This window comes from Anomaloglossus baeobatrachus, chromosome 5 (genome assembly GCF_048569485.1).
Source record: "Anomaloglossus baeobatrachus isolate aAnoBae1 chromosome 5, aAnoBae1.hap1, whole genome shotgun sequence".
Taxonomy (NCBI): Eukaryota; Metazoa; Chordata; class Amphibia; order Anura; family Aromobatidae; genus Anomaloglossus; species Anomaloglossus baeobatrachus.
This window is the reverse complement of record NC_134357.1, coordinates 584592386-584880743: the sequence shown is the minus strand read 5'-3', so window position 1 is coordinate 584880743 and position 288358 is coordinate 584592386. Positions and strand designations below refer to the sequence as shown.

Genomic DNA, 288358 nt, shown 5'->3' with positions numbered 1-288358 from the left:
TCCGAGCTTGCTCACTCTGACCTCTACCTTGCGTACTCTCCCATCCTTGCTGGGAAAGGGTTTGGTGACTAGGCCGAGTGGCCACTCATTTCGGTGTGATTGACTGTCCTTTACAAGTACCACATCGCCAAGTCTGATGTTTGGATGGTCTTTCTGCCATTTTGTTCTGGTTTGCAGAGTGGAGAGATATTGTTTCCTCCATCTGTCCCAAAAGGCATTGGACACGTTTTGTACTTGCCTCCATTGTCTTCTGTAGAGGTCTTTCTCGGTGAATTCTCCAGGTGGAGCTCCTGGGACACAGGTTTTCTGTGTAAGTAACATGGCAGGAGTAAGAACTGTTGAGTCTCCAGAATCTCCAGAAAGAGCTGTCAATGGCCTAGCATTCATGATAGCTGTAACTTCGGCCAAGAACGTAGTCAAGCTTTCGTGGGTAAGTCTGGTGTTTGCTTGCAAGAGGATAGAATCTAGAATCTTGCGTGCAATTCCTATCATTCTTTCCCAGGTGCCTCCCATGTGCGAAGCGTGTGGTGGGTTGAAGGTCCAGGTGCATCCTTGCTCACCTAGGTACCTCTCTACATTTGTAATGTCTAGATTGGAAGGGATTTGGAGTTCTCTTGCTGCTCCAATAAAGTTCGTGCCTCTATCAGAACGAATGTGCTTCACAGGGCCTCTGATAGCGATGAAGCGTCGAAGTGCATTTATGAAACTTGAAGTGTCCATAGATTCTATTACTTCGATATGAACAGCTCTGACAGACAAACAGGTGAATAGAACTGCCCAACACTTTGCTTCGGCATGGACCTTCCTAGTGCGTCTTGTAGCTACGGACCAGGGGCCGAACACATCCAGTCCAACGTTGGTGAAAGGGGGTTCAGTACTGAGCCTGTCAGGTGGAAGATTAGCCATCTTCTGGTTTTGAAACATGCCACGAAGTTTGCGACACGTAACGCAGTTGAAGATGAGTTTGCTCACGCTTCTCTTCGCTCCGACTATCCATAGTCCAGCCGTTCGTAGACTCCCTTCGGTAAACAAACGACCTTGATGTCTCACCAAGATGTGATGATGTTGAATGAGCAAGGTTGTGACGTGATGACGTCCGGGAATTATTACCGGGTGTTTCTCTGAGACTTCTACCTTAGCTTCTTGAATGCGGCCACCTATTCTCAGCAGCCCATCTTTGTCAATGAACGGGTCGAGTTTCCTCAATGCACTGTCTCTAGGAATGGGTAGTCCTTTGTCGAGATTGTCTATTTCCTTGTTGTAGGCTTCATTTTGTACAACATGGAGTATTGTAATCTTGGCTTTCTCTAGGTTGGGAGCAGTAAACGCATGCTTGCAGTGATGCCAACCTTTACTGCATCTCTGATTTGTTGGTAGTTCGGACTTGTAAAACTGAGTCACGTGTAGTAAAAAAGCGATGGCTCTAACAAGTGAGTTCCAGGTTGAGAATCTACTGAACCGATGAGATCCGAGGTGACGTCCTGAAACCACTGTATGAAGAGCTGACACTTGAGGACGAAGGTCTTCATCGACATCTGGATCCACCAGTTCGAATGTATCGGGCCTGCTGGTGTAGGATGTTGTTCGGTACAGGAAGGCAGGGCCTGTGAACCATGTAGTGTCCTTAAGGTGACTTGGTGCAACGGATCTAGTCGCATGGTTGGCGGGATTGTGATGAGTAGATACGTAATGCCACTGATCAGGGCGAGTTGATCTTCTTATTCTCAATACCCGGTTGCTGACGTAGACATAGAAGCGTCGTGTTTCGTTGCAGATGTATCCTAGTACCACCTTGCTGTCAGTGTAGAACTCTGCATCTTTGATCTCCTGATTCATTCCATCTGAGATAAGTTCAGCCAGCTCTACTGCAAGGACGGCAGCACAGAGTTCCAGTCTAGGTATCGTGTGTTCACGGAGTGGCGCCAGTTTTGTCCAACTCATGACGAACCCAATATGGATCTGTTCATTCACATCGGTGGTTTTAAGGTATACTACTGCTGCGATTGCTTTGACTGATGCATCGCAGAAGATACAAAGTCTTTGAGATTTGACTTCTGTGGATGGCACAGGAGCGTATGGTCGGTTCACATGAAGATCGGTCAAGGCCTCTAGAGACTTCCTCCACTCTGCCCACAGGTCTGCTTTTTCTGCTGTAAGTGGATCATCCCAATCAGATGTCTCTTGGGTGAAGTCTCTTAGCATCATTTTACCTTGGACGGTAACTGGAGCTACGAATCCCAGAGGATCGTACAAACTATTCACAAAGGAAAGGACACCTCTACGTGTGAAGGATTTTTCTTTTTTGTTGATCTGAAAGGTGAAGGCATCTGTCTTCAAGTCCCAAAGTAGTCCTAGGCTCCGTTGCATGGGAAGAGAGTCGATGCTCAGGTCTATGCCCTTCAGATCACTGGAATAGTCTTGAGAGGGAAAGGCTTCCATCAGTTCTCGGCTATTGGATGCAATCTTATGCAACCTTAAGTTGGACTGAGCGAGCATTTCTTGAGCTCTTTTTAGAAGACTGATTGCTGCCTCGTTTGTGGGTGTGGATTTTAAGCAGTCGTCTACGTAGAAATCCTTTTCCACAAAGGATCTAACATCCGACCCGTACTTCTCTTCACCTTCTTTGGCGGAATTCCTGAGACTGTAGATAGCCACGGCGGGGGAAGGACTGTTCCCGAAGATATGTACCCTCATCCGGTACTCTATGATGTCTTTATCTGGGTCGTTGTCACGGTACCAGAAGAACCTCAGGTAGTTTCTGTGTTCCTTTTTGACGAGAAAACAGTGGAACATCTGTTGGATGTCGGCCATAAATGCCACCGTATCTCTGCGGAAACAGAGTAGAACTTCTAAGAGTCTGTTGTTGAGGTCTGGGCCAGATAGTAGGACATCATTCAACGAGACGTCTTCGCACTTGGCACTTGAGTCGAACACCACTCTTATTTGGCCTGGCTTTTTAGGATGGTACACTCCGAAGATGGGTAAGTACCAGCGTTCCTCAGAGTCTCGTAGTGTAGGCGCGATCTCTGCATGGTTATTTCGGAATATCTTCTCCATGAAGGTAAAGAAATGTTCTCTCATCTCGGGAGACTTCTTGAGCTTGTGTCTGAGGGAGACAAATCGACTGTAGACCTGTTCCCTGTTGTTGGGTAGGCGTTGTCTCCGTGGTCGGAATGGTAAGGGTGCCACCCAGCTGTTCGACTTGTCTTTGGTTATTTCTTGGTCCATGATATCCAAGAACATCCTGTCTTCTATGGACATTGCTGTTTTGTTGTCCTCTTTGGTCCTGTGGAAGACTGTACAGCCTATGTGGTCTTGTTCGCCCTCACAAGCGTGGTCTTCGTTGGAAGGAACTGCGAAAGGACATGGCAGAGGAGTACTGCTTGGTAATTCCTTTACCAACAGACTGTTGTGACATGGTCAGAAGAAAGACGGACGTCCATTTTCTAGTGTGTTGGTGAGCATACTGTTGACTGAGGCTGGCTTGTGTGCTCCTCCTAGACAGACATCTCCTATTACGACCCATCCTAGGTCAAGTCTCTGCGCATATGGAGCGTTCTGGGAGCCGTTAATGGACTCTCTAGCCTTATGCACACGTAGCATGTCTCTTCCAAGGAGTAAGGCTATTGGAGCTTCTGAGTCCAGTTCTGGAATCAGGTGAGCTATACGCTTCAGATGGGGGTGATGAGCTGCTACCTCTGGTGAAGGTATCTCGGACCTGTTGTCAGGAATCTGGTTGCACTCCAGTATGGTAGGTAATGATAGGCAGGTCTGGCCATCTATGGATTCCACCTTGTACCCGCTTGCCTTCCTCCCCGCCGTCTCAACGGTACCTGAACATGTCTTCAAGGAGTAGGGAGAACCGGGGCCTGCAATGTTGAAACTGCTGAAGAAGATGGACTTGGCAAGAGACCTGTTGCTCTGATCATCCAAGATCGCATAGATCTTAATTGCTTTGTCCCTGCGGCCTGCTGGGTAGACTCTGACAAGGCAGATTTTTGAACAGGACCTTCCTCCTGTGAGTCCTTTACAGATCTCCGTACATTGAGAGGTAACTACCGTGGTGTCTTCATCAGTGTTCTTCTGTTTTCCATCGTGTTCTTCTGCTTGCGGCAACGCTCGTGTAGGTGGTCCAGGGTGTAAGGCTGTATTGTGATCCGTGCTGTCACATTCTGCACATTTCACGCTAGCTTCGCAGTTCCTGGCCATGTGCGATGTTGCAGCACAGCATTTGAAGCAGATGTTGTGTTCCTTGAGGAAGCCTTTGCGATCCTCTAGAGACTTCTCCCTGAAGGCTCTGCATTTTAGTAGAGGATGTGGTTTCCGGTGTAGAGGACACTGTTTACTGATATCCTGGGGTTTGTTCTCTTCTGGAGGATGCTTACTCTCTTTGTGAGCAGGACCTGAGGAGACAATGTTAGTTTTGTGGACTGCCACGGGTGTCCTACTGGGTTTGACACCGGGGGCAGTGGTACACGACAGAGTAAAATCAAAACTAGGGTCATTTCTGATTTTAGCTTGCTGAGCTACAAAATCTACAAATACAACAAAAGGAGGGAATGGCACGTTATGTGTTTGCTTATACCGTGAACCGTGTGAGACCCACTTTTCTTGTAGATTGTAAGGAAGTTTTTGCACTATCGGATTGACACCCCTAGCGGTATCCAAGAATGCCAATCCGGGCAAATCTCCTTCCTCTTGGGCAACCTGTAACTCCACTAACAGATCACTTAGCTCTCTTAGCCTTTGAAAGCCTTTGGGTCCTATCTTAGGGAAGTCATCAATTCTTTTAAACAAAGCATTTTCAATAACTTCTATGGACCCATAGCATTCATCGAGTCTCTTCCACACCAAGTGTAGACCTTTGGGTGGGTTTTTAATGTTAATGTCTCTTAGTCTTTTGGCGTGTTCTACCGATTCACTACCAAGCCATTTTACCAGGAGGTCTAACTCCTCACTACAAGAAAGGTCCAAACCTCTTATGGTGTTCTGGAACGAGGCTCGCCACGACCTATAATTCTCGGCACGATCATTGAACTTTACAAGTCCTTTTGTGACCAGATCTCGACGAGCAAAGAACTTTGCAAAGTCCATGGTGGCTTGGTCAGTGCTGGTGCGAGCCGGTGTATGGTCGTGTCTATTGTGTGGTGTATCACCATACCTGTAGGGTGTTTCCGCCTTCGGAAAGTCAGCATAGTACCTCCCCGGAGAGGAAGGTGTCTCTTTGTGGTAAAATGGTGGTTGTACCTTCCGCCCTGTGGGATAGTAGTTTTGGTGAACCTCCTCGTGCTGTACACTCTCTTGCTTGAAGCGGTGTAATTCAAGGTTGGATGGCTGGCCGTCTGCGTAGTCTGTTTGGTGAAGCACATCTGAGCTGTCATCTATCCTGGAGTATTGGTAGATGTATTCTGCGACGCGCTGTGCTGGATCCTGCTGGTTTAGGTCCGGCCCAAGAACATCGCTACGTCTTCCTTCGGGTTGCTCTGCCGCTTCCAGGAACTCTGCCTTGGCTATTGCGGCCGCTGTCTCCTTTTCTACGGCAAGTCTTTCTAAAGTCAGTTGCAGACGTGCATTCTCTGCTTCTTGCTCCGCTTGCAGACGTGCACTCTCTGTCTGCTTTAGTTTGAGTTGCATTTCCTGTTCGGCGAAGGAGGACCTCACTTTAGCTGCTTCGGCCTCAGCGCGGGCGACGGCAGCAAGCTCCCTAATTGAGGACTTAGTAGAGCTTGCCCGTGACCTTGTCTTCAGGGAAGACGCTCGGCTGACAGACATTGTGCACTTGGCTGCAGACTATTTTAGCGGGAAACAGAGTCTATTTGCGGACGGCCTTCCGCGTGGTGGAGAGTGGAATGGTGGTTTCTGGCGTACTGCGGTCTAGTCACTGCGGCTGTATGGTGGCTGCTGCGACATCCATATGCGGTACAGCGTGGATGTTAGCAGTCCCGTACTACAGCCTGCGACCGGCTATCTTTACTGGAGCTGGACTGCGCTCTTGTTCTATGTAGCTGTATGGCGGCTGCTGTAATACCCGTGTGCCCTGTAGCGTGGGTGTTAGCTGTCCCGTACAGTTCGTACAATCGCTGCCTGCGACCAGCAGCCCGTTTTTACTGTTCTGCCTTCGTCCACGTGTGAGCTGTGTGGACTCCGGCATACAGCTAACCTTCATCCACTGTTTCAATAAACAGACTGTGTTGCCTTTAAGTCTTTATTTATTAAATGATGATGGATAGGTGGATGATCATAAGAAATGGATGATTGATTGGTAAAAACTATAACAAAAGATACAAATCCATATCAGTACAGGCATATCACAAATAACAGAATGACATACATAGTAGTACTGGTATTTACAGAATCTGCATAACATAGAGAGCAATGCATATGACTGAACACAACATTTACACTGCTGAAGCTGCCCTACACCTGCTCTGCATGTATCACGGCCTATGTAATCTGAGTAGAGCCACTGCCACTTCACAGTGCCTACATAACAACTGTACACATATTCCAACACAAATATGTAGTCTAGTACAATGATTCCTACCGGGATCCATTAGTCAGGAGAAACGATTGAAGAAAGGGAGCTGGAGCCGGCCATAGCACCTCTGAATCCTATGGAGACACCAAGACATCTGCGTCTCCAACTCAGTAAGGGAAGGGAAAAAGGGGCAGTCCAAGGAAGTATCTTTTCCTTAAAGCAACAGGCTCCAAAACAGAAATACTGTAGAGATGTATGAGGAAAACATAAGAAAACCAACAGTGACCTCTTGTGGGCAACAAACGATATTACCCTTATCCTATTTAATGAATAGGAGACAGAACAGTAACCATATGTTGTTTTTTTAAAACATGGTTTGCAAAATATTTCAATCTACTAAATAAAAGTCGTTTTTACATACTGCTTGACAAGCTGCTGGAATTTTCTACCTGTTCACCTCAAAAAATGGAGTATACTCCCTTTCGCTCTCCCACAGTTTACCTCAGATAAGATGAGGGATGTTTTCTCTCAGTCCACCTTAGATAAATGGAGTATACTATCTTTCGCTCTCCCTCAGTTTACCTCAGATAAGATGAGGGATGTTTTCTCTCAGTCCACCTTAGATAAATGGAGTATACTATCTTTCGCTCTCCCTCAGTTTACCTCGGATATGATGAGGGATGTTTTCTCTCAGTCCACCTCAGATAAATGGAGTATACTATCTTTCGCTCTCCCTCAGTTTACCTCAGATAAGATGAGGGATGTTTTCTCTCAGTCCACCTTAGATAAATGGAGTATACTATCTTTCGCTCTCCCTCAGTTTATCTCAGATATGATGAGGGATGTTTTCTCTCAGTCCACCTCAGATAAATGGAGTATACTATCTTTCGCTCTCCCTCAGTTTACCTCAGATAAGATGAGGGATGTTTTCTCTCAGTCCACCTTAGATAAATGGAGTATACTATCTTTCGCTCTCCCTCAGTTTACCTCAGATATGATGAGGGATGTTTTCTCTCAGTTTACCTCAGATAAATGGAGTATACTCCCTTTCGCTCTCCCTCAGATAAGATGAGGGATGTTTTCTCTCAGTCCACCTCAGATAAATGGAGTATACTCCCTTTCGCTCTCCCTCAGTCTACCTCAGATAAATGGAGTATACTATCTTTCGCTCTCCCTCAGTTTACCTCAGATATGATAAAGGATGTTTTCTCTCAGTTTACCTCAGATAAATGGAGTATACTATCTTTCGCTCTCCCTCAGTTTACCTCAGATATGATGAGGGATGTTTTCTCTCAGTTTACCTCAGATAAATGGAGTATACTCCCTTTCGCTTTCCCTCAGATAAGATGAGGGATGTTTTCTCTCAGTCCACCTCAGATAAATGGAGTATACTCCCTTTCGCTCTCCCTCAGTCTACCTCAGATAAATGGAGTATACTATCTTTCGCTCTCCCTCAGTTTACCTCAGATATGATGAGGGATGTTTTCTCTCAGTTTACCTCAGATAAATGGAGTATACTGTCTTTCGCTCTCCCTCAGTTTACCTCAGATATGATGAGGGATGTTTTCTCTCAGTTTACCTCAGATAAATGGAGTATACTCCCTTTCGCTCTCCCTCAGATAAGATGAGGGATGTTTTCTCTCAGTCCACCTCAGATAAATGGAGTATACTCCCTTTCGCTCTCCCTCAGTCTACCTCAGATAAATGGAGTATACTATCTTTCGCTCTCCCTCAGTTTACCTCAGATATGATGATGGATGTTTTCTCTCAGTTTACCTCAGATAAATGGAGTATACTATCTTTCGCTCTCCCTCAGTTTATCTCAGATATGATGAGGGATGTTTTCTCTCAGTTTACCTCAGATAAATGGTGTGAGGCAAATCCCGGGATATGAAGATGAATTATGACTCCAGTCATAATCCCTCATCACTCCCTGGCAGTGCCCCCTCCCTTCTTGTTCTCAGTGTTCCACTTACACCTCCATGGCCATGTCCTGTGATATGGAGATGAGGTGGTGTGGGAACAATGGACACAGGATGACTCCCTGCCGTCACCCTGTAACAAGAGTTGTATCTCATTAGCAAGGCTATGGAACTAGCTAGACAGAACGACTCCAGTAAAAAATGGTTCATATCTCGCAAGCCATATTTCCGATAAATACGGCAACCATAAAAATGATGTCTCCGCATGCGGACGATGCCGGCACACCCTTTTTATGGGAGAAGGACATTGGGAAATGCCCCAGGCGTGATATCAGCCAATGGGGAACTGGCAGACAGGTCATGAGTCCCCTCGTTCTGTAGCTAAATTCATAACTGTCACAATGAGAGCATTGGCGTCCGCCTACGACGCTCCCAGGCCAAGTTATGGCCATATTCCATGTTGTGGATTTTGTCCATAACTCCAGCCAGGGGTGGAGCAGTGCTCCCTCTGAGGTCACGAAGGTAGGAGGGGACCTGGATTTGTCCAGGTTGATAACCCTACTTCGGCCATTTTCCAGTGTTCTTTTCGCTGGGGGCACGTGTAGGAAACATCTGTGGGAAGGATCCTAGAAACCTGGGTACAGCGCCCCCCTGTGGCCAGACGCAACAAGGTAACTGCTGGAACTGTGTATGCCTGTTTGTAACCCATGCTTTGATTGTAACTGTACTCTGACATATGTATATTCTGTAGATTCCCTATTGTATATATTGTAGTTTCTAGTGTGCTTTAGGCTGATTAAATTATATAATTAATCTTGGGCTGTTCTGTTGTCTCGATCTTGAATCCCACGTCTGTGTGTTCGGCTAATAGTTACCGTAAATCGGTTGGTGGCAGCGAATTGTGCCAAGGATTATTGTGGGGAGGCCAGTGAGATTCGGGGAGATTTTATATATTCCGCCCGCGGAGGTCGGGGGAATATATACCTTACTCTCACCGGGGACCCTTCAATAATCGGCATAAGTAGTATAGCGGCCTCCTTGCTTATGGTCGGGCAATTCCATAATTGGCCTGACTATAAGAGGGGCGCTAGAGAGCGCGTCACGTGCTCTGTCTGTCGGTCGGGAGGTATAAAGGAGGGGTGACCCCCACTTGTTACCCCCCGATTGTGACGTACTGGTAGCCAGCGCGGGGGATTTCTGAGTGACCCCCCGGTGGTTTGTGACATATTGGTGGCATAGCGGTGGGATCGAGATAATAGTGTGTGTGAGTGTGAGACCCATACTCCCAGACACTAAAGACTGCCTGCAGCAGCTGTGGCTGCTGGGGTCTTCAGACTAGCTCAACACTAGAGTGTCAGAGTGCAGATACTGTAAGGTGTGTGGAGGCATCAGGTGTCAGCTCTGTGTCAGTGACCAAAAGTCTGCAAGAATGGCTGATGGCACCAGGAGCAGAGCTATGCAACTGGCCAATGCTAAGGCAGGAGCCGAAGAGAGGGAGGACGGTGCTGTGGACAGCAATGAGGAGGTTGCCCACGAGTCCTCCAGGAGCTCGACGCCAGAAAACCGTTCTGCCGAGGACATTGCGCAACCTGGCACTGCTGGACAAGATGAGGAGGAGCTCACCCAAGGTTCCTCAACGAGCCAGATGCCAGCCCTCCGCTCTGAAAGGGACAGTGAATCGCCTAGCTCTGCAGCGTGCCGCAGATCACCACGTGCCATTCCACCGAGCCTGGGAGGCTCGGATAGCCTTCTTCAAATGGCTATGGCCCTTCTCCAGGCTGGAGACCAGAAGGGCTACAAGGAACTCCTGGCAGAGCGCAGGGCAGAGCGGCAGGCAGCGCGTGAAGAGCGCCAGGCAGAGCGTGAGGCTGCGGAGCGACGGCAACAGGCAGACCGTGACCACCAGCTGCAGCTAGCTCAGCTCCGGCCCTCATCAGCCACACGTGACCTTCAAGACACCAAACTTCCAAAGGTCCGTGTTGAGGACTTCCCAGTGCTGGAGAAGGATGGAGACTTGGACTCTTTCTTGACTGCTTTTGAACGGACTTGCTTGCAGCACCATCTGGACAAGGAGCAGTGGGCCAAATACCTGACCCCCCGTTTAAGGGGTAAGGTCCTGGATATCCTTGGGGACTTGCCTGCTGAGGCAGATCAGGGCTATGACACCATCAAGCGGGCCCTGATCCAACAGTACAACCTCACCCCAGAGTCCTACCGCAAGAAGTTCCGGAGCCTACAGAAGGGACCAAAGGACTCCTGGGCTGACCACAGGCGGGCACTTGCCCGAGCTGCCGACCACTGGACCCAAGGCCTGCAACTTTCCACCGGACCGGAGATCCTGGACTTGTTCATCACGGAGCAACTCTTGTGGAACTGCCCTGAGGATCTCCGCCAGTTCATCCGAGACCAGAAGCCAAAGGGGTCCACGGCTACAGCTGCCCTGGCCGATGACTACACCAACAATCGGGCTCCTGAAGCCAGGAGAGCAGCCACCAGCAGCACCTGGAGAGGGGGTAAGATGAATTCTGCGACTGCCCCACCTGCCCCTAGACTGCAGGGGGTGTCCCCCTCAACTCCCCTCTCCAGGCCCGTGGCAGAACCAAGACGGTGCCACCAGTGCAACCTACCTGGACACTTCAAGACCATGTGCCCTCAGCGTCCCACGGCCCCGGCTCCGTCCCCGTCCCAAGGGCCGCCCAAGGTGTATTGTGTGGGTGGGGGTGGTGGTAGGTCCCTGGACAGCTTCCAACCTGTCACCGTCGGCCGGTCTGTGACCATAGGACTGCGAGACAGCGCCTCGGAGGTGACTCTGGTGCGGCCTGAGATGGTGTCCCCCCAAGACTTGATCCCTGGAAAAACCCTCGCTGTCTCCGGGATTGGAGGCATTGACCCGGCGCTGCCTGTTGCTGACATTTATGTGGACTGGGGCGCAGGGCGAGGGGTGAGGGAGGTGGGGGTAACTGATCGGATCCCCGCAAACGTGCTACTTGGGACAGATTTGGGGCAGATAACCTCCCAGTTTGGGCCCCAACCAAGGGCTGAACCTTCAGCCAGTACTGACATGCCTCCGGACAATGTTAATGTGTTATCTATGAATGATGTAAGGGAGGAGGGAGTGAACTCTGATATTTCTGCTTGCATAGACACCATAGACACACACACAGCTGCAGCTGTGACAGGGGAGGGGGTCAGAGAAAGGTGTGACAATGCCTCTACAAGTAATCAGCCTGTGAGCTGGGATCTGTTGCCCTCTGCAGGGATAAGCAGAGAGCAGGGTGCTGCAGGGGGAGGACCAGTGTGTGGGGTGGGGGCTACCACAGCAAATGTGGGGTCCCCAGAGATTTCACAGCGGGGTTCTGTTGCTGCAGGAGGGGAACAGGCAGGTGAGATTGGGGCCGGTCCAGGAGCGGAAGTGCTCCCAGGTAAGATCTCGGTGCATGGTTCCCCCACAACCGGGGTGTCAGGAAGCCAGGTAGGTCTGCCTGAACCGGCGACTTGGTCAGGAACGGAGGAGGAGCAGGCACGACCCACGGTCGCAGCGGCTGTGGCCGCTGTCACCCGCAGTGGGAGTGCTGGAAGCCAAGGGGCCTCCCAGAGGTCCGATAGCTCTTCCCCTTCTGACCCATTGGCAGCCGAGTCAGGTGGAGGCCAGGACACAGGTCCCGGGGTACTGACCGAAGATGTGACAGTCTCGTCGATTCTGGCCACATCTAGTCAGGGGTTTCAGGCAGCGTTAGAAGCTGACGACAGCCTGAAAGCTCTTAAGGAGCAGGCGGCACAGCCTCCCTCGGACTCGGACCCGGAGCGAGTGGTCTGGGACCAAGGACGGCTGTACCGGGCCACGGTCCAGCAGGGTTCACCGGAGGCGTGGCCCAGGGACCGACAGTTGGTGGTACCCTATCCGTTCCGGACGGAGTTGTTGCGGATCGCACATGAGATTCCGATGGCCGGACACCTAGGGATCGCTAAGACCAAGGCCAGGTTAAACCAGCATTTCTACTGGCCAAAAATGGGGGCCGATGTGGCTGCCTACTGCCGTTCGTGTGAAACCTGTCAGAGAGTGGGGAAGGCGGGGCCACGCCCCAAAGCCCCACTGGTATCTCTGCCAATCATCGATGAGCCTTTCAGGAGGGTGGCTGTGGATCTGGTCGGCCCGCTGGCCATCCCCAGCAGCTCCGGGAAACGCTTCATACTGACGGTAGTGGACTATGCCACCCGGTACCCAGAAGCAGTGGCCTTGTCGTCCATTCGGGCTGACAAGGTGGCCACCGCATTGCTGGAGATTTTCTCCCGAGTGGGTTTTCCCCAGGAAATGCTCACTGACCGGGGGACCCAATTCATGTCCCAGCTGATGGAGGCCCTCTGTAAGCAAGTCCAGGTGCGACATCTGGTGGCCAGCCCGTACCATCCACAGACTAATGGCCTGTGCGAGCGGTTCAATGGCACCTTAAAGCAGATGCTTAAGATGTTGGTCGACTCCCATGGGCGTGACTGGGAGCGGTATCTCCCACACCTGTTATTTGCTTACCGGGAGGTTCCACAGGCCTCAACAGGATTCTCACCGTTTGAGCTCCTGTACGGGCGACGTGTGCGGGGCCCCCTGGCTCTGGTGAAAGAGGCTTGGGAAGGGGATTTGGCCACCCCTGGAGTGTCGGTTATCGAGTATGTCATGCGCTTCCGGGACAAAATGCAGGCCTTGACGCAACTGGTACACGACAATATGGCTCAAGCCCAGGCCGATCAGAAGCGTTGGTACGACCAGAACGCTTGTGAGAGGACCTACCAAGTGGGTCAAAAGGTGTGGGTACTGGTCCCCGTACCACAGGACAAGCTTCAGGCAGCCTGGGAAGGCCCATACCTCGTGTACCAGCAGCTCAACCCTGTGACGTACCTGGTCACCCTGGACCCTGCCCGTGGAAGGCGGAAGCCCTTCCATGTGAACATGATGAAGGCACATCATGAGCGGGAGGCATGTGCGCTCCCCGTGTGCAACCTGCCCGAGGAGGGAGAAGCGGAAACCCTCTTGGATATGCTAGCCCAGGTTAGGGCAGGCGGATCCATTGAGGATGTGGAGGTTGGCCACCAGCTCTTGGAGGACCAACGGTCCCAGCTGTGGGCCACCCTACACCCCTTCCGGGGGTTGTTTACCAACCAGCCCGGAAGGACTGACTTGGCTGTCCATCACGTGGACACTGGGGATCATCCCCCGATCCGGCGTTCAGCATATCGGGTCTCCCTGGAGGTGCAGCAACACATGCGCCAGGAGATTGACGAGATGCTGAAGCTGGGGGTGATCCAGGCATCCAACAGCGCTTGGGCCTCGCCTGTAGTCCTCGTCCCTAAGAAGGACCGAACCACTCGGTTCTGCGAGGACTACAGGGGGCTCAATGCGGTCACGGTCGCCGATGCGTACCCAATGCCACGCATCGATGACCTGCTCGATCAGTTGGCCGGGGCTCAGTACCTGACCATCATGGATCTGAGCCGGGGATATTGGCAGATCCCCCTGACTCGCAAGGCCAGGGAACGCTCTGCCTTTATTACCCCATTTGGACTGTACGAGTCCACGGTGATGCCATTCGGGATGAGGAATGCCCCTGCCACTTTCCAGCGGATGGTCAACACCCTGCTCAAGGGACTTGAAGGGTACGCGGCCGCGTACCTGGATGACATTGCCGTCTTCAGTCCCACCTGGGAGGACCACCTAGAGCATCTAGCACAGGTGCTCAGGCGGATCCACCGGGCAGGTTTGACCATCAAGCCGGGGAAGTGTCAGCTGGCCATGAGCGAGGTCCAGTACCTCGGTCACCGGGTAGGTGGGAGAACACTGAAGCCCGAGCCTGAGAAAGTGGAAGCCATCGCATCCTGGCCCACCCCCAGGACCAAGAAGCAGGTGATGTCCTTCTTGGGGACCGCTGGGTACTATAGGAGGTTTGTTCCATGCTATAGTAGCCTGGCAAAGCCCTTGACGGACCTCACCAAGAAGAAGCTGCCCTCTGCAGTCGATTGGACAATGGACTGCGAGACAGCCTTCCGGGCCCTAAAGGACGCCCTGTCCAGCCCGCCCGTGCTACAGGCAGCCGACTTCACGCGGCCGTTTGTAGTACAGACCGACGCCAGTGACTTCGGCCTCGGTGCGGTGCTCAGCCAGGTGGACTCTGCGAGCCAAGAGCACCCAGTCTTGTACCTGAGCAGGAAGCTGTTACCAAGGGAAGTTGCCTATTCCACGATGGAGAAGGAGTGCCTGGCCATAGTGTGGGCCCTGCAGCGTCTGCAACCCTATCTATACGGGCGCCACTTCATCGTGGAGACGGACCACAATCCCCTCAGCTGGTTGCACACCGTCTCTGGGACGAATGGGCGATTGTTGCGATGGAGCCTTGCGCTCCAGCAATACAACTTCACCATTCGCCACAAAAGGGGCCGTGACCACGGTAACGCAGACGGGCTGTCCCGACAAGGAGAGGTCGCGGACGGGCGCACGGGGGAACACCGGAGTGTGCTGCCCCCTAGCGCCCTCAAAAGGGGGGAGGTGTGAGGCAAATCCCGGGATATGAAGATGAATTATGACTCCAGTCATAATCCCTCATCACTCCCTGGCAGTGCCCCCTCCCTTCTTGTTCTCAGTGTTCCACTTACACCTCCATGGCCATGTCCTGTGATATGGAGATGAGGTGGTGTGGGAACAATGGACACAGGATGACTCCCTGCCGTCACCCTGTAACAAGAGTTGTATCTCATTAGCAAGGCTATGGAACTAGCTAGACAGAACGACTCCAGTAAAAAATGGTTCATATCTCGCAAGCCATATTTCCGATAAATACGGCAACCATAAAAATGGTGTCTCCGCATGCGGACGATGCCGGCACACCCTTTTTATGGGAGCAGGACATTGGGAAATGCCCCAGGCGTGATATCAGCCAATGGGGAACTGGCAGACAGGTCATGAGTCCCCTCGTTCTGTAGCTAAATTCATAACTGTCACAATGAGAGCATTGGCGTCCGCCTACGACGCTCCCAGGCCAAGTTATGGCCATATTCCATGTTGTGGATTTTGTCCATAACTCCAGCCAGGGGTGGAGCAGTGCTCCCTCTGAGGTCACGAAGGTAGGAGGGGACCTGGATTTGTCCAGGTTGATAACCCTACTTCGGCCATTTTCCAGTGTTCTTTTCGCTGGGGGCACGTGTAGGAAACATCTGTGGGAAGGATCCTAGAAACCTGGGTACAGCGCCCCCCTGTGGCCAGACGCAACAAGGTAACTGCTGGAACTGTGTATGCCTGTTTGTAACCCATGCTTTGATTGTAACTGTACTCTGACATATGTATATTCTGTAGATTCCCTATTGTATATATTGTAGTTTCTAGTGTGCTTTAGGCTGATTAAATTATATAATTAATCTTGGGCTGTTCTGTTGTCTCGATCTTGAATCCCACGTCTGTGTGTTCGGCTAATAGTTACCGTAAATCGGTTGGTGGCAGCGAATTGTGCCAAGGATTATTGTGGGGAGGCCAGTGAGATTCGGGGAGATTTTATATATTCCGCCCGCGGAGGTCGGGGGAATATATACCTTACTCTCACCGGGGACCCTTCAATAATCGGCATAAGTAGTATAGCGGCCTCCTTGCTTATGGTCGGGCAATTCCATAATTGGCCTGACTATAAGAGGGGCGCTAGAGAGCGCGTCACGTGCTCTGTCTGTCGGTCGGGAGGTATAAAGGAGGGGTGACCCCCACTTGTTACCCCCCGATTGTGACGTACTGGTAGCCAGCGCGGGGGATTTCTGAGTGACCCCCCGGTGGTTTGTGACAACTCCCTTTCGCTCTCCCTCAGATAAGATGAGGGATGTTTTCTCTCAGTCCACCTCAGATAAATGGAGTATACTCCCTTTCGCTCTCCCTCAGTCTACCTCAGATAAATGGAGTATACTATCTTTCGCTCTCCCTCAGTTTACCTCAGATATGATGATGGATGTTTTCTCTCAGTTTACCTCAGATAAATGGAGTATACTATCTTTCGCTCTCCCTCAGTTTATCTCAGATATGATGAGGGATGTTTTCTCTCAGTTTACCTCAGATAAATGGAATATACTATCTTTCGCTCTCCCTCAGTTTACCTCAGATATGATGAGGGATGTTTTCTCTCAGTTTACCTCAGATAACTGGAGTATACTCCCTTTCGCTCTCCCTCAGATAAGATGAGGGATGTTTTCTCTCAGTCCACCTCAGATAAATGGAGTATACTCCCTTTCGCTCTCCCTCAGTCTACCTCAGATAAATGGAGTATACTATCTTTCGCTCTCCCTCAGTTTACCTCAGATATGATGAGGGATGTTTTCTCTCAGTTTACCTCAGATAACTGGAGTATACTCCCTTTCGCTCTCCCTCAGATAAGATGAGGGATGTTTTCTCTCAGTCCACCTCAGATAAATGGAGTATACTCTCTTTCACTCACCCTCAGTTTACCTCACATAAGATGAGGGATGTTTTCTCTCAACCTACCTCAGATAAATAGAGAATAAGAAAGGACTGTCAGCTCACCATACCACAGCCGAGTTTTAGAGGAGTCCAATCAATCCAGGGCGGTGCAGGGAACTTGATTCCAGAAAATCAAAGTGAACATGGTGAATAGGTAGAAAATTCCAGCAGCTCATCCAGGATGGCTGAAGAGTATATATAGACCTCTTTAATTGAATTTTGTTATGCTATGAGTAAGGATTTTTCAGTCCGAAACGCGTAAGCCTGTTTTTCAGTGGTAACCATATGCTGTTTTTTTAAAACATGGTTTGCAAAATATTTCAATCTACGAAATAAAAGTCGTTTTTACATACTGCTTGACAAGCTGCTGGAATTTTCTACCTGTTCACCTCAAAAAATGGAGTATACTCCCTTTCGCTCTCCCACAGTTTACCTCAGATAAGATGAGGGATGTTTTCTCTCAGTCCACCTTAGATAAATGGAGTATACTATCTTTCGCTCTCCCTCAGTTTACCTCAGATAAGATGAGGGATGTTTTCTCTCAGTCCACCTTAGATAAATGGAGTATACTATCTTTCGCTCTCCCTCAGTTTACCTCGGATATGATGAGGGATGTTTTCTCTCAGTCCACCTCAGATAAATGGAGTATACTATCTTTCGCTCTCCCTCAGTTTACCTCAGATAAGATGAGGGATGTTTTCTCTCAGTCCACCTTAGATAAATGGAGTATACTATCTTTCGCTCTCCCTCAGTTTATCTCAGATATGATGAGGGATGTTTTCTCTCAGTCCACCTCAGATAAATGGAGTATACTATCTTTCGCTCTCCCTCAGTTTACCTCAGATAAGATGAGGGATGTTTTCTCTCAGTCCACCTTAGATAAATGGAGTATACTATCTTTCGCTCTCCCTCAGTTTACCTCAGATATGATGAGGGATGTTTTCTCTCAGTTTACCTCAGATAAATGGAGTATACTCCCTTTCGCTCTCCCTCAGATAAGATGAGGGATGTTTTCTCTCAGTCCACCTCAGATAAATGGAGTATACTCCCTTTCGCTCTCCCTCAGTCTACCTCAGATAAATGGAGTATACTATCTTTCGCTCTCCCTCAGTTTACCTCAGATATGATGAAGGATGTTTTCTCTCAGTTTACCTCAGATAAATGGAGTATACTATCTTTCGCTCTCCCTCAGTTTACCTCAGATATGATGAGGGATGTTTTCTCTCAGTTTACCTCAGATAAATGGAGTATACTCCCTTTCGCTTTCCCTCAGATAAGATGAGGGATGTTTTCTCTCAGTCCACCTCAGATAAATGGAGTATACTCCCTTTCGCTCTCCCTCAGTCTACCTCAGATAAATGGAGTATACTATCTTTCGCTCTCCCTCAGTTTACCTCAGATATGATGAGGGATGTTTTCTCTCAGTTTACCTCAGATAAATGGAGTATACTGTCTTTCGCTCTCCCTCAGTTTACCTCAGATATGATGAGGGATGTTTTCTCTCAGTTTACCTCAGATAAATGGAGTATACTCCCTTTCGCTCTCCCTCAGATAAGATGAGGGATGTTTTCTCTCAGTCCACCTCAGATAAATGGAGTATACTCCCTTTCGCTCTCCCTCAGTCTACCTCAGATAAATGGAGTATACTATCTTTCGCTCTCCCTCAGTTTACCTCAGATATGATGATGGATGTTTTCTCTCAGTTTACCTCAGATAAATGGAGTATACTATCTTTCGCTCTCCCTCAGTTTATCTCAGATATGATGAGGGATGTTTTCTCTCAGTTTACCTCAGATAAATGGAATATACTATCTTTCGCTCTCCCTCAGTTTACCTCAGATATGATGAGGGATGTTTTCTCTCAGTTTACCTCAGATAACTGGAGTATACTCCCTTTCGCTCTCCCTCAGATAAGATGAGGGATGTTTTCTCTCAGTCCACCTCAGATAAATGGAGTATACTCCCTTTCGCTCTCCCTCAGTCTACCTCAGATAAATGGAGTATACTATCTTTCGCTCTCCCTCAGTTTACCTCAGATATGATGAGGGATGTTTTCTCTCAGTTTACCTCAGATAACTGGAGTATACTCCCTTTCGCTCTCCCTCAGATAAGATGAGGGATGTTTTCTCTCAGTCCACCTCAGATAAATGGAGTATACTCTCTTTCACTCACCCTCAGTTTACCTCACATAAGATGAGGGATGTTTTCTCTCAACCTACCTCAGATAAATAGAGAATAAGAAAGGACTGTCAGCTCACCATACCACAGCCGAGTTTTAGAGGAGTCCAATCAATCCAGGGCGGTGCAGGGAACTTGATTCCAGAAAATCAAAGTGAACATGGTGAATAGGTAGAAAATTCCAGCAGCTCATCCAGGATGGCTGAAGAGTATATATAGACCTCTTTAATTGAATTTTGTTATGCTATGAGTAAGGATTTTTCAGTCCGAAACGCGTAAGCCTGTTTTTCAGTGGTAACCATATGCTGTTTTTTTAAAACATGGTTTGCAAAATATTTCAATCTACGAAATAAAAGTCGTTTTTACATACTGCTTGACAAGCTGCTGGAATTTTCTACCTGTTCACCTCAAAAAATGGAGTATACTCCCTTTCGCTCTCCCACAGTTTACCTCAGATAAGATGAGGGGTGTTTTCTCTCAGTCCACCTTAGATAAATGGAGTATACTATCTTTCGCTCTCCCTCAGTTTACCTCAGATAAGATGAGGGATGTTTTCTCTCAGTCCACCTTAGATAAATGGAGTATACTATCTTTCGCTCTCCCTCAGTTTACCTCAGATAAGATGAGGGATGTTTTCTCTCAGTCCACCTTAGATAAATGGAGTATACTATCTTTCGCTCTCCCTCAGTTTACCTCAGATATGATGAGGGATGTTTTCTCTCAGTCCACCTCAGATAAATGGAGTATACTATCTTTCGCTCTCCCTCAGTTTACCTCAGATAAGATGAGGGATGTTTTCTCTCAGTCCACCTTAGATAAATGGAGTATACTATCTTTCGCTCTCCCTCAGTTTACCTCAGATATGATGAGGGATGTTTTCTCTCAGTCCACCTCTGATAAATGGAGTATACTCTCTTTCACTCACCCTCAGTTTACCTCAGATGAGATGAGGGATGTTTTCTCTCAGTCTACCTCAGATAAAGGGGGGATACTCTATCCCGCTTTCTTAGAAAAATGGAGAATACTCCTCTCAATGTACCGCAGATAAATTTAGTATATATCTATTTCAAGAAGATACAACGGCAGACATGAATTCTGCTTCCTCTTTTCCTCACTTTTCTACTTCCTTCATGTCTCAGTCCCGGAGGTTGATGGGAGATGTAGTTTTGTCCCCTGCAGGTTTACGACAGGACTCTGGTCACATCCGGTCTGCCGGGATAACAAGCTCGGTACTGTTATATATACTCTTCCCCTGATCACATGACTGGGACATCATCACAGGTTCTGTAAGCACAGAGCAGCCATATATCTAGTTTGGCTTTACAGGTGGAGGTAGGTGGGAATCCCCATTAACCCCTGTAGTACCGAGCATTGCCTTTCTCCTCTGATGTAGCTGTATAAGGTCTTGTTTTTTGCATTTTTGAATTATATTATTCAACGTTTAGACGTGTATTTACTTTACGAGGTTGCTTTTAATACTTTTTTTTTTTTTAATGATTTGGGAGATAATCTACAGAAGGTTGGCTGTGTTAATATCCTTACATTTCTTACTTCCGACCTGATATCAGACACCAACTGATTGAATATTCACGACCTATCTAGCAATACGTTATCAACATTTGACTTCTGGATGATCCTTTTAAGTTTTGTCACATTTTTATATTAAAATTCTACAAGAGGATTCATGATCTGATCTGCTGACCATGTATATAAATCTACTGTATATACAGTACTATATATGTCCAAATAGTTGCACATCCAGTCATGATCACTTCCACGTTGTACCCTAATATCTCCAGTAATTATATTGTTACATGGTATTCTTTATGATTTACATTAGCTCCTCGTGTTCACATTCAGGTCCTTATAAATTGGGATCTTCTCAGTGAAAAATCTGTAAGGGGTGGACGGACCCCTTACAAGGAGGTGCAGTGTTTCCCCCTGAAGATACCCCCGCTGGGGTAGACAAAGCTGTTAATGTTTTATGTTGATATTTTATTGTATTTGCACTGTATAGCTGGGTTCCCCTAGTGGCCGGGTGGGGCGGCTGTCCCCATAGAAACAGTACAGGAGGGAGGAGGAGCCGGCAGCTTAGGGGGAAGGGAGAGAAGTGTGTGTTGAAGGCAGTTGATTCCGGGACGGGGGGAGAAGGAACAGCCAGGGGCAGAGTGTGGAGCTGAGTGGACAGAAAGAACGAAGGGAAGGAGAGAAGAAGTGTCCTCAATGGTGAAGCAGAATTTGTGTGGGTCAAGTCTGTGATAGCCGAAGTGGGAGCCTAGGTGAAGTAGAGTAGCCGGGCACATCCCCACTAGAGGAGACGACAAGGAAAGATTTCCCCGGACAGGAATTGTGACCGTGCGCTACAGGATCCGTGCATCGAGCTGTCTGTGAAACTCTGTGCAATAAACATGTTGTTTGGTTTATCTGATCCCTGCCTGAAGAGTCTTCCTGCGGCTGTTAATATGCTCTTTACACTCTGCCCCACAGAACAATCCCCCGTCCCAATAGTGACGGCGGAGCCGGGGGTTAGCCTGAGAGAAAAAGGGGCCACGACTACAATCCCCGAGGCACCCCCGGCACCCCTTTACATGTGGCGTAGTCGGCAGGATCCGGACTATTGGCGAAGGGTCCCGGTTCCATATTGGGAAGAACAAGTGGTGCCTAAGGCGTTGGACCAGGCACAATATGGCGGTAAGATGGCCGCCGTCTTTACAAACACAGTGAGCGCGCGAAGAATTGGCGCCAAAAGAAGAACCCCGAGCTGGCCAGCGAAGAAAAAGAAGTGCGGAGTGCGCCGCTTAAAGAGGGGAGGTGCTGGCCCCAGGATGATGCTGCAGACATGTGAAGTGGGCGGCGTTACAGGAAAAAAGAAGGGCCGCCTAGGCTGGGTTGAATCAATGTGCGAGACTGGGGGTGGAGTGTATCCAAGAGCGGGAAGAGAAGGCCCGCCTCCACCTTCCCCAGCATCTCCACTGTCCCCGGCGCCATTACAGAAAGAGACGCCAACTCAGCAAACGACTAGGAATGAGATGAAGACCCAGACAAAACAGAGAGCTGCAGTGGGTGCACTGGTAGCGGCCAGCCTGGGAAGAGGACGCCTGCGGCAAAGTGTAGCCGAGGAGGCGTTTACCATAAAGTTGCCGGCTGTGCCAGGAGGTCCGGAGCGACCTGCAAAAATAACGTGGGTCACTTCCTGGGATGCAGCGACCGGTGAAACCTCTACTGAAGTCCGGGCTACTTACAAGACACAACTGCAGTCGGGAAGCGAAGTCCTGGGAGCACCACTCCAGTGTCCGGAGGTGATCACGCCAGTCGCGGTGAGACCTCCAACCCACACAGCAGTTCCGGCCCCGGAAGAGCAACATGCCCGGGAGCTAGAAGAAGATGAGTGGGGATTCTTTTGGGAGCCGGTAAAGCCGACGCCCCTGACTCAGCGAAAGTCCCCACTGCCTGAACCCGATCCGATGCAGGAAAGGTTACTGGCCGAGACCGTGGCCCGCGAGATGATGGCCGGTCCCCCTAGCGACGAGTTTGATCGGCAGTGCACCGTTGGCACCGTGGTCAAATTCAATCAGGCGGAGGGCTATGGATTTATTGAGGACGAAGAGACCGGTGACCATTTTTTCTACAACCGGGTTAACCTGGACACTGAGGGCTTACCACAACGCCTTCATACGCTGTACCCGGGAGAAAAGGTGAAGTTCCGGAGAGAAGTGGGATGCCGGGGCCTATTTGCCGTAGGAGTGACCCGGATCCCCACTGCACAAGAGGCCGCCCAATGGCAACAAGAGATCAAATGGGAAGAGTGCCAATACCGGAGACGTACCCAACAGAGACCGGTGCTGGCTGAGACTTCCTGGCCGAGAAACACGCTGGCGGTGTCGCCAGAAGTCATGACAGGACTGAGTGCTGACCCAGAAAAGGGGACACCGGCGGTGTTAGCAATTCACCAGAGTCTGGTCACACATCCGGTGATCGTCGTGGGTAGTCCCCAGCCGTCCCGTTCAGCGACCCCGTCACCCCCGTCAGGGGTTGAAGGACCAAAGCCGGAGCCAGAAGAATCGGAGACACCGGTTAACTATGAACCGTTCCGGAGGCTGCGCCGCTTGCCAGGTCAGTCACTCTCCGATTATGTGAAGGCCCAGCGGGCCGAATGGCTCCGAGCTTATCACCCCGTGTGAACCCCAGTGACCAGAGAAGGGGGACATACTTGTGTTAAGTACCGGTAGTGTTGAAGAACCGGTGAAGTTTTAAAGGTTGTAACCATGTTTAAGGTATTGAGCCCGGAAGGAGCCTGATGCTGAACTGTGCGAGGACTCCCTCTGTGATATTTCGGAGGACTTTATTGTTTGTGCTCCTGCCTTCAAAGACCGGGAGTGCTGTAAGAGACTCCGGGCGGAAGATCAACAAAGACCGGGAGTGCCTGCTATGGCCTCCGGGCAAAACTGCTGCAAAGACCGGGAGCTCCCTTGGAGGGACTCCGGGCGCAAAACTGGTGCGCTCAGTGGTTGTTTTTTTCTTATAAAGGTTTTAGAGTTTTATTAAAGTTTGCATGCTGCTAAGATTGTGTTTTACAGATACGAGCCTTGCCGGGAGGCTAAGGCAAAAAGAGGGGAGGAATGTAAGGGGTGGACGGACCCCTTACAAGGAGGTGCAGTGTTTCCCCCTGAAGATACCCCCGCTGGGGTAGACAAAGCTGTTAATGTTTTATGTTGATATTTTATTGTATTTGCACTGTATAGCTGGGTTCCCCTAGTGGCCGGGTGGGGCGGCTGTCCCCATAGAAACAGTACAGGAGGGAGGAGGAGCCGGCAGCTTAGGGGGAAGGGAGAGAAGTGTGTGTTGAAGGCAGTTGATTCCGGGACGGGGGAGAAGGAACAGCCAGGGGCAGAGTGTGGAGCTGAGTGGACAGAAAGAACGAAGGGAAGGAGAGAAGAAGTGTCCTCAATGGTGAAGCAGAATTTGTGTGGGTCAAGTCTGTGATAGCCGGAGTGGGAGCCTAGGTGAAGTAGAGTAGCCGGGCACATCCCCACTAGAGGAGACGACAAGGAAAGATTTCCCCGGACAGGAATTGTGACCGTGCGCTACAGGATCCGTGCATCGAGCTGTCTGTGAAACTCTGTGCAATAAACATGTCGTTTGGTTTATCTGATCCCTGCCTGAAGAGTCTTCCTGCGGCTGTTAATATGCTCTTTTCCACCACACTCTGCCCCACAGAACAATCCCCTGTCCCAATAGTGACGGCGGAGCCGGGGGTTAGCCTGAGAGAAAAAGGGGCCACGACTACAATCCCCGAGGCACCCCCGGCACCCCGTTACAAATCTTCTAGAAAATTGACTTTGCCCCATCAAGGATGGATAGGGACAGCGAGAATATGGCGGAGAGGATATTACACCTCACCCTAGAGATCCTCTTCCGGCTTACTGGAGAGGTGAGAGATTCTGATGACGTCACATTACATCATTCTTATCTATGGGAATAACAGATGGACAGAACTGGAGAGGTGAGGACTCTGGAAATGTCTGTAGTGAGATTTATTACTGTGTCTCTCCATAACCAGGATTACACAGTAGTGAAGAAGACCTCTAGTGAGCGCTGTCAGGCCCCTGTGTCTGAGGGATGGGGAAGACCCCTGAGCCCAATCACGGGGCCTCCACCTCACCCCCCGATACATGAGGACATCAATGACCAGAAGATCCTAGAACTCACCTACAAGATGATTGAGCTGCTGACTGGAGAGGTGACACTGCTGGGAATGCTGGGACATTATACAGTAACGCTATGAAGTGATCGGGGGGTGACAGTATCATTGTATGTGTCAGGTTCCTATAAGGTGTCAGGACGTCACCGTCTATTTCTCCATGGAGGAGTGGGAGTATTTAGAAGGGCACAAAGATCTGTACAAGGACGTTGAGATGGAGGACCCCCAGCCCCTCACATCACCAGGTAATAGACAGGACCAAATACACAGATACAGAATCCTAGAGCAGATAGACTTCACGTTATCTACAAACTCTGCAAGGGTCGCTGGGAACGGCTAGAACAGTCACTGGATCCGTCCCAACGAGTCTGCAGCCAAATTGCATATAGGATCCGGGGTTGAGGACTGGCCCCATAATGGAACTGTGCTATCAGCATAGAGAACGGAACACCATATTAACACCGGTACCCTCAAGTGCTTCACTCCACGGGGGTCCGATACTTAGCGCATCAAAGGAGGAAGGGCTCATAGGCTGACACACACACCGGACTTGACCTTTCACGGATCCGGGATCGGCTGCAGGCCATCGTGGCAGAGATCGGTACCCTGGGGCAGTGCTTAAACAACTTGTGAGTAAAAGACCTTGAACCACAGTCCCTCCCTCTGCCTCTCCTTTAACTGGCGCCGTTGCCCAGCGCTGCGGTGCCAACGGGGACTACCACCACTCCCGTCCTCCATCATCTTCCCCGGGGTAATTCTGCACCACCTGTGGGGAACAACACCATCCCGGCTGCACTCAACATCTGCCCTGGCGAGAGACCCTGCAATGGCGGCCGCATACCTGGCTGCGTACCACAGGTGGCGTCACGATCATCATATAGACATTCCTAACCGTCACCCCCGTCCTCCACCTCCAACTACTGTTAAGGTGAACTCTTAACCAGAGATCACTAGTTGCCTACTGCCTGGCCGAATTGATATGGGCCAAGTGCATGCATAAAAGAATTCACACCAGACACAGTCGGATATGAAGTATCTTCTTGGTCACAGTAGAAAATGGCACCAAAAACAGACAGAGAAGGAACATGCGTCCTCTTGATATAGGCTAGGGGCGTACACAAGTTCAGATATGCCCATTTAGTGGGACAGTTCATGAGCTAGCCAATGGGGAGATCCGTGTTGCTGTTGATGGGTGCGTCTGACTTCAGTGGATGAAACCATGATGATGGGAGGAACGTCATCTGGTGCATCCATGCTGATGGTTTGGTCTGTGATGTCTTCTAGCTTGACCAGGTGTCTTCCCTTATATGGTGGTCTTCTTTCATCTGGACATTCCTTGCATTCCAAGCAAGGTGTGGATAACAGGAAATGGCGGCCATCTTTATATCTGTGTCATGTGTATGATCTGAACCCTGAATTATGTAAGGCAAATCGACATATTTCCCACAATCCCTTGTCAAGAGGTTAATTAAGTATTTAATCTTATGGCTCTTCTCAACAGTCCCCCCTAAATACTTTATTAACCTTCTGACCCTACCGTGGTCCTCTAACACATCAGCTCTAATGCTTTAACTGCAACGTTTTCATTTTTCTATCCGCTATACAAGCAATGCTAAGCCTTTGCCCCACTGGTACAGACTGCTGATCAGAGAGTTGATCACATCCCGCACACACAGTTCACAGAGGCACAGGTAACGAACCAGTCCTTAGAACAGACTATTTAATACCGAAGATTTTGAGATTAATCGATAAGAAAGAGTAAGGCAATTGTAAGAATAAGCTTCTTACTGTTATGCTGCAGCTTTAAGCGTTACTGTTTCTGAAAGACTGAATCTCAGTCAACATCTGAGTGCTGTCTGCATCTTCGAGACTTTTCTACCTGAGTACACATGATTGTATCACAACACTAATGGATCTCTTCTTGTCTCGGGTCCACAATCTACCACCAAGAGGCCTTTAACAAGATTTCCCTTACACATGGATCCGATTACCTTCAGTAACACAGAGTAGCACTTTTACGGCTTCAAATACCAACAAATAAAACAATACCAGTTACCTACAAGTGTATGTTATCCTTAAAAAATCACTTAAACCCTTAAAATAATTGATTGGTTCAGGTCAGATAATGTCTTTCCCACCATGAGCCCTTATTTGTGTAATGTTCCTGTACCCATTGTTCCCTTATGGTTATTTCCCATGTATCATCCCCAATCTAGAAATTCTCCATAAGGTTCTATATGAGATAATCCAGCACTATGTGACCCTCATTCTGCTGGTACGATGGACTCTTTACAGCCGCTGTTGTCTGGGTTTTCCCTCAAGCTTCATGGAAGTCGCTGTGGTTGGGAAAAGCTGGATCGGCCCATCTGATTCTGACTCATGGCTCATTCTGACTTGTCTTTTTAGGATCACCCAGTCTCCTGGCTGGAGACCACGTGCTCCTGACACTGATTTAGGATCTAGAATTGGAGGATACACATGTTTAACACACTATACAGGCAGTTGTATACGGCTCATACATCACTGGTCAGGATATCACACTGTATCTAAAGTATTTAAGAAATATAATCACATTGTAGGTGCTAAACCAAAAATATCTTATATAAAGATCTAATTATTAAGGAAAACGAACATTTGTTACATGATTTGCAGCGTCCACCATTATCTTGTGGATCGTTACATGTTTATGTTATAATCATTAAAATTCCAAACAACATACACCCATGTGACTATAGACACAATTAAATATTCCAATACAGGAGGGGCAGGGATTGGGGCAATAGCCCTAAACTCTCCCTACCTCGCAGCGGAGGTCGGCACCCTATAAGGCGAATTGGCGCCCCCGCTCACCGACGGCTCACCCTCCCTATCCCTACACTGCTAAGCTAATACGTGCTGCTAATGTCAGTGAGGGAATATAGAAACCATGAGATACAGAGGGTAAAGAGGCGTCAATATACAATTATATATATCCAATTCATTCCCAAAGATTAAATATTCACACTCTATATTTACATAGCTGTTTGGTAGCTTAAATCAATATGATACAGCAAATTCAAGGACCAAACCCTAAAAGAAATTAAATATCTCACATGTATAACATGTACCCACTGTATAAATATAATAATAAGGCCAGGTAAAGTCATGAGGAGATCTCGTCCAATCACAGACTCTCCACTGTACAATTCACACTCAGGCTAATAAAATAAACGCATATTTATCAGACACTTAGCATGAAAGAAGCGCAACGCATTTCTCCCCTCTTCGCAGTGGCAGACAGGGTTCATCAGGGGCATCGCCAGGTAGTGTAGGATCTCTATAATGATCTGTGCTATAGAATATGTACTTTTTACCACTTTTTAGGAACTCCATCTTTACATACCACCAGCACCATGAGTTTTTCAGCAGTAATGTTTTCCACACTGGATATGTTTCAGAGCAGGCCTGAAAAGAAATTCACACAACATGCACAAAACTCATATAAACCTACTCATGGTAGATGTATATGACTAATCTGCAATCACCGGAGCAGTAGAGCAGATGAGGGGGTGTTTCTACGAGGTCTTTACAGTTTTTCTACCTTAATAGGCACACGTCTTACAAGACTGGAGGTGTCTGGCCACCTGGGTACTGAGCAGTGGTGCCGCCCATATCTTGTCCATCCCAACACCTTTGTCACATGGGTTACCTGGGCCATTATTGAGTAGAACGCTCACGGCAGAGAAAGCTTACCGGCCTTTATCCACAGACCTTCCTCAGTCAGCTGGCTCCCTGTGTCTCACACTCCGTTCCTTGCTGAATCGCTTGTTCCTGTAAGGATTTAAGAACACAAGGAGTGACCAATGTCACGGACGACGTGACAGGAGCCACCAAGGTACTGGTCTGCATTGGTAAAGGACTCTCAACTCTAGGCCCATTCACTACTTCTTTGTTGTGCACCTGTGCGAGCATTTCCTCCGGCTGCTGCCTATATCCACATTTTGACTATCTTACCCCCCTCCGCTCTACAAACCACAGTGATCGCAAATCTTCATCTCATTCTCCTATTCCGATGAGAGAGGAGTGGTTTGATTTTTAATACCTCATGTTGCGTAACCTCAGCATATCCAGTGCAGAATCAACCAGCATCTTGGTATCTGGATCCATCTACGGAAAAACTCAAAATCTGCATTAGCAATGGGCTCATCTGAGACATGTTCAAAACCTGACAATTCTTGTTACAGCAGAGCAATCATGAGATATATGTCTGTCTGCTGTATCCGTCTTACAGATAAAAATATAAAGACAACTTTATAGAAAAACCCAATCGATGAACAAATTAAAACCTTAAATAATGTGTGATTTTCCACATCATCTTTCCCCCCTTTTTGAATCTATTATCCAAAACATAATTAGATTCAAAAAAATGTGTGGCCCCGGAGCTCTGCATTTAGGCATGAAAGTCACATTGTGTAGATTGTACCTAATCAGGAACAGCAGAAATATTGTGTTTAACTGTAACTTAATAATGGAAAACCCTTTCAATGGCTTTTATAACCTTTGCTTGAACCACAGAAATCTGCATTGCAATCATTCTTTCTATAAAAAGAAAGCAGATTATTCAATACATTAAATATAAAACACAGAATTCCATAAATCATTCACATTCCTTAAAATAAATTATTGTAATTATTAATAAATATATATTAATAATTATATTATTATTATTAATATTATTATTATTATTATTAACTATAGTGTAGCACAACCTCTGGATATTGGATGTAGGGGCGTTCATTTTTGAAACATTGAGGAGATTATCAGCATCTCTGTGATACTATCCTATAACTTGAAGGGATAAAAGAATCTAGAACAAATAAACTGGCCATGTGGGAAAACAAAATGTTGATTTGCCATAGAAAAATTATCTAACAAACCTCTATGCTTGAAAAGCTATCAATGAATCTAAACATGTCCACAGTTGACTTTTATTTCTTTGGGATAAAATTAGTAAAATAAAACTATTGTCAATGACCTTTTCCAATATAATTTGCAATGAATTAAATGCAGGAAGCCCCTTTTTTTTTTTCTTGGGCTGCTCTCACAATAGATCGAAGGTGAGATAATAAGCCTGCACTACAGGTTTGGTCTTTTTTTTTTTTTCTTCTAAAGGTTGCTCCTTCCCCCAAAAGGCACACTGTTCATTTTCCCTGGACGAGTGATATCTCCCTCCTTCTGTTGGATTTTTTTTATTATTATTATTTATTTATTTATTTTTCCTTTCTGCAAGACATGGATATCCCATGGATATATTTATCTATTTATTTTATTTAAAACATTCAACTCTCAGGATTATTCACCACATTCGTAATTGGAATATGTATTATTTATCATGACATCTGCCGCAAAGGTACGTTTATTTTAAGGTTTTTCTCTTATTCTTTTATTGCTTATTAATTAATAAGATATTGCTCCTTGTGACTGTCCTGACTCAAACCAACCTGCACCCTGGATCTATATTAAGTGTCTTCCACAACTACCCAATCATTCAATGTTCCATCTTTTAGTGCTATAAACATTTACTAACACTTCATGTTATTCAGTGGCTACAGTTTTGTCAGCTCCACTGAGGCCTGTAGAAAATGGCCCCACAGCACGTGATTTCCTTCTCTTTGTTGGAATTGCAGCATCATGTGGGGGAGGGGAAGGTAAACTTTTTTTTTTTTTTCTCAACTATTGACCCCCTATATTCTATAGTCTGGATTTTATACATACACACCACACATACATTTATATATCTCATATACACATTCAGATGTCTATAGTCCTGATCCAACTACAGTTAAAAACACTCATGTTTCTGTCTAAGTATATAGTACTCCATCCAGTCTTTGTTCAAACATTTACAGAGCACATGGTCTTCACACCCCCCCTCACTTCCTGTCTTTGTTTCAATCATGCCTCAGCCATGTGCTTCGTCCACCATTTTAAAATCTGACCTAAAATGGCTGCAACCAAAAATAGCACATGGTTTCCGAATTTTTTCCGACTACAACTACACACAACTTCATCAATTTCTCCATCTTTCTCTCAAGATAAACAACACCAAACAAGCAATCTTTCTCTATGCATACCAGATAAAAACAGACAAACAAAAAGACGGGGGAGATGACAAATAACTGAAACACTAAAGAAAACCTGCAGTTTGCAGCACACACTTCCAAATCCTTCCTTATACTGCCACGTGGTCCCTGTCTGATTTCTGCGTTCCGTAATATACAAAAAATACCTAGTATCACCACTGACTACAAGGTGTCTATACCGGCCGATTCGCCTCTCTTGGAGGACTTATAACTAGCCTAATAAAAAACCACCTAGTATCACCCCTGACTACAAGGTGTCTATACCGGCCGATTCACTCCAGGAAAACACTTTAAAAAGGTTAGATTTATGTATAACGTAAGGCTCTGCACTCAGTCTAGCCAAAGCTGGGCCCTTACATATGGCTCTGCACTTAAGTCTAGCTGATCTTGGCACTTACATCTGGCTCTGCACTCATCTGAGCTTGGCACTTACATCTTGCTCTGCACTCATCTGAGCTTGGCACTTACATCTGGCTCTGCACTCATCTGAGCTTGGCACTTCAAAAACCACAAACCGTATCACAGGCAACCACAAACCATATACTTTACACGTTTTACAGACACCACTCACAAACCCACATGCTCTCTTCACAAATACACAACAGGCAGCAGGCAACTGAATATGTGACGGTTCTTCCGAGATTAATATGGCCAATAGCCGTGAGACCCGTCTGCCCGTCAACAGATACCCCAACAAACCGGACACAGTCAGGCAATCAGTGCCACACACCCCACCGAGACCACGGGAAGACTACAGATTATGAAAAATCAGCAGACCTACCGTACTCTCGTTCGGAAGTGATCAATTTCCTGGGGTGTCCAGCACGTCATTCCATTCCAGTTGCCGGTTCATCAGGATTTCAGGTGTCTCCGTCTATTGGCCCCACGTTGGGCGCCAATAATGTTAAGGTGAACTCTTAACCAGAGATCACTAGTTGCCTACTGCCTGGCCGAATTGATATGGGCCAAGGGCATGCATAAAAGAATTCACACCAGACACAGTCGGATATGAAGTCTCTTCTTGGTCACAGTAGAAAATGGCACCAAAAACAGACAGAGAAGGAACATGCGTCCTCTTGATATAGGCTAGGGGCGTACACAAGTTCAGATATGCCCATTTAGTGGGACAGTTCATGAGCTAGCCAATAGGGAGATCCGTGTTGCTGTTGATGGGTGCAGCCGCACACTAAATGCCATCAATGTATAAGGGAACTCTGGTACTGCATTACTGCTATATCAAAAAATGAGATTTTTAGTTTATGAATTGGCCAATGCATGTAAGCCCGGAAACCAATCGGCAAGGTAAATCTCAATATTCCGGGTTCCTAACTAAAATGCCACTATATAGGTTAAAAACATCCTTGTCTGGGCAGCTAGACTAAAAATCTAACTTGAAATGCCACTATCTGGACTAACCTCCATGTCTGGGCAGCTAGGACTCCTGGTATAAGGATTGTGAACACAGCCTGGTTTATAGGGCGGAGTGCTCAGTCAGAAAAAACTCACTGCAAATATTTCAAAAGACTGACCTGCACATCCTACAAGTGTGTATAGGTGCCAGCTGAAAAAACCTAGCAAATACAAAATGGATACAGCCGCACACTAAATGCCATCAATGTATAAGGGAACTCTGGTACTGCATTACTGCTATATGAAAAAATGAGATTTTTAGTTTATGAATTGGCCAATGCATGCATGTAAGCCCGGAAACCAATCGGCAAGGTAAATCTCAATATTCCGGGTCCCTAACTAAAATGCCACTATATAGGTTAAAAACATCCTTGTCTGGGCAGCTAGACTAAAAATCTAACTTGAAATGCCACTATCTGGACTAACCTCCATGTCTGGGCAGCTGCTGTTGCAGTGTGCTGTTGATGGGTGCGTCTGACTTCAGTGGATGAAACCATGATGATGGGAGGGACGTCATCTGGTGCATCCATGCTGATGGTTTGGTCTGTGATGTCTTCTAGCTTGACCAGGTGTCTTCCCTTATATGGTGGTCTTCTTTCATCTGGACATTCCTTGCATTCCAAGCAAGGTGTGGATAACAGGAAATGGCGGCCATCTTTATATCTGTGTCATGTGTATGATCTGAACTCTGAATTATGTAAGGCAAATCGACATATTTCCCACAATCCCTTGTCAAGAGGTTAATTAAGTATTTAATCTTATGGCTCTCCTCAACACTACCACCCTCATCCACCATTCCTGCCTCCCGTCCACCGCCATCCTTCCCTTCCTGTACAGGCCAAGCAGACGACGACGCAGAGGATCTGCACCCCCGGCCCGGTGACGAGTAGGTTAAAACACCTGCCCCGTGGGGCGCTACAATTCAAGCAGGTTATCTGATGAAGAGCAGACATGGAGCATGTATTCAAAGTAATTAAGAAGTAACTGATTGTTGTTGGAAAGCCAAATTTTGACTGTGTAAATCCTAATCACTAAAGAGATGCGACAACCCACAGGTACGCAATATCTCACTGAATTATGCATATACAATTGTCGCATCCCTGATGACTGTGCCTGCCAACCTGGTGCCACTCGACCTCCTGTGCACTGTGGTGTATGTGGGTTTTCCCTGGCATGGAGCACTTGGAGGTCCTCCTGGTGTCTGGGTCCTGCCGCAGGCAGCTTGGACTATTTAAGGGAATACAGTTAGGTCCAGAAATATTTGGACAGTGACACAAGTTTTGTTATTTTAGCTGTTTACAAAAACATGTTCAGAAATACAATTATATATGTATAATATGGGCTGAAACTGCACACTCCCAGCTGCAATATGAGAGTTTTCACATCCAAATCGGAGAAAGGGTTTAGGAATCATAGCTCTGTAATGCATAGCCTCCTCTTTTTCAAGGGACCAAAAGTAATTGGACAAGGGACTCTAAGGGCTGCAATTAACTCTGAAGGAGTCTCCCTCGTTAACCAGTAATCAATGAAGTAGTTAAAAGGTCTGGGGTTGATTACAGGTGTGTGGTTTTGCATTTGGAAGCTGTTGCTGTGACCAAACAACATGCGGTCTAAGGAACTCTCAATTGAGGTGAAGCAGAACATCCTGAGGCTGAAAAAAAAGAAGAAATCCATCAGAGAGATAGCAGACATGCTTGGAGTAGCAAAATCAACAGTCGGGTACATTCTGAGAAAAAAGGAATTGACTGGTGAGCTTGGGAACTCAAAAAGGCCTGGGCGTCCACGGATGACAACAGTGGTGGATGATCGCCGCATACTTTCTTTGGTGAAGAAGAACCCGTTCACATCATCAACTGAAGTCCAGAACACTCTCAGTGAAGTAGGTGTATCTGTCTCTAAGTCAACAGTAAAGAGAAGACTCCATGAAAGTAAATACAAAGGGTTCACATCTAGATGCAAACCATTCATCAATTCCAAAAATAGACAGGCCAGAGTTAAATTTGCTGAAAAACACCTCATGAAGCCAGCTCAGTTCTGGAAAAGTATTCAATGGACAGATGAGACAAAGATCAACCTGTACCAGAATGATGGGAAGAAAAAAGTTTGGAGAAGAAAGGGAACGGCACATGATCCAAGGCACACCACATCCTCTGTAAAACATGGTGGAGGCAACGTGATGGCATAGGCATGCATGGCTTTCAATGGCACTGGGTCACTTGTGTTTATTGATGACATAACAGCAGACAAGAGTAGCCGGATGAATTCTGAAGTGTACCGGGATATACTTTCAGCCCATATTCGGCCAAAGGCCGCAAAGTTGATCGGACGGCGCTTCATAGTACAGATGGACAATGACCCCAAGCATACAGCCAAAGCTACCCAGGAGTTCATGAGTGCAAAAAAGTGGAACATTCTGCAATGGCCAAGTCAATCACCAGATCTTAACCCAATTGAGCATGCATTTCACTTGCTCAAATCCAGACTTAAGATGGAAAGACCCACAAACAAGCAAGACCTGAAGGCTGCGGCTGTAAAGGCCTGGCAAAGCATTAAGAAGGAGGAAACCCAGCGTTTGGTGATGTCCATGGGTTCCAGACTTAAGGAAGTGATAGCCTCCAAAGGATTCGCAACAAAATATTGAAAATAAAAATATTTTGTTTGGGTTTGGTTTATTTGTCCAATTACTTTTGACCTCCTAAAATGTGGAGTGTTTGTAAAGAAATGTGTACAATTCCTACAATTTCTATCAGATATTTTTGTTCAAACCTTCAAATTAAACGTTACAATCTGCACTTGAATTCTGTTGTAGAGGTTTCATTTCAAATCCAATGTGGTGGCATGCAGAGCCCAACTCGCAAAAATTGTGTCACTGTCCAAAGATTTCTGGACCTAACTGTATGTCCCGGTCTCCTCTTTGCTGCTGATTTCTTTTTCTCCTCTTCCAGGAGGATAGTCATAAAACGGAGTGAGGAGGCTACCGACTCCTCCTCCCACCTTTTAAGAAGCAGGGGTGTCCTTACTCTTTCTGCTGGGACTAGGTTAATTCTCAGTCCTCTGGGCACTATATTGTTTTTTATGTAGTGCTCCAGGGACTGTACTTCCCACCAGCTTTTAGCGTTATCAATATAAGCTGTTTGTAGATCTGTAAATACAGCTCTGAGGTTTCTCTTTGTTGAATTTGGTATCTCAAGGTTTTTGTCAGAAAAAACCTCTTCGGCGTCACTAAGCCAATGGTTGCTGTTAGGAGCCCCTGAAAGGAAGCCAGCCATATCAATACTTGAAAACCAAAGAAAAACTCCTAAAATCAAATTTTATTTGTATACAGTATTAAAAATACTCTTCATCATAAAAGCGTGATAACTTTTAAATAACTAGAATGTAGGTTGGTCACGTGAGGTGAGTGGGAAGAAATGGGTAGAGCCAACTAGTGAAAAAGGAGTGCTAATTGTCTCTACACTCTAGGTAAAACAACTATAGTCGTAGTTTTTACCAGGTAGTTGCCCTATAATTATGGGGACTATAGGGAAAGGATATTCTGTCCCTCCCTTTCGCCTACCTACCAGCGGAGGTGCACCATAAGATATTGGGTACCCCCCGCTCCTCGTCGGCTCTCCCTATTCTGTCCCTGCGACCCGTAAGTCGCAAGAAACACACCCACCACCAAGAAGTAGATTAGTGCAAGTAGTCAAAGGTCATTACCATGATCTAGCTGCCATAAAAATGGCACCCAAAGTATACCGCGCAGTTATGTATTTTTCTGCACAGTCAAAAGAACAGTGATTATTATTATTATTATTATTGTTTATTTATAGAGAACCATTGATTCCATGGTGCTGTACATGAGGGGGTTACATACAGAATACATGTACACGTTACAATAGACAGACTAGCACAGGGGGAAGAGGGCCCTGCCCTTGCGGGCTTACATCCTAAAGGATTTTGGGGAGGAGACAGTAGGTGGGGTGTAGGTGGGGCGGCAGCTCCGCACGGTGGTGGGGCGGCAGCTCCGCACGGTGGTGGGGCGGCAGCTCCGCACGGTGGTGGGGCGGCAGCTCCGCACGGTGGTGGGGCGGCAGCTCCGCACGGTGGTGGGGCGGCAGCTCCGCACGGGGGTGGGGCGGCAGCTCCGCACGGGGGTGGGGCGGCAGCTCCGCACGGGGGTGGGGCGGCAGCTCCGCACGGGGGTGGGGCGGCAGCTCCGCACGGTGGTGGGGCGGCAGCTCCGCACGGGGGTGAAGCAGTGAGGTCATTGAAGGTTATAGGCATTTCTGAACAGATGAGTCTTTAGGTTCCGTTTGAAGCTTGCGAGTGTAGTAGATAGTCTGACGTGTTGAGGCAGTGAGTTCCAGGAGACTGGGGATGCTCGGGAGAAGTCTTGGAGTCGGTTGCATGAGGAGCGAATGAGAGAGGAGGATAGAAGGAGATCTTGGGAGGACCGGAGGTTACGTTTTGGAGTGTAGCGAGAGATTAGTTCAGAGATATATGGAGGAGACAGATTATGGATAGCTTTGTAGGTCAGTGTTAGTAATTTGAATTGGATACGGTGGAAGATTGGGAGCCAGTGGAGGGACTTGCAGAGAGGAGAAGCGGGGTGGTATTGAGGAGAGAGGTGGATCAGTCGGGCAGCAGAGTTAAGGATGGACTGGAGAGGGGCGAGTGTGTTAGCAGGGAGACCACAGAGGAGGATGTTGCAGTAGTCGATGCGGGAGATTATGAGGGGGTGCACTAGAATTTTTGTAGATTGGGGATTGAGAAAAGGGCGGATTCTGGAGATATTTTTGAGTTGAAAACGGCAGGAGGTGGTGAGGGATTGGATGTGCGGTATGAAGGACAGGGCAGAGTCAAAGGTCACTCCGAGGCACCGAACTTTGGGTGCTGGGGAGAGCGTGATGTTATTAATTGTAATGGATAGATCAGGTGGAGAGTGCAGGGGAGATGGAGGAAAGATGATCAGTTCAGTTTTGGCCATATTGAGCTTTAGGAAGCGAGAGGAAAAGAAGGAAGATATAGCAGATAGGCACTCTGGGATTCTGGACAGCAGAGATGTGACATCTGGACCAGAGAGGTAGATCTGAGTGTCATCAGCATATAGGTGGTACTGGAAGCCATGGGACTTTATGAGTTGTCCCAGGCCAAATGTATAGATAGAAAAAAGTAAGGGTCCCAGGACAGAGCCTTGAGGGACACCAACAGAGAGAGAACGGGATGAAGAGGTTGTGTGGGAATGGGAGACACTAAAAGTGCGGTTGGAGAGGTATGAAGAGATCCAAGAGAGAGCGAGGTCTCTGACACCAAGGGAAGAGAGGATCTGTAGTAGGAGGGAGTGGTCAACAGTGTCAAAGGCTGAGGATAGGTCTAGAAGTAGGAGTACAGAGAAGTGGTTGTTAGCTTTGGCGGTAAGTAAGTCATTTGTGATTTTAGTCAGGGCAGTTTCAGTGGAATGATGTGGACGGAAGCCGGACTGTAGGTTGTCAAAGAGAGAGTTAGAGGAGAGGTGGGAGGAAAGTTCAGCATGGACATGCTGTTCCAGGAGTTTTGAGGCAAGTGGGAGTAGCGATATGGGTCGATAGCTGGTAGTAGAGGTTGGGTCGAGGGAAGGTTTCTTTAGGATAGGTGTGACTGTTGCATGCTTAAAGGCAGAAGGGAAGGTACCAGTTGTTAGAGATAGGTTGAAGAGATGGGATAAGGCGGGAATAAGGATAGTGGTGAGGTTGGGGAGGAGGTGGGATGGGATGGGGTCAAGTGCGCATGTAGTGAGGTGCGCTTTTGAGAGAAGATGTGCAAGCTCTCCTTCGGTGATAGTGGGGAGGAAGTTTATGGGGGAGGGGCAGTGGTCTGTTATATAAAGGGGTTGTGGTGGTTCAGCAGAAAAGACTTGTCTGGTTTGGTCGATCTTTTCTTTGAAATATGTGGCAAATTCTTCTGCGGAGATGAGGGAGGTTGGAGGGGGCAGCGGTGGGCGAAGGAGGGAGGTAAAAGTGTTAAATAGCTGTTTGGGGTTGTGTGTTAAAGAGGATATGAGGTTTTTGAAGTAATTCTGTTTAGCCGAGGTAAGGGCCAAGCGAAATGTGTGAATTGCATTTTTGAATGTGGTGAAGTCTTCCTGGGAGTGCGTTTTCTTCCAGCGCCGCTCTGCGGCTCTAGACACTTGCCGTAGTTTTTTAGTGAGGCTGTTGTGCCAGGGCTGTCTATTGATTCGTCTCACTCTGCCATGCACAAGGGGAGCGACTGAATCAATAGCTGATGTGAGAGTGGCGTTATAGAAAATGGTGGCACTGTTTGTGTCGTGGAGTGAAGATATGGAGGACAGCGGTAGGATAGAGTCAGAAAGGGTGTGTATGTTGATGTGTGCAAGGTTTCTGCGGGGGTGTGATATGTGCTGGACAGGGGGGGCAGGTGAGGAGGACAGGGCTGAAAAGGTCAGCAGATGGTGGTCAGATAAGGGGAGAGGGGAGGTAGTGAGGTTAGATAGAGAGCAGAGACGGGTGAAGATAAGGTCTAGTGTGTGGCCATCTTTGTGGGTGGCAGAGGCGGACAACTGAGTTAGACCAAAAGATGAGGCGAGGGAGAGGAGTTTGGAGGCCGCTGACTGGCGGGTGTCAGTGGGGATGTTGAAGTCACCCATGATGATAGTGGGGATGTCAGCAGAGAGAAAGTGTAGAAGCCAGGCGGAGAACTGGTCGATAAAGGCAGTGGTTGGGCCCGGGGGTCTGTATATGACGGCCACTTGGAGGTTGGAGGGAGAGTAGATGCGGACAGAGTGCACTTCAAAGGAAGGCAGGACAAGGGAGGGTAGAGGTGGCATTGGGGTGAAGCTGCAGTTGTTAGAAAGGAGGAGGCCCACTCCTCCACCCTGTCTATTGCCAGGGCGAGGGGTGTGGGTGAAGTGGAGGCCGCCGTAGCACAGCGCAGCAGGGGAGGCAGTGTTGGATGGTGTCAGCCATGTTTCGGTGAGGGCCAGAAAGGATAGATTGCTAGAGATAAAGAGGTCGTGAATGAAGTGCAGTTTATTACAGATGGAACGGGCATTCCAGAGCGCTCCAGAGAGAGGGGGCTGCGGAGTGGCAGAGAGGGGAATGGATTTTATGTTGGAGAGGTTGCGGTAGTTACTACTAGATGGGGAGCGGTAGGGGGGTGATAAAGAGGAGTGTCCCATCTGTGGGGGTCCAGGATTGGGAGATATGTCACCAGCAGTGAGGAGAAGTAGAGAAAGGGAGAGCAGGTGGGAGAAGGAGAGTGGACGGCCTGGTCTGCGCGATACTAGAAGCGATCTGCGGTTTAGGAGCAGGTCAGCAGATGAGGACAGGTGGGGAGGTAAGAGGGAAGGGGAGATGAATATTTGTTTGGAGAGTGCTGGGGTTTGGGGATAGCGAAGGAGAGTGAGGAGGAGTGGAGCAAAGACTGTGAGGGCGTAAGTGAACATGGTGTGAATTGGGTTTTCAAGTGGGAATAAGGAGGAAGGAGCAAAATGCAAGTGAAAGACACAGTTAAAGAAGTAGAGTTCACCTTCTGGTCACTTCTGGGACATTTCTGGTATATTTCTGAGCACTTATGAAGCACTTGTAGAAGTACACAGACCAAGGTACACAGACCTAATACCCTAAATTTATACCAGTCTCATTACACAAGATGAACAGCAGGTGAGCAAGAGAGAAGGAAGCAGATCAAAGAGTTACACCATGTATGGAAACAACTCACAGGAGAGAAGACAACACATAACTAATTACACAGCAGAGATAGGTCAGTTTAACATACCAATATCAGAAACAGCTTTAAGTGTGAAGACAGAGCATGAGAATAGATTAGGATCTGTGCAGGAAATTCAGAGGGTCAATTCAAATGAACAGTGTTCATACCTGTGAATGAGACAGATGGATTGTCAATATCATAGATGAATGATGACCATGGAGAAGTCACTCCACAGAATTACATCTCTGCTTTCTGGTATATTTCTGAGCACTTATGAAGCACTTGTAGAAGTACACAGACCAAGGTACACAGACCTAATACCCTAAATTTATACCAGTCTCATTACACAAGATGAACAGCAGGTGAGCAAGAGAGAAGGAAGCAGATCAAAGAGTTACACCATGTATGGAAACAACTCACAGGAGAGAAGACAACACATAACTAATTACACAGCAGAGATAGGTCAGTTTAACATACCAATATCAGAAACAGCTTTAAGTGTGAAGACAGAGCATGAGAATAGATTAGGATCTGTGCAGGAAATTCAGAGGGTCAATTCAAATGAACAGTGTTCATACCTGTGAATGAGACAGATGGATTGTCAATATCATAGATGAATGATGACCATGGAGAAGTCACTCCACAGAATTACATCTCTGCTTTCTGGTATATTTCTGAGCACTTATGAAGCACTTGTAGAAGTACACAGACCAAGGTACACAGACCTAATGCCCTAAATTTATACCAGTCTCATTACACAAGATGAACAGCAGGTGAGCAAGAGAGAAGGAAGCAGATCAAAGAGTTACACCATGTATGGAAACAACTCACAGGAGAGAAGACAACACATAACTAATTACACAGCAGAGATAGGTCAGTTTAACATACCAATATCAGAAACAGCTTTAAGTGTGAAGACAGAGCATGAGAATAGATTAGGATCTGTGCAGGAAATTCAGAGGGTCAATTCAAATGAACAGTGTTCATACCTGTGAATGAGACAGATGGATTGTCAATATCATAGATGAATGATGACCATGGAGAAGTCACTCCACAGAATTACATCTCTGCTTTCTGGTATATTTCTGAGCACTTATGAAGCACTTGTAGAAGTACACAGACCAAGGTACACAGACCTAATGCCCTAAATTTATACCAGTCTCATTACACAAGATGAACAGCAGGTGAGCAAGAGAGAAGGAAGCAGATCAAAGAGTTACACCATGTATGGAAACAACTCACAGGAGAGAAGACAACACATAACTAATTACACAGCAGAGATAGGTCAGTTTAACATACCAATATCAGAAACAGCTTTAAGTGTGAAGACAGAGCATGAGAATAGATTAGGATCTGTGCAGGAAATTCAGAGGGTCAATTCAAATGAACAGTGTTCATACCTGTGAATGAGACAGATGGATTGTCAATATCATAGATGAATGATGACCATGGAGAAGTCACTCCACAGAATTACATCTCTGCTTTCTGGTATATTTCTGAGCACTTATGAAGCACTTGTAGAAGTACACAGACCAAGGTACACAGACCTAATGCCCTAAATTTATACCAGTCTCATTACACAAGATGAACAGCAGGTGAGCAAGAGAGAAGGAAGCAGATCAAAGAGTTACACCATGTATGGAAACAACTCACAGGAGAGAAGACAACACATAACTAATTACACAGCAGAGATAGGTCAGTTTAACATACCAATATCAGAAACAGCTTTAAGTGTGAAGACAGAGCATGAGAATAGATTAGGATCTGTGCAGGAAATTCAGAGGGTCAATTCAAATGAACAGTGTTCATACCTGTGAATGAGACAGATGGATTGTCAATATCATAGATGAATGATGACCATGGAGAAGTCACTCCACAGAATTACATCTCTGCTTTCTGGTATATTTCTGAGCACTTATGAAGCACTTGTAGAAGTACACAGACCAAGGTACACAGACCTAATGCCCTAAATTTATACCAGTCTCATTACACAAGATGAACAGCAGGTGAGCAAGAGAGAAGGAAGCAGATCAAAGAGTTACACCATGTATGGAAACAACTCACAGGAGAGAAGACAACACATAACTAATTACACAGCAGAGATAGGTCAGTTTAACATACCAATATCAGAAACAGCTTTAAGTGTGAAGACAGAGCATGAGAATAGATTAGGATCTGTGCAGGAAATTCAGAGGGTCAATTCAAATGAACAGTGTTCATACCTGTGAATGAGACAGATGGATTGTCAATATCATAGATGAATGATGACCATGGAGAAGTCACTCCACAGAATTACATCTCTGCTTTCTGGTATATTTCTGAGCACTTATGAAGCACTTGTAGAAGTACACAGACCAAGGTACACAGACCTAATGCCCTAAATTTATACCAGTCTCATTACACAAGATGAACAGCAGGTGAGCAAGAGAGAAGGAAGCAGATCAAAGAGTTACACCATGTATGGAAACAACTCACAGGAGAGAAGACAACACATAACTAATTACACAGCAGAGATAGGTCAGTTTAACATACCAATATCAGAAACAGCTTTAAGTGTGAAGACAGAGCATGAGAATAGATTAGGATCTGTGCAGGAAATTCAGAGGGTCAATTCAAATGAACAGTGTTCATACCTGTGAATGAGACAGATGGATTGTCAATATCATAGATGAATGATGACCATGGAGAAGTCACTCCACAGAATTACATCTCTGCTTTCTGGTATATTTCTGAGCACTTATGAAGCACTTGTAGAAGTACACAGACCAAGGTACACAGACCTAATGCCCTAAATTTATACCAGTCTCATTACACAAGATGAACAGCAGGTGAGCAAGAGAGAAGGAAGCAGATCAAAGAGTTACACCATGTATGGAAACAACTCACAGGAGAGAAGACAACACATAACTAATTACACAGCAGAGATAGGTCAGTTTAACATACCAATATCAGAAACAGCTTTAAGTGTGAAGACAGAGCATGAGAATAGATTAGGATCTGTGCAGGAAATTCAGAGGGTCAATTCAAATGAACAGTGTTCATACCTGTGAATGAGACAGATGGATTGTCAATATCATAGATGAATGATGACCATGGAGAAGTCACTCCACAGAATTACATCTCTGCTTTCTGGTATATTTCTGAGCACTTATGAAGCACTTGTAGAAGTACACAGACCAAGGTACACAGACCTAATGCCCTAAATTTATACCAGTCTCATTACACAAGATGAACAGCAGGTGAGCAAGAGAGAAGGAAGCAGATCAAAGAGTTACACCATGTATGGAAACAACTCACAGGAGAGAAGACAACACATAACTAATTACACAGCAGAGATAGGTGAGTTTAACATACCAATATCAGAAACAGCTTTAAGTGTGAAGACAGAGCATGAGAATAGATTAGGATCTGTGCAGGAAATTCAGAGGGTCAATTCAAATGAACAGTGTTCATACCTGTGAATGAGACAGATGGATTGTCAATATCATAGATGAATGATGACCATGGAGAAGTCACTCCACAGAATTACATCTCTGCTTTCTGGTATATTTCTGAGCACTTATGAAGCACTTGTAGAAGTACACAGACCAAGGTACACAGACCTAATGCCCTAAATTTATACCAGTCTCATTACACAAGATGAACAGCAGGTGAGCAAGAGAGAAGGAAGCAGATCAAAGAGTTACACCATGTATGGAAACAACTCACAGGAGAGAAGACAACACATAACTAATTACACAGCAGAGATAGGTCAGTTTAACATACCAATATCAGAAACAGCTTTAAGTGTGAAGACAGAGCATGAGAATAGATTAGGATCTGTGCAGGAAATTCAGAGGGTCAATTCAAATGAACAGTGTTCATACCTGTGAATGAGACAGATGGATTGTCAATATCATAGATGAATGATGACCATGGAGAAGTCACTCCACAGAATTACATCTCTGCTTTCTGGTATATTTCTGAGCACTTATGAAGCACTTGTAGAAGTACACAGACCAAGGTACACAGACCTAATGCCCTAAATTTATACCAGTCTCATTACACAAGATGAACAGCAGGTGAGCAAGAGAGAAGGAAGCAGATCAAAGAGTTACACCATGTATGGAAACAACTCACAGGAGAGAAGACAACACATAACTAATTACACAGCAGAGATAGGTCAGTTTAACATACCAATATCAGAAACAGCTTTAAGTGTGAAGACAGAGCATGAGAATAGATTAGGATCTGTGCAGGAAATTCAGAGGGTCAATTCAAATGAACAGTGTTCATACCTGTGAATGAGACAGATGGATTGTCAATATCATAGATGAATGATGACCATGGAGAAGTCACTCCACAGAATTACATCTCTGCTTTCTGGTATATTTCTGAGCACTTATGAAGCACTTGTAGAAGTACACAGACCAAGGTACACAGACCTAATGCCCTAAATTTATACCAGTCTCATTACACAAGATGAACAGCAGGTGAGCAAGAGAGAAGGAAGCAGATCAAAGAGTTACACCATGTATGGAAACAACTCACAGGAGAGAAGACAACACATAACTAATTACACAGCAGAGATAGGTCAGTTTAACATACCAATATCAGAAACAGCTTTAAGTGTGAAGACAGAGCATGAGAATAGATTAGGATCTGTGCAGGAAATTCAGAGGGTCAATTCAAATGAACAGTGTTCATACCTGTGAATGAGACAGATGGATTGTCAATATCATAGATGAATGATGACCATGGAGAAGTCACTCCACAGAATTACATCTCTGCTTTCTGGTATATTTCTGAGCACTTATGAAGCACTTGTAGAAGTACACAGACCAAGGTACACAGACCTAATGCCCTAAATTTATACCAGTCTCATTACACAAGATGAACAGCAGGTGAGCAAGAGAGAAGGAAGCAGATCAAAGAGTTACACCATGTATGGAAACAACTCACAGGAGAGAAGACAACACATAACTAATTACACAGCAGAGATAGGTCAGTTTAACATACCAATATCAGAAACAGCTTTAAGTGTGAAGACAGAGCATGAGAATAGATTAGGATCTGTGCAGGAAATTCAGAGGGTCAATTCAAATGAACAGTGTTCATACCTGTGAATGAGACAGATGGATTGTCAATATCATAGATGAATGATGACCATGGAGAAGTCACTCCACAGAATTACATCTCTGCTTTCTGGTATATTTCTGAGCACTTATGAAGCACTTGTAGAAGTACACAGACCAAGGTACACAGACCTAATGCCCTAAATTTATACCAGTCTCATTACACAAGATGAACAGCAGGTGAGCAAGAGAGAAGGAAGCAGATCAAAGAGTTACACCATGTATGGAAACAACTCACAGGAGAGAAGACAACACATAACTAATTACACAGCAGAGATAGGTCAGTTTAACATACCAATATCAGAAACAGCTTTAAGTGTGAAGACAGAGCATGAGAATAGATTAGGATCTGTGCAGGAAATTCAGAGGGTCAATTCAAATGAACAGTGTTCATACCTGTGAATGAGACAGATGGATTGTCAATATCATAGATGAATGATGACCATGGAGAAGTCACTCCACAGAATTACATCTCTGCTTTCTGGTATATTTCTGAGCACTTATGAAGCACTTGTAGAAGTACACAGACCAAGGTACACAGACCTAATGCCCTAAATTTATACCAGTCTCATTACACAAGATGAACAGCAGGTGAGCAAGAGAGAAGGAAGCAGATCAAAGAGTTACACCATGTATGGAAACAACTCACAGGAGAGAAGACAACACATAACTAATTACACAGCAGAGATAGGTCAGTTTAACATACCAATATCAGAAACAGCTTTAAGTGTGAAGACAGAGCATGAGAATAGATTAGGATCTGTGCAGGAAATTCAGAGGGTCAATTCAAATGAACAGTGTTCATACCTGTGAATGAGACAGATGGATTGTCAATATCATAGATGAATGATGACCATGGAGAAGTCACTCCACAGAATTACATCTCTGCTTTCTGGTATATTTCTGAGCACTTATGAAGCACTTGTAGAAGTACACAGACCAAGGTACACAGACCTAATGCCCTAAATTTATACCAGTCTCATTACACAAGATGAACAGCAGGTGAGCAAGAGAGAAGGAAGCAGATCAAAGAGTTACACCATGTATGGAAACAACTCACAGGAGAGAAGACAACACATAACTAATTACACAGCAGAGATAGGTCAGTTTAACATACCAATATCAGAAACAGCTTTAAGTGTGAAGACAGAGCATGAGAATAGATTAGGATCTGTGCAGGAAATTCAGAGGGTCAATTCAAATGAACAGTGTTCATACCTGTGAATGAGACAGATGGATTGTCAATATCATAGATGAATGATGACCATGGAGAAGTCACTCCACAGAATTACATCTCTGCTTTCTGGTATATTTCTGAGCACTTATGAAGCACTTGTAGAAGTACACAGACCAAGGTACACAGACCTAATGCCCTAAATTTATACCAGTCTCATTACACAAGATGAACAGCAGGTGAGCAAGAGAGAAGGAAGCAGATCAAAGAGTTACACCATGTATGGAAACAACTCACAGGAGAGAAGACAACACATAACTAATTACACAGCAGAGATAGGTGAGTTTAACATACCAATATCAGAAACAGCTTTAAGTGTGAAGACAGAGCATGAGAATAGATTAGGATCTGTGCAGGAAATTCAGAGGGTCAATTCAAATGAACAGTGTTCATACCTGTGAATGAGACAGATGGATTGTCAATATCATAGATGAATGATGACCATGGAGAAGTCACTCCACAGAATTACATCTCTGCTTTCTGGTATATTTCTGAGCACTTATGAAGCACTTGTAGAAGTACACAGACCAAGGTACACAGACCTAATGCCCTAAATTTATACCAGTCTCATTACACAAGATGAACAGCAGGTGAGCAAGAGAGAAGGAAGCAGATCAAAGAGTTACACCATGTATGGAAACAACTCACAGGAGAGAAGACAACACATAACTAATTACACAGCAGAGATAGGTCAGTTTAACATACCAATATCAGAAACAGCTTTAAGTGTGAAGACAGAGCATGAGAATAGATTAGGATCTGTGCAGGAAATTCAGAGGGTCAATTCAAATGAACAGTGTTCATACCTGTGAATGAGACAGATGGATTGTCAATATCATAGATGAATGATGACCATGGAGAAGTCACTCCACAGAATTACATCTCTGCTTTCTGGTATATTTCTGAGCACTTATGAAGCACTTGTAGAAGTACACAGACCAAGGTACACAGACCTAATGCCCTAAATTTATACCAGTCTCATTACACAAGATGAACAGCAGGTGAGCAAGAGAGAAGGAAGCAGATCAAAGAGTTACACCATGTATGGAAACAACTCACAGGAGAGAAGACAACACATAACTAATTACACAGCAGAGATAGGTCAGTTTAACATACCAATATCAGAAACAGCTTTAAGTGTGAAGACAGAGCATGAGAATAGATTAGGATCTGTGCAGGAAATTCAGAGGGTCAATTCAAATGAACAGTGTTCATACCTGTGAATGAGACAGATGGATTGTCAATATCATAGATGAATGATGACCATGGAGAAGTCACTCCACAGAATTACATCTCTGCTTTCTGGTATATTTCTGAGCACTTATGAAGCACTTGTAGAAGTACACAGACCAAGGTACACAGACCTAATGCCCTAAATTTATACCAGTCTCATTACACAAGATGAACAGCAGGTGAGCAAGAGAGAAGGAAGCAGATCAAAGAGTTACACCATGTATGGAAACAACTCACAGGAGAGAAGACAACACATAACTAATTACACAGCAGAGATAGGTCAGTTTAACATACCAATATCAGAAACAGCTTTAAGTGTGAAGACAGAGCATGAGAATAGATTAGGATCTGTGCAGGAAATTCAGAGGGTCAATTCAAATGAACAGTGTTCATACCTGTGAATGAGACAGATGGATTGTCAATATCATAGATGAATGATGACCATGGAGAAGTCACTCCACAGAATTACATCTCTGCTTTCTGGTATATTTCTGAGCACTTATGAAGCACTTGTAGAAGTACACAGACCAAGGTACACAGACCTAATGCCCTAAATTTATACCAGTCTCATTACACAAGATGAACAGCAGGTGAGCAAGAGAGAAGGAAGCAGATCAAAGAGTTACACCATGTATGGAAACAACTCACAGGAGAGAAGACAACACATAACTAATTACACAGCAGAGATAGGTCAGTTTAACATACCAATATCAGAAACAGCTTTAAGTGTGAAGACAGAGCATGAGAATAGATTAGGATCTGTGCAGGAAATTCAGAGGGTCAATTCAAATGAACAGTGTTCATACCTGTGAATGAGACAGATGGATTGTCAATATCATAGATGAATGATGACCATGGAGAAGTCACTCCACAGAATTACATCTCTGCTTTCTGGTATATTTCTGAGCACTTATGAAGCACTTGTAGAAGTACACAGACCAAGGTACACAGACCTAATGCCCTAAATTTATACCAGTCTCATTACACAAGATGAACAGCAGGTGAGCAAGAGAGAAGGAAGCAGATCAAAGAGTTACACCATGTATGGAAACAACTCACAGGAGAGAAGACAACACATAACTAATTACACAGCAGAGATAGGTCAGTTTAACATACCAATATCAGAAACAGCTTTAAGTGTGAAGACAGAGCATGAGAATAGATTAGGATCTGTGCAGGAAATTCAGAGGGTCAATTCAAATGAACAGTGTTCATACCTGTGAATGAGACAGATGGATTGTCAATATCATAGATGAATGATGACCATGGAGAAGTCACTCCACAGAATTACATCTCTGCTTTCTGGTATATTTCTGAGCACTTATGAAGCACTTGTAGAAGTACACAGACCAAGGTACACAGACCTAATGCCCTAAATTTATACCAGTCTCATTACACAAGATGAACAGCAGGTGAGCAAGAGAGAAGGAAGCAGATCAAAGAGTTACACCATGTATGGAAACAACTCACAGGAGAGAAGACAACACATAACTAATTACACAGCAGAGATAGGTCAGTTTAACATACCAATATCAGAAACAGCTTTAAGTGTGAAGACAGAGCATGAGAATAGATTAGGATCTGTGCAGGAAATTCAGAGGGTCAATTCAAATGAACAGTGTTCATACCAATATCAGAAACAGCTTTAAGTGTGAAGACAGAGCATGAGAATAGATTAGGATCTGTGCAGGAAATTCAGAGGGTCAATTCAAATGAACAGTGTTCATACCTGTGAATGAGACAGATGGATTGTCAATATCATAGATGAATGATGACCATGGAGAAGTCACTCCACAGAATTACATCTCTGCTTTCTGGTATATTTCTGAGCACTTATGAAGCACTTGTAGAAGTACACAGACCAAGGTACACAGACCTAATGCCCTAAATTTATACCAGTCTCATTACACAAGATGAACAGCAGGTGAGCAAGAGAGAAGGAAGCAGATCAAAGAGTTACACCATGTATGGAAACAACTCACAGGAGAGAAGACAACACATAACTAATTACACAGCAGAGATAGGTGAGTTTAACATACCAATATCAGAAACAGCTTTAAGTGTGAAGACAGAGCATGAGAATAGATTAGGATCTGTGCAGGAAATTCAGAGGGTCAATTCAAATGAACAGTGTTCATACCTGTGAATGAGACAGATGGATTGTCAATATCATAGATGAATGATGACCATGGAGAAGTCACTCCACAGAATTACATCTCTGCTTTCTGGTATATTTCTGAGCACTTATGAAGCACTTGTAGAAGTACACAGACCAAGGTACACAGACCTAATGCCCTAAATTTATACCAGTCTCATTACACAAGATGAACAGCAGGTGAGCAAGAGAGAAGGAAGCAGATCAAAGAGTTACACCATGTATGGAAACAACTCACAGGAGAGAAGACAACACATAACTAATTACACAGCAGAGATAGGTGAGTTTAACATACCAATATCAGAAACAGCTTTAAGTGTGAAGACAGAGCATGAGAATAGATTAGGATCTGTGCAGGAAATTCAGAGGGTCAATTCAAATGAACAGTGTTCATACCTGTGAATGAGACAGATGGATTGTCAATATGATAGATGAATGATGACCATGGAGAAGTCACTCCACAGAATTACATCTCTGCTTTCTGGTATATTTCTGAGCACTTATGAAGCAATTGTAGAAGTACACAGACCAAGGTACACAGACCTAATGCCCTAAATTTATACCAGTCTCATTACACAAGATGAACAGCAGGTGAGCAAGAGAGAAGGAAGCAGATCAAAGAGTTACACCATGTATGGAAACAACTCACAGGAGAGAAGACAACACATAACTAATTACACAGCAGAGATAGGTCAGTTTAACATACCAATATCAGAAACAGCTTTAAGTGTGAAGACAGAGCATGAGAATAGATTATGATCTGTGCAGGAAATTCAGAGGGTCAATTCAAATGAACAGTGTTCATACCTGTGAATGAGACAGATGGATTGTCAATATCATAGATGAATGATGACCATGGAGAAGTCACTCCACAGAATTACATCTCTGCTTTCTGGTATATTTCTGAGCACTTATGAAGCACTTGTAGAAGTACACAGACCAAGGTACACAGACCTAATGCCCTAAATTTATACCAGTCTCATTACACAAGATGAACAGCAGGTGAGCAAGAGAGAAGGAAGCAGATCAAAGAGTTACACCATGTATGGAAACAACTCACAGGAGAGAAGACAACACATAACTAATTACACAGCAGAGATAGGTCAGTTTAACATACCAATATCAGAAACAGCTTTAAGTGTGAAGACAGAGCATGAGAATAGATTAGGATCTGTGCAGGAAATTCAGAGGGTCAATTCAAATGAACAGTGTTCATACCTGTGAATGAGACAGATGGATTGTCAATATCATAGATGAATGATGACCATGGAGAAGTCACTCCACAGAATTACATCTCTGCTTTCTGGTATATTTCTGAGCACTTATGAAGCACTTGTAGAAGTACACAGACCAAGGTACACAGACCTAATGCCCTAAATTTATACCAGTCTCATTACACAAGATGAACAGCAGGTGAGCAAGAGAGAAGGAAGCAGATCAAAGAGTTACACCATGTATGGAAACAACTCACAGGAGAGAAGACAACACATAACTAATTACACAGCAGAGATAGGTGAGTTTAACATACCAATATCAGAAACAGCTTTAAGTGTGAAGACAGAGCATGAGAATAGATTAGGATCTGTGCAGGAAATTCAGAGGGTCAATTCAAATGAACAGTGTTCATACCTGTGAATGAGACAGATGGATTGTCAATATCATAGATGAATGATGACCATGGAGAAGTCACTCCACAGAATTACATCTCTGCTTTCTGGTATATTTCTGAGCACTTATGAAGCACTTGTAGAAGTACACAGACCAAGGTACACAGACCTAATGCCCTAAATTTATACCAGTCTCATTACACAAGATGAACAGCAGGTGAGCAAGAGAGAAGGAAGCAGATCAAAGAGTTACACCATGTATGGAAACAACTCACAGGAGAGAAGACAACACATAACTAATTACACAGCAGAGATAGGTCAGTTTAACATACCAATATCAGAAACAGCTTTAAGTGTGAAGACAGAGCATGAGAATAGATTAGGATCTGTGCAGGAAATTCAGAGGGTCAATTCAAATGAACAGTGTTCATACCTGTGAATGAGACAGATGGATTGTCAATATCATAGATGAATGATGACCATGGAGAAGTCACTCCACAGAATTACATCTCTGCTTTCTGGTATATTTCTGAGCACTTATGAAGCACTTGTAGAAGTACACAGACCAAGGTACACAGACCTAATGCCCTAAATTTATACCAGTCTCATTACACAAGATGAACAGCAGGTGAGCAAGAGAGAAGGAAGCAGATCAAAGAGTTACACCATGTATGGAAACAACTCACAGGAGAGAAGACAACACATAACTAATTACACAGCAGAGATAGGTCAGTTTAACATACCAATATCAGAAACAGCTTTAAGTGTGAAGACAGAGCATGAGAATAGATTAGGATCTGTGCAGGAAATTCAGAGGGTCAATTCAAATGAACAGTGTTCATACCTGTGAATGAGACAGATGGATTGTCAATATCATAGATGAATGATGACCATGGAGAAGTCACTCCACAGAATTACATCTCTGCTTTCTGGTATATTTCTGAGCACTTATGAAGCACTTGTAGAAGTACACAGACCAAGGTACACAGACCTAATGCCCTAAATTTATACCAGTCTCATTACACAAGATGAACAGCAGGTGAGCAAGAGAGAAGGAAGCAGATCAAAGAGTTACACCATGTATGGAAACAACTCACAGGAGAGAAGACAACACATAACTAATTACACAGCAGAGATAGGTGAGTTTAACATACCAATATCAGAAACAGCTTTAAGTGTGAAGACAGAGCATGAGAATAGATTAGGATCTGTGCAGGAAATTCAGAGGGTCAATTCAAATGAACAGTGTTCATACCTGTGAATGAGACAGATGGATTGTCAATATCATAGATGAATGATGACCATGGAGAAGTCACTCCACAGAATTACATCTCTGCTTTCTGGTATATTTCTGAGCACTTATGAAGCACTTGTAGAAGTACACAGACCAAGGTACACAGACCTAATGCCCTAAATTTATACCAGTCTCATTACACAAGATGAACAGCAGGTGAGCAAGAGAGAAGGAAGCAGATCAAAGAGTTACACCATGTATGGAAACAACTCACAGGAGAGAAGACAACACATAACTAATTACACAGCAGAGATAGGTGAGTTTAACATACCAATATCAGAAACAGCTTTAAGTGTGAAGACAGAGCATGAGAATAGATTAGGATCTGTGCAGGAAATTCAGAGGGTCAATTCAAATGAACAGTGTTCATACCTGTGAATGAGACAGATGGATTGTCAATATCATAGATGAATGATGACCATGGAGAAGTCACTCCACAGAATTACATCTCTGCTTTCTGGTATATTTCTGAGCACTTATGAAGCACTTGTAGAAGTACACAGACCAAGGTACACAGACCTAATGCCCTAAATTTATACCAGTCTCATTACACAAGATGAACAGCAGGTGAGCAAGAGAGAAGGAAGCAGATCAAAGAGTTACACCATGTATGGAAACAACTCACAGGAGAGAAGACAACACATAACTAATTACACAGCAGAGATAGGTCAGTTTAACATACCAATATCAGAAACAGCTTTAAGTGTGAAGACAGAGCATGAGAATAGATTAGGATCTGTGCAGGAAATTCAGAGGGTCAATTCAAATGAACAGTGTTCATACCTGTGAATGAGACAGATGGATTGTCAATATCATAGATGAATGATGACCATGGAGAAGTCACTCCACAGAATTACATCTCTGCTTTCTGGTATATTTCTGAGCACTTATGAAGCACTTGTAGAAGTACACAGACCAAGGTACACAGACCTAATGCCCTAAATTTATACCAGTCTCATTACACAAGATGAACAGCAGGTGAGCAAGAGAGAAGGAAGCAGATCAAAGAGTTACACCATGTATGGAAACAACTCACAGGAGAGAAGACAACACATAACTAATTACACAGCAGAGATAGGTCAGTTTAACATACCAATATCAGAAACAGCTTTAAGTGTGAAGACAGAGCATGAGAATAGATTAGGATCTGTGCAGGAAATTCAGAGGGTCAATTCAAATGAACAGTGTTCATACCTGTGAATGAGACAGATGGATTGTCAATATCATAGATGAATGATGACCATGGAGAAGTCACTCCACAGAATTACATCTCTGCTTTCTGGTATATTTCTGAGCACTTATGAAGCACTTGTAGAAGTACACAGACCAAGGTACACAGACCTAATGCCCTAAATTTATACCAGTCTCATTACACAAGATGAACAGCAGGTGAGCAAGAGAGAAGGAAGCAGATCAAAGAGTTACACCATGTATGGAAACAACTCACAGGAGAGAAGACAACACATAACTAATTACACAGCAGAGATAGGTCAGTTTAACATACCAATATCAGAAACAGCTTTAAGTGTGAAGACAGAGCATGAGAATAGATTAGGATCTGTGCAGGAAATTCAGAGGGTCAATTCAAATGAACAGTGTTCATACCTGTGAATGAGACAGATGGATTGTCAATATCATAGATGAATGATGACCATGGAGAAGTCACTCCACAGAATTACATCTCTGCTTTCTGGTATATTTCTGAGCACTTATGAAGCACTTGTAGAAGTACACAGACCAAGGTACACAGACCTAATGCCCTAAATTTATACCAGTCTCATTACACAAGATGAACAGCAGGTGAGCAAGAGAGAAGGAAGCAGATCAAAGAGTTACACCATGTATGGAAACAACTCACAGGAGAGAAGACAACACATAACTAATTACACAGCAGAGATAGGTCAGTTTAACATACCAATATCAGAAACAGCTTTAAGTGTGAAGACAGAGCATGAGAATAGATTAGGATCTGTGCAGGAAATTCAGAGGGTCAATTCAAATGAACAGTGTTCATACCTGTGAATGAGACAGATGGATTGTCAATATCATAGATGAATGATGACCATGGAGAAGTCACTCCACAGAATTACATCTCTGCTTTCTGGTATATTTCTGAGCACTTATGAAGCACTTGTAGAAGTACACAGACCAAGGTACACAGACCTAATGCCCTAAATTTATACCAGTCTCATTACACAAGATGAACAGCAGGTGAGCAAGAGAGAAGGAAGCAGATCAAAGAGTTACACCATGTATGGAAACAACTCACAGGAGAGAAGACAACACATAACTAATTACACAGCAGAGATAGGTCAGTTTAACATACCAATATCAGAAACAGCTTTAAGTGTGAAGACAGAGCATGAGAATAGATTAGGATCTGTGCAGGAAATTCAGAGGGTCAATTCAAATGAACAGTGTTCATACCAATATCAGAAACAGCTTTAAGTGTGAAGACAGAGCATGAGAATAGATTAGGATCTGTGCAGGAAATTCAGAGGGTCAATTCAAATGAACAGTGTTCATACCTGTGAATGAGACAGATGGATTGTCAATATCATAGATGAATGATGACCATGGAGAAGTCACTCCACAGAATTACATCTCTGCTTTCTGGTATATTTCTGAGCACTTATGAAGCACTTGTAGAAGTACACAGACCAAGGTACACAGACCTAATGCCCTAAATTTATACCAGTCTCATTACACAAGATGAACAGCAGGTGAGCAAGAGAGAAGGAAGCAGATCAAAGAGTTACACCATGTATGGAAACAACTCACAGGAGAGAAGACAACACATAACTAATTACACAGCAGAGATAGGTCAGTTTAACATACCAATATCAGAAACAGCTTTAAGTGTGAAGACAGAGCATGAGAATAGATTAGGATCTGTGCAGGAAATTCAGAGGGTCAATTCAAATGAACAGTGTTCATACCAATATCAGAAACAGCTTTAAGTGTGAAGACAGAGCATGAGAATAGATTAGGATCTGTGCAGGAAATTCAGAGGGTCAATTCAAATGAACAGTGTTCATACCTGTGAATGAGACAGATGGATTGTCAATATCATAGATGAATGATGACCATGGAGAAGTCACTCCACAGAATTACATCTCTGCTTTCTGGTATATTTCTGAGCACTTATGAAGCACTTGTAGAAGTACACAGACCAAGGTACACAGACCTAATGCCCTAAATTTATACCAGTCTCATTACACAAGATGAACAGCAGGTGAGCAAGAGAGAAGGAAGCAGATCAAAGAGTTACACCATGTATGGAAACAACTCACAGGAGAGAAGACAACACATAACTAATTACACAGCAGAGATAGGTCAGTTTAACATACCAATATCAGAAACAGCTTTAAGTGTGAAGACAGAGCATGAGAATAGATTAGTATCTGTGCAGGAAATTCAGAGGGTCAATTCAAATGAACAGTGTTCATACCAATATCAGAAACAGCTTTAAGTGTGAAGACAGAGCATGAGAATAGATTAGGATCTGTGCAGGAAATTCAGAGGGTCAATTCAAATGAACAGTGTTCATACCTGTGAATGAGACAGATGGATTGTCAATATCATAGATGAATGATGACCATGGAGAAGTCACTCCACAGAATTACATCTCTGTTTTCTGGTATATTTCTGAGCACTTATGAAGCACTTGTAGAAGTACACAGACCAAGGTACACAGACCTAATGCCCTAAATTTATACCAGTCTCATTACACAAGATGAACAGCAGGTGAGCAAGAGAGAAGGAAGCAGATCAAAGAGTTACACCATGTATGGAAACAACTCACAGGAGAGAAGACAACACATAACTAATTACACAGCAGAGATAGGTCAGTTTAACATACCAATATCAGAAACAGCTTTAAGTGTGAAGACAGAGCATGAGAATAGATTAGGATCTGCGCAGGAAATTCAGAGGGTCAATTCAAATGAACAGTGTTCATACCAATATCAGAAACAGCTTTAAGTGTGAAGACAGAGCATGAGAATAGATTAGGATCTGTGCAGGAAATTCAGAGGGTCAATTCAAATGAACAGTGTTCATACCTGTGAATGAGACAGATGGATTGTCAATATCATAGATGAATGATGACCATGGAGAAGTCACTCCACAGAATTACATCTCTGCTTTCTGGTATATTTCTGAGCACTTATGAAGCACTTGTAGAAGTACACAGACCAAGGTACACAGACCTAATGCCCTAAATTTATACCAGTCTCATTACACAAGATGAACAGCAGGTGAGCAAGAGAGAAGGAAGCAGATCAAAGAGTTACACCATGTATGGAAACAACTCACAGGAGAGAAGACAACACATAACTAATTACACAGCAGAGATAGGTCAGTTTAACATACCAATATCAGAAACAGCTTTAAGTGTGAAGACAGAGCATGAGAATAGATTAGGATCTGTGCAGGAAATTCAGAGGGTCAATTCAAATGAACAGTGTTCATACCTGTGAATGAGACAGATGGATTGTCAATATCATAGATGAATGATGACCATGGAGAAGTCACTCCACAGAATTACATCTCTGCTTTCTGGTATATTTCTGAGCACTTATGAAGCACTTGTAGAAGTACACAGACCAAGGTACACAGACCTAATGCCCTAAATTTATACCAGTCTCATTACACAAGATGAACAGCAGGTGAGCAAGAGAGAAGGAAGCAGATCAAAGAGTTACACCATGTATGGAAACAACTCACAGGAGAGAAGACAACACATAACTAATTACACAGCAGAGATAGGTCAGTTTAACATACCAATATCAGAAACAGCTTTAAGTGTGAAGACAGAGCATGAGAATAGATTAGTATCTGTGCAGGAAATTCAGAGGGTCAATTCAAATGAACAGTGTTCATACCAATATCAGAAACAGCTTTAAGTGTGAAGACAGAGCATGAGAATAGATTAGGATCTGTGCAGGAAATTCAGAGGGTCAATTCAAATGAACAGTGTTCATACCTGTGAATGAGACAGATGGATTGTCAATATCATAGATGAATGATGACCATGGAGAAGTCACTCCACAGAATTACATCTCTGTTTTCTGGTATATTTCTGAGCACTTATGAAGCACTTGTAGAAGTACACAGACCAAGGTACACAGACCTAATGCCCTAAATTTATACCAGTCTCATTACACAAGATGAACAGCAGGTGAGCAAGAGAGAAGGAAGCAGATCAAAGAGTTACACCATGTATGGAAACAACTCACAGGAGAGAAGACAACACATAACTAATTACACAGCAGAGATAGGTCAGTTTAACATACCAATATCAGAAACAGCTTTAAGTGTGAAGACAGAGCATGAGAATAGATTAGGATCTGCGCAGGAAATTCAGAGGGTCAATTCAAATGAACAGTGTTCATACCAATATCAGAAACAGCTTTAAGTGTGAAGACAGAGCATGAGAATAGATTAGGATCTGTGCAGGAAATTCAGAGGGTCAATTCAAATGAACAGTGTTCATACCTGTGAATGAGACAGATGGATTGTCAATATCATAGATGAATGATGACCATGGAGAAGTCACTCCACAGAATTACATCTCTGCTTTCTGGTATATTTCTGAGCACTTATGAAGCACTTGTAGAAGTACACAGACCAAGGTACACAGACCTAATGCCCTAAATTTATACCAGTCTCATTACACAAGATGAACAGCAGGTGAGCAAGAGAGAAGGAAGCAGATCAAAGAGTTACACCATGTATGGAAACAACTCACAGGAGAGAAGACAACACATAACTAATTACACAGCAGAGATAGGTCAGTTTAACATACCAATATCAGAAACAGCTTTAAGTGTGAAGACAGAGCATGAGAATAGATTAGGATCTGCGCAGGAAATTCAGAGGGTCAATTCAAATGAACAGTGTTCATACCAATATCAGAAACAGCTTTAAGTGTGAAGACAGAGCATGAGAATAGATTAGGATCTGTGCAGGAAATTCAGAGGGTCAATTCAAATGAACAGTGTTCATACCTGTGAATGAGACAGATGGATTGTCAATATCATAGATGAATGATGACCATGGAGAAGTCACTCCACAGAATTACATCTCTGCTTTCTGGTATATTTCTGAGCACTTATGAAGCACTTGTAGAAGTACACAGACCAAGGTACACAGACCTAATGCCCTAAATTTATACCAGTCTCATTACACAAGATGAACAGCAGGTGAGCAAGAGAGAAGGAAGCAGATCAAAGAGTTACACCATGTATGGAAACAACTCACAGGAGAGAAGACAACACATAACTAATTACACAGCAGAGATAGGTCAGTTTAACATACCAATATCAGAAACAGCTTTAAGTGTGAAGACAGAGCATGAGAATAGATTAGGATCTGCGCAGGAAATTCAGAGGGTCAATTCAAATGAACAGTGTTCATACCAATATCAGAAACAGCTTTAAGTGTGAAGACAGAGCATGAGAATAGATTAGGATCTGTGCAGGAAATTCAGAGGGTCAATTCAAATGAACAGTGTTCATACCTGTGAATGAGACAGATGGATTGTCAATATCATAGATGAATGATGACCATGGAGAAGTCACTCCACAGAATTACATCTCTGCTTTCTGGTATATTTCTGAGCACTTATGAAGCACTTGTAGAAGTACACAGACCAAGGTACACAGACCTAATGCCCTAAATTTATACCAGTCTCATTACACAAGATGAACAGCAGGTGAGCAAGAGAGAAGGAAGCAGATCAAAGAGTTACACCATGTATGGAAACAACTCACAGGAGAGAAGACAACACATAACTAATTACACAGCAGAGATAGGTCAGTTTAACATACCAATATCAGAAACAGCTTTAAGTGTGAAGACAGAGCATGAGAATAGATTAGGATCTGTGCAGGAAATTCAGAGGGTCAATTCAAATGAACAGTGTTCATACCAATATCAGAAACAGCTTTAAGTGTGAAGACAGAGCATGAGAATAGATTAGGATCTGTGCAGGAAATTCAGAGGGTCAATTCAAATGAACAGTGTTCATACCTGTGAATGAGACAGATGGATTGTCAATATCATAGATGAATGATGACCATGGAGAAGTCACTCCACAGAATTACATCTCTGCTTTCTGGTATATTTCTGAGCACTTATGAAGCACTTGTAGAAGTACACAGACCAAGGTACACAGACCTAATGCCCTAAATTTATACCAGTCTCATTACACAAGATGAACAGCAGGTGAGCAAGAGAGAAGGAAGCAGATCAAAGAGTTACACCATGTATGGAAACAACTCACAGGAGAGAAGACAACACATAACTAATTACACAGCAGAGATAGGTCAGTTTAACATACCAATATCAGAAACAGCTTTAAGTGTGAAGACAGAGCATGAGAATAGATTAGGATCTGTGCAGGAAATTCAGAGGGTCAATTCAAATGAACAGTGTTCATACCAATATCAGAAACAGCTTTAAGTGTGAAGACAGAGCATGAGAATAGATTAGGATCTGTGCAGGAAATTCAGAGGGTCAATTCAAATGAACAGTGTTCATTCCAATATCAGAAACAGCTTTAAGTGTGAAGACAGAGCATGAGAATAGATTAGGATCTGTGCAGGAAATTCAGAGGGTCAATTCAAATGAACAGTGTTCATACCTGTGAATGAGACAGATGGATTGTCAATATCATAGATGAATGATGACCATGGAGAAGTCACTCCACAGAATTACATCTCTGCTTTCTGGTATATTTCTGAGCACTTATGAAGCACTTGTAGAAGTACACAGACCAAGGTACACAGACCTAATGCCCTAAATTTATACCAGTCTCATTACACAAGATGAACAGCAGGTGAGCAAGAGAGAAGGAAGCAGATCAAAGAGTTACACCATGTATGGAAACAACTCACAGGAGAGAAGACAACACATAACTAATTACACAGCAGAGATAGGTCAGTTTAACATACCAATATCAGAAACAGCTTTAAGTGTGAAGACAGAGCATGAGAATAGATTAGGATCTGCGCAGGAAATTCAGAGGGTCAATTCAAATGAACAGTGTTCATACCAATATCAGAAACAGCTTTAAGTGTGAAGACAGAGCATGAGAATAGATTAGGATCTGTGCAGGAAATTCAGAGGGTCAATTCAAATGAACAGTGTTCATACCTGTGAATGAGACAGATGGATTGTCAATATCATAGATGAATGATGACCATGGAGAAGTCACTCCACAGAATTACATCTCTGCTTTCTGGTATATTTCTGAGCACTTATGAAGCACTTGTAGAAGTACACAGACCAAGGTACACAGACCTAATGCCCTAAATTTATACCAGTCTCATTACACAAGATGAACAGCAGGTGAGCAAGAGAGAAGGAAGCAGATCAAAGAGTTACACCATGTATGGAAACAACTCACAGGAGAGAAGACAACACATAACTAATTACACAGCAGAGATAGGTCAGTTTAACATACCAATATCAGAAACAGCTTTAAGTGTGAAGACAGAGCATGAGAATAGATTAGGATCTGTGCAGGAAATTCAGAGGGTCAATTCAAATGAACAGTGTTCATACCAATATCAGAAACAGCTTTAAGTGTGAAGACAGAGCATGAGAATAGATTAGGATCTGTGCAGGAAATTCAGAGGGTCAATTCAAATGAACAGTGTTCATACCTGTGAATGAGACAGATGGATTGTCAATATCATAGATGAATGATGACCATGGAGAAGTCACTCCACAGAATTACATCTCTGCTTTCTGGTATATTTCTGAGCACTTATGAAGCACTTGTAGAAGTACACAGACCAAGGTACACAGACCTAATGCCCTAAATTTATACCAGTCTCATTACACAAGATGAACAGCAGGTGAGCAAGAGAGAAGGAAGCAGATCAAAGAGTTACACCATGTATGGAAACAACTCACAGGAGAGAAGACAACACATAACTAATTACACAGCAGAGATAGGTCAGTTTAACATACCAATATCAGAAACAGCTTTAAGTGTGAAGACAGAGCATGAGAATAGATTAGGATCTGTGCAGGAAATTCAGAGGGTCAATTCAAATGAACAGTGTTCATACCAATATCAGAAACAGCTTTAAGTGTGAAGACAGAGCATGAGAATAGATTAGGATCTGTGCAGGAAATTCAGAGGGTCAATTCAAATGAACAGTGTTCATACCAATATCAGAAACAGCTTTAAGTGTGAAGACAGAGCATGAGAATAGATTAGGATCTGTGCAGGAAATTCAGAGGGTCAATTCAAATGAACAGTGTTCATACCTGTGAATGAGACAGATGGATTGTCAATATCATAGATGAATGATGACCATGGAGAAGTCACTCCACAGAATTACATCTCTGCTTTCTGGTATATTTCTGAGCACTTATGAAGCACTTGTAGAAGTACACAGACCAAGGTACACAGACCTAATGCCCTAAATTTATACCAGTCTCATTACACAAGATGAACAGCAGGTGAGCAAGAGAGAAGGAAGCAGATCAAAGAGTTACACCATGTATGGAAACAACTCACAGGAGAGAAGACAACACATAACTAATTACACAGCAGAGATAGGTGAGTTTAACATACCAATATCAGAAACAGCTTTAAGTGTGAAGACAGAGCATGAGAATAGATTAGGATCTGTGCAGGAAATTCAGAGGGTCAATTCAAATGAACAGTGTTCATACCTGTGAATGAGACAGATGGATTGTCAATATCATAGATGAATGATGACCATGGAGAAGTCACTCCACAGAATTACATCTCTGCTTTCTGGTATATTTCTGAGCACTTATGAAGCACTTGTAGAAGTACACAGACCAACAGTGATGCTTATTAGTGTAATCACATCAGATCTGGAAATACATAAATCGTAAATCTTAACTAGAATCTGGTTGCCATAAATACGACAGCCATGATTAAACTGTACATATGTATATTCTTGCACAGTCATACACAGGATGATATAAATTGACATGGAATCTAGCACAAGTAATAGTAAATAATCCCAGCAGGGATGACTTATCTGCTAGGATCACCAGTAACAAATCCCGACGCGTTTCTCCCCTATATGTTTATCTTAGGGGTTCATCAGGGGAAGGACTAAGAATTTCATGTCCGATCCATAAGATTTCTTTCTAAACAAAAAGAAAATATATTTCCAAAATGCGATATAATGTAATGCCCAAAGAACTGCATACATTCTCAAGCCAAGACAACACTAAAACAGTGGGTATAAAATTACATACCTAAGTTACTTTAGCATTCCCAATAACATCAGAACGACATCAATGGCCTTTAGTGGAGGGCGAATCGTCTGATATGCTATGACCACCTCGAGATACCAAATTCAACAAAGAGAAACCTCAGAGCTGTATTTACAGATCTACAAACAGCTTATATTGATAACGCTAAAAGCTGGTGGGAAGTACAGTCCCTGGAGCACTACATAAAGAACAATATAGTGCCCAGAGGACTGAGAATTAACCTAGTCCCAGCAGAAAGAGTAAGGACACCCCTGCTTCTTAAAAGGTGGGAGGAGGGGTCGGTAGCCTCCTCACTCCATTTTATGACTATCCTCCTGGAAGAGGAGAAAAAGAAATTTGAGGAGACCAGTAAAAATCTCAATACCCTGAGAGAAGAAGCCCTAAAATTCAATACTGATTCTGACTTCCAGATAAAAGAATTGGCATTACAAGGTGCAGTGGAAAAGTATCAACAAAATTTAAAAAGTCGTAAGCACAAGCACTTTGTAAGAGATCTGGAGGATTTTAAACAGAAAAGGGTTTTTGGTCTCACAGAAGGGATAGAGGATATATCCTCTCGGACCTCTCAGATTTGGAAGGTAGATCGAGGGAGAGAAATCCGAATAGAATCAGAGGTGGGACACATCCTACCGGACGGGGTGGGACCAGAGGATGTGGAACTCTAGGGGACAAAACCCATTATGGAAATCAAGATCAACGGGGAGCACAGACTTCCTTTCTGGAGTCTTCCACCTCCTCTGGGTCCTTGCTCTCATCTGCACAACAGAACAATTTTTTAGGGACAAGGGACCCCTATCCATTTCGAAAAAGGCACAACAGAAGACCCAAGAAATGGTAAATAGGGGTAAGATAGATTAACAATCTGCTGGCCTTCTATCTAATCACAAACTATCCCACATGGAAGAGAAGGTATAAAGTTATGGGTTATCCTTCGTCCCAACCACACGCTTTGATGCGTTTGTCTGGGTTAAAGACCTTGAACTGTTTTTGAGGAAACTCCGATGGAGAAAACATTTCAGACACAATGACCACAATGAATGCCATAGACTAGGGATCCCCCTCAACATCCTCCCAGATGTCAGACTTCTGTCTGGTTTGTCAGTGACTGACAGTACTGATGTCGGCAGGGGTCCGTTTACTAGTCTCAGACCAAAAAGTAGGAAAATGCCTCCGCCAACTGAATGCACTAGCATTGACATTTTTTCTACACTGAATAAGCACAGGGAGAAAAAGACATTGCACATATCTGCACAACCCAATTATAATATACAACACCTTTATTTAGTACACTTGTACACAATAAAAACAATTAAAACGTGAAAAAACCACCAAACCTGGCACCCACGGATATTATAATGGAATCAGCTAATAAACATGCAGTTTAAGTGTATACTGCCAAGATAAGAGAGGCCCGCGTCCCCCTGTTAAGCAACTCCATGTGTGAACTCTAGCAAACAATAAGGATCACATATATATACACTCTAGGACGGATGTTATGTCCAGTAGCAGGTTTCTACAACCACAAGAAAAACTATGCCAGAGCATACAGAGGATTCACATACGAGGTGCATAACAATATGTATAATACTGCCCCAAGAATTCCTACAGAGACATATGACAAAAAAATGGAATGGAACCTGAGCCAATACAGCCTAGTTATACCCATACAATAATGTGGTATTAACAGCTCAGTCCCACACCCAGAAGGTGGCCAATAATCCACCGGGGTGGTTACCCCCCAGAAAAATAATTAGAACCTGTAAGGAGGCTAGTAAACAGGCAGTCACAGACCATAGCAGTGGGAACGTGGGTGCACAGGAATTCCCACGCGTATCGCCGCCGCTGCGGCTTCGTCAGGGAAAGAAAGAGTGAAAGTGCACTAAAACTAGAGGGTATTTAAGGGTAGAAACAGTCACCTGTGTCATGACGCTGGCGCGGTCCGGACCATGTGTGTCATTCTAAGTACAGGCGCATGTGCAATGAGCATGGACGGCAAGTCAGGGAGTTCATAAGTAACGAAACGCTGTGCCTGCAGGCGCATGCGTGGAACCTGAATATGTAAAAGAGGCACGCTGTAGTGTCATAGGGTAGCATGGCTGATACCCGCACTGCATATATATGTGTAGTAAACAACGTTACCCAAAAGGGACGCTGCTGGTACAAACAGACCAACCATATTAGACTTAAGGAGAGAAAAGGGGGGGGGGAAGGGGATTTTTTCTACACTGGTCACTAATGAGATTAGGAAGATTAAACCGGGCCTGACAAGTACTAGAAATAACCTCACACAAAGGGAGAGAGAGGCTTTATCAGCACTTGATGCAAATAAGACCATAACAATAAAACCCTCCGATAAGGGGGGTAACGTTGTCATTATGGATACAGACAAATATCGCCTCATGTGTCTCCAAATACTATCAGATAAGTCCACATATGCCATTTTATCTACAGACCCGACTCCTAAATTTAAAACGGTTCTTGCTGAGATTGTACAGGAAGGTTTTGAGAAAGCACTTATATCCAAAGATGAGATGGATTTTCTTGTCCCTAAGGAGTTTACGATCGCAACGTTTTATTCTACACCAAAGATTCACAAGGGCCTCTGCCCCCTTAGGGGACGCCCCATAGTGTCAGGGATTGATGCTATGGGGCAAAACCCCAGTATTTACCTGGATAAGGTTTTAAGAAAATTTGTAAATACACAACCTTCGTTTATAAGGGACACGTCATATCTTCTCAGCAAACTAGACGGTATACAGGTGGATAATGATACGATCCTTACATCAATTGATGTTGAACAGCTGTATAGCTGTATACCGCATGACAATGGCATTCGGGCGGTAAGATACTACTTGGAGACTAGAGGGATACAATACAGGGAACATAACTCTTTCATTCTCAAGCTTCTCACTTACATACTTACTCATAACTACTTCATCTTCCATAATAAATTCTACCACCAGCTCAGGGGTACCGCGATGGGGAGCCCCTGTGCTCCCACTTACGCAAACATGTACCTGGGCTGGTGGGAGGATGTAGTGGTTTTTAGGGACGAGGATGTCACATGGAACCCCCACATAATATTCTGGGGGCGATACATAGATGATATCCTCGTCCTCTGGGAAGGGGAAGCAAAATCCTTTCTTGATTTTGTGGCACACCTAAATGATAACAGTCTTGGACTTAAGTTTACGTGTGAGGTAGGGGGTGACAAACTGCCCTTCCTGGACATTCTCCTTATTAAAAACAAGGTTGGCACTTTGGGAACCACAATATATCATAAACCAACAGCAACAAATAGTTTGCTAAGGTGGGAGAGTTATCACCCTGTAGCCTTACGGAGGGGTATCCCTAAGGGGCAGTTTCTCCGACTCAGGAGAAACTGCTCCTCTCTCTATGACTTCCAACAAAAATATGGCAGCCTTAGGGATAAATTTAGAAATAGGGGGTATCCAGAAAATGTTATCAGATCAGCGTTTGAGTCTGCCCGTGACCAAAGGAGAACAACATTATTAACTTCTAAACCTAAACCTGAGCAAGAACAGATTACCAGACTGATTGATTGGTTCATATGATGATCAGAACACGAAGATTATGCATATTTTGAGAAGGTACTGGGGAATACTAAGATCTGACCCAGACTTAAGTGACTACATTACTCCCTACCCTAGTATTACTTATAGGAGGGGGAAGACGATTAAAGATCATGTGGTACATAGCCATTTTGTACCAGAGAAACCATCGGGCACATGGCTTGAGAGAAAACCTTGTGGCACTTTTAGATGTGGCTCTTGTAAATTTTGTGCATATATAGACCAGAGTAAAACATTTACCAACTTACAATCAGGAAGAGTCTTTTATATTAGAGACTTTGTGAACTGTCGAACTGAGGGTCTGGTATATAGGTGCACATGTACATGCCCACTCAGTTACATAGGCAAAACAAGACGCCAACTACGTGTCCGCATAGGGGAACATTTGGGTGACATTACCCATAAACGTGACACACCTATAGCCAGACACGTGAATTTGTGCCACCAGGGAGACTCCAAATGCATACGGTTCCAGGGAATCGAAGTGGTTCCGATGCCAATCAGGAAGGGTAATTGGGACAATAAAATACTTCAGAGGGAAGCCCGATGGACCTTCCTCCTTGATACGGTTAACCCAAATGGTCTCAATGAGGTTTTGAGCTACAGTAGCTTTATCTAGGAATTTGGTCAGACCCTTATCTGTATTTTTACAATTTTGTTTCTAGTTGCTTTAGCCTTTGCTATACCTGAGAGGGATTTGATAAAATATGTAGCCAGGTTCTGTTTGAAATTTCTGCCAGAATATTTATTCTGGTGCAGATATATTCTTGTGCTATGGTATAGTCTGCATACATTCTCTATTAAGACACCACTTCCCTCTGTAGATGGATGTTTGGTTTTCAATACAAAAATATCTTTCCCTAGTTATAATTTCTACCCCTCCATGCCCCCCCCCCTACCCCCCCTTTTTTCCTCCATAATTTGTTTCCTCCATTGCCTCTGTTATAAGATTAAATAATGGTGGTCCCTCTACTAGTATCTTTCAACACATAAGGTTTAGTGGATATAGGGGTTTTTTTTGCCCCCATTTCCTGTTTTTTATTATATCAGCGTTGTCAGACATACCAACACTGGGAATGTCAGGTTCGGCCCCTCTACTTTTTTACATAAATAAATTATTTAAAAAAAAGCGTGTGGTTCCCCCAATTTTGATACCCAGCCAAGATAAAGTCTCACAGCTGAGGGGTGGTATTCACAGGCTGGGGAGACCCACGTTATTTGGAGCCACCCAGCCTAAAAAAATCAGACAGCAGCCTCCCAAAATTGCCACATCCATTAGATGTGACAGTCCCAGGACTTTACCCGGCTCATCCCGATTGCCCTGATATGGTGACAGTCGGGGTAATGAGGGGTTAATAATAGCGCACAGCTGTCATCAAACCCAGAATTAGTGATGGGAAAGGGTGTTCTATGGTACCCACCATCACTAATCCTAAAAGTAAAAAGAAATACACAAACACCAAGAAAAATCCTTTATTTGGAATAAAATACAAAACCGCCCACTTTCACCACTTTATTAACCCCAAAACACCCAGATCCGACGTAATCCACATGAGGTCCCTCGACTATCCTGGCTCTACTACATCCGAGCCTGCAGAGACCGAAAACATGTCCGATCTCTCCAGGCTCTGGGAAACACTGACAAGAAGGACACGGCTGGCAGCAGTGATGTCACTCAGTTCATCGGCAGTCATACCCGGGTTCCCACAGTATGACCTCCTGGAGACCTGAAGCACTCTGGCTTAAAGTGCGGGGCCATGTCCCACTCACCGCCAGGCCTTCAAAACTGACACTGCCATCCGGGGAGAGCGGTGATCACAGCCTGCCCTCTGCTGTCAGCCTGGTGTCTCTTGGCAGCTCCTCTTGGCAGATCACACAGCTTTGACAGAAGGAGCTGCCAGGGACCAAGGTCAGTACATGCTTCGGCTAGCGGTGACCCGGGCCCAGCGATACGACGTGTGTTGTGGCAGTGACATCATGGGTTCACCCTCCTTCATTCTGAGTGACGTGTGATCAGAATGAACTCGTCTGAACCCCTGACGTCACAGCTATGAGCCTCACAGGACGGCATGTATTGCGGCAGTGACGTCATGGGTTCACCAACGTTCATTCTGAGAGACATGCCCACAGATCACGCAGCTCACGTCAGCCGTTGCCTGAAGCTCACAGCGGGCAGTCTTGTTCTATGACCCTCACTGTGAGCGTCAGATGTAGCAATCCTGGAAGCATCGTGAGACCTTGTGTGGATTACGTCGGACCTGGAGGGGTGTATGTGGGGTTAATAAAGTGGTGAAAGAGGGTGCTTTTTTGTCTTTTATTTCAAATAAAGGATTTTTGGGGTGTTTGTATTTATTTACTTTCACTTACTTATTAATGATGGGGGGTGTCTCATAGATGCCTGCCATGACTAATCTAGGACTTAGTGGCTGCTGTGGGCTGCCATTAACTTTATCATTACCCCAATTGCCACCACACCAGGGCAATCGGGAAGAGCTAGATAAAGTGCTGGGACTGTCGCATCTAATCGATGCGGAAATTCTGGGCAATTGTTGGCTGATATTTGTCTCCCCAGCCTGATAATACCAGCTTCCAGCTTTGGGGCTTTATCTTGGCTGGGTATCAAAATTGGGGGAACCGCACGCTGATTTTTTTAAAATTATGTATGTATTTCTTTTACTGTACAGTATAGACCCGCTCACTGGCGTTTGTGATTGGTTGCAGTCAGACAGCTGTCATTCAACATGGGGGCGGGTCTGACTGCAATCAATCACAGACGCGGGTGGTCGGGAAAAGCAGTGAATATGTATGAACCCTATTAAGCGGGTGCAGTGAATATGTATGAGCCTAATGAGTGGGTGCAGTGAATATGTACATCATGATCCCCCACCAATTCTTCCAAATTACGATCCTCATCCATTTAGTTTAGCATTACAATGGCCTTCTGTTCAGAGAAGGAGAATCCTTCAAATTCATTAAACGTTGTAAATGTATTATTAGAGTAATTCTGACCTGAAGCATTTCTATCCTCAGGCAAAAAAACGCCAGGGACAAGATTTAAGCTCCTGTCCAGAATTTTGATCTATTCAACCGATAAGACAATGGGTGTCAAAACCAGAATATTATGTCACGCTAGAGCGTACAGACACTCAGCGTGCAGCGTAACACAAGGGTAACAACGGAAATGGCAAAAAAGAAAAGCCCTGATGATGGGGAGAGGGGACAGCTCCAACAATTCACCTGGGTCTGTACCCTATGCTCCCTAACGTCTCTATATGGGTCCCCCCCCATTGTCATTATGTGACTGGGCCTTCGCTCATCCTGGCTAGAGAAGGCTGGCGAGAGCAGTAGTTTCACCACTGAAATAATACAACACCACATAAAGGAGACAGAGGGAAAATAAACACAAAAAGGAAAAATACTTCAAGCTCTTCAAATGTAGCTAAACACTAGAGATGAGCGAACCAGTTGCGGTTCGGCTCGAGCTTGGTTCGCCGAACGGAGGTCGCGTTCGAGTTCGGTTCGGCGAACCGTTCTACGAACCACTTGAACCCCATAGGAAATAATGGGAGGCAATCACAAACACATAAAAACACCTAGAAAACACCCTCAAAGGTGTCCAAAAGGTGACAAACAACTCACAACACAACACAAACACATGGGAAAGTGACAAGAAAAAAATTCACATGCGAAAACAAAACAGCGTAACGAGGAAAAAAAAGAGGACGAGACACAGATATAGGCATGGCATGCCCTTCTAAAATCATGTATAACACAGCAAGGTGACTCCAAGCAGAGTCTCCCTTTTCTGCAAACATTGGGCCACACAGACACCCCTTCAGTGGCAGCACTTGTGCCCTAGTTGTACACTTCACAGGTAGATTAGCATCAAGCACATTCAAAAGTACGCCATTCTTAACCATCCCCAGGATGACACCGGGATAGGTAGCAAAGTCTTTGCTGATCCCAGATCTCTTCATCTTGGATCATTGTTAGAAACACTGCAAGCAAGGGTTACTCCAAGTGGAGTCTCCCTTTATTTTTGCAGATCCATGACTTGTTCATTTTGATGAACGTTAGTCTGTCCACATTGTCACTGGACAGACGCGTGCGCTTATCTGTCAGCACACACCCAGTAGCACTGAAGACACGTTCAGAGACAACGCTGGCAGCTGGACAAGACAAGATCTCCAAGGCGTAATTGGAGAGCTCAGGCCATTTTTCAAGATTTGAAGCCCAAAATGAGCAAGGCTCCAGTTGCAAAGTCATGGCATCGATGTTCATTTGGAGATACTCCTGTATCATCCTCTCCAGCCGTTGACTATGTGTCAGACTTGTTGTCTCAGGTGGCCTTGCAAAGGATGGTCTAAAATAATTATGAAACGATTCAATAAAATTGCTGTTCCCAGCACCAGATACGGTGCTGCTGGTACGGTTAGACTGTTGATGATGACGAGACCGTCCTATGTTTGTCAAGTTACAACTGGGATATTCACTCCGTGCACCACGGTTGTTTGGTGGAAAAGCCGAGCTAAGATCGAGTAACAGCTTTTGCTGATACTCCTGCATACGTGCGTCCCTTTCTATGGCTGGAATTATGACAAAATGTGGACTTGTACCGGGGATCTAATAGTGTGGCAATCCAGTAGTCATCATCACTTCTAATGTAGTAGGTAGTGCAGTAAGAAGGCACTCATGTGTCTTGCACAGCCATGCGGACCAAGTCCCTGCTGTGTTTGTGGCATAGAGGTGGTAACCGTTTTTTCTTCCTCTGACATCTCCCCCCAACCTCTTTCAACAGAAATTTGACCAAGGTCTCCCTCATCCGCTGAGTCTTCCATGTCCATGTACAGTTCGTCCTCCATTTCTTCATGTTCTCCTGCACCTTCCTCAACATCTCGCCTGCTACCATTCGCCCTTGTTGATCCCTGTCCCCCATGCTCCCATGCCTGGCGCCTTGGTGATGATGAACGTCTGGACCTTGGTGATGTTGTTGTGTCTTGCGCATATGAATCCTCCTGTACTTCCTCCCCTTCCTGTTGTCCCACCCCCTGACTCCGAATAGTGTTTAGCTTGTGCTCCAGCATGTAAATGACTGGAATTGTCATGCTGATAATGGCATTGTAAGTGCTAAACATATTTGTCGCCATGTCGAAACTCTGCAGAAGGGTGCATAGGTCCTTGATCTGAGACCACTCCATCAGGGTGATCTGCCCCACCTCTGCATCTCCTTGACATAGGCTATACGTCATGACGTATTGCACCAGGGCTCGGCGGTGCTGCCACAGTCATTGTAACATGTGGAGAGTCGAATTCCATCGTGTCGGCACATCGCATTTCAGGCGATGAACCGGCAGGCCAAAAGACTTCTGGAGCGATGCAAGTCGCTCAGCTGCGGCAGTTGAACGGCGGAAGTGAGCAGACAGTTTTCGTGCCCTGTTCAGAAGGCCATCTAGGCCGGGATAGTGTGTTAAAAATTGCTGGACAAAAAGTTCAACACGTGAGCCATAGAAGGCACATGTGTAACCTTGCCCAGGCGAAAGGCCGCACCCAGGTTTGCAGCATTGTCGCACACGGCCTTACCAGGCTGCAGGTTGAGTGGAGACAACCATTTACCAAACTCAGTCTCCACAACTGCCACAGCCGCTGTGTGACTCTTAGTTCCAAGACATTTCAAGACAAAGACCGCCTGATGCCGTTGCGCTCTGCTGCCAGCATAGTAATGAGGGGTGCGTGATTCCCTCTGCGCAGTTACAACGCTGGTGGCTTGATCAGGCAGGCTTGGGGCGGAGGTGGAGGACCCAGATGAGGTTGAGGAGGCAGAAGCAGTGGAGGAACTTGGACAGACAGAGGATTGACACACAAGTCGTGGGGACGGCAAGACTTGTGCAGCAGACCCTTCACCATCTATCACCATAGTTACCCAGCGCCCAGTCAGCGACATGTAACGTCCCTGTTCATGCTTACTGGTCCAAGTATCGGTGGTGAAATGCACCCGTTCACACACAGAGTTTCACAAGGAAGCAGTGATGTTGTGTGCGACATGCTGATGTAGTGCAGGCACACCTTTCTTAGAGAAGTAGTGGCGACTGGGCATTTGGTACTGGCCCTCCTATGCCAGAAACAATTGGACGTCCGGGTGGATTTTGGGGTATTTTTGTGAATTTTTGGCAACAAATAAAATGTTGGGATGACAGGATTTTTTATCATGAGGCCATCAAACACTTTCTTGGTAATTGTACCCTCATTCAAGGCTCGCTCCAAAATGTTCAATAATATAGATGAAAAACTACCCATAGGGTTATTGGTCAAAGTTGTGTAGACCTCCTTATTTCGGAGCTGCCTGAAAACCTCACGCTCGTATTTCTCCACCGGCCAGATAACCACATTCCCCCCTTTGTCAGCAGGTTTGAATATGACGTCATCCCAGGATTTCAACTCAGTCAAGGCAAGCCTCTGATCCGTGGTAAGATTGTCTTTTTTATTTTTATTATTGATTTTTTTCAGATTATTGGCCACCAGCTGAGTGAAAATTTCAACCTGGGGACAGATAGACAAAGAGGGGAATGTGGTAGATCTGGGGAGGACAGAGCGAGGAAACCTGTCAGACACATCAGGGGTGGACTCACTTGCTAGTTCCTCGAGTACCCGGACCGCCTCCCGCTCAGCACGACTGTTGAGGCCCAATTCAGCAATGTCCCGTTTAGAGTGTAGTTTTTTTAGGACAATTTTCCTTGCAAACAAATGCAAATCTTTTAGGGCTGTAAAATAATCATAGTGATTAGATGGTGCAAAGGTGAGACCCAAAGACAGAACCTCACGTTGTTGGGGAGTAATAGAGTGAGAGGATAGATTAATTACCTCTAAGGTTCTGTTCTTGGCTCTCTTCTCAGTCTGCATTGGTGGTGTAGTCTTACGTTTGGTTGATTGTGAGGCAGATCTTAGGTTCTTAATAAATCCCAAACGCTCATTACCAGCATCACCGTCCTCCCTTCTAGCTGAATTGTCCTCAGCAGATGATACCGAGGAATATGAGGCGGACCGGGCACGTGATGAGAATCTGGGTACTTTATGTTGCTTCCTCCACCTATAAACTTTATTATTCTGGAAATCAGACAGGTCCCTCTGATACTTCTTGGACTTAGTTCCAATGATTTCTTTCTCCCATTTATTGATCTCCAAATCAAGATCAGTATAAAATTTGGAATGTTTCTCTGGTGGGAGTGATTTTTTTAATATCATCCTGTAAATTACCCAATTCCACATCCAACTCCGTCAGGGAATTCTCATTGGATCTGATCAGGAGAGAGATGAAACCCTTTGAGCAAGTAGTTGCCAATTCCTCCCACTGGTTCTTAAAGAGGTCATCCTCAGTGGGGAAGGCAGAAAAAACCTGCACTCAAAGATCCCTAGGGACAAGGCCACAGGTCAAATACCTTTCCAGAAAGGACTTGTTCCACCAGAGTCGCAACCTTTTATGTATGAGCTCTTTGTATTTATTTGTAAGATCAAAAGAGTCCTTAGAATTAAAATCAACACCTGCACCACTCTCTCCCCCAAAAACTTGATCAAGTTGTGCACGCCACATTAGTTCACGTGCTTTAAAATCCATCTTATCAGATGATGCAGCTGTGAAAACACAGAATATTAATGAGATCAAATACATCTGACACATGATAATTCTCACATATGGAGACTCCAAGCACAATAGACATTCAAGAAAGATGGAGTCATATTCCAAAATTTATACATTTTATTAGATATAATTAATAATTCACACATTAAAAACGGTCAAAAAAAGGGGGGGGGGGGAAAGGGGGAAAGACAAAGTGCAAGTAGTAGGGCAGCAATCACCACAGAGCAAGGTCACTGGCAAGCACTATGTCAATTTTTGTGCAGACGGCAGCATGTACATGTAGCAACAGCGTTTAAGCAACTACAAAGAGTACACCACCGTGGCTGTAGTGAACCACGGGCAGAGGAGGACAACCCCGTAAGTATATAAGTAAAAGCCCACCAGCACCAAGGTCATGACACACAGACAAATGAGAGCACCCACTGTATTATCATAATTAAATCCAAGTGCCAGATATACACAGTGCTCACAATCCGTCCGCGTGCCACATATCAATTTAGGGGGGATTTTTCCTTTTCCTTTCCAAGGGCTGGCAGGGTTTAGCAGTATACAGGTGACGGATCACTCCAATTGCGGGTTAGCTCGTGCCCCAGTGGTACAGTTCCAGCATCACGGTGATGAAGAAGCCCGCTGTATAGTCAGTGACATGCTGCAGTCATACAATGAAATAGAAGTAAAACATTAATTGTGCTTACCCATTAAAGTGACTCAGTGGTGAAAGCAGTCCTAGGGGCCCCGACGCTGCGTTTCGCGTAGGGCTTCCTCGGGGGGCCATGCATTAATCCTGTGTGCTAGGTTTTTTATAGCCGGTTATACCAGCGTGGCGATTGTCATCACTTGCGCATGCGCAGCGCCGGCGGACGCCACGAGCACGTCACTTCCGGCCTCAGTGATGCGGTGGGTCAGGGAAATCCCAGGTGACGTCAGATAGTCCCGCCCGCATCACTGACAGAGGCCTTCTGAGACGCGCCCAGGCTGTCGGCCGGCGCCACGCATGCGCAGGCAATCGCCACGCCAGACAAACACAGTGAAAGAGGATGATCAACGAGCATATAGGCATGGGGAACATTTTTAAATATGAACAGCAGACATATCCTACATAACATCACAATGTCACATGTGAATATAAAGCTATATCGTAGCGATATGTCAGTAAGATTATGGAGATTCATTTCCATTCCATACATATGATGATTTTTTAAGAGATGGTACCCCAATTACCTATATAGAGTGAGAAAAAATGAAGGAAAAACAATATTAAAAATAAAATCTAAAAACACACACAGATTAAAACTAAGGACTAAGACTATAGATTACAAAAAAGGGGCGAAAGTCAATAAAGACTAATTGAACTCTTTTACGTAAGCTAATGAAGTATATATTTTTTTCCTTTTCTGTAACTGACTTGTAACTTTATAATTTAGCAATCATTTTTATCAGATATAAACTACATTTATTTTTTTACACATTTTGTAGTCCATTTTTCATGCGTCTTCTCGCGTATTTGAAGAAAAATATATTTAAGAGTATATTTTTAACAGTGGTGTATGTCTAGTTCATCTATGCCCAAAGATTGGCCATCAAAGAGCATGGATCAATAAGACTACAACACATTAACTTTTAAGGTTTGTAATTATTGTACAAACCTCTATTTAAGATCAGATGAAATATAGCACAGACAGAAGCTCGTGTTTCCTGTACCGAGACGTCTGGTCAGTGTTGGGATTTCCAGGAGTTCTCTGTCCTTCGTGTGCTTCTCTGATTCTTAATGTTCCAGGCAGATGATGTTCAAAACTCCTTGGTGATGTAAGTATTTAACTGTACTTAACCTTTGTATGTTCAATATACAAAAGTGTACGCAATATCATACTTTTCCTTTAAGTTTGTATTTCATATTAACCTTTATAATAAATTACTTATTTGCCTTCTTTAAAGCCGTATCTGAACCTTAGTGCTAAAAATAAAGCAAAACAAGGTGTGACAGCTGTCCCCACAGTCCTAGAAGATGAAGAGCGCGCGGATGCACTGGAAGGGGCAGGCGGTGGATGGTCCGCTCTGCTAGGCCGCATTGCAGCACGGTGAGCTTCCAACTGGGACTTATGATATTTATTCATGTGACGATTCATGGAAGAAGTTGTCAAACTGGTGAGGTTTTGGCCTCTACTTATGGATTGGCGACAAATTTTACAGATCACATGATTTGGGAGATCCTTTGCAAGGTCAAAAAAGGACCAGGCTAGGCAAGGCTTAGAGGACATGCGACCTGCTGAGCCACCCCGACTAGTGCTCAGAGGCAGAGTGGTGGCTGAGGATCCAGTTGTAGACGTGCTACCAGTACTCCGACTCTGTCCAGGAAGGCGCAAGGTAACTTCGTCGTCAGTTGCATCCTCCTCCACCGCCTCTGTTGACCTCCTCGAGTGCCTGACTGTTGGTTGACAGTAGGTGGGATCTAGAACTTCATCATCAAGCGTTGTGTTTGCACTCCCCTCACCCTCAGACCTAGCCTCTTCCTGCCCTGACCGAATATTTAAGTTGTCATCCCAATCTGGTATCTGCGTCTCATCGTCATCAATATGTTCCTCATTGTCTCTACCAACAGGTGTTACAGTTTGTGAATAAGGGTCAACGTTATGCTCAGAAAGTTGTTCCTCACGGCCTGAATCTGAGTCATAAAGGTTCTGGGCATCACTGCAGACCATTTCCTGGTCTGTACTCACTGTAGCTTGGGAGCATACCTCTGATCCCCAGGCTATAGTGTGACTGAACAACTCGGCAGACTCAGCCATCTCTGTTCCACCATACTGTGCAGGGCGGATGGAGACTTGAGAGCTGGGAGAAAGCAAGTGTGATTGGGATGACAACTCAGAGGACTGTTTTTTCTTGGATGCGGTAGTTGAGGTGGAGGAGAGGGCACTTGTTGGAGCACTTGAGATCTATTCAAGCATGTGCTTCTTTTGTGCATCATCTACCTTTGTTCCAGTTGTTTTGTTCCGTAAAAAAGGTAGCACATCGGATTGTCCACGGAAAGTAGTAGACATCTTACTTTTGCTGGAAGATGGCCTATCTTCAGCAGATATTAATGTAGATTTGCCACCTTCCCCACGGATACAAACTTTTTTTCCTTTTCAAACACGCCTGTTCCCCTTTCCACCAGCATCTGTCATTTTGCCACTCATTTTGATAGCGTCAAGATTGTCCAATTAAAATGTGGTAGTAAAAATTGAGAGGTGGTGTAGATTGCAGAGGTGGTCTAGCTTTATTGACAGTTGAAGAAATAACACAGACTATCCTTGAAAATGCAACTATGGCCCTACAACTGGCAGCCCTGTTTGCTATAAAATTAGCATAGCAAAATGTGCTGGAGGGTAGAATGCAGAGGTGGTGGGACTTGCTTGGCACCAGTGTGACACAAATGGAGTACAACAGCCACTTTTTGGATGCCACTAAGCTTCAGCTGTGTTTGCTAGTATAATAGGTTAGTAAAAATGAGCAGGAGGGTGTAATGCAGAGGTGCTGGAGATTGCTTGGAACCAGTGGCACAATAATGGAGTACAGCAGCCACTCTTTGGATGGCACTAACTGGCAGCACTCTTTTCCATTAAAATGGCTTTGCAAAAATGTGCAGGAGGGTACAGTGGCCAGGTTGTGGGTCAGTGTAGAGGAAAGGAAGCCTCACTTTCTATCCCTCCTAATGGTGAAATGCAGCAAGGAAGTCCCTGACCTTAGCTACACAGACGCTGTTATCTGAAGCTGTATACAGCCTTTCCACGGACCTGACTGTCACCTATGGCTCTGAGCCGGATGAAATGAGCCCTGAAAAGGGCTGAAATAAACTTCTGTCCCTAATCTGTAGAGCGGTGTCTAGAGCGTACACAGCAGGACCGGCGACAGGAGCTGTGTCAGCGGTGACTGTCACTCAGACGCAGAAGGCAGATAACTGCGTCCAGACGGGAAAATGGCCGTATTTATAATGCAGGGACATGTGACATGGACAGCCTATGACACATGCCCTTGCTTGTCTGGCAAAAAGTCCACTTAGCTGTGTGTGTGTGTGTCTGGGATTGGCTGACCTGATGGCCCGCCCCACTGCACGCGCGCTTAGAGAAAAAAAAAAATGGCGATTGGCAAATTTGAATTTCATAGAATGGATTGATAAAGGTATAACTAGATTGTCCCCATTATTTAGAGGAATGTGATATGTACATTGTGTAATGTTAAATATCTCTGTAACCTGACGTCTCCTGTCTGCGGCCTCCAGAGCCAGACTGTGATTATGTGACAAGACTTATAAATACAATTATTATTAATAATATTAATAATAATAAAAATCTTTATTTCTATAGCGCCAACATATTCCACAGCGCTTTACAATTCAGGAGGCTCATATACAAACAAGTAACAGTTATGGAAAATACAATAATTAGAGGGGAAAAAAAGAGACAACCCTGCTCGTGAGAGCTTACATCTACAATGCGATGGGGGAGGGGCAAGGTACAAGTGCTTATTTACAATGACAATCCAGCAATCTCAATTAAAAATTGTAACACGTACACACACGGCTCCGCTCCGTACACCTCGTACACACGCGGCTCCGCTCCGTACACCTCGTACACACGCGGCTCCGCTCCGTACACCTCGTACACACGCGGCTCCGCTCCGTACACCTCGTACACACGCGGCTCCGCTCCGTACACCTCGTACACACGCGGCTCCGCTCCGTACACCTCGTACACACGCGGCTCCGCTCCGTACACCTCGTACTCACGCGGCTCCGCTCCATACACCTCGTACACACGCGGCTCCGCTCCGTACACCTCATACACACACGGCTCCGCTCTGTACACCTCGTACACACACGGCTCTGCTCCGTACACCTCGTACACACACGGCTCCGCTCCGTACACACACGGCTCTGCTCCGTACACCTCGTACACACACGGCTCTGCTACATCCACACTGTAAACCCCTCCTGACCCCACACATAAACGTCCCCTCATCCAGCACCATGACAACCAGCACAGCAGAGCCCTGCATACACTGAGGAGCTGATCATGTGACCCCTGACTCCTCCCCTCCATGTGACATCATCACAGGTCCTGTCAGCACAGAGCAGCCATATATCTAGTGTGCGGCTCTGCAGGTGGAGGTAGGTATGGGGTCTCTATTATTTTGGGGTCATCATTAACCCCTTCATATCTCGGTGATTTTCACCTTTAACCAGTTCAGGACCAGTTTCCCGCTATTCCTGAGCGGCTCATTTCTATATTGTTTTTGTTTTGTACATTCAGGTTAACCATACCTCCCAACCGTCCCGGATACAGCGGGACTGTACCGGATTTGAGCGGGTGTCCCGGTGTCACGATCGTGAGGCTTTTGTCCCGTGGCTCCGCCCACCCGCTCTTTCCCCGTCTGACTTTTTCCCCCTCCTATCCACATGAGCAGAGCAGAGCTGAGCGCTGCTTCACTGCTCTGGCTCTGTGTGCTGCCGCTGTTATTAGTGGGCAGCAGCAGCACTTTAAATCGTCACCTGCAGCTCAGCGTGCACTCACTCATGGGCTGTTTGTGTACGGAAGTGAATCTGTGGGCGGAGCTACCGAGCAACATGCTGAGCTCTGTCCACAGATGAAGAGACTGGAGGAAGAGGAGCTGCAGCATCAAGGAACGATGTATGTGACCCCCCCCCATCTACCCATAGCTGTATGCCCCAGCCCCCTCCTCACCAGAGCTATATGCCTCCAGCCACCCCCACCCCCCTCACCAGATCTGTATGCCCCCCCAGCCCCCACACCATATTTGTATGCCCCCCCCAGCCCCCACACCAGATTTGTATACACAGTGGTTGTCCGTGTGATCCGTACTCCGTGATTGCACATGGACATATACTCACCTGACCCCGCTTCTGCTCTCCGTGGTGCTGAAGAGTCCCGCGATTCAGCATCCAGCCACCGCTCTCTCACCTCTGCAGCTACTTCCGGGTCGGCTCTGGCTGCATAAATGAATATGCATGCCATAATGACCCAGGCAGGAAGAAGCAGAGAGCAGCTGCCGAACTCAGCATCGCTGGAGAAGATGAGTTGGAAAAGCGTTTTATTTTAAATGTCCGTGTTTTTCTGGTACATGTTTCACGGATCACACCATAGTGTGGTCTGTGGGACATCAGTGATGCCAGAAAAAAAAACGGACATGTTTCTGTGTGGCAATCACGGATACGCATGTACACCGCATGGAGACACGGTCAGTGAAAAATCACTGATGTGTGTGCAGACCCATTGATTATGATGGGTCTGCATAGGTCAGGGATTCTGGTACGTATAAAAACAAGCACTTACATACCAGAATCACTGACATCTGAAACAGGCCAAATACTGTATGTATGCCCCCTCAAGTACTGTCTATGTTCAAAAACCCTCCTGTGATGTATATACTATAACCCAAGCCCCTCCTGTGCTGTATATAAAGTAGCCCCCAACCCCTCCTGTGATGTATATTCTGTAGCCCCCAGCCCCTCCTGTGCTGTATATACTGTAGCCCCCAGCCCCTCCTGTGCTGTATATACTGTAGCCCCCAGCCCCTCCTGTGATGTATATACTGTAGCCCCCAGCCCCTCCTGTGATGTATATACTGTAGCCCCCAGCCCCTCCTGTGCTGTATATACTGTAGCCCCCAGCCCCTCCTGTGCTGTATATACTGTAGCCCCCAGCCTGTCCTGTGATGTATATACTGTAGCCCCCAGCCCCTCCTGTGATGTATATACTGTAGCCCCCAGCCCCTCCTGTGATGTATATACTGTAGCCCCCAGCCCCTCCTGTGATGTATATACTGTAGCCCCCAGCCCCTCCTGTGATGTATATACTGTAGCCCCCAGCCCCTCCTGTGATGTATATACTGTAGCCCCCAGCCCCTCCTGTGCTGTATATACTGTAGCCCCCAACCCCTCCTGTGCTGTATATACTGTTGCCCCCAGCCCCTCCTGTGCTGTATATACTGTAGCCCCCAGCCCCTCCTGTGCTGTATATACTGTAGCCCCCAGCCCCTCCTGTGATGTATATACTGTAGCCCCCAGCCCCTCCTGTGCTGTATATACTGTAGCCCCCAGCCCCTCCTGTGCTGTATATACTGTAGCCCCCAGCCCCTCCTGTGATGTATATACTGTAGCCCCCAGCCCCTCCTGTGATGTATATACTGTAGCCCCCAGCCCCTCTTGTGATGTATATACTGTAGCCCCCAGCCCCTCCTGTGATGTATATACTGTAGCCCCCAGCCCCTCCTGTGATGTATATACTGTAGCCCCCAGCCCCTCCTGTGATGTATATACTGTAGCCCCCAGCCCCTCCTGTGATGTATATACTGTAGCCCCCAGCCCCTCTTGTGATCTATATACTGTAGCCCCCAGCCCCTCCTGTGATGTATATACTGTAGCCCCAGCCCCTCCTGTGATGTATATACTATATCCCCCAGCCCCTCCTGTGATGTATATACTGTAGCCCCCAGCCCCTCTTGTGATCTATATACTGTAGCCCCCAGCCCCTCCTGTGATGTATATACTGTAGCCCCAGCCCCTCCTGTGATGTATATACTGTAGCCCCCAGCCCCTCTTGTGATGTATATACTGTAGCCCCCAGCCCCTCCTGTGCTGTATATACTGTAGCCCCAGCCCCTCCTGTGATGTATATACTGTAGCCCCCAGCCCCTCCTGTGATGTAGCCCCCAGCCCCTCCTGTGATGTATATACTGTAGCCCCCAGCCCCTCCTGTGATATATATATATATATATATACATACATACATACATACATACATACACACACACACACACACACACACACACACACACACACACACACAGTATATATTAGTATATAAAACCCCCATCCTCCCTTGTGATACATACACAGCGGTGTCAGTGTGCACGGTGCGTGGCTAGGTCTGTTAAAGTGATGCCAAGTGATCACATGCCGAGGAGGAGCTATATAGAGACAAGCGGGGTAGGTGAGTGCGGCTGCTGCCGGCTTCCCCATATTATTACCTCCGATGTGTGTATATGTATGATGTATATATCTATGTATGTCAGTGTAGATGACTGTATAGATTTGTCTGTTTATATGTATTTTAGGGAATTTGTCTTCAAATATGTACCGTATATGTGCGTATGCCTGTGCCCACGATGAGGACTCACTGTGTCCTGGAGGCAGCATGTCCTGACCTGCGGGGCTGCACGTCTCCTCCGCAGGAGACCACAGCTGCCTGTGCCCATGATCAGGACTCACTGTGTCCTGGAGGCAGCGGGTCCTGACCTGCGGGGCTGCACGTCTCCTCCGCAGGAGAACACAGCTGCCTGTGCCCACGATCAGGATTCAGTGCACTGCAGTCTCTCGCTTGTGTTCTCCCTACGGAGGACGCATGCAACTGCAGCAAACAATTGATATGCTGCAGTGTGGAAAGACGCTCCGCAGGTCAGTGTTTGCTGCAGAAAAAACAAGCACAGTGGGCACGGGATTTCTAGAAATCGCTCCACTGTGCTTGTACTGTACATCACAGCGTTTTGGACACAGCAAAAGCATGCTACATCCAAAATGCTGCAAACACTGATCGTGGGCATGCAGCCTTAAACAATGTGATCAGCAGTGCTTAAAAGGATTGAATGTGGGCGTAACAGATTGCAAAATGGGTGTGGTTAGGGGCGTAGCCTAAAATTGCCACAGCGCGCTATGCGCGCCGCAGCTCTTGTCCCTCTTTCTCATCTTTAAGTGTTGGGAGGTATGGGTTAACCCCTTAATGCGGCAGCTATGTTTTGCGGTTCTGACCAGTCTCTCTCTACGAGGTGATGTCTCTGGAGCTTCCTCGGATCTCGCTGATTCTGAGATTGGTTTTTCGTCACATATTGGTGTTCAGGACAGTTTAAGACGATATTGCAGACAATATGGCAGATGCTACAGATTATAATGTTTTTCTCTGAAGGACTTTCAGAATAAAACTTCCAGACAGCGGCTGAACGCCCCCTTGCCCTGACTTGGGCCACAGTGGGGGTGCACTTCGGAACAGTTGACCCAGTTCTCACTCTGGGCAAACCACTACCCCTTGGTGCCTGTGTTGGTGCTACATATCCATTTTTTTCTGTGTTGCTGTGCTGGCTTTGCATGTCAACGGTTCAGGTCGGATCAGTGGACTCATCATCGACCACCTCGTCTTCCATCTCATCCTCCTTCCCAGTTGAGATTGTAGGCTGCTCTGATGGCAACTGTGTCTCATCATCATCAACCTCCACCTCTGGAGACAGTAAATCAGGTTCCTCAAAGTGGCTTTCTTCTGGCTGTAGGTTCTCAAATACTTATGCATCAACTCACTCCACCTCTTCACGTCCTTCTTCAATACTGCACGGTGAGAGGCCAGAGCCATCCAAAGTATACGTACAAAACTGATCCTCAGAGTGGCCAAGCTTGGGGTCATATGTCTCCTGTGACTGATGATGGGGGGAGGAAGAAGGACCAGGTTGAGGACTAGATAGACCAGCCTTCTGTGTATTCACAGTAGACTGTGTGGTCGTGGAAGATTTGTTGCTGCTTGAGAAATGCAAAGAGGCCTTGTTGTCTGCCATCCAAGACAGAAGCTGCTCTCGCTCTTGTTTACACACACGTTTACGTTCTAGACCTGTTATTTTGAGGAGGAGGGTAAAGCCCAATACTACAATGGGCGCATTGTAAACTGCTATGGATTATGTATACCACTATCACAGTCTCAATTTGGGACTGCCCAAATGTATAAGTAAGAGCAGGCCCTCAAAAACATGTTACTGGGCTATCTCTGGGTGCTCACCAAACTCAGGTTTCCTGACACCTGCAGACCCTCTGAAAACTTGAATTGAGGGCCGCAGAATGACATGGAGGAGAAGTAAAACCCAAAGCTACAATGGACGCATTGTAAACTGCTATGGAATATGTATTCCACTATCACAGTCTCAATGAGGGAGGGACTGCCCAAATGTATAAGTAAGAGCAGTCCCAAACAAACGTATGTTACTGGGCCACCTCAGGGCCTTCACCAAACTCCGGTTTCCTAACTATTGCAGGCCCTCTCAAAATTTGATTTTAGTGCCGCAAAATGACATGAAGAAGAATCAGGAAGGTAAAGCCAAACGCTACAATGGGCGCATTGTAAACTCCTATGCAATATGTATTCCATCATCTGAGTCTCATGGAGAGAGGACCACGCAAATGTATAGATGAGAGCCTTTCCAAACATATCTTACTGCGCCACATCAGGTCCCTCACCAAAATCAGGTTTCCCGACACCTTCAGGCCCTCTGAAAACTTGAATTTAGGGCCTCAGAATGACATGGAGGTGGAGAAGAAGGGTAAAGCCCACCGCCACAATGGGCACATTGTAAACTTCTATGGAATATGTATTCCACTACCTGAGTCTCAATGAGGGAGGGACCGCCCAAATGTATAAGTAACAGCAGTCCCTCCAAAATGTATATGTTACAGGACCACTTGAGGCCCCTCAGGTCAAAGATCAACATGCCAATGGGCACGTTCTAGCTGGCCTTGTAAAGTTCTGGGGAAGCTAACTAGAAATTATGTATGACAGTGGGACTAACAAAATGTATGTCAGAACTTTCCCAATTATGTCAGTAAAAAAAAAAAAAAAAAAGCCAAAATACTAAATGTGAACGTGTGCACAAATGCTAAAAGGGATCTTTTTTTTTTTTTTTTTTTTTTTTTGCTCTGGTTTATTTAGCCTTATGTACAAGTGATTATACAGGGAGGGCAGGTTTTTTCAGTTTTATTTGTTGGTGTACAATACATCTGATCACACAAGAGCGGTTTGCATACATAAAGCCCCCGAACTCCACACCTGAACTTTGCTATCTTGGAAAAGTCTGAGTTTGTACCGAAAACCGAATTTCAGGTGTAGTAAATAAAACTCAGGCTTTTGTAAAAAAAACAAAACACAAAAACAAAAAACCATTAAAAAAAATCAGTTTGTGATGATCATATTAGATGCAGAAAAGGCATTTGATGTCAGGTGGTCATGGTTGGGGTTGACAGGGTAGGTATCCATTGTGCATTTAGGGCAGGGGTGGGCAATTGATTTTCCCATGGGGCCGCATGAGAAATTGGGATGGGTTTTATAGGGCTGGATTAATATAATTAACTCCGTTCTACCCAATACTGTATATAGTATATATACTATCCCTTCATAAACAAACAGTAAGTTAAACAATACAAAGATTCAATGACAATATGGAGGTCAGTAAGTGGCATACACATTACTGGGGTCGGTGGGGGGGCATACACATTACTGAGGTCAGTAAGTGGCATAGACATTACTGGGGTCAGTGGGGTGCATACTCATTACTGAGGTCAGTACGTGGCATAGACATTACTGGGGTCAGTGGATGGCATACACATTACTGAGATCAGTAAGTGTCTTAGACATTACTTGGGTCAGTGGGGGGCATACACATTTCTGGGGTTAGTGGGGAGCATACACATTACTGGAGTCAATAAGTGCCATAGACATTACTGAGGGCATAAACATTACTGGGGTCAGTGGGGGGCATACACATTACTGGGGTCAGTGGGGGGGTATACACATTACTGAAGTCAGTAAGTGGCATAGACAATACAGGTGCCTGTGGAGCATACATACTGGCCCTGGTGGCCTGTGGAGCATAAATACTGATAGTGGTGGCCTGTGGGGCATACATACTGGCGCTGGAGATGCTGAGTACACAGGCTGGCATCCCTGCAGGATGCTTAGGGCACAGGCTGGCAGCACTGCAGGGCGCTGAGGGCACAGGCTGGCAGCACTGCAGGGCGCTGAGGGCACAGGCTGGCAGCAGTGCAGGGCGCTGAGGGCACAGGCTGGCAGCACTGCAGGACGCTGAGGGCACAGGCTGGCAGCACTGTAGCAGCAGAGCCTGAGGGCTCCCCTGGCTCAATTCTCTGAGTCCCCTGTGTGTCTGCTTCTTCTATTGCAGGCTCAGGGGGTACCTGAGAAGACACAAGTGCTGGACTCTCTCCTGCTCTCCACTCCTGCAGGCACACTGCACTCTCCCTTTTGCTACTGGTTCACATTACCTCAGTTACAGAACAGACGTTTTTGAAGTGGCCGATGTGGAGATGAGCTGGTCACATGTGAGGATCCGGGGTAGAAGGGGCAGGCAAAGGGGGTGTGGCCAGCATCGAGAGAGCAGCAAGAGTGGACAGGAAGGCATTGGAGGAGTTTGTGTGTGTTCAGCATTGAGAGGGGGCGTGGACGACAGCCAAAGAGGCGTGACCAGCAGCATAGATGCCATGGAAGACATCCAAAGAGTGTGGCCAGCATCCAGAGGGTGCATGGTCGGCAGAGTATGGGGGCGTGGCAGTCGCTTATCACTGCACTGCGGGATACAGAGCTCCCGGCCCTGATAGTGGGGCTAGGCATAAAATCGTAGATCAGACCACGCCTCCAACTCTGAGCTAAGACGGGCGGGCCGGTCACAGGCAGTAGGGCCGGATGCGGCCCGCGGGCCACCCCTTGCCCAGATCTAATTTTGGGAGTTCATTAGGGTACTATATGCAAACCCACAGGCTAGAGTAGCAACGCCGTTTTTTTTTGTCAAACGTTTTTCCATTGACGAAAGGGACCTGGCAGGGATGCCCAATGTCCCCTTTGCTCTCTAACCTACCCATCGAACCACTATCAAGGATGATTAATGGGGAAAAATACTTTAGGGGTATATAGGCAAAGAGAAGTTGTACTCAGCGCTATTCGCGGATTATATAATATGCTTAATGAATATTAAGATTGATAGTCGTTTGGGTCCTACCGTGTTTCCCCGAAAGTAAGACAGTGTCTTACATTTTTTTTACCCCCAAAAGTGCCACTATGTCTTACTTTCGGGGTATGTCTTATATTGGAAAAAATCCCACAGCAATCGCAGCAAGTCTCCATGCAATGTACCGTATGGGGACTTGCCGCGATTGCGCCCTAAGTGTACCGCAAGTTAAGGAAACTTAACCACCAGCGGCTGCACATGAGGGCACTGAGGCTGCGTGATTTTGTATGTTGTCCATGGTCCTGATTGACCACGGACAACATTACTGCAACATTTCAACATTTCTCGGTAGCCGAGCATTCAGCTGAGCGCCCGACCGCTGGCATGTGTCAGCTCTCAGCTGAGCGCTCAGCCGCCGGCATGTCAGGGCGTTCAGCTGAGCGCCAGACCGCCGGCATGTGTCAGCTCTCAGCTGAGCGCTTTGCCGCCGGCATGTCAGGGCTCTCAGCTGAGCGCTTGGCCGCCGGCATGTTAGGGCTCTCAGCTGAGAGCTGTCACATGCCGGCGGCATGTAAGACGGTAAGACGTAGTAAATAAATTTTTACTACATCTTACTTTCGGGGTACGTCTTACATTAGCCGACCCCCCCAAAACCCCCACTACGTCTTACTATCGGGGGTGTCTTACTATCGGGGAAACACGGTATGTGGGTTTTAAGTTAAACAAGGCAAAGTGTGAACTATTGTTCCTAAAGCAGACAGGCCCATCCTCTGTAGCTTGTAATAGTGAAGGAGATAATATATGTGGAATCCTGATAGACAAGTCCTCAATTAAGTATTTTTGAATCCATTTAGAGAGATATCCGGCGTGGAACGACAATCCCTTGATAGGGAAAATAGAGAACTGAAGGCCTGGCCGGGCTTATCACTATCCTTGCTGGTCAGGAATCATCTCATCAAAATGATGAGCTTTCCTAAATTACTATACCCATTGCCGACCATTCCGTTACTGCTAAAACATGCGGATGTGAATAGGTTGAACAAGGGGTTTACGATTTTTCTCTGGAAGGGCAAGAGACCAAGGATCAGTGCTGAAAAGCTGATGCTACAGTTAGAGAGGGGAGGGATGAACCTACCCAATATTGGGAGGTATAACCTACAGTAGCATGCCTGATGCGCCATGTGATTGACTGGCTGAGGAGGTCCAGCCGATCCTCTGATTTCAAATTGGAAACTGAGTTCTGCTGACCCTGGAACTTGGGAGCCCTACTACACACCTCCCTCTCCAATATCCCACATGGTTTGTAGAGACATGGTGATGATGTGGAAGGCGGTGAGAAAGAAATACAATTTATCCTGGCACATTTCCAAGTACCTAAACTATCGGGTTGTCCAGATCTCCCGCTGGGCAGGGAAAACAAACTCTTCACAGGGTGTAGAGACAAAGGGATAAAAGTAGTGGCGGATTTCTTTCATGAAACAGAACACAGATGGGTAATCTGTAGGAAAATGGTTGAAAGGTATGGGCTCTCTCCATTTTATCATATCCAATATGCGCAGAGTAGTAGGGGGGTTATGCAGTTTTTCTGATGTCAAATCGGAACAATTCTCAAATGACATGGATAGGGTTATTATAAAGGACTTGAGGGAACTAAGTATATCGGAGCTTTACAGAGACTTAAGAGAAGTGTTGGTACCACTTAGCACAGATAAGACCATGGGTGCCTGGGTCAGGAAGCTGGGGGATGTAGAAGCAGGGGACAAGATAGAGCAAGGCTTGAGGCACATGAGAAAGGTGGTAATTAATGAAGGGTGGAGGGATACACAATTCCGGCTAATACACAGGGCCATATCTGGTTTCAATGTACCTGCTAGACAAGAACTCACAGACTAATGGCAGAAGATGTAAACTGCCCAGGCCAAAAAGACTAATGCACTACCAGGATGCAGCAAGACCTCCATTAAATGGAGACATCACAGGTGCAAAGGGAGATGGTAGTAAAATTGCACACTTGTGGCTTGCATGGTGCACATATATAGTACTGGTACATTGCAGCACTGTCCCAAGTGCAAAATGGCAAAAACAGATCTGTTTCATGGAATATGGTTATGTGCAGAAAGTCAAAAATTGTGGAGGAAAGTACGGAGACTGGTAGCGAAGATCTGAAGCTGGACCTGATGCTGTGGCTCTTTCATTACAAGGAAGCGGGCGAATAAGAGGAGAGGGGGATGAAGTGAGGTTACCGTGCCAAAATTATTCCACAGTATAGCCATGATAAGCAAGAGGAGCTTACTGCACAAATGATTAGAAGGGAATGTTCCATCCTTGGATGATATAGTGGGATAGATTAAAGGCCGCTTTACACGCTGCGATATCGGTACCGATATCGCTAGCGTGCGTTCCCGCCCCCATCGGTTGTGCGACATGGGCAAATCGCTGTCTGTGCCGCACATCACCCAGACCCGTCACACTACTTACCTGCCTAGCGACGTCGCTGTGACCGGCGAACCGCCTCCTTTCTAAGGGGGCGGTCCGTGCGGCGTCACCGCGACGTCACGGAGCGGCTGCCCAATAGGGGCGGAGATGAGTGGGATGTAACATCCCGCCCACCTCCTTCCTTCCGCATTGCGGCCGGCGGCAGGTAGAGAGGTTCCTCGTTCCTGCGGTGTCACACATAGCGATGTGTGCTGCCGCAGCAACGAGGAACTACATCGCTAGCTGCAGCATCAGTGATTTTCGAGAATAGGGGGCATGTCACCGATGAACGTTTTTGCAACGATTCAAAATCGCTCATAAGTGTCACACACTGCGATAACATTAATGCCGCCGGATGTGCGTCACTAACGACATGACCCCGACGATAAAAAATTAACGATATCGTAGCGTGTAAAGTCCCCTTAAGTCTCTGCTCCAAGTAAAAAGACTGGAGGGACAGAAAAACAAAGATACCGTATTTTTTGGACTATAAGACGCACTTTTTCCCCCAAATGTTGGGGGAAAGTGGAGGGTGCGTCTTATAGTCTGAATGTGGCTGCGGGGAATGAGGGTGCTGCGGTGGAGTGGGTCTTCGGCGGCACGAGCAGGCTGTAGCAGCGCCTACCGTAACCACGTGGGCCCACTCATTTCATATGCATGCATCCTCCCGCCCATCATCTCTCAGCGCTGAAGGCGGCGCTGACAAGTAGACGGGATGATGGGCGGGGGGTGTGTGCATAGTAAAGAGCCGGCCCGCGTGATCATCCCTGGCAACTACAGCCTGGAGTGATCATGTGTGGCTATATTCACTGCCCCCCACGCATCTTCTTCAGCGCGTGCCACAGTGAATAAGTACGGCATCGCAATGTCCTCTTGTCTACCGGCCAGCTGATCTATATAGAGAGCGGTGAGCACAGCGATGACGTCATCCCTGTGCACACAGCTCCACACACATCAGCGAGCCGAAAGACAGAAGGACATCGTGATGTTGCAGGGGAACGGCTCCACACAAGTCAGCGGCGCTGCTGCTGACACCGAGAGGAAGATGATTGATGCTGCAGGGAGTGAGGAAAGGTGAGTATAAATGGTTATTTTTTTCTGTGCCATAGGATACAGGCAATATAGCAGCATGGAGTATATAGCAGGATGGGGGCATATACCAGGATGGGGTATATTATGAGCAGGATTGGGTTATATTATGAGCAGGATGGGGCTGTATAGCAGGATGGGGGGTATTTATCAGGATGTGGTATATAACAGGATAAGGGCTATACCAGGATGAGGGACATATATCAAGGATGGGGATCATATACAAGGCAGGAGGATCATTACCAGGATAGGGTACCTTAGTAAAGAATTTGGGGACATTACCCCCATAGCAGTGTCAGCAGCAGATCCTCGCCTCATAACAGTATGCCATGACCACCTTTTTTGCTTAAAATTTTATTTTCCTATTTTCCTCCTCTAAAACCAGGGTGCGTCTTATAGTCCGAAAAATACGGTAAACTGACTGGGAACGTCTTTAAGAGGTGGAGAGCGTTTATACTGAAACAATATACAGATTTGGATATAAAGGCCATGGTTTCAACCTTCACATACACGGACTGGTTCCTCCTGAAGGATATCCAAGGTACCCTGGGGATATTAAGGGTTCTTACATAGGAGGTGAAAGCATATGTATTGCTATGTAGGGGAGCCTCGCGAGAGCGGCAAAAGAAGTAGAATGAGCGTTCTGGGGTAAAGTTTACAGTTTTTACAATAAGGGTTGATGTAAGGTATAGTGATGCAGTTTTAAGACGTTGAAAGTCCTCAAAAGCAGGGAATGTATGATGTATGTGTGTTCATACTCTACATATAGAATGTTGCTGGTGTGTGGATTTTGAAAATTGACATAAAGTTTGTTTAAAAAAAAAAAATCAGTTTTTTGTCAACATTTTCCAACATCGGAGGTGAATGACGACTTGTTTTTTGCTTGATGAGCCGACGTTTTCATTGATACCATTTTAAGTGCAATACTTTTATGGGTCGGTTTTGCTACTTCATTTCATGTTGACATTTTTTTTTCCTACCCAAATGATATCTTCCCTCCATTATTATCTCCATTAATTTTACATATGGGCTCATCTTCTTCCCATTCAGGTCCTTATAATAAAGTATCCTCTCAGTGATATTATTCTGTTTCAGAAAATTTCCTGTCCAGGATGGATCTGGACAGGGACAAGATGGCGGAGAGGATATTACACCTCACCCTAGAGATCCTCTTCCGGATTACTGGAGAGGTGAGAGATTCTGATGACGTCACATTACATCATTCTTATCTATGGGAATAACAGATGGACAGAACTGGAGAGGTGAGGACTCTGGAAATGTCTGGAGTGAGATTTATTACTGTGTCTCTCCATAACCAGGATTACACAGTAGTGAAGAAGACCTCTAGTGAGCGCTGTCAGGCCCCTGTGTCTGAGGGATGGGGAAGACCCCTGAGCCCAATCACGGGGCCTCCACCTCACCCCCCGATACATGAGGACATCAATGACCAGAAGATCCTAGAACTCACCTACAAGATGATTGAGCTGCTGACTGGAGAGGTGACACTGCTGGGAATGCTGGGACATTATACAGTAACGCTATGAAGGGATCGGGGGTGACGGTATCATTGTATGTGTCAGGTTCCTATAAGGTGTCAGGACATCACCGTCTATTTCTCCATGGAGGAGTGGGAGTATTTAGAAGAACACAAAGATCTGTACAAGGACGTCATGATGGAGGATCCCCAGCCCCTCACATCACCAGGTAATAGACAGGACTAAATACACACGGCCTATAATTATCTGTATGTAAGGAATGAATTCAGTTCCTGTATGTGTCTCCTCCAGGTCTATCCAGTAAGAGGACAACACCAGAGAGATGTCCCCGTCCTCTTCTCCCACAGGACTGTAAACAAGAAGACCCCGATGTTCCTCAGGATCATCAGGTAGATGGAGAGAAGGGGCCATGAAATCTCCCTATGATGTGTACACTGTGTGCAGAATTATTAGGGAAATGAGTATTTTAATCCCATGATACTTGTTATACACGTTGTCCTACTCCAAGCTGTATAGGCTTGAGAGCCAACTACCAATTAAGTAAATCCGGTGATGTGCATCTCTGTAATGAGGAGGGGTGTGGTGTAATGACATCAACACCTTATATAAGGGGTGCTTAATTATTAGGCAACTTCCTTCCCTTTGGCAAAGTGGGTCAGAAGAGAGATTTGACGGGCTCTGAAAAGTCCAAAATTGTGAGATGTCTTGCAGAGGGATGCAGCAGTCTTGAAATTGCCAAACTTTTGAAGCGTGATCAGCGAACAATCAAGCGTTTCATGGCAAATAGCCAACAGGATCGCAAGAAACGTGGTGGGCAAAAAAGGCACAAAATAACTGCCCATGAATTGAGGAAAATCAAGCGTGAAGCTGCCAAGATGGCATTTGCCACCAGTTTGGCCATATTTCAGACCTGCAACATTAATGGAGTATCAAAAAGCACAAGGTGTGCCATAATCAGGGACATGGCCAAGGTAAGGAAGGCTGAAAACCACCACCTTTGAACAAGAAACATAAGATAAAACATCAAGACTGGGCTAAGAAATATTTTAAGAATGATTTTTTTTATAAGGTTTTATGGACTGATGAAATGAGAGTGACTCTTGATGGGCCAGACGCTGGATCAGTAAAGGGCAGAGAGCTCCACTCCGACTCAGACTTCAGCAAGGTGGAGGTGGGTACTGGTATGGGCTGGTATCATCAAACATGAACTTGTAGGACCTTTTCGGGTTGAGGATGGAGTGAAGCTCAACTCCCAGACCTACTGCCAGTTTCTGGAAGACAACTTCTTCAAGCAGTGGTATAGGAAGAAGTCAGTGGTCACTAATTTTTTGGGGTTTTGTATGTCAGAAATGTTTGTCTAAATTCTGTGCAGTTATATTGGATTACCTGGTGAAAATAAACAAGAGAGATGGGAATATATTTTGTTTTTATTAAGTTGCCTAATAATTCTGCACAGTAATAGTTACCTGCACAAACAGATATCCTCCTAAGATACCCAAATCTAAAAAAAAAACACTCCAACTTCCAAAAATATTAAGCTTTGATATTTATGATTGTTTTGGGCTGATTGAGAACATAGTTGTTGATCAATAATAAAACAAAATCTGCTAAAATACAACTTGCCTAATAAGTATGCACCCAGTGTAGACGGCTGTGAAGGTCTTGTGCTCAGTCTTGTTTTATCCTCCAGTATTATATGTGTTATACTTGTGTAATGAGAGCGGTGGAGATGGCAGGATTAGAGCTGATCATAGATGGGACTTCTCCATCTGTCTGTGACTTTTACAATATTTGTTTCAGGGGGAAGATCTGCCCCATATTAATACTACAGAGACATATGTGAGGGGTGATGAGCGGAGTAAAGAGGAGATTCCTACAGATAACCGCCCAGGTGAGTAGTGACCACTAAATGCAGAGAAGTCACAGATTCTTCTCATTCAGCAGCTGCTACGATGTGGGACTAAAAAGAAGGAACAACACTTATCCTAAAAATAAGGTGTAAGAGGTTCCCGTACATCCCAGACACAGGGTGTTGTGTCCCATGAATGGGAACAACCTGTTGTATGTAATTCTTGCATTGCATATTTTTCCTCCTATCAAGAAACTCCTTTATTGTTATTAGGTAGATTAGACTGTATGAAGTTTGTCCTTATGTACCTCCCTTAGTTGGCTTCTGTATAGAATGCTCCTCCCTTCTCCTTCAGTTTAGTCTAGAGAAACCATTGCTGAAGAGACATGTCTGCAACCCTGTACAGATTATTCCTTTTCACCTGCCTTTACTTTGTACTTAATACAAGATTCTAGAAGAAAACTACAGCGTTTCTCCTTGTCTTCCTACAAGTCATCGTTGGGCTGAGTTGAGCTATCTGTGGAAGCCGGTAGAGTGAGTAAACCATACAGTTATCTAAGGGACTGATAATTAGAGCGGTTGGATTCATTGCTACCAGGAAGAGACAGAATACAGGGAATGTGCAGTTTATAGTGGAATGTTCACATGTTCCATATTATTTATATTAGTAAATCATTGATATCTTGTATATTAGTGGATTGTGGCATTAATGTGCAAGGATATTCTAAAATAGGACACGTGTATAAATCCTCCAGATACAGAGTGGTGCCGCACCACCCATGTAAAATATAAGGGTTTATTAGAATCAATGTGGTAAAATGTTGCTGTACACAGGCCAGATACAGAGGCGGCCATCCGGCCCCCGACAGATATCCTACACGTCCTATTAGTTGGTTACATAAGATGGTTGCTTCGATGTCTTGTGCAGAGTTTAGCATCATTTTTCTGCACCTGATTGTCACACCAAGACAGGAGAAGAGTGGTAAAATGGTAGCTCTGAAATGGCAATGGATAATAATAATAATCTTTAGTTCTATAGCGCCAACGTATTCCGTAGTGCTTTACAATTCAGAGGTTCATACACAATCATTAGTAGTCGTTATAGAATATACAATAATTAAAGAAAAATAAAGACAACCCTGCCCATTAGAGCTTACAATCTACAATGGGGTGAGGTCGGGGTGATATAAAGTTCCGACTGTTCAACCATCTCTAAGAAATGGGGGATAAAGGCTGCATGAGCCGTCACCAGCCGATCTTTGTAATGTTTTTGGGTGCAGAGGAGTTTGGAGAAAGAATTATGTTCTAAGAAATAATGGAGGGGATATATATGAATTGACTTCGATTAGGGAGGGTGATAGGCCACCCGAAAAATACTTGTTTTTAGGGAGCGTGTGAAGCTTTGCAGTTCTGGATCATCCTAGTTTCTTGGGGCAGGACATTCCAGAGGATTGGTGCAGCTCCAGAGAAGTCTTGGAGCAGGGAGTTGAAGGTTCTGATTAGTGTGCATGTTACTCGAAAGTCGTTTGTGCAGCGTAGAGAACGGGTAGGGTGATAGAAAGAGATGAAGGTGAAGATGTAAGGGTGCTGTGTTGTGAAAAGCTTTGTGGGTGAGAAGAAGCAATTTAAATTGGATCCTATAATGTATGGCCAGCGAGTGCAATTGTAGCGCCGGCGTCCCTAGAGAGACACCAACGTACCCAACGCTCCGGCCGGTTCGTGTCTTCCCCGCACTCCCCTGGCCATCCAGGTGTGCTGCTGTCTCCTTCCCCTCCCAGGGCCTGTACACACAGCCCAAGACTCCCAGAAATGTACTTGGGATGTGCACGCACACCGGCCCTTCTCTTCAAGGGCTGGCACGCCATTTCCTGGAAATGAAGGAAGGGTACTTACATAGGAGGTGAAAGCATATGCATTGCCATGTAGGGGAGCCTCGCGAGAGTGGCAAAAGAAGTAGAGTGAGTATTCTGGGGTAAAGTTTACAGTTTTTACAATAAGGGTTGATGTAAGGCAGGGGTGGGATGACCTTTTCTGCGGCCCATGGGGCAGATTCCCGATGGCTGCGGGGTAGGGCAGCCGCTCATCTTGTCTATTGCCGGCCGGCAGACAGCACTGGGGGTGGGACTTCCTTCCTCCCTCTGGCTCCTACATGCTCCCCTTTGAGATTGCAGCTATAAGCAGAGTGATGGGGGAGGGGCCTGTATAATGACAGGCGTTCTGCCTCTCGCCCTCCCGTTCTGTGCACTCTGCATCTGTGCTCGGCTGCTCAGGTCTAGCACCGCAGAGGAGAGAGAAGACTAGAATGAAGCCAGCCCTTGAGCTGAGCTGCTGCATCCATCTTGCGTCAGGCAGGAACTTGTGCTGCACCTGACCTTACAGGGCAACTAAGCAGTAGGTACTTATATCTGAACTAAGTTTGTTTATATCTAATATATACCACCATATATCAAATGTATTTGTGACTTCAATGTCCAGTATGTGTGTGTTGTGTATACGGCGTGTGCTGTGTATACGGCGTGTGCACTGTGTATATGGAGTGTGTGCTGTGTATACAGCATGTGCTGCGTGTGTGCTGTGTATACGGCATGTGTGTGCTGTGTATACGGAGTGTGTGTGCTGTGTATACGGAGTGTGTGTGCTGTGTATACGGCGTGTGTGCTGTGTATATGGAGTGTGTGTGTGCTGTGTTTGTTGTGTTTGGCAATTAATAAAGTTTCATATTTTAAGGTTTATTGGTATATCTAATTCCTGGTGTGCAAATGTTTACATGCAGAGCTTTTTTCATTCTCCTTATGTGCTGTGTATGGCTTGTTGAATGCTGTGCATGGCTTGTGTGTGTGTGTTGTATACAGCATGTGTGCTGTATACGGCGTGTGAGTGCTGTATACAGTATCTCCTGTGCATATGTACTGTATATGGCCACTGTGTGTCGTGGGCTGTGTACAATATGACCAGTGTGTCAAGGCTGTGTGCAGTATACGGCTAGTGTTTGGTTACAATGTGTGGTTTACAGCCAGTGTGTTAAGTTTGTGTGCAGTATACAGCCAGTGTGTCGGGGCTGTGTGCAGTATATGGCCAGTGTGTCGGGGCTGTGTGCAGTATACAGCCAGTGTGTCGAGGCTGTGTGCAGTATACGGCCAGTGTGTCAAGGCTGTGTGCAGTATACGGCTAGTGTTTGGTTACAATGTGTGGTTTACAGCCAGTGTGTTAAGTTTGTGTGCAGTATACAGCCAGTGTGTCGGGGCTGTGTGCAGTATATGGCTAGCTTGTCGGGGCTGTGTGCAGTATACAGCCAGTGTGTCGAGGTTGTGTGCAGTATACGGCCAGTGTGTCAGGACTGTGTGCAGTATACAGCCAGTGTGACAGGGCTGTGTGCAGTATACGGCAAAGACAAACCTGGAAAAGCAGTTGTGAGAAGCAAACATTACAGCGGCACCAAAGAGAAGCAGCTCCGGCCACCACAGTAGGGGTGAGTTAATTGTTTGACCAAATATAGCCGGGTCATTTTCAAGCTGATAATTTTTTGTGGCCCCCGAAGGTTGGTAGAATTTTCCAAATGGCCCCCGGCAGTAAATAGGTTCCCCACCCCTGATGTAAGGTATAGGGATGCAGTTTTAAGAGGCTGAAAGTCCTCAAAAGCAGGGAATGTATGATGTATGTGTTGTTCATACTTTTCATGTAGGATGTCGCTGGTATATGTATTTTGAAAATTGAAATAAAGTTTGTGTTTTAAAAAAAAAAACCAGTTTGTCTCCATTTTCCGACATCGGAGTTGAGTGAAGACTTGTTTTTGCTTGATGAGCCGACGTTTTCATTGATACCATTTTCTGTGCAATACTTTTATGGGTCGGTTTTGCTACTTCATTTTATGTTGAAATTTTTTTTTCCTACCCAAATGATATCTTCCCTCCATTATTATTTCCATTAATTTTAGATATCGGCTCATCTCCTTCCCTTTCAGGTCCTTATAATATCGGATCCTCTCAGTGGTTTTATTCTGTTTCAAAAAATGTTCTGTCAAGGATGGATATGGCCAGGAACAAGATGGCGGAGAGGATATTACACCTCACCCTAGAGATCCTCTTCCGGCTTACTGGAGAGGTGAGAGATTCTGATGACGTCACATTACATCATTTTTATCTATGGGAATAACAGATGGACAGAACTGGAGAGGTGAGGACTCTGGAAATGTCTGGAGTGAGATTTATTACTGTGTCTCTCCATAACCAGGATTACACAGTAGTGAAGAAGACTTCTAGTGAGCGCTGTCAGGCCCCTGTGTCTGAGGGATGGGGAAGACCCCTGAGCCCAATCACGGGGCCTCCACCTCACCCCCCGATACATGAGGACATCAATGACCAGAAGATCCTAGAACTCACCTACAAGATGATTGAGCTGCTGACTGGAGAGGTGACACTGCTGGGAATGCTGGGACATTATACAGTAACGCTATGAAGGGATCGGGGGTGACGGTATCATTGTATGTGTCAGGTTCCTATAAGGTGTCAGGACGTCACCGTCTATTTCTCCATGGAGGAGTGGGAGTATTTAGAAGGACACAAAGATCTGTACAAGGACGTGATGATGGAGGATCCCCAGCCCCTCACATCACCAGGTAATAGACAGGACTAAATACACACGGCCTATAATTATCTGTATGTAAGGAATGAATTCAGTCCCTGTATGTGTCTCCTCCAGGTCTATCCAGTAAGAGGACAACACCAGAGAGATGTCCCCGTCCTCTTCTCCCACAGGACTGTAACCAAGAAGATCCCGATGTTCCGCAGGATATGTCTCCTCCAGATCTATCCAGTAAGTGATATCTACTCATGTACTTTCTGCACTAATTGTGTGTTTACATTTTTCGACTTTCTGCTCTGTTTTTTTTCAGCTGTATTTTCTTTGCTTCTGCTTCTTCTGCTGTTTGTTTCTAGTGTCTTCTCTATGTCGTTATAAAGGCAACTCAAAGAATTACAGAGGGTTCATGAATACCCTGTTTCAGTGAAAATAAGATTTACCACATAAATAAGCCCTAGTTACAGTCAGGACCAGCGTTGGGATGAGTCAAACTGTGCAATTTCTGAGGAACCCCACTCTCTTAGGGTCCACATCAGTTGTTTTCTAAGGTAGATTGTTTAAGGACCTTTAATGACTTCAAAGTCATATAACATGATGTAACCAAAGGTCTTTTAATTGCAGGAGTCTAAAAGAACTGAACAGAAGACAGGCTGGCATGCAGGACTAGCATTAGGGGAAAGAGAGAGCAAACTAGGCAATTGCACAGGGCTCCCATTCTCCTGGGGGCCCCAATATTTATATGCCAATTATAGGACTGCTTAACCCCTTCACGACCGCGGGCAGTAAAATTACGTCCTATTTTAACGTGACTTAACGACCAGGGACGTAATTTTACTGCCTAAACTTCATTTGATTGCCGTGGCCATAGCAACGGCTTTCAAATGATGTCCCCTGCTGTTTCTTACAGCAGGGGACCTTTGCTTGACCCCAGGGGGGGTGGCATCGCCACCCCCTATCGACGATCGATGTGATTGGCTGTTCAAATCTGAACCGCCAACCACATCGATCGCACTAATTTCGGCAAAAATAATGCCCGAATTAGTGCGATCCTGTGAGATCCAGCTATGAGATGCCGCAGCTGCTGCAGCATATCATAGGTGGACCTCAAACATGCCGCCCCCAGCCCCTGCAGCACTGATTGGAGCGATCGTGCTATGACGCGCAATCGCTCCAATCAGTGTGCAGTGGGGCGGTCTGATCTGCCGGTGGCCGCCCTCCCCAGGCCTGTACTGCTCTGGGGACCCTCCCCCAACATGGCTGCAGCGTGGAGTGGCTGGTACTTTTGGTACCACGCCACCGCTGCTGCCGCCGCAGACGCCGCCTCTGCTGTCACCGCGCCAGCTCCAAAGGTAAGTATTGTGCTCCGGCGATGGCCCCTGCGCGCTCCCGTGAAGGCCCCTGCGCGCTCCCGTGAAGGCCCCTGCCCGTGCCCCCCCAGATCTGCCCCCCTACGCCCCGATCTGCCCCCCTACGCCCCGATCTGCCCCCCGGCATCCCGATCTGCTCCCCACGCGATCTGCCTGCCTCCTCTGTCATCTGCTTCCAAGGTTCCTTCCTTCTGCCTTTGCTTCTCCGCCCCCTCTGCTCTCCCTCTAACCCCCCCCCATCTGCCCCCCCCTCTCCCCATCCCCCCCCCCCCTGCCCCCCCCGACGTCCTCTTACCTGCCTTCACGGGTCGTCCGAGGTCTTCACTGGCCCGATCACATCTGCCTCCATCTGGGTCCTTCTGCTGATCTGTCCAACGTCCTGCCTGCTGCTGGTGTAAAGCTGTCTATCTCACTGCCTTCTTGTTCCTCTGCAACTCTTCTGGTCAGTGATCCTCTTGGTACTGTGAGTATAACTTTTTTTTTTTTTTTTTTATTGTATCTTGTCCATTTTTACACTTCATCTGTCCGTGCGTCCCGCCAAGCGCTGATCAGGGATGCAGATAACGGATCTGCATCCGTGGTCAGTTTTTGGCATGACTTTTTTCCGTATTCGCGACGCTTTTTGTATCGCATCCGTCCGTGCGTCCCGCCGAGCGCTGATCAGGGATGCAGATAACGGATCGGCATCCCTGCTCAATTTTTGGCGTGACTTTTTTCCGTATTCCCGACGCTTTTTGTATCGCATCTGTCCGTGCGTCCCGCCGAGCGCTGATCAGGGATGCAGATAACGGATCGGCATCCCTGCTCAATTTTTGGCGTGACTTTTTTCCGTATTTGCGACAATTTTTGTATGGCATCCGTCCGTGCGTCCCGCCGAGCGCTGATCAGGGATGCAGATAACGGATCGGCATCCCTGCTCAATTTTTGGCGTGACTTTTTTCCGTATTCCCGACGCTTTTTGTATCGCGTCCGACCGTGCGTCCCGCCGAGCGCTGATCAGGGATGCAGATAACGGATCGGCATCCCTGCTCAATTTTTGGCGTGACTTTTTTCCGTATCCCCGACGCTTTTTGTATCGCATCCGTCCGTGCGTCCCGCCGAGCGCTGATCAGGGATGCAGATAACGGATCGGCATCCCTGCTCAATTTTTGGCGTGACTTTTTTCCGTATTCGCGACAATTTTTGTATGGCATCCGTCTGTGCGTCCCGCCGAGCGCTGATCAGGGATGCACATAACATATCTGCATCCATGGTCAATTTTTGGCGTGACTTTTTTTTTTATGTATCCCCGACGCTTTTTTTATCGCATCCGACCGTGCGTCCTGCAGCGGTCGATCAGTGCACTGCGTCTGTGCGTTTGAAAAGTCAAATGGCGCTCCTTCTCTTCTGAGCCCCGCCATGCGCCCAAACAATTACTTTCCACCACATATGAGGTATCTGCGTACTCAGGAGAAAATGCACAATACGTTTTATGGTGCATTTTTTCCTGATAGCCTTGTGAAAAAAAAAGCTACCTAGTTGAAGCAACCGTTTTGTGGTAAAAAAAATTTTTTTCTTTTCACGGCTCAACGCTATAAACTTCTGTGAAGCCCCCAGGTGTTCAAAGTGCTCACCAAACATCTAGAAAAATTATTTGAGGGCTCTAGTTTCCAAAATGGTGTCACTTGTGGGGGAGCTCCACTGTTTAGGCACCATAGGGGGTCTCCAAACGTGACATGGCGTCCGCTAATGATTCCAACCAATTTTGCTGTCAAATGGCGCTCCTTCTCTTCTGAGCCCCGCCATGCGCCCAAACAATTACTTTCCACCACATATGATGTATCTGCGTACTCAGGAGAAAATGCACAATACATTTTATGGTGCATTTTTTCCTGTTACCCTTGTGAAAAAAAAAGCTACCTAATTGAAGCAACCGTTTTGTGGTAAAAAAAAATTTTTTTCTTTTCACGGCTCAACGCTATAAACTTCTGTGAAGCCCCCAGGTGTTCAAAGTGCTCACCAAACATCTAGAAAAATTATTTGAGGGCTCTAGTTTCCAAAATGGGGTCACTTGTGGGGGAGCTCCATTGTTTAGGCACCTCAGGGGGTCTTCAAACCTGACATGGCGTCCGCTAATGAGTGCAGCTAATTTTGCATTTAAATGGCGCTCCTTGCCTTCCGAGCACTGCCGTGTGTCCAAACATTTGATTTCCACCACATATGAGGTATCTGCGTACTCAGGAGAAAATGGACAATACATTTTATGTTGCATTTTTTCCCGATACCCTTGTGAAAAAAAAAGCTACCTAGTTGAAGCAACAGTTTTGTGGTAAAAAAAATTTTTTTTTCTTTTCACGGCTCAACGTTATAAACTTCTGTGAAGCCCCCAGGTGTTCAAAGTGCTCATCAAACATCTAGAAAAAATATTTGAGGGCTCTAGTTTCCAAAATGGGGTCACTTGTGGGTGAGCTCCATTGTTTAGGCACCTCAGGGGGTCTTCAAACCCGACATGGCGTCCGCTAATTAGTGCAGCTAATTTTGCGTTCAAAAATTCAAATGGCGCTCCTTGCATTCCGAGCACTGCCGTGTGTCCAAACATTTGATTTCCACCACATATGAGGTATCTGCGTACTCAGGAGAAAATGGACAATATATTTTATGTTGCATTTTTTCCCAATACCCTTGTGAAAAAAAAAGCTACCTAGTTGAAGCAACAGTTTTGTGGTAAAAAAAAAATTTTTTCTTTTCACGGCTCAACGTTATAAACTTCTGTGAAGCCCCCAGGTGTTCAAAGTGCTCATCAAACATCTAGAAAAAATATTTGAGGGCTCTAGTTTCCAAAATGGGGTCACTTGTGGGGGAGCTCCATTGTTTAGGCACCTCAGGGGGTCTTCAAACCAGACATGGCGTCCGCTAATTAGTGCAGCTAATTTTGCGTTCAAAAATTCAAATGGCGCTCCTTGCATTCCAAGCACTGCCGTGTGTCCAAACATTTGATTTCCACCACATATGAGGTATCTGCGTACTCAGGAGAAAATGGACAATACATTTTATGTTGCATTTTTTCCCGATACCCTTGTGAAAAAAAAAGCTACCTAGTTGAAGCAACAGTTTTGTGGTAAAAAAATTTTTTTTTCTTTTCACGGCTCAACGTTATAAACTTCTGTGAAGCCCCCAGGTGTTCAAAGTGCTCATCAAACATCTAGAAAAAATATTTGAGGGCTCTAGTTTCCAAAATGGGGTCACTTGTGGGGGAGCTCCATTGTTTAGGCACCTCAGGGGGTCTTCAAACCCGACATGGCGTCCGCTAATGAGTGCAGCTAATTTTGCGTTCAAAAATTCAAATGGCGCTCCTTCCCTTCCGAGCTCCGCTGTGCACCCAAACAATTGATTTTTACCACATATGGGGTATCGGCGTACTCAGGAGAAAATGCACAATAAATTGTAGGGTGCACTTTCTCTTTTCTCCCTTGTGAAAATGAAAATTTTATGGCTAAAGTAACATTTTTGTGTTAAAAAGTAAAATTTTCATTTTTTCCTTCCACATTGCTTTGGTTCCTGTGAAGCACCTAAAGGGTTAATAAACTTTTTGGATGTGGTTTTGAGCAGAGTGAGGGGTGCAGTTTTTAGAATGGGGTCACTTTTGGGTATTTTCTGTCACCTCGGTCTCTCAAAGTCACCTCAAATGTGATGTGGTCCCTAAAAAAAATTATTTTCTAAATTTTGTTGGAAAAATGAGAAATTGCTGATGAACTTTGACCCCTTCTAACTTCCTAACGAAAAAAAAATTTGTTTCGAAAATTGCGCTGATGTAAAGTAGACAAGTGGGAAATGTTATTTAGTAACTATTTTGTGTGACATATTTCTCAGATTTATGGGCATAAATTTTCAAAGTTTGAAAATTGCGAAATTTTCAAAATTTTCGCCAAATTTCCTAAATTTTCACAAATAAACGCAAAAAATATCGGCCTAAATTTACCACTGACATGAAGTACAATATGTCACGAAAAAACAATCTCAGAATCGCCAGGATCCGTTGAAGCGTTCCAGAGTTATAACCTGTCAAAGTGACACTGGTCAGAATTGCAAAAAATGGCCCGGTCATTAGGGTGTTTTAGTGGCCGGGGGTGAAGGGGTTAAGGACCTTTTTGACATGATGACTGGAGTTTAAAGCTAAAGAGGAGACAGGTTGGTGTGTGTATGCGGTCATACCAATTTTAACCAGCTTTGCCAAAATGGACAAAGCTTGGCCAGATCAAGGGTGTGATGCCACCGCTTCTTTAATTTGTAACAAACTGCGGCATTCCCTATGCCAGAAATCTCACTCCAGTCCATGATGTCATTTTTCAGTGTACATTGCCAGTCTTGATGAATTGGAGCCCTAATGTTTATCTGCACAGACAGCAAGACCCTGCTACCTGCTTTGATTACAAAGCCTAAAGGATAGGCCTTCATCGTTATAGTCTCAGACATCCCTTGTTAAATTTACAGTATCTGTCTTAACTATTTTATTTTCGTCTTGGAAAAAAAAATCTTTAAAATTGTCTATGTTGTGGATCAGTGTCACAGAGATGTTTGCAGGTTATTCAACTGTCAAGGCGGAGTGAGGATCTGCCTGTTAACTTCTCTGATGTCTGTGAGAACTGCAGGGAGACACAGACATCGAATCACAAACTTAGGCCGGCTAGCAAGAGTTAATCTCTGCTGGGCTGCTAGTTAGTGTCTTTGATCCCATACTGTGGGAAGCCAGTATCATTCTCTCCCCTCCTGTATATGCTGGCTGGACAATTCCTTAATGCCAGCTATAGTTTACCTATACTGGTCTGATGAGGTGTTGTGATACAGACTAACGGGTGGTTTTTGTGCATTAATGCTGTGAACGGTTGTGGTGTTAACCCTCCTTGTCCTTTTTTATGCCTTCCTGCTCTTGCTTTTCTCCTTAGTCTCTCACAGTTTTTTCTGTGAGTTTGCAGTGTGTCTGAGTTTTAGTTTTCCTGTCTGTCTTAATTCTTAATCTATATTTCTATCATACTCCTTCCCTTTCCTTCCCTGGGGGATCACAGATTAGATCTAGTCAGGAGAATGAATAGTAAGGTAAGGGTCAAGGGCATCTCTACCTTCAGGGGTAATCCAGAGAATAGGGATAGCCTAGGGTCTCCTAGCGTGATGGACAGTTTAAGAGCCCACTGTCCCTTGTTATCCTGCAGTCACATTGTCACAATCAATCAGATTATTTACTGTAGCACATTCCAGAGAACTGGTGCTACTGGAGAGATATCTTACAGACAGGAATGGGAGGTCCGAATTTACAAAAATGTAACTCTTAGATCTCAAAATTGGAAAACAGATTCAGAATATTTTATTTCCTAATTCTATTTCTGATGTTATGGTTTAAAAAAAATATATGTACTTTTAAGATATCATTAAAACTAACAACATTGTGTTTATTTTTAGCAGATGACTGTATTGGGAGTTCAGATGGACCTCTAATATCTTCAGAATTTAAAACAGACTATCAAAGTATCACACATGATACATATGAAGAGCATGCTGCTGTCCCAGATATACCTCCAGTCCTACCTTGGAAAGCTCCATCATCTGATCTTTTCAAACAAGTCCAAAATTCCGATCATCAAAAAATTCACACGGGGGAGAAACTATTTTCATGCTCAGCATGCAGTAAATCTTTTATTCGGAAATCACATCTTGTTATACATTACAGAATTCACACAGGGGAGAAGCCATTTTCATGTTCAGAGTGTGGGAAGTGTTATATTCGGAAATCAGAACTTGTTAGACATCAAAAAATTCATACAGGGGAGAAGCGATTTTCATGTTCAGAGTGTGGGAAATGTTTTATTCAGAAATCAGAACTTTTTGGGCATCAAAGATTTCACACTGGGGAGAAGCCATTTTCATGTTCAGAGTGTGGGAAATATTTTTTTCAGAAATCAGATCTTGTTACACATTACAGAATTCACACAGGGGAAAAGCCATTTTCATGTTCAGAGTGTGGAAAATGTTTTATTCAGAAATCATATCTTGTTAGACATCAGAAAATTCACACAGGGGAGAAGCCATTTTCATGTTCAGAATGTGGGAAATGTTTTATTCAGAAATCTGAACTTGTCAAGCATCAAAGATTTCACACCGGGGAGAAGCCATTTTCATGTTTAGAGTGTGGGAAATGTTTTATTCAGAAATCAAATCTTGTTTTGCATCAGAGATTTCACACAGGGGAAAAGCCATTTTCATGTTCAGAGTGTGGGAAATGTTTTATTCAGAAATCACATTTTGTTGGACATCAGAAAATTCACACAGGGGAGAAGCCATTTTCATGTTCAGAGTGTGGGAAATGTTTTATTTGGAAATCTGAACTTGTTGAGCATCAAAGATGTCATACAGGGGAGAAGCCATTTTCATGTTCAGAGTGTGGGAAATGTTTTGTTCAGAAATCATATCTTATTTTGCATCAGAGATCTCACACAGGGGAGAAGCCATTTTCATGTTCAGAGTGTGGGAAATGTTTTATTCAGAAATCAAATCTTGTTTTGCATCAGAGATCTCACACAGGGGAGAAGCCATTTTCATGTTCAGAATGTGGGAAATGTTTTATTCAGAAATCACATTTTGTTACACATCAGAGAATTCACACAGGGGAGAAGCCATTTTCATGTTCAGAATGTGGGAAATGTTTTATTCAGAAATCAAGCTTTGTTAGACACCAGAAAATTCACACAGGGAAGAAACCATTTTCATGTTTAAAGTGTGGGAACTGTTTTAATTGTAAATCAGAACTTGTTTTGCATCAAAGATCTCACACAGGAGAGAAGTCATTTTCATGTTCAGAGTGTGGGAAATGTTTTATTCAAAAATCAGATCTTGTTAGGCATCAAAGATCTCATACAGGGGAGAAGCCATTTTCATGCCTGGAATGTGGTAAATGTTTTACTAGGAAATCAGGTCTTGTTCACCATCAAAAAAAATCACACAAAATAAACCATGGACTTTGACTTGGCCATTCTATCACCTGGATACATTTATTTGTGAACCATTCCATTGTAGATTTTGCTTTATGTTTTGGATCATAGTCTTGTTGAAAGACAAATCTCCGTCCCAGTCTCAGGTCTTTTGCAGACTCCAACAGGTTTTCTGCAAGAATGGTCCTGTATTTGGCTCCATCCATCTTCCCATCAATTTTAACCATCTTCCCTGTCCCTGCTGAAGAAAAGCAGGCCCAAACCATGATGTTGTTACCACCATGTTTGACAGTGGGGATGGTGTGTTCAGGGTGATGAGCTGTGTTGCTTCTACGCCAAACATATCGTTTAGCATTGTGCCCAATGTTCGATTTTGGTTTCATCTGACCAGAGCACCTTCTTCCACATGTTTGGCGTCTCCTAGGTGGCTTGTGACAAACTTTAAACAACACTTTTTATGGATATCTTTGAGAAATGGCTTTCTTCTTGCCACTCTTCCATAAAGGCCAGATTTGTGCAGTTTACGACTGATTGTTGTCCTATGGACAGACTCTGCCACCTCAGCTGTAGATCTCTGCAGTTCATCCAGAGGGCTCATGGGCCTCTTGGCTGCATCTCTGATCAGTCTTCTCCTTGTTTGAGATGACATTTTTGAGGGACGGCCGGGTCTTCGTAGATTTGGAGTGGTATGATACTCTTTCCATTTCAATATGATCCCTTGCACAGTGCTTCTTGGGATGTTTAGAGTTGTAGAAATCTTTTTGTAACCAAATTCGGCTTTAAACTTCTTCACAACAGTATCACAGACTTGCCTGTTGTGTTCCTTGGTCTTCATGATGCTCTCTGTGCTTTAAACAGAACACTGAGACTTTCACAGAGCAGGTGCATTTATACAGAGACTTTATTGCAAACAGGTGGATTATATTTATCATCATCAGTCATTTAGGACAACATTGGATCATTCAGAGATCTTCAATGAACTTCTGGAGTGAGTTTGCTGCACTGAAAGTAAAGGGGATGAATAATATTGCACGCCCCAATTTTCAGGTTTTTTATTTTTTACTAAAGTTTAAAATAAGCAATAAATTTCGTTCCTCTTCACAATTGTGTCCCACTTGTTGTTGATTCTCCACCATAAAATTATTTTTTTTTATCTTTTTGTTTGAAGCCTGAAATGTGGGAAAAGGTTGAAAAATTCAAGAGAGCATATACTTTTGCAAGGCACTGTAAATCAAGTCTTGCCAACCATCAGAAAACCAACAGCAGCCATTCTTGCTTTCATAATTTTTTATGTTTTTGAACTTCGTTTCATTAACAACTTATCAAATAAAATATGGTACATCTGACATTGTGTACAACATGGGCACTCCAATGTACGAGAATGGCCCATATTGATTAGACGTGTCAGCAGTGGCGTAACTAGAGTTCAATGGGCCCCAATGCAAAATTTGGACCGGGGCCCCCCCTCGGGGTACAGGATAAGCTCTTTCCCTCAGCACCCAGCTTTCCCATGCTCCAATATTTCTTTTTCCCTCAGTACCCAGCTTTCCATGTTCTGATATCCATCTTGTCCTCAGCACCCAGGTTTCCAATACTCTGCTATACAACTTTCCCTCAGCACCCAGCTTGCCCTAGATATCAGAGCATGGGAAATCTTTGTGCTGAGGGAAAGATGTATAGCAGATCATGGGAAAGTTGAGTGCTAAGAGAAAGATGTATAGCAGAGCATGGGTGGGTCACCCAGCACCCAGCATCAGCTGGGCGCTGAGGACAAGATAGATATCAGAATATATGAAATCTGGGTTCTGAGAGATATTAGAGCATGGGAAAACTGGGTGCTGAGGGAAACAGCCTCTTTCCCTCAGCACCCAGCTTTTCCATCCTATTCTTGTATCTTTGCCCCCCATCCTGGTACATAGCCCTATTCATCTTTTTTTGTTGCTGTACATTATATTTGTGCTATAAATAACATTATAAATGTATTCATGTTTCATCTAAAAATTGTATTTTTTTTATTTTTTTTTTAATGGTGCACGAGTTTTGGTATTTTTAAGAGGGTTTTTTTGGCCCTTTTGGTATTAATTCTGCTTTTTTAGTACCTGGATTTTGAAAATGCCACACACAAATGCAGACATATTCACTAGATTTATATACTGTATATGTGAGAATTTTATACAAACTGTATATACAAAGAAATTAGAAAGTTGGATGTCTGACAGCAAACCATGAAGATGAGGAGACCCAGCCACCGTCACAGGACAGTGGTGAGGCATCATCAGCTATAGGGCAGTGGGGGAGGGGGCAGGAGAGTGCAGCTGTGGGGGAGGGGGCAGGAGAGTGCAGCTGTGGGGGAGGGGGAAGAGGGCAGGAGAGTGCAGCTGTGAGAGGTAAGTAGGAGGATAGAAGAGGGGAGTGGGGCAGGAGAGTGCAGCTGTGAGGGAAATAGGATAGAAGAAGATAGTGGGGCGAGAGTCATCATTCAGGGAGCTCCAATACTCACCACAGGTCGCATTGTGTACTCTGGAGCCTCCTATTACTGTCGACTACACAGCAAGTGCAGTGCAGGAGAGAGGGAAACACTCTCCTTAGAAGTCTCTCATATTTATGCAGCACTCCCCGCAGGCCTGAGATTCCAAAGCAGCTCCGTGCCGGTGGGCAGTGCTTACACCTGTGAGGCTTCGGAGCATTGAGTGCTGGAGAGGAGGCAATGATCTCCCCTCTTCTGATGGGTGGAACATGCAGCGTCTGTGCTGTTGCTAGAAAAGAGACTGTCAGAGTTAGGGGCCCAGCGGGGGATCTACCGATTTCCAGGTGGGCAACACCATTGCCCAGCAGGTGCACAGAGCCAGCGTCGGTCATCACTGTGCCCATAATCCCACCCACCTCTCAGCATTGGCTTCAGTGGAAAAAGGTGGGTGGGATTCTGGGTGGGAAGAGCAGTGAATATACAATTGCTTAACCCTAGAACGCATACCTGGGTCCTCGCAGGCCTGCTAGGTTACTTGTTTTCTATAGTAGATTTCTATGGTTGCGCGTTCTAGGGTTAAGTAGCCGGGACATGTGTTAGCTCCAGAGCCACTGCTGCCTCCTGTGATGCTGCAATGTGCAGTGCAGGGACCAGACGGTCAGTGCTGCAGTATATGTTAGCTGGACGTGCTGAGTTCTTCGGGTCCCCTGGGCCCGGTCGCAGTGGCGACCCCTGCGACCACGATTGTTCCGCCGGTGCGTGTCTGGGTGAGGTATACCTGATGAATGATATAGCATTCAATCAGTCTATTATTGACGAATGGGGACATTGTAGTTGGGAATTCCAATACCCTCCTCCCACTCCTTTCCCTGTAGAGAAGGGATCAAAGATTTCCGTCTGTCCTGAACTGCTAGGGAAGACGACTCCATTCCCACTGAAACCAGATAAGTATACACTACAGTTCAAAAGTTTGGGATCACCCAGACAATTTTGTGTTTTCTATGAAAAATGATGCTTTTATTTATCAAATGAGTTGCATAATGAATAGAAAATATGGTCCAGACATTGACGAGGTTATAAATAATGATTTTTCCTTGAAATAATAATTTTCTCCTTCACACTTTGCTTTCGTCACAGAATGCTCCTTTACAACAATTCCAGCTTTGCAGACCTTTGGCATTCTAGCTGTTAAATTGCAGAGGTAATCTGGAGATATTTCTCCCCATGCTTTCTCCTCCCACAAGTTGGATTGGCTTGATGGCACTTTTTGGTACCACACGGTCAAGCAGCTCCCACAACAGCTCAATAGGGTTGAGTTCTGGTGACTGAGCTGGCCACTCCATTACAGATAGAATACCAGCTTCTTCCCTAAATACTTCATGCATAATTTGGAGGTGGGCTTTGGGTCACTGTCCTGTTGTAGGATGAAATTGACTCCAATCAAGCGCTGTCCACAGGGTATGGCGTTGCAAAAAGGAGTGATAGCCTTCCTTATTCAAAATCCCTTTTACCTTGTACAAATCTCCCACTTTACCAGCACCAAAGCAACCCCAGACCATCACATTACCTCCACCATGCTTGATAGATGGTGTCAGGCACTCTTCCAGCATCTTTTCAGTTGTTCTGCGTCTCACAATGTTCTGTTTGATCCAAACACCTCAAACTTCGATTTGTCTGTCCATAAAGGCCGCTTTACACGCAGCGACATCGCTAAAGCGATGTCGTTGGGGTCACGGAATTCGTGACGCACATCCGGCCGCGTTAGCGATGTCGTTGCATGTGAAACCAACGTGCGATCCGAAAAGGTCTTAAAATCGTTCAAACCCCTGATCGCTGACATGCTCCCCTATTCCCAATTATCGTTGCTACTGCAGGTACGATGTTGTTCGTCGTTCCTGCGGCAGCACACATCGCTATGTGTGACACCGCAGGAATGAGGAACCGCACCCTATCTGCGTCCCGCTGGCAATGAGGAAGGAAGAAGGTGGGCGGGATGTTCATCCCGCTCATCTCCGCCCCTCCGCTTTGATTGAGCGGCCGCTTAGTGATGTCGCTGTGACGCCGAACGAACCGCCCCCTTAGAAAGGATGCGGTTCACCGGTCACAGCGACGTCGCTATGCAGGTAAGTATGTGTGACGGGTCCAAGCGATTTTGTGCGCCACGAGCAGCGACTTCATCAACTGGATGAAGGGCTCCTCTTGTTGACTGGTTCTTGATCTAGCCCGCCAAAAGGTCTTGTAGAGGCAATGCCGTCTTGGTGAAACCTCTGATGAACCTCCCAGCCTACCAGGCCGAGAAACTGCCGCACTTCCTTAATGGTGGGTCTTGTCCAGTCCTTGATGACAGTGAGCTTTTCAGGATCAGGGGCCACACCCTCGGGGCTCACCATATGACTCAGGTACTGTACCTTTGGCTTCAGCAAGTGACACTTGGACAGCTTCACCTTCAGGCCAAACCCAGACAAGGCCTCAAACACCTCGGCCAGGTGCTCCTGATGATCTTCATAAGTCTTTGAGTAAGCTATGACGTCATCTAGGTACAACAGGACTGTTTTTTAAAGTTCTTATGCCCTAGGCAGCACTTCATTAACCGCGGGAACTTTACAGGTGCGTTGCAGAGTCCAAATGGCATGCAGTTGAACTCGCAGAGGCCCATGGGTGTCATGATGCGGTCCTCTCCTTGTCTTCCTCTGCCATGGGAATCTGCCAGTACCCACTGGTTAGAGCTAAGGTAGAAAAATAGTTAGTGGATTTCAGGGCTGCTAGTGACTCTTTTATTCTGTACAACGGGTACGCATCCTTATGTGTAATACGGTTAACCTGCCTGTAGTCCACACACATTCTCATCTTGCCATCCTTCTTGTTTACCAGCACCAATGGAGCGGCCCAGGGGTTACAACTATCTCTGATCACCCAAGCCTCCTTCATCTCACGCAACATTTCTTTAGTACGTTGGTAATGATTTGTGGGCACAGGGCGGTTTTTGGTGAGTAGGTGTAGAGTCAGTACTGATGTGTAACTGTTGGCACTAATCTTCTAGCCACCCCTCGGCGCTGTTTCCCTCCGCCTGATCTGACGGAGCCAAGGGTCCCACTGTCTCTATGGCGTTGTTACTAACAGTGAACAGCTTAGCCACAGTGGCATACCGGGGTAGTTTAACCTCTTCCTTCCCGCAATTTAGAACACAGATGGGCACCCTTTCCTGGCGAACATCGACTGCTCCTCTGAATGTCAGGACAATGGGCTTACTGTCTGAATACACAGATTCTACCAGGGCCTGGTAATCTTGACCCCTGAGTCCCATTGCTGCCTGACACCAGATTAACATTACGCTTCTTGGGGGTACCACCATGGGGAAGGGGTCACTCATCCTGACACTGCCAGTTTCCCCTCCAGGCTGCTCAACTTGTTGCCTCTGCATCAGGTCTTTAATTTCCTTCTGTAGGGCTCAGTGCCACCCAGAGCTGGCAGTCTCGGCTATCTGCTGTAACAAAACAATTACTTCTGCAAAACAATTCTCTCTTACATTAGTACCGATAATTATCATTGGAGTACGTTCTCGACAATCAACATCCACAATTATCATTCCTTCCTACTACACTCAGATTGGCGCCGCGTTTCTCTTTCTATCTTCCCCTGTCTCCAGGGGGTTTTTTTTCAATTATCATTCCTTGTGACTTTAACTCTACTTGTCCCACCTTAATGGTCACCTCCTTATACCCCACTTGCGGCAAGGGCTGGCCATTACTAGCGATTATTGACAAGTCTGCTTCTGGGCCGCGGATAATGTCAGAATCGTCCCAGTACCTTTTGTAAAGAATATACGGCATTGTTGTCACCTGGGACCTAGTGTACAGGAGGGCATTCATTGGGATGCCATCCAGTACGATTGGAAGGACCGGTCGCCCTCCCATATACTTGTCCTGCCAGTCAGATGGGCCGGATCTCCCCACACTCGAGACTTGGCCCCTGACCCCAGGTACCTGGGGGTCCATAGAACAGTCTTGAGCATAGTGTCCTGCATTGACACAGAGGCGGCAAATTGGTCGCCCAGTGGAGTCATAGCGATCTATGACCCATCCCCGAGCCGATGGAATCCCCATCTGCCGTCGTCTTGGGACGTCATCTGGACTTGTGGCCAGCCCGGTGTTCGTGGCATGCGGGGCCGTCTGCAATGTCTGCACAGTTCTTGTTAGAGCGGCCATGTTCCTAGTCAGTTCTTGGACCTGGAGCTTTAGGTCTGCAGAGGGGTCATTACCCAGGATTTGTGCATGCACCCCCACGATGGTCTGGGCCAGGGTTCCCCAACTCCAGTCCTCGAGGGCCGCCAACAGTGCATGTTTTCAGGATTTCCTTAGCATTGCATGGGTGTTGGAATCATCAACTGTGCAGGTGATTAAATTATCACATGTGCAATACTAAGGAAATCCTGAAAACATGCACTGTTGGTGGCCCTTGAAGACTGGAATTGGGGACCCATGGTCTGGGCGAAGGGCGCCACCTCCGGGTATGTGATGGCAGGGAGCCAGAGTGGTGTAGCATCACCTGGAGTTGAGTCTCGCAGCACCCGGATGGCCTGATACTTGAATTGTGCAAAGTCGAGGTCAGGGTTTTGTAGGGCCATCATGCGTAGCTGGGTCCGGTGGGCACCAGACAGGAGCCCCTTAATAAACTGCTCGTTTAGCACCCTGTCCTCCTCACACACACTTCCAGGATCCACTTATTTAACATCCCTCATCGCCTCTTGAAGGTTTAAAGCATAGTCCCGTAGACTGTCCTGCACCTGTTGTCTGCACCCGAAGAATTTCACTTTTATCTCCGCTGCTGTGCGGGTATCAAAGGTGTCTTCAGCCGGGCCAGGACTTGCTTTATAGTTCTTTTGTCAGTATCTGGCCAGGATTTTACCTCCCGCTGAGCTGCATCGGTTAGCTGGCCGATTAGAATGCTCACTTTCTGGCCCTCAGCCAAGGGGTAAACTTCAAATAAACTACACAGTCTTTCCTGGAAGTCGCTCAGGGTATTCGATTCTCCTGAATATTGTGGTAACCATGCCGCTCCCGGTATGTATGGAACAGAGAGCTGCATTACAGGTGCTGGGCCTGTAGTCTCGGCCTGATCCCCTTCTTGGTTGGACATCTTTTTCCCCCTAGTGAACCTCAGCCAGGCTCAGCGTCTCACTTGGGGGATCTGGGGTTAACTTGTCAAGGGAGAAATTTAGGTAAGACTGCTAATGGAGTCTTTGTTCAGGGCAAATCCAAAGAACGGGTCCACATTAGCTATCGGCGCAGATATAATAACTCAGAAGCAATGACCACAACAAAACGTGTTCACCGTTTGAGTCAGTGTTGGCGACTGGCTCGTATATTCAATAGCTCAGATTTTAGTATTATATTTCAACCTTTAGACATGTACAAAAGTATCAATCTGTCTTTTCTCACACATCGAAACAGTACAGGGAGGTGCGTAGGGACATAGAAACCCACATTTCATCCCATGGATAATACATTCCCTCTTTGTGTGAAGCCACTGATAAGCATGAATACCTTCTCTGTTCATTGTTTGTACATTTGTCCATTTGTCCTTGGTTAACTCTTTCTTGACCATACAGCTTAGAATCATATTATGACGTCTGTGCAATTGTCATGTAGACACACAGATAATTATGCAATGACATCTATATTTTGATTATTTACATACACAGATAATCTTATTACATTTGAACAAACAATCTATAGCCCAGACTACCTTCACAGTCCCCCCTTAATAAGATATCTGTGAATGTTGTCAACATAAATTTTAAAATTCTCCCATTTAGATATATTTTATTTGAAACTTATTTGTTACCCACCCCCCTTGGAACTTATATATAATATCTAATGAGAGGCCCATATACACATAATATATATATATATATATATATATATATATATATATATATATATATATATATATATATATTATTTTAATGTGTATATGGTATATGGGCCTCTCATTAGATTGTTGTTCAATACAACACTACAGACTTTAGCTCTCTCTTAAGTACTTATTTTATTTATGAAAGATAACGTCATGATTTATAGGGGCTATTAGGATTGGCGTTATTATTTTCATTAGGGCACATTATCCTGACCAAGGAAGATTGAATCTAGATCTTATCTTGAAATCAGCACATAACCAAAAAACATTTGCTACAGATTGTTTCATATCCAGAAAGAAGAACCATAGACAAAAAGGAGGATACTTGGTCAGTGCTAGTCCATTTAGGGCCCCCTTGTGAACCTTGGTGATCTGCTCTTGATAAAGTACCAAACATGATGAGACTTCATGTGAACAGTTTGTATCGCTGACTTAGAGAAACCTTCTGGAATAATGGGTAAAATGGCAGCCGCTTTCTGCTTCAGTTGTTTCAGGATCTTTGAACATCTTCACAATGGGCTCTTCCAAAACTTTTCCCCGAGATTAGAGAATCCACAGCTGGCATTTTACATTAAGGAAAATCACTGAATATATTCATATATGAGTTAGTAGGAGGCAAAAATATTTATAAATTGTTAGACTACATCAACTAAACCACACTTTTGGGTCTGTGAAATGGCTGAATTAAGTATTTTAGGTTACTCAATTTTTACCCTCAACAGTCCCGCCTTGGACTCACTTCTGCCATTTCCAAATACTAAGGGTACTGTGTTCCCTTAAGAAAAGAGGAAGAAAGATCTATTGGGAAAACCTGCCTGACTGAACGTTGAGGCATGGGTGAAGAGGGGAAAGGTTTTCTTCACCGGTTTGAGACTAAGGACGCCGGCCAATCCTCACCCTTTGTAGTTGGACTTTCCCATGTCTCAAGGCTCTCTAAGTCCTCTCTTCTGACTGTTTTGGCAATGACGGTCTGAGACTGTACAGGTCTTTTGAAAAGGATAAATACAAGCAAGATGCTCAATGCAGCTCCGGTGGATCGACCCTTCTGCAATGCGATGCATGAATTCATGTTGTCCTGCCGTTGAGCTTCATCGAAATTTCTGTAGTGGAGAGAAGCTGGATCAACTCATCTAATCTTGACTCATGGCTCTTCTCGCTTGTCCTTTTAGGATCAATCAGTCTCCTGACTGAAAACCATATACTACTAACTCTGATTTAGGATCTGAAATTAGAGAATACACTTGTTTATTTCCCTATTTAGTCAATCATATGAAAATTGTACGTGCCTTATGCTAAACCAAAAAACATTTTACATAGAGACCTGTTTATTACTAAAGGGAAACAAAACACGTATTTGGTTCACAACTTGTTAGTTTGTTTTTTTTCTTTTAGATACCACTTGCATTATGTGAATTTTCAGCATTAACATTGTTTTCTCCACTTAAATGCCTCTGACCAAACCTGGAAAGAAATCTACACAACACGCACAGACTTGCATACAACGTGCTCATGATATACATCTATAATCAGTTTGCAGTCTCTAAAAATGGGCAGAGTAGATGCAGAGTGTATTTCTGCGGACTCTTTACAGTTTTTTCTCACATTGATTTTAAGAACGTGTTTTACAAGACTGGGTGAGTTTGCCCACCTGGGTACTGAACCCTGGCGTCACCAAAGCGCACACTGATATTTATTTTTCACAGATTTGAATCCATAAGTTACCTGGGCCATCATTAAGAAGAGATCTCATGGCAGAGAAAGCTTTCCGCTCTTTATCCACAGACCTTCCTCAGTCAGCTAGCTCCCTGTGTCTCGCACTCCATTTCTTGTTGAACCGCTTGTTCCTGTAGGTATTTAAGAACACAAGGAGTGACAAAAGTCACTGACGTGACAGGTGCCACCGAGGTATGGTCCACATGCATTGGTAAAGGACTCCTCAACTGTTCTGTTCACTGCTTCTTGGTCAGCTGCACCTGTGTGGTGATCTCCATCCGATTCCATCAGCTCAGATCTAGACTTTATCTTCAGCAAACCTAGCTCATTTGACAACAGGAAAGATCTACATCCTACATACACATTTGACTATTTTACCTACTTCTGCTCCACCCACCAGAGAGGGCATTAATACATCACTGCCTCCTGTACCGATAGGAGGGGAGGGAGTGGTTCAAATTTAGACTACCTCATGTTGTGTAAACTGTAGCATATCCAATGTAGAATTGACCAGCATCTGGTTCCATCTATAAAAACAAAAACTAAAAGAAATATGCATTACATCATTCTTATAACAGACATATTTCATAGTAGTCCAGTAAATATAACTGTTGCAAAAGAAAGGCCAGCTTTAAAGTCTATCCAATATGTCTGCTGCGCCTTCTACGGCTGGAAAATATAATATATATCTTCTTCCCCCCTTTATATTTTGTTTTTCTATGTACAAATTTGGCAAAATTTATAGTTTTATAACAGCAGACAATATGATTAAACAACCAATGAATATAACTTATACACTACTGAGGAATTTTGAAACCTCACAATAGAAAACACGGTTCGTATATACTGTATCTATAAAAGAAAAGTAAACCAATCAATAAAATACTGGCAGTCTGTATGCAGAAACTCAAAACAAAAATATAACCATAAAAACAAAAAAACAAATTTGCATATTTCAAGAAATTTAATTTTCCCTGCAAAATTAATTTAATTATGCAGGCATTAGTAGAAACTGTCGATAATGTCTGGTGAAATCCTGAACTCTAAGCGTTAAACAAAACCCACCCCACCAGCCGGGAAAAGCACTCATCAGTACGTGAGACACAAACAGCTTTGTAAATCTGCTGCCACTATTTTTTTTTTTCCTCTACTCAGTCAGTTTTTGTTTTTCGCTCTACAACTTCTGATGAGCTGGCTAGCCCCCACCATTCCCTGTCACTTTCACGTCTCGCTGCAAACACTTCTCATACATACACCCCTATCTCCTGTGTGAACGAGTCTCCAGTACGAGGGTGTAGTAAATATCTGGGCATATCGTGGACTGAAAACCTGTGGACGGGTTTAGGACCGCTCGGAGTAAGGCTCACTATATGCCCTGAAAGAACCGAGGGGGGGGGAGGAATGGCAAGAGCCAGAGTCAGGGTGCGTGGTGTCAGAACAGCTGGTGGGGAGAGACAGATAGATACAGGAGGGGCCATGGGCAGAACTTTCATTACAACCGTAAAAAATGCCTTTCGCTACAGAAACATACATCACAGAAACTCTAACATTGATGGGGTGGAATGGAAGGCATCATTAGAACGGGTGGCTTGGGATCGGGATCACTGGAGCTAACAGGGGAACCAGAGGGGGCAGAAAGGAGGGGGGCAAGCAGTCCGGTGCTCTCCTCTGTTTCATTAGGGAGCGTTAGGGCAGACTCGTGAGTGTAGCCCGGACTGTGGGCGGTATCTTGGGGTGTCTCATGGGGCTGATTTCTTTTTAACCGGATAAAGGGGTGAATTGCAAGGGGAACCACAGCGTATTAGTTCTCCACTTTGTAATAAACTGTCAATTTGGCCTTGGAGACCCACTGCTTGAGCTGATTTAAAGGGATACTGTGATACTCTGGGAAAAGGCACACCTGACTTCAGGTGGATCATTACTGAATCTACAGGGAGTTTACCCACATCATTAGGCCCTTTTGACTATAATGGTCTACATCAGATTCATCAGCTCATGGCATAGAGAGCATCACAGTGGGGAGTGCCCGTAGGAGGCAAGTCTCCTTACACCCTTTTGGGGAATTTAGTTTAGTCAGGGTGAGATTAATACCTCCTTCTCCATCATAATTTATGGTGGCCTTTAATTTATTCAACAAATTAGATTCTAGTAATTTGACTGGACAGGTTGTTTGACAACACAAACTGGTTTAAATTTCTGGGAAAGATCCTACCGGTAGAGGACTGGTCAGAGTATGCGTATTGGGTAATCCATCTACGCCCACCAGGGTAAGGACGTCATCAGAAAGGGGCAGGGTGTGATCAGGTGGTATATCAGAATTTTAACAATAGAATTGGCCGCCCTAGTGTCCACCATTACTTTAATAGGGGCCCCTGCGACATCTAAAGTTCCAGATGTAAAAAAAAACCTAGTTTGAACTGACCACCATGGCAGAATCTGGTTGCATATAGTAAAACACAACATCCCCTTGCTCATCTTCATCTTTGACCTCAATGTATCCTTCTGATAGCAATATCTGCATTACTCTGCCAAACAATTTCGCATCAATCAACAAGTAATACTCTGAAAATCTCCGGGGCATGATGCACAGCTTAACTCTCTCCAGCACGTGCCCCCACCTAAGGAATGTTCACTAAATCCAACACGTTCTGTGAATCCTCAGGTTTCTTAACCTTGTCTTCTCCGTTCTAAACATTTTTGCTATCTTGGTGGTGATCGGATTACACTAATTTATGACTATGCGGTGTGCGTTATAGTCCGGCCGGAACTTAAGTCCACACCTCTATACTAGCTGGCAATCCCTCAGCTATATAGTAATAAGGGTATCCCGTGAAAGGAGGAGAACGTAGAAAAATGTCACATACAAAAATGTCCCGCTCTCCGGACTTGATCAGCTGCACCAATTTATTGTACTAATCCCTATCTTCGATCAAGGGCATACGGCATAAATCCCATGAAAGGAGGAGGACGTACAAAAAATGTATGTGCACATACAAATAAGTCCCAGCCTCCGGACTTGGTCAACTGTACCAATTTAATGTCCTAATCCCTATCTTCAATCACGGGTGTCCCCCCCCCCCCGCGTCTTTAATTACAGACCGGGTCAGTCTAACTAGCTAAATACGGGCACTACCATCTTTCCTGCCCTAACAACCGTCCTCTGGATCCCGTGTGACACTCTCGATCCACACCTCAGGGCTGGGATCGTGCTACTGAGCCCCAGCGGGCACTACACCTGAGTCATAATCAGGTACCTTTTAACACCGATAAGGACATACAGCCCATCACCCCTTCCTGTGCAAGACCAACCACAACGGCAGTGAATACAAAGTATGTAACACTTACCACGGTCGGAGGTGATCAGCCTGGTTGGAGGAGAGGAAGATCTCAGTCCGTGACGTCTAAACCATCAGTATTTCCAGGTTGGCAATGCGTCCTTTGAGGGGCTCCACGTTGGATGCGCCAACTGTCAAGGGAGAAATTTAGGTAAGACTGCTAATGGAGTCTTTGTTCAGGGCAAATCCAAAGAACGGGTCCATATTAGCTATCTGCGCAGATATAATAAATAACTCAGAAGCAATGACCATAACAAAACGTGTTCACCGTTTGAGTCAGTGTTGGCGACTGGCTCGTATAATCAATAGCTCAGATTTTAGTATTACATTTCAACCTTCAGACATGTACAAAAGTATCAATCTGTCTTTTCTCACACATCGAAGCAGTACAGGGAGGTGTGTAGGGACATAGAAACCCACATTTCATCCCAAGGATAATACATTCCCTCTTTGTGTGAAACCACTGATAAGCATGAATACCTTCTCTGTTCATTGTTTGTACATTTGTACATTCATCCTTGATTAACTCTTTCTTGATCATACAGCTTAGAATCATATTATGGTGTCTGTGCAATTGTCTTATAGACACACAGATAATTATACAATGGCATCTATATTTTGATTATTTACATACACAGATAATCTTATTACATTTGAACAAACAATCTATAGCCCAGACTACCTTCACAAACTCACAGCTGTTCCTGGGGCGGGGCTCTCTTTGCACATGCTTCTGGTTTCCACCCACGATAGCACGCCCCCTTACAGTGCGCGCCACGTGGTTAATGGCAGCTGTTGTTTTAGTGAACGTTATTTACACAATCCTTAAAGGCGCACCGTACTCGTGGTTGTGGGCACGAAATCCTGTTTGTGACGCCAAGTTGACGTGCCCACGGGGTCTTGGGGTTTACTAGTCACCGGGCCGGTGTAGGTTTCGGGATGTCACAGTGGCCACCCCGACGGTGTCAATAAAAGATGGGGATGGGAATGATGAAAGTAGTTATTCGTGACGCTACCTGTGGTATGCAGCCAGTTATTAGCCGCCGCTGAGGGAAGTATATCTTCTGGGGCAGATGATGACGTAGCTTGGCTGTTACAGGTCTCCACAGGTAGAGATAGAGGTATAGAGGATGAGAGTGGTAGTCTCTGTGATTTAACATTGAGGTGCAGGACTGAGGACGCCGATAACGACTGGACAACACAGGGGGCTTTAGTTTCCTTTACCTTTACTTGGCAGTTGTTATTATAGGTCCGGGAGTCTGTTCCAGAAGATGATGAGGGTCCGGTCAGCTTGGAAGGAATGAGGGGATTCACCATGCCAGGTGGGTTGGAGGCCTTCTTTGTTGCGCTAAGTGTGTGAGTCTCTGTGGCTTGGAGCCGCACAGTGACCTTCTTCCTAGTTGTTGTTTGTCCTATCCCTTATGGCGGGCAGCGTGAGCCGGTCACAGGTACCACCTATGTAGCCGCCGCCCCGGGCTCTATCTTACTGCTTCACCTTTGGGTGTTTTTGTGGGCCAGGGGACTTGTAGAGATGACATATCACCCTGGCTTTAAGATAAATCCCAGCTCACCAGATAAGAAACTTGTAACCATTATCGAATCTAAACAATACGTTGTTTAACTTCAATAAATCTTCATCTTCTGCCCTACCCAGACAGGAGAAGCCTAGATAAATAAAGTCTGGACAACAGATAACGCTCTTCCTCTTCATACATCAGCAGATACAGAATCATCAGTAGAAAGAACTACAATTAATTAGAATATAAAATTCCTATAATACGACTTATATTGAACACAGAATATGGAATATTAATATGAGATTAAAATTTCCATAACAACCTCATGTTGTGAGCCTTTGACAGAATCTAAGACCATGGTTCCCAATGGCACAGTTACAAACTCTTTTGGGAGAGTCCCCTTGAGGGGTCCTGTCACACCCCTGTCCTGGGTCTGGGCTCTTCTCCCTTCCCCCGGTCTGCTAAACTTTCTTGTGCTCCACATTGGGCTTTGCAAGTATCCCAGCGTGCTCCATGTGTTGGGCTTCCTAGGCCTATATAAAGCCGATCAAGACATAAACCTGTGCCTTGGTATTAGGACTGTTAGTTTTTTTTATGCGCACAGCAACGGTCTGTGGTCTCCAGGACGTCTCCTGCCTGCGGCTTCCAGTGCCGCACTTTATGAGCCCCTGAGAACACTTATAAATATAAATAAAAATGGGAACACATCGTACACAGACAGCTCCGGTCCATACACGTCATATACACATGGCTCCGCTCCATACACCTCGTACACACAGCCCTGCTCCATACATGTCATATACACACGGCTCCGCTCCATACACCTCGTACACACAGCCCCACTCCATACACCTGATATACACACGGCTCCGCTCCATACACCTCGTACACACAGCCCCGCTCCATACACGTCATATACACACGGCTCCGCTCCATACACCTCTTACACACAGCCCCACTCCATACACCTGATATACACATTGCTCCGCTCCATACACCTCGTACACACACGGCTCCGCTCCCTACACAGACGACTAGAGTTGAGCGCAGTTCGTGGTTCTCCAGTTCGCGGTTCGAGTGATTTTGGGGGGTGTTCTAGATCGAACTAGAACTCGGGCTTTTTGCTAAAAGTTCGTTAGGTCGAGTTACGTTCAAGAACGGTTCAGCAACAAGCCAAGCTAATTACTAGCTGGCTTTTCGCTGTAATAGTGTAAGTCACTCTGTGATTCACACTATTATGAAATTTCAGCATATAGTGTGCGGGGACTGCGCAATCAGATCACTGCTGCTGGGATAATGGCGATCGACATTTTTTTTTTTTCCTTTTCTAACTTCCCTAAGCGCGCGTGTCGTGTGGCGGGCCATCATGTCAGCCAACCCCAGACACACACACAGCTAAGTGGACTTTTTGCCAGACAAGCAAGGGCATGTGTCGTAGGCTGTCCATGTCACATGTCCTTGCATTATAAAAACGGCCATTTTCCCATCTGGACGCCATTATCTGCCTTCTGCGTCTGGGTGACAGTCACCGCTGACGCAGCTCCTGCCGCCGATCCTGCTGTGTACGCTCTACACACAGCGCTCTACAGATTAGGGATAGAAGTTTAATTCAGCCCTTTTCAGGGCTCATTTCATCCGGCTCAGAGCCATAGGTGATAGTCAGGTCCGTGGAAACAGTTTTCAACAGCTACAGATAATAGCGTCTGTGTAGCTAAGCTCAGGGACTTCCTTGCTGCATTTCACCATTAGGAGGGATAGAAAGTGAGGCTTCCTTTCCTCAACACTGACCCACAACCCGGCCACTGTACCCTCCTGCCCTTTTTAGCAAAACCATTTTAATTGCAGACTGCTGCCAGTTAGTGCCATCCAAAGGGTGGCTGCTGTCCTCCATTATTGTGGCACTTGTGCCATGCAAGTCCCACCACCTCTGCATTCTCCCCTCCTGCACATTTTTGCAAAGCCATTTTAATTGAAAAGAGTGCTGCCAGTTAGTGGCATCCTAAAAGTGGCTGTTGGACTTCATTAGTGTCCCACTGGTGCCAAGCTATTTCCAGCACCTCTGCATTGCACCCTCAAGCTCATTTTTACTAAGTATTATAATAGCAAACACTGAGAAAACTTAGTGGCATCCTAAAAGTGGCTGTTGGACTTCATTAGTGTCCCACTGGTGCCAAGCTATTTCCAGCACCTCTGCATTGCACATTCAAGCTCATTTTTACTAAGCCATTATAATAGCAAACACTGAGAAAACTTAGTGGCATCCTAAAAGTGGCTGTTGGACATCATTAGTGTCCCACTGGTGCCAAGCTATTTCCTGCACCTCTGCATTGCACCCTCAAGCTCATTTTTACTAAACCATTATAATAGCAAACACTGAGAAAACGTAGTGGCATCCTAAAAGTGGCTGTTGGACATCATTAGTGTCCCACTGGTGCCAAGCTATTTCCAGCACCTCTGCATTGCACCCTCAAGCTCATTTTCACTAAGCATTATAATAGCAAACACTGAAAAAACTTAGTGGCATCCTAAAAGTGGCTGTTGGACTTCATTAGCGTTCCACTGGTGCCAAGCTATTTCCAGCACCTCTGCATTGCACCCTCAAGCTCATTTTTACTAAGCCATTATAATAGCAAACACTGAGAAAACTTAGTGGCATCCTAAAAGTGGCTGTTGGACATCATTAGTGTCCCACTGGTGCCAAGCTATTTCCAGCACCTCTGCATTGCACACTCAAGCTCATTTTTACTAAGCCATTATAATAGCAAACACTGAGAAAACTTAGTGGCATCCTAAAAGTGGCTGTTGGACATCATTAGTGTCCCACTGGTGCCAAGCTATTTCCAGCACCTCTGCATTGCATCCTCAAGCTCATTTTTACTAAGCCATTATAATAGCAAACACTGAGGAAACTTAGTGACATCCTAAAAGTGGCTGTTGGACTTCCATTAGTGTCCCACTGGTGCAAATCTATTTGCAGCACCTCTGCATTGCACCCTCAAGCTCATTTTTACTAAGTCATTATAATAGCAAACACTGAGAAAACTTAGTGGCATCCTAAAAGTGGCTGTTGGACATCATTAATGTCCCACTGGTGCCAAGCTATTTCCAGCACCTCTGCATTGCATCCTCAAGCTCATTTTTACTAAGCTATTATAATTGCAAACTGTGCTGCCAGTTTAAGGGCCATAGTTGCATTGTCAGGGATAGTCTGTGTTGTTTCTTCTTCTGTCAATAAAGCTAGACCACCTCTGCAATCTAGACCACCTCTCAATTTTTACTACCACATTTTAAGTGGACAATCTTGTCGCAATCAAAATGAGTGGCAAAATGACAGCTGCTGTTGGAAAGGGGAACAGGCGTGTTGGAAAAGGAAAAAAAGTTTGTGTCCGTGGGGAAGGTGGTAAAGCTCCATTAACATCTGCTGAAGATAGGCCATCTTCCAGCAAAAGTAAGATGTCTACTACTTTCCGTGGACAATCCGATTTGCTCCCTTTTTTACCGACATGAACAACTGGAACAAAGGTGGATGATGCCCAAAAAAAGAACATGCTTGAATGGATCTCAAGTGGTCCAACAAGTGCCCTCTCCTCCACCTCAACTACCGCATCCAAAAAAACCCAGTCCTTTGAGTTGTCATCCCAATCACACTTGCTTTCTCCCAGCTCTCAAGTCTCCATCCACCCTGCACAGTATGGTGGAACAGAGATGGCTGAGTCTGCAGAGCTGTTCAGTCACACTATAGCCTGGGAATCAGAGGTCTGCTCCCAAGCTACAGTGAGTACAGACCAGGAAATGGTCTGCAGTGATGCCCAGAACCTTTGTGACTCAGATTCAGGCCGTGATGACCAAGTTTCTGAGCATAATGTTGACCCTTATTCACAAACTGTAACACCTGTTGTTATAGACAATGAGGAACATACTGATGACGATGAGACGCAGATACCAGATTGGGATGACAACTTAAATATTCGGTCAGGGCAGGAAGAGGCTCGGTCTGAGGGTGAGGGGAGTGCAAACACAACGCTTGATGAGGAAGTTCTAGATCCCACCTACTGTCAACCCACAGTCAGGCACTCGAGGAGGTCAACAGAGGCGGTGTAGGAGGATGCAACTGACGACGAAGTTACCTTGCGCCTTCCTGGACAGAGGAGGAGTACTGGTAGCACGTCTACAACTGCATCCTCAGCCACCACTCTGCCCTGAGCACTAGTCGGGGTGGCTCAGCAGGTCGCATGTCCTCTAAGCCTTGCCTAGCCTGGTCCTTTTTTGAACTTGCAAAGGATCGCCCAAATCATGTGATCTGTAAAAATTGTCGGGAATCTGTTAGTAGAGGAAAAAACCTCAGCAGTTTGACAACTTCTTCCATGAATCGTCACATGAATATATATCATATGTCCCAGTGGGAAGCTCACCGTGCTGCAATGCGGCCTAGCGGAGCGGACCATCCACCGCCTGCCCCTTCCAGTGCATCCGCGCGCTCATCTTCTAGGACTGTGGGGACAGCTGTCACACCTGGTTTTCCACACACAACTTCCACCACTGTAACCGCAGCAGGCAGTTTGCTTGGTAGGTCGTCAGTTGGTTTGGAAGGGGAAACAAGTGCGTGTGTACAGCTCTCTCAGACATCGATAGCACCAACGTTGGATGAAGGCAATATCATGTCTATGCCTGCACTTTCCTCACAAACCTGCATTTTTCCAGGGACACCCTACTCAACACCGTCTACACACAGCAGCCAGATCTCTGTCCCTCAGATGTGGACAAATAAAAGGCCATTTCCTGCGACCCATGACAAAGCTAAGAGGTTGACTTTATCCCTCTGTAAGCTCTTGGCTACCAAAATGCTGCCTTTCCGCCTGGTGGACACATAGGATTTTAGAGACCTTATGTCTGTCGCTGTGCCCCAGTACCAGATGCCCAGTCGCCACTACTTCTCTAAGAAAGGTGTGCCTGCGCTACACCAGCATGTCGCACACAACATCACCGCTTCCTTGAGAAACTCTGTGTGTGAACGGGTGCATTTCACCACTGATACTTGGACCAGTAAGCATGGACAAGGACATTGCATGTCGCTGACTGGGCACTGGGTAACTATGGTAATAGATGGTGAAGGGTCTGCTGCACAAGTCTTGCCGTCCCCATGACTTGTGTGTCAATCCTCTATATGTCCAAGTTCCTCCACTGCTTCTGCCTCCTCAACCTCGTCTGGGTCCTCCACCTCCGCCCCAAGCCTGCCTGGTCAGGCCACCAGCATTGTAACTGCGCAGAAGGAATCACGCACCCCTCATTACTATGCTGGCAGCAGAGCGCAACGGCATCAGGCGGTCTTTATCTTGAAATGTCTTGGAAATAAGAGTCACACAGCGGCTGAGTTGTGGGCAGCTCTGGAGACTGAGTTTGGTAAATGGTTGTCTCCACTTAAACTGCAGCCTGGTAAGGCCGTGTGCGACAATGCTGCAAACCTAGGTGCGGCCCTTCACCTGGGCAAGGTGACACACGTGCCTTGTATGGCTCACGTGTTGAACCTTGTTGTCCAGCAGTTTTTAACACACTATCCCTGCCTAGATGGCCTTCTGAACAGGGCACAAAAACTGTCTGCTCACTTCCGCCGTTCAACCACCGCAGCTGAGTGACTTGCATCACTCCAGAAGTCTTTCGGCCTGCCGGTTCATCGCCTGAAATGCGATGTGCCGACACGCTGGAATTCGACTCTCCACATGTTACAGCGACTGTGGCAGCACCGCCGAACTCTGGTGCAATACGTCATGACGTATAGCCTGGGCCAACGAGATACAGAGGTGGGGCAGATCACCCTGATGGAGTGGTCTCAGACAAGGACCTATGCACCTTTCTGCACAGTTTGGACATGGCGACGAATATGTTTAGCGCTGACAATGCCATTATCAGCATGACAATTCCAGTCATTTACATGCTGGAGCACACGCTAAACACTATTCGGAGTCAGGGGGTGGCACAACAGGAAGGGGAGGAACTACAGGAGGATTCATATGCGCAAGGGACAACAACATCACCAAGGTCCAGAGGTTCATCATCACCAAGGCGGCAGGCATGGGACCATGGGGGACAGGGATCAACAAGGGCGCATAGTAGCAGGCTAAATGTTGAGGAAGGTGCAGGAGAACATGAAGAAATGGAGGAAGAACTGTCCATGGACATGGAAGACTCAGCGGATGAGGGAGACCTTGGTCAAATTTCAGTTGAAAGAGGTTGGGGGGAGATGTCAGAGGAAGAAAGAACGGTTAGCACCTCTATGCCACAAACACAGCGTGGACTTGGTCCGCATGGCTGCGCAAGTCACATGAGCGCCTTCTTGCTGCACTACCTCCAACATGACCCTCGTATTGTCAAAATTAGAAGTGATGATGACTACTGGCTTGCCACACTCTTAGATCCCCGGTACAAGTCCACATTTTGTGACATAATTCCAGGCATAGAAAGGGACGCACGTATGCAGGAGTATCTGCAAAAGCTGTTACTCGATCTTAGCTCGGCTTTTCCACCAAACAACCGTGGTGCAGGGAGTGAATCTCCCAGTTGTAACGTCATATAAAGTGAAAAAACAATCCCTTTAAAAATTCTATTTTATTTAAATACTTCTTAAAATTTCCCAAGTGATTCACCCGTACAATAGATATCAAGGGTAGTACTTTATACGTACTTTTGACTATCCCGGAAAGAATTTGATTTGTTAGCCAGTTGTAACTTCACAAACATGGGACGGTCTCGTCATCTTCAACAGTCTACCCGTACCAGTAGCACCGTATCTGGTGCTGGTAACAGCAATTTTATTGAATCTTTTCATAATTTTTTTAGACCCTCCTTTGCAAGGCCACCAGAGACAACAAGTCTGACACATAGTCACCGGCTGGAAAGGATGATACAGGAGTATCTCCAAACGAACATTGATGCCATGACTTTGCAAATGGAGCCTTGCTCATTTTGGGCTTTAAATCTTGAAAAATGGCCAGAGCTCTCCACTTAAGCCTTGGAGATCTTGTCGTGTCCAGCTGCCAGCGTTGTCTCTGAACGTGTCTTCAGTGCTGCTGGGTGTGGGCTGACAGATAAGCGCACGCGTCTGTCCAGTGACAATGTGGACAGACTGACGTTCATCAAAATGAACAAGGAATTTACTACCCCTGTGTCATCCTGGGGAGAGTAAATGCTTGTGGATTTGGAATGTGCTTGATGCAAATCTACCTGTGAAGTTTACAACTGGGGCACAAGTGCTGCCACTGAAAGGGTGTCTGTGTGGCCCAATTTTTGGAAAAAAGGGAGACTCCGCTTGGAGTAACCCTTGCTTGCAGTGTTTCTAAAAATTATCCAAGATGAACAGATCGGGGATCAGCAAAGACTTTGCTACCTACCCCGGTGTCATCCTGGGGACGGTTAATTATGGCGTATTTTTGAATGTGCTTGATGTAAATCTACCTGTGAAGTGTACAACTAGGGCACAACTGCTGCCACTGAAGGGGTGTCTGTGTGGCCCAGTTTTTGGAATAAAGGGAGACTCCGCTTGGAGTCACCTTGTGGTGTTTTACATCATTTTAGAAGGGCATGCCATGCCTATATCTGTGTCTCCTCCTCTTTTTTTCCTCGTAAAACGCTGTTTTGTTTTTGCATGAGAATTTGTTCTTGTCACTTTCCCATGTGTTTGTGTTGTGAGTTGTTTGTCACCTTTTGGACACCTTTGAGGGTGTTTTTATGTGTTTGTGATTGCCTTCTATTGTTTCCTAATGGGTTTGAGCAGTTTGTCGAACCGGTTTGCTGAACCAAACTCGAAGTAGACCTCCGTTCGACGAACCAAGCTCGAGCCGAACCACGACCGGTTCGCTCATCTCTACACACGACTCCACTTCATACGCGTCAGATACACATGGCTCCGCTCCATACACGTCATATACACATGGCTCCGCTCCGTACAGCTCGAACACACACGGCTCCACTCCGCACACGTTGTACACACACTGTTCTGCTCCGTACACCTCGTACACGCACGACTCTGCTCCGTACACACACGGCTCCGCTCCGTACACGACGTACACACACGGCTCCGCTCCGTACACCTCGTACATACACGGCTCCGCTCCGTACACCTCGTACACACACGGCTCCGCTCCGTACACCTCGTACACACACGGCTCCGCTCCGTACACGACGTACACGCACGGCTCCGCTCCGTACACCTCGTACACGCACGGCTCCGCTCCGTACACCTCGTACACGCACGGCTCCGCTCCGTACACCTCGTACACGCACGGCTCCGCTCCGTACACCTCGTACACGCACGGCTCCGCTCCGTACACCTCGTACACGCACGGCTCCGCTCCGTACACCTCGTACACGCACGGCTCCGCTCCGTACACCTCGTACACACACGGCTCCGCTACGTACACCTCGTACACACACGGCTCCGTTCCGTACACCTCGTACACACACGGCTCCGTTCCGTACACCTCGTACACACACGGCTCCGCTCCGTACACCTCGTACACACACGGCTCTGCTCCGTACACCTCGTACACACACGGCTCCGCTCCGTACACCTCGTAGACACACGGCTCTGCTCCATACACCTCGTACACACGGCTCTGCTCCATACACCTCGTACACACGGCTCTGCTCCATACACCTCGTACACACGGCTCTGCTCCATACACCTCGTACACACACGGCTCCGCTCCGTACACCTCGTACATACACGGCTCCGCTCCGTACACCTTGTAGACACACGGCTCCGCTCCGTACACCTCGTACACACACGGCTCCGCTCCGTACACCTCGTACACACACGGCTCCGCTCCGTACACCTCGTACACACACGGCTCCGCTCCGTATACCTCGTACACACAGCTCCGCTCCGTATACCTCGTACACGCACGGCTCCGCTCCGTACACCTTGTACACACGCGGCTCTGCTCCGTACACCTCGTACACACACGGCTCTGCTACATCCACACATAAACTTCCTCTCATCCAGCACCATGACAACCAGCACAGCAGAGTCCTGTATAAACTGAGGAGCTGATCATGTGACCCCTGACTCCTCCCCTCCATGTGACATCATCACAGGTCCTGTAGGCACAGAGCAGCCATATATCTAGTGTGCGGCTCTGCAGGTGGAGGTAGGTGCAGGGTATTATATATCTAGTGTTCGGCTCTGCAGGTGGAGGTAGGTGCAGGGTATTATATATCTGTGTGCGGCTCTGCAGGTGGAGGTAGGTGCAGGGTATTATATATCTAGTGTGCGGCTCTGCAGGTGGAGGTAGGTGCAGGGTATTATATATCTAGTGTGCGGCTCTGCAGGTGGAGGTAGGTGCAGGGTATTATATATCTGTGTGCGGCTCTGCAGGTGGAGGTAGGTGCAGGGTATTATATATCTAGTGTGCGGCTCTGCAGGTGGAGGTAGGTGCAGGGTATTATATATCTAGTGTGCGGCTCTGCAGGTGGAGGTAGGTGCAGGTTATTATATATCAGTGTGCGGCTCTGCAGGTGGAGGTAGGTGCAGGGTATTATATATCTAGTGTGCGGCTCTGCAGGTGGAGGTAGGTGCAGGGTATTATATATCTAGTGTGCGGCTCTGCAGGTGGAGGTAGGTGCAGGGTATTATATATCTAGTGTGCGGCTCTGCAGGTGGAGGTAGGTGCAGGGTATTATATATCTAGTGTGCGGCTCTGCAGGTGGAGGTAGGTGCAGGGTATTATATATCTAGTGTGCGGCTCTGCAGGTGGAGGTAGGTGCAGGGTATTATATATCTAGTGTGCGGCTCTGCAGGTGGAGGTAGGTGCAGGGTATTATATATCTAGTGTGCGGCTCTGCAGGTGGAGGTAGGTGCAGGGTATTATATATCTAGTGTGCGGCTCTGCAGGTGGAGGTAGGTGCAGGGTATTATATATCTAGTGTGCGGCTCTGCAGGTGGAGGTAGGTGCAGGGTATTATATATCTAGTGTGCGGCGCTGCAGGTGGAGGTAGGTGCAGAGTTTTGTACATTTAACCCCTTAATGTGGCGGCCATGTTTTGCGGTTCTGACCAGTGTCCTCTATGAGGTGCTGTCTCTGGAGCTTCCTCGGATTTCGCTGATTCGGGTTTTCCCTCACATACTGGAGCTCAGGACAGTTATAAATTTAGGACGATATTTTTTGCTTTTATTTGTGAAAAAAAATGGGAAATTTGACGAAATTTAGTTAGTCAGGTGATCACTTATTGAATGAATGGATCCGGGGACGAGTCGGACATCAGCACCACTTTGTAGGGGATAAAGCTTACACGATCGGCGCTGGTCCCAGCAATCAGTCCCCGCAGATGAATAAGTTATCACCTTAGGCCACGTTCACACGCTCAGTATTTGGTTAGTTTGTTACATCAGTATTTCTAAGCAAAAACTAGGAGTGGGTGAGAAATGCAGAGGTGTTTCTATTAGACTTTGCCTCTGATTTTACCGCTCTTGGTTTTGGCTACAAATACTGAGGTAAAATACTGACCAAATACCCAACATGGACACATGGCCTTAGAATAGCCGATTACTTAGCATATTTGTTACAGTCTAATAGTCACAGGAGAGGGAGGGGTTAAATATTCAAGTATTTAATCTGTACTGGAAATAATCTTCCCTTTATTGATAGAGAGAAAAAATGTCCTTTAAACACAACACAATCCACTATCTCAAGACCAATAATACCACATACAAGGGAGAAATACCGCCACACCCTGACCAGACAACATATTACCACCACATAGTAACCGAAAACAACCACATACAAAAGAGAAATACCGCCACACCATAATCATAGCACATAATGACCGAATATTACAAGGGAGAAATACACCTCGCTATGACCAGACCACATAAATGACCAAATAATACCATATACAACAGAAAATTACCACCACACTGTGACCAGACCACATAATACCACCACACAGTGCCCGAATAATACTACAATAATGATCATGAATAGTGTTGAGTGGACCCAAACCGGAAAAATCCGGATCCGCGCGGTTTGACCGGCAGATCCGAGTCCGACCCGGACGCGGGATTCCGGGTGCACGATCCGGATTCGGGATTTTATTTATTTATTTCTCTCCCTCTCCTTCTCTCTCCTTCTCTCTCCTTCTCTCTCCTTCTCTCTCCTTCTCTCTCCTTCTCTCTCCTTCTCTCTCCTTCTCTCTCCTTCTCTCTCCTTCTCTCTCCTTCTCTCTCCTTCTCTCTCCTTCTCTCTCCTTCTCTCTCCTTCTCTCTCCTTCTCTCTCCTTCTCTCTCCTTCTCTCTCCTTCTCTCTCCTTCTCTCTCCTTCTCTCTCCTTCTCTCTCCTTCTCTCTCCTTCTCTCTCCTTCTCTCTCCTTCTCTCTCCTTCTCTCTCTTTTCCCGGATTCCGCTCCTCATTGACTTATATTGGCCGGATTCCGGATCGGATCTCAGACTTCCATTTCAACCCAACACTGATCCGCCGGACCCGGATTATTAGCAATCCGCTCAACTCTAATCATGAACAAAAACCACAATACTAATAACACTAATATTACCATCAGTCCCATTATACACAGGAGCTCTGTATATAGTGTTAGTGTACAAGTAATACAGTGATCACCAGTGACATTAACTAGTGACATTATACACAGGAGCTCTGTATATAGTGTATAGTATGTGTGTACATGTAATGCACTGATTTACCAGTGATGTCTCTAGCTGAGGTTATTCATCTTCGCTTTTCCTCCTTATCCAGCGCTGACTGTCATCACTATTTGCTGCCATGACGCGACTCAGCAGAAAATAATACACAGTCACTTATAGCTGATCACTCCCAGAGCACATTTCACACTTTTCCCCCAATTTTTACACCACGTCAGACTTTTGTTCCCCCCATGGAAGACAATTTCCTCAAAATTAAATTATATTACAACAGTAATAATGTCCCCTAATTTGCCCCCACAGTAATTATATTCACCATTTGTCACCATAAACCCATAATGTATGTTCCTCGTTCTGGCCCCATATAGTAATAATATCTCCCATCCTGGCCCCCTTTATTTAATAATGTCCTCTTCCTGGCCGCCTTTATTTGATAAAGTCTCCCATCCTGGGCCCCTATGTTCCCTCAAGTGATAGTTCATTCCTAAGGTTTGGAGACAAAAGCTGCCAGTGATTGGACGTAGGGCTCCCATGATGTCAAAATGTAATGTGAGCCACAAATCGTGATTACTGACAGCGCTGAAACGGTGCCAGCACCAGAGGTGAATATAGGATCTTTTATTTTAGCTGGGGGAAACAAAGGGAATTAGAAGGGGTTGTTAATTGCTTCCTGCAGAAAATATCCACCATCCAAAATAGCTCCACAAAGTGCCCCTTTCCATAATGTCCCCCAAAAACTTGCCCTTTCAATAATATCTCCCCCATACTACGTCTCTGCATAAAGTACCCCCGCTCCTCATTATACTAATTATTCTATGCTGCCTTTCACATTCTCCTTCCTAATTGCCCCATCCTGATCCCACATTGCCCCATCCTGATCCCACATTGCCCCATCCTGATCCCACATTGCCCCATCCTGATCCCACATTGCCCCATCCTGATCCCACATTGCCCCATCCTGATCCCACATTGCCCTATCCTGTCCCACATTGCCTTATCCTGTCCCACATTGCCCTATCCCAGGGGTGGGGAACCTTTTTTTGCTGGAGGCCATTTGGAAATTTTACCAAACTTCAGGGGCTGCAAACAATTCGTACAACACAGGAGGGGCTGGGGACATACATACATCACAGAAGTGGCTGGGGACATAAATAAATATATATATATATATATATATATATATATATATATATATATATATATATATATATATATATATATATATATATATATATATATATATATATATATATATATATATATATATATATATAGAATGTATGAGGGCTACTATTGGTCATATTGTCGATTGGAGGTTTGTGTCGCAAAGGTGGTTATCCTCTGTAATGTAAGCCCGGGAAAAAGCTCCAGTACAGGTAGTCCTGGCAGAATATGAATGAGGGCATAAGACGGGCCGGGTTTTACGAGCAGCCGCAGAGATGGGCGGGTCTAGTTGCTCACATACCTCCACTCCTGGGTGTGGTGCGGGATATAAAAGGAGACCAGTAATCTCAGAGTGTCTGTGTGTGAGAATGTTGAAACCTCCTGTGTGACCCTGTTATTGTGAAACTCTGTGCGGGCGAACCCCGCAGACTTTTGGGAAAAGGATTTGTTATTTTGTTATTGTTTTCTTTTGTGCCAAAAAAGGCTGTTTCATTTTACTTTTTCCCCTGGAGTGTTTATGGAAAGACAATAAACCCAAATGGACTTAAATGAATACTGTTCCTGTTTCCTGTATGCTGCTGTGACTAGGAGGCTGACACTAAGTAGACATAAAAAGAGTTAGCGCCTCCCTAGCAGTGTACACCCTGAGCCAGAGGCGGATCCACGCCAGTTTTTGCTTAGTGTCGTAGGAGGCTGAAGTGGGCCCATATCTCTGTGGGCCAACCTCAGCCAAGGCTATATTTTTCCGTTTTTTTCACTTTTTTGGCACGGCGTCGCGCAGCCCTTTCATTTTCTATTTTTTTTGTCTCCTATGCAGGTTAAAGTTTCTGCAACAGAGAGCACCCCTCGTCTGCTACATCCCTCCAGGTACCGTCCCCAGGGGTGTTGAAGCTCGAGACGCCAGGCCCTCTCCCCCTCCAGCCCTACGGTACCGTCCCAGGGCTGCTTGGGGTCGAGCGTTTTTAAGGGCACACTCCCTGTCCTCCCCTATGGTACCGTCCCAGGGGTGTTTCTGGTGGAGGCAGCAAGGGCTCTCTGTACCATCCATGGCTTCCCCATCCAGGACCCGGTGAGAGGATCGTAGGCTCTGCAGCGCAGGAGCGCTCAGCAGCACCATGCCTCCCCAGTGTTTCTTTCCACCCTGGGCCCAGGCAGAGGATCGTGGTCACTGCAGCGCAGGAGCGCTCAGCAGTGTTCCCAGATTCCCAGCGTACCCCCCTGGTGTCACCCAGGGGCGTACAGCACTCACCGCCAGGCACAGCATCAGACGATGGGGCCGAGGATCGCAGCGACGCCGGCAGGACGCAGGTAAGACCTTTCCCCTCCGCAGCGCTGCGCTCCCGGGCGGCCGCCCTCTAATTGAGTTCCCGGTCTGGGTCTACCTCAGGCCTGAGCGCCCCGCCTCCCGCTCGCACGCGCGCTCTTCCAGGCACGCCCCCCGCAAGTTCTGCCCGGATACAGGCCGGCCAGCCCCCCTGCACGCCTCCCAGCAAAAAAGAAGAAGAAAAAGCCCGAGTTTTTGCCTGCAACGGCTCACCTCCTCGGCGGGAAACAGGCCTGTTGGCAGCAGCTCCTGCTGATCCCCTAGTGCCGTCCCCACCGCTCTGAGACCTCTGCTGACCTGGGAAGGACACAGGACCTGGGTGAGTGCTGCTCCTGCTTAGGACCAGTCTACATCTTACTTCTCTTTTTTCTTCTTCTTTTCTCCTATCTCCTGTCTCCTCCCTAGTGTCACTAGTGAGAGTCTCCTGAGCACCATGCCTAATTCTAAGTCTTCCCGATCCAAACAGGCCGCCTTTATAATGTATTTTGCGTGCACAGCCTGCAAGGAAAAGTTCTCCCAAGGCCAGGCTACGCCCCTCTGCTCGGCTTGCGTCCCAGAACCTCAGCCCACGCAGATTGCCCCAGACATCGCCAGCAACCCCGTCGCTGCCGCTACTGCAGCTGTACAGGACGCCCCGAGCACCAATGTGCTCCCTCCCCCGGAGTGGTTGACCTGTCTGTCTCAGTCGGTTGACTTTCTTTCAAGGGCGTCTCTGACCATCGCACAGGCGTTGCAGTCGCTCCCTACGCCCGGCCATGCCCCCCCCCAGTTCAGCCGGCTCAGGATGACAGTCGGTCTGATCCAGACCCTACTACTGGAGCGCAGAAGCGGACCCGCAGGGCCTCCTCTTCAAGTTCCTCCCAGAGGTCCCTCTCACCTCCAGGGCCCGAGTGCTACTCGTCCCCAGGACCATCCGACCTTTCTGGAGAAGAGTCGGATGCAGCCTCGCTGATGGATTCAGATCAGACGGCTGACATCAGACGTATGGTGAATAGTCTGGTCGAAGCGGTAAATCAAACGCTGAAGCTCCAGACGGACTCCGTTGCCACCCAGACCTCGCATGTTTCCTTCAAACGGATCAAGCGGGCACACAGGCAATTCTGTGACCACCCAGAATTTTCTGAAATTCTACGCAAGCAGAGGCAACAACCGGACAAGATATTCAACAATGGTAAGTCGATTGATTTACATTATCCCTTGCCTGAGGAACTCAGGAAGGAATGGGCAGGCTCGCCGGTGGTCGACCCTCCCGTTTCCCGCCTGTCATCTCACACAGTACTATCTCTCCCGCACGGGGCTTCGCTCCGTGACGCCACGGATCGGAACACCGAGAGATTCGCCCGTTCGGCCTTTGAGGCGGCGGACGCGGTCCTTTCAGCCGCCTTCGCCGCCATCTGGGTCGCAAAGGCCATGGTGTCCTGGGCCGATACCCTCCGCAGGGGTCTGCACTCTGGGTCGAGCAATCCTGAGTTTGTCAATATTGCGGCACAGATTGCTCTAGCGGGTGAGTACATAATCAACGCATCTCTGTCAGCAGCCAACTGCGCAGCGCAAGCAGCTAGCAACACGGTGGTCATCCGTCAGGCGATCTGGCTCAGAGCCTGGAATGTGAACACGGCCTCTAAGAAATCACTTACCGTTCTTCCCTTTGCAGGAGGTCGTCTGTTTGGGGACAGGCTGGATCAGATTATCGCCGAGGCCACAGGAGGTAAGAGCACCTCTCTTCCACAGCTGAGACCAAGGCGTATCCCACGTCGCCGGCCAACACCAAGGTTCCAGTCCTTTCCAGTAATTCCAGTTCCAACTTTGGACCGATTCAGGGGAGTCTACTCAAATCTTTTCGTTGTCCCCAAGAAAGATGGCACGGTGCGTCCTGTTCTCGACCTCAAACTTCTCAACAGATACGTCAGACCCCGGAAGTTTCTCATGGAATCGCTCCGATCTGTGATTGCCTCCATGGAGGTCGGCGAATTTCTCGCTTCTCTGGACATACAGGATGCATATCTGCACATCCCGATTGCCCAACAGCACCAGAAATTCCTGCGCTTCGCAATAGCAGAAGATCATTATCAGTTTACTGCTCTACCCTTCGGCCTCGCGTCGGCACCACGAGTGTTTACAAAGATCATATCGGCTGTCATGTCTATCCTGCACTCCAGAGGGTTTTTGGTGATTCTGTACCTGGACGACTTGTTGATCAAGGGGTCTTCTTTTGACGACTGTCTCCTAAGTGTTCAGGTCACCATCGATACTCTGTCCCGACTCTGCTGGCTCATCAATCGGAAGAAGTCCTTTCTGACCCCGGCCCGCAGGATTACCTTCCTAGGCATGGAGTTCGATACCATCCGAGGACGCGTGTCCCTCCCGCAAGAAAAGATTTTCTCCCTCCAGAGAGACCTCCAGATCCTCCGTCACTCCAAGGCGGTGTCCATACGTTTTGGCATGAGAGTCCTCGGCCGGATGGTGGCGGCAATAGAGGCGGTTCCGTTTGCCCGTTTTCACCTTCGTCCCCTTCAGCTAACCCTGCTCAACAAATGGGACAAATCTCTATTTACCTTGGATCGCAGAATCCATTTGTCTCCGGAAACCCGCCGCTCGCTTCTATGGTGGACCAGCGGCCCAAATCTCGCCAGAGGAATGTCATTCATACCGGTACACTGGCAGACAGTCCCCACCGATGCCAGTCTTCTGGGCTGGGGAGCGGTGTTCCATCAACACACGACTCACAGTCGGTGGTCCTCCCAGGAGAGCCGGCTCCCTATCATTGTTTTAAAGATCAGAGCTGTTCTTCGAGCCCTACAGAATTTTCGACCCTTCATACAGGGATCGCCAATCAGGATCCAGTTGGACAACACCACAGCAGTGACATATATCAATCACCAGGGCGGCACAAGGAGCGTCATGGCGATGAGAGAGGTGATGAAAATCATACAGTGGGCAGAGTCTCACCACTCCAGGATTTCCACAGTACATATCCCAGGCGTGGAGAATTGGGCAGCCGACTACCTCAGCAGGCAAGGTCTGGCATCGGCCAAATGGTCCCTCAACAGGGAGGTTTTCAAACAGATCTGCCACAGATGGGGGACTCCGGATGTGGATCTGATGGCCTCTCGGTTCAACAATCAAGTTCCACAGTTCATCTCCTGTTACCACGACCAACGAGCGCTAGGAGTCGACGCTCTCATCCTCCCGTGGAATCAGTTCAGACTACCCTTCATCTTCCCACAACTTCCCCCGATCCCAAGAGTCGTCAAGAAAATCAAAGCAGAGGGCATCCCAGTGATTCTCATTGCCCCGGAATGGCCCAGGCGAGCGTGGTCCGCAGAACTCACGCAGCTCATCGCAGACACCCCATGGTGGCTCCCAGATCGTCCGGACTGCTGTCTCAAGGTCCTCTCTTCCATCAAGGTTCAGGGGTTCTCAATTTGACGGCATGGCCCTTGAATCCTGGCTACTAGCCCAGGCTGGCTTTGCCCCGCAGGTGATACAGACTATGGTCAGGGCTCGAAAGCCTTCGTCTTCAAAGATCTACTACCGCACTTGGAAGGCCTTCCTCCAATGGTGCGAGGTTAACGGCAACTCATCTCCGCTGGCTCTGTCACTGCCAGTGTTACTGGCCTTCCTACAGTCAGGCTTACAGGCGCGTCTCTCGCTGGCAACGCTCAAAGGGCAGGTGTTGGCTCTGTCTGTCCTTTTCCTGAGAAATTTAGCATCTCGGCCACAAGTCAAGACGTTCATCCAAGGAGTCGCCCATCTAGCACCGCCATATCGTTCACCGCTAGAACCGTGGGACCTCAATCTGGTTCTAGGGTCCCTCCAATTAGCTCCGTTCGAACCTCCTAAAAGAATCCTCAATGTCACACCTATCCTGGAAGGTGACTTTTTTGGTGGCAGTCACATCAATCAGGAGAACGTCTGAGCTGGCAGCTCTCTCTCTCATGCCGGTCACCTTTTCTTGTTTTCCACCAGGACAAGGTTGTCCTGCGCCCTTCTCCTGCTTTCCTACTGAAAGTAGTATCTCCTTTTCATCTGAATGAGGAGATCGTGCTTCCATCCTTCTGTCCAGCCCCCACTCGCTCCATGGAAAGGTCACTACATACACTGGACCTAGTGCGAGCTCTCAGGACTTACATCTCAAGAACTGTGCCTTTCCGCAAATCGGACAGCCTGTTCGTCCTGCCTACTGGGCCCAAGAGGGGCATGCCGGCGTCCAAGGCTACCATTGCAAGATGGATCAGGTCGGCCATATCAGAGGCCTACAGGATTAGAGACAAGTCTCCTCAGAGGGGAGTAAAAGCCCATTCCACCCGCGCAGTTGGGGCGTCTTGGGCAATCAGACACCAGGCGTCAGCCGAACAAGTCTGCAAAGCCGCCACGTGGTCCAGCCTTCATACCTTTACCAGGTTTTACAAGGTGCACACCCAGGCATCAGCGGTTGACTGCCTTGGGAGAAAGGTGTTGCAGGCGGCCGTCGCACACTTATATAAAAGCGGAACACTTTTGGACTGAGCATTCTCACAGAGTTTTGATTTGTTATGGATCTGTGTGATTGCTCCTTTACCCACCCAGGGACTGCTTTTGGATGTCCCATGGTCCTGTGTCCCCCAATGAAACGATAGAGAAAGAAGGATTTTTGTGTACTCACCGTAAAATCTTTCTCTGAGTCTTCATTGGGCGACACAGCATCCACCCTGTTTGGATATTGGGTTGCTCTTAAGCCCGCTACACACGCTTCAATATATCTCACAATCCGTCGTTGGGGTCAAGTTGTAAGTGACGCACATCCGGCATCGTTTGTGAGGTATCTGCGTGTGACATCTACGTGCGATCAGGATTGAACGCAAAACCGTTGATCGCAAACACATCGTATCTTTGTCTAGAATTGAGCGTTTTGTTGCACGAACCTAGTCAATTGTAACGTGTGACATCCCTCATACGATTTTGATGTCTGATGCTATGTGCGCAGGTGTGCGTTCTGCACCGCAGCTTAAAAAAGGTCCGCTTCAGAGCGCAGCTGAAAAGCTGCGTTCTGAAGCGCCTCACAATGTCTGTCATTCACTAATCTCTGTCAGTCGGTCACTATCTCTGTCCCTCACTCTCTGTCCATGTCAGTCTATCCCCCTCTCTCATATACTCACCGATCCCCGATCCCCGGCGCTGCACGGCATTCACACTGCTCCGACGGCTTTTACTGTTTTGAAAAAGCCGGCCGCCCATTAAACAATCTCGTATTCCCTGCTATCCCCGCCCACCGGCGCCTATGATTGGTTACAGTGAGACACGCCCCCACGCTGAGTGACAGGTGTTACACTGCACCCAATCACAGCAGCCGGTGGGCGTGTCTATACTGTGTAGTGAAATAAATAATTAATTAAAAAAAACGGCGTGCGGTCCCCCAATTTTAAAACCAGCCAGATAAAGCCATACGGCTGAAGGCTGGTATTCTCAGGATGGGGAGCTCCACGTTATGGGGAGCCCCCCAGCCTAACAATATCATCCAGCAGCCGCCCAGAATTGCCGCATACATTAGATGCGACAGTTCTGGGACTGTACCCGGCTCTTCCCGATTTGCCCTGGTGCGTTGGCAAATCGGGGTAATAAGGAGTTATTGGCAGCCCATAGCTGACAATAAGTCCTAGATTAATCATGTCAAGCGTCTATGAGACACCTTCCATGATTAATTTGTAAATTACAGTAAATAAACACACACACCCGAAAAAATCCTTTATTAGAAAAAAAAACACAAACATATACCCTGGTTCACCACTTTAATCAGCCCCAAAAAAGCCCTCCATGTCCGGCGGAATCCAGGATGCTCCAGCGTCGCTTCCAGCGCTGCTGCATGGAGGTGACCGGAGCTGCAGAATACACCGCCGCTGCTCCGGTCAGCTTCACACAGCAACTGAAGACAGCCGCGCGATCAGCTGAGCTGTCACTGAGGTTACCCACTGTCACTGGATCCAGCGGTGGCCGCGGGTAACCTCAGTGACAGCTCAGCTGATCGCGCTACTCACCTCAGTTGCTGCGTGGAGGTGAGAGGAGCGGCGGTGAGTAGCGCGATCAGCTGAGCTGTCAGTGAGGTTACCCGCGGCCACCGCTGGATCCAGTGACAGCGGGTAACCTCAGTGACAGCTCAGCTGATCACGCTACTCACCTCAGTTGCTGTGTGGAGGTGACAGGAGCGGCTGTGTCTTCTGCAGCTCCGGTCACCTCCATGCAGCAGCGCTGGAAGCGACGCTGGAGCATCCTGGATTACGCCGGACATGGAGGGCTTTTTGGGGCTGATTAAAGTGGTGAACCAGGGTATATGTTTGTGTTTTTTATTTCTAATAAAGGATTTTTTCGGGGGGGTGTGTTTATTTACTGTAATTTACAAATTAATCATGGAAGGTGTCTCATAGACGCTTGACATGATTAATCTAGGACTTATTGTCAGCTATGGGCTGCCAATAACTCCTTATTACCCCGATTTGCCAACGCACCAGGGCAAATCGGGAAGAGCCGGGTACAGTCCCAGAACAGTCGCATCTAATGTATGCGGCAATTCTGGGCGGCTGTTGGCTGATATTGTTAGGCTGGGGGGCTCCCCATAACGTGGAGCTCCCCATCCTGAGAATACCAGCCTTCAGCCATATGGCTTTATCTGGCTGGTTTTAAAATTGGGGGGGACCGCACGCCGTTTTTTTAAATTATTTAATTATTTATTTCACTACACAGTATAGACACGCCAACCGGCTACTGTGATTGGGTGCAGTGTGACACCTGTCACTCAGCGTGGGGGCGTGTCTCACTGTAACCAATCATAGGCGCCGGTGGGCGGGGTAAGCAAGGAATACGAGATTGTTTAATGAGCGGCCGGCTTTTTCAAAACAGTAAAAGCCGCCGGAGCAGTGTGAACGCCGTGCAGTGCCGGGGATCGGGGATCGGTGAGTATATGAGAGAGAGGGCTGCTCAATTCAGTTACTCAGGAGTTTAGCGGTCACCGGTGATCCCTTCACAGGTGACCGCTAATCAGGATGCGACACAGACAGTGCCGCAGCATGACAATGAAGTCGGGGGAAGTTAACCCGAGTTCATTCTGATCGTGCGGCTCTTTCTGTGTCTGCTGTCATCTGCCATTCAGCTCTGCTACATGGCTGTCTGTGTCTGCTGTCAGCGGCCATGTAGCAGAGCTGAATGGCAGATGACATAGTAAAAACGCATCCCTACACATTACACACGCTTGGCAAGTCAATAAATAAAAAAAAAAAAAAAAGGTGCCCAATGCATACGTCACAGAACACATGATCTAAAGGATCGCACACAAAATTGATCAATTTAACATAGACTACTAACGCACGTGTGACAGCAAATGAACGACCTACGTGCAATCTCATAAGATCCCGTATGCGACCTGGGCGTGTCACATCGCAAATGCGATTGTACAACTAATTGCAACGTGTAAAGCAGGCTTTAGTTTGCCAGATGTTACTGGTTCTTCACGGGACCATGTTGGTTTGTACCCGGCGTATTTTTATTTATATACAGTGCCTACAAGTAGTATTCAACCCCCTGCAGATTTAGCAGGTTTGATAAGATGCAAATAAGTTAGAACCTGCAAACTTCAAACAAGAGCAGGATTTATTAACAGATGCATAAATCTTACAAACCAACAAGTTATGTTGCTCAGTTAAATTTTAATAAATTTTCAACATAAAAGTGTGGGTCAATTATTATGACTAGGCCACTGCAACACCTTGATTTTTTCCCTCTTGAACCAGGCCTTGGTTTTCTTGGCTGTGTGCTTTGGGTCGTTGTCTTGTTGGAAGATGAAATGACGACCCATCTTAAGATCCTTGATGGAGGAGCGGAGGTTCTTGGCCAAAATCTCCAGGTAGGCCGTGCTATCCATCTTCCCATGGATGCGGACCAGATGGCCAGGCCCCTTGGCTGAGAAACAGCCCCACAGCATGATGCTGCCACCACCATGCTTGACTGTAGGGATGGTATTCTTGGGGTCGTATGCAGTGCCATCCAGTCTCCAAACGTCACGTGTGTGGTTGGCACCAAAGATCTCGATCTTGGTCTCATCAGACCAGAGAACCTTGAACCAGTCTGTCTCAGAGTCCTCCAAGTGATCATGAGCAAACTGTAGACGAGCCTTGACATGATGCTTTGAAAGTAAAGGTACCTTACGGGCTCGTCTGAAACGGAGACCATTGCGGTGGAGTACGTTACTTATGGTATTGACTGAAACCAATGTCCCCACTGCCATGAGATCTTCCCGGAGCTCCTTCCTTGTTGTCCTTGGGTTAGCCTTGACTCTTCGGACAAGCCTGGCCTCGGCACGGGTGGAAACTTTCAAAGGCTGTCCAGGCCGTGGAAGGCTAACAGTAGTTCCATAAGCCTTCCACTTCCGGATGATGCTCCCAACAGTGGAGACAGGTAGGCCCAACTCCTTGGAAAGGGTGTTGTACCCCTTGCCAGCCTTGTGACCCTCCACGATCTTGTCTCTGATGGCCTTGGAATGCTCCTTTGTCTTTCCCATGTTGACCAAGTATGAGTGCTGTTCACAAGTTTGGGGAGGGTCATAATTAGTCAGAAAAGGCTGGAAAAAGAGATAATTAATCCAAACATGTGAAGCTCATTGTTCTTTGTGCCTGAAATACTTCTTAATACTTTAGGGGAACCAAACAGAATTCTTGTGGTTTGAGGGGTTGAATAATAAATGACCCTCTGAATAAACTTTTTCACAATTTAAAAAAAAAAAAAAAAAAAAAAGAAATAACATTCTTTTTTCCTCCAGTGTATTTCACACTTCCAGGCTGATCTACAGTCCAAATGTCACAATGCCAAGTTAATTCCGAATGTGTAAACCTGCTAAATCTGCAGGGGGTTGAATACTACTTGTAGGCACTGTATACATAAGATACTGTGTTCTACACATGTGTTTCTTGTTATTACCTTGATTAGTTATGGTGGTTCAGGTTTCTCCTACTACTGCTTGTACACTAAACTGGCGTGGATCCGCCTCCGGCTCAGGGTGTACACTGCAAGGGAGGAGCTAACTCTTTTTATGTCCACTTAGTGTCAGCCTCCTAGTCACAGCAGCATACACCCATGGTCCCGTGTCCCCCAATGAAGACTCAGAGAAAGAGATTTTACGGTGAGTACACAAAAATCCTTCTCCTACCTCTCTCTATATATATATATATACACACACACACACATATCACGGGAGGGGCTGGGGATATATACACATCACGGGAGGGGCTGGGACATATACACATCACAGGAGGGGCTGTGGACATTATATATATATATATATATATATATATATAATGTGTATATATACTGTATATACAGTACAGACCAAAAGTTTGTACACACCTTCTTATCTCTAGAACAACTGTTAAGAGGAGACTTTGTGCAGCAGGCCTTCATGGTAAAATAGCTGCTACGAAACCACTGCTAAGGACAGGAACAAGCAGAAGAGACTTGTTTGGGCTAAAGAACACAAGGAATGGACATTAGACCAGTGGAAATCTGTGCTTTGGTCTGATGAGTCCAAATTTGAGATCTTTGGATCCAACCACCGTGTCTTTGTAGAAACGGTGAACGGATGGACTCTACATGGCTGGTTCCCACCGTGAAGCATGGAGGAGGAAGTGTGATGGTGTGGGGGTGCTTTGCTGGTGACACTGTTGGGGATTTATTCAAAATTGAAGGCATACAGAACCAGCATGGCTACCATAGCATCTTGCAGCGGTGTGCTATTCCATCCGGTTTACGTTTAGTTGGACCATCATTTATTTTTCAACAGGACAATGACCCCAAACACACCTCCAGGCTGTGTAAAGGGTGCTTTACACCTTACAATTTCGCATACGATATCGTATACGATGTGACCCGCCCCCATCGTATGTGCGGCACATACAATTTGTTGCCTGTGTCACACGTACTTACCTTTCATACGACCTCGATGTGGGCGGCGAACATCCACTTCCTGGAGTGGGAGGGATGTTCGGCGTCTCTGCGACGTCACGCGGCAGCCGGCCAACAGAAGCGGAGGGGTGGAGATGAGCGGGACGTAAACATCCCGCCCACCTCCTTCCTTCCACATTGCCGGCGGGAGCAGCGGGACGCAGGTAAGCTGTGTTCATCATTCCCGGGGTGTCACACACTGCGATGTGTGCTGCCTCGGGAACATTGAACAACCTGACGTTCAATTTTTAGTAATTGAACGACGTGCATGCGATCAACTTTTTTTTTTTTTTTTTTTTATAACTGTTTATTTATTTTCAAAGATTTTCCATTTTAGAACATAAAAGTGCAAAATTACATTTCAAAAGTTTTCAACAAGAATTGACTAGACTTTTAGACAGGGGAGACTCAGGGAAAGATAGGATAGGAAAGAGCATGGGGGGGGTGTTTGACACATTTTGCATATAATACGTCTGATCGGCATATCAAGGCATGTACACTTTTGTTTTTTCTCTGGCGGTTAAGTACGATTGTTCACAAAAAGATCCCAAGGCGACCATATCCTTTGATATTTTTCCAGTTGGTTATGGATGCATGCGGTGAGGTACTCCATCCGCTTTGTCTCTTGAATTCTCAACTCCAGATTCTGGAGAGTAGGAGGAAGAGTCTTTTTCCAAAACGATGATATTAGACATTTCGCTGAGGTCCAAATGTGAAGGAGCAGTCTGGCCGAGTCCCTCGAAACCCCCACAGGTGGAACATTAAGTAGATAATTGAACAGGTCTAGAGCGACCTCATATCCCGGAACTCCACGGATCAACCTCCCCACCTCTCTCCAAAACGGAGCAAGGACTTCGTAGTCTCAAAAAATGTGGGTGAGGGACCCCCTATCCTTCGCACACCGCCAGTATTGGTCCGGTGTGTTGGGGAAGAGCCTATTGAGGACCTCTGAGGTATGATACCAATGCATTAGTATTTTGTATTGGTTCTCTTTTTGTGCAGTGCATATGGAGGTCTTTGCTGCTCGCTCCCAGATGGACTGCCACATTTTTCTCGGTATCACTCTTCCTAAATACTTCTCCCATTTCGTCATGTATGAGAGCTGTATTTCTACGTGTGATGTAAGCATACCATATAGACGTGAAATTAGCCCCCTAGTCGATGAGCCCTGCCTGCAGAGGCCCTCAAATGGAGTGAGCTTGGGAAATGTAGTAGATTTTATCATTGCTATGGCCAGATGCCGTATCTGAGCATAGGTGTAGAAAGCTTCTTTAGGCCTAAAACACACTTCCGCAAAAAAAACGTGCGCGTGACACGGTACGTTTTTCGGGTCCGTGTTCCGTTTTTTTTTGGGCGTTTCTCCGGTACGTATGGCATCCGTGTGATGGCGTATGCGAGCTGTGTGTACGTGTAAAATGTCCGTGTGTAAAATGCCCGTGTATGTGTACATGGAATGTCCGTGTGGAATGTCCATTTGTATGTTGCACAATGTCGTTGATACATGTTGGCTGACAGCAGACAGAGTTGCGCGATGAAAATGAACTCAGGTGAACTTCACCCGACTTCATTGTCATGCCGCAGCTCTGTCTGTGTGCCGCGTACTGATTAGCGGTCACCTGTGAAGGATTCACCAGTGACCGCTAATCCCCCGAGTGACTGAAGTGAGCAGCCCTCTCTCATACTTACCGCTCCCCGATCACCAGCACGGCGAGGAACAGCTGTGCAGAGAATACGCGGCAACAATTACTTTGAATATGCCGGCCGCTCATTAATCAATCTCGTATTCCCTGCTCTCCCCACCCACAGACGCCTGTGATTGGTTGCAGTCAGACACGTCCCCCACGCTGAGTGACAGCTGTCTCACTGCACCCAATCACAGCAGCCGGTGGGCGTGTCTATACTGTGCAGTAAAATAAATAAATAAATAATTTAAAAAAACGGCGTGCGGTCCCCCCCCCATTTTAATACCAGCCAGATAAAGCCATACGGCTGAAGGCTGGTATTCTCAGGATCGGGAGCCCCACGTTATGGGGAGCCCCCCAGCCTAACAATATCAGTCAGCAGCCGCCAGAATTGCCGCATACATTATATGCGACAGTTCTGGGACTGTACCCGGCTCTTCCCGATTTGCCCTGGTGCGTTGGCAAATCGGGGTAATAAGGAGTTTTTGGCAGCCCATAGCTGCCAATAAGTCCTAGATTTAATCATGTCAGGCGTCTCCCCGAGATACCTTCCATGATTAATCTGTAAGTGACAGTAAATAAACACACACACACACACACGAAAAAATCCTTTATTAGAAATAAAAAACACAAACATATACCCTGGTTCACCACTTTAATAAGCCCGAAAAAGCCCTCCATGTTCGGCGAAATCCAGGATGCTCCAGCGTCGCATCCAGCTCTGCTGCATGGAGGTGACCGGAGCTGCAGAAGACACCGCTGCTCCTGTCACCTCCACGCAGCTAATGAAGGCAATAAGGGTAAGATTGTGTTAGTGCAGGGATCGATTATGTCCATAAAACGAAAAAGCCGTGCCTGAACCCATGGAGTCGTCACCCGATTGTCTGAACTGTTCTGCAAAGCTGGAGTGTATAAAAATGGGGTCAGTGGAGATTCGATTGGCGCTAATGAGAAGAGTTTTCTAGCCATTCACCAAACTTGTCTTGTGAAAGCCATGGACCCCAAAAGACTTGTATCTGAGGCGTCTGAAGAGTTTCCATGTAGTAAGGCACCCAGATGGATTGGGGTTAGCCAGTCCTGCTAAACCTCTCTCCATCTATCCACCGAGGTCAAATTGGTCCAGGCAGGGATACGTCTCAAGTGTGTGGCAATGTAATATTTCCATATATCAGGGAAAGCTAGGCCACCCATCTTCCTAGGAGTCAACAGAACCGTCTGAGCGATTCGGTGGCGTTTATAAGCCCAGACATAATTATTTAACCATTTCTGGACTCGTCGGATCGCCAATCTTGGGATCGTATGGGAAGTGTCTCTATTAAATATAAGAGTCTTGGAAGGATCGTCATTTTAACGGAGGCCATTCTCCCAGAAAACGATAAGTGGAGCTTGTCCCACTTGGCTAGTGTTTTTTTGAGATCTTCAAAAAAAGAAGGGAAGTTTTGTGAGTAGAGCGTTTTGTATTTGTCTGTTAGGTATATCCCTAGGTATTTTAAATGGTCTTTTTTTCCAGGTGTATGTAAATGCCGATTGTAGTGTGGCGATGGTCGATGGCTTTAGGTTTAATTTTAATTAATTTAGGATTAATTTTGTATCCCGACAAATTACCGTATTCAGTTAGAATTGAGTGCAGATTGGGCAGGGAAATCAGGGGATTTCGTATTGTTAAAAGGACGTTGTCTGCAAAGAGCGACAATTTGTACTTACGCCCACCTACCTGGATTCCTTGAATATCTGGTCTCTCCCTAATCTGTGCAGCTAGGGGTTCTATGCATAATGCGAATAATAAGGGTGACAGGGGTCACCCCTGTCTGGAGCCGTTATAGATGGGGAAAGTAGATGATGACGTATGGGGAAGCTTCACCGAGGCTTCAGGGTTCGTATATTAGCCCTGGATAGCCTGCAGAAAAGGTTCCCCGATGCCGAATCTTTTAAGTGTGGCAAATAGGAAAGGCCAGCCTAGCCTATCAAAGGCCTTTTCCGCATCGAGACTGAGGAGCAGGCCCTCTCCCCTCTGGTGGTTTAATACATCTATAAGACTTATCGTTCGTCTGATGTTATCTCCTGATTGTCTATTCAAAACAAACCCCACTTGATCCCCATGAATCAGCCGTGGGAGGAACACTGACAATCTAGTGGCCAGGATTTTTGCGAATATTTTTAAGTCTGCGTTCAGCAACGATATTGGGCGGTAGCTTGCACAGTCCGAAGGTTCTTTTCCTGGCTTCGGAATCACTGTTATGTGGGATTTCAGCATCGAGGTAGGGATTGGGTTACCATTAAGGAATTAATTGAATAGAGTCTGCATGTGAGGAATGAGTGTGTCATGGAATACTTTATAGTAAAAGTACGAAAAACCGTCCGGTCCTGGAGCCCTTCCATTTGGGAGTTCTTTAATTGTGGAAGTCAATTCCTCAATGGAGATTGGGCTATTGAGTGTATTAAGGGCATCCGATTCTAGTGATGGAAGTGACCGAGCGGCCAAGTATTCATTGAGTAGATGATTTCTTGTTTCTATATCTGATGGAAGGGCTGAGGGAAGCGAGTATAATTTAGCATAGTAATCCCTGAAGGTGTTTGCGTGTCCCTGGGGGTCATACATCAGGTGTCCTCGTGTATCCCTAATAGTCAAGGGCGTGGATTGTGCTTTTCGATCCCTGAGTTGTGCTGCAAGAAGGGAGTGGGCTTTATTGCCTTTCTCGTAATACTGCTGTTTAGTAAATGTCAACATTTTTTCCACCTTCCTAATCGCCAAACCTTTCAGCTTACCCCTCACGGACACAAAAGATCTTAGTTTGGAAACTGGGTGTCTAGCAAGCATGTCCCGCTCTAATTTTGCAAGCTGGCTGGTGGGCTCCCTATGTTGTTCGCCTGCGTCTCTTTTCAGATGGGATGCCAATGAGATGCAACTACCCCTCATAACAGATTTATGTGCCTCCCATAGAATAGACTGGGAGGAGACAGATCCTCCATTCAGTTGAAAATAGTCCTCTAAATGACCTCGTAACTTAGATTGGTGTATGGGGACCTTTAGGAGATGATCGTTGAGTCTCCAATGGCATACCCTCCTGGTCAAGGCAGAGTCACAGACGTCAAGTAAGATGGGAGCGTGGTCAGACCAAGTAATCTGGCCAATCTCAGAGTTTCCAGTAAGACGCAATGCTGGAAAATTGCCCAGAAAGGTGTCAATGCGTGTATGTGTGGAGTGGGGTTGTGAATAAAATGTGTATTGTCGGGAGGTGGGATTGGTCACTCGCCACAAGTCAAAAAGTGCATATTTATGAATCAGGGCACGAAAAGCTTTTGACTGTCTGATTAGGTGTATTCCTGGCTGCTGACCACTCATCGAGTTTCTATCCCTGATTTCTGAGAACGGCATATTAAAATCACCTCCAATAAACAGTGTTGAAGGGAGCTCTCGTGTAATCTTATTTAGGACCTGTTCAAGGAAGGGTATTTGGCCCGTGTTTGGTGCGTATACATTACATAGAACAATTGGGGCTCCTTTCAGCTGTCCAGCCAAAATAATATAGCTACCTTTGGGATCTTTAATAGTCTTAGTGATTTGAATCGGGCACCCATTGGCTATGAGAATGGCTACTCCTGCTCTCTTTTTATCGCAAGGAGCTGTGTATGCTGTAGGGAATTTCCCCCTTGCAAAGTGGAATGAACCTGTATCATCGTGATGGGTTTCTTGTATAAACGCCACTTCTGCCTTTGAGGTCTTTAACTCCTGTAGGGCCAATCGCCCCTTGACATTTATGGTTATTATACGAATCATGGTTGTATGTGTAAATGGTTAGTTGAGAATGATCTTTAATCTTACCCCGCTTCAGCAGATGGATTATTCCTAACCCCGCATAGTAGTTTTCAGCCAGACTGCTCCTTGGCGCCATAGATATATCGGAATGCATCATGTAAATCAAACAAAGATAATACATGTTAGGAAAACACATTAGGAAAGGTGGGGAACGACAAATAACAGTTAGGATCATCATACACAGGTATGTCAACAATATCATTTCGGAATCGGTTTTCCCGGTCTTCAAAAACCTATGAAGGACCGTGGTCAAGTGTCTGCAACTAGCGTATAGATAACAATAAAATTAGCCTCCACTAGAGCCGTATTTGCTCTAGGAGTTGGATTCACTCTTAGGGGTCTGTGAACTCAGAAGTAAAACAGAGCTTCCGCTTTAAATCTAACACCTCTGTAAAGATATATATATATATATATATATAAATAATATATATATATATATATATATATATATATATATATATATATATATATAATATATAAAGGAAATACAACTGGCTTTATGCACGTCTGCTTCCCGTGGTAGTCTTTTGTAGGTAGTGTTCAATGTGGCCAAATAGGATTACTCCATATTTTCAATGTGGCTGTGCCCTATATCTTATCTCCTGTAGGCCGGTCCTCTGTCCTTTGCTCTGGTAGAATTCGGAGATGTAGGTGAGCGCTGTCTTTTAGAAGTGACTTGGTGCCAAACCGCCGGAGGGGATGGCTTTGGAGGAGTCAGCTCCCAATTGGACAATTTCGGTACAGGGATCTCCAGAATTTCGCAGAAACGAGGAAGGTCAGATGCCTCTTTGATCGTGGCTGTGCGACCATTCTTTCTGGCTGAGAGACTAAAGGGGAAGCCCCACCAGTAGAGAATCTTGTTTTCCCTTAGGATGTCTAGGAGAGGCTTGAGCATCCTCCTCTTTTGCAGGGTAATCCAGGCGAGGTCTGGTAAAAGTTGGAGATGATGTCCTTCCTGCTCTATGGTACGCAGTCTCCGTGCTTGTAGCATGATTTCTTCCTTGAGCTTATAATCAGTGACACAGCAAATGATGTCTCTAGGTGTTTGAGACGCATTTTTTGGCCGAAGGGCTCTGTGTGCTCTGTCTAAGCTTATTTTGTGAGATGGTGGAGCTTTCAGAATTTTGTTAAATATGGTTTGTAGGACCATAAATAAATTTTCCTCTCCACTATGCTCAGGAAGACCCCGGACTCTAATGTTATGACGGCGCCCACTATTGTCCAGATCTTCCAGGTGACGTTGATATTCACAGAGGGTGTCATGTTGTGCTGCTACTGTAGATTGCAGGCTAGGTACATAATTTCTTGTGTCATCATGGTCACTCTCTAGAGTTTCCACTCTTTGGGCCACATGTTGAATATCCTGTCTGGCAGCCGAAATTTCTGTTCTGCACACCTCCTTGATTTCCTGTATCATGGATTGCAAATCCTCTTTTGTAGATAATTGTGCCATGTACAACCTCCAGTCCCTCATAGATATACCTTGAGAGTCCTCATCTGGCAAAAGAGGGGTATCTGGGGTGTTGGAGAAAAGAGTGACATGGAGGGGGTAGCAGATAGGCTGAAATCTTCTGCAGGTCTCTGTGTCTGTGAGGAGTCACTGTGTTGTTCCTTGTTTTTTGTATCTTGGATTGTCATGGAGTCAGCTTCCTGCCTTAGCTGTTGTAATGCCTGGCTCCCTGCTGGGACTTGTAGGCCTTCTCCCTCCATGTGTCCTGCCCCCTCCCTCTGCTCTGCTGTGTGTTGCTGGAAGCTGCGTTTTCCTGTGCCCTCCTCCCCCTCTCTGCCCGGAGTCTTCTGCTCATTCAGGGGTGTTAGGGTATGTGCGCACTAGGCGTTTTTTTCACGCTGCATTTTTATGTGCGTTTTTGTCTTAAAAAACGCACCCGCGGCAAAAAAACGCTGCAAAAACGCATGCGTTTTTACCGCGTTTTGGTGCGTTTTTTGCTGTGATTTTGCTCACTGCGTTTTTAATCAGTGAACAATGCCATTAAAGATTGTTGATGAAAAAAAAAAAAAAAGGTCTGATGTCATTTGCTTCTTCAATATGTTCTTCATTGTATGCAGGAGAGCAGACAGCTGCAGAACTAGTGTATGCAGGAGAGCAGACAGCAGCTGCAGAACTACAAGGCTCAGCATCCTCCATCCAAAACTGTATGCAGGAGTTTTTTGCCCAAAAAAAAAAAATGACATGGGCTTCGCTATATTTTTGTATGCTAGCCAGGTACAGCAGGCAGGTACGGGCTGCCCCCAACCCCCAGCTGCCTATTTGTACCCGTCTGGCAATCAAAAATATAGGGAAGCCCCTTTTTTGTTTTATTTCATGAATTTCAAGAAATAATTTAAAAAAAAAATGACGTGGGCTTCGCCCAATTTTTAAGTCCAGCCAGGTACAACTAGGCAGCTGTGGATTGGAATCCGCAGTGCAGGGTGCCCATGCTTTCTGGGCACCCCCGCTGCGAATTGCAGTCTGCAGCCACCCCAGAAAATGGCGCTTTCATAGAAGCGCCATCTTCTGGCGCTGTATCCAACTCTTCCAGATGCCCTGATGTCGGGTAGCTCGCTGGGTAATAATGGGGTTAGGGCTAGCTGTATATTGTCAGCTGGCCCTAAGCCCGAAATTCATGATGTCACGCCAATATTAGACATGGCCACCATGAATTTCTAGTAAAGATAAAAAAAAACACAACACACACAAAAATATTTTTATTAGAAATAAAACAAAACACAATTAGTGACTCCATCTGTATTGAAATAAAGAACCCCCCTCCGCAGTAATCCTGGGTCAAGGGTCCCGCGCCGTCCAATCCGGATCAAATATCATCTGATCGGTTTGCTGGAAGGCAAAGCGATCAGATGATGTGTCAGGTTCAAGGACGTGAATCACATCACACAGCAGCTGATTGTATAAAAGCCGATTATACAATCAGCTGATGCATCAGTAGAAAAAAAAAAAAAAATACTGAGTCACGTTCGTGCTGATTACCGGCAGCTCCTGGAGCGATCGGATGAGAGTTTGATCCTGTCCCATCGCTGCAGGAGCTGCCGGTAATCAGCTGATAAAGTCTCCTGACGGCAGGATCAGCTGATAAGTTAAGCCGTCCGGGCGCTAAAAAGCCGGCGTCACCGCGAGAATTACGATCAGCTGATGCGTCAGGTGACTGCATCAGGTGATCCATCGCCAGGTCCTGCAGGCATCGTACGTGCCCGGGGAGACTGCACACAGCCGGAGCGACGGTACCGGGAGAGGAGCTGGGAGCGGACATGGCACCGGGACCCTGCAGACAGGTGAGTATGACATTTTTTTTCTACTGTTCACTTTTGTTTTTGCCGCTGCCTCCACCTCCCGTCCAGACATGACGCCGCACGGGAGCTGACATGGCACAGGGCGGCTTGTGGAAGCAGCGGTGATGGTACCGGGAGGATTCATGCTTCTGTGTTTACCAACAGAAGGAATCCTCTTCCTTTACACATCACTTTAGTACCCACCCCTTGCGTTTATAGCTGCGTTTTTAGTCCTAAGAAACGCAGTTATATGCGTTTTTCATTGCGTTTTTGAACATCTCATTGAACTCAATGGGTGAAAAACGCAGAGATAATTGACATGCTGCGTTTTTGTGGTCACCACAAAAACGCAGCTACAAAAAAACGCTGTGTGCGGACAGCAAAAATGAAAACTCATAGACATTGCTGGGGAAGCAATGTCACTGCGTTTTCAGCGCAAAAACGCCGCTAAAAACGCCTAGTGCGCACAAGGCCTTATACAGCAGTTATGTCCCAGGTTCCCCTCCTGCTGTGGGGGTCTGGCATCACTCTCCAGAGTTACCAGCCGAGCTGCCGCCGCCATGTTACCTATGTGTGCTTTCCCAGAACCAGGATATAGGAATGCGTCCAGGGGGCCTGGTGTTCAGCGGCTTCTGCTGGGGCTTCCTCACCATCTCTGGAATGTCGGCAGTGAGATTGTAAGTATTTATGGGCCCCAAACGTCGTTCTGACCATGGGGAGAGCTCAGCCAGGTGTCTCACGCCATGAACTTCCGGTCCTGCCCCGCATGCGATCAACTTTTTAACGTTCAATCGCAATCGCACGGAGGTTTCACATGCTACAATGTAACTAACGATGCCGGATGTGCGTCACTTACGACGTGACCACGCCGACACTTTGTTAGATAAATTGTAGTGTGTAAAGCCCGCTTAAGGGCTATTTGACTGAGAAGGAGAGTGATGGGGTGCTACGCCAGATGACCTGGTCTCCACAGTCACCAGACCTGAACCCAATCGAGATGGTTTGGGGTGAGCTGGACCGCAGAGTGAAGGCAAAAGGGCCAACAAGTGCTAAGCATCTCTGGGAACTCCAACTTCAAGACTGTTGGAAAACCATTTCCAGTGACCAACTCTTGAAGCTCATCAAGAGAATGCCAAGAGTGTGCAAAGTAGTAATGGAAGCAAAAGGTGGCTACTCTGAAGAACCTAGAATATAAGACATATTTTCAGCTGTTTCACACTTTAAGTATTTCATTCCACATGTGTTAATTCATAGTTTTGATGCCTTCAATGTGAATCTACAATTTTCAGAGTCCTGAAAAAAAAGAAAACTTTGAATGAGAAGGTGTGTCCAAACGTTTGGTCTGTACTGTATATTATATAATTTTATATATAATATATACACCGTGTATGTGTATATGTATATGTGTGTATGTGTATATGTGTGTATATATATGTGTATATATATATATATATATATATATATATATATATATATATATATATATATATATATATAATATATATATAAATTGCCTTATTCTGTCTGTCTGTCTGTCTGTCTGTCTGTCTTGCTCCAAAATTGTGTCCTTACGGTGACACAAAGCTGATTGGCCGCTGGGCTCGCCATGGCCCCGCCCCCCGCACGGATTGGCCGCTCGCCTCGCCTCGGCTCCGCCCCCCCACGGATTGGTCGCTCGCCTTGGCCTGGCCCCGCCCTCCGCATGGATTGCCCGCTCGCCTCGGCCCTCCGCACGCATCGCCAGACATAACCTTGCGCTGCTGGGATCGTGACGGAGCCAGTGTACGCTGGTAACCATTATACACATAGGGTAACTAAGGTCCCTTGGTTACCCGATGTGTATCATAGTTACCAGTGTACACCGGCTCCGTCACGATCCCAGCAGCGCCAGACATACCCTTGCGATGCTGGGATCGTGACGGAGCCGGTGAACGCTGGTAACCATTATACACATCGGGTAACTAAGGTCCCTTAGTTACCCGATGTGTATCATAGTTACCAGTGTACACCGGCTCCGTCACGATCCCAGCAGCGCCAGACATAACCTTGCGATGCTGGGATCGTGAAGGAGCCGGTGAACGCTGGTAACCATTATACACATCGGGTAACTAAGGTCCCTTAGTTACCCGATGTGTATCATAGTTACCAGCGTACACCGGCTCCCGGTACACATGTGCAGGGAGCCGGCATTATACTCCTCTCCCCCCAGGACTACTCCTCCTATTATAGTCCTCCTATTATACTCCTCTCTGAGTATAATAGGAGAACTATTATAGCATGGGGGATGGAGCACGATGGGGTGCACAGCATGGCGGATGTAGCACGATGGGGGGTGCGCAGCATGGGGGATGTAGCACGATGGGGGGTGCGCAGCATGGGGGATGTAGCACGATGGGGAGTGCGCAGCATGGGGGATGGAGCACGATGGGGGGTGCGCAGCATGGGGGATGGAGCACGATGGGGGGTGCGCAGCATGGGGGATGGAGCACGATGGGGGGTGCGCAGCATGGGGGATGGAGCACGATGGGGGGTGCACACCTCCCCCCAACACACACACACACAACACACCACACACACACTGGAAACCACAAACACCACCCTACACAGACACCCACACACACAACGCCGCACACACACAACACCCAACACACAAACACCGCGGCATACATAAATATACGCACATACCGCACAACACACACATTGCACAAAACATACCTCCCCCCAAAACACACCACACCCACACAAACCGCGCAACACACACACACACAACGCTACAGACACACAGTGCTCCACAAACAACGCAACACACGCAACACACATACAACACCGCTCTCACCCTCCGCCACACCCAGACAACACCCAGAACATGTACAGCGCCCTACACAAACACTTGGTAACTACACACAACAACATCTATATCTATCTATCTATATATATATATATATATATATATATATATATATATATATATATATATATATATATATATATATATATATATATATATATATATATATATATATATATATATATATATATATACTAGAAGGTGGCCCGATTCTACGCATCGGGTATTCTAGAATTTACGTATTGTGTAGTTCATGTATGATTTTTGTTATATATATATATATATATATATATATATATATATATAACAAAAATCATACATGAACTACACAATACGTAAATTCTAGAATACCCGATGCGTAGAATCGGGCCACCTTCTAGTATGTATGTGTGTGTGTATATATATATATACAGTTAGGTCCAGAAATATTTGGACAGTGACACAATTTTCGCGAGTTGGGCTCTGCATGCCACCACATTGGATTTGAAATGAAATCTCTACAACAGAATTCAAGTGCAGATTGTAACGTTTAATTTGAAGGTTTGAACAAAAATATCTGATAGAAATTGTAGGAATTGTACACATTTCTTTACAAACACTCCACATTTTAGGAGGTCAAAAGTAATTGGACAAATAAACCAAACCCAAACAAAATATTTTTATTTTCAATATTTTGTTGCGAATCCTTTGGAGGCAATCACTGCCTTAAGTCTGGAACCCATGGACATCACCAAACGCTGAGTTTCCTCCTTCTTATGCTTTGCCAGACCTTTACAGCCGCAGCCTTCAGGTCTTGCTTGTTTGTGGGTCTTTCCGTCTTAAGTCTGGATTTGAGCAAGTGAAATGCATGCTCAATTGGGTTAAGATCTGGTGATTGACTTGGCCATTGCAGAATGTTCCACTTTTTTGCACTCATGAACTCCTGGGTAGCTTTGGCTGTATGCTTGGGGTCATTGTCCATCTGTACTATGAAGCGCCGTCCGATCAACTTTGCGGCATTTGGCTGAATCTGGGCTGAAAGTATATCCCGGTACACTTCAGAATTCATCCGGCTACTCTTGTCTGCTGTTATGTCATCAATAAACACAAGTGACCCAGTGCCATTGAAAGCCATGCATGCCCATGCCATCACGTTGCCTCCACCATGTTTTACAGAGGATGTGGTGTGCCTTGGATCATGTGCCGTTCCCTTTCTTCTCCAAACTTTCTTCTTCCCATCATTATGGTACAGGTTGATCTTTGTCTCATCTGTCCATAGAATACTTTTCCAGAACTGAGCTGGCTTCATGAGGTGTTTTTCAGCAAATTTAACTCTGGCCTGTCTATTTTTGGAATTGATGAATGGCTTGCATCTAGATGTGAACCCTTTGTATTTACTTTCATGGAGTCTTCTCTTTACTGTTGACTTAGAGACAGATACACTTACTTCACTGAGAGTGTTCTGGACTTCACTTGATGTTGTGAACGGGTTCTTCTTCACCAAACAAAGTATGCGGCGATCATCCACCACTGTTGTCATCCGTGGATGCCCAGGCCTTTTTGAGTTCCCAAGCTCACCAGTCAATTCCTTTTTTCTCAGAATGTACCCGACTGTTGATTTTGCTACTCCAAGCATGTCTGCTATCTCTCTGATGGATTTTTTCTTTTTTTTCAGCCTCAGGATGTTCTGCTTCACCTCAATTGAGAGTTCCTTAGACCGCATGTTGTCTGGTCACAGCAACAGCTTCCAAATGCAAAACCACACACCTGTAATAAACCCCAGACCTTTTAACTACTTCATTGATTACAGGTTAACGAGGGAGACGCCTTCAGAGTTAATTGCAGCCCTTAGAGTCCCTTGTCCAATTACTTTTGGTCCCTTGAAAAAGAGGAGGCTATGCATTACAGAGCTATGATTCCTAAACCCTTTCTCTGATTTGGATGTGAAAACTCTCATATTGCAGCTGGGAGTGTGCACTTTCAGCCCATATTATATATATAATTGTATTTCTGAACATGTTTTTGTAAACAGCTAAAATAACAAAACTTGTGTCACTGTCCAAATATTTCTGGACCTAACTGTATATATATATGAGGGGCTGGGGCATGGACAGTACGGCCGGGCATGGACAGGACTGAGGGAGCACAGACATCACCATGAGTGGCACACAGCACTGGGTTGGTGGCACACAGTAATAGGGGCGTTCACAGAGGCAGGAGGCTCACAGCAGCAGGAGGCTCACAGCAGGGTGTGGCAGGAGGCTCACTGCATGGTGAGGCAGAAGCGCTTACCTGGTGCCTGTGCGTCCTCTTTTTTTCGTGCGGCCCCGGTGATGACGGATGTCAGTGCGATGCTGAGGAACTCCTCCGCCTCAGTCCTGGCACTGCACCGTTCAAATGTATGCGTGCCTGAAAGACGCGCGTACATTTGAATGAGAGGTGAAGTGTGCAGGTCCTGCGTGCACCTCATTTTGTGCAGGCCTGAGGACTCCCACAGTGCAAGGACCTTTGGTGAGTCACATGACTGATGTCACCACAGGTCATTCTGCAACCGCGGAAACTGCAGAGATCGCACAGAATTTGTGCGATCACTGCAGTTTATGATGGAAAGGCTGGGGGCCCATCAGAGCATGGGGGCCCAGTCTGCCCGCTCTAACGCTGGCTCTGAAAAACACCTTTGCCCAGCCCACAGTAGCAAGCCTGCCGTACAATATAAACCATGGGGGCGCACTGGAGGATTCCCCGGTGGGCCAATCCGACACTGCTCTCCGTTGCTACATGTTTGTGGGTAGCTGGGCTGCTCTTTTATTTTTCCGCCCACATGCCATATGAAGGATTGTTTTTTTTTAAAGACGACTCATAGTTTTTCATTTTACCATAAAATGTGCTGGAAATTAAGTAAAAACTCAAAGTATGGTGAGATTGTGAAAAAATAGTTGGTGCAGACTACATCCGATCACACTGTTCTTACCCCCAGTGTGAGACGATCACACTGTAGGCGGCTCACACCGGGCTGAGCACCGAGCGTACCCGAGCACAGCGATACTCACGAGAGTGGCTTACATACGTAAAGCATCCGATCTCCGCACCTTCTTGGAAAAGTCTGAGTTTGTACCGAACACTGAACTTCAGGTTCACTCATCTCTAGTGGTGAATAAAAATCACTTTTGTTAAAAAAATCAGTTTGTGTCGCCCTTTTCCGACTCCAGTAACATTATTCTTTTTGCTTCGATGGAGTTGAGTGAAGACTTGTTATTTGCTTGATGAGCTGACATTTTCGTTGATACCATTCTAGGTGCAATATGGATAATTCATCACTTTTCATTGTATTTATATTGCTATAAAAATAATGAGCAGTAATTTACATATTGGCTCATCTCCCCCCCATTCAGGTCCTTATAATATCGGATCCTCTCAGTGGAGATCTTCTATATAAGAGAATTCTCCTGATTGCCCGTGAAGGATGGATATGGACATGGAGAAGATGGCGGAGAGGATATTACACCTCACCCTAGAGATCCTCTTCCGGCTTACTGGAGAGGTGAGAGATTCTGATGATTTCACATTACATCATTCTTATCTATGGGAATAATAGATGGACAGAACTAGAGAGGTGAGGACTCTGGAAATGTCTGGAGTGAGATTTATTACTGTGTCTCTCCATAACCAGGATTACACAGTAGTGAAGAAGACCTCTAGTGAGCGCTGTCAGGCCCCTGTGTCTGAGGGATGGGGAAGACCCCTGAGCCCAATCACGGGGCCTCCACCTCACCACCCGATACATGAGGACATCAATGACCAGAAGATCCTAGAACTCACCTACAAGATGATTGAGCTGCTGACTGGAGAGGTGACACTGCTGGGAATGCTGGGACATTATACAGTAACGCTATGAAGGGATCGGGGGTGACGGTATCATTGTATGTGTCAGGTTCCTATAAGGTGTCAGGACGTCACCGTCTATTTCTCCATGGAGGAGTGGGAGTATTTAGAAGGACACAAAGATCTGTACAAGGACGTCATGATGGAGGATCCCCAGCCCCTCACATCACCAGGTAATAGACAGGACTAAATACACATGGCCTATAATTATCTGTATGTAAGGAATTAATTCAGTCCCTGTATGTGTCTCCTCCAGTTCTATCGAGTAAGAGGACAACACCAGAGAGATGTCCCCGTCCTCTTCTCCCACAGAATTGTAAACAAGAAGACCCCGATGTTCCTCAGGATGTGTTTCCTCCAGCTCTATCCTGTAAGAGATATCTACTCATGTACTTTCTGCACTAATTTTGTGTTTACATTTTTAGACTTTCTGTTCTGGATTTTTTACAGCTGTATTTTCTTTGCTTCTGCTTCTTCTGCTGTTTGTTTCTAGTCCCTTCTCTATGTTATTATGATGGCAACTCAAAGACCTGCAGAGGGTCATGAAAACTGTAATTCCCAGAAAATAAGACCTACTCCAAAAATAAGCCCTAGTCACAGTCAGGGCCAGGGTTGGGAGGCGTCAAACTGCGCAATTTGTGAGGAACCCCACTCTCTTAGGGTCCACATCAGTTGTTTTCTAAAGTAGATTGTTTAAGGATCTTTAATGACTTCAAAGTCATGTGACATGATGTAACCAAAGGTCTTTTAATTGCAGGAGTCTAAATGAGCTGAGCAGAAGAAAGGCTGGCATGCAGGACTGGCATTAGGGGAAAGGGAGGGTAAACTTGCAATTTCACAGGACTCACATTCTCCAAGGGGCCCCAGTGTTTATATGCCAATTATAGGACTGCTTAAAAACCTTAAGGAGAATAGTGTTCCCCCGTGGTCCCCACATAGCTTTCTCATGAGCCAGATCAGACACCCCCATACTTTGCACTGACGAGGGGCAAGCACCCCGAAACACCGTGTCTGCAAATTGGGATTCTGATCTGGCTTATATATCCTGAGTCATATTGCAAAGGATTGTTGAAAATCCACTTGTGACTTTTAGGATCGCTACTTCCAATAGGTGGCGCTGTGCTAGAGTTTGTCTCCTTTACTGGAGAGACAATTTGAATATTTCCCAGAGGGGCATTGCAGCTATAAGTCCCCTTACCTGGCAGCCAGACTGGCTTGCAAAGTCTCCTTAAGGAGAATAGTGTTCCCCCGTGGTCCCCACATAGCTTTCTCATGAGCCAGATCAGACACCCCCATACTTTGCACTGACGAGGGGCAAGCACCCCGAAACACCGTGTCTGCAAATTGGGATTCTGATCTGGCTTATATATCCTGAGTCATATTGCAAAGGATTGTTGAAAATCCACTTGTGACTTTTAGGATCGCTACTTCCAATAGGTGGCGCTGTGCTAGAGTTTGTCTCCTTTACTGGAGAGACAATTTGAATATTTCCCAGAGGGGCATTGCAGCTATAAGTCCCCTTACCTGGCAGCCAGACTGGCTTGCAAAGTCTCCTTAAGGAGAATAGTGTTCCCCCGTGGTCCCCACATAGCTTTCTCATGAGCCAGATCAGACACCCCCATACTTTGCACTGACGAGGGGCAAGCACCCCGAAACACCGTGTCTGCAAATTGGGATTCTGATCTGGCTTATATATCCTGAGTCATATTGCAAAGGATTGTTGAAAATCCACTTGTGACTTTTAGGATCGCTACTTCCAATAGGTGGCGCTGTGCTAGAGTTTGTCTCCTTTACTGGAGAGACAATTTGAATATTTCCCAGAGGGGCATTGCAGCTATAAGTCCCCTTACCTGGCAGCCAGACTGGCTTGCAAAGTCTCCTTAAGGAGAATAGTGTTCCCCCGTGGTCCCCACATAGCTTTCTCATGAGCCAGATCAGACACCCCCATACTTTGCACTGACGAGGGGCAAGCACCCCGAAACACCGTGTCTGCAAATTGGGATTCTGATCTGGCTTATATATCCTGAGTCATATTGCAAAGGATTGTTGAAAATCCACTTGTGACTTTTAGGATCGCTACTTCCAATAGGTGGCGCTGTGCTAGAGTTTGTCTCCTTTACTGGAGAGACAATTTGAATATTTCCCAGAGGGGCATTGCAGCTATAAGTCCCCTTACCTGGCAGCCAGACTGGCTTGCAAAGTCTCCTTAAGGAGAATAGTGTTCCCCCGTGGTCCCCACATAGCTTTCTCATGAGCCAGATCAGACACCCCCATACTTTGCACTGACGAGGGGCAAGCACCCCGAAACACCGTGTCTGCAAATTGGGATTCTGATCTGGCTTATATATCCTGAGTCATATTGCAAAGGATTGTTGAAAATCCACTTGTGACTTTTAGGATCGCTACTTCCAATAGGTGGCGCTGTGCTAGAGTTTGTCTCCTTTACTGGAGAGACAATTTGAATATTTCCCAGAGGGGCATTGCAGCTATAAGTCCCCTTACCTGGCAGCCAGACTGGCTTGCAAAGTCTCCTTAAGGAGAATAGTGTTCCCCCGTGGTCCCCACATAGCTTTCTCATGAGCCAGATCAGACACCCCCATACTTTGCACTGACGAGGGGCAAGCACCCCGAAACACCGTGTCTGCAAATTGGGATTCTGATCTGGCTTATATATCCTGAGTCATATTGCAAAGGATTGTTGAAAATCCACTTGTGACTTTTAGGATCGCTACTTCCAATAGGTGGCGCTGTGCTAGAGTTTGTCTCCTTTACTGGAGAGACAATTTGAATATTTCCCAGAGGGGCATTGCAGCTATAAGTCCCCTTACCTGGCAGCCAGACTGGCTTGCAAAGTCTCCTTAAGGAGAATAGTGTTCCCCCGTGGTCCCCACATAGCTTTCTCATGAGCCAGATCAGACACCCCCATACTTTGCACTGACGAGGGGCAAGCACCCCGAAACACCGTGTCTGCAAATTGGGATTCTGATCTGGCTTATATATCCTGAGTCATATTGCAAAGGATTGTTGAAAATCCACTTGTGACTTTTAGGATCGCTACTTCCAATAGGTGGCGCTGTGCTAGAGTTTGTCTCCTTTACTGGAGAGACAATTTAAAAACCTTTGTGACATCATGTTATGTGACCAACGGTCTCAATTGCAGGAGTCTAAGGGGTACTTTGCACGCTGCGACATCGCAGGCCGATGCTGCGATGCCGAGCGCGATAGTACCCGCCCCGGTCGCAGCAGCGATTTCCTTGTGATAGCTGCCGTAGCGAACATTATCGCTACGGCAGCTTCACATGGACTCACCTGTCCTGCGACCGTCGCTCTGGCCGGCGACCCGCCTCCTTGTTAAGGGGGCGGGTCGTGCGGCGTCATAGCGACGTCACACGGCCAATCGGAGCGGAGGGGCGGAGATGAGTGGGATGTAAACATCCCGCCCATCTCCTTCCTTCCGCATATCCTACGGAAGCCGCGGTGACGCCAGTAGGAGATGTTCCTCGCTCCTGCGACTTCACACACAGCGATGTGTGCTGCCGCAGGAGTGAGGAACAACATCGGACTGTCGCGTCAGCATAATCATGGATTACGCCGACGCTGCACTGATGATACGATTACGACGCTTTTGCGCTCGTTAATCGTATCATCGAGCCTTTACACACTACGATGTCGCATGCGATGCTGGAAGTGCGTCATTTTCAATTTGACCCCACCGACATCGCACCTGCTATATCGTAGTGTGCAAAGTGCCCCTAAGGCTGAAGAGGAGACAGGCTGGTGTGTGTGTGTGTGTTTGTGTGTGTGTGTGTGTGTTCATGCCAATTTCAACCATATTTGCCTAATTGGGCAGAGCTTGGCCAAAAGAAGGGTGTGATGCCACCGCTTCTCTAATTTGTAACAAACTGCGGCATTCCTTATGCCAGAAATCTCATTCCAGTTCCTGATGTTATTTTTCAGTGTACATCGCCGGTCTTGATGAATTGAGCCCAAATGTTTATCTGCACAGACAGCAAGACCCTGCTACCTGCTTTGATTACAAAGCCTAAGAATAGGCCATCAACGTCATAGTCCTGCACATTCCTGTTAAATTTCCAGCATCTTTCTTAAACAATTTTATTTTCGTCTTGCAAAAAAAGCCTCTTTGAAATTGCCTATGTTGTGGATCAGTGTCACAGAGATGTTTGCAGGTTATTCAACTGTCAAGGCGGTGTCAGGATCTGTGGAAACTACTCTCTGCCTACTAACTTCTCTGATGTCTGTGAGCAGTGCAGGGAGACACAGGCATCAAACCACAGACTTAGCCAAGCTAGCAAGAGTTAGAGGTACTTTGCACGCTGCGACATCGCTAGCCGATGCTAGCGATGCCGAGCGTGATAGTGCCTGCCCCCATCACACATGCGATATCTTGTGATACCTGCCGAACATTATCGTTACGGCAGCTTCACACGGACTTACCCTGCCCTGCGACGTCGCTCTGGCCAGCGACCCGCCTCCTTCCTAAGGGGGCGGGCCGTGCGGCGTCACAGTGACGTCACACGGCAGGCGGCCTATAGAAGCGGAGGGGCGGAGATGAGCGGGACGTAAACATCCCGCCCACCTCCTTCCTTCCGCATAGCCGGTGGAGGCAGGTAAGGAGATGTTTCTCGCTCCGGCGGCTTCACACACAGCGATGTGTGCTGCCGCAGGAACGAGGAACAACATCGTATCTCCTATTGGTGCGACATTATGAAAATGACCGACGCTACACAGTTCACCGATTTACGACGCTTTTGCGATCGTTTATGGGTGCATCTAGGCTTTACACGTTGCGACGTCGTTACCGGCGCCGGATGTGCACCACTTTCGATTTGACCCCGACGATATTGCAGTAGCGATGTCGCTACGTGCAAAGTACCCCTTAATCTTTGCTGGGCTGCTAGTTAGTGTCTTTGATCCCATGCTGCGGGAAGCCAGTATCATTCTCTGCCCTCCTATATATGCTGGCTGGGCTATTCCATTAATGCCAGATATAGTTTACCTATACTGGTCTGGTGAGGTGTTGTGAAACAGACTTACGGGTGTTTGTTGTGCATTAGTGCTGTGAACGGTTGTAGTGTTAACCCTTGTTGTACTTTTGTTTCTACTGTCCTGCTCTTGCTTTTCTCCTTAGTCTCTCACTGTTTATTTCTGTGAGTTTGCAGTGTGTCTGAGTTTTAGTTTTCCCGTCTGTCTTAATTCTTAATCTATATTTCCATCATACTCTTTCCCTTTCCTTCCCTGGAGGATCACAGATTAGATCTAGTCAGGAGGATAGTAAGGTACGGGACAAGGGCATCTCCACCTTCAGGGGTAATCCAGAGATTAGGGATAGCCTAGGGTCTCCTAGCGTGAGGGACAGTATAGGAGCCCACTGTCCCTTGTTATCTTGCTGTCACATTGTGACAATCAATCAGATTATTTACTGTAGCACATTCCAGAGAACTGGTGCTACTGGAGAGATATCTTGGAGACAGGAATGGAAGGTCTGAATTAACAAAAATGTAACTCTATAGGCCCCGTTATACGCTGCGATATATCGCTAGCGATCGTCTCCGCCCCCGTCGTTTGTGCGTCACGGGCAAATCGCTGCCCGTGGCGCACAAAATCGTTAGGAGCCGTCACACGGACTTACCTGCTTAGCGACGTTGCTGTTGCCGGCGTACCGCCTTCTTTCTAAGGGGGTGGTTCTTGCGGCGTCACAGCGGCGTCAGTAAGCGGCCGCCCAATAAAAGCGGAGGGGCGGAGATGAGCGGGACGTAACATCCCGCCCACCTCCTTCCTTCCACATTGCCTGCGGCCGGAGGTAAGTTGTAGGTCGTCGTTCCCGAGGTGTTACACGTAGCGATGTGTACTGCCTCGAGAACGACGAACAACCTGCGTGCTCAAAAATCAACGATTTTTCAAAAAGGAACAACGTGTCAACGATGGACAATAAAGGTGAGTATTTTCCATCGTTAAGAGTCGTTCCTTGCTGTCACACGCAACGACGTCGCTAACGATGCTGGATGTGCGTCACGGAATCCGTGACCCCCGCGATATATCGTTAGATCCGTCGTTGCATGTAACGGGGCCTTTAGATCTCAAAATTGGAAAACAGATTCAGAATATTTTTTTCCCTAATTTAATTTCTGATGTTTTGGTTTAAAAAAAATAAATGTACTTTCAAGATAATATCATTAAAAACTAATAACATTGTGTTTATTTTTAGCAGATGACTGTATTGGGAGTTCAGATGGACCTCTAATATATTCAGAATTTAAAACAGACGATGAAAGTATCACACATGATACATATGAAGAGCATGCTGTTGTCCCAGATATACCTCTAGTCCTTCCTCAGAAAGCTCTATCATCTGATCTTTTCAAACAAGTTCAAAATTCCGATCATCAAAAAACTCACACTGGGGAGAAGCCATTTTCATGTCAAGAATGTGGGAAATGTTTTATTCAGAAATCACACTTTGTTAGGCATCAGAAAGGTCATATAGGGGTGAAGCCATTTTCATGTACAGAGTGTGGAAAATGTTTTAATTGGAAATTCGAACTTGTTGTGCATCAAAGATATCACACCGGAGAGAAGCCATATTCATGTTCAGAGTGTGGAAAATGTTTTTTTCGGAAATCAAATCTTGTTTTGCATCAAAGATCTCACACAGGGGAATTGCCATATTCATGTTCAGAATGTGGGAAATGTTTTATTCAGAAATCACATCTTGTTAGTCATCAAAGATCTCACACAGGGGAGAAGCCATTTTCATGTTTAGAATGTGGGAAATGTTTTATACAGAAATCAGCTCTTGTTAGTCATCAAAGATCTCATACAGGGGAGAAGCCATTTTCATGCTTGGAATGTGGTAAATGTTTCACTAGGAAATCAACTCTTGTTGACCATGGAAAGTTTCACACAGGGGATAAACCATTTTTATGTTCTGAATTTGGAATTTTTCATGTTGTGAATATTTGAAATGTTTAACTGGTAAATCAATTCTTTTCGACCATGAGACAACCCACACAGTAGAGGAGCCATTCTTGCATTCTGAATTTGGCAAATGTTTTTATCATTAATCAGGTCAGGTCAGATGAGTCACATTGGAGAAGGCATCATGATGTACCATGAGTCAAAGGGAATTATCAAAATATCAATTGCTCAAGTAAAGCCTGCTTTACACGATACGACCGATCGATCGTACCCGCCCCCGTCATTTTTGCGTCACAGGCAATTAGTTGATCCCCATCCTGGTATATATGGCTCTCATCCTGGTATATATGGCAATCATCCTGGTATATAAGGCCCTCATCCTGGGCTCATCCTTGCTCATCCTGGTATATATGATCCCCATCCTGGGCCCATTCTGGAATATATGTCTTTTATCCTCTTATATATGATCCCCTTCTTGGTATTTACAGGTGAAAATGGGCCCCTTACCTCTTGGGGTGCAGGTTGCATCGATGATATATCTGGTTCTGCTGTCATACTGGTATATATGTCCCTCCTCAAGCTGCAGACATAAAAAAAATGATTATACTCACCATCCCTCTGCTCCCCCAGTGTGCGGTGTTCTCTTTGATGCCGGGAATTGAATTCAGTTATGTAAGCGGCGCATCGCATGATGTCACTGCCATGCACCTGCAGTTACATGCGGACATCAGCTGCCGAAATATTCACTTCCAGTACCAAAACTTTTAGAAGTGTTCCTAATATCCTCTCAAAGGAACTTCCAGATTGTGAGATCAGCGGTCACTCTCGCAGTGAAAGAGTGAGCTCTACGACACCAGTGCTGCAGCATCCTTCTTAAGGCCGCTTTACATGCAGCGATGTCTTTGGGGTCACGGAATTCGTGATGCACATCCGCCCGCGTTAGCGATGTCGTTGCGTGTGACACCTACGTGCGATCGGAAAACGTCGCAAAATCGTTCAAAATTGCAAACCGTTGACATGCTTTCCTATTCCCAATTATCATTGCTACTGTAGGTACGATGTTCGTCGTTTCTGCGGCAGCACACTACGCTATGTGTGACCCTGCAGGAACGAGGAACCTCACCTCACCTGCGTCCCGCCGGCAATGAGGAAGGAAGCTTCTATTGGGCGGCTGCTTAGTGACGTCGCTGTGATGCCGAACAAATCGCCTCCTTAGAAAGGAGGTGGTTCGCCGGTCACAGCGACGTCGCTAGGCAGGTAAGTAGTGTGGCGGGGCCAAGCGATGTTGTGCGCCACGGGCAGCGATTTGCCCGTGACGCACAACCGATGGGGACGGGTACGCACGCTAGCGATATCGATACAGATATCGCAGCGTGTAAAGCACCCTTTAAGCAGTTCAGTAAAATCTTAAAAAGTATGTGATAAAATGACTCCAAGCAACCTTCTTCACGGATTATATCTTGCTTTTCCTCTGTGACCCAATAAATCAAATCCTGTTGATCTTAAATAACCTACGCGCATTTGGGGACTGCTCGGGTTTTAAAATTAACACAACTAAGTGTGAGCTGCTCTATCTGGGGAAATCACAACAGCACCAAGCCTATGTTTTTGAGGGCATCTCAATAGCCAAGTCATTCATAACCTACCTAGGAGTTAAAATCGGACGGGTCCCCAGAACTTTGTATTGCCTAAACTTTCCACCCCTGCTAAACCGCATAGCAGAAGATCTGAAAAGATGGAAGGAGCTTCCATTAAACATAATAAGCAGAGTGCATCTGATCAAGATGATGTCGGTTTCCAAATTAATGTACCACATCCAAACTCTCCCCCTCCTCTTAAAACACAAGGATGTCGCGTTTCTAAACAAAACATTCTCGCATTTTATCTGGAGAGGGAAACGGCCGCATATTGGCTTAAAGAAACTGATGGCTACTAAAGATAATGGAGGCCTATAATATAGATTCACTTTGCTGGATCCTCTTCCCCTCCTCTTCCCCTTACGGTCGGGGTTCCTCAGGGTTCAGTCCTTGGCCCCCTCCTTTTCTCTCTATACACAGCCCCTATTGGACAAACCATCAGCAAATTTGGTTTCCAGTACCATCTCTATGCTGATGACACCCAACTGTACACATCTGCTCCTGACATCACCCCTGCACTATTACAACATACAACCAATTGTCTGTCCGCTGTCTCCAACATCATGTCCTCCCTCTATCTAAAACTGAACTTCTCCTGTTTCCTCCCTCTCCTAACCTGAAACCCAATATTACCATTTCTGTGTTGGGTTCTATCATTACGCCCCAGCAGCACACCCGCTGTCTCGGGGTTATATTTGACTCCGATCTCTCCTTCACTCCCCACATTCATTCACTTGCTCGTTCTTGTCAATTCCACCTCAAAAACATCGAGAATTTGACCTTTTCTTACTGTTGACTCTGCAAAAACTCTTACTGTCGCTCTCATTCATTCTCGCCTGCATTATTGTAATTCTTTACTAATTGGTATCCCTGTTACTAAACTCTCCCCTCTCCAATCCATTCTGAATGCTGCAGCCAGGGTCATTTTCCTCTGCAACTGCTTCACTGATGCTTCTGTTCTTTGCCAGTCATTGCACTGGTTGCCCATCCGCTACAGAATCCAATATAAACTTATCACTCTCACTCACAAAGCTCTCCATGGTTCTGCACCACCGTACATCTCCTCCCTCATCTCTGTCTATCACCCCACCCGAGCCCTCCGCTCTGCTAATGACCTAAGACTGACTTCCTCAACAATTTGAACCTCCCACTCCCGTCTTCAAGATTTCTCACGAGCTGCGCCTATGCTCTGGAACACACTACCAAGAACAATCCGATTAATTCCCAACATCCACACCTTTAAGCGGGCCCTAAAAACGCATTTCTTTAGACTAGCCTATCACTTCACTGCTCTGCTCTAGTTCCTTTCTGCCCTTCCTAAAAAATGTACTTCCAATTCTTGTCCCCTGTACCTGTATAAATTCTGGCCGACGACAAGTTCATACAGCTGGTTTTTAATCCCCTATTAAATCGATGGCTGGACCATATATAACAAGCTTTTCTCCCCCCATTCACCTTTTGTGCCTCCCCTATTTCCTCATAGACTGTGAGCTTGCGAGCAGGGCCTTCACTCCTCCTGGTATCTTAATTTTGTTATTTTGTATTGTCTCATATTATCTGTACATGTCCCCTCTGAATTGTAAAGTGCTGCGGAATATGTTGGCGCTATAGAAATAAAACTTATTATTATTATAGATTGCTTGAGTAGATACTTGATGGACTGGATCCATAGCTCTGGACAAAATGTGGCAATAGGCCTAGAAAAGGACTATGCTCTACCCTGGGACCATACGGCACTGTTGCATTCACGGCAGGCTAAATTGCCCCTCAACCTCAGACACTCGTCCTTGCTTAGAGACACGATAGCAACGTGGAAGATATTAAGGAAATATTACAAACTCTCATATAGAATTTCAAAATTTGAGTTGACAACAAACAGGAGCGGAGAATGAAAGGTGTCTGTAATATGGTGACCAGAAAAATGCCAACAGGAAAATTGCCCACAGGAAAAATGCCCACATGAATATTGCCCATAGGAAAAATGCCCACAGGAAAATTGCCCACATGGAAAATTGCCCACACGGAAAATTGCCCACACGGAAAATTGCCCACATAGAAAGTTGCCCACACGGAAAATTGCCCACACGGAAAATTGCCCACATGGAAAATTGCCCACACAGAAAATTGCCAATTGCAGCATCAGAAAGTTTCAGATCTATGATATTTGAGGTGCAAGGTGAGGATGTTCACATGATATGTGAAAAATGTCCACAGAAAATTGCCAACAGACATAAATGCCCACTAGGATTGGGGACCATGTAACTCAGGATGGGAACATATATACCAGGATGGAGACAACGTGGACCATATATTGGGTCATTCACCAGGATGATGGGCATATATACCAGGACGGAGGACATTACTACATAATGAAGGGGGAGGGGAGGCAGTTCATAAGTCTTGATAGAAGTTAGAACACTACAAGGGCCCGTACATGTGTGAGTAGGGGGGGGGGGGGGGGCAGGTCCAAATTTCACACTGGGGCCCATTGGACTATAGTCACCACTGCAAAAACATGTCATACATTCCCAGCACGAACACAAGGTGGTACAAGCGACAAAGTCTCACCTCTCTGCTGTGCCTTTGGGGCTTTCAGGACCAGCTATGGCTACTTTCACAATTGCGTTGTTTGGCATCCGTCACAATGCGTTGTGTGACGCATGTGACGCATGCGTTGTAAATAATGTGATAATAAAGGCAACAGATTCCTGTGAAATAACACGTTGCGTTAGTTTTCTTTAGCCGAGAGAGAGCCCCCATCACCACATCACATGCAGGCACTACCGCCCCCATCATCACCGCACACACCCCGGCACTACCGCCCCCATCATCATCGCACACACACAGGCACTACCGCCCTCATCATCACCGCACACACACAGGCACTACCGCCCTCATCATCACCGCACACACGCAGGCACTACCGCTCCCATCATCACCGCACACACACAGGCACTACCGCCCCCATCATCACCGCACACACCCTGGCACTAATGCACCCACCCTGGCACTACCGCCCCCATCATCACCGCACACACGCAGGCACTAACGCACCCATCATCACTGCACACACCCCGGCACTATCACCCCCATCATCACCGCCGCACACCCCGGCACTACCGCACCCATCATCACCGCACACACTGGCACTACCGCCCCCATCATCATCGCACACACGCAGGTACTACCGCCCCCATCATTAATGCACACACCAGCACTACCTCAGTGACATCCCCGCTGACAGCGCGATTCACTTCAGTTGCTGTGTGGAGCTGACATAGAGCGGTAATGGTCTGTGGCCGCTCCTGTCAGCTTCATGTAGCAGAGCTGAAAGCGTCATGGGACCTCTGTGGATCACGTCGGATCTTGAGGGGTATTTGGGGATTTTAATAAAGTGGTGAAAAAGGGTGTATTTTTGTCTTTTATTTCAAATAAAGGATTTTTTTGGGTGTATGTGTTTATTTACTTTCACTTACAGGTTAATCATGGGGGGTTTCTCATAGACGCCTGCCATGATTAACCTAGAACTTAGTGGCAGCTATGGGCTGCAATTAACTCCTAATTACCCCGATTGCCACCGCACCAGGGCAATTTGGGATGACCCGGGTAGAGTCCCGGGACTGTCGCATCTAATGGATGCGGCAATTTCGAGCGGCTGCTGGCTGATATTTTTAGGCTGGGGGGATCCCCATAACGTGGGGCTCCCCATCCTGAGAATACCAGCCTTCAGCCGTGTGGCTTTACCTTGGCTGGTATCAAAATTGGGGGGGACCGCACGCCGTTTTTTTAAAATTATTTATTTATTTATTGTACTGCATGATATAGACCCGCCCACCGGCGGCTGTTATTGGTTGCAGTGAGACAGCTGTCACTCAGCGTGGAGGCGCATCTGACTGCAACCAATCATAGGCACCGGTGGGCGGGGAAGCAGGGAATACGAGATGGAATAATGAGCGGCCGACATTTTCAAAAGAGAAGAAGCCACCAGAGCATGGTGACAGCTGTGCAGCGCCACGCCCATGATTGGTGAGTATGAGAGAGGGGGTGAGAGGGAGAGACCGACCGACAGAGAGCGATAGAGAGGCCTGGAGTGATTTTAAACAATTTAGATCGTTCTGCTGGACATGCTGAGCATGTGTGACGCCCTGGATTAGCCAGGTAGTCACAGGTAGGCCCTTGCACAAACACCTTCCCCTAAAAAGGTACCAGCAGCCAACCTTAAAACCCTGAGTCACCACTCTCAGGACTTGACGTTCACACCCGGGGGGTGGAGCCAGGCGGTTGGCCACGCCCACCGAGGAGTTCGGAGAGCCTGAGGCAGGAAAAACGGAGAGTTCAGTGACAGGAGTGGAGGAGAGTGGTAGCAAAGTGTGCACATCTGTCAGGGATCTGGGTTGGAGCCCGGATACCCTGTGGCCAGGGGGCAGACGGTGGTGGCCGCCTACAGGAGCAGGAATTACAGCCGGTGGAACCGGGACCGGGTAGTGGCCCGCCGGTACCGAACCGGGGAACCGATTGGAAACCAGAGCACCAGGAGGGGTACTCAGACCCAGTACGAGGCCCAGAAGCCACTGGACCGAGTTGAATTCACTGATTGGGGTCTGGACTTTAGGTCCTTTCCCACCCAAGACCCGACTGAAGACAACAGCCCAACCAGAGGGATAGAAAGCCACCGCCCAGGCATCGAGATCCCACGGGCCAGCGTCTGCAGGCAAACGGGCTCTACTGGCACACACAAAGCTGGGGAGCGGACTACTGTTGCTCAGGCATAGGAGTCACCATTCTACTAAAAGTGAGGTGCAGGAGAAAGGCGGAAACCACCAACCTGAAAAAAGGGGACAAGCGCAGCCGCCTGTGGGCATCGTCCACCATCTTGTTTGGTTTACCAGAGACTCCAGTGTGTCTGTAATAGTGAGTACAACAGTTCCCTCGGGCCACGCACCGCATCGCACCAACAAACCAGCACGCATCCCCCCTCCTCAGCACCCTCGGGCCCCCGGGACCATCACCCTCTACCCACGGAGGGGTCAACACCAAGCTGCGCAACACCATCCCCGGGAGCCTAGTCAACGGCAGCGGTGGTGTCCATCCATTCACCACAACCCGTGGGTGGCGTCACGAACTTAATACCCAAAAACAACTGCGGCCTCGGCTGTGGACCTCCCCACCGAACACCACCCCTCACGTAGCGTCAGCATCCCTTCAGAGTGACGTGACCCCCGGGTCCGGGAGGAGCTCGAGCCACCCACCAATGAGCCCGGATCCAAGCGTCTCGGCAGCCGGCCAAGCCCCGGGGCGGTACATATGCTCAGTAGAATGTGATGGAATCCATCAGCGGATTCCGCTGCTTAGTGCATAGCGGCGGAATCCGCCACCATAGACGATCATTAGACACTTTGGCGGATTCCAACGGAATCCGCCAAGGTGAGTTGTTTTAACAACACCAAAAATGCTACATGCTGCGTTCCCTCCTCCCGGTGCTCAGTCAAAATAACGACTCAGTGTCGGCCAGCGGATGAAACGCAGACACTGCGTCACAGTGCGTTGTCAATATAAGTCTATGGAGAATATTTTCCATAGTGGCGGATTGCGATGAACGCAAGTGTGAACGTACCCTATCTCTGCCAGCAGCACCCTGCTTTTGGTGGGCTCCCCTGAGATGATAATGTATTAGATGTGACCTGCAGTCCCATGTAACTCAACAGATAATACAGTGATACTTTTGTGAGTACAGATAGTAGTGATTGCTCCTCTTGATCACACTGCTGCTGGTTCTGCATGTGCTGCTGTTTTGGGCTGGTGGAAGGAGTAAGGGAACCTTCACACTTTAGCGATGCAGCAGCGATCCGACCAGCGATCTGACCTGGTCAGGATCGCTGCTGCATCGCTACATGGTCGCTGGTGAGCTGTCAAATAGGCAGATCTCACCAGCGACCAGTGACCAGCCCCCAGCCAGCAGCGACGTGCAAGCGACGCTGCGCTTGCACGGAGCCGGCGTCTGGAAGCTGCGGACACTGGTAACTAAGGTAAACATCGGGTATGGTTACCCGATGTTTACCTTAGTTACCAGCTCACACCGCTTAGCTTAGCGTGTGCAGGGAGCAGGAGCCGGCACTGGCAGCGTGAGAGCTGCGGAGGCTGGTAACGAAGGTAAATATCGGGTAACTACCTTGGTTACCCGATGTTTACCCTGGTTACAGCTTACCGCAGGCTGTCAGACGCCGGCTCCTGCTCCCTGCACATTCAGGATTGTTGCTCTCTCATTGTCACACACAGCGATGTGTGCTTATCAGCGGGAGAGCAACAATAAAAAAACGAACCAGGGCTGTGTGTAACGAGCAGCGATCTCACAGCAGGGGCCAGATCGCTGCTCAGTGTCACACGCAGCGAGATCACTAATGAGGTCACAAAAAACGTGACTCAGCAGCGTTCTCAGTAGCGATCTCGCTGTGCAGTTTTGCACTAGGTCAACTGTAAATCACAAGTTGATGACCTATTATGTGAACATCCTCACCTTGTACCTCAAATATCATAGATCTGAAACTTTGTGATGCTGCAATTGGCGATTTTCTGTGTGGGCAATTTTCTGTGTTGGCAATTTTCCATGTGGGCAATTTTCCGTGTGGGCAATTTTCCGTGTGGGCAATTTTCCATGTGGGCATTTTTCCTGTGGGCATTTTTCCTGTGGGCAATTTTCCTGTGGGCATTTTTCAGGGAACCCTGTAATATTTCCCGTCTTCTGCACCCTAGGGAGCCGATGTGGCTAAATATGGATGAATTAAGAGACAGATATCAACTCAAACCTAACCAAATAATTAAATTTGATCAGCTGAAGCATAACGTCCTAAATAATCTAGAAGATGTGTATCAGGAGGTGATCTGCAACACATTTGACTACCTGGTGAAGAACTCGGCCACGTCGTCCTCTATATCGTGGTTGTATGGGGAGATGCGCAATCCGCTCTTGGGACAGCATCCGGAGGTCTTCTTTAAGTCATGGGGAAAGCACCTGAACAACTCGGGTTTGGGTAGGAAGATCAGGGTGGGGTGGGCCCAGCTCCGCAAAGCAATCTTGAATGAACAATGAAGGGAAACTCAATTTGGAATTTTACATAGGTCAATATAGGTGTTTATCCTTCCCCGAACAACATTGAAACTAGACAGAATAACTGACTGCACTAGGTGCAAAGGCGAAGCGACAGACCTGTTCTATGGCTTATGGACCTGCTCGTGCCTCCATCCCCTTTGGGCTCAAATCGCAAAATGTATATGTAACAGCATGTCCCATCCCCGCCTGTGCTCATGGTGTAGGAGTCTGTCTCTCCTTGACTGTCCTGTATGTACTACTGGTGGGGGATTGTTTGTTCTTCTCAGCATGGGACTTCTCCAGTCAGCAACTTGCTAAACAAGACAGAGCCAGGAGTCTAAAGTCCATTCATGTATCAAATGCCATCAAATGTCCGGGCGGAGTTGGGCCCACCTTAGGGGCTGATCCCAGGAAAGAAGAACAATGAGACCCATGTTAGGTTAGTTTGTTGGATCTCGGCTGGAGAAAGGCGAGGATCTGTGCTGAGGGCAGGTCCTTGTGCCTGTGTATGGACGATGGGACATTGAAGATCAGCTGCTACGTGGGATTGTGTTGTCTCCACCACGCTATCGGATTTAAGGAACACATCTAAGGACTGATGTTGCATTTTCCTTGGCATTGGATTGCTGTGTGGCGCCCCGGATGTGTTTTCTTTGTGTGGACTCATTGTGGACTCTAAAGAACCATTTGGATATTGGATGTTTTATGCTCCCTGCCTCATTAAATCTTCTTGGATTTTTCATCGGTCTGGTGTCCCTTACTGCCCTGTCACATACCCAGTCACAGTATGTTTGAGATCTGGAAGCTGAAAATTCACCTGACATTCACCCTGGTCTTGTTTCATACTTGGGAAGAGGGGAATGACGAGGAGGGCAAGAGGAAATGCCCACCTACATTGCCACACATTATTCTGCTGGCAGCTAAAAAAGCGATACTTAGAAATTGGCTCACTCCCACCATCCCTACGTTAGATGATATTATGGCCCAGGTGAAGTATCAACTAGTTCTGGAGGGGCTAGATGAAGAGAGGAAAAAGGAAAGAATTAGTAAATATTTTAAATAATAGGCTATTCTAGTCGAGATGAAATAGCAAGAATAATGAGACCGTTTATGGACACAGTTTGGTACCGTACTGAAAAATTATATGGCACCTTCGGAGGCTTTTAGGTGAGGGAACAGAGGGGGGACAGTAGCTTCACTCGGGATGAGGACTACGGGCTAGTCCATATATATATATATATATTATATAATCTTTAGATGAAGCATGTGCCGTTTGGGGAACTGACTGCAAACTATACACTGTATGGATGATGTCAAGTCACAGACGCTTCTGTTTAAAGTTAGTAAAGGCAAATGATTTTACCAACCTACTGCTGTCTTTATACTTCTAATACCACACAATTGGTCAAATCCATCTACGGACACTCCAAGATATCAGAATATATCATATAGGATGAAATAAGAATTTTTTCATCCAAAAAGGAGTATACAAGGTCACAGTAAATCAATAATTTTATTATCATCAAAATACATATAAGAAAAACACCACACAATAAAATAGTAAATTGCAGTCAAAAGAAAAAATATGCAGGGGGTAAAGCGGTATTTGTATTGCACATAAATATCCAATAAAGTGACTAATGCTGTATCTCTGTTCACATAAGTAAACCAGGCCTATCAATATATATTGCACCAGAATATTAGATTACTAAAGTGACAAGTGCAAACCGCCATTTTACAAAAAAATGAATGAATGAACCGGGGTCTGTGCAAAATCACTACAATTATGAGTTTGTTATTTAAATCAATATTGCACAACCCCAAAGAACTTCTAAGTAGTTTTTCTATGTAATGTTTTATTACAGTGTTGAAAACTAATAAAAATATATTATAAAAAAAAGTATGTGACCGCGCTGGATTAGTTGAGAGAGCAGTGACTTGTGCTTAGAGCAGCCGCAGAGATTTGTGGGATCCCGCTCTGCACACATCCCACAAAATGGAAATTCGGGCTCAACTCTGCTAGTAAGTTGGGCATTTCGAGAGTCTTTAGGAACATTTGTGAAAGGTTTTGATACTGGATTATATTTAGATTATTGACTAATCTCAGGTTGCCCACTGCTTTATTTACTAAAAAGTGCAGCCCCAGATTGGAGATAGGAACTCTTAAGTATATCACATTGTATATAATTGCATTTCAAAACTTGTTTTGTTAATAAATGCTTGTAAATATATATTCTTCATGCCTGTCTTTCTCTATTGTCTAGATGTGATGATTTTGCCTCAGAACCTCTGGAGTTGAGGCAGAAGTGTAGGCATGTAGTGAGGGGAGAATTGAATCACACTGCATCCTAGTGTCACGCTAGGTACGGGGAAGTACCAACTGCACGGCGAAAGGGAAAGGAAGGGAAACCCTGTGTTTGGGAAGATGGTGACCCCTGACCGAACCTACTGCTGGTCCCTGGGGTCCTTCACCACCCTAAATAGGTTACGCACCTCTGTGCCGAGCCAGATACCTGATCCTAGGTATCACTAATGCTGGGCCCTAAAGAGGGAACAGATGGGATGAGTTCTTTGCCAACCCCACTAAACAACTATAGAAGACACAAGAGGGACATGGGGAAAAGCATAAACTACTTACTATTAGATGACTCAGGAAGGAGTGCAGTAGAGTTTTCAGCAACATACCACAGAGAACAAACCACCTGCTTGCAACCTCGGCTAGAAGGAACAGAAAATATCACCAGCACAATCCAAAAGGAAGGAAGAGGTATTTAAACACCAAGGGAATACTGATAATCAACAGCTGGGTGGAAGTCGAGCTCCTGCTGGGTCCAAAAGGGAGAGAGATAAATGCAGCAGGAAAGCTACCTATACCAATGAATACCGACACCAGGAATAATAGAAAGTCAGGGAGCATTCTGCGTAGCCAGACGCTGTGACCATTGATGGCAAGAAACCACATGACTGTCTGTCACCCGTGACTAGAGTTGAGTGCAGTTTGTGGTTCGTGGTTCTCCAGTTCGCGGCTCGAGTGATTTTGGGGGCTGTTCTAGATCGAACTAGAACTCAAGCTTTTTGCTAAAGCTCGATAGTTCTACTTACGTTCGAGAACGGTTCTAGCAGCAAAAAGCCAAGCTAATTACTAGCTGGCTTTCCGCTGTAATAGTGTAAGTCACTCTGTGACTCACACTATTATGAAATTTCAGCGTATAGTGTGCGGGAACAGCGCGTTCAGATCACTGCTGATGGGATAATGGCTATCGCCTTTTTTTTTTTTTTTCTCTGTTCTTCCTTCCCTCCCTAAGCGCGCGTGTAGTGGGGCGGGCCAGCATGTCAGCCAATCCCAGACACACACACAGCTAAGTGGACTTTTAGCCAGAGAAGCAACGGCATGTGTGATAGGATGTCCATGTCACATGTCCCTGCATTATAAATACGGCCATCTGCCCGTCTGGATGCCATTATCTGCCTTCTGCGTCTGGGTGTCAGTCACCACTGGCGCAGCTCCTGTCTCCGATACTGCTGTGTACGCTCTACACACAGCGCTATACAGAATAGGGATAGAAGTTTCTTTCAGCCCTTGTAAGGGCTAATTACAGCAGGCTCAGAGCCATAGGTGACAGGTCCGTGGAAAGAGGTTTTAACAGCTACAGATAAGAGCGTCTGTGCAGCTAAGGTCAGGGAGTTCGTTGCATTTCATCATTAGGAGGGATAGAAAGTGAGGCTTCCTTTCCTCAACACTGACCCACAACCCGGCCACTGTACCCTCCTGCCCTTTGCACACTCAAGCTCATTGTTTCTAAGCCATTATACTAGCAAACACTGAGTAAACTTAGTGGTATCCTAAAAGTGGCTGTTGGACTTCCATTAGTGTCCCACTAGTGCAAATCTATTTGCAGCACTTCTGCATTGCACACTCAAACTCATTGTTACAAAGCCATTATAATACCAAACACTGAGGAAATTTAGTGGCATCCTAAAAGTGGCAGTTGGACTTCCATTAGTGTCCCACTGGTGCAAATCTATGTGCAGCACCTCTTCATTGCACACTCAAGCTCATTGTTACTAAGCCATTATACTAGCAAACACTGAGGAAACTTAGTGGCATCCTAAAAGTGGCTGTTGGACTTCCATTAGTGTCCAACTAGGGCAAATCTATTTGCAGCACTTCTGCATTGCACAGTCAAGCTTATTGTTACAAAGCCATTATACTAGCAAACACTGAGGAAACTTAGTGGCATCCTAAAAGTGGCTGTTGGACTTCCATTAGTGTCCCACTGGTGAAATCTATTTGCAGCACCTCTGCATTGCACACTCAAGCTCATTGTTACAAAGCCATTATAATACCAAACACTGAGGAAAGTTAGTGGCATCCTAAAAGTGGCAGTTGCACTTCCATTAGTGTCCCACTGGTGCAAATCTATTTGCAGCACCTCTGCATTGCACACGCAAGCTCATTGTTACTAAGCCATTATACTATACTAGCAAACACTGAGGAAACTTAGTCGCATCCTAAAAGTGGCAGTTGGACTTCCATTAGTGTCCCACTAGTGCAAATCTATTTGCAGGACCTCTGCATTGCACACTCAAGCTCATTGTTACTAAGCCATTATACTAGCAAACACTGAGGAAACTTAGTGGCATCCTAAAAGTGGCTGTTGGACTTCCATTAGTGTCCCACTGGTGCAAATCTATTTGCAGCACCTCTGCATTGCACACTCAAGCTCATTGTTACTAAGCCATTATACTAGCAAACACTGAGGAAACTTAGTGACATCCTAAAAGTGGCTGATGGACTTCCATTAGTGTCCCACTAGTGCAAATCTATTTGCAGCACTTCTGCATTGCACACTCAAACTCATTTTTACTAAGCTATTATACTAGCAAACTGTGCTGCCATTTTAAGGTCCATTGCTTCATTGTCCGGGATAGGTATTGTTGTTTATTCTGCTGTCAATAAAGGTAGACCACCGCTGCAATCTACACCACCTCTCAATTTTTACTACCACATTGTAAGTGGACATTCTTGTCGCTAGCAAAATGAGTGGCAAAATGACAGATGCTGGTGGAAAGGGGAACAGGCGTGTTGGAAAAGGAAAAAAAGTTTGTGTCCGTGGGGAAGGTGGCAAAGCTCCATTAACATCTGCTGAAGATAGGCCATCTTCCAGCAAAAGTAAGATGTCTACTACTTTCCGTGGACAATCGGATGTGCTCCCTTTTTTACGAACACGAACAACTGGAACAAAGGTAGATGTTGCCCAAAAAAAGAAAATGCTTGAATGGATCTCAAGTGGTCCAACAAGTGCCCTCTCCTCCACCTCAACTACCACATCCAAAAAACACCAGTCCTCTGAGTTGTCATCCCAATCACACTTGCTTTCTCCCAGCTCTCAAGTCTCCATCCGCCCTGCACAGTATGGTGGAACAGAGATGGCTGAGTCTGCAGAGCTGTTCAGTCACACTATAGCCTGGGAATCAGAGGTCTGCTCCCAAGCTACAGTGAGTACAGACCAGGAAATGGTCTGCAGTGATGCCCAGAACCTTTGTGACTCAGATTCATGCCGTAATGACCACGTTTCTGAGCATAATGTTGACCCTTTTTCACAAACTGTAACACCTGTTGTTATAGACAATGAGGAACATACTGATGACGATGAGACGCAGATACCAGATTGGGATGACAACTTAAATATTCGTTCAGGGCAGGAAGAGGCTCAGTCTGAGGGGAAGGGGAGTGCAAACACAACACTGGATGAGGAACTTCTAGATCCCACCTACTGTCAACCCACAGTCAGGCACTCGAGGAGGTCAACAGAGGCGGTGGAGGAGGATGCAACTGACGACGAAGTTACCTTGCGCCTTCCTGGACAGAGGAGGAGTACTGGTAGCACGTGTACAACTGCATCCTCAGCCACTACTCTGCCTCTGAGCACTAGTCGGGGGGGCTCAGCAGGTCGCATGCCCTCTAAGCCTTGCCTAGCCTGATCCTTTTTTGACATAGCAAAAGATCGCCCAAATCATGTGATCTGTAAAATTTGTCATGATTCTGTTAGTAGAGGGCAAAACCTCAGCAGTTTGACAACTTCTTCCATGAATCGTCACATGAATAAATATATGTCCCAGTGGGAAGCTCACCGTGCTGTAATGCGGCCTAGCGGAGCGGACCATCCACCGCCTGCCCCTTCCAGTGCATCCGCGCGCTAATCTTCTAGGACTGTGGGGACAGCTGTCACACCTGGTTTTCCACGCACAACTTCAAACACTGTAACCGCAGCAGGCAGTTTGCTTGGTAAGTCGTCAGTTGGTTTGGAAGGGGAAACAAGTGCGTGTGTACAGCTCTCTCAGACATCAATAGCACCAACGTTGGATGAAGGCAACATCATGTCTACGCCTGCACTTTCCTCACAAACCTGCATTTTTCCAGGGACACCCTACTCACCACCGTCTACACACAGCAGCCAGATCTCTGTCCCTCAGATGTGGACAAATAAAAGGCCATTTCCTGCGACCCATGACAAAGCTAAGAGGTTGACTTTATCCCTCTGTAAGCTCTTGGCTACCGAAATGCTGCCTTTCCGCCTGGTTGACACACAGGATTTTAGAGACCTTATGTCTGTCGCTGTGCCCCAGTACCAGATGCCCAGTCGCCACTACTTCTCTAAGAAAGGTGTGCCTGCGCTACACCAGCATATCGCACACAACATCACCGCTTCCTTGAGAAACTGTGAACGTGTGCATTTCACCACAGATACTTGGACCAGTAAGCATAGACAGGGACGTTACATGTGGCTGACTGGGCACTGGGTAACTATGGTGATAGATGGTGAAGGGTCTGCTGCACAAGTCTTGCCGTCCCCACGACTTGTGTGTCAATCCTCTGTCTGTCCAAGTTCCTACACTGCTTCTGCCTCCTCAACCTCGTCTGGGTCCTCCACCTCCGCCCCAAGCCTGCCTGGTCAGGCCACCAGCGTTGTAACTGCGCAGAAGGAATCACGCACACCTCATTACTATGCTGGCAGCAGAGCGCAACGGCATCAGGCGGTCTTTGTCTTGAAATGTCTTGGAACTAAGAGTCACACAGCGGCTGAGTTCTGGGCAGCTCTGGAGACTGAGTTTGGTAAATTGTTGTCTCCACTCAACCTGCAGCCTGGTAAGGCCGTGTGTGACAATGCTGCAAACCTGGGTGCGGCCCTTCGCCTGGGCAAGGTGACACACGTGCCTTGTATGGCTCACGTGTTGAACCTTGTTGTCCAGCAATTTTTAACACACTATCCCGGCCTAGATGGCCTTCTGAACAGGGCACGAAAACTGCCTGCTCACTTCCGCCGTTCAACCGCCGCAGCTGAGCAACTTGCATCGCTCCAGAAGTCTTTTGGCCTGCCGGTTCATTGCCTGAAATGCGATGTGCCGACACGCTGGAATTCGACTCTCCACATGTTACAATGACTGTGGCAGCACCGCCGAGCCCTGGTGCAATACGTCATGACGTATAGCCTGGGCCAACAAGATGCAGAGGTGGGGCAGATCACCCTGATGGAGTGGTCTCAGATCAAGGACCTATGCACCCTTCTGCACAGTTTCGACATGGCGACGAATTTGTTTAGCGCTGACAATGCCATTATCAGCATGACAATTCCAGTCATTTACATGCTGGAGCACACGCTAAACACTATTCGGAGTCAGGAAGTGGGACAACAGGAAGGGGAGGAACTACAGGAGGATTCATATGCGCAAGGGAGAACAACATCACCAAGGTCCAGACATTCATCATCACCAAGACGGCAGGCATGGGACCATGGGGGACAGGGATCAACAAGGGCGCATGGTAGCAGGCGAAATGTTGAGGAAGGTGCAGGAGAACATGAAGAAATGGAGGACGAACTGTCCATGGACATGGAAGACTCAGCGGATGAGGGAGACCTTGGTCAAATTTCAGTTGAAAGAGGTTGGGGGGAGATGTCAGAGGAAGAAAGAACGGTTAGCACCTCTATGCCACAAACACAGCGTGGACTTGGTCCGCATGGCTGCGCCAGACACATGAGCGCCTTCTTGCTGCACTACCTCCAACATGACCCTCGTATTGTTAAAATTAGAAGTGATGATGAGTACTGGCTTGCCACACTATTAGATCCCCGGTACAAGTCCAAATTTTGTGACATAATTCCAGCCATAGAAAGGGACGCACGTATGCAGGAGTATCAGCAGAAGCTGTTACTCGATCTTAACTCGGCTTTTCCACAAAACACCCGTGGTGCACGGAGTGAATCTCCCAGGAGTATCTCCAAATGAACATCGATGCCATGACTTTGCAACTGGAGCCTTGCTCATTTTGGGCTTCAAATCTTGAAAAATGGCCAGAGCTCTCCACTTACGCCTTGGAGATCTTGTCGTGTCCAGCTGCCAGCGTTGTCTCTGAACGTGTCTTCAGTGCTGCTGGGTGTGTGCTGACAGATAAGCGCACGCGTCTGTCCAGTGACATTGTGGACAGACTAACGTTCATCAAAATGAACAAGTTATGGATCCACAAGTAATTTACTACCCCTGTGTCATCCTGGGGAGAGTAAATGCTTGTGGATTTGGAATGTGCTTGATGCAAATCTAGCTGTGAAGTGTACAACTGGGGCACAAGTGCTGCCACTGATGGGGTGTCTGTGTGGCCCAATTTTTGGAAAAAAAGGGAGACTCCGCTTGGAGTAACCCTTGCTTGCAGTGTTTCTAAAAATGATCCAAGATGAACAAGTCATGGTTCAGCAAAGACATTGCTAGCCACCCCGGTGTCATCCTGGGGACGGTTAAGGATGGCGTATTTTTGAATGTGCTTGATGCAAATCTACCTGTGAAGTGTACAACTAGGGCACAAGTGCTGCCACTGATGGGGTGGGTGTCTGTGTGGCCCAATTTTTGGAAAAAAGGGAGACTCCACTGGGAGTAACCCTTGCTTGCTGTGTTTTTAAAAAGGAGCCAAGATGAGCATGTAATGGTTCAGCAAAGACTTTGCTACCTACCCCGGTGTCATCCTGGGGACAGTTAAGGATGGAGTATTTTTGAATGTGCTTGATGCAAATCTACCTGTGAAGTGTACAACTGGGGCACAACTGCTGCCACTGAAGGGGTGGGTGTCTGTGTGGCCCAATTTTTGGAAAAAAGGGAGACTCCGCTTGGAGTAACCCTTGCTTGGAGTGTTTCTAAAAATGATCCAAGATGAACAGATCATGGTTCAGCAAAGACTTTGCTACCTACCCCGGGGTCATCCTGGGGACGGTTAAGGATGGCGTAATTTTGAATGTGCTTGATGCAAATCTGCCTGTGAAGTGTACAACTGGGGCACAAGTGCTGCCACTGAAGGGGTGGGTGTCTGTGTGGCCCAATTTTTGGAAAAAAGGGAGACTCCGCTTGGAGTAACCCTTGCTTTCTGTGTTTTTAAAAAGGAGCCAAGATGAGCATGTAATGGTTCAGCAACGACTTTGCTACCTACCCCGGGGTCATCCTGTGGACAGTTAAGGATGGCGTATTTTTGAATGTGCTTGATGCAAATCTACCTGTGAAGTGTACAACTGGGGCACAAGTGCTGCCACTGAAGGAGTGGGTGTCTGTGTGGCCCAATTTTTGGAAAAAAGGGAGACTCCGCTTGGAGTAACCCTTGCTGTGTTTTTAAAAAGGAGCCAAGATGAACAAGTCATGGTTCAGCAAAGACTTTGCTACCTACCCCGGTGCCATTCTGGGGACAGTTAAGGATGGCATATTTTTGAATGTGCTTGATGCAAATCTACCTGTGAAGTGTACAACTGGGGCACATGTGCTGCCACTGAAGGGGTGGGTGTCTGTGTGGCCCGATTTTTGGAAAAAAAGGGAGACTCCGCTTGGAGTAACCCTTGCTGTGTTTTTAAAAAGGAGCCAAGATGAACAGATCATGGTTCAGCAAAGACTTAGCTACCTACCCCGGTGCCATCCTGGGGACAGTTAAGGATGGCGTATTTTTGAATGTGCTTGATGCAAATCTACCTGTGAAGTGTACAACTGGGGCACAAGTGCTGCCACTGAAGGGGTGGGTGTCAGTGTGGCCTAATTTTTGGAAAAAAAAGGGAGACTCCGCTTGGCGTCACCTTGCGGTGTTTTAGATGATTTTAGAAGGGCATGCCATGCCTATATCTGTGTCTCGTCCTCTTTTTCCTCGTAACGCTGTTTTGTTTTCGCATGAGAATTTGTTCTTGTCACTTTCCCATCTGTTTGTGTTGTGTTGTGAGTTGTTTGTCACCTTTTGGACACCTTTGAGGGTGTTTTCTAGGTGTTTTTATGTGTTTGTGATTGCCTCCCATAGTTTCCTATGCGGTTTGAGTGGTTCGCCGAACCGGTTCGCCAAACCGAACTCGAACGAGACCTCCGTTCGGCGAGCCGAACCACGACCAGTTCGCTCATCTCTACCCGTGACACCTAGATATTTGGAAGTTGTTAATACACTCTGGTCCCAATTCATCAAAGCTTTTATGCCAAAATGTTGTCACACAAGCTTCGAAAAGTCTCATAAATTTGGCTTAACTCAGAGTTGGTGAAGAGCAAAATATAATAAGTTAATTATAGAGGACAAAGTAAATGCTGAGATATTAAACAGGCACTTTTCATCCGTGTTCACCAAGGAACTGACTGTTCCAAGGATCATTCAACAAGACAAAAATCAAAATTCACCACCTGACATAATTCATTTACACAAGAAGTACACCTACGTCTGAGTTAATTAAACATTGACAAATCCCCCTAGCCAGATGGCATTCATCCACAGATATTGAGGGAATTGAGATCAGTAATTGACAGACCGCTGTATTAATCTTCTTAGACTCTCTTGTAACAGGGTTGGTGCCTAAGGATTGAAGAATTGCTGATGTGGTACTGATATTTATCCTGGGTGGATCCAGGCAACTATCCGCCAGTAAGTGTGCAAAGTTTTTGACGGCATTTTAACGGATGGCATGCAAAAATATATTGCAGAAAATAATATAACTAACAGACAGCAAAGAATCATGAAAGATAAGTAGTGTATAACCAACATGTTCAGGTTCTATGAGGAGGTAAGTGCAAAACTGGATATTGGTAATGCAGCTGATCTGATTTATTTGGACTTTGCAAAGGCACTTTATACTGTACCACATAATAGCCTTACAGTGAAGCTATAGGAGCAAGGACTATGGGAAACTATAAGCAGATGGGTAAGGAATTGGCTAAAGGACACGAAACAAACAGTAGTCCTAAATGGTACATTCTCTAAATGGTCTATAGTCAGTAGTGGGGTACCGCAGGGATCTGTGCTAGGACTGATTCTTTTTAATCTCTTTATTAATGACCTTTTGGATGGGATTGATAGTAAAGTGTCAGTCTTTGCTGACAATACCAAACTATGTAGGATATTAAAAATGGACCTCGATAGTCCAATATTACAAAACGATCTGGATAAGATGTCAGAATGGGCAGATACTTGGCAAAAGACATTTAATGTTGATAAATGTAAAGTAATGCACGTATGACGGCGTAATCCTATAGCTGCATATACATTAAATGGAACTAAACTGGGGACTACAGAAGTTACACCCACATACTTCCCCTCTGGTGATTCATAACAGGCTGGAATTCAGATTACTATAAGATGTGGCTAAATTTTCATCTCTCTGGCCAATATCTATTTGGCGGGATCCTGGCCATCACCGAATAATGCGGAATGATACTTTGCGTTCTCCACTTTATCACAAATTTGAAAATATGACTTTCCTATCTATTATATTGATGTAGTTCATAAACTCTCAATTCAAATTTTCTATAAGGGGAAACAAGTGATTAAACAAGGAAATAAGGGATTTAAATGTATCTGCTATTTTTCTGTTTAACTGCTACTCTTATCTCTACCGGTCATAAATCTGTCCTTTTCTGCATTCTTGTGATTGTCCTCACATCTGCTAGAGGATTCTCTTTAATTACCTGATTCCAAAGGAGGGGTTCAGCTGCATAGGAGTTTTGTTTAGTCTATGGATTTTATCATTTCTATCTGACACAGGACTACATATTGATGTTTTTCCAAAATAAAGCTTTTATCCCCTTTAAAACCAATGTCATTTTTTTGGACACTTTCTCCAACTTGGTGCATGCAGAGTTCGATAAAAGCAGAAATATTACACTCCCCTCTGCCCAAAATAACCTAAATAAAAAAGAAAAGGTTGCCCTAATATCATTATGCAATGATTCAGATATAGTAACTTATCTGCCGACAAGGGAGATGGAATAGTCATTCAAAACAGGGTTAACTATATAAGGAAGCTCAGAATATTATTTTCAACCCCATACACTAAGGGATTACAACTATGGATCCTTTTTCTACATTTAACACAAAATATGCTTTCCTCATAATAAAAGCTTTTGAGAAAGTAATCCTAAAGAGAAGCAACCACCATCCAACTGAATCGGCACATCTAGTATCTTTCTCACTTGTCTTTTTTGGATCACTCAGTCTACTGGCTTATAACCATGTGCTTGAAGAATACACCTGTTTATCACACTATTTAGTCAATCATATAAAACTTGTACATCCCTGGTCATTATATCTTACTGAATCTGTGGGAAATATAATTATTTTCTAGGTGCTAAACCAAAAAATATCTTGTATAGAGACCTATTTATTAAGAAAACAAAACATAGCATGCATTCGTTCCACGCCTTACCAGTTTCCACTTTAACCTTCTGTATTTTTACATTGACTCTCTCATTCAGTATTTTCACCTTCCACTGCTCTGTGGAGGGTAAGAAATGAGGAAAGCTGCTACTTCCCAGATACTGCAAGATCTCTTTAACACTAGAACTACTGAGGTAGTCATTTTGACTACTTTGCGTATGTATTTCTATATAGGTGTCACGAGTCCAGTAGTTCTAGTGTTAATCACCTTCCTATAAAATATGCACTTTTTCCACTTCTGGAAACCCATTTTCTACATACCACCTCCATCATGTGCTTTTCAGCAATAACGTTGTTTTCTGCACTGGATTGCCTCAGACCAAACTTGGAAAGAAATATACACAACACGCACAAACGTGCATAAATCTGCTCATGGTAAACATCTAAAATCAATTTGGAGTCTCTGGAACGGGTAGTGTTTCTGCAGATTCTTTACAGTTTTTCTTACATTGTTTTAGGCACACGTCTTACAAGACTGGGTCTGTCTGCCCGCCTGGTTACTGAACTCTGGTGTCACCCATACCTTGTCTACCAAAGCACACACTGATAACTGTCTTCCATAGATGTGTTAGTCCATGGGTTACCTGGGCTATCACTGAGTAGAGAGCTCATGGCAGAGAAAGCTTTCCTCCCTTTATACACAGACCTTCCTCAGTCAGCTGGGTTCCCTGCATCTCACACTCGATACCTTGTTGAATTGCTTGTTCCTGTAGGGATTTAAGAACATGAGGAGTGACAGGTGCCACTGAGGTGCAGGTTCGTATCGATAAAAAACTCTCAACTTTAACCCCGTTTGCTGCTTTTTTGTCAGCTGCATCTATGTGAGCATCTCCTCTGGCTCCATCACCGTAAGCTCAGGTCTAAACTTTATCTTCCTTATACCTGGTTCATTTGGTAATAAGAGAGCCTCCATCCGGGCTCGCACGCACTCTACAGTCTTTATAGGTTTCTCATTTGACATTCAGAAAGATCAACAACCTACATACACATTTGACCATCTTCCCTATTTCTGCTCTACCCATCCAGAGAGGGCATCGTCATCACTGCCTTCTGTACCAATAGGAGGGAAGGGAGTGGTTCAGCTTTTATTACCTCATGTTGTGTAAAACGTAGCATATCCAGTGTAGAATTGACCAACATCTTGTTCCATCTATGAAAACAAAAACTAAAAATATGCATTAGATCATTCTTATAACTTTAGCTCTGACCATGATACAGTTAGGGGTCATCTATACTTTACATGGTTAAAAAAAAATACTAAATTATTAAATAAATATAATATAGGACAAGATTTTCCTGTTTCAGTTTGCAGACATATTTCATAGTAATCCAGTCAATATGTCTGTTGGGGGGGAAGGGGCAGTTTCAGGGTCTCTCTAGTATGTGTGTCTGCTGCGCCCTCTACTGCTGGAGAATATAATAGGTGACCTTGTTCCCCCCCTTTTGAATTCAGTATCCTCTTGAAATCTGGATTGAAAACTGTGCATCTATTAAGTCCCCCATTTATGGCATGAGGAAAGGCAATTGCATCTAAATTAACATTTAGACAATCTACATATATACATATATATCAATCCCCAACAACCCCCTGTTATGAAAAGCAATGACACGGTATAGTTTACTTTGTCTTACTACATTACTGGCTTTTTTTTGCAAGCCAGCTCTCCCCCCACACTTTTTTTTTGTACCAGTCTTGTTCTGAACTTTAGGCTTTAACAGGCAAGTATTTATTGCATCCACAGAAGAATGGGAATGGCTAGTATTATCCAAAAGCATATAGGTTTCACAACAAGGCGGCCATAAACCATAGAATGAAAGAGTTTAAAGATGGATCAACTGTCTGATAACCAACCATAAAAATGTAGCCATACAAATACAAAGAAGAATACGCTGTGTATAGCCTGCTTTACATGTTACGATTCTGCATATGATATGATATGATATATGCGATCGTAACTGCCCCCATTGTATGTGGGGCACGTTCAATTTGTTGAACGTGTCGCACAAACGAGTAAGCCCCCGTCACACGTACTTACCCGTCCATATGCCCTCGATGTGGGCAGCGAACGTCCAGTTCCTGGAGTGGGAGGAACGTTCGGCGTCACATCGACATCACGCGGCAGCTGGCGAATAGAAGCGGAGGGGCAGAGATGAGCGGGACGTAAACATCCCGCCCACCTCCTTCCTTCCGCATTGTCGGCCGGGAGCCGTGGGACACAGGTAAAATCTGTTCATCGTTCCCAGGGTGTCACACAGTGCGATGTGTGCTACCCCGGGTACGATGAACAATCTAACGTTCAATTTTTAGGAATTGAACGACGTGCATGCAATGAACGTTTTAACGTTCAATCGCAATCGCACGTACCTGTCACACACTGCAATGTACTTTACGATGCCGGATGTGCGTCACTTACGACGTGACCCCGCCGACACATCGTAAGATATATTGTAGCGTGTAAAGCGGCCTTATGAGCCTAACACTTTGAACCCATATGCAAACTACAAAATTGTCAAAGGTATATAAATTGTCCAAATGGCAATTAAGATAAAATCTAAAGTATTAACCTTAACAATTTAACAAATTATACGTTGTATGGCCTCTGTAGGCTGCTATTCTCTAAAGGGAAAATAAGACAGAAGGCAATGAATTAGCTACATACTATAAACAAAAGCAACACAACCACTGGATATAACGAAGTGTATTTATATATACAAATTCCTTTTCAGAATTTATGTCTTATAACAATATACATTGCCTGTAAATCTTGGGCAGCTGGTAATAGGTAAAACATTGTACACAATATCCCCCTACACCCTCCATCAGACACCTCAGATGGACATTCAACGATGCCAATTAAAACAGTAAATTTCATTAAAAAATCCCTCACAGAATTACTTCTAGTCGACAGTTGGAGGATCTCACACCCCTCAACCAAAGATTACTCCTATTACTCACAAGTCCATAAGAAATACTCTAGAATAGATTATCTATTCATACCCCATCAACTTCTAAGCAATGTTCAAAAAATACATTATAATAATAATAATTATTATAATTTTATTCATTTATATAGCGCTATTGACTCCACAGCGCTTTACATACATTGGCAACACAGTCCCCATTGGGGCTCACAATCTAGAGTCCCTATCTGTATGTTTTTCTAGTTATTATGTCTACTATATACTATATACTACGCTACTACTATATACTATATACTATTATACTAGTCATTATGATATAATACTACTTTAAGATCATGCCCCCTACTTTTAAACATAAAGATTTCACAAGGCAGAAGACGCCCACTTAATTGGAAACTCAACAATAGTTTAATAAAAAAACAAAACTTCTCAAGACTACATAAGAACTTCCATCCAAAACTACTTTAGAGAAAATTGCTTCAATAACATATGTAACCCTAACGTTTGGGAAGCCCACAAAGCAGTTCTACGAGGCACTTTAATAGAACTTGGCATTAGAACCAAAAAAGAAAGCGATAAACCAACAATTTCCCTTCTAGACCAAATAAAAAACTTAGAAGGACAACATAAAACAAATCAAAACCCTTCATTAGAGAAGGACTTATTCAAGCTAAGATCTGAGCTCAGAACCCTTTTAAATCAAAAAAAGCGAAAAATACCTCAACTATGCAAGGTTTCGATCCTACCTTTACTCCAACAAAAGTGGACGTAATTTAGCAAACATGATTAAAAAACAAATAAATACAACATATATCACAAAAATTAAAAATACGAATGACAAAGAACATCACAAAACTGAAGACATTGCTAATATTTTCTCTTCATACTACTCCAACTTATATAACCTCACAACAGCTCAAGAGTCTCAAGAGGGGAAAACAAAACTCATAAAAACTTTCTTAAAAGACCTAAAATTACCTAAACTTACAACCCAACAAGCACAAAATCTAACGATCCCAATATCTTCCCAAGGAGTAGAATAATCCATAAACTCAACTCCGGGAGGGAAAAGTCCAGGCCCGGATGGTTTCTCAATTGAATACTACAAATCTTTTAAAACAGAACTAGTTCCACATATGACAAACTATTTTAACTATATAAACAAGAATAACCCATTCAACAAAGAAGCCCTAACAGCTCACATAACTCTAATCCCAAAAGAAGGAAAAGATCCATCCCTTTGCAGAAGCTATAGACCAATTTCGCTGATTAACAATGACGTAAAACTATATTTCAAAATCATAGCAAAAAGAATGCAAAACCTAATACCTGATCTTATAAACCTAGAATAAGTGGGATTTACAAAAGAGAGAGAAGCAAAAGATAATGTAATTAAAACACTAAACACCATTCAATATGCAAAACAAAACAATATTGAAACTGCAATTATCACATCAGATGCAGAAAAAGCTTTCGACCGCGTCAACTGGCTATTTATCGAACAAACTTTAAAAAAATTTGGCTTCCCACCCTTACTCATCGACAAAATCCTAGCACTTTATACCATCCCAACCGCAAAGCTAAAAATAAATAATGAACTCTCCCCTAGTTTTAACATAAAAAATGGAAACAGACAGGGCTGTCCCCTTTCACCACTTTTATTAATTCTAACAATAGAAACCTTTCTCCAGAAAATAAGACAAAATCCCAAGATCTCAGGCCTGAAATGCAACCAAATAGAATACAAATCTGCGGCATTTGAAGATGACATACTTTTAATTTTAACAAACCCTTCAAATTCAAATAAGGCCCTTACCGCAGATTTCAAGTTATATAGTGAAGTCTCCAACTTCAAAATAAATTTTAAAAAATCACATCTATTAAACATTAATTCCCCCCAAAATATGGAAAGATGTATTAGAATCATCCCCTTTCAGAATTAGCAATTCCATCACCCACCTAGGCGTAAGAATTAGCAACTCCCTGTCTCAACTATACGATCTGAATCTCAAGCCACTTTTTCACAAAATAGAAGCCGACATCTCCGCTTGGAGCAGTTTACCAATCTCGTTGTTTGGGAGAACCAATTTAATCAAGATGATCATTCTGCCAAAAATCTTATATCTTCTACAAGTAATCCCTACAGATATCCCACAACATTTCTTCAGCAAATTGAAAAACATGATCTCAAATTTTATATGGCTTAAAAAGAGTCATAGACCAAAGTACACTCTTCTGACTGCTCCTAAATCTAAAGGAGGTACAGGACTCCCAGATTTTGAACGCTATTGGCTAGCCACACACATAGCCAGACTCATGGAGATGTGGACAAACCCCTCTAGAAAACTGTGGACTATCTTGGAAGTCAGCAACTTAAAAGGAGACCTATCACATTTTCTATGGCTAACCCCTAACAACAGATTAAAACATAAAAACATACTGAACCCTTTTACCAAAGTAACACTTAGGCGGGCTTTGCACGCTGCGACATCGGTAACAATGTGTTACCGATGCTGCAGCGATAGTCCCGCCCCCGTCGCACGTGCAATATCTAGTGAAAGCTGCCGTAGCGATTATTATCGCTACGGCAGTTTCACACGCACATACCTGCCGTGTGACGTCCCTCTGGCCGGCGACCCGCCTCCTTCCTAAGGGGGCGGGTCGTGCGGCGTCACAGCGACGTCACACGGCAGGAGGCCAATTGAAGTGGAGGGGCGGAGATGAGCAGGATGTAAACATCCCGCCCACCTCCGTCCTTCTCATTGCAGCCGGCGGCAGGTAAGGTGAAGTTCCTCGCTCCTGCGGATTTATACACAGCGATGTGTGCTGCCGCAGGAGCGAGGAACAACATCGCACCTGTCGCTGCACCGGCATTATGGAAATGTCGGAGGCTGCAGCGATGATACGATAACGACGCTTTTGCGCTCGTTCATCGTATCAAAAAGGATTTGCACGTTGCGATATCGACTGCGACGCCGGATGTGCGTCACTTTCGATTTGACCCCATCGACATCGCACGTGCAATGTCGCAACGTGCAAAGCCGCCCTTAAGCTTTGGCACAAATTTAATAAAAACTAGATCTAATTTCGAACATTTGCAGAGCCACCCCCATTTTACATGTAATCCCGCAAAAATTTAGACTCCTAAAAAACAAAATTAGGACATAAAAAAATCTCTGCAACATAACACGATCAGATATAATCCAAGATTTCTCCCGTGCCTCCCCCATACTATGGAATGCTCTGCCACAACACATCAGACTCTCGCCTACCTTGACAAGCTTCAAAAGGAACCTGAAGACCCACCTCTTCCGACAAGCCTACAACCTGCCGTAACCCTCAGTCTAATGCTGCGCCGCACAATCAGCTCTACCCTCACCTACTGTATCCTCACCTATCCCTTGTAGACTGTGAGCCCTCGCGGGCAGGGTTCTCTATCCTCCTGTATCAGTCCGTGCCTTGTATTATTTATGATTATTGTACTTGTCCCTATTATGTACACCCCTTTCACATGTAAAGCGCCATGGATTTGATGGCGCTATAATATATATAATAATAATAATCCATAACCATGAACCATTAACTATAGAAGAGCTAAAATCCATCTTTAACAATAGATTTAACAGATAAAGACCTAGCCATCATTAGAGACCTAGCTTCATATCACATCCCAGATATTTCCCCTTCAAACCCGTCCCCCCAACAAGAATGTCTATTACATGCTCAAGGGAAGAATAGGCTAATCTCAAAAATATACAAGCTACTATGTAACACTTCGGAAAAACCTTCTTACATTAAAAGATGGGAAATTGAACTAAACACCACCTTCAACCCTAGTGAAATTCAAATGATCTTCAACAACGCCCACAACCTTTCAACCTCATCTAGATATCAAGAACTCAACTATAAAATTATCTCACGGTGGTATAAAACCTCAGACATTCTCTACAAAATTCCTTGTCGCCACACTGCTGGAGATGTAATCAAACGACTGGCACTCCTTCACACATTTGGTATCATTGCCCAAAAAAAGGCAAAATATTGGGCTTCCATTAAAATTCACATAGAAAATGCTCTCAAGACCAAACTCACTTTGAACCCAAACTTTATTATTCTCAATCTAGATCCACATAAGGAACACCTACACAAACTCTCAATAATACCTCACCTCATAAATGCAGCAAAACTTCTAATAGCCAGACACTGGAAAGAAGGTGATACACCGAGTCTTAACCGAGTGGTTCGATGAATCAAATCTTATAAGCATACATGAAAAAGCCCGATTGCATTACACTAGGAAAAATGCGAAGCTTTGAGAATCTTGGGACAAATGGGACAGATACCAAAAGCTAACTAAAATCTCTTGACAAATTTGCTCATCCAAAGATAACACATTAGGCGGCTTTCACACTACGTTTTTTTAACATGCGTCATGAACATTTTTTTGCTGCAAAAGCGGATCCTGTTTTTGCAAAGAAAAACGCATGTGTTATTTTGCAGGATCCTGTCACTTTAAGTTTATGGTCGGGCATTGGAGTCATGTGATCGGGAGTGAGGGGAACTGAACGTGAAAGACTGGGAGCCGGCTTCTGACAGCTGCGGAGGCTCATAACCAAGGTAAACATCGGGTAACTTGCTTGGATACCCGATATTTACCTTGGTTACGAGCGTCTGCAGCTAGGAGGAGCAAGGCTGCCTGCTCCCTGCACATGTAACCAAGGTAAACATCGGGTACCTAAGCCCGCGGTTACCCGATATTTACCTTGGTTACGAGCGTCCTCCACTCTCAGGCGGGGGAGAGAGGAGAGAGAGGGAGGGTGAGAGAGAGACTGATCACGCGAGGCTGGTTTCTGGGCATGCTCAGTAGAGCAAGCAGGATCCTGTCTATCAGCATGCCAGCGTTCACATACGTTTGCGTGCTGTTTAGTCAGGATTCAGCAATTTGCAGTATTTGGACGCAACTCAAAAACGCTACAAGTAGCGTTTTTGAAAAAAGTTAAAAAACTGCAAGTCGCTGGATCCTTACTATAACGCACACAAACGCATGTGAACGCATGTTGACGCGAGTCCATTGCAAATGCATTGAAATGAAAACGCATTTGCAGTGGATCCGTTTTTGCGTTAAAAAAACGTTCATGACGCATGTTAAAAAAACGTAGTGTGAAACCAGCCTAAGCTCAGAAACCGAATAGACAGTTAAGCAAAACAAACACGTTGTTCATGCACACCTCTGAATACAAAACCTTTTCATACTTTTATATATATATAAATCCTAGTAAACAGACACCTTTTTAGAAATAGGTGGGGATCTCACCTTTTTCCCCTTCCCCTACCCCCTCCACATTCCCAACCCTATGTCCTCTCTTTACTTTATACCATCCTCACGTCCCCATCTCTCCCTCTTTCCTTTCTTTTTCCTTTCATCTGAAAAATACATGTTTATGCTTATTTGTTGTTGTTATTTCATTTCTATAATATTAAGAAACATCTTAAATAAAGAATTTACAAAAAAAAACAAACATTGTACACACGCAGTTCCGCTCCGTATACCTCTAAAGCGGGCTAGCGATGTCGAGCGTGATAGCACCCGCCCCCGTCGTGTGTGCGATATTGTGTGATCGCTGCCGTAGCGAACATTATCGCTACGGCAGTGTCACACGTACATACCTGTGCAGGGACGTCGCTATGACCGCCGAACAATACCTCCCTCAAGGGGGAGATGCGTTTGGCCTCATACCGACGTCACTGCGGCGTCACTAAGCGGCCGGCCAATAGAAGCGGAGGGGCGGAGATGAGCGGGACGTAACATCCCGCCACCTCCTATATTCCGCATTGCCGGTGGACGCAGGTAAGGAGATATTCGTCGCTCCTGCGGTGTCACACATAGCGATGTCTGCTGCCGCAGGAACGAGGGACAACATCGATAATAAGCAATAAACGATTTTTTGATTCAGGATGACCTCTCCGTGGCGAACGATTTTGGCCACTTTTGCAATCGGCTAAGGTCGCTCGAACGTGTCACATGCTGCGATGTCGTTAACGTCGCCGGATGTGCGTCACAAACAACGTGACCCCGACGATAATACGTTAACGATATCGTAGCGTGTAAAGCCCGCTTAACACACACAGCTCCGCTCCGTACACCTCGTACATCCGTGGCTCCTCTCTGTATACATCGCACACATAGCTCTGCTCCGTACACCTCGTACACACACGGCTCCTCTCTGTATACATCGCACACATAGCTCTGCTCCGTACACCTCGTACACACACGGCTCCGCTCCATACACGTCGTACACACACGGCTCTGCTCCGTACACCTCGTACACACACGGCTCTGCTCCGTACACCTCATACACACACGGCTCCGCTCCGTACACGTCGTACACACACGGCTCTGCTCCGTACACCTCGTACACACACGGCTCTGCTCCGTACACCTCGTACACACACGGCTCCGCTCCGTACACCTCGTACACACACGGCTCCGCTCCGTACACCTCGTACACACACGGCTCCGCTCCGTACACCTCGTACACACACGGCTCCGCTCCGTACACCACGTACACACACGGCTCCGCTCCGTACACCTCGTACACACACGGCTCCGCTCCGTACACCTCGTACACACACGGCTCCGCTCCTTACACCTCGTACACACACGGCTCCGCTCCGTACACCTCGTACACACACGGCTCCGCTCCGTACACCTCGTACACACACGGCTCCGCTCCGTACACCTCGTACACACGCGGCTCCGCTCCTTACACCTCGTACACACGCGGCTCCGCTCCGTACACCTCGTACACACACGGGTCTGCTCCGTACACCTCGTACACACACGGCTCCGCTCCGTACACACACGGCTCCGCTCCTTACACCTCGTACACACACGGCTCCGCTCCGTACACCTCGTACACACACGGCTCCGCTTCGTACACCTAGTACACACACGGCTCTGCTCCGTACACCTCGTACACACTCGGCTCCGCTCCTTACACCTCGTACACACACGGCTCCGCTCCGTACACCTCGTACACACACGGCTCCGCTCCGTACACCTCGTACACACACGGCTCCGCTCCGTACACCTCGTACACACGGCTCCGCTCCGTACACCTCGTACACACACGGCTCCGCTCCGTACACCTCGTACACACACGGTTCCGCTCCGTACACCTCGTACACACACGGCTCCGCTCCGTACACCTCGTACACACACGGCTCCGCTCCGTACACCTCGTACACACACGGCTCCGCTCCGTACACCTCGTACACACGGCTCCGCTCCGTACACCTCGTACACACACGGCTCCGCTCCGTACACCTCGTACACACACGGCTCCGCTCCTTACACCTCGTACACACACGGCTCCGCTCCGTACACCTCGTACACACACGGCTCCGCTCCGTACACCTCGTACACACACGGCTCCGCTCCTTACACCTCGTACACACACGGCTCCGCTCCGTACACCTCGTACACACGCGGCTCCGCTCCGTACACCTCGTACACACGCGGCTCCGCTCCGTACACCTAGTACACACTTGGCTCCGCTCCTTACACCTCGTACACACACGGCTCCGCTCCGTACGCCTCGTACACACACGGCTCCGCTTCGTACACCTAGTACACACACGGCTCTGCTCCGTACACCTCGTACACACTCGGCTCCGCTCCTTACACCTCGTACACACACGGCTCCGCTCCGTACACCTCGTACACACACGGCTCCGCTCCGTACACCTCGTACACACTCGGCTCCGCTCCGTACACCTCGTACACACACGGCTCCGCTCCTTACACCTCGTACACACACGGCTCCGCTCCGTACACCTCGTACACACACGGCTCTGCTTCGTACACCTCGTACACACACGGCTCTGCTCCGTACACCTCGTACACACACGGCTCCGCTCCTTACACCTCGTACACACACGGCTCCGCTTCGTACACCTCGTACACACACGGCTCTGCTTCGTACACCTCGTACACACACGGCTCTGCTCCTTACACCTCGTACACACACGGCTCCGCTCCGTACACCTCGTAAACACACGGCTCTGCTCGGTACACCTCGTACACACACGGCTCTGCTCCATACACCTCGTACACACTCGGCTCTGCTCCTTACACCTCGTACACACACACGGCTCCGCTCCGTACACCTCGTACACACACGGCTCCGCTCCTTACACCTCGTACACACACACGGCTCCGCTCCGTACACCTCGTACAGACACTGCTCCGCTCTGTACACCTGGTACACACACGGCTCTGCTCCGTACACCTCATACACACACGGCTCCGCTCCGTACACCTCGTACACACACAGCTCCGCTCCGTACACCTCGTACATCCGTGGCTCCTCTCTGTATACATCGCACACATAGCTCTGCTCCGTACACCTCGTACACACACGGCTCCTCTCTGTATACATCGCACACATAGCTCTGCTCCGTACACCTCGTACACACACGGCTCCGCTCCATACACGTCGTACACACACGGCTCTGCTCCGTACACCTCGTACACACACGGCTCTGCTCCGTACACCTCATACACACACGGCTCCGCTCCATACACGTCGTACACACACGGCTCCGCTCCGTACACCTCGTACACACACGGCTCCGCTCCGTACACCTCGTACACACACGGCTCTGCTCCGTACACCTCGTACACACACGGCTCCGCTCCGTACACCTCGTACACACACGGCTCCGCTCCGTACACCTCGTACACACACGGCTCCGCTCCGTACACCTCGTACACACACGGCTCCGCTCCGTACACCACGTACACACACGGCTCCGCTCCGTACACCTCGTACACACACGGCTCCGCTCCTTACACCTCGTACACACACGGCTCCGCTCCTTACACCTCGTACACACGGCTCCGCTCCGTACACCTCGTACACACACGGCTCCGCTCCGTACACCTCGTACACACACGGTTCCGCTCCGTACACCTCGTACACACACGGCTCCGCTCCGTACACCTCGTACACACACGGCTCCGCTCCGTACACCTCGTACACACACGGCTCCGCTCCGTACACCTCGTACACACGGCTCCGCTCCGTACACCTCGTACACACGGCTCCGCTCCGTACACCTCGTACACACACGGCTCCGCTCCGTACACCTCGTACACACACGGCTCCGCTCCTTACACCTCGTACACACGCGGCTCCGCTCCGTACACCTCGTACACACGCGGCTCCGCTCCGTACACCTCGTACACACGCGGCTCCGCTCCTTACACCTCGTACACACGCGGCTCCGCTCCGTACACCTCGTACACACGCGGCTCCGCTCCGTACACCTCGTACACACGCGGCTCCGCTCCGTACACCTCGTACACACGCGGCTCCGCTCCGTACACCTCGTACACACACGGCTCCGCTCCTTACACCTCGTACACACACGGCTCCGCTCCTTACACCTCGTACACACACGGCTCCGCTTCGTACACCTAGTACACACACGGCTCCGCTCCGTACACCTCGTACACACACGGCTCTGCTCCGTACACCTCGTACACACTCGGCTCCGCTCCTTACACCTCGTACACACACGGCTCCGCTCCGTACACCTCGTACACACACGGCTCCGCTCCGTACACCTCGTACACACACGGCTCCGCTTCGTACACCTAGTACACACACGGCTCCGCTCCGTACACCTCGTACACACACGGCTCTGCTCCGTACACCTCGTACACACGCGGCTCCGCTCCGTACACCTCGTACACACACGGCTCCGCTCCGTACACCTCGTACACACACGGCTCCGCTCCGTACACCTCGTACACACGGCTCCGCTCCGTACACCTCGTACACACACGGCTCCGCTCCGTACACCTCGTACACACACGGCTCCGCTCCTTACACCTCGTACACACACGGCTCCGCTCCGTACACCTCGTACACACGCGGCTCCGCTCCGTACACCTCGTACACACGCGGCTCCGCTCCTTACACCTCGTACACACGCGGCTCCGCTCCGTACACCTCGTACACACGCGGCTCCGCTCCGTACACCTCGTACACACACGGCTCCTCTCCGTACACCTCGTACACACACGGCTCCGCTCCGTACACCTCGTACACACACGGCTCCGCTCCTTACACCTCGTACACACACGGCTCCGCTCCGTACGCCTCGTACACACACGGCTCCGCTTCGTACACCTAGTACACACACGGCTCTGCTCCGTACACCTCGTACACACTCGGCTCCGCTCCTTACACCTCGTACACACACGGCTCCGCTCCGTACACCTCGTACACACACGGCTCCGCTCCGTACACCTCGTACACACTCGGCTCCGCTCCGTACACCTCGTACACACACGGCTCCGCTCCTTACACCTCGTACACACACGGCTCCGCTCCATACACCTCGTACACACACGGCTCTGCTTCGTACACCTCGTACACACACGGCTCTGCTCCGTACACCTCGTACACACACGGCTCCGCTCCTTACACCTCGTACACACACGGCTCCGCTTCGTACACCTCGTACACACACGGCTCTGCTTCGTACACCTCGTACACACACGGCTCCGCTCCTTACACCTCGTACACACACGGCTCTGCTCCGTACACCTCGTACACACACGGCTCTGCTCCGTACACCTCGTACACACACGGCTCCGCTCCTTACACCTCGTACACACACGGCTCCGCTTCGTACACCTCGTACACACACGGCTCTGCTTCGTACACCTCGTACACACACGGCTCCGCTCCTTACACCTCGTACACACACGGCTCCGCTCCGTACACCTCGTAAACACACGGCTCTGCTCCGTACACCTCGTACACACACGGCTCTGCTCCATACACCTCGTACACACTCGGCTCTGCTCCTTACACCTCGTACACACACACGGCTCCGCTCCGTACACCTCGTACACACACGGCTCCGCTCCTTACACCTCGTACACACACACGGCTCCGCTCCGTACACCTCGTACAGACACTGCTCCGCTCTGTACACCTGGTACACACACGGCTCTGCTCCGTACACCTCATACACACACGGCTTTGCTCCGTACACCTCGTACACACGCGGCTCTGCTCCGTACACCTCGTACACACACGGCTCTGCTCCGTACACCTCGTACACACACGGCTCCGCTCCGTACACCTCGTACACACGGCTCCGCTCCGTACACCTCGTACACACACGGCTCCGCTCCGTACACCTCGTACACACACGGTTCCGCTCCGTACACCTCGTACACACACGGCTCCGCTCCGTACACCTCGTACACACACGGCTCTGCTTCGTACACCTCGTACACACACGGCTCCGCTCCTTACACCTCGTACACACACGGCTCCGCTCCGTACACCTCGTAAACACATGGCTCTGCTCCGTACACCTCGTACACACACGGCTCTGCTCCATACACCTCGTACACACTCGGCTCTGCTCCTTACACCTTGTACACACACACACGGCTCCGCTCCGTACACCTCGTACACACACGGCTCCGCTCCTTACACCTCGTACACACACACGGCTCCGCTCCGTACACCTCGTACAGACACTGCTCCGCTTTGTACACCTGGTACACACACGGCTCTGCTCCGTACACCTCATACACACACGGCTCCGCTCCGTACACCTCGTACACACGCGGCTCCGCTCCGTACACCTCGTACACACACGGCTCCGCTCCGTACACCTCGTACACACACGGCTCTGCTCCGTACACCTCGTACACATGCGGCTCTGCTCCGTACACCTCGTACACACACGGCTCTGCTCCGTACACCTCGTACACACGCGGCTCTGCTCCGTACACCTCGTACACACACGGCTCCGCTCCGTACACCTCGTACACACACGGCTCTGCTCTGTACACCTCGTACACACGCGACTCCGCTCCGTACACCTCGTACACACACGGCTCTGCTCCGTACACCTCGTACACACGCGGCTCCGCTCCGTACACCTCGTACACACACGGCTCCGCTCCGTACACCTCGTACACACACGGCTCTGCTACATCCACACTGTAAACCCCTCCTGACCCCACACATAAACTTCCCCTCATCCAGCACCATGACACCCAGCACAGGAGAGCCCTGCATACACTGAGGAGCTGATCATGTGACCCCTGACTCCTCCCCTCCATGTGACATCATCACAGGTCCTGTAAGCACACAGCAGCCATATATCTGGTGGATAGCGGCTCTTCAGGTGGAGGTAGGTGCAGGGTCTCCGTTTTTTTTGGGTCGTCATCATTTTCATTAACCCCTTCATTTCCAGTTCATGACGAGGCACATTTTCATATTGTTTTGTACATGCAGTTTAACCCCTTTACGACCGCCGTACGGAGCAAAACGTCAGTAGTGAAGGGATACCTCTCAACCGTCCCGGATTCTGTGAGACTGCCCCGATTTTTGAGGGGGTCTGTCCCGGGGTCCTGCGGCTCACAGCTGATGTCCCGGCTCCTCCCCTCAGCGCAGTGAATAAATTAAATTATCATCGGCTCTGGATTATCGGGCGGCCGGGACTCAAACCCATGAACCGTGAGCTCATTATTGATAGGCAGCAGCTCTACCACTGAGCCACTGCCTGTATTGGAAATATTATAGGAACGATTTGGTAATCTTGACGTCTGTATTGCAGTAAAGCAACCAGAAGCAGATTATTCAAATCGAAATTATTCAAATTCGAAAGGAGGGATGGATGGAGGAAGGGAGGGATGGATGGAGGAAGGGAGGGATGGATGGAGGAAGGGAGGGATGGAGGAAGGGAGGGATGGATGGAGGAAAGGAGGGTTGGATGGAGGGAGGGATGAATGGAGGAAGAGAGGGATGGAAGAAGGGAGGGATGGATGGAGGAAAGGATGGTTGGATTGAGGAAGGGAGGGATGGAGGAAGGGAGGGATGGATGGAGGAAGGGAGGGATGGATGGAGGAAAGGAGGGTTGGATGGAGGAAGGGATAGATGGAGGAAGGGATGGATGGAGGAAGATAGGGATGGATGGAGGAAGGGAGGGATGGATGTAGGGAGGGATGGATGGAGGAAGGGTGGGATGGATGGAGGAAAGGAGGGATGGATGGAGGAAGGGAGGGTTGGATGGAGAAAGGGAGGGATGGATGGAGGAAGACAGGGATGGATGGAGGAAGGGAGGGATGGATGGAGGGATATATAGATATATGATAGATAATAGATAGATACATACATACATGATAGATGGATAGATACATGATAGATATATAATAGATCGATAATAGACAGAGGGATAGCTATATAATAGATGATAGATAAATACTGCCTCTCTTTGTAGGTGAAGGAAAAAGTCAGATTCATTTGTTCCCATAAAACTACTAAAAAAAAATGAAAAAAAACACAAATTCTGTTTTTTTCACTACCTTGGATTCAAACGAGCAACTTTCAAACATGTGTCCAGCAGCCTCCTACCTTTTCTAGCTGCTCTAGCTGTTGAGCCACTAGGAATGATGATGTCAGAGGGAGGCTTTTACATAGATGAACCTACAATGCAGCCTTTGATTACACAGGACACAGCTCCATTGGACACAGCAGTGTCTCTATCTCCTGTATTCTAGAGGGAGAGGAAAAGAGGTTTTTTTCTTCTAATAAAATTACTAAAAATAATAAAAAAAATAGAATTTAATTTTATTATACATTCTTATAAAATAATAGACCTCACAAATCAGCAAATAACATGGACATATTTGGTGTCCCTGTAATCGAAACGACCCAAACAACACAGTGATCAGATTATTGATGGGGATCAGTAAATGGCGGAAAAAAAATGGCACAATTTATTATTTTTCTTTATTAAAAGCCATAAAAAATGTAATAAAAATGTATCACTGAGGCCGTGTTCACACATAGCATAAAGGCTGCGTTTTGTCTGCAGATGTCCGCACCATAACAATCTTCTCTGATTATTGTGTGTTTGCGGTATTTTTTATGCATTGTCCCCTTATTTATTACATGTTTGGTGCAGATGTGAATCCTGAAGATTATAAAGAAAAAAATACCAAATCCCCACAGTTCAGCGGCGTCTTTAGACACCAGGGGCCGAGATTTCAGGACGTCTCATCCACTTTGCTTGGACATTTAGTCCGTGTTCACATGTAGTGTAAATGCTGCATTTTTTTCTGCTGTTTTTTTGCACATTTATTCTGCTGTGTTTAATTATCCAAGTAAAGGGGATTTGATTCCATGAGAAGACGCCGCCGAACTCTGCGGTTTTAGGGGTTTTTTTCACTGGAGGTTTCTATGTGGAGCTTAAAAAAACGCAGGAAAAAGCCTCTCTGTACAATAAAAACACTTAAAAACGCAGATTCACATCTGAACCAAAACACATTAAATAATGGAGAAAAGGCAGAAAAAATGCAGCAAAAATGGAAAAAACAGAGAAGATTGTTATTGTGTAGTTTGGTGCAGACAGAAACAAAAAACTTGATTTTATGCAACGTGTGCCACATTTCTATATTTTATATAGTATATCCTTTAGTGTGTGCTCCCTCATTTTTTCTTATAATATGGCCAATGTGGCGTTTTCTTATACTGCGGATGAAATGGCAGATATTATGAGCCGTACCACAGTGCAGAGTGATTTTTTGCATTATCCTACTTCTGAGCTTCGAACCCGTGATTTTCAGAAGGAATCTAGAAAATTACAAAATTTGGAATTGCACTGTGCCACTATTGCAGAATACGTACGTGTTCAAAGAATTCCAAGAGGACTACGGGTTGGTGTAAGACCGACCATCTTCAGTGACAACCCTGATTTTTGTAATCGTTTTGAACAGATTCTTAACAAATGCTCTTTTGATTTAATGACCTTGACTTTGGATTATTTAAACCAAGCGATCATTACTAAACGTGAAGAGATTGTCGTGATTGAGCAACAATTAAATTCCACCTCTTCGGCTGAAGATCTGGCGAAAATCAAAGATCAAGTCACAAGAGATTTACAAATCCATAAAATTGAAAGTCAAAAAATTAAAAGAGAAAAATTCTTACGGGATACTGAGGACTATAAAAATAATCGAGTTTATCGGTGGCGGGATACATCCTCCAGAGTGTTTCCAAGACGTTTCCAATATTCCTCTAGTGATAATTCGGCTTCGGATTCGGAATTTTCCTTTACCAGACGACCAAAACCACATTTTTTAGGTCAAAGAAGCCGCAGAGGTCAAAGAGGAAACCTAGGCGGGGGGGACAACGCCACCGAACCTGCAAGAACAACGATGGTCACCAGATCCCAGGTACGCCGGATACCATTGTAGTTAACATTTCTTCTAAGAATTTGTTACCGGATCAAATTAGTCTTCTTCAGAAGGGTTTATCTTTTTGTCCTTCCTACAAATTCAATACATTCCAGTTACAAATGGACTTACTAAGATTTTATCGAAATTTACGTATTAAGGCCCATTTTTCATCATTATCTGATATTGGTCTGAGACCATCGACACAATCTACTTCTATTGCTCCTATCAATATCCAAGGATTGGGACTCAAAACTAAGAGCACTTTCATGCCTCCCAAAAATAACCCTCCAGTGGAAACGTTCATAGGCTTATTGGAACATGACATTACGTCATTTTTCAAAGATGTGTCTAATAAATCATTACACTGTCCTTCCAATTTTTCAGATAAGGATAAAAATGCGTTGGCATCTCTTATGCAGGATAAAGACATAATTATCAAACAAGCCGATAAAGGCGGAGCTTTGGTAGTTATGGACAAATCCATGTATTTACAGGAAATACTGAGACAATTGGGGGACAGTAATATTTATGGAAAATTGGCAAGTAACCCGACGAATAGGATTCGAGATAGGATTAGATCTGTGACCGGCCACTATCTACAAAAGGGAGTAATAGATCAGAAGACATTTGATTTCTTACAAAAGCAGAATCCAATCATTCCTGTTTTTTATGTACTCCCCAAAATTCATAAGACCTTGGTGAACCCTCCTGGTAGACCTATAGTGGCGGGCACAGATTCTATCCTTTCCCCTTTAGCTATTTTACTTGAGAAGGTTATTACTCCTTTGACTAAAAACATTCCTTCTTTCTTGTTGGACACTGTTCACTTCCTAGAGGTGATTCGTGGGCTTGATACCATTCCATTTGATGCTTTTCTCGTGACTTGGGATGTGACAAGTTTATATACGTCTATTGTACATCAGAAGGGCATGTCAGCAGTTCGTGAATTATTGTTACAACATAACTTTTCGAGTGATACAAATGATTTCTGTCTGGACTTATTACAAATAGTGTTAACTGAAAATTTCTTTTTGTTTCAGGACATCTATTATATTCAAAAACAGGGGACCGCGATGGGGTCCAACGTAGCGCCCCCGTATGCAAATACGTACATGTCTTATTTTGAAGATACATTCATATATCCACATAAGGGATTCCAAGAGCACTGTAAGTGTTGGAAGCGATTTATTGACGACGTTTTTTGCATATGGGTTGGCCCGTTGGATTCCATCATGGAGTTCCATAATTACATTAACAGCATTTGGACTGAACTTAAATTTGTTATACAATATGATTTACATCATATCAATTTTTTAGATGCCACTGTTACGAAATTAGAGAATGGACATTTACAAACTGATTTGTACATAAAGTCGACGGACAGGAATAACTTACTCGCATATGATAGTTGTCATCCCAAAGCCATGAAGAATTCTATACCTAAGTCCCAGTTTCTTAGGGTACATAGGATTGTTAACCAACAAGAAATTAAAGACACCAGATTACAGGAGATGAGGACTAAGTTTCTGGTGAGGGGTTATCCACAGGAGGTTTTGAATAGTGCTAGTGTGAATACCGAATCTTCTATTGGTAAGACTAGAGATAAACGTTTGGCTTTCGTTCATACTTACCATCCTTTTTCTTACAAAATTCATAAATTCATCAGAAGTCATTGGAACATTTTGCGTAAAGGGTACCCGGAGGTGGAAGAATTTAAATCACCTTTTCTTCCTTGTTTTAGACGACCGTCCAATCTCAGTAATAAATTGGTGAGAGCTGATGTGGGCGCCGGTGTGACTGGACCCGTTCAAACTCATCTTTATACCCAGAGACGTGGTACTTTCCCATGTTTAAATTGTGCCCAATGCAGTAATGTGTTGAAAGGTGATAGAGTTTTGCATCCCTACAGTGGTCGGGGTTATCCAATTAGAGGTTTTTTCACCTGTGAGACATCTTATGTTGTATATGTAGTGAAGTGTCCTTGTGGCCTACTCTATGTGGGCGAAACCACCCAGACTGTTAAGGAACGTATATCACAACATAAATCCACCATTAGGTGTGAGAGATTGACTTTACCTCTTCCATCTCATTTTCATAAACAGGGACATAGTGTTAGTCAATTACGGTTCCAGGTGTTGGAGCAGGTCTTGCCAAATAGAAGAGGAGGCGATAGGGTTAAAAAATTGAAACAAAGGGAGGCGTATTGGATTTTTACTCTTCAGACTTTAGAGCCCAAAGGCCTTAATCGTGATTTCGATACTTCTAGTTTCTTATAGCTTTACATTCATTTATGCCTACTTATTATTATCTTTTTCAGAGGAGTTGATCACTAATTTGATGATGGCCGGTCCCTTTAGGTATTTTCTTATAACCTTCTTTCTGTTTCTTTCTTAACATAATCCTTTTTCCTGCTTTTTCCCTAGTTTTAGTTTTTTCTACACATTACTAATTTTCCCTTGATCCCTTTCTTTCATAGTCTCTCCTTCCCCTTTCCCCTTCCCTCCCCCTTTCCCCCCCCTCCTTCCCCTTCCCTTTCCAATCCCCACCCCCTTTCCCTTTCCCTTTCCCTCCCCCCCTCCATTTTCTTATGTATATTCTTTTTAGTTTTTTTCTCTTTTCTTTTTTTCTTTTTCCTGTTTTTTTACTAGGGTTATTATAGTAGATGAAAAAATTATTAAATTGATTCCGAATAAATACACCATTCCCTTAGTCCTCTTATTTTATTTCTTCTATTTTTTCTTTTCTTTTATTTGACCTTTTAGGTAATTTGTCTTTAAATAATGTTACCCATAGAGTCTCTTATTCATTACACTAGTTTGGGCTTAATTACTCTTATTTCATGGTTATTGCATAAGGGGACATTGCCAGTCAGCGCGATTTTAGCGCTTGCCAACCATCTGGTTTACATGTTGCCAACCAGGATCGTCACTTCCGGTTTGCGGACCGGAAGTGACGTTCCGCGGTGAGGAGCGGCTGTCTGTATATGTCTACAGTTGCCAACCATCAGGATTTACACATTGCCAGCCGGTAACGTCACTTCCGGTTTTCGGACCGGAAGTGACGCTCCGTGACGTCACTTCCGGTCTTCGGACCGGAAGTGACGCTCTGTAACTTGTTAATGAGCTAATTGAGCGGTCTATTTAAATCTGGACATTGGACTGTCAGATTACATTGACTGCAGACCCGGATGGGCAGCTTTTTCCTCTGGTCCAGCTTTTTCATATATTTCTACAGAGCCCTTTCTGGTGAGTGTTCATTGCATGGTATTTCTGTGTATTGTCTGTTTTATTAGATTAGAATAGTGTCTCAGTGCTGGTGCTTAGGCTCTTTGTCCTTCTATATTAGCAAGATACACATTTTTTGGATAAATTTTTGGGTTTCCTGTTTGGTTCCCCTTTTGTTGTATAATGGTTCTATTATGCTACATATTATCTGTATTTCAATTATATCTTCAGGTGGACATTATATCTGCTAGTGAAGCGGCTCAACTGACAGATTCTTCATTTTTGTCTTTTTGTTGACATTTTTTGTATATCATAGTTCATGATTCATGCATTATAATGTGGTGAATATTTCTGCCCTTTTTTGTTACCATGATTGTATAATGCCATTATTTCTGTATACTTAAAAATCTTTTATGTATCTTTTTATTGCAGTGTAAACTGATGAAGGTCGGATGACCGAAACGTCTTTAATAGTTACACAGATCAATGAATAAAATATAAAACAATTTCAGTTGAATGCTTTGAGTGCTGGATTTTTTTCAATTTTTTGATCTGGGGTGGGACCCTATCCAAGCACCAGCGACTATAGAATGTGCCACATTTCTATATTTTACACAGCCTTATAGACGCAAATAGGCAATATGTTATATAGTGACACATATAAATATAAGAAAATTCTGGCTCCTATGACTATTAACGAACAGTCCGGGTGTGTCTGTTGAATGACCCTTACTGCCAAATGGGTGTGGTTAGGGGCGTGACCAAAATTTCCCGCAGTTGGGAGATAAATCTTTTCCCCCGATCCCGCGTGTGGCTAAAGTGCCCCCCATTTCCCCCTCCCCATACTGATCATCTAAGATGGTGGCGCGCACGCTGCAGTCATCCTCCTCCTCTGATTTTTGTCACATGTGACATGTCAGATGCGACAGAAAAGTCCTCCCCAGGTCCAGCCAAGTCATCACCTGTTACTCCCCGGTCCTCCCTCGGTCTCCTGATACCTACTGCTGCTCAAGTCCCCGCGATCCCTCCTCATCCTCTCAGCCGTCTCCCTGCATGCATTGACACTGAGCTTACTGCAGCTCACTCTGCTCTCACCCGGCTCCCTGCACGCAGTGACACTGAGCTTACTGCAGCTCACACAGCTCTCGGTTGGACCCGTAGAGTGTGAGTGCAGTATTCTAAGGTCCCTGCAGCCACATTGCTCACATGGATTACCTGCACTTCCAGAAAATGGGGAAGTGTTCCCTGAGCGTGCCCCCATATTCTGGAAGGTCCAGAATCATTGTGGGACCTCCAAACTGGATTGTGCTAGACTGGATTTATTTCTTCTTTTCAATTGGTGAAAGAGGGAATGTGTTGGGGAGTGTTTATTCAAATAAAATTCCTTTTGTCTATGTTTTTTTTTTTTTATTACTTACTGGATTTGTGATGTGGGGTATCAACCCCACATATTACCCCGTTTGCCACCGCACTAGGGCAATGGGATGAGCTTGTGTGAAGCACCAGGATTGGCGCATTTAATGAATGCAACACTTCTGGAGTGGCTGCAGTCTCCTATTTGTAGGCTGGGAAGGGCCAAATACCCATGGCCTTTCCACCTTGAGAATACCAGACCCCAGCTGTCAGCTTCACCTTGGCTGGTAATCCAATTTGGGGGGACCCCACCTTTTTTTATTATTATTTATAAATAGTAAAAAAAAACCAGTGTGGGGTGCTCTCTGTTTTGGATTACCAGCCAAGGTGAAGCTACCAACTGTGGTCTGCAGGCTGCAGCCGTCTGCTTTACCCTAGCTGGCTATCAAAACTAGGGGGACCGCATATAGGTTTTTTTATTATTATTTGGCTATATTTAAGGCTAACCACCCTTTAGTGCCACATGAAAGTCATTTAAGGGTGCCAGCTTAGAATATGCTGGGGGGGGGGGCATTATATATGTGTTTTACCTCTGTCTATCTATCCAACCATCCATCCTAGGTTTTTAGACTGTGTGCCCAGGATCAGGGGTTTGCAGAGTTTTGGACACAGAGTGTTTTCGCTGCTTCCAAAACAATGCTCTGTGCAGTACAAGAACATTGGAAGGATTTTTTTAGACATTTCCTACCCACTGCGCTTGTTTTTTTCAGTAGCATAAACTGACTGGCACTGCTGATTCCTGAGCCTCAGCATGTCAATTTATGCTTTGGCGATGAGAGTGTTGTTCGAAGGGAAAATAGAGATAAAGTCCGCAGCAGCCTGAACCTGGATGGTAGGCACGGGCAGCTACGTTCTCCAGTGGACAACACTCGCATCTCCACAGGAGGGCTGACACTGCATCCTAGAAATTGTGTCACCGGGTCGTGGGCACACAGCATAAAAGTGAGAAATTTGGCACTACAACATTTTTGTGATGTACCTGTGGGTTCAAAATGCTCACTGTATCCCTCAATAAAATCCTTAAGGGGTCTAGTTTCCAAAATGGGGTCACTTGTGGGGGTGTGTGTGTTCTGCTGTATAGGTACCTTAGAGGCCTTGCAAGTGCGACATGGTGCACGCAATTTATTTCAAGTTTTTCAAAATTCACATGGTGCTCCTTCCGTTCCGAGCCCTCTGGTTTGTCCAAACAGAGGTTTTAGCCACATGTGGGGTATCAATGCGCTCATAAAAAATTGGATAACAAACTGTGGGGTTCACTTTTTGGTGTTGCCTCTTGGAAAAGTGAGAAATTTGGTGCTAAAGCAACATTTTTGTGAAAAAAATGAAAATTTTCAATAGGAGTTCAATATGGGTTCAAAATTTCTTTATGGGTTCAAAATGTTCTCTATACCCCTGGATAAAATCCTTGAGAGGTCTAGTTTCCAAAATGGGGTCACTTGTGATGGAGTTCCACTGTTTAGGCACCTCAGGAGCTCCAAACGTGACATGGCGTTCGCTAATGATTGCAGCAAATTTTACAGTCAAGTGGTGCTCCTTCCATTCGGAGCAGAGGCGTAGCTAGGGGTTCAGCTCAGGTGGGGCAAAAAATCTGAGTGGGCCCCTAACCAGTAACCCTGATTATAAGTATGGTGCCGCATACTAATTATGGGTATAGGGGGCCCTCAGCAGATGACTGCACTGTTACTGACAATAAATCTCTACACAAAGGCTAACACTGATGTTATAATTTACAAGACCATTTAAAGAGTTGTAAAAAAACTGCATGCTATAAGGATGTTCTGTATGGGATCCACTTTTTCTACACAGCCTAAAGCGGGCTTTACACGCTACGACATCGCTAATGCGGAGTCGTTGGGGTCACGGAATTCGTGACGCACATCCGGCCGCATTAGCGATGCCGTTGCGTGTGACATCGATTAGCGATTTTGCATCGTTGCAAAACAGTGAAAAATCGCTAATCGGCGACACGGGGGTCCATTCCCAATTATCGTTACTTCAGCAGTAACGAGGTTGTTCCTCGTTCCTGCGGCAGCACACATCGCTGCGTGTGACGCCGCAGGAGCGAGGAAGCTCTCCCTACCTGCCTCCCGGCCGCTATGAGGAAGGAAGGAGGTGGGCGGGATGTTACGTCCCGCTCATCTCCGCCCCTCCGCTGCGATTGGGCGGCGGTTCAGTGACGTTTCAGTGACGTCGCTGTGACGCCGCATGGACTGCCCCCTTAGAAAGGAGGCGGTTCGCCCGTCACAGCGACGTCGCCGGACAGGTAAGTATGTGTGACGGCTCTGGGCGATGTTGTGCGGCACGGGCAGCGATATACCCGTGTCGCGCAACAGATGGGGGCGGGTACCCACACTAGCGATATCGGGACCGATATCGCAGTGTGTAAAGTAGCCTTAAGGCTGGAAACACATCTATGCGAGTAAAATCGGTCCGACTGGGCTGAAAAAAACTCGGCTGATTTTAGTTCACGTTAGATGCGAGTGCAACGCAAGTGCGATGCTTTTTCTGAATAAATTTAATGATTTTACTAGCGTGTGTAATGCGTATTTTTTACTATGTCATCTGCCATTCAGCTCTGCTACATGGCCGCTGACAGCAGACACAGACAGCCATGTAGCAGAGCTGAATGGCAGATGACAGCAGACACAGACAGAGCCGCACGATCAGAATGAACTCGGGTGAACTTCACCCGACTTCATTGTCATGCTGCGGCTCTGTCTGTGCCGCGTCCTGATTAGTGGTCACCTGTGAAGGACTCACCGGTGACCACTAATCCCCTAAATCAGAGGTCCCCAACTCCAGTCCTCAAGGCCCACCAACAGTGCAGGTTTTTGGGATTTCCTTAGTATTGCACAGGTGTTAATGTAATTACCTGCCCAGGTGCTGGTTCCAACAGCAGTGCAATACTAAGGAAATCCTGAAAACATGCACTGTTGGTGGGCCTTGAGGACTGCAGTTGGGGAACCCTGCCCTAAATGACTGAAGTTAGCAGCCCTCTCTCATACTCACCAATCCCCGGTGCGGCGCTGCACGGCATTCACACTGCTCTGGCGGCTTTTACTATTTTGAAAAAGCCGGCCGCTCATTAAACAATCTCGTATTCCCTGCTTTCCCCGCCCACAGGCGCCTATGATTGGTTGCAGTGAGACACGCCCCCACGCTGAGTGACAGGTGTCTCACTGCACCCAATCACAGCAGCTGGTGGGCGTGTCTATACTGTGCAGTGAAATAAATAATTAAATAATTAAAAAAAACGGCGTGCGGTCCTCCCCAATTTTAATACCAGCCAGATAAAGCCATACGGCTGCAGGCTGGTATTCTCAGGATGGGGAGCCCCACGTTATTGGGAGCCCCCCAGCCTAACAATATCAGTCAGCAGCCGCCCAGAATTGCCGCATACATTAGATGCGACAGTTCTGGGACTGTACCCGGCTCTTCCCGATTTGCCCTGGTGCGTTGGCAAATCGGGGTAATAAGGAGTTAATGGCAGCCCATAGCTGCCACTGAATCCTAGATTAATCATGTCAGGCGTCTCCCCGGAGATCGGGGAACGGTGAGTATGAGAGAGGAGGGGAAAATGACCGACAGACAGAGAGAGGGACAGAGATAGTGATGGACCGACAGACAGAATAGAGACCGAGAGGGAGAAACCGACTGACAGAGAATAGTGATTGACAGACATTGTGAGACATCACTTGTTTCCAGTGTTTTAGGAAACATGCGAGAAATGTATTTAGAAAATCGCATGTCACTAGGATGATGTGAGTGCCGTCCCATGACATCCGATTATTTACACGCTTCCATAGACTTGCATTGGAGAGACTCGCAGTAGAAAAAAACGCAAATGCGAGCTGAATCATTGACTAACATGTGTCCGATTCCAATGCGAGTTTTTCTCGCATTGCTCTACTGCGAGAAACTCGCAAGTGAGAAGCAGCCCTTAGGGCTCGCTTACATTAGAGTGTAAATCGGATGAAAGCAATGAGAAATCAAGTGCATATTGCAGGTCTGATCTGCGAGATTTTCTTCAGCTCTAAACTGACTGAGGAAAATAATGGCAGCAGAGTGTCATCAGCAGAGCCAGAGCCGAGTGTCATCAGCAGAGCAAGAGCCGAGTGTCATCAGCAGAGCAGGAGGCGAGTGTCATCAGCAGAGCCAGAGCCGAGTGTCATCAGCAGAGCAAGAGCCGAGTGTCATCAGCAGAGGCGGAGGCGAGTGTCATCAGCAGAGGCGGAGGCGAGTGTCATCAGCAGAGGCGGAGGCGAGTGTCATCAGCAGAGGCGGAGGCGAGTGTCATCAGCAGAGGCGGAGGCGAGTGTCATCAGCAGAGGCGGAGGCGAGTGTCATCAGCAGAGGCGGAGGCGAGTGTCATCAGCAGAGGCGGAGGCGAGTGTCATCAGCAGAGGCGGAGGCGAGTGTCATCAGCAGAGGCGGAGGCGAGTGTCATCAGCAGAGGCGGAGGCGAGTGTCATCAGCAGAGGCGGAGGCGAGTGTCATCAGCAGAGGCGGAGGCAAGTGTCATCAGCGGAGGCGAGTGTCTTCAGCAGAGGCGGAGGCGAGTGTCTTCAGCAGAGGCGGAGGCGAGTGTCTTCAGCAGAGGCGGAGGCGAGTGTCTTCAGCAGAGGCGGAGGCGAGTGTCATCAGCAGAGGCGGAGGCGAGTGTCATCAGCAGAGGCGGAGGCGAGTGTCTTCAGCAGAGGCGGAGGCGAGTGTCTTCAGCAGAGGCGGAGGCGAGTGTCTTCAGCAGAGGCGGAGGCGAGTGTCTTCAGCAGAGGCGGAGGCGAGTGTCTTCAGCAGAGGCGGAGGCGAGTGTCTTCAGCAGAGGCGGAGGCGAGTGTCTTCAGCAGAGGCTGAGGCGAGTGTCTTCAGCAGAGGCGAGTGTCTTCAGCAGAGGCGAGTGTCTTCAGCAGAGGCGAGTGTCTTCAGCAGAGGCGGAGGCGAGTGTCTTCAGCAGAGGCGAGTGTCTTCAGCAGAGGCGGAGGCGAGTGTCTTCAGCAGAGGCGGAGGCGAGTGTCTTCAGCAGAGGCGGAGGCGAGTGTCTTCAGCAGAGGCGGAGGCGAGTGTCATCAGCAGAGGCGGAGGCGAGTGTCATCAGCAGAGGCGGAGGCGAGTGTCTTCAGCAGAGGCGGAGGCGAGTGTCTTCAGCAGAGGCGGAGGCGAGTGTCTTCAGCAGAGGCGGGTGTCATCAGCAGAGCAAGAGGCGAGTGTCTTCAGCAGAGCAAGAGGCGAGTGTCTTCAGCAGAGGCGGAGGCGAGTGTCTTCAGCAGAGCAAGAGGCGAGTGTCTTCAGCAGAGGCGGGTGTCATCAGCAGAGCAAGAGGCGAGTGTCTTCAGCAGAGCAAGAGGCGAGTGTCTTCAGCAGAGGCGGAGGCGAGTGTCTTCAGCAGAGGCAGAGGCGAGTGTCTTCAGCAGAGGCGGAGGCGAGTGTCTTCAGCAGAGGCGGAGGCGAGTGTCTTCAGCAGAGGCGGAGGCGAGTGTCTTCAGCAGAGGCGGGTGTCATCAGCAGAGCAAGAGGCGAGTGTCTTCAGCAGAGCAAGAGGCGAGTGTCTTCAGCAGAGCAAGAGGCGAGTGTCTTCAGCAGAGCAAGAGGCGAGTGTCTTCAGCAGAGCAAGAGGCGAGTGTCTTCAGCAGAGCAAGAGGCGAGTGTGTTCAGCAGAGCAAGAGGCGAGTGTCTTCAGCAGAGCAAGAGGCGAGTGTCTTCAGCAGAGCAGGAGGCGAGTGTCTTCAGCAGAGCAGGAGGCGAGTGTCTTCAGCAGAGCAGGAGGCGAGTGTCTTCAGCAGAGGCGGAGGCGAGTGTCTTCAGCAGAGGCGGAGGCGAGTGTCTTCAGCAGAGGCGGAGGCGAGTGTCTTCAGCAGAGGCGGAGGCGAGTGTCATCAGCAGAGGCGGAGGCGAGTGTCTTCAGCAGAGGCGGAGGCGAGTGTCCTCAGCAGAGGCGGAGGCGAGTGTCCTCAGCAGAGGCGGAGGCGAGTGTCCTCAGCAGAGGCGGAGGCGAGTGTCCTCAGCAGAGGCGGAGGCGAGTGTCCTCAGCAGAGGCGGAGGCGAGTGTCCTCAGCAGAGGCGGAGGCGAGTATCATCAGGATATCGCATCCCATGCTCTACGCTCCTCTGACCCCAGCCTTCGACTTGAATGAGCGATTCTGACCTCACACACAGAAGAAACAAGTGCATGCTGGGATTTTTTTTACATGCAGATTTGGTCAGTGAAGAACAAAAATTGCTCCTCTGCAAGGCTCCACTGAATAACATTACTCCGTGTGCTGTCAGTATAAGGTGTGCTTTATCACATACTGGAGGGCTCATTCACACGTCACTGAGTCTTCACATACACAAATAACAGTCTGTGTCATCAGTTCGGTCAGTGACAATTTTTGTTATCAGAGTTATGTCAGAGTTTCATCAGTTTTTCTACGATAAAAAAAAAACATAAGGAGGTTTCTCCTATCAAATAGTCTAGAAAAAACAGCCAGCAGATAGATGGTATCTGAGAGCTTGCAATTTCTTCATGGATCCATAGAGTTGCATTATTTGGATCAAAATCCGACAAACCTCTGTGATTTTGTGTGACCCACCAAGTCTTCACAAATACAAGGACCTGTGATCAGCCCCATAAAATCTCATAGAAGTGTGCCTATCTGTGATCAGCCCCATAGACTCTCATAGGTAGTGGCTCTATCTGTGATCAGCCCCATAGACTCTCATTAGGTATTAGCTCTATCTGTGATCAGCCCCATAGACTCTCATAGGTAGTGGCTCTATCTGTGATCAGCCCCATAGACTCTCATAGGTAGTGGCTCTATCTGTGATCAGCCCCATAGACTCTCATAGGTAGTGGCTCTATCTGTGATCAGCCCCATAGACTCTCATTAGGTATTAGCTCTATCTGTGATCAGCCCCATAGACTCTCATAGGTAGTGGCTCTATCTGTGATCAGCCCCATAGACTCTCATTAGGTACGATACGAGCTCTATCTGTGATCGGCCCCATAGACTCTCATTAGGTACGAGCTCCATCTGTGATCGGTCCCATAGACTCTCATAGGTACGGGCTCTATGATCAGCCCCATAGACTCTCATAGGTAGTGGCTCTATCTGTGATCAGCCCCATAGACTCTCATTAGGTACGAGCTCTATCTGTGATCAGCCCCATAGACTCTCATTAGGTACGAGCTCCATCTGTGATCGGCCCCATAGACTCTCATGGGTACGGGCTCTATCTGTGATCAGCCCCATAGAGCCCTTACCTATGAGAGTCTATGGGGCTGATCACAGATAGAGCCCATACCTATGAGAGTCTACCTGTGATCAGCCCCATAGACTCTCATAGGAACGGGCTCTATCTGTGATCAGCCCCATAGACTCTCATTAGGTACGAGCTCCATCTGTGATCGGCCCCATAGACTCTCATGGGTACGGGCTCTATCTGTGATCAGCCCCATAGAGCCCTTACCTATGAGAGTCTATGGGGCTGATCACAGATAGAGCCCATACCTATGAGAGTCTACCTGTGATCAGCCCCATAGACTCTCATAGGAACGGGCTCTATCTGTGATCAGCCCCATAGACTCTCATTGGGTACGAGCTCCATCTGTGATCAGCCCCATAGACTCTCATAGGTAGTGGCTCTATCTGTGATCAGCCCCATAGAGCCCGTACCTATGAGAGTCTACCTGTGATCAGCCCCATAGACTCTCATAGGTACGGGCTCTATGGGGCTGATCACAGATAGAGCCCGTTCCTATGAGAGTCTACCTGTGATCAGCCCCATAGACTCTCATAGGAACGGGCTCTATCTGTGATCATCCCCATAGACTCTCATTAGGTACGAGCTCTATCTGTGATCGGCCCCATAGACTCTCATTAGGTACAAGCTCTATCTGTGATCGGCCCCATAGACTCTCATTAGGTACGAGCTCCATCTGTGATCGGCCCCATAGACTCTCATAGGAACGGGCTCTATCTGTGATCAGCCCCATAGACTCTCATTAGGTACGAGCTCCATCTGTGATCGGCCCCATAGACTCTCATTAGGTACGAGCTCCATCTGTGATCGGCCCCATAGACTCTCATAGGTACGAGCTCCATCTGTGATCGGCCCCATAGACTCTCATTAGGTACGAGCTCCATCTGTGATCGGCCCCATAGACTCTCATTAGGTACGAGCTCCATCTGTGATCGGCCCCATAGACTCTCATTAGGTACGAGCTCCATCTGTGATCGGCCCCATAGACTCTCATTAGGTACAAGCTCTATCTGTGATCGGCCCCATAGACTCTCATTAGGTACGAGCTCCATCTGTGATCGGCCCCATAGACTCTCATTAGGTACGAGCTCCATCTGTGATCGGCCCCATAGACTCTCATTAGGTACGAGCTCCATCTGTGATCGGCCCCATAGACTCTCATTAGGTACGAGCTCTATCTGTGATCGGCCCCATAGACTCTCATTAGGTACAAGCTCTATCTGTGATCGGCCCCATAGACTCTCATTAGGTACGAGCTCCATCTGTGATCGGCCCCATAGACTCTCATAGGAACGGGCTCTATCTGTGATCAGCCCCATAGACTCTCATTAGGTACGAGCTCCATCTGTGATCGGCCCCATAGACTCTCATTAGGTACGAGCTCCATCTGTGATCGGCCCCATAGACTCTCATTAGGTACGAGCTCCATCTGTGATCGGCCCCATAGACTCTCATTTGGTACGAGCTCCATCTGTGATCGGCCCCATAGACTCTCATTAGGTACGAGCTCTATCTATGATTGGCCCCATAGACTCTCATTTGGTACGAGCTCCATCTGTGATCGGCCCCATAGACTCTCATTAGGTACGAGCTCCATCTGTGATCGGCCCCATAGACTCTCATAGGTACGGGCTCTATCTGTAATCGGCCCCATAGACTCTCATTAGGTACGAGCTCCATCTGTGATCGGCCCCATAGACTCTCATAGGTGCGGGCTCTATCTGTGATCGGCCCCATAGACTCTCATAGGTGCGGGCTCTATCTGTGATCGGCCCCATAGACTCTCATAGGTGCGGGCCCTATCTGTGAGATACACGAATAAAACTCGTATGAGAAAACCAGACATCAGAATGAGGCCACAGAGAGATGTCAGCGAGCACAAGAGCTGGGTCTGTACAGTGAGGATCTGTGTAATGTCTAATCCTGTCCCCACTTTTTGCACTGCACACCCAGCGCATGTCCTGCTGTACTGCCCCCTATGGCCCATACAGACCACCATCCACATGATGAGGTCTAATAACACACGGATAAACCTGCAAGGGTAAATTTACATGCGAAGTACAGACTGGGAAACAACTGATGAGTCTGTTATTGACCATTTCACTGATCACGATGACAGTGCAGCAGCCAATCAGTGAGCTCAGCAGCTCGGAGTGGGGCAGTCAGTTAACACTCGCAGAGCTCACTGATTGGCTGCTGTACTGTCATCGTGATCAGTGAAATGGTCCATACCAAACACCAGCGTCAGAAACCGGCAGTAGACCCAAGGATGGTGAGGACAGCACGGTTTGTTTGTTTTTTTGTACACTGAAGTGCACTTTTAAGCCTCTATCACATGTCAGTATTTTGCATCAGTGTTTCATCAGTGTGCCATCAGTATTTGGATGCCAAAACCAGGAGTGTCTCAAAAATACAGAACAGGTGTCAGTCTTTCAATTATAGTTCTTCTCTGTAAGTTCCATTCCTGGTTTTGGCATCCAAACACTGATGACATACTGACGAAACACTGATGACATACTGACGAAACACTGATGCAAAATACTGACGTGTGAAAGAGGCCTTAGACGAAGATTAACTGAAAGTGAAAAAACTCCTTTAGAGTCTGTGCGCACTGGGGCATTTGCTTTTCTTAAGAAAAATCCGCACCCTCTGACAGAATCCACACCCGCGGCAAAAACGCACCCGAATGCAGTTTGCCTCGGTTTTTTCATGGGTTGGTCTATTATCTATGGCAAAAACGCAGGTACCTGCGGAAAAGAAGTGACATTCTGCTTCTTTTTGCTGCAGAAAGTCTGCAGCAAAACCTATTGGAAGTAAAACGCAGTGTGCGCACAGCATTTTGGTTTTCCCATAGATTTTGCTGGGGAAGGACTGCAGGAAGGTTATGAACAAAAACGGCACCTTTTCTACAGAAAAAACCGTGACATATCCGCGGCAAAAAAACGCAGTGTGCGCACAGGGCCTTAAGGTTGTCATGGGGTCACTATGACTGGTAGCATTGTCCTATGGTTACAGTTCAGTACAGTGTCAGGACAGGAGCACCATGCAGCAGTCTTCAGTATACAGTGGCAGGGCAGAGTGGCGGGCTTCAGTATACAGTGGCAGGGCAGAGTGGCGGGCTTCAGTGTACAGTGGCAGCGCAGAGTGGCGGCCTTCAGTATACAGTGGCAGGGCAGAGTGGCGGCCTTCAGTATACAGTGGCAGGGCAGAGTGGCAGCCTTCAGTATACAGTGGCAGCGCAGAGTGGCGGGCTTCAGTATACAGTGGCAGGGCAGAGTGGCAGGCTTCAGTGTATAGTGGCGGGGCAGAGGGGCGGGCTTCAGTGTACAGTGGCAGGGCAGAGTGGCGGCCTTCAGTATACAGTGGCAGCGCAGAGTGGCGGCCTTCAGTATACAGTGGCAGCGCAGAGTGGCGGCCTTCAGTATACAGTGGCAGCGCAGAGTGGCGGCCTTCAGTATACAGTGGCAGCGCAGAGTGGCGGCCTTCAGTATACAGTGGCAGCGCAGAGTGGCGGGCTTCAGTATACAGTGGTGGGGCAGAGTGGCGGGCTTCAGTATACAGCGGTGGGGCAGAGTGGCGGGCTTCAGTATACAGCGGTGGGGCAGAGTGGCGGGCTTCAGTATACAGCGGTGGGGCAGAGTGGCGGGCTTCAGTATACAGTGGTGGGGCAGAGTGGCGGGCTTCAGTATACAGCGGTGGGGCAGAGTGACGGGCTTCAGTATACAGAGGTGGGGCAGAGTGACGGGCTTCAGTATACAGCGGTGGGGCACAGTGACGGGCTTCAGTATACAGTGGTGGGGCAGAGTGGCGGGCTTCAGTATACAGTGGCGGGGCAGAGTGGCGGGCTTCAGTATACAGTGGTGGGGCAGAGTGGCGGCCTTCAGTATACAGTGGCAGGGCGGAGTGGCGGGCTTCAGTATACAGTGGCGGGGCAGAGTGGCGGGCTTCAGTGTACAGTGGCGGGGCAGAGTGGCGGGCTTCAGTGTACAGTGGCAGGGCAGAGTGGCGGGCTTCAGTGTACAGTGGCAGGGCAGAGTGGCGGACTTCAGTATACAGTGGCAGCGCAGAGTGGCGGCCTTCAGTATACAGTGGCGGGGCAGAGTGGCGGGCTGAAGTATACAGTGGCGGGGCAGAGTGGCGGGCTTCAGTATACAGTGGTGGGGCAGAGTGGTGGGCTTCAGTATACAGTGGTGGGGCAGAGTGGCGGGCTTCAGTATACAGTGGTGGGGCAGAGTGGCGGGCTTCAGTATACAGTGGCGGGGCAGAGTGGCGGCCCTCAGTATACAGTGGTGGGGCAGAGTGGCGGGCTTCGATATACAGTGGTGGGGCAGAGTGGCAGGCTGAAGTATACAGTGGCGGGGCAGAGTGGCGGGCTGAAGTATACAGTAGCGGGGCAGAGTGGCGGCCTTCAGTATACAGTGGTGGGGCAGAGTGGCGGCCTTCAGTATACAGTGGTGGGGCAGAGTGGCGGCCTTCAGTATACAGTGGTGGGGCAGAGTGGCGGATTTCAGTATACAGTGGCGGGGCAGAGTGGTGGGCTGAAGTATACAGTGGCGGGGCAGAGTGGCGGGCTGAAGTATACAGTGGTGGGCTTCAGTATACAGTGGCAGGGCAGAGTGACGGGCTGAAGTAATTGGTCAGTGTGGCAGGGCAGAGTGGCAGGGCAGTGTCACAGACCTGCACATCCCTGAACCCCCCCATTAGGTGCAGACACAGGTTGGGGTCACACTATTCCTGACTTTCAGGGCTCTGAAGCCCTTTGCACTGCACATGGAGGGGGATTCTATCACAGATATGAAGTAAAAAACAGGACAGAAATTCTCCAGTGTTCACATGAAACAATCACCTCCTAGAGAAGTGATGAGTCTCCTGCCTCCCCTCCACTCACCAGAAGCACAGCCAGCAGTGTGTGCAGAGCTGCCATCCTCACACTCTTCTATCTGGCAGCCGCACAGCTCACTGGTCTTCACATGGTGAGTGTAGATTAGTGATGTGTCGGTCGCGAACGATCCGACACAAAGATCCGGCTCTCTGCTGTGAACGACAGGAGCCCGATCACTAGTGTGAGCCACTAAAATATCTAAACGGCTCTTTTCGCCGTCAAAACCCCGCCCACCCGCGGCTAAACTCCGCCTACTCAGCAATCTAATTGGCCACTTGTAAGTGGGCGGGGTTTAGCAGCGGGTGGGTGGGGCTTTAGCGGCGTTACTATAATCTTAAATACCACCTGGGGTGATCACATATTTAATAAGGAGCCGAGAACGATCTGAAAGAGTGAGCGGAGCCATGGGAACCGGATCACCAAAAAGAGCCGTACTGCCCATCACTAGTGTAGATGCAGAGCTTCATCCTCCTCAGCGCTGCCTTCATGCTCCTGGCACATTCCTGAGTGAGTCGAGCAATCTACATTTGATTGGTGGAGCCTTCCAGAGCAGCCACCTCCTGACTGCTGATTCACCTATCAGCACTTTCCTTTCATTTTCTCTTGTTCTGACTGCAGCCTGATGTCTGTGCCCTCGCATCACCCTGCCCCCTGCAGCAAATGCCGGATTTACAGTACTACCCTTGCTCTACTCCTGCACACTTAAGAGAAGCTGAAGCTACAGGTGGGCCCCTCTGAGAACGCGGGGCCCGGGGCAACCGCCCCCTCTGCCCCCCTGCTAGCTACGCTACTGATTCGGAGCCCTGCCCTGCACCCTAACAGTTAATTTTCACCACATATGAGGTATCTGCGTACTCAGGAGACATTGCACAATAAATTGTGTGGTGCATTTTTTCCTGTTACCCTTGTGGGAAAAAAGCTTTGATGCCACTTTGATACCCATTTTGTGCCAGTTTTATACTTTTAAGTGTATTCACATCACTATATTGTATTTTATTATTGTGATTTTTTTTTTTTTTAATTTTTGTTGTTAAACTTGGAAAAAAGAAAAAAACAACTTAGCGATACCGGTTCGAAAATAAGGGAAATGTCTGTTTTTACCACATATATACTCCGCCCCCCACACTGACTGACAGCCGATCAGCATTAGAGCCTGCTGTCAGTCAGCACCGAGGTCGCGATATACTGAGCAGTGACTAAAACCACATCGGTGCCATCCCTATGACTGAAAGCTGGAAGCCGTCTCAATATATGTCTATGATCACATGTAAATATTTCATAGCTGTGTAGTAACACTTATTATTTTGTATATATGGCTGTATTTTACCTGGTTGGGGCTAATAACAGATTTGGATTGACAGTAGCATTTTCCTCTGTGTTACACATTTGGAAGTGGGCGGGGGGGGGGGCAGTTTAGTATTTATTTTTGTTTTCATCTTCCTTTCCTTGTAACTGGGACTGATATAATAAAAGCAGTAACCCACATGGCCTCTGTATATGGGGGAGGAGACACTATCAGCTCTTTCTACCCTGTTTCCTCGAAAATAAGACCTACCCTGAAAATAAGCCCTAGCAGGATTTTTGTTTGTTTTTTTGACTATACTTAAAATATAAGCCGCACTCCAAAAATAAACCTTGGTTATGGTTCCATAGGGAAGTGTCCAAGCAGCTAAAAAAGTTAATAGAGCAGGACTTTTATCAAAGAAGGCAGGCACCACCAAAAGAAAGTAGATACCCTTCCCCAGAAAAAAGCACTCATTAGACCCCAAAACGTTACGGTTGGAGAGTACCGATGGTGAACGGGCTCTCACACAGAGATCTGTGTCACTGTCAGGTCCCAATATCAGACTTCCACATTTATTATCTAAGTGGTGACTAGAGATGAGTGGACTCGTGGACGTTCGGCTTCTGCTGATCCAGCTGAACATTTGTAAAGATCGGTTCTGATCTTGGACTTGACCTGAACTTCATTTGAAGTCACTGGTTGGCAGTTCGGTTCTCCACCCACATGAAGCCATAAACAGATCACTTCCAAGAGAGGGCATTTTTTTGTTTTATTTCTTGGTGTACAATACATCTGATCACATGAGAGTGGTTTGCAGACGTGAAGCTCCCGAACTCCAAACCTGAACTTCACTTGGAAAAGTCTGAGTTTGTACCGAACACCGAACTTCAGGTTCACTCATCTCTAGTAGTGAATGAAAATGAGACTTTTGTAAAATAAAACAAAAATAAAAATTGGTTGGAGTCTCCATTTTCCGACATCGAAGTTGAGTGATGACTTGTTTTTTGCTTGATGAGCCAACGTTTTCATTGATACCATTTTAGGTGCAATACTTTTATGGGTCGGTTTTGCGACTTCATTTCATGTTGAAATTTTTTTTTTTTTGCCCAAATGATATTTTACCTCCATTATTATCTCCATTAATTTTACATATCGGCTCATCTCCTTCCCATTCAGGTCCTTACAATATCGGATCCTCTCAGTTGTTTTATTCTACATAAGAGAATTCTCCTGATTGCCCCGTGAAGGATGGATATGGACAGGGACAAGATGGCGGAGAGGATATTACACCTCACCCTAGAGATCCTCTTCCGGCTTACTGGAGAGGTGAGAGATTCTGATGACGTCACATTACATCATTCTTATCTATGGGAATAACAGATGGACAGAACTGGAGAGGTGAGGACTCTGGAAATGTCTGGAGTGAGATTTATTACTGTGTCTCTCCATAACCAGGATTACACAGTGGTGAAGAAGACCTCTAGTGAGCGCTGTCAGGCCCCTGTGTCTGAGGGATGGGGAAGACCCCTGAGCCCAATCACGGGGCCTCCACCTCACCCCCCGATACATGAGGACATCAATGACCAGAAGATCCTAGAACTCACCTACAAGATGATTGAGCTGCTGACTGGAGAGGTGACACTGCTGGGAATGCTGGGACATTATACAGTAACGCTATGAAGGGATCGGGGGTGACGGTATCATTGTATGTGTCAGGTTCCTATAAGGTGTCAGGACGTCACCGTCTATTTCTCCATGGAGGAGTGGAAGTATTTAGAAGGACACAAAGATCAGTACAAGGACGTCATGATGGAGGATCCCCAGCCCCTCACATCACCAGGTAATAGACAGGACTAAATACACACGGCCTATAATTATCTGTATGTAAGGAATGAATTCAGTCCCTGTATGTGTCTCCTCCAGGTCTATCCAGTAAGAGGACAACACCAGAGAGATGTCCCCGTCCTCTTCTCCCACAGGAATGTAAACAAGAAGACCCCGATGTTCCTCATGATGTGTTTCCTCCAGCTCTATCCAGTAAGAGATATCTACTCATGTACTTTCTACACAAATTTTGTGTTTACATTTTTAGACTTTCTGCTCTGGATTTTTTTCAGCTGTGTTTTCTTTGCTTCTGCTTCTTCTGCTGTTTGTTTCTAGTGTCTTCTTTATGTCGTTATGAAGGCAACTAAAAGACCTGCAGAGGGTTCATGAATACCCTGTTTACCTGAAAAGACGACCTACACCGAAAATAAGCCCTAGCATGATTTTATGGGATTTTTGGTGAATGCTTGAAATATAAACCCTACTCCAAAAATAATCCCTAGTTACAGTCAGGGGCAGCGTTGTGAGGAGACAATCTGAGCAATTTCTCAGGAACCCCACTCTCTTAGGGAACCCATCAGTTGTATTCTAAGGTTGATTGTTTGAGGATCTTTGATGACTTCAGAGTCATGTGACATGATGTAACCAAAGGTCTCTTCATTGCAGGAGTCTAAATGAATTTAATAGAAGACAGACTGGCATTAGGGGAAAGGGAGAGCAAACTAACCCATTCTCTTAGCGTCCCCAGTGTTTATATGCTGATTAAGGACTGCTTAAGGACCTTTTTGACATCAGATAATGTGACCAAAGGTCTGTTAACTAGAAGTATAAAGATGAAGAGGAGATAGGCTGGTGTGTGGGTGTTCACGCCAATTTAAACCAGCTTTTGCCAAAATGAGCAGAGCTAGGCCGGAAGAAGGGTGTGAGGCCACCGCTTCTCTAATTCATAACAAACTGCGGCATTCCCTATGTCAGAAATCTCACTCCAGTCCTTGGCGTAATTTTTCAGTATACATCGCCGGTCTTGATGAATTGGAGGCCTAATGTTTATCTGCACAGACAGCAAGACCCTGCTACCTGCTGTGGTTACAAAGCCTAAGGATGGGTCATGAATGTTATAGTCCCGGACATCCCCGTTAAATATCCGGCATCTGTCTGTAACTATTTTATTTTCGTCTTTCAAAAAAAATATTTTCTAATAGTCTATGTTGTGGATCAATGTTGCAAGGAGATTTTTGCAGGTTTTGCCAACTGTCATGGCAGCGTCATGATCTGTGAAAATTATAGATTCTGGTACTCTGCATGTTCACTTCTCTGATGCCTGTGAGCAGTGCAGTGAGACGAAGGCATCAAACCCCAGGCTTGGGCAGGCTAGCAAGAGGTATTCTCTGCTGAGTTGCTTGTCAATGTCTTTGATCACATGCTGTGGAGGAGAAAGTATGATTCGCTCCCCTTCTGTATATGCTGGCTGGACTATTTCATTAATGCCAACTATAAGTTACCTATACTGGTCTGGTCAGGTGTTGTGATCCAGCTTTATGGGTGGTTGTTCAGCATTATTGCTCTGAGCTGTTTTGTTAACCCTTTTTGTCTTTTTGTTGCTGCCTTCCTGCTCTTGCTTTTCTCCTTAAGGTGGCTTTACACGCTACGATTTCGCTACAGCGATCTCGTTGGGGTCACGGAATTTGTGACTCACATCCGGCCGCTGTAGTGATCTTGTTGTGTGTGACTCCTATGAGCGATTTTGAATTGTCGCAAAAACGTTCAAAATCGCTCATCGTGACATGCCCCCCTCCTCCCAATTATCGTTGCTGATATTTGGGCGATGTAGTTTGTCATTCCTGCGGCAGCACACATCGCTACGTGTGACCCCGCAGGAACGTGGAACCTCTCCTTATCTGCCGCCGGCCGCAATGAGGAAGGAAGAAGGTGGGCGGGATGTTACGTCCCGCTCATCTCCGCCCCTCCGCTTTGATTGGGCGACCGCTTAGTGACGTTGCTGGGACGCCGAACAGACCGCCCCCTTAGAAAGGAGGCGGTTCGCCGGTCACAGTGACGTTGCTATGCAGGTACGTACGTGTGACGGGGGTGCGCGATTTTGTGCGCGACGGGCAGCGATATGCCCGTGTCGCACAAACGATGGGGGCGGGTCACACACTAGCGATATCGGTACCGATATCGCAGCGTTTAAAGCCCGCTTTAGTCTCTCACTGTTTATTTCTGTCAGTTTGTAATGTGTCCTGTCTGTCTTAATCTGTGTTTCCATCATACTCCTGCCCCTTCCTTCCCCGGGGGGGATAACAGATTAGATCTTGTCAGGAGAATAGTAAGGCACGGGACTCCGGAATCTCCATCTTCAGGGGTAATCAGAGATTAGGAATAGCTTAGGGTCCCCTAGCATGAGAGATGGTATAGGAGCCCCCTGTCCCTCATTATCCTGCAGTCACACTGTGAAAATTAATCAGATTATTTCCTGTAGCACATTCCAGAGAACTGGTGCTAGGAATGAGAGATCCGAATTAATGAAAATGTAACTCTTAAGCGAGCTTTACACGCTACAACAAATCTAACGATGTGTCGGCGGGGTCACGTCATAAGTGACGCACATCCGGCATCGTTAATGTTGTTGTAGCGTGTGACAGGTACGTGCGATTGAACGTAAAACCGTTCATTGCATACACGTTGTTCATTTGCTAAAAAATTGAACGTCAGGTTGTTTATCGTACCCGGGGTAGCACACATCGCAGTGTGTGACACCCCGGGAACGATGAACACATGTTACCTGCGTCCCGCAGCTCCCACCGGCAATACGGAAGGAAGGAGGTGGGCGGGATGTTTACGTCCCGCTCATCTCCGCTTCTATTGGCCGGCTGCCGTGTGATGTCGCTGTGACGCCGAACGTCCCTCCCACTACAGGAAGTGGATGTTCGCCGCCCACATCGAGGTCGTATGGACGGGTAAGTATGTGTGATGGGAAATAATCGTTTGTGCGACATGTTCAAAAAAATTGAATGTGCCGCACATACGATGGGGCGGTTACGATCGCATACGATATCGTATGCTTAATCGTAACGTGTAAAGCAGGCTTTAGATGTCGAAATTGGACAACAGATTCAGAATACATTTTTTCCTAATGTAATATCTGATGTTATGGTTTAAAATAATAAATGTACTTTCAAGATATTATTAAAACTAATAACATTGTGTTTATTTTTAGCAGATGACTATATTGGGAGTTCAGATGGAAATCTAATATCTTCAGAATTTATAACAGACAATCAAAGTATCACACATGATACCTATGAAGAGCATTCTATTGTTTCAGATATACCTCCAGTCCTTCCTCGGAAAGCTTTAACATCTGATCTTTTCAAACCAGTCCAAAATTCCGATTTATCACAGAATTGTAAGCAAAATAAAAATTACAGAAGGGATGTGGAACATGAAACGGCTCCTACAAGGGAGAAACCATTTTCATGTTCAAAATGTGGAAAATGTTTTACCAGGAAATCACATCTTAATATCCATCAAATAACTCACACAGGGAAGAAGCCATTCCCATGCCTAGAATGTGGAAAATGTTTTACTCATAAAATAACCCTTGCTAACCATCAAAAATATCACTCTGTGGAGAAGCCATTTTCATGTTCCGAGTGTGGGAAATGTTTTATTCAGAAATCAGAACTTGTTCAGCATCAAAGATCTCACACAGGGGAGAAGCCATTTTCATGTTCAAAATGTGGGAAATGTTTTACAAAGAAATCACATCTTAATACCCATCAAATAACTCACACAGGGAAGAAGCCATTTTCATGCCCAGAATGTGGAAAATGTTTTAGTTGGAAAATAACCCTTGCAAACCATCAAAAAAATCACTCTGGGGAGAATCTATTTTCATGTTCAGAGTGTGGGAAATGTTTTACTCGGAAATCAGATCTTCTTGAGCATCAAAAAATTCACACAGGGGAGAAGCCATTTTCATGTTCAGAATGTGGGAAATGTTTTATTCGGAAAAAAGATCTTGTTGAGCATCAAAGAATTCACACAGGGGAGAAGCCATTTTCATGTTCAGAATGTGGGAAATGTTTTATTCAAAAATCAAACCTTGTTAGACATCAGAAAATTCACACAGGGGAGAAGCCATTTTCATGTTCAGAGTGTGGGAAATGTTTTATTCAGAAATCAGAACTTGTTGAGCATCAAAGAATTCACACAGGGGAGAAGCCGTTTTCATGTGCAGAGTGTGGGCAATGTTTTATTCGGAAATCAGAACTTGTTGTGCATCAAAAATGTCACACAGGGGAGAAGCCATTTTCATGTTCACAGTGTGGGAAATGTTTTAATTGGAAATCAGAACTTGTTGTGCATCAAAGATGTCACACAGGGGAGAAGCCGTTTTCATGTGCAGAGTGTGCGAAATGTTTTATTCGGAAATCAGAACTTGTTGTGCATCAACGATATCACACAGGGGAGAAGCCATTTTCATGTTCAGAATGTGGGAAATGTTTTATTCAGAAATCAGAACTTGTTGGGCATCAAAGATCTCACACAGGTGAGAAGCCATTTTCATGTTCAGAGTGTGGGAAATGTTTTAGTCAGAAAACAGGCCTTATTAGACATCAGAAAAGTCACACAGGGGAGAAACCATTTTCATGTTCACAGTGTGAGAAATGTTTCATTTGGAAATCAGAACTTGTTTTGCATCAGAAAAATCACACAGGGGCAGGGGAGAAACCATTTTCATGTTCAGAGTGTGGGAAATGTTTTACCTGGAAATCAGAACTTGTTAGGCATCAAAGATCTCACACCGAGGAGAAGCCATTTTCATGCCCAGAATGTGGGAAATGTTTTACTAGGAAATCAAGTCTTGTTTACCATCAAAAAAAGCACACAAAAGAAACCATTTTTATGTTCTGAAGGTGGAAAAAGTAATTCTCAGAAATCAGATCTTATTAAACATGGGAAGAAGCCACACACAGAAGGAACCTTTTTCATGTTGTGAATAATTGCTATTTGTAACTAGAAAATCAAGTTTTTCCAACCATCAGAAAACCAACTGAGTGGAGCAGCCATTCTTGCTTTCAGATTTTGCAAAATGTTTTTTTATCATTAATCAGGTCCTGTTGTCAGATGAGTCATACGGGAGAAGCCATCATGATGTACCATAATTCAAAGAGTTTTATCCAAAAATACAATTGCTCAAGTAAGAATTGGGGAGGGAAAGAACCATTTTCTGTCTTTTGAAACTTACCATATTTTTCGGACCATAAGACACACCTAGGTTTTGAAGGAGGAAAATAGGGAAAAAGATTGTAAGTTGGGAATTTCAAGAGCCTTCATGAACATTTGTGAAAGGTTCTGATACTGGATTATATTTAAATAATTCACTAATCTCGGGTTCCCCACTGCTTTCTTTTACTAAAAAGCGCAGCCCCAGATTGGAGATAGGAACTCTGAAGTATATCACATTGTATATAACTGCATTTCAAAACTTGTTGTTTTAATACATGCTTGTAAAATATATATTCTTCATGCCTATCTTTCTATATTGTTTAAATGTGATAATTTTGCCTCAGAACCTCTGGAGTTGAGGCAGAACTGTAGGCATTTCGCACAAAAATAGTGAGGGGATGTCACAGAGGTGTCACAGCCGGCGAACAATCCAGTGGCAGCAAGTGTTGACAGCATCTTGACAGAAAACCCCCCCAGAAATATAGAAATGTTTGCAAATTTTTTAAACAAGAAAAACTGAAATATGACGTGGTCATACAGTAAGTATTCAGCCCCCTTGCTCAGTACTGAGTAGAAGCTCCCTTTTGAGCTAGTACAGCCATGAGTCTTCTTGGGAATGATGCAACAAGCTTTACACACCAGGATTTGGGGATCCTCTGCAATTCTCCTTGCAGATCCTCTCCAGTTCCGTCAGGTTCGATGGTGAACGTTGGTGGACAGCCATTTTCAGATCTCTCCAGAGATGCTCAATTGGGTTTAGGTCAGGGCTCAGGCTGGGCCGGTCAAGAATGATCACAGAGTTGTTCTGAAACCACTCCTTTGTTATTTTAGCTGTCTGCTTAGGGTCATTGTCTTGTTGGAAGGTGAACCTTCATCCAAGTCTGAGGTCCAGAGCACTCTGGAAGAGGTTTTCTTCCAGGATATCTCTGTACTTGGCCGCATTCATGTTTCCTTCAATTGTAGCCAGTCGCTCTGTCCCTGCCCCCATAGCATGATGCTACCACCACCATGTGTCACTGTTGGGATTGTATTGGGCAGGTGATGAGCAGTGCTTGGTTTTCTCCATACATACCGCTTAAAATTATCAGCAAAAAGTTCTATCTTCGTCTCATCAGACCAGAGAATCTTATTTCTCATAGTCTGGGAGTCCTTCATGTGTGTTTGTGGGGATTTTTTGCAAACTCTATGCAGCTTTCATATGTCTTGCACTGAGGAGAGGCTTCCGTCCTGCCAGGTCCTGACTGCAGCACAAACATTCTACCTCATTCATTATTGAAGGCACTAGAATGTACGGGCCCCTTCCAGGTGTATATTACAGAGGATTTGAGATATACGGGTTCCTTCCAGGTCCTGACTACAGCCCGTACATTCCAGCTGATTCATTACTGAAGACACTAGAATGTCTGGGCTCCTTCTGTGATACCCTGGCAAAACCAGGTAGTCACAGAAGTAGTCCACCCTCCTTGATACCACCAGCAACCCACACTCAGGTACAACACACAGCCATTTAAGCCTAGCCACCCCCTCATGACAATAGGGGCACACCAGTAGGCGGGATTAGGCGGCTGAGAACGCCCACCTAGGGGTCATGAAGTGTCAGGGGCGGGAATACATCAGAACAGTCTGAGTGAAGTCTAGAAAGACAACAGAACAGTTGAGGTCTGAGTGAGTTGACAATGGTGGAGTTGAAGTCAGGAGTCAAGTGCAGACAGAGAAGTAGAGTCAGGGGTAGGGGCCCCTGGACTACCTGGCTGTGTGGCAGACAATAAACAGGGCCACTGGCAATGGATATCCGGTCGCGGGAGACCTTAAGTGGACAGGGGCAGGGTTGTAGTCCGCCGGTGCTGACAGCAGGAAACCAGTCTGGAGGCCGTGCACAGATGGGGTGCCTGGACCCTAGGACGAGGAAGGTTGCATGGCCCTTGTTAATTAACCAGCAGAGGACGAGGTTTCAGGCCTTGTTCTCCAGAAGCCCAGAGAACGAAACGGAAGCCCAGCGCGGGGGATAGGGTGTCCGTCAGAACCCACAGAAATCCCAAGGGTCAGATTTCGCAGGCCACAGCTCCCAAACATAACACAGTACCGGGAGTGGACTTCCCCGTTCCATGCGGAGTCATCCCACAGAAGACACAAACACAGAGTGCAGGAGGAAGGGACCCCTGTTTGCTACACCCGGGTGTGGGACCCAAATACACTCACCAAAGGCGATCGGTCACTGGCAACTTGGTTTACCACTGGATTTGTGTGTGATTCTTAAACTGTGAGTACACCATTGGTCCCCGGTCGAACCCGGCACGCCACCTCCAGCAGCCATTACTCCCGTGTACAAAAGGGCCCCGGGACTACACCTCCCCTACCCGTGGAAGGGATTCCATCTTGCTGCTCTGCTTCATCAGCCCCGGGCCCCCCTTCACCAGGCAGCGGCGGTGTCACCATCCTTCACCGCAACCCACGGGTGGCGTCACCGACACATCAATCCTCTGTAAATACCCCTTTCCGACGGTTGTGAGGACGGACGGCCATGCGAGCCCGGGACCGGTCACCACTCCAGCCGCAGCAGCGAACCCGGATCCGAGTAGTTTCAGAAATGGCAGCAGCCCCCACCCGCAACAACCCGAGCCTGGCATCACGAACAGGATTCCTACCCCATCTACAGACCTGGATGACATGCACATGGCCACAGCTCCTGGGGACACAGACTGCTATTCAGCTTAACGTGTACACAAAAGGCAAATACAGCATTAACCCCGGAGGGTCTGTAGCACATATTCATTTTATGAGCCCACTCATAAGATATATACATTGATTACCTCAAGGATCTTCCTGCATTTCTATACAGGCGATTAATTTTCCCTAACTGCCCAGGAAGGACAGGATATTCCTACCCTGAATTCCACTGTGGAGGGAACAGGAAAAACCTCACCGTATTGACATTTTTTTTGGATTTCTGGACGAACGTCTTTATACACATGCCTATGAGTAAGGAGACCATTAAGGAAACTCCAAAAAACTCTTTTCTTCACAGTAATTTAGTGATTAATGTGATCAAGGTCCTGGAGGACCGAAACGTTATTGTCGCAATTGTCGCATGTCTTTCATTTGTTGCTATCTTGTCTTCTGTATTAAAAATCTATTAGCATTGAGAAAAAGAGTTATATATTTATTCATTTTTGCCCATTGAGAGTGCAGTGTTATATTTTTGTATGCACCAGTTACATGCGGACATCAGCTGCTGGAATATTCACTGCTCCCCACACCCGGGATTATGGGCTAGGGGAGCAGTGAATATTCATTCTCTAATAGCAGACACTCATGATCACCCAGCCGCAGCATTAAGTTGTCAGCTGGGTGATCATGTGTGCCCGCTATTAAAGATAATGAATATTTACTGCTCACCATACCTATAATTCTGCCCACCCCTCGATGGCAGCTTCAGTGCCTAGATGTAGACGGGATTATGAGAGTGAGCAGCAGTGAATATTCACTTTTGATATTAGCCAGCGCATTGTTAGCCCTGGTGCTCGTTCCTGCCTCCTGTGACCCACTCCTCCTCCTCTGCCACCCCTCCAGCCACAGTCGGGAGCATTCAGACTATGAGACAACCCCCCTTTCCTACACATTTTATTGGGGGGGGGGAAATGTCAAAGTCCGAAAAAAACAGTAATTGGTCAACAAATAGTAAAAGTAAAAAAATTACAATAGTCAAAATCTAATAATAATAATAATAATAATAATATTAATAATAAAAAAAAAATAATAAAAGGGCACAAATTATTGTGAATCTGTCTGACCGTTTCAGGCACCACCCTCTTTCACTAAATTCCTCTGACAATTTTTAGAAGTGTCCCTAATGTCCCCCAAAAGAAACTTCCAGGTTGTGAGATCCCACAACCCTCAGTGATCACTCTCACCGTGAAAAAGTGAGCTCTACGACCCCAGCTCTGCGGCATCCTTCTTAAGTTCAGTAAAATGTTAAAAAAGTATGTGACAGCGCTGGATTAGTGGAGAGAGCAGTGTCTCGTGCTTAGAGCAGCTGCAGAGATCTGTGGGATCCCTCTCTACATACTGAAATCCCACAAAATTGAAATTCGGGCTCAACTCTGTTAGTAAGTTGTGAAAGGTTTTGATACTGGATTATATTTACATAATTCACTAATCAGTTTGCCTACTGCTTTATTTACTAAAAAGTGCAGCCCCAGATTGGAGATAGGAACTCTTAGGGGTACTTTGCACACTACGACATCGCAAGCCGATGCTTGCGATGCCGAGCGCGATAGTCCCTGCCCCCGTCGCAGCAACGATATCTTGTGATTGCTGCCGTAGCGAACATTATCGCTACGGCAGCTTCACATGCACTCACCTGCCCTGCCACGTTGCTCTGGTCGGCGAACCGCCTCCTTACTAAGGGGGCGGGTCGTGCGGCATCACACGGCAGGCGGCCAATAGAAGCGGAAGGGCAGAGATGAGCGGGACGTAAACATCCCGCCCACCTTCCGTCCTTCCGCATAGCCGGCGTGAGCCGCGGTGACGCAGGTAGGAGATATTCCTCACTCCTGCGGCTTCTCACACAGCGATGTGTGCTGCCACAGGGGAACGAGGAACAACATCGTACCGTCGCTGCAGCTCCATTATAGAAATGTCGGACACTACACCAATGATACGATTACGACTCATTTACGCTCGTTAATCGTATCATAAAGGATTTACACACTACGCTATCGACAGCGACGCCGGATGTGCGTCACTTTCGATTTGACCCCACTGACATCGCACCTGCGATATCGTAGTGTGCAAAGTACCCCTTAGATATATCACATTGTATATAATTGCATTTCAAAAGTTGTTTTGTTAATAAATGCTTGTAAAATAGATATTCTTCATTCCTAGCTTTCTCTTGTCTAAATGTGATGATTTTGCCTCAGAACCTCTGTAGTTGAGGCAGAAGTATAGACATTTTGCACAAAAAAGTGAGGGGAGAATTGAATCACACTGTATCCTAGTGTCACGCTAGGTACGGGGAAGTACCAAGCGCACAGCGAAAGGGAAGAGAAACCCTGCATCTAGGAAGATGGTGACCTGTGACCAAACCTACTGCTGGTCCCTGGGGTCCCTCACCACCCTAATAGGTTCCGCACCTATGTTCCAAGCCGGATACCATTACCCTAGGTATCCCTAATGCTGGGCCCTAAAGAGGGAACAGATGGGATGAACTCTTTGTCAACCCCACTAAACAACTATAGAAGACATAAGGGGGACATGGGGAAAAGCATGAACTACTTATCATTAGATGACTCAGGATGGAGCTCAGCAGAGCTTTCAGCAACAACAATACAGAGGAGAAGAAACTACCTGCTTCCAACCTTGGCTCAAAGGAACTGAAAATATCACCAGCACAGTCCCAAGGAAGGAAGGGGTATATAAACACCAAGGGAATACTGATAATCAACAGCTGGGTGGAAGTCGAGCTCCTGCTTGATCCAAAAGAGAGAGATGAATCCAGCAGGAAAGTTACCTATACCAATGAATACTGACAGCAGGAACAATGGAAAGTCAGGGAGCATTCTGTGCAGCCAGATGCTGTGAATGTCGATGGCAAGAAACCACATGACTGTATCACCCGTGACATCTAGATATGTGGAAGTTGTTAGGACACTGTGGTCCCAATTCATCAAAGCTTTTATGTCAAAATATTGTCACACAAGCTTTGAAAAGTCTCACAAATTTGGCTTCACTCAGAGTTGGTGAAGAGCAAGTAACATTTATGATACCTATGCTGGGGTTTCCTGAATTAATTGGGCTCGGTCACTAAGGCAAGCTTTGCACACTACGACATCGCAGGTGCGATGTCGGTGGGGTCAAATTGAAAATGACGTACTTCCGGCATCGCATGCGACATCGTAGTGTGTAAAGGTTCGATGATACGATTAACGAGCGCAAAAGCGTCGTAATCGTATCATCGGTGCAGCGTCGGCGTAATCCATAATTACGCTGACGTGACGGTCCGATGTTGTTCCTCGCTCCTGCGGCAGCACACATCGCTGTGTGTGAAGCCGCAGGAGCGAGGAACATCTCCTAACGGCGTCACCGCGGCTTCCGTAGGATATGCGGAAGGAAGGAGGTGGGCGGGATGTTTACATCCCGCTCATCTCCGCCCCTTCGCTCCTATTGGCCGCCTGCCGTGTAATGTCGCAGTGACGCCGCACGACCCGCCCCCTTAATAAGGAGGCGGGTCGCCAGCCAGTGCGACGGTCGCAGGACAGGTGAGTCCATGTGAAACTGCCGTAGCGATAATGTTCGCTACGGCAGGTATCACAAGGATATCGCTGCTGCGACGGGGGCGGGGACTATCGCGTGCGACATCGCAGCATTGGCTTGCGATGTCGCAACGTGCAAAGCCCGCCTAAGTGTTTATCTCATAATTAAAAATCAGAATGATGTTCCGCGTCTATCGGTGGGAGAGGCTCACCGTCTGTCACACTTGTACATAATTCATCAGGTCTACCGCACACCCAAATTCCTGTTTGACATTGGAGTCAGATATGATCCTCTCTGCCCATTTGGAGAAAAGTACCGAAAAAGGAACTGTATTCTCAAGTTTAAAAAGATATGGGCCCAATGGATTGACGGTTCGGGGCTAGCCTCAAGGGAATTAGCGAGATTTTGTTTAGGTATGTTTTAAAACCGGACTAATAAAGTGGTGCAAAAGTTGAGCTTAACGGAAACCAATGTAATGGGGAGAGGTAGGTTGAACAGCACGGAAATCTAAATTCTAAACTCACTGCTAAAACATTTTGCTATCTGAACTTGTCAACCATTAATGTATCCCTGTATCACTTGTCATGTGGTATTTAGTGTAATGAGCTGCAATATTCGTTATTTTTCCCTTTTGAAAATGTTTGTTTGTGGTTTGCAAGCGGGGGGCAGGAGGCAAGTGTGCCTTTAATGTGGATTTTTCTGCATATTGTAATTCTTAATAAAAATATTCTAGTTAAAAAAAATCAGAATAATATAAAGACAGTGAGTCTGATTCCAATGATGTGTCACTTACTGGGCTGCTTGCTGTAGCTTTGATAAAATCACTGTATTACCACTAGGGGATTATCACTAGAGAACTAGTAAACCTGCTGCTGTCGCGGGCGGGGAGGGGACGCTGCGCTCACCCACTGCTCAGGTCTGGCTGCTGCTCGGTCGGTGGCTCGAGCGGTGGGCCGGATCCCGGGGACTCGAGCGGCACTCCTTGCCCGTGAGTGAAAAGGGGAAATGGTATTGGGAATTTATTGTCCGTGACGCCACCCACGGTTGTGGTGAGGTTGTGACACCACCACTGCTCTGGATGGGGATCCCGGGAGCGATTACGGAGAGCAGCTTGGATGTGGTTTTCTCCCCTCCATGGGTAGATGGGTAGGGGGGGGTTGGTTGTCCCGGGGCCCGGTGAGGGAGGGATGGCAGGCGGGTTACGGGGCCTGGTGAGGTGCAGGGTCGCGGGGCAGCGCGGTGCCACACGGCACGGTGGCACTCACTCAGCCAATGATGAATGCAAATACTCCGGTAAACAAACGGCTGGATGGACGGGTCCCACAGACGGCTGCGGTGTTTCTCCTCCCGGTAGGTTGGTGGTGACTGCCTTTCCCTGCACCTGTGCTATTTTCACGGTTCCAATGGCTTCCCACCGGTAACCCGCTCCCCTGCTTGGATGGATGCTGAGGGAGCCCCTTTTGCCCGCAGGCTCTGGCCCTGGGAACTGTAGCCTTGGCGGTGACTGTGTTTCCCTTCACGGTTTGAGCTGTTGCCTTCAATTGGGTCTTGACTGCTGGGAAACCCCGGAGGTTCCCTTCGCTAACGGATTTGACGGGTTTTACGGCGACTCCTAGCCTGGTCGGGGTCCGTAAGCCCTGCCAAATGGTGCTGGCTTTTCTTCCCTCCCCGATCCGGTACCAGCGGGCCACCGCCCGTCCCCGGTCCTTACGGTTTACTCCAATCAGCCTCTCCTGCAGACAGTCACCACCGTCTGCCAACCTTGCTGTGTCTGTCCGGGCCACACACCTGGATGCCTTCAGTCTCCTCCACTACCACTTCACTCCTCACTTCAACTCCTCTCCAAACTGATCTGACCTCCTTTTCCCGCCTCCAGGACTGTGAACTCCTCGGTGGGTGGGGCCAACCGCCTGGCTCCACCCCCTGGTGTGGACATCAGCCCCTGGAGGAAGGCAACAAGGATTTTTGCTTCACTTCGGTGTGCCTAGCCGGGGTGTGGGGTGTGTTGCTGTAGTACCTGTGACGTCCTGGCTTGTCCAGGGCGCCACACTGCCATATATCCTCCGTCTCCATAAGCTCTGTATAACCCCACCCCACCCCTGATTGGTAGCTTTCTGTCAATGCCCGTTATACACAGCTGCCAATCAGTGGTGTGGGTGAGGTTATACACAAGATCATTTCGAGAACTGGTAGATCTTAAGCAGATAAAATTGATTTTTATCAAAACTTCAGCAAGCAGCCAAGTAAGTGACACATCACTGGAATCAGGATCTCTGCTTATACAGGTCAATTGGAGACATGTTACAAGTAGCATTGTTCTTTTTAATCTATAAGTCACATCCTGAATCCATACACTATTAATTTTAGATATTTAATCTGAAAAGTAGGCAATGTTTATAAAAAATATACGATAATATATACGATATAAGATATTACAAAAGGGAACAAAACAATACAGCATGTACAATTACATGAAATAAAAGGGAATAACAAAAGACAGTGACTGAACCTGGGTCACAGAAATTATTCAGATTTCTGAAGGGAAGGACTCCAATTTAATTTAAAGTGGAAGAATCCTACACAGCAATGTTCCTTTCATTATATGAAGATCATAATTGGCATTAGTCTTATTAACACAAGTTACACCCACTTACTTCCCCTCAGGTGACTCATAACAGAGCTGGACGTCAGAGAACTATAGGATGTGTTTAAGTTTTAGAAAATTATGAGATTCCCAATTTTTACAATATCTTCACCCCTGGAGGTCACAGGCAGGAGATATTACCATCATTTTTCCTATCATGATTTTATCTGTTCATAGATAGGAGACATTGCATAGATATTTTCATCTCTCTAGCAATATCTAATTGGCGGGACCCCGGCCATCAAACAATGATGCGGAATGATGCTTTGCGTTCTCCACTTTATCACAAATTTGAAAATATGACTTTTCTATCTATTATATTGATGCAGTTCATAAAACCTCAATTCATATTTTCTATAAAGGGAAACAAAGAATTTCTCTGCTATTTTTCTGTTCAACTGCTGCTCTTATCTCTACTAGTCATAAATCTGTCTTTCTCTTCATTCTTGTGCATTTAAGTTGAGATTGGCCTCACATCTGCTAGAGCAGGGGTGGGGGACCTCTGGTCCGCAGACCATTTGCGGCCTGTGATGACTTTCTCTGCAGCCCCCGGGCACATTCATGGGAACCGCAGTGCTCCAGCAGCAGCTGCGCTTTTGTTGGCCCTTTAAATCCCAGTGCGTGATGCGAGGAAGTGCACACACTCTATGTAGAAGCTAGAATGTACAGGCTTCTTCCAGATCCTGATTGCAGCCCATACATTCTAGGCTCAACCCTGGCCTGTGATAGCATACTCAGGGCTTACCTTGTGGGCAGGGTAAGCAGCGCGCTGCGCTCCAGTCACAGAGGGAGAGATGCAGCAGATTTACTGGCCTCCCTGCTGTACAAGCCTCCTGGACCTGTGCTGTGTGACTCCTCCTCCCCCCAGTAACGTGAGTCTGCAACCCATCGCTTCCCCCAATCCAGTGCTGTGTACCCCCTAGTACTGTGTACTCCCCAGTACTGTGTGTATCCACTAGTACTGTGTGTACCCCCAAGTACTGTGTACCCCCTGAGTGCTGTGTAACCCATGCTGCCTCCTAGTGCTGTCAGTGCTGCCATGTAGTGCTCTCCCTGCTGCCTCCTAGTGCTGTCCATGCTGCCACCTAATGTTCTCCGTGCTGCCTCCTAGTGCTCTCTGTGCTGCCTCTTAGTGCTCTCCATGCTGCCACTTAATGCTCTCCATGCTGCCTCCTAGTGTAACAGGGTGTAAATGTACATAAGATAAACTTGCATGTTTGTTAATATATTGTATAAATGTATGTTAGAATTTAAATAACCCCTAGGTGTCAATAGAGGGCAGGCACACTGCTAGACAGTAAGGGGTTACATTAGGTTTCCCTAGTAATGTAGACCGAGAGAGACGGTTGAAAAGTTCAGTCAGGATCTGAGGGACTGCGCAAGAGAAAGACGGCTGTCGTTTTCCCATGTTTGGATTTAAAGGATTGCCTGTTTTGATTTTTTTTTTCTTTTTATGGACTGCTTACTAATTTTTTTTCCTTGGAGCTCCTACTGCCCCTGACGAGGGGAGTTCATCTGAGTGAATTTTTCTCCAGAAACTGTTTGGATAAAATCATCTAAGAGTGAATCAGAAGCAGTCTGAAGGGACGGACGCCATCTTGGGCGAAAGACTTCAGTGAGTAACAATTGACCTGAGACCGATCGGTGTATAATAGTCAGTCAGGGACAGATAGATAGGATAAAGGAGATGGAAGATTATTCTTCGACAGATTATTCACTGAGAAGGAGCTGTGTTCTTGTTTATCCTGAGGCGTTTGCTCTGAAGTTATTAGAGTTAAGCTGTGTTGTGCTGATAATAACAGACTATTCCGCCTTTGCTTCATCACACTATCTGGGGCAGTGAAGTACACAATATTGCATAGAGGTACATGTACATATATTTGCTTGTTTCTGGCTGTATATGGGAAGGTGGCCGGGTACCCTGATTGAATTGTAAACATAAGGGGAGGTGGTTGTAAGATTATATCCTTGGAGGGATCACGTGCCATTATCTGTAGTAGTGCACTCGGGTAAGCCCCATTAATAGATAAGGGAGGGAGCGGTATAGTGGTGGGAAATATAGTCCAGTTCATCCCTTCAGACCAACACTTGAAGTCCCCCAAGTTGCATAAACTGCTATTGTTTATTCCGGGCTGTTGTGGCCCATAAGTTGTAAAAGAACTGGGTTTTTTTTATAAAAACTTTTTTTGAGACTTAAGGGTACTTTACATGCTGCGACATCGCTAGCGATGTTAAATTCTAGATCACAAGTGCGATCTTTTGAGATCGCACATGTGTAAAATGACCTATGCGCGATCTCAAAAGATCACACTTGCGATCTAGAATTTAACATCGCTAACGAGATCGCTAGCGATGTCCCAGCATGTAAAGTACCCTTTATAAAGAAAACTGTTATTCGCCATCTTTGTGTCCCTGGGTTTTCCATGGTGCCATCATATCCTAATAGTCATAACAACCGGCATTCAGTCGTTACACTAGTGGTTTTCATGCTGCCTCCTAGTGCTCTCCATGAAACAACATAGTGCTCTCCGTGCTGCCATCTAGTGCTCTCCATGCTGCCTCCTAGTGCTGTCCATTGTGCCACCTAGTGCTGTTCGTGCTACCACCTAGTGCTGTCCGTGCTACCACCTAGTGCTCTCTGTGCTGCCACCTAGTGCTGTCTGTGCTGCAGTGATGTCCTCCTGTGATGTGCCCCCAGTCCCTCCTGTGATGTATACACCCCAGCCTCTCCTGGGATGTGTATGCCCCAGCCTCTCCTGTGATGTACACGCCCCAGCCTTCCCTGTGATGTACACGCCCCAGCCTCTCCTGTGATGTACACGCCCCAGCCTCTCCTGTGATGTACACGCCCCAGCCTCTCCTGTGATGTACACGCCCCAGCCTCGCCTGGGATGTACACGCCCCAGCCTCTCCTGGGATGTATATGCCCCAGCCTCTCCTGAGATGTACAGTGGGTACGGAAAGTATTCAGACCTCTTTAAATTTGTCACTCTTCATTTCATTGCAGCCATTTGATAAATTAAAAAAAGTTCTTTTTTTTTCGCAGTAATGTACAGTCATGGCCAAAAGTTTTGAGAATGCTACAAATATTAATTTTTACAAAGTCTACTGCTTAAGTTTTTCTAATGGCAATTTGTGTCACGGGCAGGGGATGCGCTGCTCGACTGCGCTGGCGCTCGGGTCCGGCTGCTGCTGCGGCTGCTGCTCGGTGGCTCGAGCGGTGGGCCGGATCCGGGGACTCGAGCGGCGCTCCTCGCCCTAGAGTGAAAGGGGGTAGGTTGGTTTGGGGATTTGAGTCCGTGAAGCCACCCACAGGTTGTGGTGAGGTTGGGGCACCACCGCTGCTGATGACGGGATCCCGGGAGCGTTGTTAGGGAGCAGCTGGGATGTTTTCCCACTCCGTGGGTAGGGGTTGGTGGTCCCAGGGCCCGGTGAGGTTGACGGGGAAGCAGGGCTGGTGAGGTGCAGGGTCGCGGGGACAGCGCGGCGCGGTGCCGGATGAGCCCTGGGGTACTCACTCAGTAAAAGACATACACAAAGTCTCTGGTGAACCAAACACTATAGAAAAAAGTGAGGAGAAGTCCAATATGATGCTCAATAGTGTCTTTATTTTAAATTTGAATATTGTCCGACGTTTCAACCCGTCAAGGGTTTTCTTCGGGGACTAATATATAATAACAAAAGAGAAAGAAAATACATTGTCACAATAATACATCATTGTTACAAAACAACACATATCACACACAGGTGAAAATCACGTTCACATTGTTACAGAATTTGCAAACGCTGAGCTTTTCATAAAGAATGTACATGAAAAATACCCGTGAATTAAATATGGTGAATACAAGGGGATATTTACTTTTCTGTGGAAATCAATGTATGATGTGGTTATAGAACCAAGGAGACCAGAAATCAGGACATACCTATGATAGATAAGATTACATTTCCTTAAACGAGCACCGAAAATTGCGTAGGGTAATTTGACACAATGGTGTCCACGGACGGTACTAGAGGGTGAGACATGAATATGTTAATACCGTAAATAAATATGAGACAAGCATAAGAGAAAAAGAGCTGTGTTTTTAGGGGTTCAGGTGAGTATACCTCAATGGATCAAGGACATCCAATCAAGTGAGTATGAAGAAACGTAAACGACCTCCACTGTTATATAGAAAGGGTTCAATATGTGAATTCCTAGAGGGTCATGTGCCTCATGTTTCTAAATGAGAAAGATCATTTATTTAAAAGAAATGCACGCATATGGAATCCAAAAAGTAATTGGTCTATCTGGAAAAGAGTACCTCATGGGCGGGGCCGAGTACGAGCCGGAATACCCAGGTCACGTTTTGGTCAAAATGACCAGTACGAATGAGAAAGTGGTGCTATGATATACAAAAGGATAAAATCCAAATTAAGACCAAAGACACATAAGGGAATAAAACCACTAAGGGTAAGGCAAAATTATGCTACCTATGAGTGTAGGAATAAGTCCTAATGGGTGCTCCAGCCGTTTCAAGAATCCAAACGCGCCTATGGTTATTAACAACAACAGGTGGACCACATGAAAGTAAGGTTGTATCAGCCCCTGGATCTAAAGAGGTGAATCTATATCCTGTTCTGAGAAAACGTATATGAATATATGACACAATGGTATAAACTGTAATGATGTCATTTTGTAATATGCGTTAGACCAATCATAAAGGCTATGTCATACCTTCTGAGAATGATGTTGCAAAAAATATGAATAAGGCTGCCTCTGTGTGGTCGCAGAACGGCAATACAGATATATGTATACCATGAATGTGAAGGTGACTACAATAGGGCAAGAAACAGAGACAGATATATGAGGTCACTGATCACCAACCATCTCCTGTTGGTTGGTGATCAGTGACCTCATATATCTATCTCAGAACAGGATATAGATTCACCTCTTTAGATCCAGGGGCTGATACAACCTTACTTTCATGTGGTCCACCTGTTGTTGTTAATAACCATAGGCGCGTTTGGATTCTTGAAACGGCTGGAGCACCCATTAGGACTTATTCCTACACTCATAGGTAGCATAATTTTGCCTTACCCTTATGTGTCTTTGGTCTTAATTTGGATTTTATCCTTTTGTATATCATAGCACCACTTTCTCATTCGTACTGGTCATTTTGACCAAAACGTGACCTGGGTATTCCGGCTCGTACTCGGCCCCGCCCATGAGGTACTCTTTTCCAGATAGACCAATTACTTTTTGGATTCCATATGCGTGCATTTCTTTTATATAAATGATCTTTCTCATTTAGAAACATGAGGCACATGACCCTCTAGGAATTCACATATTGAACCCTTTCTATATAACAGTGGAGGTCGTTTACGTTTCTTCATACTCACTTGATTGGATGTCCTTGATCCATTGAGGTATACTCACCTGAACCCCTAAAAACACAGCTCTTTTTCTCTTATGCTTGTCTCATATTTATTTACGGTATTAACATATTCATGTCTCACCCTCTAGTACCGTCCGTGGACACCATTGTGTCAAATTACCCTACGCAATTTTCGGTGCTCGTTTAAGGAAATGTAATCTTATCTATCATAGGTATGTCCTGATTTCTGGTCTCCTTGGTTCTATAACCACATCATACATTGATTTCCACAGAAAAGTAAATATCCCCTTGTATTCACCATATTTAATTCACGGGTATTTTTCATGTACATTCTTTATGAAAAGCTCAGCGTTTGCAAATTCTGTAACAATGTGAACGTGATTTTCACCTGTGTGTGATATGTGTTGTTTTGTAACAATGATGTATTATTGTGACAATGTATTTTCTTTCTCTTTTGTTATTATATATTAGTCCCCGAAGAAAACCCTTGACGGGTTGAAACGTCGGACAATATTCAAATTTAAAATAAAGACACTATTGAGCATCATATTGGACTTCTCCTTACTTTTTTCTATAGTGTGCCGGAGTATATTTTCTACATAGTCTGCTGTTTCTCCAGAGCACCTGCTATTAGATTGGTTGAGCCAGGTTCTAACCTAGATATACTACTATTTTTTACCTGTGCCCCCATCTACCCAAGATTCAATCCCTTTTATAAGAAGATTTTTTCATGTCTTTCTCTACTTTTTCCTATGGAGCCACTGAGGTCACTGACATATTATCAAGAGTCACTATTCCAGATTCCTTTCTCTCTACACCCTCAGAGGAAATTCGCACCCGCGATTACGAGAAAGAACTTAGGAAACGGACTGCATATGAATTACATTGTGCCACATTGGCACAGTACCATCGAGTACAACGGATCCCGAGGGGTTTAAGGGTATCATTACGACCCACCCTTTTTTCAGAAAACGCTGATTATTGTTCTAAATTTGAGAGCATATTAAATAAATGTTCAATGGACATCATTGTACTGACCATTGAGTTCTTACAAAAGGATATAGAGGAACTCGGACCCAAAATCCGCTCCATCGAGGACCAACTCACCAACTGTCTACCTAGCGCTGAGTGGGACAAAATTCACAAAAAAACCCAGGAGACGATTTCGGAATTTCAGAAAACTCTACAGGAGAGGAAGCGCCAAAAGTTTGTCCGAGACCAGGAGGATTACTCGAGGGACCGAGTTTACAAGTGGCGGTCATTCGACACCTTTTCAAGACGACCCTCGGGTCCTTCACGCTACTCAGCCTCCTCTGGCTCGGACAGTGATTCTTTCTTCTCCCGACCCCCCCATTTTTTAGAACAACGTTCATCCACAAGAGGGCGACCAGGCGGGGGAAGAGGAAAAGCGTACACACCCTATCGTGTTCAAACTCGTTCTCAGGTATGAGGAATCTAGTGTTCAATATTTCTGCATATAACCTCTCTGTATCTGAAACGCAGGTATTGCAAAAAGGCCTTACATTTTGTCCAACACCACCATTTGATTCATTTTTACTAGATCAGGAACTCAGACGGTTTTATAGAACTTTACGTCTTAAAGCCCATTTCTCTAACTCTGACACTTCATTATCTACACCCTGTTCGGACAACACCCCTGGGACCTTTACATTACGTGGCCTTGATCTGAAACATCCCAGTAAATTTAGTCCCCCGAGAAATTATCACCCTGTAGAGACTTACATCTCACTAGTCTCCAAGGACATTGAGATGACACTGAAATCCATTGAGAGAGGCGAGTACAGAGTTAAAAGCAATGTCACACCAGAAGAACACAGGGCCATTCGAACACTTAGGGACAACACCCAGATTGTCATTAAGCCAGCGGACAAGGGTGGGGCGATAGTAGTTTTGGATAAATCGTATTACGTTTCGGAAATTCATAAACAGCTACAGGATAGGCACACATACTGTCCTATCCCTAGGGACCCAACAAGGGACATTCAGATTAAGATTAAAGACTTGGTTAATTACCATCTATCACAGGGAAGCATTGACAACAAACTGGCTGAGTTCCTGATCAAATCTGATCCTGTCACACCAGTCTTTTACACTTTGCCTAAGATTCATAAAAACCTCCGGGCACCACCCGGCCGTCCGATTGTAGCATCCACGGATTCAGTGTTGTCCCCTCTAGCCATTACTGTGGATAGGATTTTGACACCTATGATTCCCACCATAGCGTCTTACCTTAGAGACACTTCTGATTTTTTGAGTCATCTACGTTCACTTGAAACCATTCCCTCTAATTCTCTATTGGTTACACTTGATGTGAATAGCTTATACACAAGCATAGCGCATGCAGATGGAATACAGGCGGTGGACTGGTTCCTTGAATCACAAGGCATCTTTACCACGGCACAGCAATCCTTATGTATGGACCTCATACATACAATTTTGGGAAATAACTTCTTCATTTTTGAAGATTCTTTTTTTCTACAATGCAAGGGCACAGCGATGGGGTCAAATATGGCACCGCCTTATGCGAACATTTATATGGCACATTTTGAGGCCCTTTATGTGTATCAGAACCCTTTGTGGAAGAAGCATTCAGTGGTATGGAAGAGATTCATTGATGATATTTTCATGATCTGGCATGGTGACTCTTCCTCCCTGGAGCTTTTCTTCCAACAAATCAACACCTGCAGACCAGGTCTCAGTTTCACTATACACCATGATGTTCACTCCATCAGCTTCCTGGACACTATGGTGTGTCTTTCCTCAGAGGGCCATATTGAAACGTATATATATGTATATCATAGCACCACTTTCTCATTCGTACTGGTCATTTTGACCAAAACGTGACCTGGGTATTCCGGCTCGTACTCGGCCCCGCCCATGAGGTACTCTTTTCCAGATAGACCAATTACTTTTTGGATTCCATATGCGTGCATTTCTTTTAAATAAATGATCTTTCTCATTTAGAAACATGAGGCACATGACCCTCTAGGAATTCACATATTGAACCCTTTCTATATAACAGTGGAGGTCGTTTACGTTTCTTCATACTCACTTGATTGGATGTCCTTGATCCATTGAGGTATACTCACCTGAACCCCTAAAAACACAGCTCTTTTTCTCTTATGCTTGTCTCATATTTATTTACGGTATTAACATATTCATGTCTCACCCTCTAGTACCGTCCGTGGACACCATTGTGTCAAATTACCCTACGCAATTTTCGGTGCTCGTTTAAGGAAATGTAATCTTATCTATCATAGGTATGTCCTGATTTCTGGTCTCCTTGGTTCTATAACCACATCATACATTGATTTCCACAGAAAAGTAAATATCCCCTTGTATTCACCATATTTAATTCACGGATATTTTTCATGTACATTCTTTATGAAAAGCTCAGCGTTTGCAAATTCTGTAACAATGTGAACGTGATTTTCACCTGTGTGTGATATGTGTTGTTTTGTAACAATGATGTATTATTGTGACAATGTATTTTCTTTCTCTTTTGTTATTATATATTAGTCCCCGAAGAAAACCCTTGACGGGTTGAAACGTCGGACAATATTCAAATTTAAAATAAAGACACTATTGAGCATCATATTGGACTTCTCCTTACTTTTTTCTATAGTGTGCCGGAGTATATTTTCTACATAGTCTGCTGTTTCTCCAGAGCACCTGCTATTAGATTGGTTGAGCCAGGTTCTAACCTAGATATTCTGGTAAACCAAACGGCTGGATGGACGGGTCCCGCAGCCGGCTGCTGTGGCTTCTCCCGGACAGTTGACGGTGGCTGTCTTTCCCTGCACCTGTTTAAGTGTTCGGCTCCGATGGCTTCCCACCGGTAACCCGCTCCCCAGCGTATAGGTGCCGGAGGAGCACTTTTGCCCGCAGGCTCTGGCCCTTGGAACTCCAGCTGTGGCGGTAGCTGTATTTCCTTCACTGGTCGGACGGTTGCCTTCTATCGGGTCTTTGCTGCTAGGAAACCCCTGGGGTTCCGGTCACTGACGGATTTGACCTTTAACGGCGGCTCCAAGCCTGGTCGGGGTCCGCAGACCCAGCCTGTGTGTGCTGGCTTCACTTCGCTCCCCGGTTCGGTACCGGCGGGCCACCGCCCGTCCCCGGTCCTACGGTTCCGCGTTGATCGGCCTCTCCTGTAAACGGCCACCACCGTCTGCCAACCTTGCTGTATGTACCCGGGCCACGCATCCGAACACGGTCAGTTTGCTCCTCCACTACCACTGCCTAAAACTGATCTGTTCCTTTTTCCGCCTCCAGGACTGTGAACTCTTCAGTGGGTGGGGCCAACCGCCTGGCTCCACCCCACCTGCTGTGGACATCAGCCCCTGGAGGGAGGCAACAAGGATTTTGTGTGCGGCTGATGTGCCTGTCTCAGGGTGGGGGTGTGTGTGTTGCAGTACCTGTGACGACCTGGCTAGTCCAGGGCGCCACATTTGCATATACTCCAGAATGTCATAAAGAGTGATCAGCTTAACAGCAATTACTTGCAAAGTCAATATTGGCTAAGAAAATGAACTTTAACCCCCAAAACACATTTCAACATCATTGCATCCCTGCCTTAAAAGGAGCAGCTAACATTGTTTTAGTGATTGTTCCATTAACACAGGTGTGGGTGTTGATGAGGACAGGGCTGGCGATCAATCAGTCATGATTAAGTAAGAATGACACCACTGGACACTTTAAAAGGAGGCTGGTGCTTGGTATCATTGTTTCTCTTCAGTTAACCATGGTTATCTCTAAAGAAACACGTGCAGCTATCATTGCTCTGCACAAAAATGGCCTAACAGGGAAGAGTATCACAGCTACAAAGATTGCACCTCAGTCAACAATCTATCGCCTCATCAAGAACTTCAAGGAGAGAGCTTCCATTGTTGCCAAAAAGGCTCCAGGGCGCCCAAGAAGGACCAGCAAACGCCAGGACCATATCTTAAAACTGTTTCAGCTGCGGGATCGGACTACCAGCAGTGCCGAGCTAGCGCAGCAATGGCAGCAGGCTGGTGTGAGGGCTTCTGCACGCACTGTGAGGCGGAGACTCTTTGAGCAAGGCCTGGTTTCAAGGAGGGCAGCAAAGAAGCCACTTCTCTCCAGAGAAAACATCAGGGACCGACTGATATTCTGCAAAAGGTACAGGGAGTGGACTGCTGAGGACTGAGGTAAAGTCATTTTCTCAGCTGAATCCCCTTTTCGATTGTTTGGGACATCTGGAAAACAGCTTATTAGGAGAAGAAGAGGTGAGCGCTACCACCAGTCTTGTCTCATGCCAACTGTTAAGCATCTGGAAACCATTCATGTGTGGGGTTGCTTCTCAGCCAAGGGAATCGGCTCACTCACAGTCTTGCCTAAAAACACAGCCATGAATAAAGAATGGTACCAGAATGTCCTCCAAGAGAGCAACTTCTCCCAACTGTCCAAGAGTAGTTTGGCGCCAAACAATGCCTTTTCCAGCATGATGGAGCACCTTGCCATAAAGCAAATGTGATCAGTAAATGACTCATGGAACAAAACATAGAGATTTTGGGTCCATGGCCTGGAAACTCCCCAGATCTTAATCCCATTGAGAACTTGTGGGCAATCATCAAGAGACGGGTGGACAAACAAAAACCAACAAATTCTGGCAAAATGCAAGCATTGCTTATGCAAGAATGGACAGCGATCAGTCAGGATTTGCTCCAGAAGATGATTGAGAGCTGCCAGGGAGAATTGCAGAGGTCCTGAAGAAGAAGGGTCAACACTGCAAATATTCACTTGCTGCATTAACTCATTCTAACTGTCACTAGAACCTTTTGGTACTCATAATATGATTGCAATTATATTTCTGTATGTGATGTAAACATCAGACAAACAAAAACCAGAGGGCAACAGATCATGTGAAAATATCATTTTGGTGTCATTCTCAAAACTTTTGGCCATGACTGTACACTTTGCGCACCATCCCCCATCTTGACAGAAAAAACCCCCAGAAATATAGAATTTTTTGCAAATTTTTTAAACAAGAAAAACTGAAATATCACATTGTCATAAGTATTCAGCCCCTTTACTCTGTACTGAGTAGAAGCTCCCTTTTGTGCTAGTACAGCCATGAGTCTTCTTGGGGATGATGCAACAAGTTTTTCACACCTGGATTTGGGGATTCTCGGCCATTCTTCCTTGCAGATCCTCTCCAGTTCCATCCGTTTGGATGGTGAACGTTGGTGGACAGCCATTTTCAGGTCTCTCCAGAGATGCTCAATTGGGTTTAGGTCAGGGCTCTGGCTTGGTCGGTCAGGAATGGTCTGAAACCGCTCCTTTGTTATCTTAGTAGTGTGCTTAGGGTCATTGTCTTGTTGGAAGGTGAACCTTCGGTCAAGTCTGAGGTCCAGAGCACTCTGGAAGAGGTTTTCTTCCAGGATATCTCTGTACTTGGCCGCATTCATCTTTTCTTCAATTACAACCAGTCATTCCTGTCCCTGCCCCCATAGCATGATGCTGCCACCCCCATACCCCATGTGTGTTGATATTGAATTGGGCAGGTGATGAGCAGTATCTGGTTTTCTCCACATACTTCGCTTAGAATTATCACCAAAAAGTTCTCTCTTTGTCTCATCAGACCAGAGAATCTTATTTCTCATAGTCAGGGAGTCCTTCATGTGTTGTTGTTTTTGCAAACTGTATGCGGCTTTCATATGTCTTGCACTGAGGAGAGGCTTCCGTCCAGCCACTCTAGCATAAAGGCCCGACTGGTGGAGGGCTGCAGTGATAGTTGACTTTGTGCAACTTTCTCCCATCTCCCTACTGCATCTCTGGAGCTCAGCCACAGTGATCCTGGGGTCTTCTTTACCTCTTTCACCAAGGGTCTTTTCCCACGATTACTCAGTTTGGCTGGATGGCCAGGTCTAGGAAGAGTTCTGGTGGCCCCAAACTTCTTCCATTTAAGGATTATGGAGGCCACTGTGCTCTTAGGAACCTTTAGTATTGCAGAAATTATTTTGTAACCTTGGCCAGATCTGTACCTTGCCACAATTCTGCCTCTGAGCTCCTTGTGCAGTTCCTTTGACCTCATGATTCTCATTTGGTCTGACATGCACTGTGAGCTGTGAGGTCTTATATAGACAGGTGTGCGCCTTTCCAAATCAAGTCCTATCAGTTTAATTACACACAGGGGGACTCCACTAAATGAGTAGAACCATCTCAAGGAGGATCACAAGGAAATGGACAGCATGCGACTTAAATATGAGTGTCTGAGCAAAGGGTCTGAATAATTATGACCATGTGATATTTCAGTTTTTCTTGTGTAAAAAAATTTGCAAAAAATTCTACATTTATGTTGTTTCTGTGAAGATGGGGTGCAGAGTGTACATTAATGAGAAAAAACCAAACTTCTTTGAATTTACCAAATGGCTGCAATGAAAGAAAGAGTGAAAAATTTAAAGGGGTCTGAATACTTTTCGTACCCACTGTATATGACCCAGCCTCTCCTAGGATGTATATGCCCCAGTCTCTCCTGGGATGTATATGCCCCATCCGCACCAAAGAGAAACAGCTCCAGCCATTAGGGGTGAGTTAAATGACCAAATATAGGAGAATAGTTTTCAAGTTGATAATTTTGTGCGGCCCTCGAAGGTTGGTAGAAAAGTCCAAATGGCCCCCGGCAGTGAAAAGATTCCCCACCCCTGTTCTAAAGGATTCTCTTTAGTTACCTGTTTCCAAAGGAGTGGGTCAGCTTCATAGGGGTCTTAAGCGTTTATGGATTTTATAATTTCTATATGACACAGGATCATGTATTGATGTTTTTCCAAAATCGAGCTTTTAACCCCTTGAAAGCCAAGGTAATTTTTTGGACACTTTCCTTGAATTGGTGCTTGAAGAGTTCGATAAAATCAGAAAATTTACACTCCTAACTACCCAAAATAACCTAAACAGAAAAGAAAAGGCTACCCTAAAATCATGCAATGATTCAGATATAGTAACTCTATCAGCCGACAAGGGGGATGGAATAGTCATCCAAAACATCCACACACTGCTCCGCTCCGTACATATCGTAGACACACGGCTCTGCTCCGTACACACACGGCTCTGCTCCATAGATGTCATAGACACACAGCTCCGCTTCGTACACGTCGTACACACGCGGCTCCGCTTCGTACACTTCACACACATGGCTCTGCTCCGTACACCTCATACACACGTGGCTCCGCTCCGTACACCTCGTACACACACAGCTCTGCTCCGTCCACCTCGTACACACACGGCTCTGCTCCGTACACCTCGTACACACACGGCTCCGCTCCGTACACCTCATACACACGTGGCTCCGCTCCGTACACCTCGTACACACACGGCTCCGCTCCGTACACCTCGTACACACACGGCTCTGCTCCGTACACCTCGAACACACACGGCTCTTCTCCGTACACCTCGTACACACACGGCTCTTCTCCGTACACCTCATACACACACGGCTCCGCTCCGTACACCTCATACACACGTGGCTCCGCTCCGTACACCTCGTACACATGCAGCTGCTCTCCGTACACCTCGTACACACACGGCTCTGCTCCGGACACATCGTACACACACGGCTCTGCTCCGTACACCTCGTACACACACGGCTCTGCTCCGTACACCTCGTACACACACAGCTCCGCTCCGTACACCTCGTACACACACAGCTCCGCTCCGTACACCTCGTACACACACGGCTCTGCTCCGTACACCTCGTACACACGGCTCCTCTCCGTACATCTCGTACACACACGGCTCTGCTCCGTACACCTCGTACACACACGGCTCCGCTCCGTACACCTCGTACACACGCGGCTCTGCACCATACACCTCGTACACATGCGGCTTTGCACCATACACCTCGTATACACACGGCTCTGCTCCGTACACCTCGTACACACACGGCTCTTCTCCGTACACCTCATACACACGTGGCTCTGCTCCGGACACATCGTACACACACGGTTCCGCTCCGTACACCTCGTACACACACGGCTCTGCTCCGTACACCTCGTACACACACGGCTCTGCTCCGTACACCTCGTACACACACGGCTCTGCTCCGTACACCTCGTACACACACGGCTCTGCTCCGTACACCTCGTACACACACGGCTCTGCTCCGTACACCTCGTACACACACGGCTCTGCTCCGTACACCTCGTACACACACGGCTCTGCTCCGTACACCTCGTACACACACGGCTCTGCTCCGTACACCTCGTACACACACGGCTCTGCTCCGTACACCTCGTACACACACGGCTCCGCTCCGTACACCTCGTACACACACGGCTCCGCTCCGTACACCTCGTACACACACGGCTCCGCTCCGTACACCTCGTACACACACGGCTCCGCTCCGTACACCTCATACACACACGGCTCCGCTCCGTACACCTCGTACACACACTGCTCCGCTCCGTACACCTCGTACACACACGGCTCCGCTCCGTACACCTCGTACACACACGGCTCCGTTCCGTACACCTCGTACACACACGGCTCTGCTCCGTACACCTCGTACACACACGGCTCCGCTCCGTACACCTCGTACACACGCGGCTCCGCTCCGTACACCTCGTACACACACGGCTCCGCTCCGTACACCTCGTACACACGCGGCTCTGCTCCGTACACCTCGTACACACACGGCTCCGCTCCGTACACCTCGTACACACACGGCTCTGCTACATCCACACTGTAAACCCCTCCTGACCCCACACATAAACTTCCCCTCATCCAGCACCATGACAACCAGCACAGCAGAGTCCTGCATACACTGAGGAGCTGATCATGTGACCCTGACTCCTCCCCTCCATGTGACATCATCACAGGTCCTGTAAGCACAGAGCAGCCATATATCTAGTGTGCGGCTCTGCAGGTGGAGGTAGGTGCAGGGTATTATATATCTAGTGTGCGGCTCTGCAGGTGGAGGTAGGTGCAGGGTATTATATATCTGTGTGCGGCTCTGCAGGTGGAGGTAGGTGCAGGGTATTATATATCTAGTGTGCGGCTCTGCAGGTGGAGGTAGGTGCAGGGTATTATATATCTAGTGTGCGGCTCTGCAGGTGGAGGTAGGTGCAGGGTATTATATATCTAGTGTGCGGCTCTGCAGGTGGAGGTAGGTGCAGGGTATTATATATCTAGTGTGCGGCTCTGCAGGTGGAGGTAGGTTCAGGGTATTATATATCTAGTGTGCGGCTCTGCAGGTGGAGGTAGGTGCAGGGTATTATATATCTAGTGTGCGGCTCTGCAGGTGGAGGTAGGTGCAGGGTATTATATATCTAGTGTGCGGCTCTGCAGGTGGAGGTAGGTGCAGGATATTATATATCTAGTGTGCGGCTCTGCAGGTGGAGGTAGGTGCAGGGTATTATATATCTGTGTGCGGCTCTGCAGGTGGAGGTAGGTGCAGGGTATTATATATCTAGTGTGCGGCTCTGCAGGTGGAGGTAGGTGCAGGGTATTATATATCTAGTGTGCGGCTCTGCAGGTGGAGGTAGGTGCAGGGTATTATATATCTAGTGTGCGGCTCTGCAGGTGGAGGTAGGTGCAGGGTATTATATATCTAGTGTGCGGCTCTGCAGGTGGAGGTAGGTGCAGGGTATTATATATCTAGTGTGCGGCTCTGCAGGTGGAGGTAGGTGCAGGTTATTATATATCTAGTGTGCGGCTCTGCAGGTGGAGGTAGGTGCAGGGTATTATATATCTAGTGTGCGGCTCTGCAGGTGGAGGTAGGTGCAGGGTATTATATATCTGTGTGCGGCTCTGCAGGTGGAGGTAGGTGCAGGGTATTATATATCTGTGTGCGGCTCTGCAGGTGGAGGTAGGTGCAGGGTATTATATATCTAGTGTGCGGCTCTGCAGGTGGAGGTAGGTGCAGGTTATTATATATCTAGTGTGCGGCTCTGCAGGTGGAGGTAGGTGCAGGTTATTATATATCTGTGTGCGGCTCTGCAGGTGGAGGTAGGTGCAGGGTATTATATATCTAGTGTGCGGCTCTGCAGGAGGAGGTAGGTGCAGGGTATTATATATCTAGTGTGCGGCTCTGCAGGAGGAGGTAGGTGCAGGTTATTATATATCTGTGTGCGGCTCTGCAGGTGGAGGTAGGTGCAGGGTATTATATATCTGTGTACGGCTCTGCAGGTGGAGGTAGGTGCAGGTTATTATATATTTAGTGTGCGGCTCTGCAGGTGGAGGTAGGTGCAGGGTATTATATATCTGTGTGCGGCTCTGCAGGTGGAGGTAGGTGCAGGGTATTATATATCTGTGTGCGGCTCTGCAGGTGGAGGTAGGTGCAGGGTATTATATATCTGTGTGCGGCTCTGCAGGTGGAGGTAGGTGCAGGTTATTATATATCTAGTGTGCGGCTCTGCAGGTGGAGGTAGGTGCAGGGTATTATATATCTAGTGTGCGGCTCTGCAGGTGGAGGTAGGTGCAGGGTATTATATATCTAGTGTGCGGCTCTGCAGGAGGAGGTAGGTGCAGGGTATTATATATCTAGTGTGCGGCTCTGCAGGTGGAGGTAGGTGCAGGGTATTATATATCTGTGTGCGGCTCTGCAGGTGGAGGTAGGTGCAGGGTATTATATATCTAGTGTGCGGCTCTGCAGGTGGAGGTAGGTGCAGGGTATTATATATCTGTGTGCGGCTCTGCAGGTGGAGGTAGGTGCAGGTTATTATATATCTGTGTGCGGCTCTGCAGGTGCAGGTAGGTGCAGGGTATTATATATCTGGTGTGCGGCTCTGCAGGTGGATGTAGGTGCAGGGTATTATATATCTAGTGTGCGGCTCTGCAGGTGGAGGTAGGTGCAGGGTATTATATATCTGGTGTGCGGCTCTGCAGGTGGAGGTAGGTGCAGGGTATTATATATCTAGTGCGCGGCTCTGCAGGTGGAGGTAGGTGCAGGGTATTATATATCTAGTGTGCGGCTCTGCAGGTGGAGGTAGGTGCAGGGTATTATATATCTGTGTGCGGCTCTGCAGGTGGAGGTAGGTGCAGGGTATTATATATCTGTGTGCGGCTCTGCAGGTGGAGGTAGGTGCAGGGTATTATATATCTGTGTGCGGCTCTGCAGGTGGAGGTAGGTGCAGGGTATTATATATCTAGTGTGCGGCTCTGCAGATGGAGGTAGGTGCAGGTTATTATATATCTGTGTGCGGCTCTGCAGGTGGAGGTAGGTGCAGGGTATTATATATCTAGTGTGCGGCTCTGCAGGTGGAGGTAGGTGCAGGTTATTATATATCTAGTGTGCGGCTCTGCAGGTGGAGGTAGGTGCAGGGTATTATATATCGCCTCCATACTCCGCGGCGCTGTACACACTATTATCACCGTCACGCTCTCTATAGACTTTCCTCACACTCGCGGTCAGTGTTGGGCTCGGATGGCAGAGCCCCTCCTGTAACACTGACTCTGGAGGGCTGCTCAGCTCCGGGCAGATGTCCCCTTCCCCTCAGTCACATATTTCCCGCTGCTTCTATATAAGAATACACTGGACAGTTCGGTAAATGATGATCGGATCCTTTATAGAGAATCAAGTGTATTGTGCCAACTACTGCTCATATATAGGGCGAAACAAAATTCCATACCAACATGGCTCCTAACAGTTTAGGCCATATAAACAAGAAATGAGTAAGGACATAAAGAGGCAGAAAAAACTCTGGGAACTGATAAAGGCTTAAAACACTTCCGCAAAAAAAACGTACGTGTCTTACGGTCCGTTTTTCGGGTCCGTGTTCCGTTTTTTTGGGGCGTTTCTCCGGTACGTATGGCATCCGTGTGATGGCGTATGCGAGCCGTGTGTACGTGTAAAATGTCCGTGTTTGTGTGTAAAATGCCCGTGTATGTGTACGTGGAATGTCCGTGTGGAATGTCCGTTTGTGTGTTGCACAATGTCGTTGATACATGTCGGCTGACAGCAGACAGAGTTGCGCGATGAGAATGAACTCGGGTGAACTTCACCCGACTTCATTGTCATGCCGCGTCTCTGTCTGTGTGCCGCGTACTGATTAGCGGTCACCTGTGAAGGATTCACCAGTGACCACTAATCCCCCGAGTGACTGAAGCGAGCAGCCCTCTCTCATACTTACCGCTCCCCGATCACCAGCGCGGCGAGGAACAGCTGTGCAGAGAATACGCGGCAACAATTACTTTGAATATGCCGGCCGCTCATTAATCTATCTCGTATTCCCTGCTTTCCCCACCCACCGGCGTCTATGATTGGTTGCAGTCAGACACGCCCCCCACGCTGAGTGACAGCTGTCTCACTGCACCCAATCACAGCAGCCGGTGGGCTGTGCAGTAAAATAAATAAATAAATAATTTAAAAAAAAACGGCGTGCGGTCCCCCCCATTTCAATACCAGCCAGATAAAGCCATACAGCTGAAGGCTGGTATTCTCAGGATGGGGAGCCCCACGTTATGGGGAGCCCCCCAGCCTAACAATATCAGTCAGCAGCCGCCCAGAATTGCCACATACATTATATGCGACAGTTCTGGGACTGTACCCGGCTCTTCCCGATTTGCCCTGGTGCGTTGGCAAATCGGGGTAATAAGGAGTTTTTGGCAGCCCATAGCTGCCAATAAGTCCTAGATTAATCATGTCAGGCGTCTATGAGACACCCTCCATGATTAATCTGTAAATTACAGTAAATAAACACACACACACCCGAAAAAATCCTTTATTAGAAATAAAAAACACCCCTAAAGTGTAGCAATAAGAAGTCTGAAATCATTTCGACATAAGCCCTGAACACAATGAGGAGTCACAGAACAATTTCATATATGTAAACAGAGGCATAAATGTCAACCATGAGACAGACAATAGGGAAGAATAACCAAAAGAAGTAATAATGACACTTCAATCGGGGGTGGTTTAGGCAGGAAAAGAAGCCACAGGAGAGGAGACCTAACGTACATTTCGCATATAGGATTTATTACAGCTTCATCAGAGGATCAACACAGGAGAGGAGTCACACACAGAAACCATGTGACCGCAATCCCAGTCACATGAACGCAAAATCAGCGCATGCGCACACCAGCCGTGAGCCCACCTAGTCACATAGGATAGTCATATGAAATAATCATGTGACCGCGACAAAAGTGGTGCATGCACACACCCGCCGCAGGCCCACGTAAATGCCACCGCCCCCGACAGTCAACGCCAGCGGCTCATGCGTGAGAGCAGATGGCCATAGTGATAAAGACATCGGAGGCGATGGACAGGGAGCCCCACAGCGGCGGTGCACACGCACAGCGGCCAGGTAACCAGGTCGCAGGAGGGTAGATATAACAGTATGTCAAAAAGACACATCCTTGACATTCCTCACAGCTCCAATGTCCCGTACGTTGTTGTGAATGTCAGTTATGCTTTTGCTCAACACACCTGGTCTATGTCCAAACATAGACCAGGTGTGTTGAGCAATGGGCGTTTCCATTGCTAACTCTCTGCCTATTTAAACCCTGATCTGATAGCAGGCTATGCCAGATGTCAGTTGTTTTTTGTTCACCAGCCTGCTTCATCCTGCTCCATACCACATCTACCCCAGATAAGTGCTTTGCTCTTTATTTGTTGTTTGGTTCTTTTACTCTTATCTGAGTTTGTCATTTGCTGTGGTTGTTTTCAGTTTATTTGCATGCAGGGATCTTCCCTCTCAGTTGCTTAGTTGGGAAGCTCCCTGCAGTTATGTTTGGAGTATTGCTCCTATTAGTCCATGTGTTTGTTGCTTCTTGAATTTGTAATGGTTCCTGCTTTCTGTTCATTGGTATGACAAGAGCGCCTGGTATAGGACGGAGTTCAGATCTAGCGATCTGAGGGCTTTTTGTACTATCAGGTTTTTTTGATTTTTGTAGGGTTTTTCTCTGGCCACCATCAGTCCCTTTCCTATCCTGTCCTATTTAGTCAGTAGGGCCTCACCTTTTGCTAATCCTATCATCTATCTGTGTATTGTGTCTTCCTATATCACCGCAGTCTTTGAGTGTGGGGGGCTTGCTATTCTTTATCTATTTTCTGAGGCAGAGAGTTATTCATCTTTCCTTCCTTTAGGATAGCTAGTTCTCCGACTGGGTTCGCGGTGCACAGGATGTTAGTTCACCCCTCGGCTACTTCTAGTGTTGATGGTTAGTAAGGGGATGGCGGCCGGATTAGTTGCCAATGCTCTTGTGGTGGTCTTCCATGGTTCCGGATCATAACAGTACGTGTTCCCTGACCCTAACGCGGAGCTCACGAAAAGTGAGCCCCACGTAGATCAGGGGGCACGCACATGTGGCAAACTAAACAACGAAGGTGGTACCACATGAAATATAATGTCTGATGGTATAAGATCTAGAACCATCCGAGGAGTTAAAGGTTGTACAATGAAGGACATTAGAGCATGCGAGGCAATGTCCACATGGATAACAACCACGGAGTGGACCACTGGATTAGGAGATGGAGGGACATCCGTCGTGTCCCTGACGTGAGATGAAAGCGTCTCAATGAAAGGTTTGAGATGGAAGGCAATAAATTTATAAATAGGATCGCATAATCCATCCACTAAAGACACTATTGGATGCCCAGGTGGATTGACGGCATCTTTGTGGATTTTTGGGAGGAGATAGAATGTAGGGATACTTTGGTATTTAACTAGCAGACCGTCCCGTTCTTTAGGATTAATCAGACCATTATCCAATGCCCGATTCAGGATCATCTGTAATTGGCTAGAAAAAAAGGGAGAGAGGGCTATGAGTCAATTTAGTATGTGTTTCTCGCTCACTGTAATTCATGTAAAGCGTCCCTTTGTGCTTTAGTCAGATTATCAAATGTATGTTTTGTATGGTAAAAAACGTACGTTTGATAATCTGACTAAAGCACAAAGGGACGCGCTACATGAATTACAGTCCCTGCGTGATGCAGTTATTAAAGCTGCGGACAAGGGGGGGAAATGTCGAGATCAGGCCAACCTCTTTGTACGAAAAAGAGACCCTAAAACAATTACGTGAGCGAGAAATATATACTGAAGTGACACACAATTCACACACAATTTTTGTTTTCAAAGATGTTTTTTACCATCAGAGGCGTGGCACTGCGATGGGCCCGGCCTGTGCCCCATCGTACGCCAATCTCTTCCTAGGCTTTTGGGAGAGGGAGGTGTTTGGCGGTTACGGGGCATCGGGCTGCGCCCATGTGCAGAGCTGGATACGCTACATTGACGACATTTTGTTTTTGTGGCAGGGCACTGCGGAGCACCTTAAGATTTTTATGTCTGAATTGAATCAGAATAAATATAACATCAGACTTATTTATAAATATATTTCCCAAATCATTGATTTTTTTGGATATTTCTATTCAGATCGTTGAGATCGATGAGAATCGTTCCATTCAGACTGATGTTTCTCGTAAAACGACCGCCACTACAGTAATTCCTATTTGCATGCAACGTCTGCACATACACCCTCAACCATAGATGCCATTCCGACTGGTCAGTTCCTCTTCCTCAGAATGAGCCGAATCTGCTCTTCCGATGAGAGTTTTGAGAAAGCGTGTATAGTGTTGAGTGAGCGTTTCAGGGAGCGTGGGTATAGCAACCGTTCCATCAAAAAAGGCTATATAAGAGCTAAAAATTACTCCCAATCAACAACTTTTGCAATGTAAGTAAAGGGATGAGGGCTCTCATGCCAATGTTTGCTTTACAGTGACCTAAAACTTCTCGTGAGCTCTGCGTTAGGGTCAGGGAACACGTTGCTTGCTTGTTTTATTCTAAGATTCCTCTATATTGATTATGTGAACAGCCAGTTTCATCATGAAGTTTCAGAGAAATCCAATTTTTTTCTCTGTTTATTCGCGTCTGGATCCATTATTTTTACGTGCATGATATATTGGATTTCTTCCCTGCAGTGTCCTCTGGCCACACTTGTTAATTCTTGTATGTAGTCATCTTATATTTGTGCTATAATGTATGTTTTGCATGATGTACAGTATAAATATTTATTTGTTCCTGTAACTGTAAATTTTTATCTCATTTGACTATATTGGACTGTTGTGCCATATATTTGTGGTGTTCTTGCAAGACATTTTTGTCAGCCGATACTGCAGATTAAATTTTCCTAATTGACATACTGTTATATCTACCCTCTGCGACCTGGTTGCTGTGCGTCTGCACCGCCGCCATGGGGCTCCCTGTCCATCACCTCTGATGTCTTTATCGCTGTACGGCGCATGCGCGAGAGCTATGGCTCTCTGGTCTCGCACATGCATCGCTGGTGTTGACTGTTGGGGGTGGTGGCATTTATGTCGGCCTGCGGCGGGTGTGCGCATGCGCCGCTTATGTGGTCATGTGACCGGGATCGCGGTCACATGACTATTTCATGTGACTATGCTATGTGACTATATGGGCTCACTGCGAGTGTGCGCATGCGCTGATTTTGCGTTCATGTGTCCGGGATCGCGGTCACATAGTTTCTCTATTTGACTACTTTAAGGGCCATGATTTCAAGCAGACGCCATGATCCTCTGCCTCCTCTCATGAAGCTGTAATAACTCCTATATGCGAAACGTACGTTAGGTCTCCTCTCCTGTGGCTTATTTTCCTGCCTACACCACCACCGATTGAAGTGTCATTATTGCTTCTTTTGGCTATTTGCCCTATTGTCTGTCTCATGGTCGACATTTATGCATGAAATTGTTCTGTGACTCCTCATTGTGTTCAGTGCCTATGTCGACATGATTTCAGACTTTCTATTGCTACACTTAAGCCCGCTTTACACGCTACAATATATCTTATGATGTGTCGGCGGGATCACGTCGTAAGTGACGCACATCCGGCATCGTAAGTTACATTGTGGCATGTAACAGCTACGTGCGATTGCGATTGAACGGTAAAATGTTCATCGCATGCACGTCGTTCATTTCCTAAATATTGAACATTAGGTTGTTCATCGTACCCGGGGTAGCACACATCGCAGTGTGTGACACCCCGGGAACGATGAACAGATCTTACCTGCGTCCTGCGGCTCCCGGCCGGCAATGCGGAAGGAAAGAGGTAGGCGGGATGTTTACGTCCCGCTTATCTCCGCCCCGTCGCTTCTATTGGCCGGCTGCCACGTGACGTCGATGTGACGCCGAATGTCCCTCCCACTCCAGGAAGTGGACGTTCGCCGCCCACATCGAGGTCGTATGGACGGGTAAGTACGTGTGACGGGAAAAAATCGTATGTGCGACACGTTCAACAAATTGAACGTGCCGCACATACGATGGGGGTGGTTACGATCGCATACGATATCGTATGCGAAATCGTAACATGTAAAGCAGGCTTTACTCCTCCCGGTGGTTCGGTTATTTGCCATGTAATACTTACTTCATCTTCCATCTTGGAAGTTTACTTGTTAAGTTGGCAGGAACAGGCCTCTCTTTTCTCCCTTTTTCTTTCCCCACCTTTCCTATTTTTTTGGATCCACTTCCATTCCAGTGGTTGTTTCTATCTGTTTTTCTACTAATAAAGTTTTGTATTTTTCATTATTTCAATTTTTGTGTGCTTTTGTACTCCATGTTCTCCTGCATTTATCATATATAGGGGTCAGGGTCAACTCCTGCAGTGGGGCCCATCCAGGAATTCTCCGCTACTCCAGTGGGCCAGTCCGAGATTACCTGCATTTCCAATTTTGCATCGGAAAAAAAAAATCGACTTTCTCTCTCTGTATGATTCATGTTTTACCCATTTTTAAGAATATTGGTCCCTGTTGCTTTGGGCAATTTTGAATTTCTGCATTTCATTATATTTCTGTCTCTATAGTCATTCGAGTAGTATTTTTGAATGACACTACTCTCTTTACCGTGTAATGTGCTAAAAAGCTGAACCAAACTTTTTTTGTTATTCCTCTTGCTAAAAGACCTGATTTTTAAGTTGTTCATTTTTTTGTTCAGACCATGTTAGAATACAAACAACACTTTAATTTCTGTTTTTTTTGGTATTCAACTGTGGAGCACAAACAAAAATAATCAGCCTTTATATGTTTTTGTTGTTTTTATCTATATTTTTTTAAAAAAGAAATCATAATGGTTTTAACTTTTTTTTTAAATTACTTCCCACAGGCATCCTCTTAATTATAAATAATTATACACACGTGGTCAAAATTGTTGGTCCCTCTCATCCCTCGTTTAATGAAAGAAAAACCCACAATGGTCACAGAAATACCTTGATTCTGACAAAAGTAATAATAAATAAAAAGTCTATGAAAATTAACAAATGAAAGTCAGACATTGCTGCTTTTCTGCTTCCACAGAATTTAAAAAAAAAAAATAAAACTCATAAAAGAGGCCTGGGCAGAAATGATGGTACCCCTGAAAATAATGTGACAAAAGTGACATGTTAAATCTAGGTGTGTCCACTAATTAGCATCACAAGAGTCTACAATCTTGTAATCAGTCAGTAGGCCAGTATATAGGGCTACAGATACTCACTGTGCTGTTTGGTGACAGGGTGTGTACTACACTCAACATGGACCACAGGAAGCGAAGGAAAGAGTTGTCTCAGGAGATTAGAAAGAAAATTTATAGACAAGCATGTTAAAGGTAAAGGTTATAAGACCATCTTCAAGCAGCTTGGTGTTCCTGTGACTACAGTTGCACATATTATTCAGAAATTTAAGATCCATGGGACTGTAGCCTACTTCCATGGATGTGGCCGCAGGAGGAAAATTGATGACAAATCAACAGATAATACGAATGGTAACAAAAGAACCCAGAAAAACTTGTAAAGAGATTAAAGGTGAACTTCAACCTCAACAAGGAACATCAGTGACAGATCGCACCATCTGTCATTGTTTGAGCCATAGTGGACTTCATGGGAGACGACCAAGGAGAACACCATTGTTAAAAAAAAAAAAAAAAAAAAAAGTAAAAAAGCCAAACTGGAATCTGCCAAACTACATGTTGACAAGCCACAAAGCTTCTGGGAGAATGTTCTATAGACAGATGAGACAAAAATAGAGCTTTTTATGTTCACAGATGGAAAAATGAAGCATATCAACAAAAGAACAGTGTCCCTACTGTGAAACATGGAGGAGGCTCTGTTATGTTCTGGGGCTGCTTTGCTGCATCTGGCACAGGGTGTCTTGAATGTGTGTAGGGTACAATGAAATCTCAAGCCTATCAAGGGATTCTAAAGAGAAATGTGCTACCTAGTGTCATAAAGCTTGGTCTCAGTCGCATGTAATGGGTCTTGTATCAGGATAATGTCCCAAAACTCACGGCTAAAAACACCCAAGAATGGCTAAGAGGAAAACAGTGGACTATTCTGAGGTGGCCTTCTATGAGCCCTGACCAAAATCCTATTGAACATCTTTGGAAAGAGCTGAAACATGGCGTCTGGAAAAGGCGACCTTCACACAAGAGACAACTGGAGCAGTTTACTCTTGAGGAGCGGCCAAAATACCTGTCGAGAGGAGCAGAAGTCTCATTGATAGTTACAGGAATCGTTTGTCAGCAGTGATTGCCTCAAGGTTGTGAAACAAAGTATTAAGTTAAGAGACCATCATTTCTGTCCAGGCCGATTTCAGGAGTTTTATTTTTTGAAAATTCTGTGGAAACAGAAAAGCAGCAATGTTCATTTGATCATTTTCATAGATTTTTTTATTTATTACTTTTGTCAGATTCAAGTTATATCTTTGACCATTGTGGGATTTTCTTTCATTGAACGAGGGACGAGGCGTGCTAACAATTTTGACAACGTGTGTGTGTGTGTATGTGTGTGTGTGTGTGTATATAATATATATATATATATATATATATATATATATATATATATATATATATATATATATATATATATATAAATATTACACTGCCGACTTTGCAAGTTTTTCCACCTACAAAGAATGGAGAGTTTTGTAATTTTTATCGTAGGCAACTTCAACTGTGACATTCAGAATCCCCCTCAAAAATCCAGAAACTTCCATTGTGTGATTTTTAAATAATTAATTTGCATTTTATTGCATGAAACAAGTATTTGATCACCAACCAACCAGCAAGAATTTTGCTTTAAAAATCTTACAGTGTGACTTTCTTTTTTTTTATTCTATCACAGTTCTAGTTGCTTACAATCAAAATTACAGATTTCCCCACTCTGTGTAGCAAACTTGCAAAATCGTTAGTATCAATTGTTTTTCCCACTGTGTATGTGTGTGTATGTTTGTGTTGTTAAGGACGTGACTCAACCGGTCACTCAGGATCTGACTGCTGTTTCAAATTATATTGTCATGTGTGCACACGAGACTAAATAACGGACAACGAGTCAGTTATATTTATCTCCGTGACGGACCCTGAGGCAACTGAACTTTATTCTTAGACAAAGCCCCTAGACCAAGAAGTAAAGGGGTGTGAACAAAAGTTTTAGTCCAATCAAGTATCGTAGGTCGGGGCTTCAAGACGTATAGAAATTAGCATAGTCTCTTCTTGATTGGACAGTCCAAGCTCTAGGAATTTTTTTGTTCATCATCTTGGGAGTTGTCCAGAATGTGGCAGCCATCTTTAAATCACATATACTGTGTTAAAGTAAAATCACTAAATATGCAATATACATATATACGTATCAGTAAAAAGAACAAAGGCATTCATAAATATGTGCGTTAGTTTACATCTACTAAACTATATACCTGAGTCTATGAAATGGCTGAATTAAGTATTTTTGGATACTCAATTCTTATCCTCAACAGTGTGTGTATATACAGTTGTGCTCAAACGTTTTCACACCCCCGCAGATTTTTTGCTTTCTTGGCCTTTTTTCAGAGAATATCATGGTTTGTGGTTGGGTGAAGCCATTTATTGTCAAACTACTGTGTTTTCTCTTTTTAAATCCTAATTACAACCAAAAACATCAAGATGACCCTGATCAAAAGTTCACACACCCTGGTGATTTTGGCCTGATAACATGCACAGAAGTTGACACAAATGAATTTAAGTGGCTGATAAAGGCAACATCCACACCTGTGACCTGTTTGCTTGTAATCAGTGTGTGTGCATAAAAGTTGAGTGAATTTGTGGGATCCAGACAGAGTTTGCATCTTTCATCCAGCCATTGACATTTCTGGATTGTGAGTCATGAGGAAAGTAAAAGAATTGTCAAAGGATCTACGGGAAAATATCAAAGAAAAAGAGAACTCCGGCACACTACCCCAATTAATGTAAAGAGACGAAAAAAAAAATTGCAATCAAAGTTGTTTTTTATTATGTAGAAAATGTTGTTGAAAGTCCGAACAAGTTGACATTTCGACCAATTCGGTCTTCAAACAGGAATTATCTTTGTGAAACAGGAAGTGGTGAGTATGAGGTCAGAGATGCAGCACAGTGAGTGCCAAGAACGAATCTGTCCTGAATATGTCAAGAAATTGAAATAGAATCATCGAATATTAGAGTTGGAATGGATCTCCTGGGTCATCTGGTCCAACCCCCTGCTCAAAGCAGGATTCACTAAATCATCCCAGACAGATGTCCGTCCAACCTCTTTTTATAGACTTCCATTGATGGAGAGCTCACCACCTCTCGTGGCAGCCTGTTCCACTTGTTGATCACCCTCACTGTCAAAAAGTGTTTTCTAATATCTAATCTGTGTCTCCTCCCCATCAGTTTCATCCCATTGCTTCTAGTCTTTCCTTGTGAAAATGAGAATAAAACTGATCCCTCTACAGTGTGACAGCCTTTAAGATACTTGTAGACAGCTATTAAGTCTCCTCTCAGCCTTCTCTTTTGCAAGCTAAACAATCCTAAAACCTGTAACAACATTTTCTACATAATAAAGAACAACTTTGATTGCAAATTGTTTTTCGTCTCTTTACATTAATTGGGGTAGTGTGCCGGAGTTCTCTTTTTCTTTGACATTGTTTTTCTCCAGAGCACCTGTAAGGTGAAGCAGGGTCCTATTCTTTATTACTACGGGAAAATATAGTTGAACTGAATAAAATAGGAAAGGGATACAAAATGATATCCAAGGAATTGATAATGCCAGTCAGCAGTGTTCAAACTGTGATTAACAAATGGAAAATCAGGGGCTCTGTTAAAACAAAACCACGATCAGGCAGACCAACAAAAATTTCGGCCACAATTGCGAGGAAAATTGTTTGGGATGCAAAGAAAAACCCACAAATATCATCAGCTTAAATACAGGACTCACTGAAAACTAGTGGTGTGGCTCTTTAAAAATGCACAATAAGGAGGCACTTGAAGAAAAATGGGCTGCATGGTCGATTCGCCAGAAAAAAGCCATTACTGTGCAAATGCGACAAACTATCTCGCCTACAATACACCAAAGAGTACAGAGACGAGCCCCCAAACTTCTGGAACATGGTAATTTGGAGTGATGAGACCAAAATCGAACTTTTTGGCCACAAACATAAACGTTAAATTTGAAGAGGTGTCAACAATGCCTATGATGAAAGGAACACCATTGTTACTCTAGACCATGGAGGTGGATCACTGTTGATGTGGGGATGTGTGAGCTACAAAGGCACAGGAAACTTGGTCAAAATTGAAGGAAAGATGCATGCAGCACATTATCAGCAAATATTGGAAGCAAATTTGCACTCATCAACCCGGAAGCTGCGCATGGGACGTACTTGGATGTTTCAACATAACAACGATTCAAAACACAAGGCCAAGTTGACCTGTCACTGGCTTTAGCAGAACAAAGTGAAGGTTCTGGAGAGGCCATCTCAGTCTCCTGATTTCAATATGATTGAGCCACTCTGGGAAGAACTCAAGTGCGCAGTTGTAGTGCTAAGATGTTAGTGGCCATCAGGAATCTATATTGGTAGTCTGTCTTTAAGAAACCCTTTAAGATATTAGACTGTAACAGTTGTTTACATTAGCTTTTTTTTCTTTAATTTTCCTAGACACCTGGAGTTATTGTTCAAGTGTCAATGTTCAGTGAGAAAGTACATGTTTATAGTATCACCCAGTACCACATAGTTCTCTTATCAATGTTTAGTGAGAATGTGCATGTTTATAGTATGGTAAAACATCTGAAACCAGGACCCTTTGGCATGTCTCACCCGGTGACGTATTTGTCTGGTGTAGATTGACATCTGAAAGGGTGCGTTACACGCTGCGACATCGCTAACGATATATTGTCGGGGGTCACGGTGATTGTGATGCACATTCGGCGTCATTAGCGACATCGCAGCATGTGGCAGCTAGGAACGACGGTCAACGATCGCAAAAATGGCAAAAATCGTTGATCGTTGACACGTCGCTCCTTTTCATAATATCGTTGGTGGTGCATGCCGCTGGTTGTTCGTCGTTCCTGCGGCACTACACATCGCTGTGTGTGACACCGCAGGAACGACGAAGTTCATACTACCTGCGTCCATCGGAAAGGAGGAAGGAAGGAGGTGGGCGGCATGTTCCGGCCGCTCATCTCCTCCCCTCCTCTTCTATTGGACGGCCGCTTTGTGACGTCGCTGTGACGTCACTGTGACGCCGAACGCACCTCCCCCTTGAAGGATGGATTGTTCGGCAGCAACAGCGACGTCGCAGAACAGGTATGTGCGTGTGACGCTGCCGTAGCGATATTGTTCGCTACGGCTGCGATCACCACATGTCGCACGAACGACGGGGGCGGGTGCTATCGCTCGCGACATCGCTAGCAATCGCTGGCGATGTTGCAGCATGTAAAGCACCCTGAAGAGTTGGCCACTCAGAAGAGGGATACCTTATTGGACAAATGAAACCTGGTAAAGTCTGTATGACACTTGGTTACGCAAGCAATTTGTTTTCAAGTGAGGTATAAACTGGTGAAGATTACAGCAAAGTCAGAAGCCTGTTTACCTGTGGACTAAAGAGGGGACGCCCGTGACACCACAGTGTGGGTCCCAGGAGTTTCTCTGTCTTTGCTGTTTTGCTTCTCACAAATAATGTTCCCAGAGAGCTGATGTGTTGCGCCTGGTGAAGTTTTTTTTTACTATGTAGTGTGCAATATAAGTATTTTACCTTTGTGATTTATATTATGAAAAAGTGTACGCAATATCACACTATTTCCTATTTTCTGTAATCATTGAATTGACTCGCCCACCCCAGGGCTATGGGACACCCGGTGCCGGGCCGGACTCCGTGACCCTGGCGGGAGTCAATTAATATGGCTGCTTCAGTTGTGGGGTGATTAAAGTTTATATTCGTGACGCCACCTGTGGTTTGCGGCTATTAAGCCGCCGCTGCTGTATGAGGCCTCCGGGGCTGGTGGAATGGCAGCTTGGATGGTCCTGCTCCCCACAGGTGGAGCGGTGCCCCGGGGACACTGTTGGTGCTTGTAAGTGTGTATGCAGTGATGGAATAGTGCAGGGGGAATAACGGAGACAACACCAGGGGGTGCAATTTCAAGATGTTTACTCACAGTTCCTGGGCTGCAGCACACTGGTGCCTTTGGGCTGCTGGAACCCACTGTCAGGGACCTCCGCCGATCCTGGGTAGATCCTGGAATGAAAGCCGGTGCACCCCTCTATGTGTTCCTTTCTTCAGCTGTTTCCTTAAGCCTTGCCCTTGTTGGCTGAACCTGGCTCGGCCTCCACTACAGCCTCCGGGCCAGGGGCTTGCCTGTCGGTAATTTACCCCCTTTCTAGAGGTTCTGCTGTGGGCTGTGGCCCGGGGAGCTTGCAGCTTTCCCTGGGCCTCGGTTTTTACTTTTGGAGATGACTTTTTCCTCCTCCGGTTTCTAGGGACCGTCCCCTGTTTGCAGCTTGATCCCTCCACCGATGTTCTTGTGGAACCGGCCACGAGCCTGAAAGCTATCTGTGGCCCTGGAATCCCTTCTTTTCTCTGCTTGGTGTCAGCTGGACCCTCTGAGTCCCAGGGTCTTCACCAGGAAGCGTCACTTTCTTCTCTTGCTCCTGGCTGACTAGAGCACTTCTCTCAGCTTTCTTCCTCTGCCTCACGCAGACCTCCTCACTCCCCTCCTTCCTGAGGTAAACTGAAACTCTCTCTCTTGACCTTCCTTACTACTCTGCACTCGGCTGGCTCCTCCCACCCACCCAGTTGCTAAGCTACCACCCTATGGGAGCAGGGATGGGTCTTACGGCCCCTCCCAGCATGCAGCATGGGAGGGTTGCTGCCACTGTCCCTGGTCCCTGTGTGTACCTAACAATGGGTGTAGTGTGAATTTGCCTGTGGACCGGCGTTCACTCCTTTCCTTACCCAGGATGGGACATCACACCGCTGGATGGGGTGCAATGTTCCTGTGGCGACGGAAGCCTCAGGGGCGCCACAGAATGATAATAAAATTAATCACCTTCTTTTAGGCCATATCCGATCCCTTTAAAAACTTGGCAAAACAGCCACTAACACCATCCGATTTTATATGTATTTACATCTGTTTATCTTCTCATTCAGATCCCTACAATATCGGATCCTCTCAGTGGAATTCTTCTATATAATTGTTCTGATTAACCCATCAAAGAAGGATAGGGGCAAGATGGCGGAGAGGTTATTACACCTCACCCTAGAGATCCTCTTCCGGCTTACTGGAGAGGTGAGAGATTCTGATGACGTCACATTACATCATTCTTATCTATGGGAATAACAGATGGACAGAACTGGAGAGGTGAGGACTCTGGAAATGTCTGTAGTGAGATTTATTAATATGTCTCTCCATAACCAGGATTACATACTAGTGAAGACCTCTAGTGAGTGCTGTCAGGCCCCTGTGTCTGAGGGATGGGGAAGACCCCTGAGCCCAATCACGGATCCTTCACCTCAACCCCCGATACATGAGGACATCAATGACCAGAAAATTCTAGAACTCACCTACAAGATGATTGAGCTGCTGACTGGAGAGGTGACACTGCTGGGAATGCTGGGACATTATACAGTAATGCTATGAAGGGATCGAGGGTGACGATATCATTGTATATGTCAGGTTCCTATAAGGTGTCAGGACGTCACCGTCTATTTCTCCATGGAGGAGTGGGAGTATTTAGAAGAACACCAGGATCTGTACAAGGACGCCATGATGGAGGATCCCCAGCCCCTCACATCACCAGGTAATAGACAGGACTAAATACACACGGCCTATAATTATCTGTATGTAAGGAATGAATTGAGTCCCTGTATATGTTTCTTCCAGTTGTATCTAGTAAGAGGACAACACCAGAGACATGTCCCCGTCCTCTTCTCCCCCAAGACTGTAAACAAGAAGATCCTGATGTTCCTCAGGATGTGTTTCCTCCAGCTCTATCCAATAAGAGGACAGCATCAGAGACCTATCCCCATCCTCTTATCCTCCAGGAGTGTAAACAAGAAGATCCCAATGTTCCTCAGGATGTTTTTCCTCCAGCTCTATCCAGTAAGAGGACAAAACCAGAGAGATGTTCCCATCCTCTTCTCCCCCAAGACTGTAAACAAGAAGATCTCGATGTTCCTCAGGATGTGTTTCCTCCAGCTCTATCCAGTAAGAGGACAAAACCAGAGAGATGTTCCCATCCTCTTCTCCCCCAAGACTGTAAACAAGAAGATCTCGATGTTCCTCAGGATGTGTTTCCTCCAGCTTTATCCAATAAGAGGACAGCATCAGAGACCTATCGCCATCCTCTTATCCCTCAGCACTGTAAACAAGAAGATCTCGATGTTCCTCAGGATGTGTTTCCTCCAGCTCTATCCAGTAAGAGGACAAAACCAGAGAGATGTTCCCATCCTCTTCTCCCACAAGACTGTAAACAAAAAGATCTCAATGTTCCTCAGGATGTGTTTCCTCCAGTTCTATCCAGTAAGAGGACAACACCAGAGAGATGTCCCCGTCCTCTTCTCCCACAGGACTGTAACCAAGAAGATCCCGATGTTCCTCAGGATCATCAGGTAGATGGAGAGAAGGTGCCATGAAATCTCCCTATGATGTGTAGACGTCTGTGAAGGTCTTGTGCTCAGTCTTGTTTTATCCTCCAGTATTATATGTGTTATACTTGTGTAATGAGAGCGGTGGAGATGGCAGGATTAGAGCTGATCATAGATGTGACTTCTCCATCTGTCTGTGACTTTTACAATATTTGTTTCAGGGGGAAGATCTGCCCCATATTAATACTACAGAGACATATGTGAGCGATGAAGAGTGGTGTAATGATGAGATTTCCTCAGATAACTTCATGGGTGAGTAGTAGCCACAAAAAAAAAAAAAAAAAAGAAAAGTAACATTATAAATAAAATCTGGTAATAATCATATATATACAGGGTTGGCCGTTTCTCCTTCTTTGGACGCCAATTAAGAAACATTTTCATTGAAGTGAACGGCCGTGTATATGGCCATCCAAATTTTCCCAGTAAGGTTTTGTGTTATGGCCCATTCAGTCCTTCCATCTAATTATTCTTCTTTCTAATTAAAAAACAAAACACTAATTAGATAATTGATAGGAACCATTTTTAAGCACTTATGGCTGGCACTCATGGTTGACTCACTGTCAACAGTAAGGTGTCACGGTAGGTACGGGGGAGTAACAAGTAAAAGGGAAAGGAAACTCTGCATCTAGGGAAGTTGGAAATGGTGACCCCTGACTAAAGCTACCGCTGACCCCTGGAGGCCCTCACCACCCTAGTTAGGCACACCTATGCGCCGAGCTGGATACCTGACCTTAGAGCAGGGCTAGGGAACGGATGGGATGATCTCTTTGTTGACCCCACTAAACACGACTGAAAACACAGGGATCACACACATGGGGAAAGCGCATGTACAATTTATCTCCAGATGCCTCAGGAAGAAGTTCAGCAAAGAGCAATAATGATCCCACAGATGCGTGCAAGCTGCCTGCTTGCATCCAGAGCTTGCGAAGGAAAATGAGAGTATTTAAACCCAATGGGAAATACAGATGATAAGCAGCTGAAGGGAAGAGGAGCTCTGCTTTGTCCTAAAGGGAAAAGGATGAAAACCCAAAAGAGGAGCTACCTAGAACACTCAATACTAGCAGCAGGAATAATAGAAAGTCAGGGAGAATTTTGCCCAGCCAAATGCTGTTACCTTCCATTGCCGGATACCACAGGACTATCTCTCACCCGTGACACAACCGTGACATAAGGTGGCTTTTAAATGGTTTTGAACAGGAGGAGATCTGTCTTTCAGCCCATTGTTCCCTTTAGATGGCAGAGTCCCAATATGTCATGTGGCAACCAGAGGCCAAAAACTGTCTTCCAAGCCTACCAAGTGAACCAGTGTAAAACTCACAGGTCTAATGAACTGCAATACATAAGTATTAATATGTATTGGATCAACAATCGGTCTATTCATTGCTCAAGTCCCATACTGCAAAAAAGTAGGAAAAAATTACTAAAAAATTACATATAAATGAAGCATGAAAACATCATGGGAAAAATGGTATCATTGTTAGAAAATCGAGTGTCCTATAAAAACTTACGAAACAAGGTAGACATTATTTGTATCAACCCGAGCTATAAAACTCTGAAGTTATGGAACTTGTACAATGAGCACAACAAAAATAAAAAAACTTTCCAAAATGTTTTTTTAATTCCCAAATTTTGGACTAAAAAGTAGTGAACATTTTCATATACTCCAAAATAAAAACTATTCAAAACTTCAACCTAGCTTGCAAAAAAAGAAACTTCTATTCCAGTTCGTCAATGAAAAATAGGGAATTTCTATGTTACCGGCAGATGAAAGACTCTGGAAAAGTGACATCCCAAAAAATAAATACAGGAAAATTTGCGCTCCCAAAGTCAGAGGCCTTCATTGCCTCCTTATTCCTGGAAACACCAGTGTTTTCAAAGTGTTGCTTGCCCCCTCTAGATAAATTCCTTGAGGGGTTTTGTTTCCAAAATGGGGTCAAGTCCCCATTTTGGAAACTAAATGAAGACTTGACCCACAACTCAAACAAATCCAGGACAGCAGTTAACTCTCTGGTGGTACTCAGCGCAGAAGGTCACAGTTTATTCAAAAGATCCATCAGAAGTCCATGATCCAATAATGATTGCAGACGCATTTCGACAATCCGTTTTAGTTCTTATATACCGTATTTTTCGGACGACAAGACGCACTTTCCTCAAACATTTGGGAGGAAAACGAGGGGTGTGTCTTTTAATTCGAATTTGGCTTACCGGGAGAGATGGAGAGGTGTCACGGGAGATGCTGTGGGCCATGGGCGCTGTGCTGCAGGCTTACTGCGGGTGGTTGCTGTGCTGCTGGCTGGGAGGCAGGGGCCACCATAATGAAAATATCGGCGGTGTGGGCTTCAAATAATGGTACCCAGAGTCAGCGCATGCACAGATGGAGCTCTCGGCTCAAGATCTCATCTGCGCACACGCCCCCTGCAGCCCATAGATCTCCCTGTAGCAGAATTATGTAAAATGGCACCTGGAGGTGGCGCATGCGCAGATGAGATCTCGGCTTGTAATTGAGCCAAGAGTTCCATCTGCACAGGTGCCGACTCCGGGTGCCATTTCTTTGAAGCCCACACCGCCGACAGTTACTGAATGCCCCTCCTGTTTTACAGTTCCCGCAGCGAGCATCTTGGACACCCGCTGCACTGCTTGCAGCTCGCCCTACTCCAGCACTACCCCTGGCTTCTGTTATCCCTTGCCATCACCGCTGCCGTCCCCCTTCTTGTAAGACACCACCGGATTATAAGACGGACCCCATATTTTTTTTTTTCCCTCTAAATTTTGCGTGTGTCTTATAAAACGAAAAGTACTGTAACATTCAAGGTCCCATGAATGCTTAAATCACAGAGGACTATGTCGGTTGATACCATCTTCTTTTCACATCTGAGGAGGATTTCGAAAATGGTGGGCCAATCCGTCTAAGAAGAGATGGTCTATGTGGCTATCAAAACCTTTATTAATTAATATTTATTACTAAGGAAAAAGCCCAGGATGACTTTAACAACAGGTTTCACAAAGCCTTTTTGAAATGTCTGTTTCCATTCCTATTAATTCTTTTATGACTGTTGGGAGTGAGATTTCGCATATCTATCCTTCCAAAAATGGGTAATGATTCCGCTTTCTGCTGCAATTACAGACCCATTCCCCTAATAAACATTGTTGTTAAAATCTTCTTCACGATCCTAGCTACGAGATTGTCTACTTTCTAGTTGATGACAAGGTTGGCTTCATTTGGAGACAATACTAAAACTCCCTTTATTTAAGCATATTGCTTGACACTCACAAAAGCCATGCCTTTCTTCGGTTGAAGACAAAAAGGCTTCTGATAAGGTCAACTGTAATTAGTCATCTTTAAGTGGTACAGTATGGTTCCGAAAATGCTGCGGTGTATAGTGGTCTCAGACACACAATGGAGGCAATGGTCTACTTTTGGTTTCCATTAGAGGGAATCGTCTAGTTTTGCCTACCGTAAGAGGCAATTGTCTACTTTTGACATCCATTAAAATCACCAATGGGACTCAAAAGTGGTGTCTTTTGTCCCCATTGTAATATATTATAATTATCGAATAACTGGCTAACGCAGTCAGATCTAATCTCGACATTACAGGCATTAGGATGGGGCAAATCAAATTATAAGTTAGTTCTCTATGCTGATGTTCTTCTGTGTTTCTCAAACCCATCAGTTATTTGTTTCTTCGGTTTTAGTATAGTTGGTTTTAAAATAACTATTCTTTAATATCTCCTTGCTCGCGTCTCTTCATATGAAATTGGCTGAATGTTTTCCTTTTAGATGGGTCTCTGGCTCCATCAAATATCTGGGGGTTCTTGTGTCACGTCTGTGGTTTTTAAATGTAGGATATAAAAGACTGTATAAAAGACTTTACGATTCTCCACTGAGCATGTGAACTATGAAGATGTTGGCTTCATTGTAATGAAAAAAACTATCATCATCTTCTGGTGCTTGTTTTGAAGGTCTATTAGCTTGTGATCTGCTTCGTTACATCACTGTCTTAGTTAAAAAGCAAATTTTGTTGCATACCACTCAGTTTGTATGGACATTTTTATACATAAATGTCATTTTTGTCGATACTATTCAAAAATGATAAAAATTGTTTCTATTCTTGGCAGATAACTGGAGCCTAGAGGGACATTGGATGTCTTTAGAGTGTGATATCCCACAGGATGCATATAACGAGCATGCCATAATTCCAAATCAAGCCCATCACCGTAAAGATCTATCATCTGATCCTTCAGAACAAATCCAATCTTCTGACTCCTCACAGAATGCTAAGAAAAATACTTATCACACAATAAGTGTCATACCTCAAAGTCCTTCTACTGAGGAGAAACCATTTTCATGTTCAGAATGTGGAAAATATTTTAAGTCGACATTAACACTTACTTCTCATCAGACACAACACACAGGGGAGAAGCCATTTTTTTGTGAACATTGTGGGAAATGTTTTAGAAAGAAATCATATCTTTTTACACATCAGAGAATCCACACAGAGGAGAAGCTGTATTCATGTTCAGAATGTGGGAAAAATTATCATAACAAATCGAGTTTTGTTAGACATCAGTGGGTTCACTTAGGGGAGAAGCCATATTCATGTTCAAAATGTGGGGCAATTTTTACTACTAAATCATCTCTTGTTAGACATCAAAATAATCACCCCAAAGGAAAACCATATTCATGTTCAGTATGTGGGAAATCTTTTAACTACAATTCAGATTTTGTTAGACATCAGATCACTCACAAGCGGCAAAACTATTTTCATGTCTAGAATGTAAGAAATATTTTTCCATGGAATCAAGTCTTAAAAAAACTCAAATAAAAGAATCAACTTTCATTTATTGAATGCGGAAAGTAATCATTGCACATCAGAAATTTCACACAGGAAAAACAATTTTAAAAGGAAGGTGCAGCAATTTGTAATTTTGTATTAAGAATTACTGATTATGGAATCAATTATTTTAATAATTAATAGTGATGAGTGAGTACTACCTTGCTCGGGTGCTCATAACTGGTGATGAGCAAGTATTACCATGCTCAAGTGCTCATAAATAGTGATACCATGCTTGGGTGATTTTAGCTGGTGATAAGTGAGCACTACCATGCTCGGGTGCTCTGTACTCGTAACTAGTGATGATCGGGCACTACCATGCTCATTTGCTCGGTACTCGTAACTAGTGATGAGCGGGCACTACCATGCTCAGGTGTTCAGTACTCGTAACTAGTGATGAGAGGGCACTACCATGCTCTGGTGCTGAGTACTCATAACTAGTGATGAGCGAGTACTAGCATGCTTGTGTGCTCGGTACTCGTAACTAGTGACGAGCAAGCACTACCATGCTCGGTACTCGTAACTAGTACTTCCATGCTCGGGTGCTTGTAACTAGTGATAAGCGAGCACTACCAGGCTTAGGCGCTCGGTATTCGTAACTAGTGATGAGCCAGCCCTACCATGCTCGGGTGCTCGATATTCGTAACTAGTGATGAGCCAGCACTACCATGCTCAGGTGCTCGATATTCGTCACTAGTGATGAGCCAGCCCTACCATGTTTGGCTGCTTTGTATTCATAATGAGCAGTTGGATGTGCCGATTAGCACAACTTGAGTACCTAAGTATAATGGAAGTCAATGGGGAACTCGAGTATTTTTCTGGGAAATCTTCCAGAAGAATGCTGGAGTTCCCTATTGACTTCCATTACACTCAGGTACTCGAGTCACGCCCATCAGAGCATACAACTGTTCATTATGAGGACCGAGCACCCGAGCATGGTAATGCTCGCTCATCACTAGTTACGAGTACTGAGCACCCGAGCATGGTAGCACTCGCTCATCACTAGTTACGAGTACTGAGCACCCGAGCATGGTAGCACTCGCTCATCACTAGTTACGAGTACCGAGTACCCGAGCATGGTAGTGCTCGCTCATCACGAGTTACGACTAACGAGCACCCGAGCATGGTAGTGCCCGCTCATCACGAGTTATGACTAACGAGCACCCGAGCATGGTAGTGCCCGCTCATCACTAGTCCTGAATATTTTAAATGTTTTACACACAAATCACCTCAGCTTAAAGATCCAAAGGTGGAGGACACAAGTAGGTAATTTTGTTATTTTTTTCTTAAAAGTACTACTTGGGGGAGGGTTCCATTTCACCACCAAATATCAGTAATGTATGTTTCCTGGGTGTGGTAAAATACTTACCGATCACCATTTTCTGCTATTCCCAGCTCTGCTCCAGTCCTCTTTTGCACCACATCACCGGAGTTGTGATTGGACGGATAACTCCATTGTTTGCTGCGCGGACCAAAAGTCACTACTCAATGTAGGTCTGAGTCTAAGGCTGGGTGCAAATGACCCTATGAAAACTAGATTTTCATCCATGTGTCCATTTTTGTTACGTCCATGTGAGATCTGTTTTCATATATCTACATTAAAAAATATACATGATCAAATAGTTTCCTAGGTTAATATACTGTATATGAAGTAAAAGTTGCACACCAAATTCAGAGAAATAGGAACAAGCATAACTGCTTTATAATACATAAGGAATGAAATACATTAGCCATATGAAATATTGAAATGTGACATTGCATAACTGCTGAGGATTATTTGAGAAAAAAGAGATATTTAGCTAATGTATTGATCAATTCATTACTGCCCCATAACCAACTTCACGGTAATCTCTTATTTATGGGGTCTATAACTAGAGATGAGCGAACCGGTCGCGGTTCGGCTCGAGGTCGGTTCGCCGAACGGGGGTCCCGTTCGAGTTCGGTTCGTCGAACGTTCGACGAACCGAACTCGAACCAATAGGCTATAATGGGAGGCAATCACAAACACATAAAAATGCATTATAAATGTACACAGTTAATAAACATTGCCATAACACTTACCGGTCCCCGCGATCCCTTCTGCACTCTGTCTCCTGCCGCTATTCCATCCGATGATCGCTGAATCCTCCCGGTGACTGGCACTGCAGCAGTGATGCAGGACCTATCGTGACGTCAAAATAGCCATGTGACCAGTCACGTGGCTATTATCTCATTGGCTACAGACTGGTCACATGACTATAACGAGTCATGTAGGACCTGCGAGTGCATCTCTCCGGTACACGGTGCACATATGTGTATCGCCGTGTACCGGCGACATGCTCTACCACACGGTCGACTCCCCGTTCCGTTAGGGACCGGCTGACACAGCCGGTCATTAACGGAGGTTGCCATAGCAACGCAGTTAGCGGTGACGTCACCGCTAACCGCGGCTCCGAGAGCACCGTTGCTATGGTAACGCGTCTGTCAGCGTCTGAGAGCAGGGAGCCAGCGCTAAGCGGTGTGCGCTGCTCCCTGCTCTGTGCACATGTAGCTGCAGCACATATCGGGTAATTAACCCGATGTGTGCTGTAACTAGGAGAGCAGGGAGCCAGCGCTAAGTAGTGTGCGCTGCTCCCTGCTCTGTGCACATTTAGCTGCAGCACACATCGGGTAATTAACCCGATGTGTGCTGTAACTAGGAGAGCAGGGAGCCAGCGCTCAGTGTGCGCTGCTCCCTGCTCTCTGCACGTGTAGCTGCGTGCGCTGGTAACCAAGGTAAATATCGGGTTGGTTACCCGATATTTACCTTAGTTACCAAGTGCAGCATCTTCCACGCGGCGCTGGGGGCTGGACACTGGTTGCTGGTGAGCTCACCAGCAACTCGTGTAGCCACGCTCCAGCGATCCCTGCCAGGTCAGGTTGCTGGTGGGATCGCTGGAGCGTCGCTAGTGTGACATCTCACCAGCAACCTCCTAGCAACTTACCAGCGATCCCTATCGTTGCTGGGATCGCTGGTAAGTTGCTAAGGCTAAGTTCACATTTCCGTTGATTTGTATCAGTCACATGCGTCGCTTGACGCATGTGACTGATGCGCTGTTCAACGCTGTACAACGGATGACAAAGAACAGAATTCTTTGTCGGATTCCGTTGTGTGCGGGGGGCGGAGTTCGGGGGGGAGGGGAGGAGCCGAGCGGGGCCGTGGCACTGAGGACGTCAGTGCCGCAGTGACTGCAGGACAGGTGAGTGTGTGTGTGTGTGTGTGTGTGTGTGTGTGTGTGTGTGTGTGTGTGAGTGTGTGTGTGTATACACATGCTGAATGCGGGAGGGGGCGGAGCCGAGCGGGGGGCGGGGCCAGGCGCTGAGGATGTCAGTGGAAGTGCTGCGGTCTGCATGGCTGGGGACAGGTGAGTGTATCTGTGAGTGAGTGAGTGTGTGTATGTGCATGTATGTATGTATGTATGTATGTATGTGTGTGCACATGCAAAGTGCGGGAGGGGGCGGAGCCGAGCGGGGGGCGGGGCCAGGCGCTGAGGATGTCAGTGGAAGTGCTGCGGTCTGCATGGCTGGGGACAGGTGAGTGTATCTGTGAGTGAGTGTGTGTATGTGCATGTATGTATGTGTGTGTGTGCACATGCAAAGTGCGGGAGGGGGCGGAGCCGAGCGGGGGGCGGGGCCAGACGCTGAGGATGTCAGTAGAAGTGCTGCGGTCTGCATGGCTGGGGACAGGTGAGTGTATGTGTGAGTGAGTGTGTGTATGTGCATGTATGTATGTATGTGCATGTATGTATGTATGTGTGTGCACATGCAAAGTGAGGGAGGGGGCGGAGCCGAGCGGGGGGCGGGGCCAGGCGCTGAGGATGTCAGTAGAAGTGCTGCGGTCTGCATGGCTGGGGACAGGTGAGTGTATCTGTGAGTGAGTGTGTGTATGTGCATGTATGTATGTATGTATGTGTGTGTGTGCACATGCAAAGTGCGGGAGGGGGCGGAGCCGAGCGGGGGGCGGGGCCAGGCGCTGAGGATGTCAGTAGAAGTGCTGCGGTCTGCATGGCTGGGGACAGGTGAGTGTATGTGTGAGTGAGTGTGTGTATGTGCATGTATGTATGTATGTATGTGCATGTATGTATGTATGTGTGTGCACATGCAAAGTGCGGGAGGGGGCGGAGCCGAGCAGGGGGCGGGGCCAGACGAGGGTGTCAGTGGCAGTGCTTGTCTGCATGGCTGGGGACAGGTGTGTGTGTGTGTGTACATACATGTGCGGAGTGCGGGAGGGGGCGGGGCCGAGCGGGGAAGTGTCGGCCTCCCTGCACACGTAACCAGCCTAAATATCGGGTAACAGCAAAGCACCCGATGTTTACCTTGGTTACCCGATATTTACCTTGGTTACGGGCCTACACCGCTTAGCGCTGGCTCCTTGCACCGTAACCAGGGTAAATATCGGGTAACCAACCAAAGCTGGTGACGTGTGCAGGGAGCCAGAGAGCATGCGCAGCGAAATCCGACGGATCTCGCTGCTCAAAAAACGTTACATGCTGCGTTCCTCCCGCCCGGCGGTCAGTCGTTCCACGACTGATCAGTCGGGCGGAGGGTGCAACGCAGCATCATCAGTCACAATCCGCTGCTCATACAAGTCTATGGGAGCAGCGGAATCCGCTAAACGGATTCCGCTGTTTACAAGAGCAGCGGATTGTGACTGATACATTTTAGCGGAAATGTGAACTTAGCCTTAGTGTGACGGGGCCTTTACCGCTGTTACCGCTGACAGCCAGCACTGATCTGCACGCTGCACGCTGCTTCCCGTTTGTAGTGATGATTGTAGTGAGGATGAGGTTCCCCAGCCCCAAGTGATGAGCTGGGTAAACTCATCCTCACTACAATCGTCACTACTACTACACTAGAAAGAAAGAAGACAGAAGAGCAGGATCGTGGAGGGCTGACAGGGGGTAATAAAGATGGAGTCTCTAATGTGTCTGTGTATTTATTTCTATTAAAGTATTTTTTCTCTGTGTGGTGTTTTTTTTTAACCCTTTATTGGAGATTCTTAATGGCCGGGTCAAACGTGCCTGACATTAAGAATCTCTGGCTTAATACTGGCTAGTAAAACAAAGCCAGTATTAACTCATGATTACCCAACAAGCCACCCGGCTCCAGGGCTGTTGGAAGAGTTGGATACAGCTCCAGATGATGGCGCTTCTATGAGAGCGCCATTTTCTGGGACAGCTGCGGACTGAAATTCGCAGCAGAGGCGCCCAGAAACCTCGGGCTAACCTGTGCTGCGGATTCCAATCCCCAGCTGCCTAGTTGTACCTGGCTGGACACAAAAATGGGGCGAAGCCCACGTCATTTGTTTTTTAATTATTTCATGAAATAAGTGAAATAATTAAAAAAAACGGGCTTCCCTATATTTTTGGTTCCCAGCCGGGTACAAATAGGCAACTGGGGGTTGGAGGCAGCCCGTGGCTGCCTGCTGTACCTGGCTAGCATACAAAAATATGGCGAAGCCCACGTCATTTTTTTGGTGGGAAAAAAAATTCTGCATACAGTCCTGGATGGAGTATGCTGAGCCTTGTAATTCTGCAGATGCTGTCTGCTCTTCTCCATACAGACAGACAGCAGCTGCAGAACTACAAGGCTCAGCATACTCCATCCAGGACTGTATGCAGAAGTTTTTTGTCCCCTGAAAAAATTATGTGGGCTTCGCCATATTTTTGTATGCTAGCCAGGTACAGCAGGCAGGTACGGCTGCCCCCAACCCCCAGTTGCCTATTTGTACCCGGCTGGGAACCAAAAATAAAGGGAAGCCCTTTTTTTATTATTTCATGAATTTCATGAAATAATTAGAAAACAAATGACGTAGGCTTCGCCCCATTTTTGTGTCCAGCCAGGTACAACTAGGCAGCTGGGGATTGGAATCCGCAGCACAGGTTGGCCTGAGATTTCTGGGCACCACTGCTGCGAATTGCAGTCTGCAGCCGCCTCAGAAAATGGCATTTTCATAGAAGCGCCATCTTCTGGCGCTGTATCCAACTCTTCCAGCACCTGCCTGCTATACCTGGCTAGCATACAAAAATATGGCGAAGCTCACGTCCTTTTTTTTGTAGTTTTTTGGCAAAAAAAATAAAAAATGCTTCCCTGGATTTTCCATTTGCAGTGAAGGTAACATCAAGCAGTGGGGATTAGCAGCCAGTAGCTGCTTGGATTACCCTTAGCTAGCAATACAAAAAATGCAGCGGGAGCCCATATATATTTTTTTTAATTATTTATTTAAATAACTAAAAATAAAATGGGCTTCCCTGTATTTTGATTGCTGGACATCACAGTGCTGTAAAAATAAATCTTTAAAAAAATGACGTAGCGCTCCGCGGTATTTTTGATTCTCAGCGCAGATAAAGCAGACAGCTATGGGTTGCCACCCCAGTCTGCCTGCCGATACCTTGGTTGGCAATCAAAATACAGGGAAGCCCATTAATTTTTTCTATTTAAAAAATAGTTAAAAAAAAAATGACATTGGGTCCCCCCATTTTTGATAGCCAGCTAGGGTAAAGCAGACGGCTGTAGCCTGAAAACCACAGCTGGCAGCTTTACCGTGGTTGGGGATCCAATGTGGAGGTCCCCTCAGGCTCTTTTTTATAATTATTTTATAAATATTAATAATTACACAATAAAAGTAGGGTCTCCCCCAAATTGGATCACCAGCCAAGGTAAAGCGGACAGCTGTGGTCTGGTATTCTCAGGGTGGGAAGGTCCATAGTTATTGGGCCTTCACAGCCTAAAAATAGCAGGCCGCAGGCACCCCAGACGTGGCGCATCCACTAGATGCGCCAATCCTGGCGCTTCACCCCAGCTCATCCCGTGCCCTGGTGCAGTGGCAAACGGGGTAATAAATCGGGTTGATACTAGCTGTAAAGTCACCTGAGATCAAGCCCAGCAGTTTGTGATGTCATGGCGTCTATTAGATACCCCACATCATAAACTGTCAGTACTAACAAAAAAAAAAAAATCGACAAAAGAAATTTATTTGAAAAAACAGTCCCCAAAACATTTCCTCTTTCACCAATTTATTGTAAGAAAAAAAATAAAGGGGTCCCACGACGACTCTGGACCGTCTAGAATATGGGGGGGAGACACTCAGGGAACGTATCCCCCATTTTCTAGGAGTGCGGACCCTTCATGTGAGGAGTGTGGGTGCAATGAATCTGCACTCACTCTCCCCGGGTCCACAGCAGCAGAGTCCATGTCGTAATAGTTGCTACCAAAGCTGCAATGCCCTGCTCATGAGGTAAGGGCATGCCTAATCAGGAGAACTACTGTAGAGGAAGCTCTGCTCACTGGTATATAGATGCTCAGAGGTAATAATAGATAAAATTAGTGAGTAACCTCGGCACTCTAAATCTCCCAGACTAAGTCAGTAAGTCACAACGGATAGTAATGCAAAATCACTCTTTATTGGTCCGTATTAAGAAAAAAAATTTTTCATAAGCATATATGTTTTTGTCCAAAACAAGTTACAAATGACGTTTCGGCCTGAGCCTTCGTCAGATTGGACTTATCTGCATGTAATCATGAAAAATGACAATAATCAGTATCACATAAGAGTGAGAGAACAATAACATAAACTCGAACAATGTAGAGGTACAATTGGGATGCAGCAAAAAAATTGCAACACAGCAAGAAATGAAACACATGATACAAATGTCATAATACAGTACAAGGACAATATAGTAATGACAAATATGGGGTCAGAGTAGGAGTAGACAGCTCTGGTACGAAAGAGATGTCAATCATAAAGTAACATGTGCAGTAGGTGTAGAGCTACAGTATGCATGGCAGAGCTAATGGGTAGACTGACCATAGAAAAAGAACGGAGAAAAAGTGGAGAAAAAGTGGAGGAAAAAGTGGAGAAAAAGTGGAGAAAAAAGTGGAGAAAAAAGTGGAGGAAAAAGTGGAGGAAAAAGTGGAGGAAAAAGTGGAGAAAAAGTGGAGAAAAAGTGGAGAAAAAGTGGAGAAAAAGTGGAGAAAAAAGTGGAGAAAAAAGTGGAGGAAAAAGTGGAGGAAAAAGTGGAGAAAAAGTGGAGAATAAGTGGAGAATAAGTGGAGAAAAAGTGGAGAAAAAGTGGAGAAAAAGTGGAGAAAAAGTGGAGAAAAAAATGGAGGAAAAATGGAGGAAAAATGGAGAAAAAAGTGGAGAAAAAAGTGGAGAAAAAAGTGGAGAAAAAGTGGAGAAAAAGTGGAGAAAAAGTGGAGAAAAAAATGGAGGAAAAATGGAGAAAAAAGTGGAGAAAAAGTGGAGGAAAAATCGGAGAAAAAGTGGAGAAAAAGTGGAGAAAAAGTGGAGAAAAAGTGGAGTAAAAGTGGAGAATAAGTGGAGTAAAAGTGGAGTAAAAGTGGAGTAAAAGTGGAGAAAAAGTGGAGAATAAGTGGAGAATAAGTGGAGAATAAGTGGAGAAAAAATGGAGAATAAGTGGAGAAAAAATGGAGAAAAAGTGGAGAAAAAGTGGAGAAAAAAATGGAGA

At 46.1% G+C, this 288358-nt stretch overlaps 5 protein-coding genes across 5 annotated transcripts; all 5 read left to right on the top strand.

The window, feature by feature from the left end:
- The first annotated feature begins 24428 nt into the window (after window positions 1-24428).
- On the top strand, window positions 24429-24839 carry LOC142313142 (oocyte zinc finger protein XlCOF29-like). The gene is made up of 2 exons (XM_075352130.1): window positions 24429-24485; window positions 24615-24839. The coding sequence occupies exons 1-2, from the start codon at window positions 24429-24431 to the stop codon at window positions 24837-24839; spliced, it is 282 nt and encodes a 93-aa protein (XP_075208245.1).
- A 65998-nt stretch (window positions 24840-90837) lies between these two features.
- Window positions 90838-91984, top strand: LOC142312476 (oocyte zinc finger protein XlCOF29-like). The gene is made up of 3 exons (XM_075351420.1): window positions 90838-90981; window positions 91536-91630; window positions 91760-91984. Exons 1-3 carry the CDS (start codon window positions 90930-90932, stop codon window positions 91982-91984), a joined length of 372 nt encoding a protein of 123 aa, XP_075207535.1. The 5' UTR covers window positions 90838-90929.
- Window positions 91985-92011: 27 nt separating this feature from the next.
- On the top strand, window positions 92012-98240 carry LOC142313141 (uncharacterized). The gene is made up of 5 exons (XM_075352129.1): window positions 92012-92144; window positions 92228-92325; window positions 93737-93827; window positions 97747-97886; window positions 98016-98240. The coding sequence occupies exons 1-5, from the start codon at window positions 92012-92014 to the stop codon at window positions 98238-98240; spliced, it is 687 nt and encodes a 228-aa protein (XP_075208244.1).
- Window positions 98185-235944, top strand: LOC142313140 (uncharacterized). The gene is made up of 15 exons (XM_075352127.1): window positions 98185-98400; window positions 98484-98597; window positions 105164-106710; window positions 121370-121442; window positions 136542-139080; window positions 139181-139647; window positions 146738-146856; window positions 151843-152009; window positions 152414-152468; window positions 160810-160887; window positions 161017-161196; window positions 161278-161401; window positions 161485-161598; window positions 167455-168142; window positions 231371-235944. Exons 1-15 carry the CDS (start codon window positions 98268-98270, stop codon window positions 232584-232586), a joined length of 7614 nt encoding a protein of 2537 aa, XP_075208242.1. The 5' UTR covers window positions 98185-98267; the 3' UTR covers window positions 232587-235944.
- A 37600-nt stretch (window positions 235945-273544) lies between these two features.
- Window positions 273545-279981, top strand: LOC142310463 (uncharacterized). The gene is made up of 6 exons (XM_075347987.1): window positions 273545-273679; window positions 273809-273985; window positions 274067-274190; window positions 274274-275001; window positions 275199-275289; window positions 279154-279981. Exons 1-6 carry the CDS (start codon window positions 273623-273625, stop codon window positions 279807-279809), a joined length of 1833 nt encoding a protein of 610 aa, XP_075204102.1. The 5' UTR covers window positions 273545-273622; the 3' UTR covers window positions 279810-279981.
- The last annotated feature ends 8377 nt before the right edge of the window (window positions 279982-288358 follow it).

What these genes read in the sequence shown, in the direction of transcription:
- LOC142313140 (XM_075352127.1), top strand. Translation starts at nt 98,268, where the DNA reads ATGTGTCAGGTTCCTATAAGGTGTCAGGACGTCACCGTCTATTTCTCC. An exon ending in GAGGGGATTCACCATGCCAG is followed by an intron (nt 121,443 to 136,541) that starts GTGGGTTGGAGG and finishes GCCCCCCCCCAG; the next exon opens with TTCAGCCGGCTCAGGATGAC. An exon ending in GCTGTATTTCTACGTGTGAT is followed by an intron (nt 146,857 to 151,842) that starts GTAAGCATACCA and finishes TATCTCCTGTAG; the next exon opens with GCCGGTCCTCTGTCCTTTGC.
- LOC142313142 (XM_075352130.1), top strand. Translation starts at nt 24,429, where the DNA reads ATGGCGGAGAGGATATTACACCTCACCCTAGAGATCCTCTTCCGGCTT. An exon ending in TCTTCCGGCTTACTGGAGAG is followed by an intron (nt 24,486 to 24,614) that starts GTGAGAGATTCT and finishes CTCCATAACCAG; the next exon opens with GATTACACAGTAGTGAAGAA.
- LOC142310463 (XM_075347987.1), top strand. Translation starts at nt 273,623, where the DNA reads ATGGCGGAGAGGTTATTACACCTCACCCTAGAGATCCTCTTCCGGCTT. An exon ending in TCTTCCGGCTTACTGGAGAG is followed by an intron (nt 273,680 to 273,808) that starts GTGAGAGATTCT and finishes CTCCATAACCAG; the next exon opens with GATTACATACTAGTGAAGAC. An exon ending in TTGAGCTGCTGACTGGAGAG is followed by an intron (nt 273,986 to 274,066) that starts GTGACACTGCTG and finishes TGTATATGTCAG; the next exon opens with GTTCCTATAAGGTGTCAGGA.
- LOC142313141 (XM_075352129.1), top strand. Translation starts at nt 92,012, where the DNA reads ATGTGTCAGGTTCCTATAAGGTGTCAGGACATCACCGTCTATTTCTCC. An exon ending in CCAGCCCCTCACATCACCAG is followed by an intron (nt 92,145 to 92,227) that starts GTAATAGACAGG and finishes TGTCTCCTCCAG; the next exon opens with GTCTATCCAGTAAGAGGACA. An exon ending in TCCTACAGATAACCGCCCAG is followed by an intron (nt 93,828 to 97,746) that starts GTGAGTAGTGAC and finishes CTTCCCTTTCAG; the next exon opens with GTCCTTATAATATCGGATCC.
- LOC142312476 (XM_075351420.1), top strand. Translation starts at nt 90,930, where the DNA reads ATGGTTTCAACCTTCACATACACGGACTGGTTCCTCCTGAAGGATATC. An exon ending in CCTCCTGAAGGATATCCAAG is followed by an intron (nt 90,982 to 91,535) that starts GTACCCTGGGGA and finishes ATTCTGTTTCAG; the next exon opens with AAAATTTCCTGTCCAGGATG. An exon ending in TCTTCCGGATTACTGGAGAG is followed by an intron (nt 91,631 to 91,759) that starts GTGAGAGATTCT and finishes CTCCATAACCAG; the next exon opens with GATTACACAGTAGTGAAGAA.